The following is a 288,358-nucleotide window of genomic DNA, read 5'->3' on the forward strand; positions in this document are numbered from 1 at the left end:
TCCTATTAGGTGTGTTCCTTTTCATTATCAAATTTTAACCATGCAACCAAGGAGTCAGTGAGCCTAGAGAGCCTCAGGCTCCATATTTTGTCGAAAAGGCAATTTGATCTAGAAAAAATTGCACATAATATTACTATTGTAGTGAAAATCAAGCCCTTTAACCATGAGGTTAATAATCCTGAAGACCTTTTACAATCAGATGGATCCTTCGAACAAGCATTCAAGTTGGCAAGGGAAAATATGAGTCCTGATGATTTTGAAAGCTTTCATGAATTCAAAAGCAAAAGGCTCGAGATAATTCTGTTGCATTTGTTGAAAACCGAGGACAAGCCTACACCAAGTGTGATTGTCAACAACGAAGGACCAAATTCTCCCATAGAGTCTCAAGTGGATATAGGGAAAGCACTGGATATAGGGAGGACCCAAGACATCGAGAATACAGTGGAATCCAGCAGGAGGTCAGCCGAAAAGCAGGGTATGAGCAACCCAACTAAAGATACCGGTTCTGAGATGAAAAGTAGCAATTTGGAGCAAGAGTGGGACCAATTCAATAAAAAGCTACAAGACACTCATAAGACAACAAATGCCCAGGAAACCACGGAATATAACACTCCTCTGCATATCTAGAAAATTACAAAATCTGAGCCGATGGATGAGCAAGGGACAGGTTCGTAGTAGACATAAATTATTCTTGTTTTGCCCACATCAGAAATTTTCCTAAAGGTGACTGAAATTCCTCCTTTAGATGTGTTCTACAGCCCACTTCATAAGGCTATAGTAAGGAGACAGAGGAAAAGAAGGAGGGTAGAGACACCTGAGATCCCACCTAGGAATGAACCGATGGACATAGTCTGGAAGGATATTCCTTCCAATCCAGCTGAAAACTTGACTAGACTGTCACAGTTTACAGGGGCATATGCAACTGCCACCATGGATAAAGCTACCGAGATATCTATTTTGTTAAGGGAAAAGGACAAGAAGATAGCACAGCTCGAGCAACAACTACAAGTTGAAAAAGAAAATGTGAACTAGCAAGCTGCTGAACAAATCGCTCAATTGCAGCAGAATATGGAGGTGTTAAAGATAAGCCATGAAGCAGACATTTCTGCGAAGAATGTGCAAGTTCAAAAATTGTAATAGGCCATGGAAAAATATGAAGATGTCCCTATTATCGAGGAATTCATGAAAGAGGCACTATATTTAAATTACCTCCTATTAAAACAACAAGAACAATTTTTCCAAAATTTGTCACATATCGCTCCTTATTTGATCACCAGTGACCAGATAACGAATAAGGCGATTGATCAAAGAATTGAATTTATTGATCTAAACACAAGAATCTCAGAATTCATCAAGTGGCAAGAAATAGGAGAGGGAAGGAGGGCTAATATGCCTGAGATCGAGGAGACACATAAGGACATTCTATTCACGGATTGGGATGCGAGGATAAAACAAGCTGAATTAGCAATGGAAAGAGCAGTCAGGGTGTTGAAGAACATAGTAAAAGTGGTAAACCACACTTTGTATGCCACCAACCTGGTGAAAGAAGGCAACCCGAAAATACTGCCCAATTTAAATGACTTCCATAAAAGCTGGAAGGAAAGAGTGGAAATCCAAAGGGATCACAAAATTAGCAAACACTAACTAGGAGGTGCATTGGCAATACCTTGTCAAGCCACACAGCCAAATCATGACCCTTAGTTACTCACTCCATTCAAATCAGCAGATGCTGCCACCTCTCACGGATGTTATTTTCGTAGGACAGGTCAGAACACAATTTGGGGCACCTCCTCAAGTCAAACCGATGGCTGATATATGTGATTTAAAAGAGAAGTTGGCAGACAGAAAGTCATCATCATAACCTTTGCTCATCAAGTCACTTTTATTTTTAGAGTTAGTTAACTAGTTAGGAGGAAGGTTGTTTGAAACCTCCTCAAATTTTTGTATAATCTATTTTTGAACATTAGTTAGAATAGTATTTATACCCTTCTCATGCATTTAGAGAAGGGTCCAGAATTTTATCAAAAACATTTGCAAAGAATGCACTTCTGTAAGTTTGTGAATGCTTTGATGAAATTATGGAACATGGTCGTTTCTTTTAAATATCAGACTACTTTCCTTTGTTGATGCACTATTGTATATTTGGAATATAATTTGATCTAAAGAAAGGAGTTGACCTATGGCATTAGTAAAATGAGCAGAACTTCACACATATGGTACTTATATCTTGTATGATTAGTTCTGTTTTTGTTTAATTAGTGATAACACTTCATTTTCATGAATCGTATATGAAATATGTTATTTTTGTTAAGCGTTAATTGCATTATTGTATGATGCCTAGCTGAAATTGTTTATTTTCATATATAATCATCAGATATATGCGATATAGTTTATACATTTCTTTGACTAACTATTTAGTCAAAGAAATTATCTTTACACATTATCACCTCTATTTAATGCGTGATTGATCTTTATTATCACATGTCAAATAGATATCTTTTTAGATCGCATATCACACAGAATACTCGGGTTTATATTAGATTAAGTTAGCTAGAGATTTGCATGATAGAATAGGCCATTTACTTATCACTATCCTTACTGCAATCACTTGAAAACCACCCACTCTCATTTTAAAACCCACACTCGGAAACTGGTCCCAACATCCCCAGTCAGAGCCACCACTTCAAACAGAAAGGGAGTTGTCTTAAGGTCCGGACCGGGTGGTTATCCCCCATGTTAAAGCAGCAGAAATCTAAGGCTTCAATAGGGAGAAGCCAAGGTGAAAAGTCCTTTGCATGTACAAATGAGGGGTATATATAGCCAAGGGTGAAACTAGCCCTTGTGACTCTTCGACTTCCCTCATGACTGTTCGACTTACATGACTCTTTGACTTACATGACTCTTTAACTTCATCTATGGTTCTCTTGGACTTCCACGTTACATTACATTGATTACACAAGTATGACCCAAAGTAGTGATGTGGCCAAGGCGGCTCATGACACAACTTGACATGACACTGCTAATATGCACATGTTGGTTGTACTATTCGTGTAGAACTATTGTGTTGTCGAGTGATGAGTGTGCTTGTAGTGTACCATTGCTTCACCTCTGTGTGGCCAAGTGTGCGGAGTCTTTATTGGTATTATTTTCGCTTGATGGTTCATGCATGTGCATGTGTCTCCTTCACTTGCTACTTGGTATGCTTTGTGTTTTCGTCCAACCACGAGCAAGTCTTCTAGCATACGCTCCTTTTTCATCACGTTTTTCGTCGTGCCATGTCTCATCCATGTACCTATTTCTACAATCACTCATGACGAGACGACATCAAATCCAGAAATTCCCTAGTATACCATGATGCATTTTCTTTCATTTCCAGGTGCAGGTGACTAGGAGAGAGGACAAGGCTCTGAAATAGCGCAAAGCATATGCCAGGCTAGGATGTGAGGCTCCAGGCCATTGTCGACAAAAACTGCGCAGATGTCACTGAGAGGCTGGGTTGAGCACTTCAAGACAGAAGTGACATCTATGAGATATGGCTCAGTTGGGAGGCAAGATTGTGCAATTTTTCCAGGGAAGGAAGTGTGGGGAGCAGGAGGCACTGGCAGTGAAAATTGCGTAGAATTCTAGAGGAGGTCAGGATTGAGATGCAAGAGCCTACTGGTCGGAACTGTGTAGATATGGATGGAAGTCAAGTACGTTGATGCTTACACAATTTTTGGGTTGAGCGGGGTGTCAGGAAGCAGGTGGGATTCCTGAAAAAAATTGCGCAATTTTAAGTAGGAGTGGCAAGCAGGTCAACAGGGGGACTCCCTGACAAAGCTGTGCAATTTCCTGGGACAATGCAGTGACAGGCAGTGGGTTCCTGTCCCTCATGTCTGCGTAATTTATTCAGGAAGTGTAGGAAGGTAGGATGATATCTTCTGCACATTTTTGGGGGTGAGTGCAGCCCTAGGTCACTGCTTAAGTCAAATTCTCTAGTTGACCAGTGAGAGGCTTGAGGGGAGCGCAGAATGAGATGGCTTCTTGGGAAACTTTTGTGTTATTATGGGTGACAGTCAGTCTGGTTGATTCTAGAATTGCGTAGTGTAGACTACCTGGGGGAAGCCTCAATATTTGTGCAGTTTTTGGAAAGAATTCTTGGTCACTGAGGGTTGATATTGCGCAGTGCAACTCAGTGGAGGTTCGGTTGATGGAGGGTGGTCCATTCGACATATTTTCGGAAAAACGGCTAAGTGTGTGAACAAGTGAACTCGTGTATACATGACCTTGCGAACACACACTCAACATGAATTGAAGACAAGACACCTCAAACCAACAAGATAACATGTATCCGTGTGACTGATTGTGAGACTGCCTAATGGTGAAAGTGACAATTGCGACACTTTGGATAGACCTTCGAACGACTGTGATGACACTTGCACAATAGTTCTTACAAGATTATGTGTGAGTGTGATGGGTGTTTATATAGTCAAAACAACTCATGCACATGAAGACAAACCTTCGATATCACCATAACAAGGTCACATGCATGACTTGACAATCAACATGTCGAACACAAAAGTTGGTTAAACAAGCGAAAATGAAGCAAGACATGTAGAGGAAACACATGAAATGACCCATTTTTGTTTTCACACATGCATGTTACTTAGGACAGGATGATATGAAAATGAGAAGCATTCTTGCAAACTCAACTAAGAGGTGTACTTAGAAATGTGTTCTTTACTTACCATACTTACCCTCGAGATGATCATGCATCTGATAGAGTTGCATGCAGTCCTGATCCTTTACCATCGCTTAGTGGTCCTTCTCCTCAACTCCTTGGGAGTGATCTTAGCATGTCACGTTTTCTTGTAGCCACTAAGAGATAGATGAACACAGTTTAACGGGCAGCGACTACTGCTAGAATGAGGCCCTAGGAGGCCCATCTGTGCAGTTTCTCAATGCAAGATAGACAAGGTATCTTTGAAAACCATGTACAATTTTGAGGCATAGGACACTGCTACGGGATGGGGGGCGTGGGAGGACACCTCTACGCAATTTATGAGTGCAGTGCAGCTTGGGCAGCTGAGAGGCAATACTATGCAGTTTCTAGATGCAAGGCACTACTGCAGGATGGGTTCTGGAAGGACACATCTGCGCAGTTTTAGGTTGCAAGGAAGATTCAGCAGCTGAGGGAGAATACTGCGCAATTTCTGATGACGTCTAGTTCTGGCTAGGAGAAAGTCACTGGAGGAAACCAATGCACAGTTTTCGATGCCAAGGGATGTTGGGGTCTCTGCACACTATGGGGTTCCAACAGGCAAGGGAGGAATCTTGATGGTTGCAGAAGCAAAGTGCACAATTCCAAGAGGTTGGATGAGGCTAAGTTGCTTGGAAAATTGGCTAGGTGTGAGATCAATGAAACATATGTGAACATTGATAAGACTTGATTGTGATCACACACGAACACTTAGTGATGCAACATAGACCATCCAGAATGCATAAGACATACTTTTCTTGATGCAACAACCTTCATGACAAGAGTGCGTGAAGTGAGTGTGAAACATGTCTGTGTGATGATAACAACTCATGCACGCATGCTTTCTCTTGAAGAAAAACAACATTCCCTTTGCATGAAAAACAACAATCCCTATGACTAAAGATGACACATGATGCATAAATATGAGAACATGAACAACTATTAAGATCAATGAGGGGAAGCTTGAAATCATCAGCTTACCAACAAGTGACCAAGGATGATCGATCGCAGGATCCAAGGTAGGCTTTGAAATTTGCATGTGAGCCAAAATTTTGGATGGTGGTTGTAGTCACTACAATAGAACATAAGCATGGTTTGGTCCTAAGTAACTACATTGAAGAGAATCTAGCCATTCTAATTGGGGGTTTATTTTGGACATTTATGATCAAATTTCATTTTTAAATGCAATCATATATATGAAATTACATGTTTTTATTTATAAATGATAAACATAGCACATAAGAATCATTAATGAGAGGTTATGTACTGCCCCCATAATTGAAATTTATGCATCTATTCAATCCAAGTTCTAATTGATCAACAACTATTCTCATGCAGCTATTGATAATATTTCACATATGAATACATAGTTTCCTGGACATCCCTCAAATATGTAATTGGGTTTCTTATTTGTTTTCTCGGGCTGTGCATTGTTTATAAACCCTACAATATTCCCCAATGCTCTTAGCCTTCCATTAATATAGATAGATGCTCCTTTATTTGTATCGTTGTCTCCTAGTCCTATATAATTTGTAGTCAATCCGTATATTTGCATACCTTGTATATCTAGGACCAACTGCATCCAATATCTGTGATTGTAACAAGGTTCAACATACTCCATCAATTCAACTAATCCACCATAAGGAACCTTTAGGTTTTCCATGGAAAAGAGCCCCAAGCCATGTAGGGATGATGGAGCAATGTGATATATCCTCTTATTGAGAAAAAAAATATGTGTTTACTTGAGGAAGTTCCTGGGTACCCATATTTTCACTAGATGTTGGCACCTCAAGGGCACCTTGATGTCATCTATGCTCTCAAAATCATATGAAAATGACCCCCTTTCACCCCCAATTGATCTTTGTCTATTAGATGCACTAGATATTTTACCTTCATCCACTCTACTTGAACTTCCCTCACTCTTCGAAGATAGATATGACAGGTACCTATTTGGTTATACCTGTAATCCATCCAATGTGTCCCTGTTTAACATTGAGATGAAGTGAATAAAGAAAGAAGAAACACCACTAAGAGAAAAGAAAGGTTTCCAGCTGAAGGAAACACTAGATATGGAAAACATTTGCAAGAAAAAGAAACATTATTGTGGCCTTGATCCATTTCTCTTGGATTTCCATCATACAAATTTGTTGGCCATATAAATCCCTTCCATGCATAATTATGTGGGCTATATGGCTCTCTAGAAATAATATTTTATTTCAAAGTAAATAGATCTTGCTTATCCAAGCTTGTCTTAGGATTAGTTATGCATACAAAGTGTTTCTTATGATTAGTTACCATCAAACTTCCTCAAATCAACCTTTGGAATGTATTAGTTCCTTGACATTGACTTAAAGCCCTGATGATGTGCATCTTGGATTGAAAATTCATAACTATGGCTCTATGAGTTTTTTATAGCATACTCCACATATGTGATTGATTCTCAATACCATGATTCTCTTATTGTTCCCAGTTTCATTAGATATCCACGGCCCTTTTAGGAATATTTTTTGATAAAATGTTTTGTAATTCTTTTATTTCTTTCCTAATGAATTTTTGTATATCATTTTTGGTATTTTGCATTCCTTCCTTATTTTCATTCACCTTCTTTTCCATTCCAATTGAATCTTTTCTTCATAACCTCATAAATTCACCTTTTCCACATACTGCTATCTATTTTAATTAACTCTATTCTCTAATTGAGATAACCTAATTATAAGTCTTCACTTTTTTATGACGAAAGGATGAGCGTTCAATAAATTTAATTGGTGTAGTAACTTTCTTTGGACCATTGGATATCCAACATGTGTGAAAAATGTTATATCTTATACTTTTGTGATCCATAATGATAATGAGATTTTCTTTTGGATTAATCAAAACTTAATGATGTGATTAACCCGAAAGACAATCTCATTATGTATGAAAAATATTGAAGGTTGTTATTCTGCTATTAAAATAGATGAGTATAAAGGTACTAATTTTTCTACCAATTATGATCATGCTAGATTTTTTGTGGTAAAATATTATAGTGAGGATGATGTCCACAATAACATTAAATACATAGTATGGACAATTACCCCCAATGATCATAAGATAATATATGGGGCATATCATGATGCACATAACATAATAGTAGGATATCCAAGAAGTTTTCTGGCATTCTTGTTTTATCAGTTAATGCAAGAAATAAATTCCATCATGTAGCTGATATGATTGGTAATATGCATTTCCAAATATCCAAGAAGTTTTCTGGCATTCTTGTTTTATCAGTTAATGAAAGAAATCAATTCCATCATGTAGCTGATATGATTGGTAATATGCATTTCCAAAGTACCATGGATGTTGACAACTCAAAAAAATGGAGTGATCATTTCTTAGTGAAGTGGCTAATCATAAGGGATGTTTTGAATTCTAATCTCCTTCACATCAATTTGGAAATAACGAAAATAGTTTGTAACAACTAAAAGGCTTTTTTTCTTTTTGACTTCAATGATGAAGACTGATACTTAGATAAGACTCTATTGATATGTATGAAGAATCCCATCAAGGATAATACCTACATTTGAATGTTGGATACTTAACCTTTGGATTCCTCAGTCTTGTGCTTGCATTTCGACTCGCCAAAATTCATTCAATCTCAATAGTATAAGTTGAAAAATAGGATTACTATTCATTTCCTAGTGATATTCTAGGTGTTTTGGGACTATTTTTCTCATAAAAGGCTAGCACGAAGCTCCCCAACTATGGTGAAAACACATGCATTTTCTAGAAGTTTGAGAAAATATGATTTTGTTTGAGAAGAATTGACAACATTACTTTCAAATTTCTACTTATGCCAATGATTTAAAGCATCAAGCCTCAAAATTCCTAAGAATTCAAATGTAAAAGGATGGCAGACACTTCCAATAGCTGATGGCATGACATTGGTTGTTTAAGAACACAAGCAATAGAATGAGACTTCTATTTTAGTAGTGTAGAAGATATTTTTGCAGTCACTTTATTGGACAAAATAGAATATGTTTTACAAATACAAGGTTGGACACAATTCCAGAGGTGTATTCTACTTCAACATCTTAGTTGAATAAATTTCTTGCTTTGGGTTATATGTTCCTTGAATAAGGATTAGGCTCAAAACATCGAGGTGGCATAAAAATGGGCATCAACTGGGTTAGAATATTGCAAATTATCTATATACTTATATTCATTTTCAGTATACATAATGCAAATGGAACTACTGCTTTGCCACAACCAACATTTGCTGAAATTTTACAACACTCTACCTTATTATAGAATGCACTTAATGCAACATATGAGATTGCAGGTCACCTTATGCATAGATGTGCTAATTCAAATGATGTCCCAATGAGTCATTTCTTACATGCCATGCCAGTGTTTATGAATTGGTTGGCTAGAGGTTGTTGTAGCTAGTCAAGTTGATGAAATGCAGACAATCCAATGGTCCTTCTTTTGGAGGTAATTTGTTGCACTTGTGAACACTTTATATAAAAGTAAGGATTTGGATGCCTTGAGATATTTATCAAAGGCAACATTACATTGTGGGAAGATCATGAAATACAAGGATTTGTTCATTTTATTCATTCTTAGACAATATTATATTGTTTTATATATCCTCTTAGCATAGATATGAAGGAAAAAAACAAGATGTAGTTGCATGTTGAGCATCTAATGGAAGCAACAAAAGGCCATTGGAATAGCCTTTAAAAATACTAGGATTTGAATTGTCCATTATGAAAAGATTCAATGGTTTTTCATGGTTGGATAGTTGAAAGGAGGAATAAAAATGAAAAGGAATTTCTAGCTAGGTAGGTTGTTGGACATCATCATTACAATTTTTGTGGACTTAGTGACAACTTTGCAGTTGGATTTGAAGAAAACGATGTATCTATTGTAGCTACATTTAAAGAAAATGATGTATTTGTTTAGGATGTTTGTTCAAAAACAAGACAACGTAAAAGATATTGAGAAGTTCGATGATTTGAATCCATAGAAAATGGACATTAACCCAAATTGATTTTTCATCTACAACAACATGTATTGATAGAACTTATATGGAATGGAAAGCTTGAAGAATCCCTTGAATACACAAGGAAGAATTAGAACCAAGGGGGAAAGGAAAATATGCCTTTCTAGAGAAGGTAGTATGAATAGTTTATTATTTTACTTTTAATGATCCATGAATTATCCCAATTGGAGACTTTTTAGACATTTCCTAGTGTAAAAACATAGCTAGTAAATTTAATGCTACAATTTTAATCACTCAAATTCATAAGAAAGATCCTAAGCTTACAATTCTTCTAAAGATGTTGATTTGGCCTCAAAACCAACTCAACGAAAAATCTTTTGATCCCTACATTACTGATTTTGTAACTACAACACTTGAGGACTCTATCCCTTGACCTGCTAGGTTGAATTGATATTTTTTGTTGTCATCTTCCATATCATTATCATTTTATGATTTTCTCTTCTCTAATTTCTTTCATAGTTTGTGATTTCAGAATCATTTCTAAGACTTGAGAGAGGAAAAGAGGTGTAAATAGGGATTTTAACTATGTAAATGAACTTGAAAGATGTCAATTATTTATGTTTGACATATTGCGGACTGAATGTGATTTATAAATCTTCCCTCTTTAAATACATTCATATATAGAACAAGATTCCAATTGAATATAATGGATTAGGTTGCATCTCACTCTTGCATGTCTTGCATATTTTCATCTGAGAGTACATACTTTCAACTATAGCACTAGATTTTTTTGAATACAAATGAATTAACTGTATTTCCTCATTTATCATTATGTGCATATTTACAAGAGCATATGAAGGATACCTCTTGTGTGAAGAAATCCACATACTTATATATGGAATATACAAGAAAATTTATAGCCAAAATAAAAAACTTATGCCAATGCCCACAATTTTGATATTTCAAATATGCATCAAACTTTTATATCAATTTTCAAAGCATCTTCACAAATGTTTAATGTGATTTTTTGGATTTGTTATCGTACATATATAACAAGAAGGAAATCATAGTTTCTAGATCCACGAAGCCTCAAAAGAGCAATGCTTAAAAACTCTTGCATAGAGCTTCTTGTTGTGGATATGTAAGAGGTTATGAAACCCCAATGGAAAAAGAAAAAAATTAGATTTAAAAGAAAGGAAAATGAACATACAAATGCACATGAAAAGTAAGAAATCAAAGACAGTGTTGGAGAATCAAATCATGGAAGAAATTTCAAACCATCTCCATCCAAGAGAACTAACAAGATGATGGATTTTGAATCCCACAAATTCATAATTGATAAAGCATGAAGAACATATGGCAACTAGACCATATTTGAAGGGTCAACAATTTCAATGGAGGAAGGTCTAATTGGACCCTTTTGTTGGGTGAACTTGTAGTATTTACTTGTGGACATTTTCCCATTCAAAAATGCCCAAACAATTTCTTATGATTTTCTAAAACCCTTTACAAGGAATGGATTGAAAAGTTTTGGTTTCTATAGAGGAAACCCCACATGTTCAAAATCAAGGTATTTCTCTCTCTATACAATATAGCATCACATGAATAGGTACAAAGAACATAGCAGGAGCATTGTTTTTTATTGAATCAAATACTATCGCTTACAATATGCATAGTTAAAAGGAAACACAATAAAGGATAATACTATGTGGACCTTATAACTATGCTCAATGTGCTTTTAGCTAAACATATATCTTGTATAAAATTTTAGGGCCTTACTAGTGTAATTATAAAACCAACACCTTTGGGTTCAAAACGACCTTTATAGTTGTTGTATTCATTTTTGTCATAAATCTATTACCACTAATTGTACATAACCACAATTTTATAAAGTATAGGACATCATAGTCTTCATTCTAAAGACCAGAATCGACACTAAAATAAACCCTTCCAAAGATATTAGAAGGAAACTTATTATTCTTTTCCCAATCATTCCTAGGCGTGGGTGCAAATAATCTAAACATGAAGAACGAACATGTGTGAGGTAATGTCCTCTTCAAATTGATTAATGAGGGATGAAGTATCCTATCTGACCCTATAGGCTATAATCTTGATAAAAGGGTCAAAACACAAATTTTTACAATTTGGGGAAAAAGTTGGGTTGGTTGGGGCAAAAGAACCCAAAAATAGGGGTTGAACCCACAACCCGTCACACCTTGAAACCCATGGAGAAATCTATAAATAAGAGAGGAGTTGATATTAAATCATCATGAAGTGTGGATAAATTCATTTCTTTCTTGAGCATTAGCACTAATGGTGTTAATACCCCTTCTCCTTTGTCAATTTCAGTGGTGAAAGATTCCACCCTAGTTGACTCAATTCTATAGTTTCTCATTATGTTCTGGCAAAGGAATACCATATGGGAAGTAGTGAAGTTTCTATTTGTTCTAGTTTTCCTTGTTCTGGCTAGAAGAAACCCATTAGTTAAAGTAGTGAAAATATGTGGAGGATATATAGCATATCAATTAATATCTTAGGGCGAGACAAGGTCTTTATGGGTGATCTTTTGGTTAGATCGAGGCTCTGTGAGGTAAGGAAATTAAATGAGATTGGACATCACCTCTGGCATTTGGAAGGGTATGGAGCTAAACAAACCCCCTCACATGGGAATCCTATAGTAGGAGTTCAACAATTTATGTGAGTTTGAATCATCTTGAGGCTTTCGGGAGAAATTTTTATGGGACAGTAGTCCTTTTCTGTGGATTTTTAAAGAGGGTCGAGGTTGTTCTAAGGCCCCTACCAAGGAAAATATTTGGATGGAATACTTAGAATCCCTTGTTGTAGGTGGGCACATAGTTTGGGAAGGTGTATGAAGTGCTTAAAAGCCTCACTAAAAGTGGAGATAGTGTTTGAGGAGTTCCAGATAGTGGTCAAGGTTAGAACACCCATGTCCTCACTCCTCAATTCAGTTGCATCCTGGATAGATTTGTAGCAGAGTAGAAAAGGGTTTGTTTTATAGTTAGATCCTAATTTTTTGGTTAGGTCTGAATTACATCGTATAGTTTGTAATTATAAAAGTGTCAAAATCATGTTGAACTCTAGGTTTTTAGAACAACTAAAATTTATATTGGACCGGTTGGATTATTTAGACAATGAACTTAGTTAACACTGTAATTTTTGGTTGAACTGTAATGTTATGTTATATTTTTTACTGTGGATACTAAAGGATATATTTTGTACTAGAGTTGTTTATCTTGTGAATTGCAAAGAAAATTGTTGAATAAAACCTAGTTGTGCAAGAAATCTTAGGGAAACTTTACCCTAGTTTGTTACATGTGAAACCCTAAGCCAATATTGAAGAGGATTGTTTGTTTTAGGGTAGTTTTGAGAAAGTATGATTCAAATTATGGTGAGTGGATAGAATTCATACATGGCTATAGACATTGTTACTCAACAAAAAGTTTCGAAGCCAAATTGAAAATTTCAAATCATGAAGAAATCACATTACCACTTTGTTGCTTTGTTGCTCAGTCTTTCATTGTGGCCCTAGCAGATCAATGTCTCCTTTGATGTGGCCTTATTAGATCAATGTCTCCTCCAATGGGACCCTATCATATCAATGTCTCGATGCTCGAATGGGTAGGTGCAACAAGGACTTGCAAACTCTTCTAGTGCTTTCTAAGAAATGATGTGGGGCATGTGAACGAATGCGAAGTGGAAGGGAGGAAAGGGAAGCGCCTTCGAAATATTTGGTTATTTAGGTGGTTGAATATATCTCCTCCTTTATCCATGGAGTTATAGGGCAATTAGATGCTTTGTGAGGAAAAGCGTGAGCCCTTGCTTCGTTGCTCCATTTATTATTTCTATAGGTCTTATGAACTAAAATTACGTTATAAGGTTGAATCTATGCCCTTGGTTTCCAATAATTGTGTTAACATATATGTGAGGGTGGTTAGATTTATATCTAGTTGTTCCAACCATAATAGGAAAGGAAGTTTGGGTGGTAAGGCGAAAAATGGTAAGGAGCACAAAAGGTGTGTCAGGTAAACACTTTTGGTACAATGCTTAAGCAACTAAGGTGGACTGGGCCAATACAAAGTTCTCATATATTATAAAAGAAAACTAAAACTGTTTATATATATATATATATATATATATATATATATATATATATATATATATATATATATATATATATATTATATATATTTTTTTTTTCTTTTTTCTTTTTTTTTCATCTGTAGTTCATGGTCACTGAGTGGCCGCTACATCCACGAGTAATAATCCGAGCAGATCCACCCGAAGGGATCTACCCACCGACTTTTCTAGTCATGCCTAACCCCAAGGGAATCGAGGATATTTCACCTTGTTACCTCCCAATTAGAAAGGTACTTAGGAAGGCGAACTCGACCAATTGAGCTATCCTTTGGGGCTTATATATATATCTATATATATATATATATATATATATATATATATATATATATATATATATATATATCTCCTGGGGCATACAAATAATATACCCTAATCTCAAACTTTTCCATGATCTAGTGGAAGAGAATCATGTTGAACCCTGATCAAGTGCTCAGTATTTAGCTCAAAAATCAAAATTCTCAGAATGGTTCAAAACCTGAACAATCACGTCCATCTCGGAAAAACGATCCTAACACAACTCGTTTTTTGGAAAACCGAGTTCATATGAGAAATTTATTGTGTTCTGATCGCTTTGCTAAATAAGCGAAATTTGCAACAACAAAAAATGCCCAATCACTGCACAATCAGCAGTCCGTACTACTGATGTGGCAAGTGACTAGGTAGGTTCAATGATGGTCAACAACGAATCACAGATGGAAAAGTGGTATCATTTTTGTAGGTTACACAGGTGGTGATGTGGCACAATTTGATTGGTTTATTTTTGGACCAATGGAAGAATGCCATGTGGCAAGCTCGGAGGCCACCACGTGGCACCTCCCAATGGTCTAAGGGCTCGGCATAGTTTACTAAAAATATTATGGAGGCATTGGGGCTCAACCCCATGACCTCCCCTCCGCAGTCCAAGCCACCTACCATCTCCACTACCGGATGTTTCTTATCCCATAAGTTAGCTGCTTGTATTTAAAGTTTGGTGAATTTTGAATGGGCGATTAGGGGAGGGCCAGCCCACAGGCCAGCACTCCCCCACGTGAATACAAATATGTTAACCGAAAATGGTGAGTGTTATCCCCGGGAAACAAGTCCAAAAAATCGTTAACGTAAACAGTTTCCGCATGTGATCGCACCAATCCACAAACTTAGCGGTTGTGGTCAACAGAAGCCAACGATCAAGCTAACTGTCACCTCCAAAACTGTGTGGTAACCACAACATGTGACCCGCATAAAACTCCGACGGTTGTGGTCAGCACTAACTCTATGGTTATCAAGCTAATTTCGAATTAGTGGGCTGCTAATCTTGGCTTAACACTAATTAACTCTCAGTTTAAAATGACGGAGGTTTTGACAGTGCCACTAATTTTGGTCCCACCTCCACATTTAGCGTGCTAACTAGAGTCATTCCATCTTTAGCGGAACTTTTTTAGGAAAATATTGTTTGAGTCATAGAGAAGGAAATTTTCGACCAAATTGAGCTCAAGAAAAGGTGTTCTTGGCTAATTTGGACATTCTGAACACATTGATGCAGGTATCAGGAGCCATAGAGCTTTGTAAAACAACATTTTTCCATATTGAGCTAATACAAAGGCACATGCCATGGAAGATGGACCATAGAGATGTAGCCCATGAGGGGTGAAATCTTCTTTAAAACACTGTGTTAAAGTGTCTCTTTGATGGTTTGTTGTACTTTGAATGTCTGATGTTCAGTATTTATTTTTGAAGCTATTTTTCTCATGAATGTCATTTTAAACTTAAGGAAATTTACCTGATTACATACACAAACAGCTAAAGAAACCTTAGCACAAGAAGTAATAAGCAAGCACATGTTTAGAAATATGTAATTGATATTAGCACATCATAAACTAGCAATCACAAAGAGATCAAGTTGGTATCAGAGAAAGGTTGAATTTCTTGATTGCTTGAGTTTGTGCAATTAAGGTTTTAATGGTTGCAAAATTGTGATGCTTATAAGGTTAAAGTTGCGAAAAGGAGAAGGGAAACTATTTGTAGCAACTCCTGAGGTAATAACCAGAAGAAGGAGAGCTTCACTTGAAACTCCTCAATTTTTGCCTTCAATTAAGATTGAAGACGTACAAACAGTACCAATTTTTGAGCCTGAATCCATGGCCATTATGTCTGGAGAAAGAGAGCCTGAAGGTCCTTCTTCAGAAGAGGAATAATTCAAGTAAGATTTCCTTACTTTAACTGAGATGGTTAAAGACCTCTATGAAGAGAGGAACACTAGAATGGTTGGAGAGAGTTCTAAACCTCCACATCAAGAAGGAAGCTCAAAGGACAAAAATGAGAAGAAGGATTCCAAAGAGAATGATGGAAATCCACTTCCATCTCCACCATCCTCATCATCTTCCTCATCATATTCATCATCTCACATAGCATCATCTTCCACTACCACCATTGAAACTGCCCATACTCATTCAAAAACCCCAAAAGGAAAGACTCCCTTACTTAAATTGGACATAAAATTCGAACTTCCCATGTACAATGGAGAGGTGAATGCAGAAAAGTTGGACAATTGGATTCGATAGTTGGAGGTATATTGTAGAATTCAGAACCTTCAAGAAGACGACATAAAGATCCAGTTGGCTTCATTGAGGCTAGAAGGAGTTTCATTAGTCTGGTGGGAAGCAAAGACTCAAGAGGAAATGTGAATCCATGGTAAGATATCCATCACTTGGGTTGAATTTGTTTCTGCAATTAAAAGATAGTTTTATCCTTTAGTCTATATGCAAAAATCCATTATGAGTTGGTAGAATTTTAGGCAACTCAAAGGCCAAACAGTCCAAGATTATACACAGGAGTTTAGGAAAAGGGCTTTGTTGTTAGGAGTAAATTTGAATTCCCAAGATACACTGCTGAAATATATTGGGGGTTTACATTCCTATTTGAAACATACTATTCTTATGTTCAATCCAAAAAATTTAGATGAGGTATGTGTGCAAGTCACACACCTTGAATCTAGAGGAAATAACATTCAAGAAGAGGGTAGTAAGAGAAATCCATTCAAGGGAAAGGAGAAAGAGAAGGGTGGAAAATGGAAGTGAAAGAAGAATGCAAGTGTGAAGAAAGAAGGGGAGAAAATCACATGCAAACATTGTCCCAAAGAGGGGCATGATGAAGCCCACTCCTGGAAATTGCATCCTGAATTAAGGCCTAAGAAACAAAACCATAAGGGAAAACAAAAGACAACCGCTACCACACAACACGACCTCGCTTCAGATTCTAGTGATGAGACCAAGTTTTTAGCTATGGTTACAAAAGGGGAAGAAATTGTTGCAAGCACTAGTTCATCACATACTCAAAACAACACTCCAAATGAAGAGTCAAGAATAGAGTTGTTTCATGTAATACTGATTTCAAATCATACAAAGATTGATGTATTATTTTATAGTGGGTCACAATCAAACTTGATTTCATAAGACTTGGTTAAAAAACTAAAACTTGAAACTGTACCCCATCATAAGCCATATCCATTGGGTTGGATAGTTAACAATGCAAACTTACATGTTACAAGGAAGTGTTTATTCAAGTTCTCCATTACTGAAAAGTTCATTGATGAAGCTGAGTTAGATGTAATTCCACTTGACATATCAAGAATCATAGTCCTTATTTGTATGATAGGAAAGAAAAATTTTATCACCATGACAACAAATACATATTGCTCAAGAATGGGGTGGAGTACATAGTGAGATCCCATCGCAAAAAGTTGAATATTTCTTTGGTTAATGCAGGGAAGATGAAGAGATTAGTAAATGCAAGTAAAAATTTTGTGCTTCTCATGATCAAGAAAAAGAATGATATTTATTATGAATATTTCGAATGTTATGATGATAAATTGAAATCTGATTTGTTTGATGTGGTAAGCAAGCATGGTGAGATGTTTTAGGAACCGAAGGGGTTACCTCCCAAGAGGAGAATTCAGCATGAGATTTAGTTGCAATAGGATGTTCCACTTCCAAAAATAGGCATGTATCACATGTCGATTATGGAGAACATGGAAATAAAAAATAAAATTCAAGAATTGTTGAACAAAGGTATCATACGCCCATCTACTTTGCCATGGGGTTCACCCATTGTCTTGGTGCCAAAGAAGGATGGAACTTGGCGCATGTGTGTGGATTTTTGTGCACTGAACAAAATCACAGTAAGTAATCATTATCCACTCCCAAGAATTGATTATTTTCTTGATCAGTTGAGGTAAGCTAAGTATTTCACTAAGTTAGACTTACGAAGTGGTTATCATCAAGTTAGGATAGCTGAAGAAGACATTTGGAAAACCGCATTTAAAACTAAAGAAGGATTGTTTGAGTGGCGTGTTATGCCTTTTGGTCTTACAAATGCTCCAGCTACTTTCATGAGGGTAATGAATGATGTATTGAGACCATTTTTATATGATTTTTTCATTGTCTACTTAGATGATATTCTCATATTCAGCAAGTCAAGAGATGAACACATCATGCATGTAAACAAAGTATTAGATGTCTTGAGAAAAGAACAATTGTTTTTAAAGATGTCGAAGTGTGAATTTGGAAAGACTTCTTTGTTGTATTTGGGACACATTGTTGAAGGAGGTGAATTGAAGATCGACCCCTCTAAGGTTGAGGTCATTCGGAATTGGCCCAAGCCCAATATAGTTACAATGGTAAGAATTTTTTTAGGGGCAACAAAATATTGGAGAAAGTTTATTGCTAATATTTCTTCCATTGCAGCTCCATTACATGCATTGACAAGTGTCAAGAAAGTCTTCCATTAGGGATATGTACAGCAGAAAGAATTTGATGCTTTGAAGCAAAATATAAGTTCAGCACCAGTATTGGCTCTTCCGGATATTAGACAGCCATTCGAGATTCAAAAAGATGCAAGCGATTAATGGAGCTATAACTAACTATCCCACCTATGAAAAAGAACTTTATGCATTGGTACAAAGTGTTAAGAAATGGAAGCACTATTTGATGGGGAAGGAGACCATCATCTATACCAACTATCAACCATCGCAGTACTTATAGTCACAGTCAAAGTTGCAGCAATCACGACATTTCAGATGGATGGGTTTTCTACAACAATTTCATTTGGTTATCAGGTATAAAAAGGGAATCTACAATAAGGTAGATGATATGCTTTCAAGGCCTATTGAAAATTAATTTTTTATACTCAAGCATAATTATGTTTTGCATGAAAGTTACATAGAACAATATGCAAATGATAGTGACTTTCAAGAAGTATATGCAAGCTTGAGTCAAGGAAATCAAATTGAAGAGTTGAATTATCATGTACATCATAGTTTGTTATATCACTTGGGAAAGTGTGTATTCCACAGGGAGAAATAAACAATATCATAAGGGAGGTGCGCACTTCGTTGATTGCTGGACACTCTGGTGTAGGCAAGATAATAGAGAACCTTCAAAGGTATTGTTATTGGCCACGCATTTTGGATAATGTTTCTCGTTTCATAAGAGGATGTTCTTTATGTGCTACAAGTAAGCCTAGCAATGGGAAACTCAATTTATACACTCCACTTCCGGTACCTTCGTGTCCATGGGAGAGTATCTCAATGAATTTTGTAGGAGGTCTTTCATTGTCAAGGAAAGGTCATGATTACTTTATGTAGTTGTAGACAGGTTTAGCAAGATGTGCATATTAACACCATGTAAAAAGAAAATTACAGTTGAACAAACAACTCAGCTTTTCTTCCAAAACATTTGGGTTCATTTTGGTATTCCTACTTCTATTGTAAGTGATCGAGATTCTCGATTTGTTGGGAATTTTTTGTCAAATTTTTGGGACATGATGGACACAAAGTTGAATAAGAGTACAACCTTTCATCCACAAATAGATGGACAAACCGAGGTGATCAACATAACCGTTATTCATCTTCTTAGAGGATATTACAGCAACCATCCCAAGTTGTGGGATGAACAATTGCATTACATACATCATGCATACAACAGGGCAAAGCATTCTTCCACAAACACATTGCCATTTGAGGCATGTTATGGGTACTTGCCAAGATCGCCATTGGACTTCATATTTGAGAAATATGTCACCATCGATGCTCATAGTGACATCAATAAGGAAAGGAAGTTCATAGAGCAAATTCATTTGATACATCATACAGTGTAGGAACAACTTGATAAAAGTCAAAGCAGCTACAAGGCAAGGCATGACAAACACCGGGTTGATCAAAAATTTCAAGTTGGCAACGAAGTCTAGTTATATATTAGCAAAGAGAGACTTCAAGGGGAAGGTAAAAAGTTTAAGCCAATCCATTATGGTCCTTTTAAAATTCTAGAAAAGATTGGTAATAATGCTTTTAAGCTTGATTTGCCTCCTTATATGCAAATAAACTATGTTGTTAATGTTGAGAATTTGAGATTGCTTGAGCCTCCTTTGATTGATGATCAAGGAGAGAATTTTCAGCTACCATCAATAGGTAATTTCTTGCCAAAATGTCTAGATGAGCTACAACAAGATCTTATACTCGATAGAAGAATCAGAACTTCGAAGAGAGGGGATTTCGAATACCTTAGAGTGGGACTCAAGGGACAAAAACCTTCTCAACCCAAATGGTTGCAGATCGAGAAGGTGAGGGAGATGTACCCTCACCTATTGAACAATTTATAGTATCTTGTGGGGTCCAAAAGGCTTCTAGTGGGGAGGAATGATCAGGTGCTCAGTATTTAGCTCAAAAATAAAAGTTCTAAAAATGGTTCAAAACTTGAACGACTGCGTCTGTCTCGGAAAAAGATCCTAACACAACTTGTTTCATCGAAAACCAAGTTCGTATGAGAAAGGTATTGTGTTCTAATGACTTTGCTAAACAAGTGAAATTTGCAACAACAACAAAAAAATGCCCAGTCACTGCATGGTCAGCAGTCTGTACTGTTGATGTGGCAAGTGACTAGGCAGGGTCAATGATGGTCAACATTGAATCACATATGGACAATTGGCATCATTTTATTGGGTTACAAAGGTGGTGATGTGGCACAATTTGATTGGTTTATTTTTGGATCAATGGAAGAATGCCACGTAACAAGCCTGGAGGCCGCCATGTGGCACCTCCCAACGGTCTAAGGGCTCAGCATAGTTCAGTAAAATTATTATGGGGGTGCAAGGGCTCGACCCCGCGACCTCCCCTCCACAATCCAATCCACATACCATCTCCACTACGGGGTGTTTCTTACGCCATAAGTTTGTCTCTTTTATTTAAAGTTCGGTGAAGTTTGAATGGGTAATTAGGGGAGGGCCATACCATAGGCCATCCCTCCCCCATGTGAACGCAAATGTGTTAACCGAAAACGGTTGGTGTTATCCCCGACAGACAAGTCCAAAAAATCATTAACGTAAACAATTTCCGCATGTGATTGCACCAATCCAAAAACTCCGACGGTTGCAGTCAACAGAAGCCGATGGTCAAGCTAATGGTCACCTCCAAAACTACACGGTAATCACGACATGTGACCTGCATAAAACTTTGGCGTTGTCATCAGCACTAACTCTGCGGTCATCATGCTAATTCCGGATTAGTGGGACACTAATCCTGGCTTAACACTAATTAACTCTCAGTTTAAAATGGCAGAGGTTTTGGCGGTGCCACTAATTTCGGGCTCACCTCCACATTTATTGCACTAACTGGAGTCATTCTAGATTTAGCATAACTTTTTTAGGAAAAGACTGTCTGAGTCATAGAGAAGGAAATTTTCGACCAAATTGAGCTCAGGAAGAGGTGTTCTTGGCTAATTTGGACATTCTAAACACATTGGTGCAGGTATCAGGAGCCATAGAGCTTTGTAAAACAACATTGTTCTATATTGAGCTAATACAAAGGCCCATTCCATGGAAGCTGGACCAAGGAGATGTAGCCTAGGAGGGGTGAACTCCTTCATCAAAACAATGCGTTAAAGTGTCCCTTTGATGGTTTAATGTACTTTGAATGTCTATTGTTCAGTATTTATTTTTGAAGCTATTTTTCTCATGAATGTCATTTTAAACTTAAGGAAATTTACCTAATTACATACATAAATAGCTAAATAAACCTCAGCACAAGAAGCAATAGGCAAGCACATGTTTAGAAATATGTAATTGATATTAGCACAACATAAACTAACAATAAAAAATAGATCAAACCCCTAGCCAAAAGCAAACAAAATTGGAATCCTACATTATAGAATAGTGCTAATGTGTACCACTATTTTATAGTAATTGAGAGCACAATAAAAAAAATCTAGTTTAAATCTTAGCGGAGATGTAATTATTGAACCCCACAAATGACATCCTCAATCACACATTTTGTCACTTTTTCCCTCATTTACCTTATCCCTTTTTTTCCCATCTTAAACTTGTTATACCACACTCTAGAGCTTTCCAATAAACTAGACATGTACTCTATGCTTACTCTTTTAATTTTTATGTTTTAAAGTGGATTAATTAATGTTTTTGAGTGTATTTTACTAATGAAGGAAATCCTAGGACAATAAATTACCACTGTGGTATTATGGACGCTATAAGGTGTTGTAGAGGATTGGAAGTTTGGGTTCCAAATTGGAGTTGTCTCCATTTTCACATGTACATCTAATCTTCCATATTTCTTGGTTAAACAAGGCAATCGATGAAAATATCCCATTCCAAACTATTTTACCAGAGATTAATGAAGAAGGAAAATCATACTAGAACTAGAAACAATCCTTTAAGAAAGGGTTAAGAAGTTGATAAATATAGCACTTACTGAGTAACTCATCAAATGGAAGATCCTATTTGCAATATTAAATAGATTTCAAAAATATTTAAGATTTTTATTTGATTTGTTCTAAAAGTGCAAAACTTAACTTGTAATGTTGTGCACTGATATAAAAAACAATGAGGGGATCAAATGGAACTAAACATCCAACCCAAAACCTTGCAAAAATAAAAGAGAAAACAACACTAAACAATTACATTGGCACTATGTAAGAGACACACTAGAGAGAGAAAGACAGAGCCATAGAATGTGGAATTGCCAAAAATATAGTCTTTGTGGACTTAATCCTTGGCATAAAAGAGTGCTTACCATAAGTTAAAGAGATCAAAACTCAAAGTAGGGTGTCCTCCCAAGAGGTGTTATGGGCCCATATAAGTAGGCACATTTCCCAAGAGGGTTGTTGAGCCTACATATCAAAGTTGACTAGGTCAGACTTAGCCATAACTTAATATTACAATAGATGATGGAGTTAGCTATAATCAATTCCTATCAAAGTGCATTAATGACACAATATGAATAACTATAGGGTTGTGGCCCCATGTGAATATTACACCATTCTCAACACCACCCCTTAAGTTGAATGCGAAGACTCTGTTGATTTATTTTATCTAAGTACCTACTACACCACTATATTGAAATTGTTGAAAAACCCATCGGTTCCTACTTCCCTTTAACAAGTCTTGAAACCCTCCCATACCGTCAATGCATGCAGCTACTATAACCATGTCAAATTTCAGCATGTACAAGGAAAATTTGAAAAAAAATCAACATTGGCCCTTTTCACAGGCCACTATATGTGGGTTCAATTAATTAGAGCATCATTTCCACCAATTAATGGAAAATTTTAAGTGGTGGATTGGTCCTTAGCCAAGGTAGGCCCACAATTGGTAAATAGTAATAAATGATTTTACCTCCTCAACATTTATGTTATAATTTTGTTGTTTTATTTTCAAATTCTTTCAGTGAGTTGTATTTGAGTCTTGAAACCCTCCCACATTGTTAATGCATTCATCTACTATAGCCATGTCCAATTTCAATTCTTATGAGCACAAATTAAAAAAAATTCAATGATGGTCCCATTCACAGGACAATATGTGCGGGGTCAATTAATTAGAGCATTATTTCAACGACTAACAATTAGTAAATTTTAAGCGATGGATTGGTCCTTAGCTAGGGTAGGCCCACAACTAGTAAATAGTAATAAATAATTTCATATCCTTGACATTTATGTTATAATTTTGTTGTTTGGTTTTCGAAATATTTATGTCGGTCATATTTAAGTCTCGAAACCCTCCCAAACTTTTGTGGCCCTCTGGGAATAGATTCACTAAAACTTGCAGAGAATAGAGAGAATGCAAAACAATAAAATATACAATCAATTGATAACACTTTCAGATTTGAGAAATCTTGAAATACTAGCAATTATTTATGAGTCATATTTGAGTATTGAAACCATTCCACGCCATCAATGCATGCATCTACTATAGTCATGAAAAATTGCAGTGTGTACAAGCACAAATTAAAAAAGAAAATAAATGTTGGCCCCATTCATAGGTCACTATGTGTGGGGCCAATTAATTAGACCATCATTTCGCCCAATAATTACTAGTAAATTTTAAGTGGTGTATTGGTCCTTAGCTGGGGTTGGTCGACAATTGGTAACAATAATCTTGAGATTGATGTAAATAATTGGTTTCTAGCCATCATATTTGCATTCATGGGGACTCATGTACTTTGAAATTGGAAGTATGAGCGCAAGAGAGATATAACAAATTATATCATGTACTATTGGTTGTGACAACAAGCTTGAGATCAATGCAAATAATGAGCTTCTCTTAGTTTCAAGAATAATATAATATTCTCTATTGAAAAAGGCCATCCACGTGAATTTGGAAGCTCATATGGCCCCTCCCCCCCTCACATTAGTCTCAATATTCCCAATACCTAATTTGTTTACTATAAACTATTTGAAAGCAACATAGTAAGAGTCAAGCATATATAAAAATTACTAATAAAATCAAAATTTAACTTAAATTAAAGAGAACAAATCAACTGAAAACATGTAAATGCATACCTCGTACATTTCAGCATTTCGATATTATTAACCTTCTTCTTCATCCAACTCAACATTTATGTCATCCGGTTTAAAAACGATGTTGAAACGATTAGTCATTTCAACATCATCATCAATGTAATCATTTCCAATAATCATATCATCATCCATATCATCATGACGAACGCCATCTCCTACATTTGGTTCAACTTATTCAAGTTCTTCTTCTGAGAGTGCATCATCTATATCATCTTCATCGAGAACATTGTCTCAAACATCTCCTTGAATTTATTTGACATCTTTGTGATCTGACACATGATCAACTAATTGCTCTTTTACATCATCATCCTCTTCAACATTATCATCTTCTTCTGCTACATTATACTCTACTGACATTCCTCTTGGATCATATCTAACAACATATTACCATCCCACTCTTCCTGGACCTCTGAGTAAATAACTGCTTGCATTAGCTTGGAAGAGCATAGTGATCTAATCTTGGCTTAAATGATTTTGTATTAACCATGGTAAATCCATTATCATGTTGAATAATAGTTATATTAGGATCATGTTCATTCATTCGTAGCTTATAAAATTTCATGCTGAATGGAACCAATTTGAAGGAATTAAAGTCACACTCAAGTATGTCATCCAAATACCCATAGTATCGATTTTCAGAGACTTGTGGATTTGTATCACTTCTAGAGGAAACATTAGTGACCTGGAAGACTGTAGTTATCCCACAATCATAAGTTTTCCTCTTTTCATCCAATTTTTTGATGCAAAATTTATGGCCATTGTACCACATAGCCTTGTGGTGTTTTAACTGCAATATGCCAAACACATAAGAAAAGCATTGTCAATTAATAAACATATTCATATAACTTGGAAAATATCTGAAACAAACACACCTACATTCACATTAATAATATATTTATAAAATAACTTAATAAAATATTGCAGGGTGAAAATGCATGCTTGCATGTTTATCTTTCAAACCATTTGCTAAATCAATTTCCCTCTATGTAATATTGGAATCTCCGACACAATGAGCTTCTCAAACCAATGCAGACACCCCTACCCATGATAGTGTAACATAACGTTGTTCACATCTTTCAATCAATGGCTTCAACCAATCAATATTGTTTTCAATGTATAAATGTAGTGTATCCCACTCTCAAGCAACTGTATCTAAAAATCATAATTCAACAATAAATATTAGCTAGCATGGTCAATATTAATAATTTATGAAATAATAAAAATTAAATAATCATGAAATACAAAAAAATGAAAATTTAGTGGGTCTTTGTATTATGTTCATTCACTGGCCTAGATCTGATTTCATTGCATTCTCTTGCACATAGTTTTTACACTTATTACTAGCCCAGATCTCACACTCATCTTTCTCTTCATTTTGTTCATTCACTACCCCAAATATGAGATCATCACATTTTGCTCACGTGTATATCAGATGCTTCTAGATCAACTTTTATATCATTTTTGAAGCTCAAATCTTATAGGAATACACAAAAAGGGTTATGACTTCCATTTTTATTCCCTTGATTCATCGTTTATGACACTACATGAGCATCCTCAAAAGGAAGATCATATTAGTTATATGTTGGTTATAAACATGGTCCTATGATGTTCTCCAACTATGGCTCTTATTCATGATTTGATAAGTATTTGAATGGTTTATGCGTATTCCTCATCCAAGGAGTACCCATGTTGCATACTTTTGATGGACCCTACTACACGAAAAATGAGAAATACATTAAAAAAAAAAACATGATTGCAAGCACATTTTTCATGTATTTCACATTTTTGTGTAGTATGGTCCATCAAAAGTATGAAACATGGGTACTACTTGGATGCAAAATTAAATTTCACATCCAACGAGTGCTCATGCTATATATATGTATATCCAATGGTGGGCATATACAACCCCTATGTATTAACTGTTGCGCAACAGGATGGATAAGTGTTGTTATTGGGCATTGGTGGAGCCCACCTAGTAGAGTTACCTCGATTGTATGGTTATGGCACACAATTCGTAGAATATTGAGAGGGGGGAGGAGCGGGATGATACCAGCTAATGACATGAGCTCGATGGTATAACCCTAGTTTTACTCAAATTTTGAGCGAGAGCACTCATTGAATGTGTAATTTAATTCCTCATCCAAAGAATACCCATGTTGCATACTTTCGATTGACCCTTCTACAGGAAAAACATGATTGACACCTTCAGGTGGTGGCCTGAGAATTATTCAGGGTGTCAAAGTGGTGCTAGGGTAGGTTGTATCATGCACAGGGTGTTTGGGCATTCTTTTAGTTGCTATTGATAAATTATAGGGCAATGAAGCATCCTTCTAACAACATATAGTAAGCAAAGTGTTGGGGCACTCATAAGATTGTGGCATGACTTATAGGGCGTTGATATGTGTTATTTGAAGAAAAGTTACAATCATATATATATATATATATATATATATATATATATATATATATATATATATATATATATAAGCAAAGCAATGATCTAAAAGAGTTCATTTGAAGAATTAAATTGCCCATAGGCTTCTCTTCAAACATAAATAATATCTTAACAAAGAAAGGTGAATTTGGTGGAGTAAAAACAAATGATTGGCATACCTTCATTAAAGTAATTATTTTGGTATATATATTTCTATATTGGTATATATACATCTTTATGGTTTTTTTGTCTACTTTTGATTAAACAAATAGTGCTTCATTTTTATTGTTACAATATGTTCTACCTCTATCTCTCCTAGAAGACTTCGAAAACAACGTCAAACAAGTTGTATATGATCTTGGCAAATACATGAGGTAAGTAGCAATTTATATGCCGAATGTGTTTTTTCAATTAGTTGTTTAACTTAATGACAAGTTTTTACTTGTAATGTAACATATTATGTTTTTTTGAAACATGTTATTTTCTTGCATAATTTGTAGATGGTTGTAATTGAAATAAATATATAAAGATGATATAAAGCATTGGTAGACAGAAATTCCTCGGCTAATGTGTGAAATGTGAAAGTATCTAGCTTTGGAAATTTTCAATGCACAAGAACACTACTTCATACACCATGTTGAGGATATTGAATTGTGTGGACTCGTACATAGAAGGTCAATGTGGATGGTGGAGAGGCACTTAAAATCATTGAAGACTTTGGTTAGACAAAGAGCACATGCTAAGGGTTCTATGGTGGAGGGATATATGACATATCAATCCATGGTGTATATTAGTCAATATCATCCTATATTAGCAGCAAATATGTGTGTGGATCCTATATATAATTTTTTCATTGCATGATTTGCCTCCATTTCTATTTGGTCGTATCCCACTTTTCATTGCATGTTTCAGTGTCCATCATTATTTCATCGTATACCACTTTTCATTGCATGATTGGCATCCACGATGTCATTACAAATTTTGAGGATTTTTTATTTGTCCCTCCTACCATCTAAGATCTGCCATAAATTTTCCATCACATCCTTCCCTATATGCATTATATCAAACAAATGAGTTATTTTTAGGTTCTCATAATAGGGAAACCTCATGAATTGAGCGGGATAACTTTTCATTCCTCGTGGAAGCCCATGTCCTTCATGGAAATTTATGTTATATTCCAACTTCCATAGGTGAGGTGTCATTCTTTGTGGTTTTAATCCAACATCTTCTTTCTCATTGAAAATATGTTTTTCAATAGCACAATTCCTATGGTTCTTAGAGAGGAAATTACTATACTCATCAAACACCTCCTTTCCTAAACTTGTTGAATCACAAGATCTCATCTTAGGACCACAAACTGATATTATTCAAAAAACATGCAAGATATGATCTAATTGAAATAATTATATACTATAAAAATGCAATGGAATGTTATATACCACAAAAATGTATTAGTCTTGGGGCATCATGAATTATGCATGCAAGTATTCCACGGAATTGAAGTTGCCTCTGCCCTATTGGTTTATATATGTCATACACAGTGATGTTGTCTCGTAATTTCATTAACTTGTTGATAAGAGGCTCAATATATACATTCATATCTTTAACATTTTACTTACCTAATTGTTTGAAATTGCACATAATTACTACTATGATATGTACATATATATAAATAAATAAATATAACATATTATGCAACAAACAAGACAAATGAAAATGTTACATTATTCAAAAAATTAACGTAAACAAATACTTGGAACAATCATTGTGAGCATAATGTGTTGCCTCTTTATGGACATTTAAGGAGGAAGGTTATTATTGATATAAAAAATTGTCTACACTGAGTAAATAAGCCTAGTCTCTCCAAATGGATTAACACCATTAGTTTCCAATGGAGGCCTAATATTACAAGGTTCATCTTTAAAATGCAACCATTTTTTCTCAATTTACCTAAATGCATAACCATATGTAAGCATTTGAAGAAAAAGATCTCCACTTATCTTCCATGCATTGTAATCCATAAACAATGTTATGCTTTCACACTTGAACAATCGTTGCAAATATGGAATTATGGGAATATGATGAAGAACCTTTGAGGCATTATTTTTGTTAGATGATTGTTTCTATTTCTACTACTTTGACATTACAGACATTTTATTTTCAATGCATGTTATCCATAATATATAATATGATCATTAGGACATGCATATATAGCTTGATACTCGATTCTAATTTCTTTCATAATGGCATATAAATCTCGATCTGTGCGAGGTAACTTATTTGACGATGGTAACAAAAATTCACTTAACAATCTAGTACAACATAAAAAATAACTAGTTAGTGTAAAGAATATTAATCATAAATATTGCATTTTTATTTTACATATTAATTAACATTAAAAAAAGGAAAAAAAAAAATCTTTCATGTGATAAAACATATTACATTATAGCTTAGGATCTGTGTCATACAAGTGTTTGAAAAACCATTCAAAACCTTTAAGTTCACCAATAATAATGTAGCAGGGAGAATATTTTCTTTTGAGCCTTCAAAAAGTAGTGTCCCTCCCTTATCTAGCATAGGTCCATCACAAATAACATCATCATTCTCATCGTCAAACAAGTCTTGAATCAATTAATTTATCCCATCATTGAACTATGTTATAATTTTCATCTTCTTCTATAGGATAATTATCTTGACCTTCAATATTTGCTCCATGTTCCTCAACTTTTAGAATATCATTTATGGTACTATTACTTGGAACATTTGGATCATAGTACCTAGGAGGCCACCTTAGCTTTATAATAATTACAAACAATCATGTGAAATTATTTTGCAAATAAATATTACAACAATAAAAAAAAATTTATAAATACAATTGGAATCATGTTTTTCATGTTTTTATATTTTTTTTGTAGCATGGTCCATCAAAAGTATGCAACATGGGTACTCCTTGGATGAGAAATTAAATTTTGCATCCAATGAGTGCCCCTGCTCGAAATTTGAGTAAAATGACGCCAAACTGGAATTTCTATCTGAGAGAAATACTGGAAAAATATCTTAGGGAATTTACCCCCCTCCTCAAGCAATCCTGCAACAAATTGTGCCTCAGAACTGACTTTCTAGGTCCTTGGCCCCCTTCTCTCCTTGTCTGCAATCCCTTTAGGGTTGATTGTGGAGAACATGGAGTACACTCACTATTAGTTTGAAGTGCGCTTTTGCTCAAGGAGGGCACAACTTCATTGGCTTCTCAATCTGACTCTTCTTATGAGAAATATTCAGTTTTAGAATGATGTTTTACTAGTTGTACAATTATGAATACATCCCTAGTTAAGAGGGAGTGTTGGAATAGCGACGAACACATGAATGTTTCACAAACAAAAATTGAAAAAAATGACATTTTTCTTATAATTTATGACAATATGGGCCATACCATCGAACTACGTCATCATAATTTAGTCTTATATGTGGTAGTGTATGACCCCAAAGGTATTCAAGAAAATATTTAAGTTGTTACAACCCACCAGGGAACTCAAATTATCTGAAGCCAGTGATTTTTTGAACTCTTATGGTAGTGGGATGAATATAATCTAGGAGTTCCTAACACACTTAACACCAATCCCATCCAATATCTATTTTGTTGATATTTTCATATTCAAGGATCCATATAGTTCTTTCTCTTAGTTGTTCGCATGGTTAATGGGACAAGAAACAACATCGAAAGTTCCCCGGTTAGTATTATATGCATTGTATTATTATTTGAAAGGAGATGTCATCATCAACTAGGAAGAGCTCGTCCCAAATGAGGCTTTTAGTTAGTGGATTTGTTTAAGACTTAGATATTTTTTATGACTTCCTATCTAGTAATGGATCTTGTCTCATGTCATATTTTAACAGAATAACAAATAAAAGAAATTTGAATCCAAATGTGGAGCCAATGCAATTCTAGTATCCTATGTTATGGAAGCGTAAGGATCCATTCCATTATTTTCATTCAAGATGTATTTGTTAAAGAGGTCAATTACATGCTAACTGGGAAAGATCCCCATATAATTTATACCAAAGAACAAATTCTCCTATGGGGAAAGGGAGTACATAAATAGAGGGAAGAACATACCTTGGTTAGAATCTATGGATTTTAAGATAAACTTTTCTTGTTGCCTAATTTTGTGCTAGATAGATATTTTGTTTTGAAATTTGTAGATAGTACCACCCATGGTTGCTTCTATTTGAAAGAAAGAAGAAAAAACATTTCATTTCTTTACCATTTACCATTGGGGACCTTATTATGAGGATTTCTGCTCATTAGCAAAAAATTTAGAGTCACTTAATTCTTTAAACTTATTTGAAGAGGAACCTATCTAGGGATTTGACATTTAAGGAGTATTTTCAAAGCATCTAGTCATTGTCACACATGGGAATTTGTTCGCAATAGTTTTTGTAGAAAGTGTAGAAATTCATATAGGCTCACCCAAAGAGAAGTAATTTTCCACCATTTCCATAGAAGAAACCATTGAAATCGATACTAGTACAAGAGGAAAAAATAATCAAAGAGGAAAAAATTATACTACTGCTCAACCAGCCTCAACACCACATTATTTCTTGAGTTCCTCTTCTAGTCCCAAGAAATGAGATATTTTCTAGATTGAAGGAGAGAGTAATGATAGGCACTCTAGTGGAGGAGATGGAGAGGAGCCACCTCCCTGAGTAACTTTATAAAATTCACATATTACCTATTCATTGAAGAGTAAAATTTTCACTAAGAAAGGGTCCCAAATTGGAGGACCTGATGATATGGAAGTTGATAGTACCACCATGCTTAATTGGGTTATATCTCATATGGTTGAAACCCTAAAAATGACTGGAGAAATTGTTAGACCAAAGATCACAGCAAGAGTGGGGTGAATCAATGTAATGTAAAATTCATAATTTCAAAACATTTCATCAATAATTGACTATGTAGTAGTGTATCCAAAAATAATCATCATAAATATATATATATGTGTGTGTGTGTGTGTGTGTGTGTGTGTGTGTGTGCATCAAGAAACCATCATCACATCAACACATGAGAACACCAACTTTTACATGGAAACCCTTATGGGAGAAAACAAAAAATTCTTTGTCCTCTTCAATTTGATCACATAGATTTGTAGGCACCGACCTACTGGAGGCACTAACTGCCAGAATGTGAAAGCACCCGCTTTCAATAGGCTACAACCTAATTGAGCCACCAACATCAAAAATGTGCAAGCTTTGACTTGCTCTAAGCTTCAAACTAATTAAGGCACTAATTTGGATTTATGAAGGAATGAAATGAAATACAGATTTAAAACAGAAACATAGAGATACATTGAAACTAAACTTTGATTAATAAATAGAAGTGTTGAAATTGTTTACATGCAGAAAGAAAGAAGACTAGCTCGAATGGTAGTATCATATCTCTAAGAAGAGATGTGACAGCTACACACCTTCTCAACTATGTTACAATGAGGATCCAAGACCTTTTTATCATGAATAAATAATTATAAACACTAGACATCCACAACCCTAACCCTAAGAGATGAAGTGTGACAGGCTTATGGGCCCTTATGGGGTAAGTTGGAACGTCAACTTCTCAGGGTCGTAAATTTAGCATATGATATTTGTTTGGCACACACTATATCCTGTTAATTTTTTAATCCAAGGATAAAAAATTTCAACTACAAACATGATCTATAACATACATTTGACTGTTTCCCAAAAAAACGTTGTTTATGGCCTCAAACCAGCTTCAGAAGTCCAAGACTTGAAAATTTCCAAAAAAATAAAACCGCCAAAATAGGAAACTATGCTAAAAGACAAGAAACTACAATGGCATCCAAGTGAAATAGGTGGTTGGACACCAATATCCATCTGGATCAAGCACAAACCTCGGTGGAGGAACCCACCTCCTTCTTCAACATGGTGTGGACTACTTTTCACAATATTTCAAATTGGGTCCACAAGCTTAAATCATAACCAAATCAACTATCCTTCTCTTCATATGTCAACAACCCATTCACATGCTCATATTTCCAATAACCATGACCTCCCTAATCTCATTTATTTTTTGCAACTTCCCTTTATCAAATTACAAAAGAATCAAACCAAAGTCCTTTTTCAAAAAGCAATTGCACTTAATTTGACCCAAAAAAACATTAAAAAACTTAACTGTTCAAAAAAATGGTTCTTTCTAGCACACGTTCTATGAAATACACATAGCCTAACAGTTGTTCTACAAAATGGTTAACTTTCAATGGCTTAAATGTTCGAAACAATATCTCTTTGTCAACAAGAATAAAATAATAAAATAACAAAATAATCCAACTTTTGTTGAGCTCAAACCCTCGATCTCATAGGGAAAACAAAACACCTCACCAATTGTGCTACTGAGTTCCTTGTTTAGGACCATAAAACTGTGTTTATTAGAACCTTCCCCAAGGTCCTTTCCATGTCAGACTAGCGTGAAACCAATGAATTTGACTTTTTCGCATCAGGATTGTGTTCCCTATGTCAAGCCAAGACTAAGGCCACCAACCAATCAAATGGACAAGCCTCTCCATGTCAGAACTATACTATTATAACCAATCGAATGGACATGAATTCTCCACATCAAAACTATGCTCTCATGAATAGGGCCACAATCAATCAAACATACAAGACCTTCCATGTCATAGCTTGGCTCTCATGACCAAGGCCACAACCAATCAAATGGATAGGACCTTCTGCATCGAATTTGCACTCTCATGACCAAGGCCATAACTAATCAAATAGACAAGACTTCTCCATGTCGAAAATACAATCTTCGAATAAGGGCCATATGCAATCAAATGGACACGACTTCTCCATGTCAAAACTATGTTCTCAGCATTAGTTCCAAAAATATATTTAATTTCCACAACCAACAATAGTAACCAATCAACCAAGAAGGGATTTCCACATTAGAACTGCGCTCTCCAAATAAGAATCAGGGACATACCACTTCATTTTGACCCTGTAAACTCACGAATTGAATTTCCTCAAACCAGCCATGAAGGCTTAGCTTTCACATTGTTCTCCACACTCCACTGATTCCCTTAAGTCTTGAACCATGCCACTAATTTATACACAATGGGAGCCTCCTTAAGGAACTCTGCCGACTAATCGGACCATAACAAATGACTAGAACCGAAGGGTCATTAATCACTCGATTATTGACATCATATCTACCACGTGGCACTTTCTAAGTGTGTCATGCCTCACTAAGATTTTCACTTATTGGCTGGTTTAAACTGCCATATTGGCATTCCACATGGAATCATGATAAGATGCCACATCATCCTCATCACACCACACCATTTTCACTAGACACATCATCCTTCACTACCATGTCACCATTTCCTACCACATCATCTTCTTTAATCATATCACAAGCTTCCACATGTCACTATATTACCATCTAGATATTCGACCTTAGTTTCCTCGTCGGATATGCTCCATGGCATTTCCATGTTATCACTTTGTTGTCATGTCATTGTCTTCTAGTCTACCATGTGTCACTTACATTTGAACGATCATATGTAGCCACTTGTACATCCACTAGATGTCTACCATGTGTCAAAATTTAATTGGCCTAGAGAAAACCACATGGAATATATTGGGGGGGGATCCCTGTTAAACGTCATGTATCTCTGCATACAATATGTCATACATGTTATCACTCATCATCAAATAATTAAAAAGGTGCAGAATGTTTAGCTGTGTTAAATAGTGCACATATGTGTGTGACTGATGTCATTGATTTTTTACCAATGTTTGGATCCACCCTAAATATGTGTGATCTTTAATAAATTTGGTGATTTTCAAATAAGTTTGGTTTTTTTGGTCCTCATTACAATTTCTAACTTCAAACAATCATAATTTCTCATCTGGGAGGAGCTTTTCTAAGTGATATATTTTGCTGGAAAGGTCTTGGAGAGGAATATCTAATTATATTACCATCCATAGATTCATTTGAGCATCATAATTTTGACAAAAACTAAATAAGCTTCATGTGATGTGAGCATGCAAGACATAGAACTATCATACTACTTCCTTGGATTCATGAATGACATTTTTTCTTACTTCGACATCCCCTTTAACAACAATGAACTTGGTCGTCATCAATGACAACATTATGTACAACAATCCCCCCCTTTGTCATTGAAGGCAACACCACCAGACATTGATAGTAATTGATGGAAATGGAACAAACTCCCCCTACCTTGTTGTGAAGATTCTTCCTCCTTGATCTTGCTTTCTCTTCATTATCTCCTTTGTCATGCAGAATCCTCCTACTAATTCAATTTCTACTTGTCAATGTATGAATTCTCTCCCCCTTTGACATCAATCGTAAGTGGACAAGGTTTCTTACGAATGCTCCATAATTTTTCCTGAACTTTTCTATGGACCTTATATTTTGTAAATTGAATCTCCCCCTAAGACCATGCTTCCTGTCATGATAATCTCCTCCTATCAATGCTTCTTTTCGTGCAAAGACTTCCTTAATACATATTCCTCATGTCAAAGGCTGGATGGTAGCCCTTTTTATCCTTGGATGAAATTAGTGAGATAGTCCTTCTTGTGAAGAAGAAACCACTCCCATCCTTTGTTTGAGATATTCAAAACTTTCCCTTGGAAATGGCTTAGTAAAGATATCAAAAATCTATTCTTTGGTTGGAATATAATCTATTTTGACTAAGCGGTCCACAATTTTTTCTCAAAGAAAGTGATAATGATAAGAATATTCTTTGTTTTAGAGTGCACAACATGATTTTTTGTGATATTAATTGCACTAGTATTGTCACACATGATAGAAACATGTTGATCACAAATTTCTTGAAATTATTTCAGATTTTGCTTCATCCATATAAATTGACTAGTTGTCACAATGTACTCTACTTTAGTGGTAGATAGAGATATTGAAGATCACTTTTTGATAAGCCAATGAAACTAGGGACTTTCCTAGAAAGAATGTCTTCCACTAGTGCTATTTTTGTCATCCATGCTTCCACCCCTATATCCATCTGTATAGGACTTATGAGTAAGGTTTTTTCCCTTATGATACCATAAGTCATAGTCCATAGTGTCTTGCAAATATCTAAATATTATTTTAACAACATTCACATGATATTCTTTTGGACATGATTGAAACCTTCCTACCAATCCCACATCTTGCATGATGTATGGCCTTGATGTTGTTAAATAAAGAAGGTTGTTGATCATTGACTTATACATAGCTTGGTTTACTTCAGGAGACCTATTTTTTCCTTCATTACCTTTTCACAATTTTATCATATGGTCCAAGATTTAAGTTTGTGCAAAGAGGGACAGATAGATAAATGATGTGAAAAGGGACTAATTAAACAGGTGTTCATCACACACTTGGTGTGCTAAAAAAAAGACAACATCAAAGGCATTCTTGGTCGCAAGAGTAATGACCAAAAAAATGAGAGCCAAGGGAAGGTGGGGCCCATTCCTTCTAGGTGGTAGTGTTGCACTTAAATATCAAGCAGTTCCCCAAAGGATCTTTGTTCACCGCGACGTAGTCAGCCCCACAGAAGCATTACGTGGTGACAACTAGTGCGACCAATACGTCGACGTTAGCCCCCAGAGCATAAAAATTAAATGAAAATGATCAGGTTAATCAACAACCCAGATTTACTCTAGGGGGTCTAGGCTCACTCCTGACTCCAAATTATTCACCCCGCCTAAGTAATGGGGACCACATCCGCCACACTATACACCGAGGTGTCGGTGACAACAACAAGCAAGCGATGCAATAAAAGGTAAAAAGAAACCCCTCCTATTCTGTCGAGTCACACTATCAACCCCCTAGCGCCACCTGTCACTCCCTCACACACTCATCCAACGTCATGTTACCGTTTATAAAAATAGGACCTACTAGCCATTTGAATTTCAAAAGCTATCTTCTACAGTCGGGTTCTCCTACCGCTCCATTGATCCACAATGTTGTCCAACTGTTAGATATTCCAGAATCTCCTCAAACGTCATTCAGTCCAAACTCACCCGGTCATCATGTAGCCTGCAGGTCCTCAACTTACAACTTTTTTTTCCTTATGTTTAAGATGAAAAAACCTTCGCCCAAAACCCCCAAACTGCAAGAGGTCAAACCCTCTTGGAACATTGAACCCATTATGGACAAGGATGTTGAAATTCATGAATCACCATGACACTACCACTTGTCTGTAGGAATTTACAGGGTAAGTTCCTCAGACAGAACACCAAAGGACACCGCTCACAACCAGATCGCAGATCAATACACCAGTATTTTTGACGTGGTTAAAACCCTCAAAGAGGGAAATAGTCCACGGCCTGAGCCAACGCGGCCACTTCAGGTAATTTATTAATAAAAGAATGAAAATTTACATAAGCTTCTCTCATGCACGGATTACCCTACAAATGACCCTCCATGCGCTTTAAATAGAAATCATGGACCAATCGGGTGTCAAGCCATGGATCAAGTGTCGGTAATACCGAGGAGAGAATGAACCGTCGGATCACTACATATCGTGACCGTCGGATTGTAAGTTACAAAATGTACAAGGTAAAGAAACACACTTTACCTAACTCTATACCTAACTCTATACTAGACCAAGTTGTACTTAACTATTTCCTATGTGTCGGAATATCCTAACATCCCCCCTTAAGAACAACTTGGGATAGGATTGAAGGATTTACAAATATGACACAATAGGAGAAGGAAGGAGGCACTAGAGCCTATCCCCCCTTAGTGACAACTTCCTAAACTCCAACCATAAATCGAAGTTTAGTGAACTTCGCCTCTGTGAGAACCTTTGTGAAGATGTTTGCAACTTGATCATCTGTTGAACAATATTGCACTTCAAGAACATGGTCATGGATGAGCTTTCTGATGAAGTGCATGTGCAGTTCAATGTGTTTTCTACGCTGATGTTGGACTGTATCTTTACATAGCTGAATGGCACTTTGATTATCACACCAAAGTGTAGTCATATGCTGCTGCTGAAAGACAAACTCTGACAGGATCTGACGAAGCCACAAGGCTTCCTTACTAGCTTCTACGGCACCACGATACTCTGCTTCTGCTGATGAAAGAGAAATTGCACCTTGTTTCTTGCAAGCCCATGTAATAGGTCCTGAACCAAGATTGAACACATAACCGGCAGTAGACTTCCGATCATCAGGGTCACCAGCCCAATCAGAATCAGTGAAACCAACCAATAGAGGAGCTGCTTCGGTACTATAATGAATCCCAAACTGAACTGTACCTCGAACATAACGAAGTATTCTTTTAGCTGCTTTCCAATGACTTTCACGTGGTTTTTGCATAAATCGAGCAACAAGGCCAACAACAAAGGAAAGGTCAGGATGAGTATGGGTTAGATACAAAAGTTTTCCTACAAGTTGACGGTATAAGGTAGCATCAACTTCAGGAGAAGTACAAGTGACTGAAAGTTTGACTCCAGACTGGAAGGGAGAAGGGGCTGGCTTACAGTCTTCCATGTGAAAATGGCATAGAATATCACAGGCATACTTGGACTGGGAAAGGAAAATACCCTCCTTGGATTGCAAGACTTGAAGACCGAGAAAATAATGTAAGTGTCCTAAGTCTGTCATTTCAAATTTCTTTTTAAGGCTGGACTTCACATGGTTTATAAGGTTGGGATCACTACCGGTAAGGATAAGATCATCAACATAAAGAACAAGAATGATAAGAGGCTTGCCCACTTTCTTGGTGTAGACAGTATTGTCAGAATGACACCTAGAAAAGCCAAATTCTAAAAGAAAGCTATCCATTTTGGCATACCAAGCTCGAGGAGCTTTCTTGAGACCATAAAGGGATTTCTTAAGCCAACATACAAGGCTGGAGTTTGTTTTTATGAAGCCAATGGGTTGTTCCATGTAGATTTCTTCATGCAAGTCCCCATGCAAGAAGGCAGATTTAACATCCATCTAATGGACTTCCCATTTGAACGAGGCAGCAAGGGAAAGAACAAGGCGGATAGAGTTCATTTTGGCAACAGGGGAGAAGGTTTCAGTGTATTCAATGCCTTCAACCTGTGAAAAACCTTTAGCAACAAGACGAGCTTTATGTTTATCAACTTTCCCATCTGGTCCATACTTGGTTCTGTAAACCCATTTGCATCTAACAAGTTTTCATCCCTTTGGTAGAGGAACAAGATCCCATGTATCATTTGCCAATAATGAATGATATTCTTCATTCATAGCTACTTCCCAATTTGGATGGCCTGAAGCTTCTGCAAAGGCGTCAGGATCACAATTTACTGGAGCTTGAGCCAGTAAAGAAGAGGCTCTCTCAAACTGAGAACGTGCGTCGCTGATCTGTAGGATCACCGGCAAGATCACCTGCTGCATCTCGAGTAGCACGAACCCATTTTGGAAGCTGAGGAGTTGAAGGAGGATCTTGAGATGGTGGGGGAGGATTGTCATCCTCACTTTCATCATCTGAAGAAGAAATGTTTTCAAAAGTAGAAGAGATAGGGAGAGGTGGCACATCCGCCAAACTAGGCTCGCAGGCCAATATATTTTCATCAAATTTTACATCTCTTCTAATGATAACATTTTTGGAATTAAATGGAATAAGTCTATAGCCTTTGACATCTTCAGAATATCCAACAAAAGTACATTTTTCACTCTTAGGTTCTAAAGCTTTATGCTTTTCATCTGGAATATGGGCCCACGCTTCACTTCCAAAAACAGGAAAGTGACTTACATCTGGTTTGATTGAGCTCCATGCTTCTTCTGGAGTGATATTCTTTAAAGCCTTAGTAGGAGTGTGATTTATTATGTAATTTGCACAGTTAATTGCTTCTGCCCAAAAACTAAGACCAAGTCCTTTAGATTGTAGCATACAATTAGCCATTTTCTTTAAGGTGCGATTCTTCCTTTCAGCTACACCATTTTGTTGTGGAGTATATGGAACAGTATGTTGCATTTGAATTCCATTTTCAGTGCAAAAGTTGATGAATGTGTTTTTAACATATTCTCCGCCATTATCAGATCTTAGCTTAAGAATTTGATGTCCAGATTGTTTTTCAACAAAGGCCTTGAAGGCCAAAAATGTGTTAAATACTTCACTCTTGAGTTTTAAGAAGTATACCCAAGTGCGTCTGGAGAAATCATCAATGAAAGTTAAGAAATACTTGCAGCCAGAGAAGGAAACAACTGGAAGTGGACCACATAAATCACTATGCACAAGCTGCAAAGGGGCTGAGGCGTGCCAAGAGGCACGTTTTTCAAAACTGTCCTGATGATGTTTTCCAAGTACACATCCGGAACAAACACCATCTCTGCAAGATACCATAGGAAGACCTATTACCATATTTTCTTTACATAGATGCTAAAGGGAGCGATAGTTTAAGTGACCAAATCGCTCATGCCAAAGTTTGCTCACTTCATCGTTATGAGCAACAAATACTGAGGGAAGATTTGATGATCCAAAGTTGTGAAACTTATACAACCTTGTAGAATCATCAGCAATGCCAGTAGCTAAAATCTTTTTAGGATCTCTTAGGTCCTTGATTACAACATCATGAGGTGAAAATTCAATGATTTTACCTTCACCTGAATGAGTTATCTGATATACAGATAGAAGGTTGTAGGATAAGGTTGGAACACATAATACATCATTAAACTTACCATTGTCTAGATGAACAGTTCCGGTCCCTACAACACTAAGAGATCTATCATCACCAACATATATATTTTTGGTGTTACAATCATTTAAAGAAGAAAACATGGCTTTGTTTTTGGCCATGTGATAAGAAGCTCCAAAATCAATGAGCCACTCATGAGAATGAGAAGAAGAAGATACATTTAATGCATAACCAGACCAAGATGATTGACAACCACATGCAGAAAGTGCCATTCCTGAAGATGAAGTTGAATGAAGAATGCTCCACATGGATGTTATGTTTCTTCATCATTGCTTCCAGGGCTTCCATCTTTTTAAAGCATTTGGATTCTAAGTGGCCATCTCGATTACAAAAGTTGCAATGTCTATCAGTCTTCTTCCATTTGTTTTTATTTGTCTTATCATTTTGTTGAGATGATTTTTCACTTTGAGGCTGAGATTGCTTAGGACCCTTGTTTGGTTTAGGACCATTCTTTTTAGGATATGACTTCTTAGGATTCTTTGAATTTGGTTGCTGCTGGGCGGCTAACGCTTTCTTGGAAGAGTTTCCAAGATTAAGAAGACCAAGGTGTAAGAGTTTTTCTTGTTCTCTTATTAAAGAATCACAAAAAGAGTCAAAGGAAGGGGACTTGTAGTCTGTTCCTTGAGAAATGAAGGCTTCTCTTGTAGAATGGAAGGTGGAAACAAACACAGAGTAGGCTGGTCCCAACTTAGTAAGAATGGAATAGATAAGGTTACTATCTTCTTTCTTAACTTTAACACCTTCCAAGAGATATCCAAGGGTCTTGAACTTGGACAAGAAATCTTCAATGCAAGAAAAATTATTAGGGTCCAATGTAAGCAACTCATTTTCAAGTTGATGGGCTCTAAGTTCATTTTTAATCCCAAAAACTTTATTGATTTGTTTCATTGCTTCATCATGAGTATCAAGTTCTGCAATATGGAATCTAGGATCTGGAGAAATAGACATCCCTATCAATCCACGTGATTTATCTTGCCTATTTTCCCATTTAGCAGCCTTATCTTCATCCTTTGGTTTCTTTTCTTGGCCTGAGGCTATTCTGTAGAGACCTTTACTTCTAAGTAAATCCTCAATGTAGGACAACCATTGGAAGCAGTTGGTGCTGTCAAGGGTAACTTGGTATTGACTTTCCATTTCAACGGAAACTGAAGCTAAAGATGCTGAAAATAAGTGTTCCAATGGATAGATCTCGAAAAATTAGGCTGGTTTAAAAAAAACGGCTCTGAAAACGGCTTCCGGATGAAGAAGTTATGGCTTTTTGAAAAAACGTTGATGAAGTCGCCGACGAAGTGCGGGAATGTGCGGAAATGAAAAAATCCGCCCCCACAAAATGGAGACTTGAACCCAAGACCTCTACTCTCTTAAAATAACTTTGAACCAATTGATCTATACAAAAAATTTGAGAGAGAGAGAGAGAGGGGGGGTGCTTTGGGTTGCGTTCTTGCTTTGAGAAAGCTCTTTTTCCCTACAAAACAAAAAACACAAAACCCAAGACGGACATGCAAAGAAAACGAACCTTATGGCTCAAAGTTAGCTTTAGCCGAAAAACTAAATATTTTCAAAAATGAACCTTGTGGCTCAAAGTAAGCTTTAGCCGGAAACTAAATATTTTTCTCAATGTTTCTGATTTTCTGAGATCACACTAAGGCGCAGGGAAAAGAGCATACACATGAGAAAAATCCTTCCTTTCTGTTTCTGATTTGCCCTGATCACACAGAGTCGCAGGGAAAAGAGCATACGCAGAAATGAAAGGTATAGATCCGGTAAAAAAAAGGCTAAATAAACCGAAACCGAAATAAACAGAGAGAAAATAACTGTAAACTGCAAATAAACACTGTATACCTCCAGATCTTAAAAATGACGCAGCTAGGGCTACCGGAAACCTTTTTGCGTGAAACAAAAGGGGTTCCTCACTGGAACAGATGCTCCCAACACAACAGAGCAGTCCTCTCGGCCCGAAAGCAGTCAGAAACAGTAGATCTAGGAAACGACAGTCGGATGCAGTTCTACCGGCTTCAGATTTGGATCACCAATGGACGTGGCCCTCAAATAGCTCTGATACCATGTAGGAATTTACAGGGTAAGTTCCTAAGACAGAACACCAAAGGACACCGCTCACAACCAGATCGCAGATCAATACACCAGTATTTTTTACGTGGTTAAAACCCTCAAAGAGGGAAACAGTCCACGGCCTGAGCCAACGCGGCCACTTCAGGCAATTTATTAATAAAAGAATGAAAATTTACATAAGCTTCTCTCATGCACGGATTACCCTACAAATGACCCTCCATGCGCTTTAAATAGAAATCATGGACCAATCGGGTGTCAAGCCACGGATCAAGTGTCGGTAATACCGAGGAGAGAATGAACCGTCGGATCACTACATATCATGACCGTCGGATTGTAAGTTACAAAATGTACAAGGTAAAGAAACACACTTTACCTAACTCTATACTAGACCAAGTTGTACTTAACTATTTCCTATGTGTCGGAATATCCTAACATTGTCTGACCTCCATTTCGACATGTATGGCCGTCATTTCAAGGGAGAATACCCCTTTAGTGTAGTAGAGTCAAGGTTGCATTACCAAATTTCCCAAAATTTGTTTCCTGACTCGCCGCGTCTTCTGTTGAAGACAAAAATTGTTTTGTATCCTCTAGTGGAGTCAAATTTATGGAAATAAATCCACAATTGATCCAAAAGGATTTTATCTATCCAATCACTCCCAGGCCTAAGAAATTTATAGAGACAACCTTGTTTCACAGCTACAATGCTCTCTTGACTGGGGAACAACAAGCTTTCCTGCAGATGATTTTGGCTCCTAGATATCAAACCCTTCCCATTTCTAATTATTTTCCCATACCCATGTTTATAGAAGTTGTGTAACCCATTCTCACGATGATTTCCCTATTGCTTGGAGAGGATGACACCACAAATATTACCAAGGCTTCCATAGGGTTTCTAAGAGTAATGATGCATTCAGGCCATGTTTTTTATATACCCTCATTCCTAGTTGAATATATTAAATTTCAGTTGCACCATTTTCTTATTACCACCTATTTGGATACTAATCCATTATATTTTATCTATTCCTATACACCCATGTTGATGAATCTGAATTTTTGGGCCTCAGTCTCATGGATTCCCATAAACAGTGGAAGTTTGTCTTTGGTTGGGATGTTGTTGTTAGAAATAAACCCAACAATGAGGGTTATTCTCATTTCATTTCTACTTATATGTCTACAGCCTATAAAATCATCCATTATTTCTCTCCCCCAAGGATTTTTCCCCAACAAAATGAAATCCTCCAACTCAGTAAATACACTAGGGTGGGAGACTAGTACTTGTTCGAAGATTATACTGAAATTAGGGTTTATGGGTCTAATCATCCAACTTACTGTTTACCTGTCTTTATGTCCATGAGAATCTTCACCCTAGAATTCATTCATTAGATCTTGCATGTTGATCAAATCCACTTCATCCCTACCAAGAAGGTTTACATGTTCAAATTTGGCAAACCAATAGGACCTTTCATTGTAAATACCAAACAAGTCTTTTAGCCAGTTGAAGAATTATTGAAGGAGCTAAATTTTGAAATGGGAGAAACTTGGCACTATGACCCCCATGGAATTATCTCAAAGAAAAGGAAAAGTATAAATGCCTCACCTTATGATCATGAATATAGGCCTGAACTTGAATGGAAGGCTAACTTTGATTTCTGGCTTATTAATACAGAGATGGAGATTGAGACTCTGACCTTAAAGGATAAGGCCCAAAAGAGAAATGTGGATGAGGGTGGAGACATTGAAATGGAAGAAGCCCTCTCAAGCAAAAGGGACTTGCATATTTTTGCAGTGTTGGTACCAACAGAGGATTGAATTACATATTTTTGCAGTGCTAGTACCAGAAAATCCACAAAATCCTACTGAAAAACTAACTAAAACCCTCACTGAATTGAAAATCTATGAAGGTGAACTCAAGAAAGTGCAAGTGGATCTGGAAAATTCTAAGTGTGCTCTCGCATAGAGGGAAAAATAAGTGGAGATTGTAAAGGGAAATGTTGATCATATCAACAAAAATATGCAGACCACAAATCAAGAGAATAATAAGTTGAAAAGTAGGTTGAAAGGTAACATACCACTCCTCCAGGCCAAGCAGTGAATATGGGATGAAATCATAACTAAAGTAAAGAGAATATGGGAAAATATAACCTTGATGGGAGAACTGAAACTTGTTGTTAAGGATTATGAGTTTTTTATTTTATCAACCAAGGAATAATATGACAAAAATGTTGAGACAATAGGAAAATTCATTTGGTATATTAATGAAAATCGAACCATTGAGATGAGGACTATGGATATTGTGGACCGAGTAAGTGCTATCATGGAAGTCTCCAAGATGATTCAGAAGAAAAATGTTAGAGCCAAGGGTGAGGAGTTGTGGCTACTTTTGATTTAGATTTCGATCAAAGGATTAACTCTGGATTGCCCAACTTTTGGGATGTCATAGGAGGATTGATCCCATGGGAGAAATATAATCAAATGCTGGTGGAAGCTAAGAGAAAGTTTGACTCCTCTCTCAAAGGAAAAACTATAGTAAACTATCTGAGGGATTTCCATTTGTTGTGGATAGTGAGGACATTATTTCCCATCAAGAAAAATTATGCATATTTCACCAGCCTAAGGGTTTCTTATCAAAATTTCTTTTGTTCTCCTCTACCAAGCCCAACATTGTGGCAAAAGTGTGACCAGTTCATTAATCCACCTCGACTCCAAACTAGTGAGCCAAGATCTCTACCACCAGAGGTGTCCCAACATCAATGAAGATATTTTGTTCATGTCAATCATGACGTTTTATGATTTTTATGCTTTTGTAAATATTCCATTTCAAGAATGCAATCAATTCAGTTATGTTTTAGTTGGGACAATTGTGCAAGTAGCACGCTCGCACCATTTTTGTTGTTACGAAATCATTAGGAGGTCAAGAAGGAATGTTTTTGTAAGGAGTACTCATTCATGAGACCCTATAAAACTATTTATGAGATATTTTTGGAGGGGGGTATTTGTGATGAAAGGGCTTCATGAACTATGAATTGGAAAAGAACAACTGGTGTATGTGTTATCTATGGATTAATAAAGAAGTTATGGTAATTCTAATTGCATGAAGTTGTAGTATGTAATCTCTCATTTGTTTATTCCATTATGTGTTTCTTTATTCTCGGATGGAATGTAATAATAGTTGTTGGATGTAGTCTTAGAATCATGGATTCACCTATGTCTAATTTGAGATGCTTATCATAAATGAGATATAATTTCCTTAATATGCGATCTATGTCCTTTGAATTTCATTTACAATCTTCACCTTCTCATTTCCTTGATGAAATTGGATGCATAGGATTATGTAATAAGCCTTGTGTATTAAATTTCTTTTCCTCATGTTCTTCTTTCATGTATGATATAACAACCAAATGAACTATGTGTTTCTGTAATCTAGCACCAAAGTCGAATGTTAATTGCTCTCTAGAGTTTTCTGTTAATGACTGAATCTACCCTTTGGAAGAGATATTTGAACCATTTATGTTTTGTTTTAAATATTAAATGATAATGGAAAAATATTACAAATACTCTAAGATGTCCTAGGCACTGACTTCCCTCAACCTAGATGTTGTCTCTAGAAGCTACAACATCTTCTGGCGTCACTGTCAGGGACCGAATCAGAATATTTTCCCTTGGTATTACACATGTACACCCCTTTGGTTAGGTGAGCGAAAGGGGTTATGGGTTGAAGATCTCTTACCTTGGAAACTCCACTATATAAATCCTTATTTGATCACCCTAGATTTCAGGAGGCCTCATAGTCGCTCTAATACTTCATAGCAGAAGATTCCCCCTGTATTTGACCCAAAAAGAATTGTTTCTAGGAAGGTTTGGAAAGAGAGAAATCCTAGTATCCAAATCTTGTGATCTCAGCCTCTAAAGTTTCAACTTCTAGCTTGCAAAAGTCTTAAATAAATTACCCCGAGTTCTCGTCCAAAGTTCTAGAGTATTATGAAGAACATTTCCAGTTGCTTAGCTCTAACTCCTCAAAAATCAAATATGAAGAGATTTTTCTCAGTTCACCTCATTTTGTATTCCATACCTTCCTATAAGATGAAGGATTCAAGGATATCCTTATCGCTAGTCCGACTTAGAGCACTATTAACGCTCCACCATAGCTCCAGTTAGCTTCTGTTCACATAGCCCCTCAACCAGGACCTGTGGTAAATATTCTACAAACTCCTTTGCAAAACATGGTCATCCCTGGTTTCCTACTTAATAAATATGCTCCACTTAACTTACAACAACCTTTGAATGAGATGCCATAATATTACCTTAAAATCCTGCCAAGATTCAACGAGGAGGATTATTTCAGCTTAAAGACATATAAAAATCTTCAATGCATTCACTGAAAATTTAAATGTGGAACATCTGGACGTAGTCTTAACACTTTTCATTCAGTCCTTAGATGGGGAGGTTAGGAAATGGTTTAAGACCTTACCAGATGCTTCAATTAACACGTGGGAGGAAATGGAGAACTCTTTCATGCAGAAGTGGGGAGATAAAAGGATCATGGGTATATTCTTACTGAATTTGATGTAATGAAGAAAAAACATAATGAATATGTCTCATAATTTATAAAGAGGTTTAATAAACTATATAACATCCTTCCTATTGAAATTAAACCCACACAAGCAGCTGCTAAAGTGGTCTTTGTCGAAGCCTTTGATTCAGACTGTGGGTTCACTCTCAGAGAAAGAAAATCACGTACACTGGATCAAATTCAGATAGATGCTTCAAAAGTTGAAGAAAATTTCGTGTCTACTAGAAAATGGAAAGGGAAGGTTGAATATGGTGATAGGAGAAGGGGAAAGGAAGACGTTAGTTCCTTAGGTCATGCAAAGGAAACCTAAGAACAAAAGTTGGATGAAATGAACAAGTTAATAAGAAATTTTTCAAACAAACTTGTAAAGTTGAAACTAGACAGAAAAAATCCTCCTCAGCAAAGTCAACAAGCTCCCAATAGGAACTTTAACCCCCAGTACAAGAGGTCGCCTTTACAACTCTTGCAAATGGAAGGAAAGGAACAAAAAGATTAGATAGAACCTCCTTTGTATTTAGAAGATGATCTTGAGGAAAGTGTTGAAGATGCTTAGAAGTGCAGGAAAACCAATTATCTTCTCTCTCACAGGGAGAAAATGAGATAAAAGCACATGGAGGATAAGGGGAGGATTGAATATCCTGTTGGATGATAATGAGATAGACATTTACAACAAACAGTTTATTGACTTTATGCAAGCCCAACTACACAGGAAGTATGATTTGAGGTCATCCAGGAAAAGATCCAAGGTTCAATATCATAATGAAGAAACTCCTAAAACCAATCCCCCTGAACCGGCTGATAAAGGCAAGAAACCAGTCAAATCGGTCCCACCAATTGAAGGAGAGTCCTCCAATCCCATCCATCTTGAATATGAAGTATCAAACGCAGTGCATGTGAAACCAATATGCAGAGAAAACAATGAACCATCCAAGTGAGCTAAAATTGATAGGAACTCCTCCACTTTCAACCTGCAAAAAGAATTAGAGAAAGTCAAGATAGATGTTCCTTTGACTGAATTATTGAAACAACCTAGTTATAAAGCACAAGTTTCTCAATTCATGTGTTCACCCACCATCACCTCCCCTTCAAGATAGCTCAACCTACAAGAAGAGAGACCCATGGTCGTGTTTGGACCACATGTGGAGGAGCAGGACCCTTCCCCTACACCATTCTATATCACCTTGGTGATCTATGATCTGTTGTTTCACAGCTTTATGCTTGACTCGAGAGCTTCTCATAATTTAATTCCATTGTACGTAATGGATGAATTAGGTTTGCATATAACAAAACCATACAAAGATTTATACTCTTTTGATTCTAAAAGAGTAAAGTGCCTAGGTATGATCAAATATCTAGTGGTTAATTTGGCTCAAATCCCGGTGAAAAGCGTGGTAATGGATATCGTAGTTGCTGAAATCCCCGCAAGATTTGGTATGCTCTTGTTCAGGTCATTGGGGATGAAACTCAGAGGGTCCATTAAATTGGATCTAACATATGTTATTGTTCCATTGTTTGGAGGAGAGGAACGCAGATAATATAGAGAAACCAGATTTGTAAAGATAGTTACAAAGGCAAATTGTTCAAACAATGCTCCTGTGTATGGTCAGGAAAAATATTTTTCTTCTCTTTTACTGGAAGAGGATGATCAAATCATAGAATTCACTCAGGTGGAGTTTTCTACCCAGTTGGGTAAACAACAACCATATCATGATCATGTATGGAAATTATACTTTGATGGCACTTATTCTCGAGAAGGTAATAGAGTAGGTGTGTTGTTGGTATCCCCAGGAAGCAACCTTATTCCTTTCTCCTTCAAACTAGAATTTGAAGCCACAAATAATGTTGTTGAATCTGAAGCCTTGCTATTGGGGCTGCAAGTTGCTAAAAACCTTAATATTAGATGCTTGAAAGTGTTTGGGGATTTTGAGCTGGTGGTGAAACAAGTAAATAATAAATTTCAAACCAAGCACCCAAGGTTGAAATCCTACAGAAATGAGGTATGGGATCTGGTTGAATTTTTTTTCCTAGCTTCAATATTCAGTAGCCAGGGAGCAGAATAGGATGGTCGATTCCTTGGCAATTGCTACCAGCAAATTTAAACCCCTACAAAACCCCTTACTCATATATGAAGTTGAGGTCAAATATATGCCTTCGGTGCCGAACAATGTGAAATATTGGCAGGTTTTTTAGGATGAGGAATAGATCAAGCACTGGGGAATTCTCTAACTCAATGATTGATCAGGAAGGTAAAAATATAGCAGAAGAAAAACAAGCAGATTGGGAGGAATCAATTGTTGGCCATAAAATCTTACAATTAAAGGGAAATACTATCCCCAGAGGGTTGGTTCCATTGGAGATTATTTTTAACTAAAATGATGTGATTACTAAGCCAACAAAATGGGAGCTTGAAGAGGATGCGAAGGACTGTAATATTGGCACAGAAATGGATCTTAGAGTCATTAGGTTAGCTAAAGGAGTTGTAAAAGAGTACAAACAAAGATATCTTGACTTCTTTAAGAAGTATATGGATATGTTTTCTTGGTCATATGATGCTTTGAAGACTTTCAACCCCAACGCCATACAACACAAAATTCCTTTAAAATCTAGGATGAAACCCTACAAGCAGAACCTTAGGAAAATCAATCCCCTACTACTCCCGTCAATTGAGAAGGAAGTGAAGAAGATGTTATAGGCTAAAATTATCATACCTCTCAGGTATTCATATTGGGTGGAAAAATTCGTCCTTGTCATGAAGAAAAATGGGGAAATTAGGCTATGTGTGAATTTTAGAAACTTAAATGGGGCCTCGTTGAAGGACAATTACCCTTTGCCTAAAATGGATTATATTTTGCAGAAAGTAGTGGGGTCTGCCAAAATGTCCATAATGGACAGTTTCTCTGGATACAACCCGGTTGTTGTACACCCCGAGGATCAAGAGAAAACAATGTTTACCACACTGTTGGGGACGTTTATGTATGCCAGGATGCCTTTTTTCCTTATAAATGTTGGAGCCACTTTCCAAAGGGAAATGGATATAATATTCGTTGGGGAGAAGTACAAATTCTTAGTGATTTATCTCAATGACATAATTGTTTTCTCGAAATCAGATGAGGAGCATCTCCAACACTTGCAACTCACTTTTACAAAGTGTAGGAAGTATGGTTTGTCTTTAAACCCCAAGAAATCACAATTTTCTCTAAGTGAAGGAAAGCTATTGGGCCATATAGTAACAAGGGAAGGAGTAAATATTGACCCTAAAAGGGTGAAGGATATTAGAAATATTCCATTACCAAGGAATAAAAAGAAAATTTAGGTCTTCTTGGGCAGAATAAATTTCCTACGAAGGTTTATACCAAACTATGTTGAAATTGTGAAAGAAATCACAGATATATTAAAGAAGAACAAGGAGGTTAAGTGGACCATTAAGGCTCAGGAATCATCTCTAGAATAAAAAATTATTTTGCAGAAGCCTCAGTCTTAGCTAGCTCAAACTATCAAAGGCCATTCCTCGTTTTCTCTTTTGCCTCTCTTAACACGGTGGCATTTGTTTTTTTGCAGAAAAATGGTGAAGGACATGAGGAACAAATTTCATTTTTTAGTCAAGTGTTGAGAGATGCAGAATCAAAATAAAATATTATGGAAAAATAGGCCTACGCCCTAGCCAAGGCTCTGAAGGCTTTCCGAATTTATGTCTTGCTTTCAAAGGTAATTGCTTATGTCCCTATAGTTGTTGTGAAATATATCCTCATACATGGCGATAGTGAATGCAAGAGAGACAAATGGATTGCCAAGATTCAAGAATATGATATGGATATTAAACCTACCAAATTTATTAAGGGGCAGGGGTTCGCTAAAATATTGTCTAAAGCTAATTTCAAAGCCTTGGGCATAAACCTACTAGCAAGCCAGGAAGACAAAAAAGAGAAAGAAGAACAAAGATACATTGAAACCTAAACATAGAAAATCCAAATTAAGTATCTAGTCTCAAGCTTGTACAAACATCTTGTTCACTACTTACTTTTTCTGAGCTACCCATTGAATTTCAACAAAGTAAAATATATATCCTTGAGGCTACAAGCTCACAAGTTCGTTATCTCAAATGGCCAACTCTACTGGAAGGAATCAGTGGGAATCTTGCTATTATGCCTAGTGGAAGAGAAGATTCCTAAGGTGATAAATGAGTTTCATAATTGTGTCTACGGGGGACATTATAGATGGAGGGCCACCACCCATAAGATTCTCAAAGTTGGCTTCTACTGGCCCAAGTTATTTTGCGAGGTTCACGCATATGTCAGGGCCTTTGAAAAATGCCATATTTTTGTTGAAAAGCAAATGTTGGTACCCCTCCCTCTGATCCTTGTTTTTGTAGAAGAGCCATTCAGACAATGGGGGCTAGATTTTATTGGGGAGATATATCCACCATCAAGTGGTCAACACAAGTGTATACTCATAGCAATAGACTATTTCGTTAAATGGGTGGAGGCCATCCCTGCGAGGAATGTAATTGCTACAGTGGTCATTAAATTTATGGAGAAGAATATCCTCGATAGATTTGGATATCCAAGAAAGATTGTTACTGACAACACTCAAGTATTTAAATCAACCAATATGTAGCAATTATGAATCAACTATGAATCTTTCCAAACAAATCAAAAAATCAAAAAATCACAAATAAGGTATTATGAATCTTGCCAAACATTTATTGGTCAAGTCTGCCACCAAATCATCCAATAATTTATTTTTTTGACTTATAAATAATTATCCATATATATCACATGATCCTAACAAGAACTATTATTGCAAGATTTAATATTTTGGTATCCATTAATTAAGCATAATAGATAGATGTACAATCTATATAAAATAATATGTTTGTGAATGTCTGGGAGCTGATTTTGGGAAACAATATTATCTTCATCCTTTTGGACCATGTTATGATAATGTATACCTCATTAATATACTACTTGAGGGAGAGTATATTGTAAATCTTCAATTCAACTTATCTATAAATTATGAATGGTATTGTTGTTTTGTTATTCCTTCACTTGTTATATATTGTTATATGTAGAATACTATACATGTCTATTATATTGTTATAATGTTACTATATATGTATATTATATTGTTATAATGTTACTATATATGTATATTATATTGTTGTAATGTTACTATGGGAATAAATTTGATTTAACAAACAACTTAAAATCATATTTTGAATTCATCGATGATTTTATATGTGTACGTGAAAGAGAGAGCTGGATGGGTCACTTTAAAATTGAATTAATTCAATTTAGCTAACAATTTTAAAACATATTTTTAAGATGCTTTAGGATTTTCTATGTGAATAATATCCAATTGTTCACCTTGCAAACACATTAAAATTACAAAATTTTAAGAAATACTATTATATTATATTATTTAAGAGTTCACAACCTTTGAATCAAATGCAACTATATTCATAGGCACAAAGCCACTACAATAATAGCTCATCATGTCACTATTAGGGATTTGAACCTGGGTGGAGAAGACAACACTCCTTCTACTCCACTACCCATGATAACCCCAATTGACGAAATTATAATTTACTTACAAATTAAAATTACTATCATAATTATAACCTATATTCATATTTCCTTCGTCAACATATTCCTTTGCCCTTTAAAACTATGACTAATTATGGATGGAACATGTTCCAAACAAACTTTTATTGAATTATTTATTTGTTTAAATGTAATTATATTAATACTTTTTAACTTTAGTAAAAATCTAGCTCACCGAGTTTCATTTTAATTTTAGTTAATTTCAATTAAAAATTAAGGATTAAAGTAGCTTACTCAACCTAGGAATCAAGAGGGATAAGTGTACTCAAGTTAATATTAAGAATCAAGATGGATAAGGGTATTCAAATTAATATTGGTAAGCGGATCTCTATAAATCAATTATCATCCATATTAATATTTTTTTAATTTTAGTAAAAATTGAATAGAGGTATATCTATTTTAAACCCAGATCTATTCTCTATAAATCAATTATCATCCATATTAATTTTTTTTAATTTTAGTAAAAATTGAATGGAGGTATATTTTAATTAAGTGTTGAGAGAAATAAATTCTCTAAAGATACATACATTTTTTAATTTTATTAAAAATTGAGTGGAGCTATGTCTATTTTAATCATGGATCTATTAAGTGTTGAGAAAGATAAATTCTCTAAAAGTATATACATTTTTTTAAATTTTGCAGCCTAAAAAAATTTAGATCTTCAGAGATTTAATCTATCTTAATATTTGATGTATCTGAGAGCAAAATGATTCTAGGCTAACCAAATTTCTACCAAAATTAAAATTTACTAAAATTTCTACCCAAAAAATAAAAAATAAAAAATTAATTAATTAATCTATCTATAAATCTAACTATTAACATTAATTTTATATTACTTTATGACTATTAACATTAATTTTAATTTACTTTCTCATTTTAAAACGGTTAAGAAACATTTAATCCAAAAAAAATTTAATTGAGACTTAGATGAATACATCAATTCAAAATTAGCTCAATATTTGAAACTTATATTTAGAAATAAATACCATTATTTGAAACTTATATTTAGAAATAAATACCATCCTAATTTATAAAAATATGTTTTAAATTTATCAACTAAATCCAATTAATGTTAATTCCCATTTAATGGAGTGATCTCTCTCATATATAAAGTAGAAGCATACTATTGGTTGACATCAGTGGTACAATGCACATGTTACGTTATAATATTATATGTTACGAGGTACCTCCACTCGCTTGGTTATTACTCTATACCACTGGGCAAATAGACAGTCCAAGTCTAATTTATTTAGACAAAATTAAAGTATGAGCATTTATGGGATGGAAGTGACTGTGGACCCCGGGGCATCAGGGGCATTTATAACTAGTCTCGTGTATGGTCCACATTGTATGGTAAAGTGTGGGATAATTTAATATTGAATAAATTATAACATCAATTTATATCAATCCAATGTAATGTAACATATTGCACAAATTAAAAATATATTAATAATAAATCTAATATGATTTATAATATAATATAAAAAAATTTATAATATTAATTATTTAAAAATAAAATATAAAACATTTTTTTTTTTTTGCTAAAGTAAGAGACGGTTTTTCTATTAATTTAGGAAAAAAATACAAATTTTACACAGGATACAACAAACTTCCACCAAGGGAAAGTGTAAACACAGAGGCTCAGACTTCCACAAAGGGAGAGTGGAGATACTCCAAGAATCAAAAAAATCTCCGAAAAACAAACCGGAACAAAGTCAGGACTGGCCAGGAACCAAAAGCAGACAGCCCAAAACTCACCGAAAAACTGACACCTAACGATCCCGCGGTCAAAAGTCAACCCGCGTAGAGTCCAAGCCCGCAGAAAACCTCAAGATGCACGATCAAAACTGACCGTTGATCTAAAACTTCAGATCCAACGGCTGGTGGTCAAATCACACGGCTTAAAAGCCCGCAGAATAACACGTGATGAAGGCGGTTTACATTTCCAGTCCTCCGCCACGTGTAGCAACCTGAGTGGAATCGCTGGCTTTTGGAAAAAACCGACTTTGGAATAAAAAGCGCCCGATGAAGGTGGTAAACCACTGGTGGTTTTGTCCTTTCGGGCCCACCAACATGCACACCAAAAGGTGGTCGTAGATCTGCCTCCTCCGGATCTGACGGCCACAAAACAAATCGGACCGCACATCCACTCACGGAATACCCAGCAAAGAAGGCAGTAAACATTGTTCTCCCCCCTCCACGCGTCGTAGGCTGAATGGCATCGCTTGTCATCTGAGAAAACCACAGAGAGCGCCCTGAGCAGGTGGTGTATTCCAAGCAGTTATTGACCCCGGTAATTTCTTCCATTGACCTCCACCGCATTGAACGAGGAAGACCTGGCCGGAAGGGAGGCCTCCTACAAGGAATGCCATAAGAGTGGAGTTGACGCTCTGTGGCACTCGTCTCACAAGGAATCCCTTCTCCTGAGAGCAGATAACTACTATCACGATTTCTGCCCCTTTTTTTTTCCTATAAGTACTCTTAGAGAATCGACAGTGCCTATCCTCTGATAAACTGTCCGAAGTGAACTTATTCATCGTTGACATGAGATAAAATACTGTCTCTTGAATTTTCCTGAAACTGTTGTCTGTCACTGAGGGCCCGGGATGAGCATTCCTTCTTCATCTTGTCATCTGTTACCTCCTCCCACTAGCAACACAAGTTAATATTATTATTTCGAAACCCCTCATTGGCAAGCCAGTCTGCAACTTTGTTGGCTTTCCTGCAGACATGCACCAACCTAAGAGTACGTAACACTCTTAGGTGTGATTGGATTCTTTGGTAGACTTGCAGAAGCCGCCAGTGGCCTGAGATTTTCTTAGGTGCAGTGCCAGCATTAACCCTCTTCACCGAATTAATGACTAGTTCTGAGTCAGCCTCAATGATGACATTGTGAATGTTGTACTTGAGCAGAATTTCCAAGCATAGTTCCATCGCCATGAGCTCAGCCATATTGTTGGTGGCTTTTCCTAGATAACTATGGAAGATGACCAGAATGTTGCCTTCCTCATCCCTCAAGACCCCTCCATAACCTGCTTCACCCGGATTCCCTTTAGAGGCCCCATCAATGTTAAATTTTAAAAAACCATGAGAAGGGGGTTGCCAGGAAGCTTTTTCAGCAGAGATATTCTTGTTGATCTGTATAGAACACTGAGGGAGATGGACATTGAGCTCTAACTTTTCCAAGATTCTAGCCTCTCTTTGTCCTATGAGTTTTCCAGTATCAGCACCTCCCAGGATGCGCACAGACTCTCTGAGTTGTTTAAGGATTAGCTTTAGAATGCTGCTCACCGGGCTCGCCTTATCCTTGAAAATCCTGTTATTGCGCTCCTTCCAAACATTCTAGATTAAGAACCCTGGGGTCAACGCCCATGCGGAGGTTATTATCTCATTCTCCGAAAAGTTTTTCCTCCAGTTTATCAATGTAGCAATGATGTCATTTACATTTATGTCTGTCTGCTCAAAGACATCGCCAACCCAGTGCCAAAGTATTGTGGTGAATGAGCATCTGTTCAGGAGATGATTAGTGGTTTCTTCCTGTTGTCCACATAGGTGACATCTTGAGGGGCCAACAAAGCCTCTTTTTCTTAGGTTATCCCATGTTAGAATCTTGCCCTGTAGAACCAGCCACTTAAACAGTTTGACTTTCATCCAATGAAGATTATCCTAGAGTTCTTTCCACTTTTTATCAGTGTTTAGATAGTTAAGTCTTGTGTCTATCCTTTTGGCCTCCTTAAGGGTGAAGAGACCTGTCTTATTCTTTCCCCATCTTAATTGATCTTCCAAGGTTGAGGTAAAGATTTGCCTCTTTTCCAAAAGACCATTAAGGGCTATAGCTTGAGTATGCATCCTGCCCGTATCTCTATACTCTGGAAGTTTCCATATTCTCCATTTCTCATTGTTCCTTGAGTGATCCCAATAGTCCCTTACCCTCCTTAAACCTTTGTTGATGGTATCTGTGTGAATGTCTACTAAATCTTCACTGCGGAGATTTTCCTCCTGCTGCCAATTATCCTCCCAGAACCAGGCTAGATTTCCATTTCTGATCTCCCAGAAACTATGATTTTGGACTAGGGCCCTATTCTCCCATGCTCTATTCCAAATTGAAGAACCTTTTACTTGTCCTGTCATTCTTATGAGGTTCTTCTCCTGCCAATCTCTTGCATACTTTTGCTTCCACAGTTTTGCCCAGGGGGCTTGAATTTCCTTTAGCCATCTCCACCAGATTTTGGCTCCTAGAACTTTGTTAAGAGTTCCTGGGTCATGCAGACCCAAGCCACCATGGGACTTTGGTTTGCATACCCTGTCCCATGCCACTAGGGCCCATTTCTTCTTTTCTTCACCTTTCCCCCAGAGAAAGTCTCTTTGAATGTTTCTTATATTAGTAATAACACCAGATGGTGCTGGAATGACCAAAAGCATATAGATAGGGATACTTTGGAGGATAGCCTTAGTTAGAATCAGTCTCCCAGCTAGATTTAGGGCTCTATTTGTCCATTTGCTAATCTTATCTTTTAGCTTATTTAGAACAGGCTCCCAGATTTCCTTGTGTAACGGTTTGTCAGTGAGGGGAACTCCCAGGTACTTCACGGGCAATGACTCTCTTTGAAAGCCCAAAATTCTAGAAATATTTCTCTGAATCAAAATATCTGTATTGAAAAAGAAAATCTTTGATTTAGTGAGACTTACCTCTGTGCCTGCTACCAAGGCAAACTCACTCAGAATCTGCTTAAATGCTCTGGCCTCCTTGACTGTGGGTGTGCCTTGAAGCATAGTGTCATCTACAAATTGCTGATGTGTCACCGTGTCCCCACCTTGAGTGAGTCTCAGACCCTGAATTCTCCCTTCCTCCTTAGCAGCTCTGATTGCTCTCCCTAACCCTTCCATCATTAGAATGAAAAGGAAAGGAGAGAGAGGATCCCCTTGCCTGAGTCCTCTCGTAGGCTTGAAGGTTTTGGAGGGAGAGCCATTGAGAAGAATTGAACAGCTAGCTGTGGTAACTAGCGCCATGACCCACTTAATCCAATTGTGATCAAAGCCATAGGCTTTTAGTACTACTCTTATGTATGACCAGCTGAGTTTGTCATAGGCCTTTGCTATGTCTAGCTGAATTATCATCCCTGCCTATTTATTGGTATTGAGTGAATGAACCACTTCATGTGCTTGAATAATGTTATTTAGAATTTGTCTTCCTTCCACATAGCCTGTTTGCTCCTCTGACACTAGGGTAGGGAGGAGTGGTTTGAGATGATTGGAAATTACTTTGGATATAATTTTGTACACCACATTGCATAATGCTATAGGTCTAAATCTGTCTGGAGAGGTGGCCTTTTCTTGTTTGGGGATTAAGGCTATGAAAGATTCATTGAGCGCCTTTAAGACCGTCTTAAATTTCTGAGAGTCTTCCACAACCTCCAGAATATCTTGTTTTACTATCCTCCAACATGCTTTGAAAAAGTCCACATTGAAGCCATCCGGGCCTGGTGCTTTCCCATTGTGCATCTCTGTAATGACTTCCTCAATTTCTTCCTCTGTTACTGGTCTATTGAGATTGTAATTGTCATCTCTAGAAACCAATTTAGGAATGTATTGAGTAAATCTCTTCGTAAATTGATATCTATCTTCCGAGGTTTCCTCTGCAATTCTCTGAAAATGTTGGACTAGAACCTCTTCCATCTCTTCATGAGTGTTTCTTTCTATTCCATGTTGATCTATGAGTTTCATAATTTTGTTGTTGTTTCTATGAGCTATGGTGGATCTGTGGAAGAATTTGGTGTTTCTCTCCCCTTCCTTAATCCATTGTACTCTGGATTTCTGTCTCCAGAATATTTCCTCTTGTAGGCATTTGTTTTCCCAATCATGTTGAAGTGACTCTGCCATCTCTTTCCTTTCATCTGTATAGCCTTCTGTGATAAGAATTTGGTTTATTTCCTTTAGTTTCTTTTCCACATCTCCTTTGGCTTTGAAGATATTGCCAAATTCCTTTCTATTCCACTCTTTGAGTCTACCTTTAATATGCTTGAGCCTACTGTGAAGAAGGAACATCTTTGTACCATAAATGTGTAGCTCTTCCTTCCACCATTTTTCGATGTTTGTGAGGAAGTTTGAGTGTGTGAGCCAAGCATTCTCAAACCTGAAGGGGGAGTTCTTCAGTTTACCAAATAGAGAAGCTTCCAATTGAATAGGCCAGTGGTCAGAACCTCCAAAAGGTAGGATGAGCGCATTCAGGCTACTTCCCATGAGAAGAAGTTCCTCTGAGATAATGAATCTGTCTAATTTTGAGGCTACTTGGGTAGGGCCACCCCTTTTGTTATTCCAAGTGAAGATTCCATTGCTGGTTTCCATGTCAACCAATTTCATATTGGTGATGAAGTTCTGGAAGGCAACAGAATCCCTACCAAGAGTTCTAGTACCTCCTTTCTTCTCCATGAGTGATTTTGTCATGTTAAAATCACCTCCTAGAATCCAGGGTAGAGCTGGGTATCTTTTCTTCATATCCTCCAGAGTGGTGAGGAGTCAAAGTTTGTCCTCCATTGGTTGAGGACCATAGACATTAGTGATCATGTAACATTGCCTATCACCCATCGGTTGGAAAATCAGAGAGAGGTGATGTTTGGAAGCCTCTGCATCAATCACACCAAATTTCTATGGATCCCATAGGGTGAGAATGCCACCAGCAGATTTATTTTCTTTAACTTCAAGGTATTCATATCTATTTAACCATTTGCTATGTTTTTCTCTGATCTTCTCCACTGAGCATTTTGTTTCTTGTAAGAATACTATGTCAGGTTTTTCCTCTTTGATCCTGTTACTTAGATTCCTCTGTTTTCTTCTGCTCCCAAGTCCTCTAATGTTCCAGGTTGTGATTTTCATTGAGATGGGGTTGTAAAGGAGTAACTGGAAAGGTCTTTCATCCTTCCAGAGTCAATCATGAGTTTGCCACACTCCAGCAGTAGTTCTTTCTGTCTTTTCCTTCCCCTCCTCTTTCCTGGGTTTTTTGTTAATTTTCCTGTTATTAGTCCTATTGTGGAAGTCCCTTTATTTTCCTGGTTATCATGTCCTCTTTTGACTCCTACAGCTGTTTGATGTGACTTGTTAAGGAATAGTTGTTGTACCTTGTCAACGTCCTCCTGAGGTATAGAGTTTATTCCCAGGTTCCCTCCTCGTTCAAGAAACTTTTCCAGCTCTAGGTTCTCCCTTTCCAAGATCTCCTGTAAGTCTTGGTCCTCTGTGCCACTTTCACTTTGAGTCGTATCATGGTATTTTTCTATTTCCATGTTACACAAAGGGTCCGTCGTGTATTCATTCTATTCCTGAGTGAACTCCATGCTGGTCTCTTTTCCTTTCCCCCTTGCTGTCTGATTCTTTATCCTCTTTTGATCACCTCCATCTACATCTTCTTCTCCTAAGATTTCAAAATTGTTGTGCCTTCTTGTTTTGTTCTCCTTCTTAGTAGGGTTCTTATGTGTCTTCCTTCCCCCTCCTTTTCCTTTTCCTCCGACTTTGGTGAAACCTGTCTGATCTTTCCCTTCACTAGTGTTTAGATCTTCCTCCCTTCTATTAAGAGGACAGTCTCTAGATAGGTGCCCATGTTCATGACATTTGTGACATCTAAATGGGATATGTTCATAGTCAACTGTTTGAACCCATTCCTCATCATAGACTTCTAGAATGACCTCATCTGGAAGGGCTCCTGATAGGTCCATCTCCACATAGATACGAGCATAGGAGGTATATTTTCCTCGTAGAGTAGCCTCAGAAATCTTTAAGAAATGACCTAATTTATTGCCTATAGCTTTTAAAGATTCTGGCATCCAGTAATCTAAAGGTAAGGAGTAGAGTCTAATCCATACCGGTATCGAAGTGAAGGTTTCTCGTTCTGGCACAAAGTTCATCGTCCATGGCCACATATAGAGTCCAGCAGCTACAAAGAAGTATGGTCCTCCTTCAAAAATCCTGTCTCTATCCTCCATGTTCGTGAATACCACTGTAAAAAAACCCTTGGATCCAAGATGTATATTTAACTCCCCCTTTGGTTTCCAGTTGTATTTTATCCAAGTGTACAACGCCTTCTCTGACGGCCAGATACCCATAAATTTGCATATAATGGCATAGTTTTCCATGTGATCCCTGTGCTCTTGTAGAGCTAGATCATTTAAAATAACCCACGGTTTGGTCGTGGTCTTGGGTTTACAAGGCCCCAGCTTGGATCTGTTCCCTGTCTCCTGACCTCTGTCTTCCACTTTCTTCTCTTGTCGGTTCTCTTCGTGGGTCCCTTGTTTTGCATGGGTATTGTTGCCTTCCACCTTCTGAGTTTCTGTGTTTTTTGTCTTGACCTCCAAGGGTTGTGGAGGCTTGTTCTTATTCCCTACTCTTCCCCTGCTTGCAACCACGTTACTATAGGAGGGAGAGGAGCTCCCTCCTCCCTGTGCTTCCATGGGTACCTGTTACCCTCTGTCACTCCCTTTGTTGAACCCTAGAGCCTTGATCGCCTCCCACTTCTCATCTTCCTCACTTCGAATCTTCCCATTTTTCAAAACACAAAACATTTTCAATTTAACATTATATTTTATTAAAATATTAAATTATAAAATAAATAATAATTTATTTTTCTAATTTAAAATTTATTTTTTAATAAATTTATTGTTAAAATTTATGAAATTATGCCCGCAAAGGTTTGGTCTTGTGGCCAGCAGATGATCTACTAAGTCGTCTACGCCGCTGTGCAGGTCACAAGTTCGAGTCTCGTCTTAACCGAGGGTTGTTCTTGTGGGCTAGGCAGTTCCTCCTAGAGGTTATAGTGGCAACCGGTGGGATTTTACCCCGTGCAATGCGAGTATGGTACCACTGTCGTTGCCGATTCCGCTAGTCTAAAAAAAATTATGGAAATATATATTTAATATTTTTGAAATATAAACTTGTAATTTTTGTTAAGAAAACTATATTATTTTATATTAATACAAAAGAAAAAAATTATTATAAATACATTTTAATTTATTATAAAAGATAATTATTGTCATATAAATATTGATTCACTGCCTTAATCATGAATGACTTGAATTCATGATTAATATTTTTGAGAAATATAGGATGGAAGGCTATTATTGATATGATATTTTGTTACCGAGATAAATTTTAGCACATGAGCCTAACATTATATAATGGATTTATAACTTAGGCTAACCATGGGGAGAATATACCTCTCTACAAATGAGAGTTGCTATTTATCGTTCATCATCAGATAATTTAAAAGGTACAAAATGTTTAGCTATGTTAAACAGTGCATATATGTGTGTGCTTGATGCCATTTATATTTTACCAATGTTTGGGTCCACCCTAAATATGTGTGATCATTAACAAATTTGGTGATTTTCAAATAAGTTTGGTGTTTTTGGTCCTCATTACAATTGCTAACTTCAAACACTCATGACTTTTCATCTGGGAGGAGTTTTTCTAAGTGTTATATATTGTTGGAAAGGTATCGGAGAGGAATATCTAATTATATTACCATCCATAGATTCATTTGAGCATCATAATTTTGACAAAAACTAAATAAGCTTCATGTGATGAGAGCATGCAACAGATAGGACTATCATACAACTTCCTTGGATCCATGAATGACATTTTTGCTTACTTAGACATCCCCTTTAACGACAATGAACTTGGTTTTTATCAATGACAACATTATGTAAAACAATCCTCCCCTTTGTCATTGAAGGCAACACCACCAGACATTGATAGCCATTGATGGCAATGGAACAAACTCCCCCTACCTCTTTGTGAAGATTCTTCATCCTTGATCTTGTTTTCTCTTCTTTATCTCCTTTGTCTTGCAAAATCCTCCTACTTATTCAATTTCTACTTGTCAATGTATGAATTCTCTCCCCCTTTGACATCAATTGCAACTGGACAAGGTTTCTTACCAATGCTCCATAATTGTTCCTGAACATTCCTGTGGACCTTAAATTTTGTAAACGGAATCTCCCCCTAAGACCATGCTTCCTATCATGATAATATCCTCCTATCAATGATTTTGCTTCATGCAAAGACTTCCTTAATACATCTTCCTCCTGTAAAAGGCTGGATGATAGCCCTTTTTATCCTTGGCTTAATTAGTGAGATAGTCCTTCATGTGAAGAAGAAACCACTCCCATCCTTTATATGAGATATTCAAAACTTTCTCTTGGAAATGGCTTAGTAAAGATATCAAAAATCTATTCTTTGGTTGGAGTATAATCTAGTTTGACTAAGCGATCCACAACTTTTTCTCGAAGAAAGTGATAATGATAAGAATATTCTTTGTTTTAGAGTGCACATCATGATTTTTGTTTATGTTAATTGCACTAGTATTGTCACACATGATAGAAACATGTTGATCACAACTTTCTTGAAATTCTTTCAGATTTTGCTTCATCCATAGAAATTGAGTAGTTGTCACAATGTACTCTACTTTAGTGGTAGATAGAGAGATTGGAGATCACTTTTTGCTAAGCCAATGAAAATAGGGACTTTCATAGAAAGAATGTCTTCCACTAGTGCTCTTTTTGTCATCCATGCTTCCACCCCTATATGCATCTGTATAGGACTTAAGAGTAAGGTTTTTCCCTTATGATACCATAAGTCATAGTCCATAGTGTCTTGCAAGTATCTAAATATTCTTTTAACAACATTCACATGATATTCTTTTGGACATGATTGAAACCTGCCTACCAATCCCACAACTTGCATGATGTATGGCCTTGATGTTTTTAAATAAAGAAGGTTTTTGATCATTGACTTATACATAGTTTGGTTTACTTCAGGAAACTTGTTATTCCCTTCATTACCTTTTCACAATTTTATCATATGGTTCAAGATTTAATTTTGTGCGGAGAGGGACAGACAAACAAATGATGTGAAAAGGGACTAATTAAAAAGGTGCTCATCGCACACTTGGTGCACTCAAACAAAGACAACATCAAAGGCAGTATTGGTCGCAAGAGTAATGACTAAAAAAATGAGAGCCAAGGGAAGGTGGGGCCCATTCCTGCCAGGTGGCAGTATTTCACTTAAATATCAAGCAGTTCCCCAAAGGATCTTCGTTCATTGTGATGCATTCACCCCCCAGAAGCATTACAGGGTGACAACTAGCGTGACAAATATGTTGATGCTATCCCCCAGAGCATAAAAGTAAATGAAAATTATCGGGTTGATCAACAACCCAGATTTACTCCGGGGGGTCTAGGCTTGCTCCCGACTCCAAATTTTTCACCCCGCCAGAGTAATGGGGACCACATCCGCCACACTATACACCGAGGTGTCGGTGACAACAACAAGCAAGTGATGCAATAAAAGGTAAAAATCACCCCCTCGTATTATGTCGAGTCACACTACCAACCCCCTAGCATCCCCTGTCACCCCCTCACACACTCATCCGACGTCATGTTACCATTTTCTCCTGCCTATAAAAATAGGACCCACTAGCCATTTAAGTTTCGAAATCTATCGTCTACAGTCGGGCTCTCCTGCCGCTTCACTGATCCACAATGTTTTCCAACTGTTAGATAGTCTGGAATCACCTCAAACGTCATTCAGTCCAAAGTCGCCCTATCATCATGTAACCTGCAGGCCATCAACTCACAACTTTTTGTCCTCATCCTTAAGATGAAAAAACTTGCGCCCAAAACCCCCAAACCGCAAGAGGTCAAACCCTCTTAGAACATTGAACCCATTATGGACAAGGAAGCTAAAATTCATGAATCGCCAGGACCCTACCACCTATCTGACCTCCATCTCGACATGTATGACCATCATTTCAAGGGAGAATACCCCTTTAGGGTAGTAGAGTCATGGTTGTATTACCAAATTTCCCCATCTGTCTACCATTTCCCAAAATTTGTTTCCTGTCTCGCTGCATCTTATGTTGAAGAAAAAAATTGTTTTGTATCCTCTACTGGAGTGAAAATTATTGAAATAAATCCAGAATTGTTCCAAAAGGATTTTATCTACCTAGTCACTCCTGATCCTGAGAAATTTACAGAGACAACCTTGTTTTATAGCTACAATGCTCTCTTGACTGGGAAACAACAAGCTTTCCTATAGATGATTTTGGCTCCTAGATATCAAACTCTACCCGTCGCTAATTCTTTCCCCCTACCCATATTTACAGAAGTTGTGCAACCCATTCTCACAGTGATTTCCCTATTGTTTGGAGATGATGAAACCACAAATATTACCAAGGCTTCCATAGGGTTTCTGAGAGTAATGATGCATTCAGGCCATGGTTTTTATATACCCTCATTCCTAGTTGAATCTATTAAATTTCAGTTGCACCATTTTCCTATTACCACCTATTTTAGATACCATTCCATTATGCTTTATCTATTCCTATACACCCATGTTGATGAATTTGAATTTTTGGGCCTCAATCTCATGGATTCCCATCAACAGTGGAAGTTTGTCTTTGATTTGGATGTTGTTGTTAGAAAGAAACCCAACAATGAGGGTTATTCTCATTTCATTTCCACTTATATGTCTATAGCCTATAAAATCATCCATAATGTCTCTCCCCCAAGGATTTTTCCCCAACAAAAAGAAATCCTCCAACTCAGTAAATACACTAGGGTGGGAGACTAGTACTTGTTCGAAGATTATACTGAAATTAGGGTTTATGGGTATGATATTCCTCCTTACTATTTACCTATAATTATGCCCATGAGAATCTTCACCCTAGAATTCATTCATTAGATCTTGCATGTTGATCAAATCCACTTTGTCCCTGCCAAGAAGGTTTACATGTTCAAATTGGGCAAACTAATAAGACCTTTCATTGTAAATACCAGACAAGCCTTTCAGCCAGTTGAAGATTATTGAAGGAGATAAATTTTGAAATGGGAGAAACTTGGCACTATGACCCCCATGTAATTATCTCAAAGAAAAGGAAAAGTATAAATGCCTCACCTTATGATCATGAATATAGGCCTAAACTTGAATGGAAGGCTAACTTTGATTTCTAGCTTATTAATACAAAGATGGAGATTGAGACTCCGACCTCAAAGGATAAGGCCCAAAAGAGAAATGTGGATGAGGTTGAAGACATTGAAATGGAAGAAGGCCACTCAAGAAAAAGGGCCAAAATTCAAGAATAAGTTGATGAGGAGATTGAGACTAGATTGATTGAGACAAATTTGGACCAACTAGGCTTTTAGGTGACCTTAGAAAATCCCCCTCAAGCTTCTGCCTCCACATCTACAGAGGTAGCAATTATTGGTTTTGTCGGGAGATCAACAACAAAAGGACCTAGTTGGGTAGCAATGAATTTTATAGAAGATAGCAACACGAGAATTAGATAAGAAATACAACAAAAGTTGGCATCAAATTCGGTCCCTTATCAGGCCATACTTTTAGCTGTTGTGGACCTGGAGAGAAATCAGATGATTTTTTCATTGCATCATCCCTCGGCACAGTCCCTTCCATCGGGATCACAGTTTAGGAATGTGGAAGTATCACTTGACATGACCAGTGTCCCTCAGACAAAATAATTTTTCATAGATAGGTAGGAGAAATGCTTTATAGAGAGCTGAGCTGAAATGATATTATAATCAGCAAAGTTGAGAAGCTACTGGAGAATGTTTCCACAAAGCTAAAGTAGGAGAGAGATAACTCTAGAGCTCTCCATATGCAGAATGAAAACTTCAAAGAACTAATTTTGAAACTCGGAGTGAATCTAGAAGATAAGATTGTAATAGAGACTCTTATTCATAGTTCTCAGGCTAAGATCCAAGACCTAAGGCATAAGTTGAAGATTCCTGCTAGTGAACATGTGCAATCCAAGGAATTAGCTCAGGTTGAAGGGGAAAAATAAATTTTGGCCAAAGAATTAATTGATATAAACAACGAAGTGGTGGCTCTCAAGCAACATGTGGCAGATCTCCAACAGAGAATTGACTTGCATATTTTTGTAGTGCTGGTACCAGAAAATCCACAAAATCCCACTGAAAAGCTAACTAAGAACCTCACGGAATTGAAACTCTTTGAAGGTGAACTCAAGAAAGTGCAAGTGGATCTGGAAAATTCTAAGCGTGCTCTCGCATAGAAGGAAAAATAAGTGGAGACTGCAAGGGGAAATGTTGAGCATATCAAAAAAAATATGCAAACCAGAAATCAACAGAATACTGAGTTGAAAAGTAGGTTGAAAGGTAACATACCCCTCCTCCAGGCCAAGCAGTTGATAGGATGAAATCATAACTTAAGTAAAGAGAATATGGGAAAATATAACCTTGATGGCAGAACTGAAACTTGTTGTTAAGGATTATGAGTTCTTTATTTTATCAACCAAGTAATAATATGACAAAAATGTTGAGACAACAGGAAAATTTGTTTGGTATATTAATGAAAATCGAACCAATGAGCTGAGGACCATGGATATTGTGGACCGAGTAAGTTCCATCATGGAAGTATCCAAAACGATTCAGAAGGAAAATGCTAGAGCCAAGGTCGAGGAATGTTTAGAAAAGGTGTTAAGAGTTGTGGCTACTTTTGATTCAGATTTCGATCAAAGGGTTAAAGTTGGATTGCCCATTTTTTGGGACGTCATAGGAGGATTGATCCCATGGAAGCAATATAATCAAATGCTGGTGGAAGCTAAGAGCAAAGTTTACTCCTCTCATGAAGAAACCTCCTCTCTCAAAGGAAAAACTATAGTAAACTATCTAAGGAGGGATTTCTAGTTGTTGTGGATAGTGAGGACATTATTTCCCACCAAGGAAAATTATGCAGATTTCACCAACCTAAGGATTTCTTGTCAAAATTTATTTTATTCTCCTCTACCAAGCCCAACATTATGGCAAAAGTGTGACCAGTTCATTAATCCACCTCGACTCCAAACTAGTGAGCCAAGACCTCTACCACTAGAGATGGCCCAACATCAATGAAGATATTTGTTCATGTCATTCATGAAGTTTTATGATTTTTATGCTTTTTTAAATATTCCATTTCAAGAATGCAATCAATTCAATTATGTTTTAGTTGGGACAGTTGTGCAAGTAGCACACTCGCACCATTTTTGTTGTTACGAAATCATTAGCAAGTTAAGAAGCAATGTTTTTGTAAGGGATACTCATTCATGAGACCCTATAAAACTGTTTATGAGATATTTTTGAAGGGGGATCTTTGTTTTCAAAGGGCTTCCTGAACTATGAATTGGAAAAGAGCAACTAGTGTATGTTTTATCTGCAGATTAATAAATAAGTTATGGTGATTCCAATATCATGAAGTTGTAGTATGTAATATCTCCTTTGTTTATTCCATTATATGTTTCTTTCTTCTCGGATGGCATGTAATAATAGTTGTTGGATTTAGTCTTAGAAGCATGGATTCATTTGTGTCTAATTTGATCAAAGATGCTTATGATAAATGAGATTTAATGTCCTTAATATGCACTCTGTGTCCTTTGAATTTCATTTACAGTCTTCACCTTCTCATTTCCTTGATGAAATTTGATGCATAGGATTATGTAATAAGCCTTGTGTATTAAATTTCTTTTCCTCATGTTCTTCTTTCATGTATGATATAACGACCAAATGAATTATGTGTTTCTACAAGCTAGCCACCAAAGCCGAATGTTAATTGCTTTATAGAGTTTTCTATTAATGATTGAATCTTCCATTTGGAAGAGATATTTGAACCATTTATAATTTGTGTTCTTTTTTAAAGATTAAATGATAATGCAAAAATCTTACAAATACTCTAATATGTCCTAAGCACTAACTTTCCTCAACCCGGATTTTGTCTCTAGGAGCTACAACATCTTCTAGCGTCGTTGTCGGGGACCAAATCAAAATATTTTCCCAGGGTATGACACTTGTACACCCCTTTGGTCAGGTGAGCAAAAGGGGTTGTGGGTTGAAGATCTCTCACCTTGGAAACTCCACTACATAAATCCTTAGTTGGTCACCCTAGATTTCAGGAGGCCTCACACTCGCTCTGATACTTCATAGCAGAAGACTCCCTCTGTATTTGACCTAGAAAGAATTGTTTCGAGGAGGGTTTGGAAAGAGAGAACTCCTAGTAGTCCAAATCCTGTGATCTCAGCCTCTGAAGTTTCAACTTCCAGCTCGCAAAAGGCTGAAATAAATTACCCTGAGTCCTTGTCCAAAGTTCTGGGGTATTCTGAAGAACATTTCCCACTGCTTAGCTCTAACTCCTAAAAAATCAAATATGAAGATATTTTTCTTAGTTCACCTCATTTCATATTCCATACCTTCCCAAAAGATGAAGGAGTCAAGGATATCCTTATCACTAGTCCGACTCAGAGCACTATTAACGCTCCACCATAGCTCTAGTTAGTTGTTATTCACACAGCCCCTCAACCTAGCCCTATGGTAAATCTTCTACAACCTCCATTGCAAAACATGGCCATCCCTAGTTTCCTACTTAATAACTATGCTCCACTTAACTTACAACAACCTTCGAATGAGATGCCACAAGATTACCTTAAACTACTACCATGATTCAACCGGGAGGATGATATTTCAGCTCAAAGACATATAGAAATATTCAATGCATTCACTAAGAATTTAAATGTGCTACATCCACAATGTAGTATTAAGACTTTTCATTCAGTCCTTAGATGGAGATGTCAGTGAATGGTTTAAGACCTTACCAGATGATTCAATTAACACTTGGGAGGAAATGGAGAACTCTTTCATGCAGAAGTGGGGAGAGAAAAGGGATCATGGGTATATTCTCACTGAATTTGATGCAATGAAGAAAAAACATAATGAATATGTCTCATAATTTATAAAGAGGCTTAATAAACTATATAACATCCTTCCTGCTGAAATTAAACCCGCACAGTAAGCTGCTAAAGTGGTCTTCGCCAGAGCCTTTGATCCAGACTTTGGGTTCACTCTCAGAGAAAGAAAATCATGTACACTTGATCAAATTCAGATAGATTCTCAGGAAGTTGAAGAAAATTTCGTGTCTACTAGAAAATGGAAAGGGAAGGTCGAATATGGTGATAGGAGAAGGGGAAAGGAAGATGTTAGTTCCTTAGGTCATGCAAAGGAAACCCATGAAAAAAAGTTGGATGAAATGAACAAGTTAATAAGAAAATTTTCAAACAAACTTGTAAAGTTGGAACTAGACAAAAAAAATCCTCCTCAGCAAAGTCAACAAGCTCCCAATAGGAACTTTAACCCCCAGTATAGGAGGCCACCTTTACAACTCTTGCAAAGGGAAAGAAAGGATCAACAAGATTATATACAACCTCCTTTGTATTTAGAAGATGATCTTGAGGAAAGTGTTGAAGATGCTATAGAAGTGCAGGAAAACCAATTCTCTTCTCTCTCACAGGGAGAAAATGAGATAGCAGCACATGGAGGAGAACGGGAGGATTGAATATCCTGTTGGATGATAATGAGATAAACATTTACTGCAAACAATTTGTTGACTTTATGCAAGCCCAACTACACAAGAAGTATGATTTGAGATCATCCAATAAAATATCCAAGGTGCAATATCATAATGAAGAAACTCCTAAACCCAATCCCCCTGAACCGACAGACAAAGGAAAGAAACCAGTCAACTCGGTCCCACCAATTGAAGGAGAGTCCTACAATCCCATGCATCTTGAATATGAAGTATCAAAAGCAGTGCTGATCTGATATTGGTGGCCACCCGCCAATTCCACTTGGACCCCCACCATTGTTTCTTTCAGTTTTTCAGTTTCCTTAATTGTAGCACAATTTACTATTTTTAGCAGTTTTCGGGTCCTAAACTTCGGGAGCCGTTTTGAGGCCCTCAAACAACATTTTTTGGAAATCTAAAGCCAATAATTTTTTTGTCTAAAATCATCTTTTTCGTCGTATTCCTCGGAGAGATCTTTCCAACAAGCTATCATGTGCGTCAAACGGAGATAATATGACCAAGTCGTGACCCCAGGAAGTTGGTTGTCCAACTCACCCCAACGAGGCCGATAAACTCTTGGTGTTACATCTCCTCGGGTTAGGGTTTTGGTTGTTTAGGGTTTGCTCTTATTGTTCAATAATAAAAAGGCCCTTAAGCCTCATTGTAAGGAGTTCAAAGGCATGTAGCCACCACATCTCTTCTCAGAGATAAGCCACCATTGCCCTAGCTGGTTTATTTCCATTTCTATTTGTAAGCACATTTCAGTATTAAATTACATTAATGAAATGAAGTATTATTTCCACTGCATCTTTGTGTTTATGGTTATCTATGTAATTTGTTGCGTTCTTGTTTAAATCTAGATCAAGTGCAGATGAAACCAATATGCAGAGAAAACAATGAACCATCCGAGTGAGCTAAAATTGATAGGAACCCCTCCATTTTCAGCCTGCAAAAAGAATTAGAGAAAGTCAAGATAGTTGCTCCTTTGACTGAATTATTGAAACAACCTAGTTATAAAGCACAAGTTTCCAATTCATGTGTTCACCCACCATCACCCCCCCTTCAAGATAGCTCAATCTACAAGAAGAGAGATCCATGGTCTTGTTTTGACCACATGTGGAGGAGAAGGACCCTTCCACTCCACCATTCTATATCACCTTGGCGATCCATGATCTGTTGTTGCACAACTCTATGCTTGACTTAAGAGCTTCTCATAATTTAATTCCATTGTCTGTAGGAACAATTAGGTTTGCATATATAAAACCATACAAAGATTTATACTCTTTTGATTCTAAAAGAGTAAAGTGCTTGGGTATGATCAAATATCTAGTGGTAAATTTGGCTCAAATCCTAATGAAAAGCGTGGTAATGGATATCGTAGTCATCAACATCCCCGCAAGATTTGTTATGCTCTTATCCATGTCATGGGGGATGAAACTCGGAGGGTCTATTAAACTAGATCTAACATATGCTACTGTTCCAGTGTTTGGAGGAGAGGAATGCAAATTATACATAGAAACCAGATTTGTAAAGATAGTTACAAAGGAAAATTGCTCAAATAATGCTCCTGTGTATGGTCAGGAAAAATATTTTTCTTCTCTTATACTAGAAGAGGATGGTCAAATTGTAGAATTCACTCAGGTGGAGTTTTCTGCCCAGTTGGGTAAACAACCACCAAATCATGATCATGTATGGAAATTATATTTTGATGGTTCTTATTCTCGGGAAGGTAATAAAGTAGGTGTGTTGTTGGTATCCCCAGGAGGCAACCTTATTCCTTTCTCCTTCAAACTAGAATTTGAAGCTACAAATAATGTTGTTGAAAATGAAACCTTGCTATTGGGGTTGCAAGTTACTAAAAACCTTAATATTAGATGCTTGAAAGTGTTTGTGTATTTCAAGCTGGTGGTGAAACAAGTAAAGAATCAATGTCAAACCAAGCACCCAAGGTTGAAGTCCTATAGAAATGAGGTATGTGATCTGGTTGAAATTGTTTTCCTACCTTCAATATTCATTTTCTACCCAGGGAGCGGAATAGGATGGTCGATTCCTTGGCAATTGCTGCCAGCAAATTTAAACCCCTGCAAAACCCCTTACTCAAATATGAAGTTGAGGTCAAATATAGGCCTTCGGTGCCAGAAAATGTGAAATATTGGCAGGTTTTTTAGGATGAGGAATATATCAAGCGTTGGAGAATTCTCTAACTCAGTGATTGATCAGGAAGGTGAAATACGACGGAAGAAAAACAAACAGATTGGGAGGAATAAATTGTTGGCCATAAAATTTTATAATTAAAGGGAAATACTATCCCCAAAGGGTCGGTTCCATTAGAGAGTATTTTTAACTAAATGATGTGGCTACTAAGCCAACAAAATGGGAGCTTGAAGAGGATAAAAAATATTGTAATATTGGCACAGAAATGGAGCCTAGAGTCATCAGGTTAGCTAAAGGAGTTGTAAACAAGTAAAAACAAAGATATCTTGACCTCTTTAAGAAGTATATGGATGTGTTTTCTTGGTCATATGATGATTTGAAGACTTTCAACCCCAACATCATACAACACAAAATTCCTTTAAAAGCTAGGATGAAACCCTACAAGCAGAAACTTAGGAAAATCAATCCCCTACTACTCCTGTCAATTGAGAAGGAAGTGAAGAAGCTGTTACAGGCTAAAATTATCATACCTCTGAGGTATTTAGATTGGGTGGAAAAATTAGTCCCTGTCATGAAGAAAAATGGGGAAATTAGGCTATGTGTGGATTTTAGAAACTTAAATAGGGCCTTGTTAAAAGACAATTACCCTTTGCCTAAAATGGATTATATTTTGAAGAAAGTAGTGGGGTTTGCCAGAATGTCCATAATGGATGGTTTCTCTGGATACAACCTGGTTATTTTACATCTCGGGGATCAGGAGAAGTCAATGTTTACCACACCGTTGGGGACGTTTATGCATGCTAGGATGCCTTTTGGCCTTATAAATGTTGGAGCCACATTCCAAAGGGAGATGGATATAACATTTGTTGGGGAGAAGTACAAATTTGTATTGATTTATCTAGATGACATAATTGTTTTCCTAAAATCAGATAAGGAGCATCTCCAACACTTGCAACTCACTTTTGCAAAGTGTAGGAAATATGGTTTGCCTTTAAACCCCAAGAAATCACAATTTTCTCTAAGTGAAGGCAATCTATTGGGCCATATAGTAACAAGGGAAGGAGTAAATATTGACCCGAAAAGGGTGAAGGATATTAGAAATATTCCATTACCAAGGAATAAAAAGGAAATTCAAGTCTTCTTGGGTAGAATAAATTTCCTAAGAAGGTTTATACCAAACTATGTTGAACTTGTGAAAGAAATCACAGATATGTTAAAGAAGAATAAGGAGGTTAAGTGGACCATTGAGGCTCAGGAATCATGCTCTAGAATAAAAAATGCTTTTGCAGAAGCCCCGATCTTAGCTAGCCTAGAATATCAAAGGCCATTCCTCATTTTCTCTTTTGCCTCTCTTAACATGGTGGCAGTTGTTTTATTGCAGAAAAATGGTGAAGGACATGAGCAATAGATTACATTTTTCAGTCAGGTGTTGAGAGATGCAGAATCAAAATATAATATTATGGAAAAATAGGCCTACGCCCTGGTCAAAGCTCTAAAGGATTTCTGAATTTATGTCTTGCATTCAAAGGTAATCATTCATGTCCCTACAGTTGTTGTGAAAGATATCCTCATACATGGCGATAGTCAAGGCAATAGAGGCAAATGGATTGCCAAGATTCAAGAATATGATATGGATATTAAGCCTACCAAATTGATTATGGGGCAAGGGTTGGCTAAAATATTGTCTGAAGCTAATTTCCAAGCCTTCGGCATAAACCTACTAGCAAACCAAGAAGACAAGAAAAAGCAAGAAGAACAAAGATACATTGAAACCTAAACATAGAAAATCCAAATGAAGTGTCTAGTCTCAGGCTTGTACAAGCATCTTGTTCACTACTTACTTTTTCTGAGCTTCCCATTGAATTTCAACAAAGTAAAATATAGAGCCTTGAGGCTACAAGACAAAAGTTCCTTATCTCAAATAGCCAACTCTACTGGAAGGAATCGGTGGGAATCTTGCTATTATGCCTGGTGGAAGACGAGATTCCTAAGGCGATAAATGAATTTCATAATTTTGTCCATGGGGGACATTGTAGATGGAGGGCCACAACACATAAGATTCTCAAAGTTGGATTCTACCGGCCCAATTTATTTGGCAAGGTTCACGCATATGTCAGGGCCTGTGAAAAATGCCATATTTTTGCTGAAAAGCAGAGGCTGACACCCCTCCCTTTGATCCCTGTTTTTGTAGAAGAGTCATTAAGACAATGGGGGGCTAGATTTTATTGGAGAGATACACCTACCATCAAGTGGTCAACGCAAGTGGATACTCATAGGAACAGACTAATTCATTAAATGGGTGGAGGCCATCCCTACCAGGAATACAATTGATGTAGTGGTGATTAAATTTATGGAGGAGAATATCCTCGCTAGATTTGGCTGTCTAAGAAATATTGTTACTGACAACACTCAGGTATTTAAATCAACCAAGATGTAGCAATTATGAATCAATTATGAATCTTTCCAAACATATCAACAAATCACAAATAAGGTATTATGAATCTTACCAAACATTTATTGGTCAAGTCTGCCACCAAATCATCCAATAGTTTACTTTTTTGATTTGTAAATAATTATCCATATATATCACATGATCCTAACAAGAACTATTATTGCAAGATTTAATATTTTAGTATCCATTAATTAAACATAATAGATAGATGTACAATCTATATAAAAGAACATGTTTGTGAATGTCTGAGAGCTGATTTTAGGAAACAATATTATCTTCCTTACCAAGTATCTTTTGGACCATGTTATGATAATGTATACCTCATTAATATACTTATGGAGGGAGAGTATTTTGTAATATTCTAATTCAACTTATCTATAAATTATGAATAGTATTGTTGTTCTGTTATTCCTTCACTGGTTACATACTGTTATATGTAGCATACTATACATGTATATTATATTGTTGTAATGTTGATATGTGAATTAATTTGATTTAACAAACAACTAAAAATCATATTTTGAATTCATCAATGATTTTATGTGTACATGCAAGAGAGAGCGAGACGGGTCACTCTAAATTCGAATTAATTCAATTTAGCTAACAATTTTAAAACATATTTTTAAGATGCTTTTGGATTTTCTATGTGAATAATATCCAATTGTTCACCTTGCAAACAAATTAAAATCACAAAATTTCAAGAAATACTATTATATTATATTATATTTAAGAGTTCACAACCTTTAAAGCAAATGCAACTATAGTCATAGGCACAAAGCCACTACAATAATAGCTCATCGTGTCACTACTGGGGATTTGAACCTAGGTGGAGAAGACAACAATCCTTCTACTCAATTGCCCATGATAACCCCAATTGACAAAATTGTAATTTACTTACAAATTAAAATTACTATTTTAATTATGACTAATTATGGATAGAACATGTTCCAAACAAACTTTTATTGAATTATTTATTTGTTTTAATGTAATTTATTTATTTATTTTTTCTCTTGGAAAAATATGGGCAGATCAACTCCTGAGGGAATCTTTTAAAGCCTGTTGGCCAGACTAGCATGGCCTAACCCCAAGGGCACCGAGGAGAATTGACCCAGTGAATTCCCGATCGACGAGGTACTTAACAACGGGGACTCGACCAGTTGAGCTAACCCTTGGGGCTTCTTGTTTTAATGTAATTATATTAATACTTTTTAACTTTAGTAAAATCCTAGCTAGCCGAGTTTCATTTTAATTTTAGTTAATTTCAATTAAAAATTAAGGGTTAAAAGTATCTTACTCAACCTAGGAATCAAGATAGAGAAGTTTACTCAAACTAATATTAGGAATCAAGATAGATAAGTGTACTCAAATTAATATTGGTAAGCTGATCTCTATAAATCAATTACCATCCATATTAATATTTTTTAATTTTAGTAAAAATTGAGTGGAGTTATATCTATTTTAATCCCCGATCTATGAAGTGTTGAGAGAGATAAATTCTCTAAAAATATATACATTTCCTTAAGTTTTGCAGTGTAAAAAAAGTTTACACCTTGAAAGATTTAATCTATCTTAATATTCGATATATCTAAAATCAAAATAAATCTATACTAACCAAATTTCTACCAAAATTAAAATTTATTAAGATTTCTACCCAAAAACAATTAATCTATAAATCCAACTATTAATATTAATTTTGATTTACTTTCTCATTTTAAAACGGTTAAGAAACATTTAATCGAAAAATTTTAATTGAGGCTTAGATGAATACATCAATTCAAAATTAACTCAATATTCACAACTTATATTTAGATATAAATACCATCATAATTTTTAAAAATATGTTTTAAATTTATTGACTAAATCCAATTAATGTTAATTCCCATTAATGGAACTCTCATACATATATATAAAGTAGATGGCAGGGGTAGAAGCATATGATTGGTTGAAGAATAGAAAGCATTTAATTTTCTTAGGTGATAGCGAAACTTTTTTGACATGAGTGGTACAATGCACATGTTACTTTATAATATTATATGTTGTGAGCTACCTCCACTCGCTTGGTTATTACTCCATACCACTGGGCAAATAGACAGTGCACAGTCTAATTTATTTACATAAAATTAAAATATGTGCATTTAGGGGATGAAAGTGAATGTGGACCCGGGGCATCGGGGCATTTATATCTAACAGTAACAGTAAAGTGTGGGATAAATAATTGTTAAAATATTTTGTATTTTCGGTAAGTAATTTTGGTTATAAATAAAATATTTTTATTTTCACTTAAATTTTACATCAATTTTATAGAGATAATAAAATGAGATTTTATTATTATTATTTTTTTTTAATATAAAAAAGATCTATAATTCTTTCACTATTAAATATTTACTTAACAAATAGCATGTAAAAATAATATTGTATTATATTATGTATAATTCATTCTATGTTTAGTTGACATGTTATATTTAAAACAAAAAATATTAATAACAAAAAATATAGTACTAACCATAAATATAAAATTTTAATGTCCATATTAAATATCATAATTTTTATATCAACTTTATATAAAGGGAAATAAAGTAATTTAATTAAAAAAAAGAAATTATATTTTGGATTCCTATTATGAGAGATATGTAATTTATGCCATTATTGATATGAAGTTGAAATATATCATCTTAAAAAAATTAATTAAAAAAAAGAAGCTTCATAAATCAAATATTCCAATATGTATGTTGAGAGTAATAAATTTTTTATGTGTGTTTTTTCTATTTCCAAATATGAGGGGCATGTATAAATATTTTAACGTGGGGAATATGAATCATAAATAAAATATTTCAATGTCAATTATGTATATATATCATATAAAATTAGTGAAAATAAAAGATTCCTTATAGCTCAAATATTTTATTAGTATTTTGCTTAGGACTAGTATAGATCCATTTTAAGTGCAAATCTACCAAGAGTCTAGAGAAATAAAATCTTTCGATGTGCAAACCTTTCCTAAAGTTTTGCACTAAAAAAGAGATTAGCATCTTGAGAGATTTGACACTTGGTAAATCCATAATTAAGATAAATCTATATTGGTAATAATAATAATGATCTAGTTTTAAAATAAAATCTCTTCTAGATAATAATTTGAGAGTTAAACATATGACCTCAACAAGATGTCCATACTCTACTTTCTTTTAAAAGATGTACGTATTCTTCCCACTTCTAATTTTAACCCTCTAATCTCCAATAAAAAACATGTATCTAAATCTTAAACCTACCGAAAACTAATAATAAGTCAAATCCAATTAAAAACATTTAAATAAAAAGCATTTTCTTCCCCCCCCAAAAAAAATTCCTTAAATATTTTTAATTTATTTTAAAAAACATGGCATAATTTAAAACCTTGTCGCAATAATTGAAGAATAAAGGACCACCTTAAATTATTGAAGAATCAAGCACTTTCTTTAAAGTGATGTCTTCAACCTCCATTAAATGGAGTGTTAGGTGAGGGAATGGTGGTAATGCCTGTTATAAGAAGATGCGACCCTTTCTATAGGGATAGGGTCATGGCATAGGGACACTGCACATTGTCTTACTCACAGAAAACTAAATGATATTGGAGACCACTGGCCATGCTTACAGCACATAGACCGTGCAATTTACATGGGAAAATTAAAAGATGTGCATTTATGAGATAACAATAAATGAAATGAAGGTACTATGTAAGTCAAAGGAAGTGAATGTGCATTCACAACAAGTCTCATGTTTGGTGAAGGAAATAATAGGAAAGATAATGATATTTGATATGGATAATAAAGTTTAAATTCAACCATTACCATTGAAATTTTAAATTAGATATAAATAAAATTGATAATTTTATTTAATTATTGATGGGTTATTAAATAAAAATTGAATATTTATTCAGTATAATTTAATTAAAATTTAGTTGTATAAAAATAAATAAAGTCTAATTTAAAATATAATATTGAATAGATTAAATGTTGATATAATGATGATTAATTTACAAAAAAATTGAAATAGGTTATTGGATTTATGAAGGTAAAAAGTTATTCAGAATTTTTAGCATTTTATTTCTATATTTAAAATGAAGCAAGAAAAGTGTTTCTGGATCATCATAGTTTTGTTGCCCTAAAAAATGAACAAGGATGGTAGTGTGACATATTTTGAAATTTAAATGGAATAAAAGTATAAGTTGGGCAATTTAAGAGAAAATGCTTTTCATATTCAAACCTCTTAGTGTTGCAAAAAAGTTATAGACTCTTTAAGCCTATGGTACTTTGGCAATTGACTAACATCTACTTTCACCATGAAACTCATGAGAAATTGTCCTTATTTTAGAAATATTTATTTCTTCTTTACACTAGTTAAGATAGAAAAATGTTTTTTTATTTTATTTTTGAAATCGGAGATGATCACCTCCTCATAAAATCTTAGTTTCTTTTTCCCTCCTAACTTTTTATCACCCCACAATTTCTCTTTAAATTTTGATATAATAACATTTTAAACTTTATCCTTATTATACAAAATGATATCCTTGTATCCCCAATGGCCTAACCAAGACTGGAAATCATTATGCCATAGGAGGTTGACCTGAAAGCTATTGTTTTGACTAGATTTAGAAGTAAATTTAGATAACCTCTTGTCTTCCATGTTATTTAGTTTCTTCTTATACATAAGATAACTAATCATGGTCGTGCTTTCAATGGGGGAAGGCTTGCTTCAATTAGGAGGATTGGATAAGAAGTATTTCCTTTAATCTTAAAATTGCAAGTTATAAATATATATCAACCTAATGTAAAATATTTTATAAAATTTAAGAATATGATAATAATAAATTTAATATGAATTGCAATTTCAAATTAATATCTAAAACAATAGTATATTTACATTAGTAGTGGATGGTGAGCACTAATAAGTTAAACGCAAATATTAAAAAAAATAAAAATAATTTTTGTAGAATTTGTTAAAAAAAAGAAAATAAATTGAAAATTGAAAATAGAAACTTAGTTTGAAATTATTGTAATTAAATTTTATAGAGACCTATTATTGAAAGCTTGATTGTCCAAAAATATTTCTCAACTAAAATCAAAATATTAGGATTTAATGAGAAAATTGAAAACCTCTTTGTTTAAAAAATAGATTGAAGGTACCTAATAGATGTATAATAGTGCACAATAAGGTGTTTTGTTAAGGCATTCCTTGTGTGAAGGTAGTTGGTTCAAATCCCTATGTCTACAAAAAAATCAATCATGTTAAACACTAGGGTGGTCTAGGCCAAGTTTGATCTTCGAGTGCTTTTGATATCTCATATGACCTTGGGTAATGATTTCTTAGGCAAAAGCTAGTCCAGCAAGTCACAGAAAAACTAACAAATAAACAAAAAAATGCAAATTGAAGGCTAAACATGAGCTCCTTGTTGCTTAGAGTGCGTTCTTCTTCAATCTTATCCAGTCACCTTCTATTCAAATAATAATGTCTATGAGGAGCTATTTTCATCCACCACATGACCACTTATTCCCTTCCCGCAATTGATAAGTCCAAGTTATGCTCATAACATTTTCTAAATTGCAAATTACATTAGGAGTGATATAAAGATGTGATGTGGTCAACATTTTATATATAGAAAATCACACATGTCCAAACAAGGAAAAAACAAAACAATAACAAAAATAAGTGTCGATATTAAGTTTAAACTTTGATCTCATCCCTCCAGTTTTATTAAGTTTAAACTTTGATCTCATCCCTCCAGTTTTTATGATGAATAGGAATATTTGGTGTTTATTAAACCTTAGCCATCTACCTATATTTATTATTTGAATAACTGCTATTCTAAAACTCCAATTAAAAAATAGTTGTGGATATCAATGCAAATATGAAAAAACTATTGGAAAAACAAGTTGAGACACTTTTGTTTAACATGATTCTTCATTATTTTTTATTAAAAATACCAAATTGTGAATTGCGTGATATTGAACATCTCTCTCCACAGAAAGAATATGTTGACATACATTTATATTAATTCAAAATTATTTAAATTATAAAAAAAATGTGTCTGGTTTCTAAATTCTGGTTAACAAAATAGAACTATACCAATTGTAATTAGTTTATCCAATCAAAAAATTAATTATTTCCAAATTAATATATAATTACAATTTATTATTTATCAATTCAATAAAAAACCAAAATTAAAATATGATTATAACTCGTTAATCCAATCAAAGAAATTATCATAACTATAATAAAAAAGAATTATAATTAATTAATTGAATAATTTTTTTAACAAAAATCAAAACTAAAATATGATTGTAACTATTTGAGAGTAGAGATTTCCACAGTTATTCATATTGTTTGAATAATACAAGCTTTCAAAACCAACTGCTACTCTATCACTCAAATTCATAAAGCTTTCCAAGCCGCCTCTCACACAAAATCCACTCACCCCACCCCCTCCTTGCATTCTAGCCAAGTCACTCTCCCTTACATAAAATGAACCACCAATACCATTGCCAAGATTTTATCTAAACATAACATTAACATGGTATTCAAGCCACATAAAACCCTTAAACAATTACTCTGATCGACTAAAGATAAGTTAGACCCCGTACAAGTGTCGGGTCTCTACGAAAATCCTTGCTCATGCGGTAAGTATTACATCAACAAAGCAGGTCGCTTGATCACAACTTGCCTTAAAGAGCACATCGCGGATAATGATCATCATAGGGTGGCCAAGTTTGCCATAGTTGAGCACTCTTATAAAACGAAGCACCTTGTTTGTTTTGACAATGCTAGAATCCTAGCAAGCATCCCTTTTCATAACACTCATGTCAATAAGAAAGCTTTAGAAATTGAAAATCACCCCAATAATTTCAATAAGAAAGATAGCTATAAAATTAGTCACTCTTGGAAACTAATTATCCATCTCCTTTCTCCTTAACCTCCCCCTCCTCCCTTCCCTTCCCTTCCCTTATTTTAAACTATTCTTGCCCCTTAAAATTCGTTCCTCCCCCTTTCTGCATAACATCCCCTTCCCTTATTTCAAACTCTTCTTCCCCTTAAAATTCCTTCCTCCTTTTTCTTATTTTTTTCTTCAAAATTCTTTAACTTAACCCCTTTATCCCTTCCCCTCCTTCCTTTATATTCCTCTCATCATGTTATCGCTTCCCTTCTTTCTACATACACGTTTACCTCTTATATATATATATATATATATATATATATATATATATATATATAACTCATTTATTACATCAATATTTTATATCATATTATCATAGATTTAAATATAAAATACCTAATATTTAATAAAAAAAAATCAAATCATTAACCAAATAATTCTTCCACTAAATGAATTAATTTATATAAAAATATATTTATTTTAAAATTTAATATAATTTTATTTATCTTAAAAACATGCTCATTTAAATATAATTTTTTTATTTTGATTTATTTTTTCTCTTTTTTTGACCTTCATAAAATTCATCTTCATTTTAACCTGTTTCTTGAGTATTTTTACTAATCTTTTTTGAATTTAATAAATATATCTCTTATCTTCATAAATCTCATACGATTTTGACGGTTAATAACTTTAATTTAATACTTACATCTTCATGGTCGTTCTAGCCTCTCATTATTTATAGGTTTGTTCAGCGTTCGCTCTTACTATCTATATGTTGCTTGTAGTCCCTTTTGATGGATGGAGTGTCCACCCAAAACGTCTAACGGGAAAAACTCCTACACAATTCATCTCTGAAAGATTAAAACTCCTACACACTTCATCTTTGAAAGATTCAAACAATATGATTGTAACTAGTTAAGTACCATCAAGGTGAAGTACAAAATTGTGAGTTGTATAATATCAAACATCTCATTTTAGAGAGAACATGACGTAAATTTATCTTAACTAAAAATTATTTGAATAAAAAAATAAAAAATTGTTTCACTTGTTTTTAAATCCTTATCAACAAAATTCCTCGATGGCAGTGTCATACCACAAAAACCACATTTCACGTGAAGAATGATAGTTAACTCTTGGCTTAAGCAAGGGAGGGCAAGCCTACAACTCCTCCACCATGCAGTAGTTAATAGCTATGAGCTTGTTTGTGTGAAATATCCTCCTTCGTTTGTATGCAATAGATTTGTACTGTCTTGACGTTCAATGTCATTGATGCTTATTTGGCTCAATAGTTTGGTGCATGAAGTCCTCTGATCATTTTTTGGCTCTCTAAGGGATGTGAATTCCTCTGTGTGCTTATATTCCTAGGTCGTTTGGTTAGGGTGGTGGTTGTCTGTCTATCACTCCCCCTGTGGGCTTAATTCGGTAATCTTGCTTTCCTTATTACAATTGGTGAAACTTTCCCTCTCCTTCCTAAGTTGGAGGGCGTGTTGTTTGAGGTTCTGGCTAGTTCTAGGTTTGGTCGCTTTGAGTCAGCATGGTTTCTCGCCCTGGCCTTATGGTTGGTGGTTCTTGGGTCGTCTATATACGGAGTTTGTTGCTTGTTTAATCGACACTTGGACTTCTGGTGGTACTGATTTCATTTGGGTGGCAGAATTGGTGCTGGGGTGGTGTTGGCTTTCTAGCGTAGGCATCCCTTGGTTCTTCCCTCCTAGGGTCGCTAATAAAAGACCTCCTTTTGGTGTAGCCTTGTGGCTTTGGCATCGATCAGGATTCTGGGAGCCCACTTTTCCAATTTCTCTTGTGTGCAGTTCGAAGGTCACCCCCTGGCCTTTCCAGCCGAGGGTTTATCTACATGTTCTAGTCTGGTTTGATATTTTTCTAGTGGTGAATTTACAACGAGGTGATTTGCAACATCGAATTCCCTTTCCTTCATTGTCTACAGTGTGGATTGCTAGGCCTCTGGTGGAGGGTGGTTGTTTGATTGAGTGTGTAGTTTCTGACTGTGTGTTGCTTGGTTTATTTTGGTGGTCCTTGGCACAGATTGGGATTAGCCTTTGGGGTCTAGGCTTCTTCTTAGACTTTAGCATGAAGCCAAGCCCGTGCTCCTTGCGTGCCCCTATCCAAGAAAAGGCAGAAGTGTCATGCTTCAGGGAAGGATCAATTGCTCAAGAAGGCAGCCAGGGCAGTGGCAACAACAAACAGGGTGTTGGTCCAGTGCGTGGTGTTGGACGTGGGGGTTGTGGAGCTCGTGGGGGCCGAAGGTCCTCAGTCGGTTCCACAACGGGCAGAGGCAACAAAATGTTAATTTAGAGCAGTCGTGGTGTTGTCAGAGGATGCAAAGGATTGGGTCTTGGGCGAGCCATGGCCTCACGGGGACGGAGCAACATCCAGGGTTGTGCTACTTCCAGGTGTTCTAAGAATCTAATGGTGCTTCAAGAGCTCGTAGAATATGTCATTGACCTACTGGAATCCCATGATAGAGCCCGAAGGGAGGAGCATGAGGAAGTTATGGCCAAGTTGGAACAAATCCACTACTTCCAATGCCATGTTCGTGAAAGAATCGTAGTTGTCTGGCATGGGAAAAATCTGTTGATGAAGAAAGTCGAAAAGTTGGAAGCTTGCCTTGCTCACTTTGAGCCTCATGTCAATTGCCTATATCGCCCTCCTCCTCCTCTGGGAATGATGCCAGATAATCTTGCTTCAATCACCTCTGACAACTGCTTTTTGTAACCAATGTCTTCCTAGTTCTTTTTGTTTTCAAGTATGTTAGGCCTCTAAGGCTATGAACCTCTTAGCTAGGCATTTTGCTTTTTGTATATTACATGGTTATAACATTGGTCAACAAACATTGTCGGAATGAGACCACATACATTTTAACATCTATATATATGGTTTTTGATTAATAGAAACTCTCCAACTTACCAAAAAAACTTTATCAACAAAATAGAATTAAACCAATTTTAATTAATTTATCCAATAAAAAACCTAATAATATCAAATTAATATATAATATTTATCAATTAATAAAACATTTAATTAAAATTAAAATTAAAATATAATTAAAATTAATTAATATAATCAAGAAAATTATCAAAACCATAATTAAAATTTTTGAAATTAATTAATTAATTAAAAATTTAATAAAAATCAAAATTAAAATATGATCATAACTAGTTAACCCATCAAAGGGATTATCAAAAGTACAATTAAAAAGGATTTTAATTATTTTCTTAAAAAAAAAAACTAATCAATGTTATGACTCAGGGTCGATATAGAAGACAAATCTCGCATCAAAACAATTAATCATGTACTTTTATTTATTTATTTATTTATAATAATAATAATATATCTCGCACCAAAATAATTAATCATGTTATATATATATATTTCGCATCAAAACAATTCATCATGTGATATATATATATATAAAGAGAAGGGTGTTTGATTTGAATACCAACATTCAATTGGTGCCTTGATCATGGCAATGCATTTCGTTAACGTTGATTAAATGCAAAATCCCTTCATTCACTCCTTTAATTAAGGGGATTGCTTGAATACTTTCAAGTCGACCGAATTTGCCCCTCAAATCTAGGAGAGGGATAAAACTTTGACATAGGAGCCAAGTAATTTAAATTTAAATTTATATTGAAAATTAGATTTAGAAATTTCATTGACTTGTTGAGGTTGATTTTGGTTTAAAAAAACAAGTAATCTAAATTTAAACTTAATATTAGATTTAGAAATTCCATTGACTTACTGAGGTTGATTTACTAATCTATCATAGAGAGAGAAAATATTTTCATCCATGAATGTGAGAGGATAACACGTGCCCAGGAAAAGGATGCGAAAACAATATTCAAAGGGGTGTAAAAAGAATATTTAAACCTTTAGAAAATGGTACAAGTGGGGTTTTCATCACTCATATACAAGTTTGGAAATAAATAATTTTTTGAAATTTCTCTTCATAATGGAAGACACAAAACGTTTAATATTTATATTTCCAGACTTTCTTATAAATGGGCCATGACAATAACATGAAGATGGGTCCAACCAAGTTGGAAAACATTGCACTATGCAATTTTTCAATGAAAAAGGAAAATTCCTTGGTATAGATAGTTCCTAGTTGATTTTTTTAATCTCTAGCCCATAATTTCTCAAATACCTTTTAATATATGTTGAAGAATAAAGGACTTAATGGAAAATCATGAGTTATTAATTTAAAATTATTCACCCTTCCCTTGATAAAGCGTTGGGAGGGAGTGTCAAGGTGAAGGAAGGTGTCACTTTCACTTTATTGTAGTTTATTTCATTGGAAAGTATTTTTATAATGATAAGATTATAGCTAAAGGTTTCCCACTAATGCCATTACTGGATATATTGATGAGCTAAAGAGATTGTGACAAGTAACTCCACTGATGAATTCGACAAGAAGGAATATGATAATAAAAAAATTGGTTGTTTACATTTTATCTAAAACCATGGGTGTGTCGGTGGTTTATGAAGCCTTACACATGGGAAAGAGCAGAGAGATTGATGCTAAGGGTAGAGCAAATCTTTAACAAACTAGTGAAGAAAGAAAGAGAGAAAGTATGTGTAGTCAAGACCATTATCATCTCATACCAAACCCATTATTACGATGCTGTAAGAAGAGAAGTGGATGCCATGGAAAATAGGATAAGGCTAGAGAGAAGAATAATTGTAGCTATGGTGGTGGATGAGGATATTGGGAGAATTATCCTTAATACTAACCACTTGAAAAATAGGGAATTAAACTTACACTAAAATAATGGATCTTTATTGGTATGTGAGGTTATAACATATGATAGAAAAAGAAATGTAAAACACATATTTAATATTTTTGGAAAATAATATAAGTTGGATTTCATCCATTTAGTTAAGTTGATGAAATCCAATTCAAAAGTTGATGATTCATAAATTGTTGTTGATATTTACTATATAGTTTATCATAACAAATTTAATAAAAATAAACGGAAATCTATGTTATGAGGGTTGATTTCCTTAGATTTCATATTTATTAATTGTTATTTTTTATTTATCTGTGTAATATATAAAATGTGGAAAATATAGAACAATAACATACCAACCACAATGAACACAACATATGCTCTATAAAACCCTTACAAGAGGAAACCCAACTGAAAAGTGAGACACTCTTTATGGAGTAACTTAAGATATATGTAGAAATTATGGTGTAGATTTGCAACTTCTCATGAAGTTTTAATCAAAATCACAAGACACAAACCTACTATATTGTTATGCAAAAGTTAATTCGCAATTTAGAACAAAAATTTCAGATATGTAATAAGAAATAACACACCTGCACAGAATTCCTAGGGAAAGAAATTTGCTAAAAAACCCCAATGTTTGCTTGCAGTAATCTAATGAATAGAGATGTATTACAATTGCTTTTCTCAATTGAGCACAACCTACAAGTGAATAACCTATCTCTCTACTCATTGAGAAGTTATGAATCATACTTAGTCAATTTCTTCCTATGCTTGAGCCCCTATTTCCTTGTGCAATTCCTTGAGAAATTAGGCCCCTGTTATTTAGGAACTTCTCCAAAATTTCAATTTCCAAGGTTGATCATCTAACAACATGCAACACTTGTACACTCAAGACTAGTCTACAACTGATGTTACATTACCTTGGAATCTCCACCACGGTTGGGGAACTCAAATTCTCTGCATGCACTAGCTATTTTTGGGTTGATTGATTAGTTAATTGGATTATTACTGAGTTTGATTGAAGTCCCACTGCACAACTTACCTTCCACTAGTTCCTCCAACAGTTGGAACTAGTTTAATTGAAAACAACTTAAGATAATTGACTTTGATTGCTACAAATCAGTAATCACACGTGCTTGACTGAACTCTAGCTCCTCCAAGTGGCTAGTGCCCACAACTAATTTATTTGATGGTTTTGGGATCACCTCCCAAACACTGTCTTTACAATGGATTTGTATTCCTCTGCCATTGCATCAACCCATATAGGTTGCTCTACTGCTTCCTTGAAAGATGATGGCTCAGCCCCTATAAGCTCAGTCATTAGAGCCATGTAGCCAGTGTACCAATAAAGTGACCTTCTCTACTTGTGCTGATTTGAAGGAGCACCCACTTTCTCCCTCACATCATGCACAAGTCTTTTAGCTTCCTTGATTCCTTTTCTTCCTTCTCTAGATAGTTCTACTTAAGTGGTTGTCTCCACTCTCTGCTCCTTAATTTGTGGTTGCTCCACAACTTCCTGAGGTTCCTCCTTTGGAGCTAAAATCTCCTCTTCTGGTGGGATCTGAAGCTCCCTCTCAAAAGAGTACCACATCTCTTTCTCCTGATCAAATTTTACATCCCTTTATACAACTATCATTCTAAGGGATGGCAAGTATGCATGGTAGTTGTGGGGAGTTTCTATGTAACCTACAAATACCCCCAATTTTGTTGTTGACTCAAGCGTCTTCCTTGATTATTTGGAGACATGGTAGTAAACAGATGCTCCAAAAGTCTTGAAGTGTGACACATCTAATTTTCTCCGCAAGAAATCCTCCTCTGGCGTAATCATGCCCAGAATCCAATGAAGACTCTAATTTTGCAAATAGACTGTTGTGTTGCATGCCTTATCCCATAAATGCAGAGGTATGCCTTGGTCATGCAACATCACCCTCGTTGCTCCCACAATGATATGGTTCTTTCTCTCAGCCACCCCATTTTGTTGTGGGTTGTGGAGTTTTGTAAACTCTCGTCAAATTCCTTATTTTGCACATAAAGTTTTGAATTCATTTGACACTTACATCTATTATCACTCCTCAGAGCCTTCACCTTCTTGTGGGTTTCTTTCTCAACTAGTGCCTTGAATTCTACGAACTTGGAGAATGTCTCATCTTTCTTTCACATGAAGAAGATCCAACACTTCCTTGAGAAGTCATCAATAAAAATAACAAAATATTTGTGTGTGATAGTGAAGGCTGTCAAGGAAGGTTCACAAACATTAGAGTGGATCCTTTCTAGGATTGCATGTGCTTTGTTGTCTTGATCATGGAATGCGGATTTTATGTACTTCCCAAAAGTAAAACCTTTGCATACATCATGTTGCTCAAGTGCTCCTTTGGGGAGGTGCTGATGGCCCAAAATGACCATTCAACATTATAAGGGAGACCACCTGGTCGGGAACTTAAAAAAAATCCTTTTCCGTTTGGAATGGTGGTTCCAACTGGTTAAACTAGGTCCAATTACCTTCTCTCTATATATGCTAGCTTAAAGTATGTCTTTTACTTACCAATAGAGAAGATACATCATATCAACTCTCTTGCTGAGACCAGGCAAGAAAGTGATCCTTAAGCTGATCTAGGGCTCAACCAAACCACAACTAAGTTTTTCCCCTGTATGAGGGGACTTATAGAAATGTAATGATTAATCTAAATGCAAACTAACCCTAGAGTGAAAGCAAAAAGAAAGAAATCCTAAGCCTATCTCGATTAGGAAGATGTAGATCTGACCCAACTGAGAGAAAAGTAATTATATGACTGGGATTTTAACATGCTTGGTTTTAGGTGAATATCTGGCTAACGAAATAGTTATACTAGCTAATATTATAGTTACCAAAACATGCTCTGTTCAAAGATATATTAGCGGTGAATGATTAACTAGTAATGTTAAGAAATAGTTCACTTAATGTCAATGTTGATAAAATCAAATTTAGATAGCAGATTTTTGAGTAAAAAGTTACCCAAAAATATGATTTGAGCATATGTGAGAAAAAGAAAAATTTGATAATAGATCTATAAGGCTCATGGACTAGATAGCTAATTCAAAAGGCAACCTTCCATATCAAACAATAGTGCATAATATAAGAAAGCTTCACACAGATTTGCTTTTCAAAAATAATTTTGCATTACAAATGATAGTATTTAAAATACAAATGTATTAAAACTTGGTCTCTTTGCTCTGTTCCTTGAACTAACTACCAACAATCTCTTACAAATCAAATACTTTTCAATTAAAAGGAAGAGCTACAATAGTGCAAGATTTGCCTATAATACAAAGTCCAGATTTGAAAAAGACAAATTCCAATGAATCATATCTGAGCTTTTCCTCCTACTTCTACAACTCGAAAATCCCTTACAATAGTGCTTCAGAATTCCCCAAGTGCAGAAAAGAAGCCCCCCTTCTGTCCATTTCACAAAACCATATTTATAATTACAAAAATGAATTCCAAATAGGAGAGTTGTTGAAGAACAAATCTGCTCCAACAATTTTCATTGGTCAAAATTATTTTTCTTCTCTTGCTGGTCCTTTTCCATTTCTCCAAATCTTCTCTTCGTGATATTCCCAACTGCTCTCCTACCAACAACCAATCAAAAGTAAATTAAATTGAAAATCAAAATCAGAAATGCCAAATATGGGAAAACCAATCATCTCCAATCAAATTTTAATTAAGTAAATAAATAAAAATAAATCATATCTTCCCATTGATCCTTGTGAATATATTGTTGGTCCAAGAGAACATAATTGAATGGAACTGCAATCAACAGAGATTTTGGGTAAATGGAAATGCAAAAACTAAACTCAGAAAATTAGTTTTTATTACAAATTCAGAGCTTAATTTTCTGCTAAATTTTAGACTCAATTAATGACCTAATATGGTCTTGCAAGCACTTCAGAGATATTCTCCATTATTTTAACCATCTAACAAGTCATCTTGGGCTTCATTTGGTCAGGTAAAACTCAACTTGTGAGCTTCCAAAATTTAAGTGTCAAAACTGTCAAAGTTCTGGAAAAATTTCTATTTGGGCCAAACTTGGACATTTTTAATTAAAAATTCTAATTCTAATTAGTTGTACAATAAAAGTTAATTTAATTACAATTATATTAATTAATTAATTACAATTATTAAATTAAACTAACTAAATACAAAATAAATTAATTATATAACAAATTAATGAAAAATTAAATTATAAAGTTACATTATTAACTATAATTACAAATTGCCCACAGGGCTTTGGATTGACGGTGAATGGGTGCACTGTTAAGGCACTCCTTACGATAGGGCACCGGTTCAAATCCCAGTGGGTACTTAGGTTAGTCTTTATAAAAAAAAAAAAAAAAAACTATAATTACAAATTATAAAAAATAAACTAATTAGGTAAAAATAAATTAATATTAGAACATAGTGGGACACATGGCAAGTAATGAGTGGTTGTAGGTCCCAATGAATGGCCATGAGTGGCTTTGGTCTCACATGGATGAACCATGGTGAGACTAAGTGGGAGTCATAAAGGCTTTGTTACATATTATGAAGTGAAGGCCTTACTTATTAAACATTTCGAAACATCACAACCTATTATGCTTATCAGAGTTCATAATATCGCAATTCATAATATCGTAAGTTTTTAGAAATGAAAGTTACGATAAAAAAAATCTTTGAGGTCCGATAGATGACAATGGGTATCGGGGTTTTGAAAATACCGGAAGTTCAAAAGGACCTGATGAAACAGAGTGTCGAGGTCTTATTATAACAAACTATAACCAACTCTTAATAAAAAAAAAATTGAACAAGGGAGTTGGCATCGGGTATCAGAGAGATTAAGTGTCAGAGCATTGGAGGTAAGAGCTTAAATGATATCAAAAGTAAAAAATAAAAAGTTCGAGGTCGTATGAAACCTTCGTTAATATTTTGACCCAATGTTTATGTTGCTCTGAAATGAATGTTTTTTTGTTCTATATAGCCATGTTTTTTGACTCATCGAAGTTTATAATAAGCCCATCAAAGTTATGTGAGACATCAGAGGAGAGAGACAGCCATATCGAAGGTTTTTCGAAACGAAGCTACGATAAAATAAAATCCTAAGGTCTTGATGGAATGAGGGAGAAGTATAGTGTGAAGGAGGAGGTGGAGTGGGACAACTATTATGAACTACAACCACTTAGTAATTTAAATTCGACAAAATGAACTACAACCACTTTGCAATTTTGAGATTTCAGATCTCGTAGTTTCTATTAAAATTGAGAATTGGAATAAACTTTCGAGATCCTGAAAACACATAATTTTAATTGTTCTACAATTTGGCTGTGGCGATTTTGTAGGACCGTTAGTGAAAAATGAATTAATTAGTAAAAATTAATTAAAAATCAACATTTACAGATAATTTACAAAAATTAAAACAATATACATTTTTTTAGCTCTGACAATAAAAATGATCGAACTTCGGATGAACACCATTTGCAAACCGTGTAACCAAATGAGATGGAATGAGAACTAATGGAAAGCTTGCGGAAAATTGAATATAATGAAGTAATGAAAAGGAAAATCTAAAGAAAATGAAAAATTGGCAAAATTGTAGGATACTTAACCAAAAGAAAATATTAAAAAGGTGATTTAGCTAAAATTTACGGAGAGGGCCCCCATTATTCGAAATAAATAAGTTAAAAATGGGGGGTGTTATGTTTTCATATCAATAATGGTGACACATGGGGAAGAACCAGTTATCTCTGGTTAAAACAAATTATGAACTTCGCTTTACCCGAAGGTTAAAAATGAGGAATTTTATTAAGCCATCAAACAACAAAACATTTCGCATGGGTTCCACATTAAATAGATTAAGCAATATAAGTTCAAAAAGATAAGTTCTTAAAGCAGACTAAGTTTAAAATCATGAATCCAAATTTTGTGAAAAAAATATTTTAAGATTACCCCATATTAGAAATAGAAGAAGGTACAAATAAGAGTTTTTCTGATAAATCATATATCCATTGTTATGAATGGTCTCTGACATCGCTTCGCTGCCAGCGAGCCTGAACAGTACCGCTATGAAGTTTTAGTTTATGCCGTACAAGCATAGCCCCAATGGGTTTACTTGTATTTCCCATGCTTCCCCTTTTAATCACCCTTTTGATAAGTGCATTTGCAAGCTTTAGTTTATGATGTACCTAAGTGAAAGAGGTGGGATGGTAAAAGAGACTTAAGCTAATGGATATAATACTTCCATAATATTGACTCCAAATCTTTCCCCGCTGTTATCCTCTACAATGTCCCAATCTGAGGAGGAGATCGAAAGAGGTAACCTCAAACCACTTGCAGTTCAACAACTAGCCCTGCTAAACCAGAGAGGGATATCTCTAAATATTTCTCAGTCAATGATTGAAAAAAGAAATGGATTTTAGGCTAGATGTATAAGTTTTGTTTGAGTGTTTGCAAATTTAGGGTTTTTAGGTTGCTAGACCAGGGATGAGAGCAAGAAATTAGGTCATGGTATCAAAGTTTGCAGTAGCAGGCATAAAGAGGAGCAAGATAACAATGTATTGTGATGGATTTAAGGTTTTTGTCAATGTAGTGTAGGTTCTGAAAGATTAATAAATCATAATGAGCATGTATTAACATGAATTAATTAATCTAGAAGAAGAGATACATAAACATGATTTTCCTCATAGATGGAGCTTTGAATCTAAAGAATTTTGCCGATATGATTGTAAGGAAAATCACATGAAGAAAACAAAGCATGTTAAGAGACATGAATTCATTCATAAAAAACTGATATGGAAGAGAAAAAACACCACAAACTCACTGCACAAGTATTCCTGAAAAATAGCTGCAACTGCTCCTCGATTAACTGTATGAAAGAATAAGATACAAGTCCTCTCCTCTGAAGTCCAACCCCTTTCTCTCAATGAGAAATGATACATATAGACTAGAATAAACCACTTCCCCACCTTCAGGGGTCAAATCCCTAAGTGGTGGAACAGTTCCCAAGAATCTCTCAACCAACAAGAGGGAGTGAGAAGGTAAAAAACAAACTCTTCTCTTAGACTTTGATTTGGGTTTTGATTCATTTATGAGGCCTAATTAAACACAAAAACAACCTATCATGCTAATTTATTCCACAATTAAATCATCAAGACTTTAAAATATCAAAATTACATCACAAAACCAAGATCTGGTGAAAATACGCTGAGAAATATTGCTACAAGTATAACCACAACACCTTCTTGCAGGAGGATTTTGGAAGCCTTTCTGAAGTAAAATTTGAAATCTGAGAGAACGGTCAACTAGAATTTCCTATGTAGTTTCTAGAACAACTTTAATTTTTTAAAATTACCCATGGGAAGGCCTTCCAAAATTGATTTTTCCCAAGGTGTGTCTATAAGCACAGTGCCTGCTTCAGAATAGTGGCAAAAAGTGACTTTTTGACCTTTTTTTTGGCTTTTTCTCCCAATTTATCTTTCAACAAGCTTGAAAAAGTAGTCATCTGATAAGTGTAGGTGAATATCTATCCAAGCATACAATTTTTTTGTCATTTGGAGGTGTGTAGAGAAAGCGTAGTGCCAAGGCGCTGCACTTATATCTGCCAAAATTTTGAAAATGACAAAAATTTCTCCAAATCTTATCAAAATTACTGAGTGAAGCTATAATATGGTATGCTATGCCATGATGGAGGCCTCAACAAGTAAATCAATATTTTCCTTGTCCTTTTGGCTTTCTAGGTTTTCCTTGAGCTTCTTCTTCAAATGCTTGATTTTGACTTGGGATACTTTGTTTCTTGTGTAGTAATGCATAACCATATGCCTTTGTAAGTTATTATCCCTATTTTCCTTCTTGAGGAGCTTCTCCAGGTGTCCATTGACCTTATCAAGTCAATATATCATATCTTCATTGATTTCTCTAGTCATTAGGTCATCTACACTAATATGTTCTTTTGGTGGAGAAACCTCCTTTGTAGCTCAAGGGCTCTCTTGGATGATCTTGTTCTTTGTATCCCTGATGTACTTTTCTTTCTGTTACCTTTTGAAACTTTCAATTTAGCCACTACTTTTCCCTTTACATCTTCTTTCTTTGAGAAAGCTGCTTGTTTATCTTGGATCATTTGGCTCACTTTCAATTGCATGTTCTCTTGTTGCAAGCATGCTATTAAAGAATTTGTGGAGGTTTGCCGTTACACCAAAACCCGCAGGTATTGGTAAACATTACAAGCCAGTAACTAGGATCCCCAGGGTGGAAATTACAGATTCTATAGAGGTGCGGTGATTCTTCCAACACCCCCCCTCAAACGCAACTTGGGGGAATCGAACCTGGGTCCAAGCTCTGATACCATGTGGAGGTTTGCCGTTACACCAAAACCCGCAGGTATTGGTAAACATTACAAGCCAGTAACTAGGATCCCCAGGGTGGAAATTACAGATTCTATAGAGGTGCGGTGATTCTTCCAACAGAATTCACCTCTATCAACTTTCCTTCCAACCTCTTAATCTTAGCGTCTTTATTCCATATGATCTGATCTTCAATTCTGCTCTCATATCCTTTCTCCATATCTGCCACATTTGTACCTAGATGAGAGAATTCCTCATGATGTGAGGAAGCTCTCTGTTCACCTGCTGTAGGCTTGGCCCTTTCAACAATCCTTTGACAAAACACAAGCCTATCACCTCTGGAGTATGTCAAAATTCATAATATCGTAAGTTGTTAGAAATGAAAGTTACGATAGAAAAAAATCTTTGAGGTTCGATAGATGACAATGGGTATCAGGGTTTTGAAAATATCAGAAGTTAAAAAGGACTTGATGAAACAGAGTGTTGAGGTCCTATTATAACAAACTATAACCAATGCTTAATAAAAAAAATTGAACAAGGGAGTTGGCATCGGGTATCAGAGAGATTAACTATCAGAGAATCGGAGGTGAAGAGTTTAAATGATATTAGAAGTAAAAAATAAAAAGTTCTGATATTGATATGTGTCGTGGTCCTATGAAACCTTTGTTAATATTTTGACCCAATGTTTATGTTGATCTGAAATGAACATTTTTTTATTTTATATAACCATGTTTTTTGACTCGTCGAAGTTTATAATAAACCCATAGAAGTTATGTGAGTCATCAGAGGAGAGAGGCAAAGCCATAATGAAGGTTTTTCGAAACGAAGCTACGATAAAATAAAATCCTAAGATTTTGATGGAATGAGGGAGAAGTATAGTGTGAAGGAGGAGGTGGAGTGGGACAACTATTATAAAATACAACCACTTGGTAATTTAAAAGCCGACAAAATGAACTACAATCACTTTCCAATTTTGAGATTTCAGATCTCGTAATTTCTATTAAAATTGGGAATTGGAATAAACTTTTGAGATCCCGAAAACACATAATTTTAATTGTTCTACAATTTGGCTGTGGCAATTTTGTAGGACCGTTAGTGAAAAATGAATTAATTAGTAAAAATTAATTTAAAATCAATATTTACAAATAATTTACAAAAATTAAAACAATTTACATTTTTTTAGCTCTAATAGTAAAAAATAAAACAATATTTTCCTTGTCCTTTTGGCTTTCTAGGTTTTCCTTGAGTTTCTTCTTCAAATTCTTGATTTTGACTTGGGATACTTTGTTTCTTGTGTAGTAATGCATAGCCATATGCCTTTTCAAGTTATTGTCCTTGTTTTCCTTCTTGAGGAGATTCTCTAGGTGTCCACTGACCTTACTAAGTCAATATATCCTATCTTCATTGATTTCTCTAGTGATTAGGTCATCTACAGTAATCTGTTCTTTTGGTGGAGAAACCTCCCTTTGTAGCTCAAGGGCTCTCTTGGATGATATTGTTCTTTGTCTCCCTGATGTACTTTTCTTTCCTTTACCTTTTGAAACTTTCAATCTTTTCCCTTTACATCTTCCTTCTTTGAGAAAGTTGTTTGTTTATCTTGGATCATTTGGTTCACTTTCAATTGCATGTTCTCTTGTTGCAAGCATGCTACTAAAGAATTCACCTCTATCAACTTTCCTTCCAACCTCTTAATCTCAGCCTCTTTATTCCATATGATCTCATCTTCAATTCTGTCCTCTTATCCTTTCTCCATATCTAACACCTTGTACCTTGATGAGAGAATTCCTCATGATGTGAGGAAGCTCTCTTTTCACCTACTGTAGGCTTGGCCCTTTCAACAATTTATGAGAAAACACAAACCTATCACCTCTAGAGTATGTTTGAGACACTTCTTCCCTCTCTTCCCTCTTGGTTGGTCAGCTTGAAGAAGCAACCTCTTGATGCATTGGTGAGCTTGAAGGTGTTGTTTCATCATTAGACATAGCTGAATATGATGGAGGAAAAATTGAACTTGAAAAGTGATCCCAAGACAGATTTTCCAGTACTAACTAATGACAAACTAACACTTTCACTAAGCCATGATGAAACAAACTATTATGGTGATTCTCTCCTAGCTTTGTACCTTTTCTGTCATTTTAATCAGAATTTTGTACAGATAATGAGACAAATTGATTTGTTGAACACCGGTGAAATGCATCAAAAGATTCATGTAGTACTTATACAACCTTGAATACCTACCCTCACATGTGAAGTACTTCATGATCATTTTCATGAGATGGGTATATCTTTCTAATAAATGTCTGAATGGAAAAATATATGTTGGAGTTGCCTTATATGGTGGCTTTAAGTACATCTTTTAATTTTGAAGGTCAAGGTCTTCTCTCTTGAACCAAATTTATCCAGTGTTTGGAATACATGTAGCTATGGATATAAGTTTCCTTGAAACAATGAAATGAACTCCTGCTATGGTCACTTTATCCTTTATTAGTTTGGTGGCAAAAGCACTAGTCAATTTATCATGAAACTTCAATTCCTCAATTCTCTGGCAAAATGTAAGACAACCTGCATCTTCAAATGATTTTCTAATGAAGGGAGATGATAAGGCCTCATGGGTTGAGGTAGGTTCATATCTCATGACATGTCCTCCCCTATGCTTCCTTTGTTCAGAGGTTTCAGATTCCATGTCAACACTTAGCTCGTAGGATAGAAACTAGGGTTTTCACCGTAGGAAAAATAGGGGATTTTTAATAGCTATGAGGGAGTTTAGGGAAATGGAAAAATTCTAGGAAAATTTAGGGGGAAGGTGAGGAGATTAAGAAGCTCGGGAAAGTGTAAATTTAGGATTTGGGTGAGTGGAAGGTTTCCAAACGAGAAAAACACAGTCCTGTGGTTTAGAAGGTGTAATCTATCTGGGGTTTAGGTAAAAGTGATGTGATTTGAGAGTGGGTTTGATGGAGGGTGTTTAGGAGGGTGTGTTTAGGATAGTTGATGGTGTACAAGTAGTTGTATACAAGTTTTAGTAGCAATTTGTCATGAAAATGATGAAAACCTTGAATATTGTATTCACAAACCCTAGGAGATGGACATGAAGCATAACAAGCACAATTGAGAGAATTGAGAGAGGAATGAGCCTTATGGTAAACCACCAACCTATATTAGCAGTAGCATAATGTGAAAATGATGAAGGAAACCACTGCAAGGAGCTCACAACCTTGAAGAGATGATGGAGCAGCTACCTCGTATATGCGTAGGAAAACAAAGTTATTTGCGCAACACCAATGGAGAATTCAGCTTATGGATGCAAAAAAATCTCCTTATCTAACAATCTCGCTGAGATTAGATGAAGTTGAGTGTTGGAAAGTGAAATGGGCAGATGGAGAGTGAATGAGAGTGAGTGATGGCCTTTTATAAGTTGAGAAAATCGATTTTTCCTTTGCAAATGGTAATGGACCCACCATAACAATTATAACTTGGACTTGACACTTTGCAACTTCATGATCTTTATGATTGTATTTCATTTAAGAAAATGAAATAAAAATCATGATTTAAGAAAACTTGATTACCAAGTTGATCTCTACTATTCCTCATAAAATGAATTTTAATGGTAAAAAGACCAATCTTACTGAAAATTAACCTATTGACCTAGTGATGGCCTAACATAGGCTTAATAGGTGAATTATGAACATAGTGACTATGGGACTCTTCTAACAATTATTTGACTTGAGCAAGATAATGTTCTTTGACCATGAGACTGAAAGGAATGGTAGAGACTGACCTTCATAACCGGTGACCAAATTTTTTATTGAAAAACTCTTCGAAACTATAAAAATTTGACCTGAAACCCTAAAAATAACTATGTAAGAGCACATTTGATCGTTGTTGACTGACATGAATGACAAGCACTAAAATTGGCTCTAGATGGGGATGGCAGATCCTTGGAGGTGTCAAGAAAACGTAGACCAAGTTGCCTTATTCATTGGGCAATGGAGTCAAAATGCCATAGACTTGACTCAAACTGAAAATTAACTTACTATCTGACATGACTTAACTCTAAAAGAAAAATAAAATCAGTAGCTAATCAAAGAAGCCTTATGACCTTCTCCTCGGGCTTCAAACTCTTATGATAACCACTTGGACACTTAAACATAAAAATTAAACTGATATATACAATGGTGATGAGAATTTGCAGAAATTTCTTCAAGTATGGTAGTGCTTGAGAAGCCTACCATTGATCTCTCCTCCTGAGTAATCTTCCCCATTCATCTTGTCCAATAGAAAAGCATTATTTCCTTTGAAAGCTGAGATTTAGTATGGTCCCTTCCATAAATTTTCAAACTTGCCATGTTTTCCTTTTTCTTTATTCCTCGCATCCCAACGAAGAACCACATCTCCCATCTTGAAATTGTCTTCTTTTGTCTTGTGATCATAGATCTTTTTGATTCTTTCTTGAAGTTTAGAAGTATTTTGAAAAACTTCCTCGCTAGTTTGCTGTAAATGGACCATCTGATTTATCCTTCGCTGCACATCATTTGTTTCACTTCTATTTCCTATAGAATTTTCATGACCGGGACAACAAGAGATGAAGGAAAAACAATATCAACCCCTTACACCAACTGAAAAGGAGACATACCTATGGATTTCTTAGTACTGATCTTGTCTGCCCATAAAGTATTGATGAGTTTTTTGTGCCAATTCTTCTTATTTACGTCTAAAACTTTCTTGATGATGTTGATCATATATCCATTGGAAGATTCAGACAGACCATTCCCTTGTGGATGATAAGCAATAGAATGCCCCAATACAATATGATATTTTGCACAAAATTCCACCATCTTCTTGGACTTGAAAGCAACATAATTATTGGTGATTATCTTCTGCGGGCAGCCAAATCTAGATAGGATATTAGATTCAGTAAAATGAATGATAACAAAATCAGTAGCTTGCCTGGTTGGGATTGCCTCAATCCATTTTGTAAAATAGTCCGTGGATGTCAGGATCCACTTGTGTTGTGCAGACGATGAAGGATGGATTTCGCCAATAAAATCAAGACCCCATTGCTAGAAAGGAGCTGTGACTGAAATGGGTTGCAAGGGTAATGGTAAAAGATTTCTTTTTCCCTGAAAAATCTGGCATTCATGACATCTCATCACTATTTTATATACATCAGAAAAAATAGTGGGCCAATAAAAACTGACTCTCAAAATTTCGTTTGCCGTGGTTTTCCAGAAAAGGTGACCGCCACAATCTCCTTTATGGAAATCTCACATTACATCCTTTGCTTCATTTTCAACCAAACAGTTCAGCAACACACCACCTAGATCCTTCCAAAACAAAACACCATCAAGAATGAAATATTTTGAAGCTTTCAACTTTAAGGATATACTTTTACCTTTGGGCACTTCTGGTGGAGGATTTAAATGCTGCAATACATAAACAATGTCGGAGTACCCTGGAGATGTAGTGAACATGTCAGACACTTGTGACTGTGAGTCTTCTTCTTCTTCCTCAGAAAGGGCAACAATCAAATTGATATCTAATGCATGCAAATTAGATTCAACCATGAGCTTAGCAAAACCTTGTCCCTTGATGAGCATTGTGGGATTTATCTCCAAATCATATTCTAGCATAGCTGTGATACATTTTCCTCGCCAACCTTCAGGATCTATTTGCACAAGAAATTATTTTATCGCTATTGTTGGAACATAAGCAATGGTGTGAGAATGCAGAATATAAACTCGAAAATATTTGAGAGCTTTCACCAATGATAAAGCCTGCTTCTCGATTATGTTGTATTTTAGCGCTGCATCCATGTTCGACTGAAAAATGCTATATTTTGTTCAATTTTCTAATCTTTCTTTTGATTTAAGGCAACTGCTAAGGTATGCTCAGAGGCGAATGAAAGTATGAAGAAATCTGAAGTATAATCTAGACTAATCAAAGTAGGAGCAGTGGATAATGCAAATTTAACTGCATTGAAGACTTCTTGGCATCAAGAGACCATTTTACCTCGCTTTCCTTTCTCAGCATGTCTGTCATTTCTCTCAAATGTTTAGCGAGGTTGGGGATGAATCTCCTCAAAAAATTTATTTTCGCATTAAAAGACTGAATTTATTTTTTGTTCGTTGGGAAATCTAATTGTTGAATGGCTTCAAATCTTGAAAGGTCAATGCGAAGGCCATCCTTGTAAATAATATGCCCCAACAACTTACCTTCTTCCATAGAAAACAAACTCTTTTTTGGATTAAGTGATATACCAAATTTTCTGCATTTCTGAAAGACAATTTTCAAATGATTTAAATGATCTTCATCGGATTTGGGAAAAACTGTGAGATCATCTAAATAAATTACCAGAAATACATCCTTTTCATTAATGAAAGATATATCCATAGCTCGCTGAAAAGTCGCCCCTGCATTCTTTAATCCAAATGGCATATTAACGTACCTGAATGTACCCATGGTGTTGTGAAGGTTGTTTTCAGCTGATCATCCTTATGCACCAAAATCTGATTGTACCCGGAATATCCATCAAGTAATGACATCCTAGAAGACCCAACTACCCTCTGAAGAATATGATCCATCTTCGGCAAGGGATAATTGTCCTTCAAGGATACTTTGTTTAAATTTATGAAATCAATGCAAAGACGAATCTCCCCGGTCTTCTTTCTCACAGGCACTAAATTGGACATCCATTCATAAAATCTAATAGGAACTACAATACCAGATTTATAAATCCTATTTATCTCTTTTTGAATTAATGGCAGTAGCTTAGGATTTATCCTCCTTAGTTTCTGGTGAAATGGCTTTTGATAAGGCTTAACCGGTATAGTGTGTTGAATCTTGTCATACACCTTTAAATCTGAATAGTCCCAAACAAATACATCAGAAAATTATTCCATCAAAGCAATGTACTTACTTTTCATCTCAGGAGGTAGAGTATTTAACAAATTTACCATCTTAGGCTTGTCTGTTGTACCGATGTTCACATCTTCGACACCTTTCTCTATGGGGACCATGGTGGGATTTTTGGCAACATTATATCGATCAAACAACTCTTCCAAAGGTATAATACCTCTTGGATGTTATTGTCCTTCAGTTGCAGTATTTCAATCTCAGTTACTTCAATTTCTGGATCATTCATAGTAGAAGCATCATCAAATGCGGGAATTCCAGAATTCATCGTCCATATGCAAAGAATTATTGATCTGTTTGTCATCCCAAATCACCTTCCAATATCTCATATTATTAGGAACATCTGGCCAATGTTTAACATGAATTGAGTACTTCTGATTGGAGAGAATGGGAATCTTCACCATACTAGCTGCAGTAGCAAGAGAATCAGCTATAACATTCTGAGTTCTAGGAATCAGAGACAGTATATTCTGAAATTTTTTTGAGGATGTCAAGGACAACATTGCGATAAGTTCTCATTCTTGGATGCTTGGCCTGGTATTCCCCTTTCACTTGTTTGATTACCAACTCAGAGTCGCCATAAACAAAAATTTTCTTTGCTCCCAACTTTTTTAGAATTTTGAGGCCAACAACCAATGCTTCATATTCCGCCTCATTGTTTGAGTAGTCAAAGGCAAACTTATATGAACTCATTCTTACATTGCGTGGAATTTTACATGAATGATGTAATGGACCATGAATCCACACACCAATCCCAGCTCCTTCTTTTCCCAATGCACCATCAAACTCCATGGTCCAAAGACCATTTTCTTCATCTGGAAAAAGAACTTCTAAAGGTTGTACTGTTTGATTATTCAGAGGATGACTTGTTGTCTCAATGATCTATGTTTTTTGCACTAACTCAGTAATCCTGTCAAGAGAATTTACTGGCTACAAACCCTCTTCTTTCTTTTCTTTTCCTTCAACAATAAAAAATTTCTGCACACGACTTATGACATCCAAAACTTCTAAAATTTCTAGAAGATGACTATCATGATCTACTGAATTCATATTGATATACAAAATGAAAGAGTCTAGATCAGTGTGCATAGCATGGATGGGGTGATTTATTGGTTTTTCTTTGCTACTAATCATGAATTTCATCTTCTTCTCCCGATAGAGTTTTCTAAGTTGCCCAAATACTGGAATAGTAGCATATGAAAAATCAAGTTGTAAGGTTCCTTTCATATTTTCCCCCCAAGACCGTCAAAAAAGCATACCAAACTGAGGAGGGATATCAACGACCACTACATCCATCAAAACATTCTTGGCCGGAATTTGGTCTAGGGACACTACTAAATCTTTGATAAGGCCAAGACATTTCACTCTTCCCGAATCAAATGAGTAGAGGTCATGATAAGGTCGGGTGATACCGAGTCCTAGTTTGTCCATGATAACTTTTGGCATAAGGTTATGAGAGGCACCAGAGTCTAGCATGGCGTTATGGAGGCTGAAGTCATGAAGTTTGAGGTTGAGATAGAAAGGTGGAATTTCACTATCCTCAGGAATTCCCTCTAAGGCTGGACCAAACAGAATTGCAGGCTCATCATCAACAACATTTACTGTGTCTGACATTTGGTCTACCTTCAACATTTTAGCAATCTGAAACTTGTACTTATCATTCTTTACTAATTCAGTTAGAGGAATTGAAACTTTCAACTTGGAAATTTCATTCTCTAAACTAAATAGATTAGATTTCTTTTCTACCTCTTTTACAATGATGTCCTTTTCAATCTACCCTTTAGCTTGAGACTTCTTCTTATGACTTTTTCTTTGGACCTCTTTATCCTTCCTCACATTGCTGGTAGAGGCTTCATTGGTTTTATCCCAACTCAGTATGACAATCTCCTTTTATTTATTTTTATTTGTAGGGGTTGTTTCTTTGCTTTGTGTATCTTTCTGTGCATTCTACCTCTTCAGATTCAATGTAACAGGTACATTTTTGTTCCTTAAATTGTACTGTTTCTGCAAGTGACTAAGATCATTTTGATATCCTCTTTGGTATTTTTCAGTTTGCACTGCCCATACATCATCACTTGCAAGTACAAGCTACTGATCACTTGGTATAAAAGACTCTTCAGAAAAATGATATTCCTCAGTCAGAAAAGTAGGCAACTCATCTTCCTCAAAGAAATGATTTTCTTCTACAATTTCCTCTTCATCTTCTTCCTGCCCTTCAATGTAATTCTACTGAAATGGGGCTCTTACTTGTCCCTGAGGATCCTGATTTTGCTGCTCTTTCTACTTATTTCTGAATTGTTGTTGTTGTTGTCCTCGAAAATTCGGATTCCTTAATGAAGGCTCTGCTTGTCGATCTATTATAGACATTCTATCCATAATTCTTTCCATGGTTTTAATCAAGGTATCAAGATTTACATCAGAAGAAGAGGAGGGCTCTTCTTTAAAGATAACTTTCTTCTCAGGTCTCTCAAGATTTTTTTTAGATTTCTTGATGAGCATATTAGCTTCAACACTTACTGCATTTCTTTAAGAGTTGCAAGGTCTCTCTCCCTAAGCTAATATGCCATGTCTGGGTCGAAGGCATCAAGATAGGGGAGAAGTGCTAAACCAGGTGGAGGTTTCATATTGTCAGGAATGGAATTATACACCATATTGAACCTTGTTGTGAACTCTTAGACTGCCTCATTTTGATTTCTTTTCATTGAATTGTACTTAGCCAAAATCTACAATGGATTTTTTTTTCTTGCCATCGTGCTAAAACCAACTCTATCAACCTCTGAGAGTTATTGATAGAATTAGTAGCCAAACTGCGAAACCATTTCTTCACATCTCTGGAAAAACTTTGAGATATGATTGTCATCTTAGCATCTTCTTCATCAATTTCTTAAAGATCAATAAAATCTATCAATTTGTCGTCATGCTGTTGGGTTGTAATTTCTGAACTTCCATCAAACAGAGGGAGTTTTTGGCCATAGTTTTGAGGTAGAGCAGCAAGTTGAGCAGGTAAGATCAGAGGAGCGAACCGAGCCATGACTACTAGAGGATGTAGTAGAGGTACTACAATGGGTTGTGTAGGTAAATATGATGACACTGATGGAGGTGGTGGAAAAAGAGACAAGGTAGTTGATGTATTTGGAGATGTAGTAGAGGAGGAAACAACAGTTAGGTATTCAAGCTGATAGTGGATGTAAGCTTTTTCAATGGTAATTTGAAGTTGGTCAGCTAGACTTTGGAGTTTATCAAAATTCAACCACAGTTCATGATCATCTTTAGAAAAGAGGGATTCAAAAGAAATGATATGAGAATCAAATTGAAAAGGTTCAAATAATACTTCACAAAGGAAAGACTCAGATTTTGACCTTGAAAGAGATATTTCTAATTGAACATCAAAAGAAAGGTGCTCAAAAGTGAATAAATTTTTAGGCAAATAAGTAGTCCTTTTTATTTTTCGAGTTGCACTTTCAGAGATAGGTGATTTGAGTTTTCTGAGTAGTTTTTTTGGGTCATCAACAAAAGAAGGTGGATTTGGGTCAAGATTTGACCTAGTATGTCTTTAGGAGCCAAAATTTTCATACCTTAAACTTGATAAAATTTGTAAAATGAGCCTATCTTTAGATACTAGAAGTTATCACCTACAAAACTCGTCTTCTTGAAAGCTATAATAGAACAAATCCCAGGAATGATTCATCAATCATTTCCCTATTAACGACGCAAAAATGTTATACTCTACAATGTCCCAAGATGAGGAGGAGATCGAAAGAGGTAACCTCAAACCACTTGCAGTTCAGCAACTAGCCCTGCTGAACCAGAGAGGAATCCCTCTAAAGATTTCTCAGTCAATGACTGAAAAAGAAATGGATTTTAGGCTAGACGTATAAGTTTTGTTTGAGTGTTTGAAAATTTAGGGTTTTCATGTTGCTGGACCAGGGATGAGAGCAAGCAATGAGGTCAAGGTATCAAAGTTTGTAGTAGCAAGCATAAAGAGGAGCAAGATAACAATGTCTTGTAATGGATTTAAGATTTTGGTCAATGTAGTGTAGGGTATGAAAGCTTAAGAAATCATAATGAGCATGTATTAGCACGAATTCATTAATCTAGAAGAAGAGATACATAAACATGATTTTCCACATATACAAATCTTTGAATCTAAAGAATTCTGCCTATATGAATGTTAGGAAAATCACATGAAGAAAGAAAAGCATGTTAAGAGAGATGAATTCATTCATAAAAAACTGATATGGAAGAGAAACAACACCATAAACTCACTACACAAGTATTCCTAAAAAATAGCTGCAACTGATCCTTGATTAACTGTATGAAAGCATAAGATACAAGTCCTCTCCTCTGAAGTCCAACCCCTCTATCAATGAGAAATGATACATATAGAATAGAATAAACCACTTCCCCACCTTCATGGGTCGAATCCCTAAGTTGTGGAATAGTTCCCAAGAATCTCTCAACTAACAAGAGGTAGTGAGAAGGTAAGAAACAAACTCTTCTCTTAGACTTTGATTTGAGTTTTGATTCATTTATGAGGCCTAATTAAGCACAAAAACAACCTATCATGCTAATTTATTCCTTAATTACATCATCAAGACTTTACAATATCAAAATTACATCACAAAACCAAGATCTGGAGAAAATAAGCTGAGAAAGATTGCTACAGGTATAAGCGCAGCACATTTAGCCATAAGCGTAGCGCACTCAGTCATAAGTGCAACATCATCTTGCAGGAGGATTTTGGAAGCCTTTCTGAAGTCAAATTTGAAATCTAAGAGTATGGTCAATTAGAATTTCTTGTCTAGTTTCCAGAACAACTTGAATTTTTGAAAATGACCCATGGGAATGACTTAAAAATTTTATTCTCCCAAGGTGTTTCTATAAGCGCAGCGCCTGCTTCAGAATAGTGGTAGAAAGTGACTTTTTGACCTGTTTTTGGATTTTTCTCCCAATTTATCTTTCAACAAGCTTGAAAAAGTAGTTATATGATAAGTGTATGTGATTATCTATCCAAGCATACAACTTTTTTGTCATTTAGAGGTCTGTAGTGAAAGCGTAGTGCGAAGGCACTGTGATTATAGCTGCCGCTGTATTTTTAAAATAGAAAAAAAACATCAAAATTTGAAAGATGACAAAAATTTCTCCAAATCTTCTCAAAATTGCTTAGTGAAGCTATAATATGATATGACATGCCATGAGGGAGGCCTCAACAAGTATATCAAGCTTTTCCTTTTCCTTTTGGATTTCTAGGCTTTCCTTGACCTTCTTCTTCAAATGCTTGATTTTGACTTGGGATACTTTGTTTCTTGTGTAGTAATTCATAGCCATATGCCTTTGCAAGTTAGTTTCCTTGTTTTGCTTCTTGAGGAGCTTCTCCAGGTGTCCATTGACTTTATCAATCCAATATATCCTATCTTCATTGGTTTCTCTAGTGATTAGGTCATCTACAATAATCTGTTATTTTGGTGGAGAAACCTCCCTTTGTAGCTCAAGGGCTCTCTTTGATGCTCTTGTTCTTGGTCTCCCTGATGTACTTTGCTTTTCTTTACCTTTTGACACTTTCAATTTAGCCACTGCTTTGCCCTTTACATCTTCCTTCTTTGAGAAAGCTGCTTGTTTATCTTGGATCATTTGGTTCACTTTCAATTGCATGTTCTCTTGTTGCAAGCATGCTATTAAAGAATTCGCCTCTATCAACTTTCCTTCCAACCTCTTGATCTCAGCCTCTTTATTCCTTATGATCTGATCTTCAATTCTTCCCTCATATCCTTTCTCCATATCTGACACATTTGTACCTGGATGAGAGAATTCCTCATGCTGTGAGGAAGCTCTCCATTCACCTGTTGTAGGCTTGGCCCTTTCAACAATCCTTTGAGCAAACAAAAGCCTAGCATCTCTGGAGTATGTCTGAGACACTTCTGCTCTCTCTTTCCTCTTGGTTGGTTTGCTTGAAGAAGCAACCTCTTGATTCACTAGTGAGCTTGAAGGTGTTGTTTCATCACTAGACATAGCTGAAGAAGATGGAGGAAGATTTGAACTTGAAAAGTGATCCCAAGATAGATTTGCCTGTGCTAACTGATGACAAACTAGCACTTTCACTAAGCCATGATGAAACAAACTATTATGGTGATTATCTCCCAGCTTTTGTACCTTTTCTGTCATTTTAATTAGAATTTTGTATAGATAATGAGACAAATTGATTTGTTGAACACCGGTGAAATGCATCAAAAGATTCATGTGGTACTTATACAACCTTGAATACCCACCCTCACATGTGAAGTACTTCATGAGCATTTTCATGAGAGGGGTATATCTCTATAATAAATGTATGAATGGAAAAATATATGTTGGCGTTGCCTTGTATGGTGCCTTTAGGTACATCTTGCAATTTTGAAGGTCAAGTTCTTCTCTCTTGAACCAAATTTATTCAGTGTTTGGAATCCCTGTAGTTGTGGAGATAAGTCACCTTGAAATAGTGAATTGAACTCCTACTATGGTCACTTTATCCTTTCTTAGTTTGGTGGCAAAAGCACTAGTCAATTTATCATGAAACTTCAATTCCTCAATTCTCTGGCAAAATGTAAGACAACCTACACCTTCAAATGATTTTATAATGAAGGGAGATGATAAGACCACATAGGTTGAGGTAGGCTCATATCTGATGACATGTCCTACCCTATTCTTCCTCTTTTCATAGGTTTCAGATTCCATGCCAACACTTAGCTCTTAGGATAGAAACTAGAGTTTTGACTATAGGAAAACAGGGGATTTTTAATAATTGTGAGGGAGTTTAGGGAAATGAGGGGGATAGGGAAATGGAAATATTCTAGGAAAATTTAGGGGGAAGGTGAGGGAGGTTAGGAAGCTAGGGAAAGTGGAAATTTAGGATTTGGGTGAGTGGAAGGTTTCCGAACAAGAAAAACATTGTCTTGTGGTGTAGAAGGTGTAATCTATCTAGGGTTTAGGTAAAATTGATGAGATTTGAGAGTGGGATTGATGGAGGGTGTGTTTAGGATAGATGATGGTGTACAAACAGTTGTATATAAGTTTTAGCAGCAATTTGTCATGAAAATGATGAAAACATTGAAGATTGTATTCAAAAACACTAGGAGATGGACATGAAGCATAACAACAACAGTTGAGAGAATTGAGAGAGGAATGAGCCTTATGGTAAACCACCAACCTGTATTAGCAGAAACAAAATGTGAAAATGATGAAGGAAACCACTGCAGGGAACTCACAACCTTGAAGAGATGATGGAGCAGATGCCTGGTATATGCGTAGCAAAACAGTGTTATTTGTGCAACACCAATGGAGAACTCGACTTATGGATGCAGAAAAATCTCCTTATCTAACAACCTCGCCTGGATTAGATGAAGTTGAGTGTTGGAAAGTGAAATGGGTAGATGGAGAGTGAATGAGAGTGACTGACGACCTTTTATAAGTTGAGAAAATCGATTTTTCCTTTGCAAATGGTAGTGAACCCACCATAACAATTATAACTTGGACTTGACACTTTGCAACTTCATGATATTTATGATGGTATTTCATTCAAGAAAATGAAATAAAAATCATGACTTAAGAAAACTTGATTACCAAGTTGATCTCTACTATTCCTTATAAAATGAATTTTAATGATAAAAAGACAAATCTTTAAAAAATTTAACCTATTGACCTAGTGATGACCTAACATAGGCTTATTAGGTGAATTATGAACACAGTGACTATGGGACTCTTCTAACAATGATTTGACTTGACCAAGATAGTGTTCTTTGACCATGAGACTGAAAGGAATAGTAGAGACTGACCTTCATAATTGGTCACCAACTTTTTTATTGAAAAACTCTTTAAAACTATAAAAATTTGACCTAAAACCCTAAAAATAACTATGTAAGAGCACATTTGATGATTGGTGACTGACATGAATGACAAGAACTAAAACCCATGACTATCATTCAAGGTATTTTATATGAAGTGGAGGGATGGGAGGGATCCATTGAGTTAAACTCAGGGCAATTCTTTCCTTGAAAAGGTGAACTATATCACTTAGAAAGGATGCATGTTCCTCCATGGAGAAGATTTAAATCAATAGAGATTTAGGATTCCATAAAGATATACCTTTAATGGTAAATGAAACTCATTGAAATAGACAAAGTAAAAATTTTCCATGTATTCCAACCAATATTGTGTAAGAAGAATTGGCCTTTGACACAAATCTTGGTGGAGTCACCAAAATAAAATTATGAGAAATGACAAAAGTGAAAAAGAAATCGAAACTGAAATGAAAGAGGAAAGCAACAACTCCAAACATGTCAAAATAAGAAAGGAAAAGTTGAAAGAAAATCCCAAATTAAAGACAAACCCAACAAGATTAATTATACAAATGTCTCAATAAAAGAGTAAAAGAAAATAAGCATGTGTGTGTTCGCTTAATGTTGAGAGTTTAGTAAATTTTAATCTTTTAGAGTTGTAAGTAATTAGGCTTTAAAATAAAAAAGGTGAATAAAAGTCATGAGTTAAAATAAAGCCCAAATTAGAAGTCTTTATATTTTGTAGATCTTCTGGTTTTAAAGCAAATCCTGCATAAGAACATCTTAACAATTTTCATCATAAAATAAATGCTTATGAAATAGACTAAAGGTTCAAGGACTCCCCAATTTAGCTGATTTGTTGGATATCATGATTTATTTTCCTAAAACTCAAATAAACAAAAAGGAGAATCAACTCCAAATATGAGTTGGTATGGGTGAAAAAAATAATTCATTTAGACCTGCAAAACAAAGATATATATCAACGAAATTAGAAAACTAAACTGAAACAAAAATGTAAAAAAATGGAAAATAATGAAAGTGGGCATATGAAACTTGCCATTGAAGAATTTCGTTTGATCTTACCTATCTCCAATAAAAGATAACTTCTTTATTTTAATTGGAAGTAAAGACATGAAGAAGTTATGAAAATTTCATTGGCCCAAAATCATAACTTATTAAGTCTAAATTAAAGCAAGTAGTAAAACTAAAAGAATGATGTCTCATATTCAAGGTGTCAGCAGAAGAAGAAGACAAAAATGAGAATGAAGATGAAATTTTCTATGAATTGCAGCGGAAATTGTTCTCTTTATATTTCAGATTTTATGTCAACACCACGATTTTCATAAATTGTTAAGAATCAAGACCAAGTCCCGAACAATGTAATGCATGTGTGTATATGGAGAGGTCTTGAAATTTTGCATGTTGGGTTGTGTTATATTATTTCGACGACTAGCCCACGTAGTTAACCAGGGGTTTAGAGGGGGGGCGGAGCCCCCCGTTCGTTGCGCCGATTGTGTAGCGGGGGGTCACAGGGGTTTTGAGGGGTGCAAGTAACCCCACTCTATGGCGTTCGGGGCAGTGCCCCGGAAAATTTTGGTTTTGGAACCTATGTTAGGTTGGGCGGACCCACCTATGGGTTTGTGCATGATTTTCGCACATGTTTTTGGATGCGATGGTTTTCGGTCCATGGTTTTGGAGGCAATGGTTTTCGGTCCATGGTATTGGATGCTTCGGCATGTATAAATATGTATTATAACATTGAAAGGAACATAATGAAAAATCAAGCTAGTAGTCCCAATTTTGGGATCCAAGGGAAAATCTCTATGTATATGTGTTTTATGTGTTATGCTCTCGCATTGTTTATTTTATGTGTTTTAGAATTCGTATGCAGGTAATTTCTGTACAGGGTTAAAACCTACATTTGGTATCAGAGCTATTTTGGCTTCAAGGGGATGCCTTTGTTGCTGAGGGGTTTTGCTCGGGCTTGTGGTAGACCCTGTTCCGTGGGAGATCTGGGAGATCGATTTTGGTGGTGAAAGAAGATGGTGAGCAGTGGAAAGATAGAGATAAAGAAATTTAATGGTCAAAGTTTTGAGTTGTGGAAACTCAAGATGGAGGATCTGTTGGTGGATAAATATCAGTGGATCGCGGTAGATCCGAGTACTAAACCAACGGGAGTGTCTGATGAAGAATGGAAGAAGTTGGATCGGAAGGAAAAGAGCACAATACGATTGTGTGTCTCAGATTCAATATTGTTGAATGTATTAGGGGAAGCTATGATGAAGGCTTTGTGGGACAAGTTATGGATTTTGTACTAATCTAAGTCTTTGGTGAATAAACTGTTCCTACGAAAAAAGCTGTATAACTTGAGGATGAAAGATGGAGACTCAGTGACAGAGCATCTGAACGCATTTAATACTGTGGTAAGTCAGTTACATCTGTTGATATTAAAATTTCAGATGAAGATAAGTGCATCAGTTTTTTGTGTTCTATACCAGATTCTTGGGATAGTCTGGTTATTGTAATAGGTAGCAATGCAACTGCCTTGCAGTTTGATGAAATAGTCTCATCCTTGCTGATGGAGGAGATGAGACGGAAAAATATGGAGAGTAAGAATGGTGATGCCTTGTCTGTACGAGGATGGTCCTAGAACAAAAACAAAAATAAGTCATCAAGTGGGAGATCTAAATCTAGAGGGAGATCTAAATCTCCAAGAAATCCTATAAAGGTGGTGTGTTGGAAATGTGGAAAGAAAGGGCACTACAAAAGGGACTGTAAATCTAAAGCTCCTGATAAAGGAAAGGGATCTGATGATGCTCCTTCTGCAGAGGCAAAAACCACCTCAGATGAAGGTGGAGATGTGTACTTGGCTTCTTCAAGTACACATGTATATCATGAGGCATGGTTGATTGACTCAAGTGCATCCTTTCACTTCACTCCCATAGAGAGTGGTTTTGTGAGTATAAGAAATACAATGGTGGTGATGTTTTCTTAGGGGATGATAGGAAGGCTAGAATCGTTGGTCACAAAAAAGTAAAGTTGAAGTTGCAAGGTGGAAGGGTTAGAACACTTCCAGGTGTTCTGCGTATTCCTGCATTGGCCAGAAATCTGATTTCTGTAAGCAAGTTGGATGATGCAGGTGTAAAAACAGTGTTCGAGAAGGATACCTGCAAGATGGTTCGGGGAGCATTGGTATTGATGTGGGGAGTTCGGATTGGAACTCTATACAAGCTGCAAGGTAGCACGGTTGTTGATGGGTGCAACAGTTCTATGGTTCTTGAAAGTGGAGCAGAAAATCTAGTGGTCTCTGGAGAGAAGGGCCTTCGAATACTTCATGGTAAAGGTATGGTAGAAGGTATGAGTAATAGCTCTCTGGATTTTGATTTCTGTGAAAATTGTGTATATGGGAAGCAGAATCAGGTGAGTTTCCCCTCTGGTGGTAAGAGGGCAAAACATATATTAGAGCTTATGCATAGTGACGTGTTTGGACCTGTCAAGGTTCCATCACTGGATAAGTCTGTGTACTATGTATCATTTATAGATGACTTCTCAAGGAATACATGGATATATTTCCTTAAGAAGAAATTTGAATTATTTGACAGGTTCAAAGAATTCAAGGCTCTGGTGGAAAACCAGACAGAGAAGAAGATAAAGGTGTTGAGGACAGATAACGGTGGGGAGTTTTGTAGTAAGGAATTTGAAGAATTCTGTAAGAAGTGTGGTATAGCACGGAAGAAGACTACTCCATATACACCTCAACAAAATGGAGTTGCAGAAAGAATGAACAAGATGTTAATGGAAAGGGAAAGAAGCATGCTCAGTGGTGCCGGGTTAGGAGAGGAATTCTGGGCAGAGGCGGTGGAGACAACATGTTACCTGGTCAACAGATCACCTTCATTAGCATTGGAGGATAAAACTCCACAAGAGGTATGGACTGGTAGGAAACCCTCTCTTTCACATCTGAGGGTATTTGGATGTGATGCATATGTACATGCTCCAAGGGAGAAACGAACCAAGTTGGATAGTAAATTTGAAAAGTGCATCTTTATTGGGTATAAGGATGGTTTAAAGGGTTATAAGATTTGGAACCTAGTAACAAGGAAGGTTGTGTACAATCGAGATGTGGTGTTCAGAGAGGTGAAAGATGTTACTAAACATGAAGTTCAACCATAGGAACCTGAGAGGATAGAGTTTGAGCTAAAGGAGGAAGAATCAGACTCTACAGCAGAGGAGGAATCAGAAGATGAAGAGCCACAAACTCCGGGTGTGAGAAGATCAGTTCAAGAAAGAAGGTAACCAGAAAGGTATAGTCCATCTACTTTCTGTTCAAATTTTTCTTTATCTATTACTGATGATGATCCCAGAACTATGAAGGAAGCAATAGATTTAGAGGATGGAAAACTCTGGAAAGAGGCCATGGTTGATGAAATGGCATCTTTGCACAAAAATGAGGCTTGGGATCTGGTGGAGTTACCGGCTGGAAGGAAACCCATTGGTAGAAAATGGGTGTTCAAGAAGAAGACAAATTCAGAAGGAAAGGTGGAGAAATACAAAGCTCGGTTGGTAGCAAAAGGTTATTCCCAGGTGCCGGGAATTGATTTGGGTGATATTTTTTCTCCTATTGCCAAGGTAACTTCTATTAGATTACTTTTATCTGTCGCTGCTACTTTTGATTTTGAGGTAGAACAGATGGATGTGATGACAACATTTCTTCATGGGGATCTGGAAGAGGAAATCTACATGAAGCAACCTGAAGGCTTTGTGGTGAAGGGTAAGAAAGAACTGGTATGCAAGTTAAATAAGTCTCTGTATGGGTTAAAACAGTCACCAAGGATGTGGTATTAGAAATTTGATACATTTATACAGGGACTTGGCTTCACCAGAAGCAAAGCAGATCACTGTGTGTATTTTAAATTAATTGGTGACTGTGTTATTTATTTGGTCTTGTATGTGGATGATATGTTGCTGGTTGGAAATGACAAAGAAATTATCGAGGATTTGAAGACCCAATTGTCCTCCAAATTCGACATGAAATATCTTGGTGCTGCAAACTATATTTTGGGCATGGAAATTAAAAGAGATCGGGCAAAGAGGAAGCTCTGGTTAAACCAGAGGAAATATGTCGAGACAATATTGTAGAGATTTAATATGAAGGATAGTAAACCGGTGAAGGTTCCTATTCCCGTAGGTGTAAAGTTATCTGCTGAACAGTTTCCCAAGACACAAGAAGAGGAAGAGGACATATCACATGTTCCATATGCAAGTGCAGTCGGTAGCCTGATGTATGCAATGGTCTGTACTAGACCAGACATTGCACATGCAGTGGGAGTATTGAGCAGGTTTATGTCAAAACCAGGAAAGGAGCATTGGACAATAGTGAAGTGGGTTTTCAGGTATTTGTGTGGCACTAGTGATTATGGTTTGAGCTACCAAGGAAGACCAGGATTGGACAAAGTGTTGGATATTCGTGGCTTTGTTGATGCAGATTGGGCTTGAGATCTGGATCAGAGAAGATCTACAAGTGGGTATGTGTTTAACCTATTTGGAGGTGCAGTCAGTTGGATGAGTAAGAAACAATCTGTAGTGGCACTATCAACTATAGAGGCAGAATACATGGCAACCACTCATGCAAGCAAGGAAGCGGTTTGGTTGTAGAGATTGCGTTCAAGTATGGGGTTAGTACAGGGAGCTATAAGGATAGACCGTGATAGCCAAAGTGAAATTTTCTTGGCAAAGAACCCTTCATATCATTCAAAGACAAAGCACATTGATGTTTAGTATCACTTTGTGAGGGGTATGATATAAGACAAAAAGGTGTTTCTGGTAGAGGTGGCACTTTGAAGAATGTTGTAGATGCATTAACAAAATATGTGAGCTCTGAGAAGTTCTCTTGGTGTAGAGAAACAATGGGCATTGCAGGGTTGGATAAATGACTAAGCTCTCTTGTGGCCCCTGTGGAAAGAAAACAACAAGTGGGAGAATGTTGGGTTGTGTTATATTCTTTCCATGACTAGCCCACGTAGTTAACCAGGGGGTAGAGCCCACCATTCGTTGCACCAATTGCGTAGCGGGGGGTCATAGGGGGTTTGAGAGGTGCAGGTAACCCCACTCTATGGGGAAAATTTTGGTTTTGGAACCTATGTTAGGTTGGGCAGACCCACCTATGGGTTTGTGCATGATTTTCGCACATGTTTTTGGACGCGATGGTTTTTGGTCCATGGTTTTGGACGCAAGGGTTTTCGGTCCATGGTATTGGATGCTTTGGCATGTATAAATATGTATTATAACATTGAAAGGAACATGATGAAAAATCAAGCTGGTAGTCCCGATTTTGGGATCCAGGGGAAAATCTTTGTGTATATGTGTTTTATGTGTTATGCTCTCGCATTGTTTGAGAATTCCTATGCAGATAATTTTTGTACGGGGTTAAAACCTACATTGCATGCTAAATATAGAGTGATATATTAAAACTCAAATACAAGAGGATTCAAACTTGAATTAACCATGATCCATTACCTTTACCTGTTCTGAATTTCCTTACCAATTGGTTGTATCATCATAGTGGCTACTCAAAAGTGTATTTGAAAAGATGCATACTAAAATATGATCAGGATGATGGGATGATCATCTGATAGTAAGATAAAGATGAAAATGTAGGCAAGCCATAGGTGATGCATTTCTTATTAGCTAGGAAGATTGCCATGAAGAGTAAAAAGAGGTCCAAGTGCACACATGAAGAATGTATATCCTTAAATTTACAAAATCATCTGGAGAAATGAATGCTTGGAAGTTTGACTAAATTATAATTAAAAATGTATCTAAGCTTTCGAATATTAGAGTAACATGGAAGTCAATGTAAAGATACAAAGATAAACAAAGAGGACTCCATGTGAATATAATAATAAGTCGGACTATATAGTAATGTATGAGTTGACGAGAGACCAACTAGATTAAATAATATGATCTCTCACTAATCCAATAAATTAAAATGTTCCGAGAGAAATGGAAATCTCAGAAGAATGAATAATAGACGATCGAGATTCCAATATTTACCCAATAGAGGCTCCGAATCATCTCGGAAGAAGAAAATGTGACTAAAGTGGATGAGTGCAATGCAGAGGTTCAACTTAACCTGGAAAATGCAAGATTTTGAACAAGCCAAGATGGATAGGAGCACTTTTACAATTTAGTGCAATATTTTGTGTGATTTTCCTTTACTTATGGAAAAATTGAATAAAAAAGAGTCAAGAATTTCATTTTTAGCTGTAACAAAGAGATACAAAATTATGATTATTGACTCATATCGCTAAATTTTCAAAGAAAAGAAAAATATGTAGAGAAGCATTAATTCATAGCACAAAGTAGAGGTATTTCTGACAAAAAGAAAAATACTTCCCTGAACATGTCTATGACTCAGAAAAACTTGGTTGCTTGCTTTATTCTAAAGCTAAAACATCAAGTCTCCAGGTCAAGTTAATGAAGACCTGCAAAAGGAGAAAAACAAAAATAATAAATAAACTAATGAAAATAGAATAACAACAGATGAAGATGAACATGTCAATGCATACTTGGAAGAATATTGATTGCAAGCTTACCTCATGAATCTTCAAGTTCTCCCATGCATTTCTCAAAATTTTCATATGTTCAAAATCATCTACTTATTCAATCTAAATTAAAATGCTAAGTAATGAGATTTCAATTTGCATTTGCTTCATATTTACATTGAGGGACAAGAGTGGTGAAAGTGAACCTCTAGAAATACTTGTGAATTAAAAATTTGGTATTCTCAAAATTTGTCAGGCCATAGCATTCTTTGGAACTTCACCATATATGATTTTATAACAACAACAAGAAAATTTCAACAATGTGATGAAGTTTTACAAAAGCATGACCATCAAGCGAATCACAAGTGTGTATGATTCGATAATACAAGAAATTTGATATGTTCTAAGCCACTTTGTCAGAAAATGAAAGAGGATGCCAAGGGAAAAAACTTGGGCTCATTCTTGTTTATTGAAAATATGCAATAATAAAATAACTTCAAATAGGAAACGAAACTAAATCTAAACTAATCTAACCCTAATCCCGACTGAATGAAAGGAAACATGATTAAGTATAGTTATACTTCCAATGTAACCATTCTCTCATTTTAACTCCTGCATGTATGTATAGGTCAATCAACAGGAATAAAACTGCAACTAAATTATTAAAAGAAAAATTCAGCCTACTATGTACAACTAACAAATTCAGCAAAATAAACTTATTTACAAAATTCTTACCTTGAAATTATTCCAACCAAATGATTACAGGGTCATAAAAAGCAACATGTATTTCCATTGATACTTGAAAGAAGTTCAAAGGAAGAGAAAACAACAGGCCAACATTGAATGATATGCCTTCAAATGTTGTAAGCTATTGTAAACTAGCAGTATTATGTACAAAAAAGAGTGCATGAAATAAATCTTAAAAAATGGAATTTCCATATCTCTCCCAAATTAATCAATAAGATGTAGATGGGAATTAAATGGAAAGATTGGGAGACCTCTAGAAAAATTAGATTGCTGACTAGATTTTAATGTTACACTCTCATGTGCTAGAGTTCGTGAAAAAATCAATTTAAAGAAAGGCATGTATCGATATAAAATGAGCAACAAATAAAAATAAGAATAAGAATTTGTTGTTGACAATAGTTAAAAATTTTCCATTGATTACCACATGCATTTATTAATGCACCTTATGAGTGCTGAATGTTCGAATGTTCAAAGTGCCAACACAATGTTGCTCAAAAATTCAAAAATGAAATCCGAAAGAAAAACAAATTCAAACTGAGGGAACTGAAAATGAAACAAATTAAAATTTACATTAATGTTACAAGTAATGGTACAACATGGCTGAGACTCATTTGCAAAGATTTTTTTCCCACAATTATCAATAGAAATTATAAAGTTAAAATCATTGTTTGCCTTCTTTTGCGGGAATGGGACGATTTCAAGCTTATGATCCAAAAGGGAATTCCATCATTGTAGGAATCAAAAATTGGGATAGGTTCATGATTGCCAAAATTACTATGATGATTTCATGTTTGAAAATAGAATGGACCAGAATAATTTCATGATTAAAGTTCTTTTTATCTTCAAAAATAGATTCATCTAAGGAATTGGGAATATTGGATTTAGTCAAAACCATTTTTGAAGAAAGCAGGAAACGAGGCTCATAATTTTTAGTTTTCGATTCATCATCACAAATAATTTTGTTACTGTTATTTTCCTCTGAATTAAATAAATTAGAACCACGCAAATAATTAAATACCAAATTAAGAGAATCTTCAGGATTATTGATTGAATTATTGATAATTTTTTTCTAACAATATCAAAAATTAATAATTCATCATTAATATAAATTCCTATGTTTTCTAAAATAAAAATTGTATTCAAAGGGACTACTGATTGATTATGAATTATGTTATTATTACTAAAGATATCAGGGTAGAGAGAAAAATAGGAAGTTGAAGATATATACCTGAAGGTTTCTTTATGCATAGATGATTGTTGATTTTCCAAAATAGATAATTCAGATTCTTCATGCATTTGATCGATCTGCAAATTGTTGTTGAGTTGCTCCAATTTATTATCAACACTTTGTGAATTAATATCAGTAGTAGACTGTGCATTGTCGATATTGTCTGGTTGATTTAATTATGGTTGATTGTTGCTAATAGATTGTGCATCTTGTTGAATTTCTACTTGATCAACATTATGTAAATTTGGAGCAGTTCTGGCATAATGATTAACATTTGTAATTTCAATTTGTGAAGAATCGAAGTTGTCATCTTGAACAATTGAATCATTTTCAACAATGGATATACTTTCCGGTTCTTCATATGTATCATAGGAAAAAGACACTAAATTTTTGAACCATCCAATTAATTGGAATTGAGGAGGAAAATATTTGGACCGAAATTGCATTAAAAATGATTTAAATCTAATATAAAACATATTCAAAGTCTCACATTCCATCTTGTGCAATTCTTCTAACTGATCACACACATTTTCATAATCATATTCCTGAAATTCGTGAAGGAAAATATTTGAAAATGCATCCAAACTACATACAAAGGCAATTGGAAGTGATAAGCACCAATCTTTGACTTTTCCTGTCAAAGTAAGAGTGAAGATCCTACAAATAATATCTTCATCAATACTGAAATTATTGAAACTTAAAATAAATTGAAGGAGATGACTGAAAGTAGATGTCTTACCATTATATTCTACCTGGGACAGGGTCTGGACCTTCTTTATCAGAGTGGTTGTTGTATGAGGTCCAATAAAGCAACTACAAGGAGGTCTTTTACATGGGGCCATAGTAATAAGATAATTTTTTAAAGCACAAAATCATCAGAGATACAATATTACAATGGCCCTCCTTGTAATGCCAAAATGTTGATGGCCCAAAATGAACATTCAACATAATAAGGAAGACCACCTGGTCGGGAACTTAAAGTAGCTCCTTTTCTATTTGGAATGGTGGTTCCAACTGATTAAACTAGGCCCAAATACCTTCTCTTTATCTCTGCTAGCTTAAAGTATGTCTTTTACTTACCAATAGAGAAGAGACATAAGATCAACTCTCTTGTTGAGCTTAGGCAAGAAAGTGATCCTTAAGTTGATCTAGGGCTCAGTGAAACCACAACTAAGTTCTTCCCCTGTATGAGGGGACTTATAGAAATGTAATGATTAATCTAAATGAAAGCTAACCCTAGAATGCAAGAAAAAATAAAGGAATCCTAAGCCTATCTCGATTAGAAAGATGCAGATCTAACCACTGAAAGCAAAGTAATTATATGATTGGGATTTTAACATGCTTGGTTTAGGTGAATACCTGGCTAATGAAATATTTCTACTATATGATATTATAATTACCAAAACATGCTCTATTTAGAGATCTATTAATAGTGAATGATTATCCAATAACGTTAAGAAATAGTTCACTTAATGCCAATGGAAATAAAATCGAATTTAGATAGTAGATTTCTGAGTAAAAAGTTACTCAGAAATCTGATTTGAGCACATGTGAACAAAAGAGAAAATTGATAACATATCTATAAGGCTTATGAACTAGATAGCTAATTCAAAAGACAACCTTCAACATCAAACAATAGTGCATAATATAAGAAATATTCACACATATTTGCATTACAAATAATAGTATTTATAATTCAAATTTATTAAAACTTGGTATCTTTGCTATGTTCCTTGAATTGACCTCCGACAATCTCTTACAAATCAAATACTTTGCCATTAAAAGGAAGAGTTGCAATAGTGCAAGCTTTTCTTATACTACAAAGTCCAGATTTGAAAAAGACAAATCCCAATGACTCAGATCTAAGTTTTTTCTCCTACTTCTACAATCAAAAATCCCTTAGAATAGTGCTTTAGAATTCCCTAAGTGTAGAGAAGAGGATCCCCTTCTGTTCCTTTCACAAAATCATATTTATAATTACAAAAATCAATTCCGAATAGGAGAGTTGTTGAAGAAAAAATCTGCTCCAACAATTTTTATTGGTCAAAATTATTTTTCTTCTCTTGCTGGTCCTTTTCCATTGCTCCAAATATTATCTTCCTCATCTTCCCAACTGCTCTCTTGCTAACAACCAATAAAAAGTAAATTAAATTGAAAATCAAAATCAGAAATGCCAAATTTGGGGAAACCAATCATCTTCAATCAAATTTTAATTAAATAAATAAATAAATAAAAAGAAATCAGAGCTTCCCATGGATCCTTTTGAATATATTGTTGGTCAAATGAGGCTTTGGGCAAATGAAAATGCAAAAACTAAACTCAGAAATTAGTTTTGGTTGCAAATTCAATGCTTAATTTTCTTCTAAATTTTAAGTTCAGTTAGTGATCGAATATGGTCATACAACCATTTCAAAGATATTCTTTATGATTTTATCTATCTAATGAGTCGTCCTGGGCTTCATTTAGCTAGGTAAAACTCAACATATGAGCTTCCAAAGTCGAAGTGTCAAAACTGTCAAATTTCTGCATGGGCCAAATTTGACATTTCTAATTAAAATTCTAATTCTAATTAGTTGTACAATTAAATTAAATTAAATTACAATTATATAGTATTTTATTAATTACAATTATTAAATTAAACTAACTAAATGCACAATAAATTACATGCAAATAAATTAATTAATTTACAAATTAATTATATAACAGATTAATGAAAATCTAAATTATAAAGTTAAATTATTAATTATAATTACAAATTATAAAAACTAAACTAATTAATTTTAAAAAATTAATATTAAAACATAGTGGGACACATGGCAAGTAATGAGTGGTTGTAGGTCCCAACGAATGGGTCATGAGTGGCTTTGGTCTCACATGGATGAACCATGGTGAGACTAAGTGGGAGTCATAAGGCTTTGTTACATATTATGAAGTGAAGGTCTTACTTATTAAACATTTCAAAACCTCGCGTATTAACATATTATGCTTATCGGAGTTCATAATATAGGAACTCATAATCTCGTAAGATTTTAGAAATGAAAGTTATGATAAAACAAAAACTCTAAGGTCTAATAGATGACGATGGGTATCGAGGTTTTAATATCGGAAGTTATAAAGGACTTGATGAAACAAAGTGTCGAGGTCTTATTATAAACAACGATTAATAGAAAAAAGAATTGAACAAGGGAGTTGGCATCGTGTATCAGAGAGATTAAGTATCGGAGCATCGGAGGTGAAGAGTTTAAATGATATCAGAAGTCAAAAATAAAAAGTTTTGATATTGATATATGCCGAGGTCCTATGAAACCATCATTAATATTTTTACCTAATGTTTATGTAGCTCTGAAATGAACCTTTGTTTATTTTATATAACAATGTCTTTTGAATTGTCGAAGTTTATAATAATCCCACCGAAGTTATGCGAGACATCAGAGGAGAGAGAAATCCATATCGAAGGCTTTTCGAAATGAAGCTACGATAAAATAAAATCCTGAGGTCTCGATGGAATGAGGGAGAAGTATAGTGTGAAGGAGGAGGTAGAGTGGGAAAACTCTCATAAACTACAACCACTTTTTAATTTAAAAATCTGACAAAATGAACACAATCACTTTGCAATTTTGAGATTTCAGATCTTGTAATTTCTTTTAAAATTGGGAATTGGAATAAACTTTTGAGATCCCGAGAAACATAATTTTAATTGTTCTATGATTTTGTTGCAACAATTTTGTAGGACCGTTAGTTAAAAATTAATTAATTAGTAAAAATTAATTAAAAATCAATATTTACAAATAATTTACAAAAATAAAAACAATATACATTTTTTACATTTTTTAGCCATGACGGTAAAAATGATTGAACTTCAGATGAACACCATTTGCAAACCATGTAACCAAATGAGATGGAATGAGAACCGATGGAAAGCCTGTGAAAAATTGGACACAATGAAGCAATCAAAAGGAAAATCTGAAGAAAATGAAAAATTGGCAAAATTGTAGGATACTTAACCAAAAGAAAATATTAAAAAGGTGATTTAGCCAAAATTTACAGAGAGGGTCCCCATTATTTGAAATAAGTAAGTTAAAAATGGAGGGTATTGTTTTTTCACATCAACAGGAAGCAAGTGGTTATTTGCTACATAATCTTCAAGGTGCCATGATACAAATGGTCATGTCTTCTATGCCTAAATTCATCGACATCGTGGCCATGTACTTTCTCAGCCTTAGTGCTTAATGTAGCATAATATTCCACATATAGCTTATACAAATTCTTTACATGAACCTCAATCTGCTTCACCTATCCCATGGCTATGTGTCTCAGGAATGCCTTCCTTTTGTTGAGGATCACATCATAACCAAAATCTTCCAAAATTACAACAAAGATGAGATTTTTCATTAGGCCCGAAACAAACATAACACCCTTGAGCCTGAGAGGGGAGCTCGACTCCCTATAAAAGGTGACTGTACCAACACTGGTCACATTTTACCTTCCATTTTCCCCCAACTCAATGTGCATTTATAGGTATTTCTCCTCCAGGTCATTGAAAAACTCTCTCCACCCTGTCATGTGGAACGAGGCATCTGAGTCCAAGTACCACATGCTCCCCATCATTGTGTTGGTCATGCACGCGATATGGGTAAAGTCAAGCTCGAACTATGAATCCAAAGCTTCACCTACTTCTCCTGTTGAGGCCTTTTTTCTTTCCTTTTCATGTGGACACTTCGTGGCATAATTCCCAAATTCACGACAATGAAAATTTTAATTTTGAAAAATATTTCGTCTTGCCCCCTTGGCTGGAGTCTGGTTTGTATTGAGATTTCTTCCCTTTTCCCTTCTTTCCCTTTCCAACCAATGCAAAGTTTTCTTCATCCTCGCCCTTGGATGAAGTCCCATATCTAGTATTTTGTCTTATCTCCTCCTATGCCAAATTGGACCATAAGCATTCCCAATTCCATAGTTTCTCCTTCTTGTTCACTGAATCTTGGTAACTATGCTAACTTTAGGGAAGGCCTATAAGGGCTAGGCATACCAAGTCATCTTCTAGAACATTAACACCAACCTTACCAAGTTCATCATGACATTGTGTGAACCTTCTCAGATATTGCAGAATAGTGTCATTCTTCTATATCCTTATACTTTGAAGTTTGTCATTGAGTGGCAGTTTCCTGTGGTCACTACTATTCTTGAACAATTCTGTCAGTTCTTTCCACATTGTGAACAGATTATTTTTAGTGGAGATTTGAGACAATGTGATCTCGTACTCCCTATAAGATTATTCTCCTCACCTTGGCTACATCTTTCTTCCATTGAGCAAGGTTTTGGGCATCATATTTCAGTGGTTTTGCAACATCTGTCTTGATATATTCTAGCAATCCATTGTCATCTAACACCGCCTCCATGCGATGAAATTAGACCTGCCTTCCGAGACATATTGTAGTCTTATTCCATTGAAGGTCATCTTCCTAGCTTTGAAGAGATCTTGCTACACTGAACTTCAAATTCGATCCTTCTGAGAAACAACTTCGAAATTCCAGCTCTAATGTGAATCCTGCTCTAATACCATGTAGAATTTTATGGTGTAGATTTGCAATAGCTCATGATTTTTTAATCAAAATCACAAGATAAAAACCTACTCTACTGCTCTGTAGAAGTTAATTCAAATTTAGAACAAAATTTTTAGATATGCAATGAGAAATAACGCACATGCACACAATAGTTTTCCTGGGGAAAACAATCTTCTAAAAAACCCCAATGCTTGCTTGCATTAATCTAATGAATAAAGACATATTACAATTGCTTTGCTCAATTAAGAACAAACTGCAAGTGAATAACATATCTCTCAACTCACTGAGAAGTTATAACCCATAATTAGTCAATTTATGCCTCGCTTGAGCCCCTATTTCCTTGCGCAATTGCTTGAGAAATTAGGCGCCTATTATTTAGGAATTTATGCAAAATGGATTGCACAATTCCCAAGGTTTCTCATCTGATTGCATCCAACACCTGTACACTCAAGAATAGTCTACAACTGATGTTACACTGCCTTGGAATCTCCACCATAGTTGGGGAACTCAAAATCTTTGCATGCACTAGCTATTTTTGGGCTGATTGATCAGTTAACTAGATGATCATTGAGTTTGACTGAAGTCCCACTGCACAACTGACCTTCCACTAGTTCCTCCAACAGTTGGAATTAGTTTAACTAGAAACAACTTGAGATAATTGAATTTGATTGCTACAAATTAGCAATCACACATGCTTTACTGAACTCTAAATCCTCCAACTCTACTGAGTAAACTGGGTGACACAAGCCATGTCACATAAGTTAACTTCATCCAAGTTGTCTGCTAATGTGGAAATTCGAATTTTCTTAATTTAATCAAAGGAAAAATCAAATTGAGAATTTCTTGCTTCATTTTTCTACAATCTATAACCTAATTGGCTACTACAAACACTAAATCCCCTATGTTATGCTCTCTCACTCCCATTTCCAAGTTTATTTTCTCTACTATGGAATAAGATACAATTGAAATGAATGGAAACCATTTTCCTCGTAGTGGTCTAGTTATGCCACAACCTAATACCTAGCTAGGTGTTAGGTTGGACTCCTTCAATTATCAACTAGAGATTTCACTTTGACCCTTTTATATTTTTCTTCATATTCTTGATGCAATTATACCCTTTCCCATAATTAACAGGGGTTGACATGGTATCTTGTCGAATTATGTTTCTCAATCAATGATCTGGAGGATCCAAAACATGCTCAAAGTTTTAGAAAATGCTCAAAATTAAAAATTCTCAAATGCAGATGACGCCAAGCTTAATGCGTAGAGTTAGTCTCTCTAATTCCAAAACAACTTGAATGGGTGAAAACAAACATCATATGAAAAAGTTATGCAAGATCAAAGTTTAGGTTCAAACAGTTCAAAAAGTCAAAGGTTAAAGTCAAAGTCAACGATCAAGGTTCCGACAGTCAACAGTCAACTCTCAGGGTTCCCGTGGTTAGGGCTCCAAGATCATGATTCTAGTTGACATGTGGCGCTTCCAAATTTTGACAAGTGTCATTGCGTGGTTGGTTGAGTTTGGACCAATCTTAAGTTGACACATGGCCGTATCAGAGGGTGACACGTGGTCTTATAAGATTAGCCAAATTTTTTTTAAGAAAATCAACTGACTAGATGGGATTTGATCCCATAACCACTACTCAACTAATCTAACACCTCACCATTACACCACACATGATCCTTGGTGAACATATTGGTGCAAAATTTATTTAAAGGGTATATATCAAAGTTTTGGCATTAAAAAGGGGGAGCCCGCCATTGTTGGCGACTCCTCCATATCTGTCAACAGTTATATCCGCTTTGCCAACATATCATATCCATTGTAACTAACGAGAGGGTATAAGGCCACAATCCATATAAAATTAATGTATGCCAAATATATCACACAACTGTTGCTGATATATCATTCAAAATCACACTCCTTATGGATTGAATGTCAAACCTCCGAATTTTTAACCAGCGCTCACAACCAATCCAACTATGTGAGTTTTGTTGAATAGTTGGTAGAACAAAATTCTTTTAACTTGTAGGCAGATAGTATTTTTGGCCTAATTTGGTCATTTGGAGGCCAAATTGAGCATTTCAAAAGCCTAAATAGGGGTTTTTGGGCCTCTTGAACACATTGGAAGCATTATTTTTCCGAATTGGCGTTTGTAAATAGATATAGTTGATCATTTTAGCATCTTAATAAAGCGGTCACACTAGAAGTGGATCCGGAGATGTAGCCCAGGAGGGGTGAACTCCGTTATCAACTTGTCTTCTTTTTCTTGCTTCTATTTTCAGTCTCCATTCTTTTCTTTTGCTGAAAATGTTTATCAAGTTTATGTGTTTTCACAATTTTGATCCGTTGCATAAGAATACATAAACTAACTTGAAATTTGTTTAGTAATACCTTCATTTCATTTTTGGATCAAATTTGGTATCAGAGATCTTGGTTGTGTGAAGGTTTGACAGGGATTGCAAGTTTTCATATGCTCACTGTTATCACTCAGAAATTTTCCCTAGAAGTTTTCAGAAGAAGGAAAGGATCGAGGTAACCACAAACCAACTTTTAAGCATAGGCTCTAGCCAACCTATGGCTCAGAGAGGGCTCTCTCTATATGATTTAGCTTTATTTGTTGGGATTTCAGGCTAGTTTTAAAGGTTCAGGGGGTTTTTTTGTATTGAAGATTGGATGGTGGAATCCTTAAAAAACAGATGGATAGAATGATGTATTTAGACCATTGGGCTATGGAGTCAACCAAAGGGCAACATAACTGGAATTAACTCACTAAAGGGAGTGTTCAAAGGGCAAGCTAGTAGAGTAAAGTGTAGGTCTTTGGGCCAGATAGGTGAAATGGTCTCAACCAGGGTGAGAGAGCAATTAAGAATTCCCAGACTGGGATCAAAACAGGGAATAGAGGAGAAACGAAAACAAAGGGAAATTAAGAATCCTTTGTTATAGATTACAGGGAGACAACCTAAACTAAGGAGAAATTAAGAATTCCTTAACTTAGATAATCAGTAGAAAACATTTAAATGCATAATAGTTAAAACAGAGTGCAATGAAGCAAATTTTGAGATATAATTCCATATTATAGCATTCAGATACAGAAATACATTAAATAATGTGGAAAACCTTTAAGAAAGATAACAACACAAGAGAAAATACTTGTCTGCACTTTGCTCTACACATGAATCCTTTGAAATATCTTGTCTTTATTCATTAATCCAGCTTGCTGGTCCAGTCAGTGATACAATAGCTTTACAATATTTTGATCAAAAATTTCTATAGAAATGTCTAATAGTCCACCCCACATACTTCGAATAATGAATTACTTATACATAGATTATTACAAAATATCTCAAAAAAAACTTGAGATTTAATCTAGGAAATACAAAATATCTTCTTGCAGGAAGATAGAGACAGCTATTGAACTGTTTCATGCTATCCCTTTTATTGTGGTACTGCTGGATTTTATGGTTGGATTTAAGCCCTTTATGCTACCTTGCTATTGTGGTCTTCTACGCTGGAATTTTCTTTAACTTTTATCTTTCACCTGATACTCTTTAACCATGCTGACCTGTTTTCATCTGTTTACCTGGTTGTTCTACTTTCACTGTGTAGTAAATTTTTTACTGTAAATTTCTTACAATACATCAATCATCTTTTCCCACCATTCAGCATCAGGTAACTTGACATTCATCATTCGCCTATATATCTCATCAACCTCGGTATACTTGGAAAAATTGGGCTTGGTGATGAACAACTGTTTTATCTCATGCTGGAGAAAAAACAAGTTGTCAAATGTATTATACAAAACTTTGCCTGTTGGAAGTGCTTTTATTGCTGAAGCACTAGCTTATTCTTTAGCCAATTGCCTGAGTCTTCTATCATAGTCCTGTTGTGTCATAAGTTTTTCATTAATGACCAATGGATTGGGCAATCCTTTCTCCCTCAAAATTTGGAATTTAGCCATGAATCTATCAATGGCTACCTGCATGATCTGGCACTTTTCTTCTAAGTTTAGCATTAGGTTTCTCTTGGAAAGGGCCTTCCTTATTTACAAAATGGTTTCAGTCCTGTCTTCTATATCTAGCTCATGAAGTTCATACTTGTTTTTGTTGTTGAGGAAGTGGATGAGTCTATTGGCATCCTCAGGAATGTCTCCCAATTCCTACTTGACTTTTTGGATAGCTTCTGTAGCTATCTTTATTAATTCTATTTGCTAAAAAATAACTTGAATAGATGGCCAAATATCCTTGACAGAGTCAATGATATGGGCCCATAATAGTTCCTTGGCTTACCCAAGGGGTTTTCCCAATGTTAAGTCTTTCTCCATAGCTTTGACTCTTTCACTCATTCTACCGGCCTTTTGTGCCTCTTCCTTTTGCATAATTTGGGCAATTTTGTAGTCAGTTTCTAAACTTGCCACCTTTTCCTTTAGTTTGTTCATTTCTGTAGCCTGAATAGACATTTCCTCCATGGCTCTAACTAACTCTGCTGCTTTTTCTCCTGATGCACCTGTTGTTGTAGACTCTGCTGTAATTGGCAATGATGTGGCAGGTGGAGCTGTAGGTGCTAGTGAAGCTGCCAGTGTGGAAGGGACTGTAGTAGATACTGTAGGGATGACATTTATAGAAGTTGTGGCAATGTCAGTTTGTTTTAATTGGATCAATTTATCCAATTATTTCTCTGTCTCCCTTGGTTGATCATTGAGTTTTATGACCAAGTCCATCAACTCCTCATGCTTGTGATGGGCCTCTAAAACTTCAAGTGTTTGAGGATGTTGCAGCTGGGGTATTTTTAATTGCTTCTTAAGTGTAGAATTATTATAATTTTTCTTCTTTGTGAGCTGCTCTGTAGCTTTAATATCTTTGGGATCATGTCCCAACTCAATAACTAAGTCTTCCAAAGACTTAATCTTGGTATCCTTGGCCTGTGAGGAGGCCTTCTCCAACTGAAACTGTGCTGAGATATTATTCAATGAGTTTTGTAGCTGATGGGAAACTATGGCTTTACCTGTAAGGGTGGAGTATATCATCTCTCCAGCATGTTTATGCAGTTCTATTTGTTCTATGGGATGAATATCCCTTGCCAATACTTCAAAGTCAAACCTGTTGAAGTTTGAAGATGTCTTGGGCTACTGTGTTGTAGGTTTGATAAAGCACATTTGAAGCTTTCTGTCCTTGATGTCAAAAGTTGACATCAGCCTTGTTTGATTTGTGGGAGTGAGTTTTAGATATTGAGAATATTTCTGAGCTTTGAGCTTCTCATTCCTCATTTTGATTTCTTTATATATGTCCTTTATGTCTTGGTCTTTGTCAGTGGGCCCACTGAATGAAGAAACTTCCACACTTAGCTGCCTTTCCAACATTTGAGTTTGTGATGTGGATGTTTCCTGTGTCTCCCGAGATGGGGTTTTGCCCTTGCTTCTGTCCAAATCAATGTTGGTTACCTGTGTTGATCCTTCTATATCCTCCTCTTCAGAAACAGGATTGAGCCTTTGCCTTTTGCTGTGACTGGTTTCACACTTTACATTATATGTTTCCATGCCTGAAATAGAAGCTCCCTCTTTGTTCCTCTTAGGATTTATTTCTTCATTTTGGGGAGTCTGCATGATAGGAGGGGTGCTCCTGGTTGGCTCTTACTGTTTAGGTACCTGCAGAAATGAGCTCTCATCAAACTACCTTTCTAAGTCACATAAGGCATTTTCTACATCTGCCCTTGTACTGTCTCTGTCTACAAGAGTTTTTTCCACCCGCTTAGATTGATTTGCATATATTTCTATCTCCGGTATGGGGTGGTGGATATAAGGTCCCAAATTGGCATTTTTTCTCAATCTAGTCATGAATTATTGAGGATCATACCTCCACATGAAACTCTGTTGGAACTTCATTTGCTGCAAAATTTGGTTTGCTTCCTTCCCTTCCTCTCTAGAATTGCAAATGAAGCGGCCAAACTGGTTTTTTTACTTTGAATTGTGATCTTTTCTTGGCTGAGACAAAATTTATTTCATCAGAGTTCATTATTTGCCTATAGTACTTTAGAGAAAATAACCTCATGGGGAGATATTTGGGTAGTTTATATGGTGCAAGCTGGCAACCATAAATCCTTATCTCTGTGTGGTTTTGGTAAAGGTACCAATCTCCCACTTTGGTTTTCTTGGACAACTAAAGGACCCTTTTGATCTCTGGACTTATTCTGGGAGGAGGGCTTCCTTTCAGCATAGTCATGACTGGATGAACAAAAGAATCTATGAAATCTGAAAAGGTATATGGTGAGTCATACTTATGGAACAGTGGGGTCCAAAAAATAACAGACTTGGGCTGGCCTTTGGTATCCGGCTTTTGGAGATGAAAAGGAAATCTGTTTGGCTGATAATATAAGAACATATGGTAGAGGACATATGAGTATTTGAATACTCTTTCATTGTTCATCCTGGTGAATTTTTCATGCATTCTCTCAGCTATGAACTCAGCATAATTGTACACAACAACAGGAGGTTGTCCTGGGGTATAGTTTGACATGACAACCAACGCAAGTTCATCAACAAATTCATCGACAGAACAGCCTAGGACACATGATATCATAGTGATGATTTGTTTTGAACATGGCATAAAGATGGGGGGGGGGGATTTTTAGGAATGCACTGCTCCTCAACAATGAAATATTGGAACAATTTGGCCAGTCAGGAGGGACTTAGTTTGGAATATTGGTCTAACAAATCTCCAATTGAGAGTGGAGTCAGGTTTGGTCCTAGTTGGAGTTGTAACATTTTGTTGAGCAGTAAAAAGGGTATTTTTAACCTCTATTTACCCTACATTAATTATCAATCCAGGTATGATTTGTTATCTCAAGAGTGTACTCAGTCTAAGGTGGTCACTTGTCAAGAGTAATGCTAGTAGTATAGTGCTTTTACAAAAGTAAATAAATGTTGGAAACAAACTCTAAGTGTAATGGCAAGAAACTTAAATGCTTTGTAACTAGATCATTCACTTAAGAAACTATAGCAATCATCAGCCAAGGATGCAGTAATGATAAATCTTTCCTTTGTAAACTGATGCAAATGAAAATCAATCAAAGAGAAGATCTCCAATCTAGGAACTAGACAACAATAGTCAGTGTTCCCTACAGTTGTAGATCATCCTGTTCACACCAAAGCAAATACTTGAAATGACAATTCAATTAATAGAAAAAGGAACAAAAACTAATCTATTGAAAAGATTGAATAACAGAGCTTAACCTACAGGAATAAATGAAACAGCAATCGTAAATGAAAGGAATTTAACAACAATCTTTAACTAGTAAATGAATTGAACAACAATCCAAGAATGGAACGGCAAGCCTAAGTAAGGCTACGAAATATTGAACAACGAACTAAATCAAATGTAAACACACAACGAATTTAGAATGATGGAATCAGTAATCTGAGTTTAGCATAATAAGTATTAACCACAGTTATAAGGGAACAACAATTGCAGTTGTAACGGAACAATAATCCAAATGAAAAACAATCACAACTATAGGTAAACTGTACCTAAATGAACAACAATACCAATCTGTAAATGAACAAAAATGTTACTCTATAATTGAACAGTAATGTCAATATGTAAATGAACAACAATATCTGAATTAGACAATGTGATATGATTTCAGAATGAACAACATAACATGTCAGTTGCAAATAATAATCTTACTATTCAAATACGGAACAACAGATTACTGAATAAAGCAAGTGAAGGAAATCAAACCACACACGACTTGTAATTGGAAAATAATGATACAGAAAGCAAGTGATCCACTAGGGTCAGACCCTTAGCCACCAGGGACGCACTATTGCGGTTACTCCAGGATCAAAGATGGAACAACAACGAAGTTTATGTATTAATCATGAAAACAGAGTTATGGTAATCACTCTTTAAAGAGAGTCGATGATCAAAGTTCAGATTTCATAGAAAATTCTATAAATCAACAATAATAATCCCCCAAGGCTTGCAATGCTGTCCCTCTTTATAGTGGCCAGGCGGAAACACCAAAAATATAGATATCCTTAAGGTAGGGATCCCTTAGGATCAAAGGATCCTGAGGGATTCGCCAAATCTTTAGTCTTCAGTTATCTTTTTGTCCTCTTGCACTGATATTGCGTTTCTTCTCCCTTTTCCTAGCCCATGCACTCTGATCTCTATTGCCTCGTCTGGATGCGATTTCCTGTCAAAGGGACAGTAGTTGGTTTTGCCTTCTCTTTTCCTTTGAAATGGTGATCTTCCATTTCCTTCATTTTCTACATAGAAAAAGGCAATAATTAGTCATTTTATGTTCATCAAAAATCTCTTTAACTTTATCATAATCCTTCATCATATACCCATCTTAGAATGTAAAGGAGTTATGAATTAAGGGAAAAGATAAAGAAATAATAAGCAATTACATACCTTTTCTAATGCTCAACACACCCCCCTGCTTACCCTTTTTCATGCCCTCATGAAAACATTGTAATTGACATGCAAGGCAGTTAGGGAATATGATAGAGAAGGATTTTCAGTCAGTGGTCTAAAACCATGATTTATAGCTAAGACTTCAAAAATATGCCCTATCTGACCTTCAGGCAATTCATATAAGGCTCTATATCATGGTGCAGGATATCAGATGATTGGACTTCGAAACCTACAACCTAACCAAGACGGGCCTTCTCTCAAGATGAGGTCACCATAGATAACCAAGCGATCAACAACTAGCTTAAAATTCTCATAATTGAATGGCTCTCTGTTTTGGATATTCCGATTAGAAGTCTGGTATTGGAATTTCACTATTACTATGGCAAGGTCTTTGATGCTTAGGAAGTATTCTACCCTTTCTGGATGACCGCTGTGTGAATAGGTCCCAATGTCTGGATCACACCTTGAGTTCTCATTAAGCTCCTATGCTTATTCCATAATTGCAATGGGTTTCTAGGTTCACCCCTTACCCACAGATCTAACCCATTCTCCTGTCTCTGGAAGGTATTGTAGGCTTTAAGCCACTTTATCTGGTTGACAACAAAAGAAATAAATGCCTGAAGCTGGATATCGCCCACAAAAGGGCTAGGGTTCTTTTCTGTTTCTCAATTCAGCACAAGATTATGTAAATAGAACTCACATAACAATCGTTGAACTTTCACCTCGTAATGTTTACAATAGTTTATGAAATCATCAATGGTTTTTATCTCTATAGGCACCCCTACCTTGACAGCCTTAATTTTCAATTGCAAATATCTTTCCATAAAAAAAAAGTATAGTTTTTTGCGGGTGCCCTACATGCTAGAACATTAGTATATAGAGAACATAAGGTATCCATTTGATTCATAACTGTGTCTAGTCTATGGGTTAACTTTTTGACTTTTTCCTCTGCCTTTCACCATCCATTGAAGGCCTGGCTTTTTGATGCATTGATTTTCTTTAGTTGTTGTTGTAACTTCTGATATTTCTCATGAGGAACAATTTCCTCTGTGAGTTTTTCTATCATTTGTTGGGCCTGTGCCAGATCTTTTTGAAGAGTTACTATCCTCGGGTCATTATCCATCATGACATTTTTGGGCTGGAGATCTACTTGGATCTCCTTATTGCAACCTCTGGATTTTATAGTTTGTGTTTCCTTTTCACGAACTGTCCAGTTGGTCGTAATGCTAGAGGTCAATGCCTCTATCTGGACTTCCTTATCACAGACTGGTGTGTTGTTTGTTTGTGCCTCTGCATTTGTAACAATCACATGTTGTTCCTTGCTATCCTAAATAACAGGTTTGAATTGAGTCCTCTTGGTCATTTTCTTATGGGGTTTTCCCTGGGTGGCTACACGCTTTGCCGCACGGGTTCTTTTTGACTTATTCCCCATTTTTAAGACCCTTATTTGCTGCTGACGTTGTTTAATTACATTGAGCAATCTCTGCTATTCCGTTCGCAACTTTTTAATTTCATTTGTTTTCTTATAAGGAACAACTGTTTCTTTTCTTGGGCCTGGGCTTTGTACTTTAGGGATTATACCCTCGCCTTGGCCAATTTCCATGTTTCCTTCTTGGAACACTTCTTCAGTGTTCTGTTCATCAGGTTTTTTCGGGGTAGAAACCCTGGGTTGATTGTTTGTCTCTTGGGTAGCTTCTTCTTCTATTTCTTCTTCATCACACGTTTCTTCAGGTGTACTCTGACTAGGAGCAGAGTATTCCTGAGATTGTTCTTCTTCCTCCTCCTCGTCACCCTTCTCCCCAGATACACTCTTATCATGAGCAAATTGTTCCTGGGTTGTTCTTCTTCTTCCTCCTCGTCACACATCTCCTTAGATGCACTCTTATCATGAGCAGAGTGTTCCTACGACCCTTCTTCGGTATCGGGGTTGAGTGGGCTGTGAGGTTGGGCACACTCGCCCATATTGGCCAAACTTTGGGCCAATTCATCTTCTTGTAGAGGGTTTTGCAGTGGACTTCCGCTGCGTTGCTCTGCTTCCTCCCCTTGTTCCTGACCGGATTGCTCAGTTTCCTCTTTCGGTTCCTCTTCTAGTTCTTCTTCATTTTCCCCTCCTTCAAGTTGTGGGGGTTGCTCGTTTTCTGAGTCGTGTATTTCCATAGGCTGGCTATTGTTTCCCTGGGAATTTCCTAGCATTCATCTGCTTCTTGCCAATCTGACAGATTGTCTTCGTTTCGATGGTCTAATTGATGTGCTAGTAATGTGTTTTCGTTTTGGCGCTGGCAAGGCCATTCCTCCATCTATCGAGAAGATCAATTCTTCCCAACTACTCTGTTGTTGGGCAAGACTGTAACTAACTATCAACTGAATTAAACCATGATGGCTTACTACCGATTCTACATGGCGAGATTTTCTTATACTTCGGGCAACATCATGCAATAAAAGATTTAAGAATGCAGGCAAATTCACAACACATTTTTGTTTTAACACAGCTAACAATTTGAGATGGCGTGGCCTTACCACATCTTTTCTGCCATCGCAAGTGATGTAGCTTTGGATGATTCTGGCCAATTCCGCCCAAGGCTCTCCTAGGGTTGCCGACAGGACTCCTTTTCCTTTGACAGTAAGGTTCTGCCCTTCATCCTGGAAGATGGTTATAGCATCTTGCAGTCTCACCTTTTTCAGTGTCCATACTGGTCCAACGGCTGGCAGTCCCGAAACTTCAGCAATTATCTCATCTGTTACTGCTATTTATCTCCCTCTCACCATGGAGTGATTTTCCTGCCAATTCTACAGAAATTCAATTGCCACCGTCTCGTTAGATTATTGTAGACATTTAAGGTAGGTTATCCATCCTGCCCTTACTAGGATTTCACGTGCAACGTCAGAGACCATTAACTACTATGGCTCGCTACGAATTGATCTTCCTCCCATCTTGTTCAAGCTTAGCACACTGTAAAAAAAATGCAGAAATGACGATGGAACAACACGTTATTCAAATTTTTAGCTCACTGTTAAAAAAACACAGAGAAGACGATGGAATAGCAAGCTGTTTAAACTTTAACTCTGTTAATTTTTACATAGCAAAACACAGAAATGGCGTTGAAATGGCAAGCCATGCATGTTGGGAAATACAATACCATCGGACTTGTTATTCCTGAGTTTTGATGAAGTCATAATACCTCTGAATAATGAGCTAACACGCATGCCAGTGAATTATGGAGATCACCTGTGCCCCCCTGAAATGTGATAGGTCGTCCTCAGCCATCAAATAGAGGAGCAGTAGTTGAGTTGCAATCGTACAATGGAATAAAGAAACAACGTATAGATATATGACATGTCTACAAAAATGATCAGATTACCGAAATCGAGGCTTATGATGGAAATCGCTAATAAATATGGAAATGATGTGATATGATGCGAAAAATAGAGGATAGGACAGCTGACGTGAATAAAATTTCTTATGCGGTCATTATCCACTTTAACCATTATGATTGATTTAAAAATGATTTCCATGTATCAAAAGGTTTGAAAGGGTTATATGACATAATCTCAATTGAAATCACTATAAAGATATAAGAAGAAGAGTTTATAATGACTATTGGTGTATGAAAAATTTGACTTCAATACCATCAGCAGAGCTCTGTTTCCCACAGGTGTCCACAACCTTGACAGATTTGCTTATTTTACCCTTGGAACCATAATCCTTTTTGTATGCCTAGGAAAGTGTTGTGCAATGTCAAAATAGAGGCCATTGTGCTGGCTTGGTAACCAGGTGAATCATAATGCCATTCACCAGGAAGGAGTGAAAGGTGGACAGGCCAGCTCATGATGAGACCTCCTGTTCCAAGGACTTTTTATTTTTTTGATGTACCCCTTGAATCATATCCTTGGTGTGGTGGCCATAGTGGGAATGCCACTTCAATTTCTTCCTTATGATCATGGTAGGCTGGCTCTTGATGAGACCCCCTATCCTTCATCTAACAAATCATGTTAGTAATCATATAGATATACATCTTTTTTTTTTTTTCTTTTATATAACACTTTCCTATTTATATACAGAGGGTGGCTAAACACTCCTTAAGAGTAGGGATGGTGGAAGAAGTCTGAACATCTCAATAGAGCAAAATATGCCCTTATTCTTATTCAATAACAATGATCAAAGAGAATTATGGGGATTTTAGAAAGAACCATCATGATAAAAATAATCAATCAAATTGGTGTTAGTGAAAATAAAAAAAACAAAGTGCTATAAATAGTCGTGTCCTTTCCTCTTTTCTCTTATCAATTCAAAACAATTTCTTTAAAGATAACGATTTTTCTTTAGTTTGCTGATTTCAGTATCCTCTAGTTTTTGTATTCTTGCATAAATGTATAGCTGTGACTTAAATGACCATCGCTCACAAAAATCCTCTAAATGGTGAAGCACACATACACACAAAAAGAAGAAAAATGCACTCAAAAAGTGTTGTTCTTTAGATGGAACAACTGTTGTTTCTTTAGAGGGACAACAAAAGAACATCTACACGCAAAAACTGCAGTTCCTTTAAGAGGAACACCAAGAAAAAGAAAAGCATACTTGAAATTGTTGTTCCTTAATCGGAAAAACAAATAAAGCAAGCGCAAACAAAAATGTGGAAATGCTGTTCCTTCGGAAAGGAACAGCAAAAAATGAAAGCATTGTTCCTTCAGAAAGGAACAACATAAAATGAAAATGCCGTTCCTTTGGAAATGAACATAAAAAATGTGAAAGTGAATGTGGATGTGCTGTTCCTTTCTGAAGGAACAGCAAAAACGAAAGTGTTGTTCTTTCAGAAAGGAACAACAAAAAGGTATAAGTGTTGTTCATTTGGAAAGGAACAACAAGAAGGCGGAAATGCTGTTCCTTTGGAAAGGAACAAAAAAGTGCAAAAGTGTTCTTCCTTCGGAAAGGAACAACAAAATGTGAAAGTGTTGTTCCTTCGGAAAGGAACAATAAAATGGTGAAAATTTTGTTCCTTCAGAAAGGAACAACAGAATGCAAAAGTGTTTTTCCTTCAAAAAGGAATAGCAAAATGACAAAAATGTTGTTCCTTCGGAAAGGAACAACAAAATGCAAAAGTGTTGTTCCTTCGAAAAGGAACATCAAAATGGAGAAAGTAAAAAAATGGTAGAAATGAAAGAATCTGTACAGAAAGTAATTTACACAAACATAACAGAAAAAGTTATGTACAAAATTTAAAAGTAGTAAAATTACTTAGTGAACCAAAGGCGAGGAAGAATTCTCTTCCTCAGCCAGAATCTGCATGTCAGAATCTTCCTGGAGTTGCTGGTAGAAGGATTCCCGAGTAAGTAGTTTATGGTACAGTGGCACTTGGTGGCCATTTTCTTTAAAGGTATGTCCAGATCCATCAATAGTAGTCAAAGTAATGGTGCCATTATCATGCACTTTCTAGATTTCATACGGTTCGAGCCAGTGAGTCTGAAGTTTTCCTAGAAAATCCTGAAACCTGGAATCGTATAGGAGTGCCCAATCTCCTTTGTTGAAGATTTTCTTCTTGATTAGGGTGTTGTGCCATTTTTCTATTTTCTGTTGGATTAATGCAGTGCGTTGAAGAGCCAAGAGTCTAATTTCATCTAGTTCGTTAATTTGCTGTAGTCTATTAGTCTAGGCCTCATTTAAATATAGAACGACCTCCTGTGCTGTTCTTAGCGTTTGTATTTCGAACTCTATTGGAAAGATGGGTTCCTTTCCAAATACTAGTTGATATGGCGAATAATTGGTGGTGTTTCTCCACGTTGTTTGGTATGCCCACAAGGCTTCCGACAATATTGTAGCCCAATCACATCTGTGTGACGCAATGGTTTTTGTTAATATTGCCTCTATCACTTTATTCGTGCTCTCTACTTGGCCATTTGCCTGTGGGTGATACAGAGTGGTAATCTTGTGCTGAATATGATAATTTTTTAATGTCGCAACGATTTTATTACCTACAAACTGTGGTCCTTTTTCTGTGATTATGTCTCTTGGGATGCCATATTGCACGAATATTTGGAACATGAAATGAATCACAAAGTCCTCTGTAGCTCTTGGAAGTGCCTTTGCTTCAACCCATTTGGTCACATACTCTGTTGCCACCAGAATATGTGTTTTCTGATTTGATGATGGGTTGATCGGACCAACAAAATGAAGCGCCCAATGCTCAAATGGTTTGATTACTAGCTGTGGTTTTAAAGGCATTTCATCGGACTGTTTAGGGCGTCCCGCTCTTTGGCAACTGTCATAGGCTTGAACAAATTTCTTCGCATCTTTGAAGATTTTGGGCCAGTAATACCCTGTTTGCAGAACTTTGAGACCAGTTCTTCGATCTGCGAAATGTCCGCCACACGGTCTGTCATGACAGGCTTTCAGAATGTCAAATATTTTGTCTTCACGAACACATCTTTTGATGTGCATATCTACCCCTGTATGAAATAGGTAGCCCCCAATCCAAGAAAGTCGGGTACTATGTTGCACAATCTGTTTTCATTCATTGGGGGTCATATGATTTGGTAATTTGTCTACTGGTAAATAATTTGCAACATCAGCATACTAGGGTGTCTTGACAGTAACAACAAATAAATGTTCATCTGGAAATTGATCTTCGACTGCTACTGCGTCCACTGGTTTCAGCATTCGTGAGAGAAAATCAACTACATGATTCTCTTTTCCAGGTCGATCTTTTATTGTGATGTCAAATTCTTGCAATAAAATCAACCATATTGTTACTCTACCATTTGTAATTGGTTTATTTGCTAAATATTTTATGGCAGAGTCATATGTATACAAAACAACAGGATATCCAGTGATATAATGCCTAAATTTATTTACAACATGTATTACAACTAATTTTTTTTTTTTTTTAGCTCAGCAGGAGACAAATTCTTGCTGATATAATAGATTGCATATAGTTTTTTGTCTTCTTCCTGCCCAAGAACTGCTCCAATAGTTGTGTCCGAAGCATCTGATGAAATTTGGAATGGCATGTCCTAGTTTGGGCCTCTGAGCACTGGGGCTATTGACACAAGCTTTTTTAGATCCTCAAAAGCACGGTCACATTTATCTATCCAAACAAAATCAACCTTTTTTTTTTAGTGCATATAGAGGTGCAACAATTTGAGAAAAATTTTCTACAAATATCCTATAATAACCAGAAAATCCAAGAAAACTGCGTACCTCTATCTGTGTGGTAGGAGTAGGTATTAATAAAATTATTTGAATTTTGGCTGGATCTACCTGTATTCCAGCCACTGAGATATAGTGACCTAGGATGAGTCCTTTAGTCATCATCATATAACACTTTTTATGGCTCAAGTAGAGCCTGGTGGCGATACATCGTTGCAACACCTTTTCCAATGTGTCTAGTGCTGGGTCAAAATCATCTCCGTATGGTGTGAAATCATCCATGTATACTTCGAGCCCTTCATTTATTAAATTTGAAAAGGTACTGAGGATGGCCCTTTGAAATGTGGCAGGGGAATTGCATAGGCCAAAGGGTAGGACTCTGTAGACAAAAGTTCCCCAAGGACAGGTAAAAGTAGTTTTGTCCTGGTCTTGAGGGGCAATCTGAATCTGATTGTACTCACTGAAACCATCCAAGAAAGAAAAGAATTTCTTTCCTGCTAATGTATCTAATACCTGATCAATGAATGGAAGGGGAAAGTGGTCTTTCTAGGTTGCTTTGTTTAATTCTCTATAATCTACACAAATCCTCCACTTTCCATTCTTCTTTAGCACCACTACTAGCGGAGAGACCTACTTGCTATCGGAGATCGGATAAATAAAGTTTACATCCATTTTTTTTTGTAATTCAGCTTTCACAATGTCTTTCAGGTGAGGGTTGAGTCTCCGTTGGGGTTGGCGAATGGGTCTCGCATCCTTTTCTATATAAATGTGGTGCGTACATAGCTGGGGATTGATTCCCTTCATGTCTGGATAATCCCATGCAAAAGCTTCCTTATATTTTCTTAGTAGTTGGACCAGTTTTTCTTCTTGTTCAGGAGTCAGGTTATTATTGATGTTCAAGGTTTTTCCTGGCTCAATCTCTATAGTTTTGCTATTTGAAATAGAGGTAGTGGGTATTGTTTGATCATGAGTGTCTTTGAGAGGATCTTCTTCTAGTTCATTGTCAAATGCTGCCTCTATCATGTGACATTGTACATGGGATCTAGATTCAGCTTGGTTAATAAAGTTGTTAATAACATCATCCTCTGTTTGATCTTTAAAATCGAGGGCATCTTCTATGGTTAATGGGGATCTAATGTTTTCTGTGAGGTATGATATAGGATGTTTGTTAGTTTTTATTATTGTTACACTTAGCTGGGCTGGAGGGTATAGGGCTAGATTTTTGATATTACTCCCTCTAGTTATGGTCATACTACCTTGTCGCTAGCCAATGTAAGCATCAACAGTCACAAGCCAAGGTCTGCCTAAAATTAACAGGTGTCCATCAAGTCGGTTTTTGGGGTTTATTATCAAAAATTCGGCAGGATATTCCCAAGAATCAACGAATACCATGACATCATGTAGTGTACCTTCTGGCCTAACTACTGATCGGTCAGCCAGTTCTAATAAGGTGGAGGTTGGTTCTACCGATGTAATGCCCAATTTTTGATTTGCACTATCACTATTGGATTTCCCGGGTCTTCATATTTGACAGGTGCTTCTCTTCATGATAACAGATTAGATAGAGTGCCACCTACTTGAATTGTTGGGTTATTTGTTATTCTCCTCCTTGGTTTTTTTAGACATAGCTCTTTGATGGTCTTTGCATATATTGGGATATCTTGGATCGCTTGGAGGAGTGGGATTTTTATGTACAAATTCTTTAGTTCTCCCAAAATATCAAAGTCAGGATGTTCTATAGGAAGCGATATCATTAATTGTTCTGGGAATGGGGGAGAAGATGTGGTTGCTTGGTCATGAGTCTGTTGTCTGACCACATCTTCTTCTTGTAATGGTTGTTCTGCGGGTAACTGATTTTCAACTTGAACACTTTTATCTCCCTCAGTTTCTATAATGCGCCTAGACCTTAATTGAAGGTCGTTGCACTCCCTTAGATCAGTTTCTAGTTCTGGTGTTTCAGTTATTTGAATGGATTGAACCGGTCTATTATTTGGGTTTGGGTTGGGTTGGGCTGCGAGTTGTGGTCTTAAGTTGGACTGGGGATTTTGTTGTAGTGCTGGCAGTGTAGGTTGAGGGAGTGGAATGGTTCCTGCTGGCTGATTCATCAGTCTTTGCCAGTTTGTCTGCCAGGATTGACTCTGCGAAGTGGGATGGGACCATTGTGTTAGATATGCATTTTATTGCCAATATGGTGGAGCATAGGGAAAATTTGGCCAATTAGATTGGCTTGCTTGATTCAGCCATGGTAATGATGAAGGAAATGGTTGTTGTGACCAATTTGAGAAGGGAGGTTGATTTTGCCACATTATTATATTGCTAAGCATGATATTGCGGAGGCTAGAAAGAAGAAGATGGATCGGGGAACATACCTGATTGTCGCGGCTGCCATTGACGGCGCTGATTAAGTAGGTACACTAGTTCTGGTTCTTCTTCTGGTTCTTTGTATACTGCTTTCAAACCAGTAAGTGAGGGGCAGTTCTCCGTAGAGTGGTCTTTTGTACAAATAACGTAGAATTGAACTGCATCTAGTGGGCACTCAGTCTGGTTGTGTTTCTTTCTTCATCTGGGACAGAATATTGCCAGATTTTGCTCTTCTTCTGCTTGTTTCTATGTTGCTTGCATAATATTGAGCTGCGTTGTCGGAGTCCCCAATATATCGGTTTTGAAATTCTTTAGTAAATTTCCGATTTCTGCGCGAGTTACTCCTTCTCCATAGATCTGGTTGTCCCTTTTGAACCTGTCATGTTCCGCTGGTTTTAGCCTTGTGCTGCCTCATGAGCTCCTGATACATAAATCAATAATGTTAGTAAAATCTTCTTGATAGATGTCTCATTTTCCCATAATATTTAGTGTTTCAATCCATTGTTCCTTCATGCCTTTAATTAATGTTGTTTTTAATACATTGTCAGGTAAGGGTAATGATGCATAAGGAGATCTTTGAAGATTATACTGAAAATGTTCAACATATTCTTCTAATGTCTCATTAGGTCTAGCTATCATATGAAATATTTCATCTTTTAACTCTCTGGATCTACAATAATCCTGATATTTTTTTAGGAAAGCTCCTTTCATCTGATCCCAGTCATTTATAACACCTCCACCTAACCCCATAAACCATCGTAAAGAAGCCCCTTTTAATGTAGAGGGAAATAATTTCAGCTTTTGGGGATCAGTGGTATAGTCGTATCCCCTGCACAACACATCGAATTCAAACAAAAATGTGTCTGTATATTCCGATGTTAGGCCATGGAATGTAGGGATGTCATGGAGAGGAATTGCCTTCATAGGTGCATTAACTGCAGTATGTACAATGGCATATTGCAGTGTAGAGGCTTGGGGGGTTTGCTGGTTCTTGGCCATTTGGTCAAATATGTGCCAATAACCTTTAGGGATTTCTAGGAGGGTATTCCTAGGCTGGCTAGAAGGAGCAGGAATGGCCTTAACAGAGCTTCCTTTGTCTGGGATGATGAGAGTTCCTTGCTGAACTAATGTCTAGGGGGATTTTAGCTCCTCAGGTTTTTCATCTTCGTTCTAGATGATTTTTACAACACTTCCCTTATCTAGGCTGCTTAATGGCTGAACTATTCCAAAAGGAGATCTTGGTTCTTCAATTTCCCTTGTTTCTCCTCTTCCATCACAAATATTACTAATGTTCCCTTCTTATAATGATTTTGGGCTAGAATTCTCAATTTCTTGAAAATCTTGCTCCTCAGCAAAGGCTACAGATGGTGATCCTGTGGCCTGATGGGAACTACTAGGTTGTCTAGAAACAACTTTTCTAGGTCCTACTGAAGGTTGAGATTCTGCCTTTTTAAGGATTTCGTCTATAAAGGTCGATCGACCCCTTAGCTTTATCAGGCTTGGGTAGTGGTTTAAGATTCTTTTCAGGCTTTTTCTACTTAGTCATGCACACAAATCAAATGCTAATTTCTACCCAAAATAACAACAAATCTGTAGGAAAGAGGATGAGGGAGTAGGGCTGTTACATGCTTCGTATGCAGGTTCTTACCTTCTGCTTTTAAAACCCAATTCTCTCCTAGCAGGTACTTACACTACTCTCAAAAGAAACAAATGGCTACACTCTTCCCCGGAAACGAAGCCAAAATGTTGAGCAGTAAAAAGGGTCTTTTTAACCTCTATTTACCCTACATTAATTATCAATCCAGGTACGATTTGTTATCTCAAGAGTGTACTCAATCTAAGGTGGTCACTTGTCAAGAGTAATGCTAGTAGTATAGAGATTTTACAGAAGTAAATAAATGTTGGAAACAAAATCTAAATGTAATGGCAATAAACTTAAATGCTTTGTAATTAGATCATTCACTTAAGAAACTACAACAATCATCAGTCAAGGATGCAGTAATGATAACTCTTTCCTTGGTAAACTGATGCAAATGAAAATCAATCAAAGAGATGGTCTTCAATCTGGGAACTAGACAACAATAGTCAGTGTTTGCTACAGTTGCAGATCGTCCTGTTCACACCAAAGCAAATACTTGAAATGAAAATTCAATTAATAGAAAAAGGAACATCAACTAATCTATTGAAAAGATTGAATATCAGAGCTTAACCTACAGGAATAAATTAAGCAACAATCGTAACTGAAAGGAATTGAACGACAATCTTTAACTAGTAAATGAATTGAACAACAATCCAAGAATGGAACGACAAGCTTAAGTAAGGCTACGAAATATTTAACAACAAAATAAATCAAATGTAAAACACAAGGAATTTAGAATGATGGAATCAGTAATCTGAGTTTATCATAATAAGTATTAACCACAGTTATAAGGGAACAACAATTGCAGTTGTAACGGAACAGTAATCCGAATGAACAACAATCACAACTATAGGTAAACCGTAGCTAAATGAAAAACAATACCAATTTGTAAATGAACAACAATGTTACTTTGTAATTGAATAGTAATTTCAATCTGTAAATGAACAACAGTGTTCGAATTAGACAATGCGATATGATTTCAGAATGAACATCATAACATGTCAATTGCAAATAATAATCTTACTATTCAAATACGAATTCAATATAATAGAGAAAGTAAATGAAATGTCACGGAGCAACAGATTATTGAATAAAGCAAGTGAAGGAAATCAAACCACACACAACTTGCAATTGGAAAATAATGATAGAGAAAGCAAGTGATCCACTAGGGCCGGGCCCTTAGCCACCAGGGACGCACTGCTGCGGTTACTCTAGGATCAAAGACGGAACAACAACAAAGTTTATGTATTAATCATGAAAACAGAGTTACAGTAATCGCTCTTTAAAGAGAGTCGATGATCAAAGTTCAGATTGCACAGCAAATTCTATAAATCAACAATAATAATCCCCCAAGGCTTGTAGCACTGTCCCTCTTTATAGTGGCCAGGCGGAAATACCAAAAATACAAATATCCTTAAGGTAGTGATCCCTCAGGATCAAAGGATCCTGAGGGATTCACCAAATCTTTAGTCTTCAGTTATCTTTTCGTCCTCTTGCGCTGATATTGCGTTTCTTCTCCCTTTTCCTGGCCCATGCGCTCCGATCTCGATTGGCTCGTCTGGATGCGGTTTCTTGTCAAAGGGACAGTAGTTGGTTTTGCCTTGTCTTTTCCTTTGAAATGGCGATCTTCCATTTTCTTCATTTTCTGCATAGAAAAATACAATAATTAGTTATTTTACGTTAATCACACATCTCTTTAACTTTATCATAATCCTTCATCATATACCCTTCTTAGAATGTAAAGAAGTTATGAATTAAGGGAAAAGATAAAGAAATAAGTAGCAATTACATACCTTTTCCAATGCTTAACACGTTTCATTAATGGATTCAACTGTGATAGTAAACAACACCTTTTGATCATGAGACATTATGGTTCTATGACTAGGGATGTAGCATGCATGGCACATATGGACAATTTCTGGGAAGATATGAACTTCGGGGAACCGATATTTTGGCAAATTTTACTCCCAAAGGCCAATGTAATTTGCATGGTTGAGGTATTTGTGCCTACTTTGATAATGGATTTTAAGCAAGTGGCCCTCGGTAGATGTATCTTTGATTTGGAAGTCCTTGTCAGCCAAGGGAAGGTGGTCGAGGTCCCAATGGGGAGTTGTGATAGGTCTATTGTTCAAGTCAATGGGGGCAGCCATTATTCAGTTCTTGTGGATTTGAATTAGGGGTTGGGGGTTTATTCAAAGGTTTTAAATGGAAATTGGAAACTTATCAGAGGGTTTGGCTGCAGGTTTCTTAAATTTAAAGTCTTTTTCAATTAATTTTACTTAATGAAAATACTTGACAGGCTGAACTTTTCCAATTTTGAACAGGGAGTGGTATTCTATGGTGAAATACCTGGAATTGGGTGAATTGGATTCAAATTGATGGTTTTCGACAGTTGCTGAGGTTTGTACGGTTCTAGTACAGACTGGGAGGTTAGTTGGGTTGTCTGCAACGTCTTCTAGAGCGAATTTGGAGGTTTGTTGGTTAATTCGGCGTTTGCAAGAGTCACAGAGGTTTTCACAGGACCTGCTTGTTGGGTGGGTGGACGCTTAGAACCTTTACTGAGATTGAGGTACGGAGTGGCATTTGAAGACGTTATAACTGCTGCAACGAAGCGAAGCTAGTTAGTTCTTGACTCTCTCTTTCCTACCTATCCACTTTTACAGCTAAGCCTAGCCCACCTAGACAGAAATATTTTTTTCCACCATTTATTGACCTGGCCGGGATTGCGGGAATGAATTTGGAGGGCATAATGAATGGCTGGCCTCGCTAGGATTCTGGGATTGCTGCTTGCTGGTTGTTACTGGCTTTTTGTTACTGGCAGGCTGGGAGAAGAACCGGGCTTGCTGGCTTGCTTTGACGCTAGAGGACCGGGACGGACGCTCACGCTAGGCTTACCGGGCCATACGAACCCATTGCCAGACATACCGGGCATTTCATAGCGGCGGAGAGCTAGCACATAGGGAACACGCTTCGATCGATCAGCTTCAGCATTATTATTATGCCCTTCGGGAGATCCAAGTAGATAAGAGCCTAGTATCATTACCGGTAAGTGAGTTGGAGGTTCGAGGGTATAGAACATGGGGACGATTTATTATCCCTCGATGGGTACATGAGATTGTCTCATATTGGGAGTGAGAGAAACTCAAGTAGAAAGAAAGCTCTAAGCATCAAGTGCATCAACTCTGGGATCAACTACCTACTATCAGTATCACGTGTATCAAATCTAGGATTATTGACAGCTTAAAGTAGCCTCATTGAGTAGCCCCTAATTAGGCCCCATTGAAGCCCCATTGAGTCGTCCCCTCTCCCTGTGGATTCGCCAAGCGGATTGATTGGATCATCCGGGTACTAAGCCCATCCCAGCGGCTTCAATTAGCCGAGCCCAGCCCAATTATCCCAGTTTATGAGAAAATATGAGTATCCAAGCCCAGCTATGACTAGCATTTTTCTTTCTGTATGGCTATGAGTACCGGCGGCTCTGACTACCATCTATTAGCAATGCCCTTCTGGCTATATCAACTATGATTGGCTGTCGACCACCTTCTGGTTATGACTGACAACAAACAGACATTGACTAGCGGCATCGACTCCTGGCCTCAACTATGGGCTATCGTCAATGAGAACTAACTATAAGTGGCACTGACTGACCTTCAATCGAGTACTCCCGACGAGTACTCCTCTTTCCTGTCTATCGGAACTTTCTGGGAATGATTGATTGGGAATGATCTTCATTCAAGCGCAATGACAACAGGCTATCAGCGACCACAGGCTATTGACTATGATCAATTACTTGGCACAGACTAGAGCTATATGCCCTGAGTATACCTTTGATGAGTGTAGCCATTATGAGTATAGCTTCCCAAGAGTATGGCTTCTTTCTGACACTGAGGAGTAGTTGCACTGAGTAGCTGCAGTGACCATAGCTTCTAGACTTACCTAGCTCCTATGCATTGATTGTTTCCAGCCAAGCTCGGTTAAGTATCCCGGTAGCCAAGCGGAGTAGCGCAGTCTGAGTAACCAAGCCAAGCAGCGATTGAGAGTATCCAAGCATTTGATTAGCGCAGCAGCCACCAGCCCAGTAGATTAGCCCGGTCGAATAGCGCAGTAGCCATGAATGTGTGAAAAGGGCGAAAAGACGGCTTTTCGGCCTTTTATAGAAAAACAATTTCTTTTGGTGGGTTCATTTACAAATGAACAATTGGCGATTTTTTCGGTTAAGCGGGGAAGCAGTATTGAAGGGCCGTCGCACTGCTATTGTGGCACAGGTGGTATTCGAGAGGGGTCACTCGATGTGCTGCAACATTTGACACGTAGTAGTAGGGGGGTCAGGAAAAACAACTTTAAAGGGCGGGTAAAGATCGGTGATCGGGCCCGGGCGATATGGCTGTGGAGCGTTGGATGAAGCAGATGTTGATCGGATGACAATCAAGCAAGGGAAATGTGTGGGTTATAAAGCTTGGGTTTAGGGAGGGGCCTAGCACTTTAAACCTTGGTGATATGGATTTATTTAAGGTTTAATCATAGGTTTGAAAATGATCGAGCAAAGCTTAATAGTGGGGTTTAACTCTTTGGGTAAAGGTTGGGCGTCGGGTGAGCCCGATATAGTTGTGGACCATAGGATTTGGGTGCAAATGATCGGACGGTGGTCGGGCGAGGGAATAGCATGGATGAAATGTACAGAGGCTTTAGGGGGGGCCTGATGCTTTAATCACAAGTGATTTGTGATTATTTAGGGTTAATGAGGGGATTTATATGTTTTGTCGGGATAAGGGGTAAACATATAGTTTTTAGTAAAACTAAGGGTTGGGGGTATTTACATAGGGATTTAGTTAATATACGGGAAAAGGGATATGGGGGAATTATATAATAAAATTAGAAATTAATATGAAATATAATGGGTGGAGTGGGTTTTTCCTAAGTAAAAAGGTAAAACATAACATTTCTGCGCACTTCGCTTTATACTTAGGATAAAGTGTTTTTTGTGGGTTTTTGAGTGAAAAGGGATTTAATCATAGGATTTTTACTTTTCATAGGCAAATGGTGTTTAACCTTAGGAAAAGGGGGTTTTATTAGGGAAATGAGGGGAAATGAAGGGAGATGAATTTTCATGAAGGGGATTCTAGCACTTGTGTCCATAAGTCATTAAGCCGAGGGTTCGGTCCCTCCAAAAGTCAGAGAAATGCTCTGAGCCTCTTTGACTTAAAGGATTTAAGTACTTGGAACTTATTTATGGGAAATTAGTAAATAGAGGGGTGAAAAGACTGAGGGGATGTTAAATAAACCAAGTTGTAAACCATTGTCCTTGCTTTGTTTACTGCTTATGCACATTTGAAAGATGCATTTAAACATGACATAAGTGCTTTTGTGTAATCACTTGATATTTCTGCAACCTTTCTTCTACTTACCCATTTACTTACCCTACCATTTTTTCTTCATTTTATTTGGGTGCATTTAGGCTAGCAAATCCGTATCAATCCTTTTCTTTTACAAAGTCAACTATCTAATTCTAACCTTATATCATCCAAGGGCTTAGATTAAACTGATGAGCTCCTTTTATTTTCTCTACCTATCTAATGATCTGCCAAGATTAAACCATTTGATCAGATTTTATTCTCTAACCATAAACATAAAATTCAAAGCATGAAAGAACCAGGTTTAAATAGTTTGATTACCATGGATTGTGGCGTGAATAACAAGCTGCACACAATCATTATTATGCATAAAAGTAAATAGTAGTGGCATTTTGACTTGCTCAATTTCATGGTCTTTTTTTGTTTTTTGGGGTTCATATATTTTCATTTTTTTGATCTTTTCTTATTCTTTTTGTCCTTTGATGTTTCTTTTAGGACATACCTTCTTTACATTTTTTAATTTTTTAATATGGAAAACATTTGCAGAAAGCAAAGGTATGTACAATTTTACAAGGCTTAACTTTAGTCATCCCAAATTATGACTCCTATTGGTATAGGAACCTAACAGTGGCTCCACTTGGGGATGACATTTTCTATTTAAATGCCAAGCACTTTCAAGAGCAGTGGCCTTTGAATTGTTGTTGATGTTACCTTACAAAGTGTTTCTCTATGCATCTGCATTATTGATACTTATGACAGTAAATATTTCAAAGCTTGGGGCCTTCTCTTCGGGCTTCAACTTCAAAAATCCCCATCCAATCCAAACATAGACTTTTGAAAATAGAATATGTACAAATAGGAAATGAAAATTAGTAACTAGGTTCAAAGCAGTGTTTTAGCATCCGACCATTCACTGGCCCACCTTCTACCTTTGTACCATCAATTTCTCTCAGGGAGAAAGCATTATTACCTCTGAAAGCATAAATGACATAGGGACCTTTCCATAGGAAATCAAATTTACCATGTTTGCCTTTGTCTTCCCTACTCGAATCCCACTTGAGCACCTTGTCCCCAAGATAGAAATATTCAGCTTTGGTTCTCTTATGAAAAATATTTTTAACCATTTCCTGCACAACTTGAGACCTGATATAGACCTCTTCTCTGGTTTGTTGTAGATGAATAGTTTGATTGATTCTTCTCTGGATGCTATTTGGTTCAACCTGCAATTCTTGAAGTATCTTCATTACTGGTACTCCCAAAGAGGATGGAAAGACAACTTCCATCCCATAAACTAGTTGGTAGGGAGAAGTACCAATTGATTTCTTAGTAGTCAATCTGTCTGCCCATAAGGCATTGTCTAGCTTTTTATTCCAAGTTTTCTTATTATCCTCTAGTAACTTCTTGATGATGTTTACCAGAATTTTGTTTGAGGATTCTACAAGTCCATTTCCTTGAGGGTAATAGGTTGTAGAATGGCCCAGGGTGATATGATAATTATTGCATAAATCTATCATTCTTTTGGATTTAAAGGCTGCTGCATTATCAGTAATGAGGTTAGTAGGACATCCAAATCCTAATAGAATATTGGTTTCAAGGAAGGTTAGGATAATAGTGTCTGTGGCTTGCCTTGAAGGTATGGCCTTTATCGATTTTGTGAAGTAGTCTGTGGCTGTGAGGATCCATTTATGTTGGGTAGAGGAGGGTGGGTGAATTTCACCAATGAAGTCTAAACCCCACTGTTGAAAAGGTATTTCAACAGAGATTGGCTTGAGGGGTAAAGGTAAAAGTTTTTTTTCCCCTAAAAAATTTGGCATTTGTGACATGAGGTAACATATTTTTTGACATCAACAAACAAGGTAGGCCAGTAGAAATCATCTCTAAGGATCTTGTCTATAGTGGTCTTCTAGTAAAGGTGTCCTCCACAGTCACCTGCATGAAACTCTTGTAAAACTCTGTCAGATTTATCTTTTAATAAGCAATTAAGAAGAATAACTTAATGATCTCTCCAAAACATAGCACTGTCTAATATACAAAATTTCAAGGATTTCATCTTTAAAAACCTGACTTCAGGAGGAGCTTGTAAGTTCTATAAAAAATAAATAATATCAGCATACCAAGGTGATTCAATAAAGGCGTGGCTGATTAGTAGAGTTGCCATCTCCTTTTCATTATCTATTGCTGCAATAAAGTTTATATCCAAGGCCTGACAGTTCAATTCAGCCATGAGCTTGTCTAAACCTTGGCCCTTGATTAACTTAGTAGGTTTGATTTCTATATCATACTCTAAAATAGTAGCAATCCACTTTCCCCTCTTTCCATCAAGACCCTCCTGAGTTAGGATGTCTTTGACTATTGAATTTGGAACGTAGGCTACTATATGAGAATATAAGATGTATACCCTAAAATCCTTGATGGCTTTGACCAAAGCCAATGCTTGTTTTTCCATTATATTGTATTTTAAGGGGGCATCTCTTAGGGCTTTGCTAAAGAAAGCAATGGGTTGTTCATAGCCCTGATCATTTTTGCGCAATAGAAATGCAGCTATTGTGTGCTCAGAAGCAAAGGAAAACAAGGTGAAATATTTGTCAAATTTAGGATTGATTAACATAGGTGTTTTAGATAAGGCCAGTTTACTGTCTTCAAAGGATTTTTTAGCCTCAACAATCCATTTTATGGTCGAATCTTTTTTTATGATATTGTTAAGTGATCTAATTAATTCTACTAGATTAGATATAAATCTTCTAATAAAGTTAATTTTTCCTAAAAAAACTTGTAACTCTCTAATGTTCCTCGGGTGTTGTATTTGCAAGATGGCTTCTATTCTCGCAGGGTCTATCCTTATACCATCTTTTCAAATTATGTGACCTAACAAATTTCCTTCTTCTAACCCAAACAAAGACTTTTTGGGGTTCAAGGAGATTCCAAATTTCCTGCATTTAATAAAAGCTTGTCTTAGATGATCTAGATGTTGATTGTCAGATTTTCAAAAAACAGTAATATCATCTAGATATATCACAAGGAAATCATGAATTTCTTTTGCAAAGGCTATATCCATAGCCCTCTGGAAAGTAGCTCCCGCATTCATTAGCCCAAAAGGCATTTTCACATACATAAATGTGCCCCAAGGAGTAGTAAAGGTAGTTTTGGGTTGGTCATCAGAATGAACCAAGATTTGGTTGTAACCAAAAAACCCATCCAACAATGAGATTCTAGTTGATCCAACTACCCTATATAAAATGTGATCCATTTTAGGGAGAGGGTAATCGTCTTTTAATGACACTTTGTTGAGGTTTCTGAGATCCACACAGAGTCTGATCTCACCAGTTTTCTTTCTAGTTGGCACCAAGTTTGAGACCCAATCAGAAAATCTGATTGGTGCAATTATTTTGGCATCATACATCCTCTGAATTTCTTTTTCAATTGCAGGTAATAAGACAGGATTGATCCTTCTAAGTTTTTGTTTGAAAGGCTTTTGATTTTCTTTAATAGGAATTGTGTGCTGGATGATGTTGGTGTCATAGGATTTGAGGTCCTCATAACTCCAAGCAAAGACATCCTGAAATTCTTTCAACAACTCAATGTATTTTACTTTTTCAGTTGGAGGTAATGATTTTGAAAGTTTGATCAGTTTAGGATTTTCATTGGTGCCTATATTACATTCCTCTATATCAGACCTTAATGGTTCCATTTTTGGTTTCCTACGAATGTCATTTGAATCAAATAAATCTTCTAAAGGGGTTAATCCCTTTGATAAGAAGTTATCCTTGAGATTAATTACTTCGGTTTTTTCACTGATTATTTCATAAATCTCAATTTGCTCTAAGTTATCTACATCTGATTTAGTAAATTTAGTTGGGTTGATTCTATCTAGTTCGTCACCTTCTATCTCATTTATTTCTATCTCATCCTTAGTGTCAAGATCTATGGATGTATTAGTGTCTATATTGTTATTTACAAATTCTTCTTCTGAGAGTAAAAAATTATTTATCTGTTTGTCATTAGAAAATATTTTCCAATTCTTCAAATTGTCAAGAATTGCAGGTCTGTGCCTAACTTCAGCAGTGTACTGATGGTTAGGTTGGAAGGGTAATTTTCAGGTGCTGGAAAACATTGCTAAACTATGGGCTTGCATAATGTGTTTTCTAGGGATTACTACAAGCTTTGTTTCTAGGAAAGTGTTAAGTATTTCTACAGTAGTTCCTCTTTAACAACTTAATCTAGGGTCCTTTTTCATATATATGGCATCAATTTATTTTATAATTAGTTCAAAGTCTCCCATGATAGAAACTCTTTTAGATCCTAAATTCCTAACTAACTTAAGACCTAAAAGTAATGCTTCATACTCGGTCATATTATTAGCACATTTAAAATTCAATCTATATGCATGGCCTTTTGAGTGATTATTTTCCAAATTATATATCCACACTCCTGCTCCTGCTCCTAACTTATTGACTGATCCATAAAATTCTAGATGCCATAATATCTCATGCTCATAATTTTCACTATCTGGTGCAACAAAAATTTGATTATTTTCAGCAATTTGACCATCTTGTTCATTGAAAAGTTCTGTAGTTTGGTTAGTTTAATTTTGTGTAGAAACTGCAATTTCTTTTGGTTCTGTATTAGTACTGTCTAAAATTTCTTCTTGTGTTTGATTAACATTATACAGGATAAAAGAATCGATGTCTGAGTGTATAGAGTAGATGGGAAAGTTTTGAGGTCGATCCTAGCTACTTACCATATATTTCATTAAGGTTTCTCGGTATATTTTCTTAGGCTGTCCAAAAACAAAGATTGTTGCATATGACATATCTAGTTGTAAGGATCCCTGAAGTTTGGTTCCCCATGATCTGGATAACAACATGCCATACTTTGGTTGGATGTCAGCAACTACAATGTCCATAAGGATGCTTTTGGCAGGATATTGAACTAAAGTAACACACGGGTCTTTAATCAATCCTAAAGACTTTACCTGACTAGAGTCAAATGAGAATAAGTCTTTATAAGGCCTTGTAATGTCTAGGTTTAATTTCTCCATTACTGATTTGGGCATTAATTTGTGAGAGGCCCCAGAATCCAACATTGCATTGTGTAGAATTTTATCATGGATACTAAGGCTGACGTAAAAAGGTGGAACTCCTCCTTCTCATGGTTTGCCATTCACATCTGGACCAAATATGAGCTCTGGTTGGTCATCAAACAAGTTGACATAATCCTCATTTGCAACAATATTTAGGGTCTGGTTTATCTGTGACTTGTAAGTTTCATTCTTGATTAGTTCTATTAAAGGAACTGAGATCTTTAGCTTTGCTATCTCTTCTCCTAGATTGAATGGCAAGGAAACTTTTTCTGTTTGAAGATTTTGAATTTTTGCAGTAGGGACTTGAGTGGGCTTGTCTCGTTTTCCTTTATTGGGGATCTCCTTAGATGGATTCTCAAATATGATGTTTTGAGCTTGGTCCACTGGTTCATTGGGTGGAATTGAGGTGGATGGTTGATCAACAGAAGGTTGATTTGAGGTTATCTCTTCAATGGTGGGGCCAGAAGGATTTGGGTTCTGCCTAGGGAGAATTTGGAGGATCTTCGAAACAGGGGCTTCTTTTATTTTCTTGGGCTGACTTTGCATTGTTTTCTTGGTTTGGCCAGGGAAATCAACATTCTTTTTACTTCTTAGATTCTATTGTTTATACTTTGAAGATGGCATAATCATATCCCTGTTTATAGTCAAATGATTCTCTAGTCTGTATCTGTAATTGCTGCAACATATGCAGTTCCTGATCATCTTGGGTTAGAAAAACAGTGTCCTCATCATTTATTCCCATTAGGTTAATTTGTGTATCTTGTTCTGGATCTTCAGGATGGGATGTCTCTGCATAATTTTCTTGAAAAGGAGGCCTAATGTTCTGATCCGGTCCATTTTTCCCAATGTTTTGATTTTGGTTTTTTCTAAAATTCGGGTTTCTAACTGGAGGTGCTTGTTGGTTATCCCATTGGGGTTTTATTTCTATGTTATCTATTATATCCATTAGTCTTTCCATACTTTTAGCTAAGCTATCTATTTTAATGTCAGAGGGCAAAGCTTCATCCTTTACAGTTCCTCTTCTTTCATTTCTAACTCTAGCCCTCTTAGCTAACAAATTAGCTTCAACACTGACAGCTACACTTTGCATTTCTTCTAATGTTGGGGGGTTTATTTCCCTAAGTTGGTATGCCATATCTGTGTCAAAACCATTAGGGAGCTTTATTAATGCTAAGTCAGGTGGGGGTCTAAGGTTAACTGGGATGGTGTTATATATACTATTGAATCTGGTGCAATAATCTTGGACAGTCTCATTAGGTCCCCTTCTAATATTCTCATATTCTGAAAGGATTTGTAGGAGATTCTTTTTCTTTTCCTATCTATTCAAAAATTGCTGATAAATGCATCTAAACTATCAATACTATTAATAGGAAATGCTCTAAACCATTTCCTAACATCACCAGTTAAAGTTTGGTCAAAGAGTCTCATTTGAACATTATCTGTGTCAATTTCGTGCAACTCAAAGTAATCTGTTATCTTGTTGACATGTTGCTGAGAAGTGTAATGTCCCGTGCCATCAAATTGAACAATTTTACTTTGGTAGTCTGCTGGCATAGCACCAAGTTGGGCAGGTAAAACAAGAGGAGCGTATCTATTTACCATGGTTATAAGCTGGGGGGGGCTAAGATGCAGGGTTGAGGTACTCGGAGATGATGAAGTGGTGGATGAAGAACCAGGACTAGTAGGTGATGAATGGGTAATGATAGGCTGGTAAGGGAGAGTAGGTATAACTAGTGGTGAAGAATGGACTTCTGAAGGTATTATTGATGAAGTTGAAGGGAACAATGGTGAACTCAAAGTAACGGATGATTGTTCAGAAAGCTCAGGGACTGTGGCAGTATTGATGGATGATTGTGGAGATTTTAGAATTTATTCATCAATGGATTTGTTGGCCTCTTGAACTTCAAGGTCTGCAATGAAATCAGGATCTAGAACAGTTTCATTGAGTGCATTTTCAGATTTTGTTCTAAATAATGAAAGATCAAAGGGCACATCAAAGGGAAGTTCTTCTAAAAATAACCACTCATCAGGAAATGAACTAAATTTAACTAATTGTATCTGGCTAACTAAACTTTCTTCTTTTTTGGATTTTCTTGAAATTAGGTTAGGATTATCAACTACTAGGGCAGGGTTTGGGTCTAGATTAGCCCTAGTAAAATGAGTCTTCGTGGAAGCCAGAATTTCAAAATTTTTAATTGTTTTTGTGAGATTTTTTTCAAGAAACTTCTAACAAATGACTTTAAGAGGCTTAGAATGAAGACTTAGGATTTTATTAAAGCTTTATTAGGACTGAGGATTCGATGTCCCCAGTATGGTCGCCACTATGTTATCACTCAGAACTTTTCCCTAGAAGTTTTCAGAAGAAAGAAAGGACCGAGGTAACAACAAACCAACTTTTAAGCATAGGCTCTAGCCAGCCTATGGCTCAAATAGGGCTCTCTCTATATGATTTAGCTTTATTTTTTGGGATTTCAGGCTATTTCTGAAGGTTCAAGGGGTTTTTTATTTGTATTGAATATTGGATGGTGGAATCCTTAAAACAAATGGATAGAATGATGTCTTTGGACCATTGGGCTATGGAGTCAACCAAAGGGCAACAGAAATGGAATTAACTCACTAAAGGGGTGTTCAAAGGGCAAGCTAGCAGAGTAAAGTGCAGGTCTTTGGGCCAGATAGGTGAAATGGTCTCAACCAGGGTGAGAGAGAAATTAAGAATTCTCAGATCGAGATCAAAACGGGGAACAGAGGAGAATCAGAAACAAAGGGCAATTGAGAATCCTTTGCTATAGATTACAAGGAGACAACCTAAACTAAGGAGCAACTAAGAATTCCTTAACTTAGATAATCAATAGAAAACATTTAAATGCTAATAGTTAAAATAGAGTGCAATGAAGCAAATTATGAGATATCATTCCATATTATAGAATTCAAATAGATAAATACATTAAAGAATGTGGAAGACCTTTAAAAAAGATAACAACACAAGAGAAAATACTTGTCTTCACTTCGCTCTACACATGAATCCTGTGAAATATCTTGTCTTTATTCATTAATCTAGCTTGTGGGTCAAGTCAATGATACAATAGCTTTACAGTCTTTTGATCAAAAATTTCTATAGAAATGTTTAAGGATCCACCCCACATACTTCGAGTTATGAAGTATTTATACATAAATTATTAAAAAATATCTCAAAACAAACTTGAGATTTAATCTAGGAAATACAAAATATCTTCTTGGAGGAAGATAGAGACAACTATTGAATTGTTTCATGCTATCCCTTTTATTGTGGTACTGTTGGATTTTATGGTTGGATTTAAGCCCTTTATGCTGGATTGCTGTTGTGGTCTTCTACATTGGAATTTTCTTTAACTTTTATCTTTCACCTGATACTCTTTGGAACTGATACTCTTTAACCATGCTGACCTGTTTTCATTTGTTTACCTGGTTGTTCTACTTTCACTGTGCAGTAATGTTTTTACTGTAAATTTCTTACAGTAAATCAGTCATATTTTCCCACCATTCAGCATCAGGTAACTTTACATTCATCATTTGCCTATATATCTCATCAGCCTCGGTATACTTGGAAAAATTGGGCTTGGTGATGAACAAGTGTTTTATCTCATGTTGGAGAAAAAACAAGTTCTCAAATGTATTATACAAAAATTTGCATGTTGGCAGTGCTTTTATTGCTAAAGTGCTAGCTTTTTCTTTAGCCAACTGCTTGAGTCTTCTATCATAGTCCTGCTGTGTGATAAGTTTGTCATTAATGACCAATGGACTAGGCAATTCTTTCTCCCTCAAAATTTGGAATTTAGCCGTGAATCTATCAATGGCTACCTGCATGTTCTGGTACTTTTCTTCTAAGTTTAGCATTAGGTTTCTCTTGGAAAGGACCTTCCTTATTTCCAAAGTGGTTTTAGTCCTATCTTCTATATCTAGCTCATGAAGCTCATACATGTTTTTGTTGTTGAGGAAGTGGATGAGTCTATTGGCATCCTCAGGCATGTCTCCCAATTCCTCCTTGACTTTTTGGATAGCTTCTATAGCTATCTTTATTAATTCTGTCTGCTAAAAAATAACTTGAATAGATGGCCAAATATCCTTGACGGAGTCAATGATATTGGCCCATAACATTTCCTTGGCTTGCCCAAGGGGTTTTTCCAATGTTAATTCTTTCTCCATAGCTTTAACTCTTTCACTCATTCTACTGGCCTTTTGTGCCTCTTCCTTTTGCATAATTTGGGCAAGTTTGTAGTTAGTTTCTAAACTTGCCACCTTTTCCTTTAGTTTGTTCATTTCTGTAGCCTGAATAGACATTTCCTCCATGGCTCTAACTAACTCTACTACTTTTTCTCCTGATGCACATGCTGTTGTAGACTCTGCTGTAACTGGCAATGATGTGGCAAGTGGAGCTGTAGGTGCTAGTGAAGCTACCAGTGTGGAAGGGATTGCAGTAGATACTGTGGGGATGACATTTATAGAAGTTGTGGCAATGTCTCCCTTAGTTGATTATTGAGTTGTACGACCAAGTCCATCAACTCCTCATTCTTGTGTTGGGCCTCCAGAACCTCAAGTGTTTGAGGATGTTGCAGCTGGTGTATTTTTAATTGCTTCTTAAGTGTAGCAATATCAATGTTTTTATTCTTTATGATTTGCTTTGCAGCTTTAATATCTTTGGTATCATGTCCCAACTCAATAACTAAGTCTTCCAAAGACTTAATCCTGGTATCCTTGGCCTGTGAGGAGGCTTTCTCCAACTGGAACTATGCTGAGATATTATTCAATGAGTTTTGTAGTTGATGGGCAGCTATGGATTTACCTATAAGGGTGGAGTATATCATCTCTCTAGCTTGTTTATGCAATTCTATTTGGTCTATGGGATGAATATCCCTTGCCAATACTTCAAAGTCAACCCTCTTGAAGTCTGAAGATGTCTTGGGCTACTGTGCTGTAGGTTTGATAAAGGACATTTGAAGCTTTCCCTCCTTGATGTCAAAAGATGACATCAGCCTTGTTTGATTTGTGGGAGTGATTTTTAGATATTGAGCATATGTATGAGCATTGAGCTTCTCATTCCTCATTTTGATTTCTTTATATTTGTCCTTTATGTCTTGGTCTTTGTCAGCAGTCCTTCTGAATGAAGACACTTCCACACTTAGCTTCCTTTCCAACATCTGAGTTTGTGATGTGGATGGTTCCTGTGTCTCCCTAGATGGGGTTGTGCCCTTGCTTCTATCCAAATCAATGTTGGTTACCTGTGGCGATCCTTCTGTATCCTCCTGTTTAGAAATAGGATTGAGCCTTTCCCCTTTGCTGTGACTGGTTTCACACTATACATTATATGTTTCCATGCCTAAAATAGAAGCTCCCTCTCTATTCCTCTTAGAATTTCTTTCTTCATTTTGGGGAGTCTGCATGATAGGAGGGGTGCTCTTGGTTGGCTCTTGCTGTTCAGGTACCTACAAAAACGAGCTCTCATCAAACTGCCTTTCTAAGTCACATAAGGCATTTTCTACATCTACCCTTGTACTATCTCTGTCTACAAGAGTGTTTTCCACCCACTTAGATTGATTTGCATATCTTTCTATCTCTGGTATGGGGTGGTGGATATAAGATCCCAACTTGGCCTTTTTTCTCAATCTGGTCATGAATTCTTGATGATCATACCTCCACATTGTTGTGGGGAAAAATGCCTATGCAGGACGATCCTATCCACCTAAGGTGTGACAGTGCCTTAGCAACAAACAGAGACAACTATTCTAGTATTCTTCCTTTATGAATTAAGAATGAAGAGAGAGATAGATGGACTAACCGGTGTCTTCTGTTTGTCCCTCGATCCAGCTTCTCTTCTCTTGGAGAGTTCCCAGCTACTTGCCTTCTTGCTCGCCCAGTTTCAAGAGGTTTCTGCAAGATCACAAGAAGAGAACACTACACAAGACATGGATTCATATTCATAACTAGTTCAGGATTAGAAATAAACTAAACATACTAATGCAATCATACATCAAGAATACATCAGCATATAGGAGAAACCAAGATAGCTTTATTGATGAATAACAAGGTTCAGGAAGAGATACAACCCAGAGGGCTCCAATCCAACATCTCCTTCCCAGAAAATGGAATTCCTATCTTCACCCCCTTCAAAGCATTAAGCACCAAATGATTCCAATCTCAAACCAACAACAATTCTTTGCAATAACAAAATTCCAGCCCCCAGATCTCATGGAGGAGAGATCCATATATAGATGTTTGGAGAGAGGATGAGTCAGCTTGAGATTTGACTAGTGTCCTCTCCCTCTGTCAGTTCTTGAGTCCACTTGGAGGTTCTTGCTTCCACTTGGAGATTTGGAACCTCTTACTTATCACCAGTCGAATTCCCTGAGGCAAGTGTCATTTTGGAAGCTTCCTGGGTTTTGACACCTTGAGAAATGAGCCTGCCACATGTCCACTCTCGTTCAGCGCAGGTAGCCAGTGTTCCATTTGACATTCAACGCAGGTAGCCAGTGTTGGCTTTGACATTCAACGCTAACAGCTACTGTAGCCACTGAAATGATCCTGAATTGACTTGTTTTTGAGCAGTTTCTGGTGGAGAACTTCTGTGAATTGCTGTGGTTTGTTAGCCTTGTTCCTCTAGGGGTAGGAAAAACATGTTTAGGGACTTTGGATCCCTTAGATTATGGACATTTCATGCTCAATGCTGTAAGGCACAAAAATTTCTATAACAGTTGCCCCCTAAAGTATGAGGTTGTTTATCGGGTGAAATGCTTTATCAGGGGGATCCGAAGTTCATCCAATGCTGGGAGGAGACCTGTAATAAGATACAATACAATACATTATTTTTCATACTACTTTCATGATCTAGCTAAGGCGGGCATTCCCATGCTCAACTTTATAAATCCATTTTTCTGTACATAGAACAGACAATCGTCTGATGGTAGACTGATAATTTTGAAATTATCATCCTTTGAGTAGGATGATTATCTGCTGCAATGATGTACATGTCAATGTATTTATCTTTCCTGAATATATATCGCAGCCCGGATGGATGAAACTAGATCCGGGGTCTTCAAACTCGTTCGATCTTCACTCTAAGTACAAGTCGATCCATGTGAGAAATGTTCTGAAGTCGAACATGGAAAGACATCGCTTGATTACCGGTCAATGATGTAAACCGTTAACAAGCGCGAGAGGAATCACCGATAATGATAATGACCCTCAAGGTACTGCAGTACAATTCACGTGGTGTGAAAAAAGGACTTGCCGTCGAACACCACGCAAAATATTTCGGTCGAAGGTCATTGATGTATACCTGTCGTCGGAAGTGAGAAACTTGCCATTGAGGCATGCAAGCTTCAAAGTACTAAAGGGGTTGTTCCTAGATCAACTTCTTGGATAATGAGCTGATGTCAACAAGAAGCGATCTGTCAAAGGAGGGCCTTAATGAATCCCACATCAGTGACACGGAACGGAGCTAATGATTTTGATGGAGGTGAAAACGATCTGAGACATATGATTCAAGGTGGCGGTCATGAAAGGATGAAGGATAATGTATGGCAGTGGATGGGACACGGTTGACTTTTCTGAACGACTTCTCTTAAACATATGGCGACACTGATACGATGGATCGGTAGAATTACCCCAAATATGGATGGTATGGCGAGACCATGGATGTGACCGGTGAATGAAACAACCCAACCCGATTGTGGTACGGAGGAAAAGTGTCATGTTCAAGAGCGACTTGCTACCATCAAAGTTTTCTTGAGTTTCTCCCAATTTTTCCCCAGTCATTGCTGACCAGTACCTCTTTATTTTTGTCAAGCTTGAGGAGGATAACATATGCTTGTTCTATAACCTGCCCTTCGGGCAAGCCCATCGCTATGTTTTAACGAGCCTAGCGATAGTGAAACTCGTTCTCGTCTAAAGACAAGTTTGTCGCTATTTAATGATTTTAATGAGTCTAACGACAAGGACAACTCGGTCCTTTTCATTTTTAGAGAGTCTGAAAAGGTACATAAAGTTAACTCCAAAAGTCCTTTTTCGTCATCTAATCCCTTAAGTCCGAAAAAGTATAAAACAATACTGAAGGGATGAGTTTTCGATAGTTTTAACGAGCCGAATAAAACAAGCGCTCGATCTTTTTGTGCAATAATCCCTCAGGTCGAAAAATATTAAAATCTACAGGAGGGATAGCTCTTCCTGTCTCTTTAACGAGCTGGAAGGCCAAGGACTCGGCAATCTTTTCATATTTTACGAGTCAGCTGAAAAGAGCTTAAAGAAGACTCGTCTTTTGAGGAACGAGTGATAAACAGGGTTAGTAGCTGATTCCAGGTACAGGTTGGAATTTTCCAATCACGGCAGTGTCACAAGGATGGCTAGGTGAAATCACTCTTCGCAGCTGTTCCTCAAAATGGGTAAACAATCATATGGAGGTGAAAGATCGGCCAATGGAAAAGTGGAGGTGACGGTGCAAACACGACCAAGGCTTTAATGGCTGATGATATTACATTCACAGTGGTTATTTACCGGGATAGTTCATTTTTTAACGAGCTTAAACGCGGGTGGAAACATTTGCTCAGTCTTATGTTTATTTTTTAACGAGCATGAACTATGTGCTAAAACTGCTCGGATCTTGTGTTTATTTTTTAACGAGCATGAACTTTGTGCTAAAACTGCTCGAATCTTGCGTTTATTTTTTAACGAGCATGAACTTTGTGCTAAAACTGCTCGAATCTCCAGTCATATGATAAGAGTGTCTCATTGAGATTCTATTTTTTATGGAGCTTCATCTCACAAAGCTATGCCCCGTATCCTTTCTTTATGCAAGTTAGGAAACGGCTAACCCAAAAACAGATAAATAACGGCTCTTTGCTTGCACTCCGAAAGGTTTGCATGCCCCCAGGTATAAAGTACGATTTCAAGGTTACCTCTACTTCTTTTCCTTCAAAACAATTGTTTTAAAGAGAGAGGCTTACCTCTTTCAGGTTACCCAAAGATTGTCTCGTTAATCTTTCAAACAAACCACTTCCTCGGCAATGTTTACCGAAATAGACAAAGGCGAGAGACTTAGATCGTCAACTCACATAACTTTGACAAAAGAATCATATTCCAGAACAACCCCTCTTCCAACCACGGACGGGGTACGGACTAGTCATATTCTTCCGCGGAAACCTACCCTATACCCGAAGTTTTCCTGCCGAAACAGACCAGGATGCATGCCCCCTGGGTTCCAGTCATATCCTCCCGGATTACTCGCGCTCATCAGGAGGACAGACCGTGGGTTGAGACACTTCTTGCGTGAAGAGACCATTTAGGGATGGTATATGACTATTTGCGATGCGTGATCCGGGAAATGAAAGTTGGTCCACGAGCTTGACCACTCTTCCTTCATGCGGAAAACACATTACTCTAAAGAGTGAGGAGACGACAGCCCCCATGCAATATATATAGTCTCGTCCAAGGAGTAGGTTATAATCCAAGGGTCCTTGAACGACCATCACGTTCATTTGAACGGTCTTCCCTTTCAATGTTATGGGCACATTGGGGAGGATCCCTAACGGTCGACTGGTTCCTTTATCAAAACCTGATAGATTTCTCATTTCAGGCAAAAGCGCTGGCGAACCAAGCGCTTTCCAAGCAATAGAGGAAAGGATACTCACAGATTCTCCCTCATCAATGATAGTGCCAGCCATTACCATTCTGTATATTTGAACGATAATTCTGAATGGTATGCTTGCTGGCAACTGGGGTCTGCCTAGTTGGTTCCAGTTCGTCCAGCAGTTCACCCAAGAGCGCCAGTTGCTGCCCCAGTAAGGGAGACTGCTGGGAGGGTTATTCTTCGTGACCTCGATGTGGCCGAGACCCTTACATCTGTGCAGGAGCAGGTTGAGAGCCTTACTCTCGGCATTCCTGATGTGAGGATCGACGAGTTACCTTTACAGTTGTCGCGGCATACTACTGGTGTGCCTAGATGATGGACTCGTCTCTTACGCATGATTGCACAGGTCGTGACGTGCTATCATGAGCATAACTAGGCTAGGGTGCCCCCTAGCATTTTGAGTTTTTGGGTCATATGACCGATTTTGCCTTGGTTACAGAACATTATGTACAAACGATAAACAACTTATATATATATTTTGATTTTCGAGGTTTATTCTGGTTGAGTTATATGATCCATATGTACAACATTGATGATGTGTCTCTTTTTATAAATGTTGCAAATGTCTATCTAACACATAGTTTGCTAATGAGTCGGTTAATGTGTTTAAGTTTCTGGAAATATGCCGGTATTGAATTGAATCAAATTGTCTTTCCAAAATCTTAACCTTTAGGAACATGCGATAAATAGCCGGGTTGCGGACGGAATATATACCATTGAGTTGTAGTATTACGAGTTGTGAGTCTAGCCTGACGATTAGTCGGCGTATACCATGGGTGATGGCATCAGAGAGTAGTTCTATCAACGCGCTATACTCAGCGATGTTATTCGTTGATTGCCCGATACATACACCTCTGAAACTTACTAACTCGCTGCTTGGATCAAAAATGGCCCAGGCTGCGGAGGATAGGTTCCGCGAACTACGACTCGCTCCGTCGGCATATCCAACACATGTCTCCAGAAGGTTTGACATCTACAATAAATGTAAAAAGGTGGATTACTCGACCAAAACAAACACTTTAGCGAAAACAAAATACAACAAAAGCATTCAGGTTACTATTTAAGCATAGTAACGCTTGAGGTACAACCCATTACGGGGTTGCCCCAGTGGAATTCCGTCATAATCCATTAACTCGTAGGCTCCTTTTGCTAACACTCGTTTAACAATATAGGGGCCCATCCATAAAGAATTAAATTTACCTGCTCCCAATTTATCGGATTCTTGGTCATAAAGCAAGACCAAGTCACCTTCTGAGAAGACACGGGGTTTGACATTTTTGTCGAACTGCGCCTTGACTCGTTTCTTATGGGCTTCATTAGCCAAAGCAGCGTCACGACGGGTTTCATCCAATTGGATTAATTCCAAGAAACGAGCCTCTTCTTCCGAAGTTCCGGGGAGGAGATCAATTGCGAGTTTAAGAGACGATATTTCACACTGGATTGGCAAGACTGCTTCCAGGCCATACACCAATTGGAAAGGTGTGAACCCGGTCGCATTCATTACCAATGTTCGGTAAGCCCATAGGGCTGAGTACAGGATTAGGTGCCACCTTCTTTTGTGAACCCTGATCATCCTTTGCAACATACGTTTCAGGACCTTGTTGATCGCTTCAACTTGTCCGTTGGCTTGCGAATAATACGGGGTAGAGCTGTCGTGAGATAGCTCTAGCTTGGCAGCTAATTCAACCATCATGTGATTGCGAAAATGTGACCCATGATCTGTAACTATAGCCTGTGGTACGCCGAACCTGGCGACTACATGATTGAAAAAGAAAAGGGCAGCTGTTTCACCAGTGTTATCTAATGTAGGCATCGCCTCGGCCCATTTGGTAAAATAGTCAACAGCGACTATAATATACCCATGCCCCCCGGCCGAGGTGGGGTTACATGTCATGAAATCGATGCCCCATTTGGCAAAAGGCCCAACAACAACTATTGGCTGTAAAGGTGTGGGTGGTCTTCTGGTTTTGCTATCAAAAATTTGACAAGCATGGCAACTTCTGACTGCGGTTATGCAATCTTTGAACATGGTTGGCCAGAAGTATCCTGCTTGTAAGATTTTTTGTGCTGTAGCATATCCAGATTGATGCCCCCCACACGTGCCTGAATGACACTCATTCAGGGCTTTTTCAGCCTCCTCATGGGTGAGGCACCTTCTCAGAACTGTATCGATACCACGACGGTAAAGCGTATCACCGACGATCATGTAGTCTTTTGCTTGGTATCAGATACGTTTCTGTTCTGAGTGAGAGGTGTTAGGCCTGAATTTTTGGGTTTGGAGATAAATTATTATATCTCCATACCACTCATTGCTTGTAGATATCAGAAACAAACTTTTGTCCATGATTGATTCTTCGGATGTTTCATCGTTGGACGACGATGGGAGATCGCACAATAATTCTGCGAGAACTAAAGCTTTCTTTGATTTGGATTTTACAAATTCCAGATCAAACTCTTGAAGGATCGCTATCCATTTTGAATATTTTCCCCCCAGCAACTGTTGCGACAATATATAAGTCATGGGGTTGCAATCTTATAGAATGGTAGTTTTCCGAAAGAGGACATAATGTCGAAATCTTTGTATCACTTGAACATCAGCGAGTGCTAGCTTTTCAACGTAAGAATATTTTCTTTCTATATAATTCAAGTTTTTACTTAAATAATATATAGGATGTTCAATTCCATCGACTTCTTGAACTAAAACCATCGCAATGGTTGTATCCGCTGCAGCCAGATACAGGTTAAAATCTCTTCGATAGTCCGGGGCATACATTAATGATGCTTTTACTAGAGAATCTTTCAAAGCGTCAAAAGAAGCTTGCGCCACCTGATCCCAGACAAAAGGTACATCCTTTTTCAAAAGACGAGTATAACCTTTAGCAAGTTCTGCGTAATTTGGAATGAACCTCCTCAGAAAGTTTTCTTTCCCTTGGAGTTTCTGAATCTGAAGCAAATTTGAAGGTGGAAGCAAATTAATGATTGCCTGGACCTTGCAAGGGTCGAGATGAATCCCATCCTTAGAGACTACAAAGCCAAGTAAATGACCAGAACTGACGCAAAACACACATTTGTGCGGATTGAGTCTTATCTTGTAGTGTCGGCAACGTAGAAATATCGCTCTTAAATGCTGCGGATGATCAGTCCGCTTTCGCGAATGAGCCGAAAGGTCGTCGAGATAAGGTTGAACGATGTTCTTGATGTCATGGAAGGAATAATTCATTGCCCTCTGAAACGTTGCCCCTGCGTTCTTTAAACCAAAGGGTAATTTTTGATAAGCGAATGTGCCCCACGGACAGATGAATGCAGTCTTTGACTGGTCCTGTGGGCGGATATTTATTTGATTATACCTGGAAAATCCATCCATAAATGAAAAGATTTCACATCCGGTGCATTCATCAATTATCTGGTCGATGAAGGGTGTAGGGTAGTTGTCCTTCGGACAAGCTTGGTTTACATCCCTATAATCGACACACACTCTAATTGTCCCTTGTTTCTTCATAACAGGGACAATATTCGATACCCAATCGGTTAGATGAACCGGGTAGATGAAATCAGCGTGGAGGAGCTTTTCAACTTCTGCTTTAATGGCAGCGGATTTCTTGGGGTGCACCTGCTGAAGCCGTTGTCTTACTGGTTTGACATTAGGATACATTTTAATTTCATGTTCAACGATACTCGAGTCAATGCCTGGCATTTCATCATATGACCAAGCAAAGACATCTCTAAACTTGCGAAAAAGAGCGTTATATATTTCCAGTTCTGAAGGGGAACATCCTTTGCGGACATAAATATTCTCTACAACACTTTTCTTAGTCGAGATATTTATGGCTATAGTCTCTTCAATATTGGATAAGTTTCGCTCGGAATCCACCGTATTTACAGTGTTTGATAGGAATTCAAAAACTGAAGGGTGATAAAGGTCATGTTGAGTATCTTCTTCATATTCTGGAAGAAGGGAACGATGGTGGCAATCATTCCATGGTGCCCCCTCAATCAACATTGATTGTAGGATTCCTTTGTCAGTCCCATGTACTTTCGACCAAGGATCTAATGGGGTACCATATTCTCTAGACCTATCTACCCAAACGCTTGATGAGCGTTGACTTGGGTTCGCCTCCCATGCCCGAAACATTGATTGCTACAATATTTCTATAGGGCTTGGGGGCAAAACCATTGCATGATCCATGTCGACATCGTCTTTTGAGATCTTCGTGGAAGATATCATGTTGCAGGCTCTTACCAACGCTACTTCTCCCATATAGATTGGAGGTGGAAGTGCGAAAGTTCCCATTAATGTGGGGTCTTTCAGTAGGCCTACTCCGATATCTTGAAGCGAATGGTTGCTTCCATGGATCATGGGAATGCTTCCTGTAACTTGTGAACCATTAGGGAGGAAGTCTTGTTGGTCGACGATCGTAATCCCTCCTTGAAAAGGGAATGCGATCTTCCTAAAATAAGTCGACACTACAGCTGCCATGGAATATATCCATGGTCTTCCCAGTAGGATGTTGTAGTCCAGATTCCCATCGATGACTTCAACATCTATTTCTACTGTTTTTCCTCCCAGTTCAACTTTCAAGTTATTAAGGATACCGCACGGGGTATACGTCCTTCCGTCGAATGCTTTTAATGTTGTTGAAGATCGCGACAAGGTTGGAGATCCTAAAGTTTTCCAGCAACTCATCGACATAATACATGTAGATGCCCCCTCATCAATAATTGTTCTGTGAACAGTTTTGTTGAGGGCTTTCACTTGAATAAGGAAAGCTAGTTGAGCTGGTAACTGAGGATCGTATCCTTTGTGATCAAAGGATACAAGATTGGAATCCTTAGGATCAACCCCACCAATAGCCGATAACAACGCCTGCCTTTGGGATGGGCAATTTTATAATACTTCAAGAGTCGACATAGCGGATGGCGATTGGGCCAAATCTTCCACTATGTTATAATGCTGCGCCGGTCTGGCGCGAGGATTAAATGTCGACTTGTGTACTACTCCCTTTGGCGGTTTTATTGTTAATTCAGGAATGATGGGCGGTACAACTTCTGTCGAAGTTGTTGTTGAACTACTTGGTTGATCTTTACCTTTGTCGTTCGACAGCTGTGGATTCCCGTAATCTTTGTTCCTTGTCGAAATCAAAGCATCATTCTGCTGTTTTGAAACCGACAATATAAGCACTTGAAACGGGGAAGCATTTCCACTATCAACCAGATTTTGACCTGGATTTGGGAATGGATCAGTTAACACAGCTGAGGTTTGCGAACTTTTGAAGAACCTTTTCAGCTCAGCTTTGTATGGACAATCCCTTGTCCAGTGATCCTCATCGCATATATGACATGGATATTTCCTATTTCCAGGAGGGTTTGAAGAAGTTTTTTCAGGGGATGACTCACCCTGTTTCTTCTTCTTCCCTTTGTTTTGCTTCTTCTTGTTCCCTGGTTGTTTGGTTTCTTTTCCCTTATCAGCTGATGTGACATTTACTTTCGAAGCAAGAATTTCTTCTTTTGCATTTTGATCTGAATTCTTACGGGCTTTCTTAGACGAAGCCTTTGTCGATTTCGCGTTTGCCGTGCCAATCACACCATCGTCGGCATGAGAGTCACTATTTGATTTAGGAGGAGGAGGAATTGTGAATTCCGGTCTAGGGGCGTCAGGTATTTTGTCGTAGAGCATGCCAGACTGAGTATAAACTAAGTCTAGATATTGTGCACGAGCAATAACTTGCTCCTTTGTTACATCTTCTGTTATAGCAGGAAGTAACGACTTTATAAACCATTCAGCTAGCAGCTGATCGGGAACGTATGTTTTCACCATCCTACGACGCTGACGCCACTCATGTATATGATCGGATATATGAGTGGCCGTTGTCTGCTTGAAGTTGGTTAAGATTTCTGTTCCCGTTTCATACCCTATCGGTAATTGAAAATGTGTTAAGAAAGTCGTGGCTAGGGAGCTGAAATTGTCAAACAAGGCTCTAGGTAATTCAATATACCATTTTTCCGCTTGACCCGTTAACGTCCTCTGGAAAAGGCGAAGCCTTATCGAATCATCATTTAGGGTGTTTGATGAACACCACAGATGAAAAGTCATCACGTGATTCGATGGGTCTTCACCTGGATTTCCATTGAATTTAGGAATGTCAGATGGAAGCTTGTGAGGAATCGCTGGCCACCAGGGGGCGTAAGCAATCGGATCGTTGGTTAACCGGTGTAAATCGGGTAACTCTAAAGTTTCCACGAATGGTAACTGTTGATTCAGGTTAGGTGAAGCATACCCAGGGTATGATGGAATTGCCTGAGCAGTGGGCCTTTGCATACCAGCATGATGTAATTGATGTTGGTACAACTGATACGGTTGGTGGACTTGACCACTGTAAAGCAGTTGGTTTTGACCGTTTTGAATATACGGTTGTCCACTGTTCGCAAAGATCTGCTGCTCAGAACCTTGGTACACTTGCTGGAATTGTGGTTGTTGGTATTGCACCAGCCATGGTTGTGAGGCCATGTTCTGTTGTGCTATACTAACTGTTGGACCAAGGTGTGGGGTAATTGTACCCGTTTGGGCCTGTGTTGCCCCACCAGTTGGCGATTGTGGTTGTGTCACAGGGTCAAGGGGCTGTTGCATTACAACCTGAGAAATCTGAGGTTGACATACAGTAGGCAACGTTTGAACTTGCGACACTGTCACAATAGCCGGTGTGGTCGAGATGTTCGACACAGGTACACACTGTTGCATAGAATACACAACCCTTGGTTGTTGAGGTAGCATAGGTACCCAACCACTTGATGTAAGCCCAGTATAACCTGAATACTGTTGTGAACTCCCGTATGGATACCCTCCCGGAGGGGGTAGTGAAAGGGCATACTGCCCCCCATACGGTAGCAATCCGGAACTCAAGGGGATTGTTTGTCCTTGGGGACTGGATTGCCCAAATTGACCTCCAAATGGATCAATCTAGCGAGTTTCAACATAAGAGTTGCTGGATATTATTCCGGAGGAACAAATTGGAACAGACCACACCGTCGAAATAGTCCCTTGGTGGACTCCTTCTAGCGGTTGTGAGCTAGTCGGGACAGATGGTATGCTGGCAAACATTGTCGGAGTGATGGCAGGGGCTTCTGCTGTCGCTGTGTCATTCGACACAGTCCTAGATGTTGACAGTTGTTCAGACATTTTAAGTCTATCCAATAGATTGCCTATCGATTCTACAGGAACTTCCACTGGTGATAGACTAACTTCTGATGTAGAAGGAAATAGAGTGACCCCTACTCCAAAATGAGTTGGAGTACTTGCTTGCGGATCCTCTACAATTTCCTCTATCACAATCAAACTAGGTGGAAGAGTAAGACCGTCAAGTCCGTAAAATATTTCTGGTGCCGAAGAAGGGGTTGAATCGACAGTGACAATTGTTTGAGGAGCAAGACTCTCTGAACCGGTTACAGATGGAACTGGTTTAGTAACGCAAGTATTTGCTCCCAGACTAGGATCAGTGTTACTGTCCCTCTGCGGCTGTTGAACTTCTTCTATAGAGGTAGGGTTTCCAGAAATGTTCGGAGTAACCGGAATCTCAGATGTCGTTGGAACACTTGTTCTAACTTTGATAGGAGATTTCGAACCGGTTAAACGAGTTCGCTTTGTCCGTACTGTTTTCGATTCCGGAGACAAAGACGGTTGACTCATAAGCCTCCGCGAACGACGAGGTTTCAATTGACTTTCTTCCACGATTGCGGATTACTCGATCAACCAAAATACAAAGGGGAAAATGTTTTTCCGAATTAAATGAATTTTTTAGATGCTTTTAGACACAACTTGCTTTTTCACTTTTAAAGAGTCGAGAAAAAAGCTAAAGATGACTCTAGTCTCCTTCGATGTTTTAACGAGCCCGAAGTGACAAATGCTTGGATGGACTTTTTCTGTTATAGAGTCTGAAAAAGGGCAAAAGGAATTGCTCTGGAGTTCTAGGCAGAGGGTGTGCCAAACTTTTCGCAAAACCGCAGAATACTTTTTAGGGTACGGGCGGTTGATCTTCCTGAATGCTGTGTTCAGTGCATTGCGATCAGTAGGGTGGCCGGCACGGCTTCCTAAGGATAAAGGTTTTATGCCTATAGGGGTCTCCCAATATATACACGACGGTATGTGGGAGCACAATCCGTACTGGCGCTATCGTCCCTCAGGAGGAATCACCCACCATCCACGAGATCGACAGTCACCAGGCTTAACGATGTCGGAACACGTCTCTAGCCTAGACCTCTATGTTGTGCGTTATGTTGCAAAGCGTTGTTAAGTTCATTCAATTTATTTTAGGTTGATATTTTTAGAAGTTTTCCTTTCAAGGTTCACCACGAGATGTATGATACAATTCCTAAATGCAGTCTAAAGATGATAAGCAAGCTTTATATCTTTTCAACTTTGAGAATCCTAGCTACTAAGGGAAAAGAAAGACACCATATTTTCTCAAAGAGCAATCAGCACACTCTAATGCACTTTTCCTAAATCAATCATGCAAACTATCAAATGCAAATGCACAATGCAGGTGTTTGTTTTCCGCTTTCTTAGTATTGATGCCTGCAAAGAAAGCTTTTTGTACAACTTTGAATTTGCTTTTAAATGACCAATACAAACAAGTTTACTTTTTCGAAATCAGAGAGGGTAGAAGAGATTACAACACTTAACGATTTTCGAAATAAAGACTTGTTTCGACACTTAAAAGAGACAAATTCAAACCAATAAGCAAGAGTAAATGTATAATCAATCTGCAAACAGCCAATGAACTCTCTTCTAAGATCACAATCAACAGATCTGAATCAAGGGCTACAGGATGACTATTTCACTCATGCAAAGGAAAACTGTAAATGATGCCACAAACACATAAAAACACTCACAGTCTTGTTTCACAAAAGGAGGCGGAATCTAAGCAGAGAAAGGGAGTTATCAGACTGGTACCTATGCTGGTTACAGGCTGCAAAAATCAGAGATCAAAACAAGGCAAAACAGAGCAGAGAACCCCAGCTGCACAAGAGCAAACTGGTTCAGCGCAACCTCAACACAGGGGTTTTGACATTCAACGCAGGTAACCTTCACGGGAACTGCATTGAAATGCAGAATCCCTTCACTGGGTCTGCGCTGAAGGAGAAACTCTCGTTTCTCACTGGTTCTAGGTCACAGGTTGCTATTTAATTCACTGTTTTAGGCCAAATAAAAGCAAAAAGCAAGGTACAATCAAAGGGATGCTTTGAGGGAGTACTAAGATCTATCACAAAGGATCATCAAATCATTTGTGAGTCCATTTTTCAGATCATAGACAAATCCAGTGATTGGATTAAAGCAGCAACTGTTTACTTTGCATCTGAGAATAGCAGATGCAGTTCGATTGTTGCTGTTGAGTCTATGAAACAAACAATGATGGAAACACAAATAAAATGACTAAACAGATCTCCCCAGCAGAGTCGCCAATTTGTTGTGGGGAAAAATGCCTATGCAGGACGATCCTATCCACCTAAGGTGTGACAGTGCCTTAGCAACAAACAGAGACAGCTATTCTAGTATTCTTCCTTTATGAATTAAGAATGAAGAGAGAGATAGATGGACTAACCGGTGTCTTCCATTTGTCCCTCGATCCAGCTTCTCTTCTCTTGGAGAGTTCCCAGCTACTTGCCTTCTCGCTCGCCCAGATTCAAGAGGTTTCTGCAAGATCACAAGAAGAGAACACTACACAAGACATGGATTCAAATTCATAACTAGTTCAGGATTAGAAATAAACTAAACATACTAATGCAATCATACATCAAGGATACATCAGCATATAGGAGAAACCAAGATAGCTTTATTGATGAATAACAAGGTTCAAGAAGAGATACAACCCAGAGGGCTCCAATCCAACATCTCCTTCCCAGCAAATGGAATTCCTATCTTCACCCCCTTCAAAGCATTAAGCACCCAATGATTCCAATCTCAAACCAACAGCAATTATTTGCAATAACAAAATTCCAGCCCCGAGATCTCATGGAGGAGAGATCCATATATAGATGTTTGGAGAGAGGATGAGTCAGCTTGAGATCTGACTAGTGTCCTCTCCCTCTGTCAGTTCTTGAGTCCACTTGGAGGTTCTTGCTTCCACTTGGAGATTTGGAACCTCTTACTCATCACCAGTCGAATTCCCTGAGGCAAGTGTCATTTTGGAAGCTTCCTGGGTTTTGACACCTTGAGAAATGAGCCTGCCACATGTCCACTCTCATTCAGCGCAGGTAGCCAGTGTTGCATTTGACATTCAATGCAGGTAGCCAATGTTGGCTTTGACATTCAGCGCAAAAAGCTAGTGTAGCCACTGAAATGATCCTGAATTGACTTGTTTTTGAGCAGTTTCTGGTGGAGAACTTCTGTGAATTGCTGTGGTTTGTTAGCCTTGTTCCTCTAGGGGTAGGAACAACATGTTTAGGGACTTTGGATCCCTTAGATTATGGACATTTCATGCTCAATTTTGTAAGGCACAAAAATGTCTATAACACACATGAAACTCTGTTGGAACTTAGTTTGCTACAAAATTTGGCTTGCTTCCTTCCCTGCCTCTCTAAAATTGCAGATGAAGGGGCCCAACTGGTTTTTTACTTTGAATTGTGATCTTTTCTTGGCCGAGACAAAATTTATTTCATCATAGTTCATTATTTGCCTATAGTACTCTAAAGCAAATAACCTCATGGGGAGATATTTGAGTAGTTTATATGGTGCAAGCTTGCAACCATAAATCCTTATCTCTGTGTGGTTTTGGTAAAGGTATCAATCTCCCACTTTGGTTTGCCTGGACAACTGAAGGACCCTTTTTATCTCTAGACTTATTATGGGAGGAGGGCTTCCTTTCAACATGGTCATGATTGGATGAACAAAAGAATCTATGAAATATGAAAAGGTATATGGTGAGTCATACTTACGGAACAGTGGGGTCCAAAAAATAATAGACCTGGGCTGGCCTTTGGTATCCATCTTTTGGAGGGGAAAAGGAAATCTGCCTGGTTGATAATATAAGAACATATGGTAGAGGACAGATGAGTATTTGAATACTCTTTCATTTTTCATCCTGGTGAACTGTTCATGCATTCTCTCAGCTATGAACTCCACATAATTGTACACAACAGCATGAGGCTATCCTGGGGTATAGATTGACATGATAGCCAAGACAATTTCATCAACAAATTCATCAACAGAACAACCTAGGACACATGATATCATGGTGATGATTTGTTTGCCCCTTTCAGAGAATATGGCATAAAGGTATGGGGGGGGGGGGGATTTTTAGGAATGTATTGCTCCTCAACAATGAAATCTTGGAACAATTTGGCTAGTCTGGAGGGACTTAGTTTGGAATATTGGTATAACAAATCTCCATTTGAGAGTGGAGTCAGGTTTGGTCCTGGTTGGAGTTGTAACATTTCATTAATGGATTCAGCTGTGATAGTAAACAACAACTTTTGGTCATGAGACATTATGGTTCTATGACTAGGGATGTAGCATGCATGGCACATATGGACAATTTCTGGGAAGATATGAACTTCGGGGAACCGATATTTTGGCAAATTTTACTCCCAAAGGCCAATGTAATTTGCATGGTTGAGGTATTGGCATTTCCGTCAAGAATCTCTTGTGAGTGAGTTCCATTGGCATTTTGGTTTTAGGTGATTTTCTAGAAGTTTTGCATGCCTGGATTGATTTTTGCTTGGTCTTTGTAGTGACTCAGAGATTAGAAGCCTAAGAAACCTTAGATTACCTTGGTCTTTTTGGTCTTCTTGATGAGTCTGACTGATTTGTGAAATCTACCCTTGGTGAGAAATAGATTTCGTTTTCTCTTTGCAAAGCTTTGAACGAACTTGCTTGTAAGTTTTGAATTTCATTTTTATAAAAGAAAACATAGCTGGGTGTTTTTTGATTGATTTGTTATTCTGAACGAATTAATCCTTAGTTTACTAAATAACTAAGTAAAACTCCTCAAAAAGATTTGAAGCTTTTATTTCAATTAGATTTTTAGAAGTTTAGATCTCAATATTAGTTTTATAGTTTTGAGTATTTTCTAGAAATTGTAGAATCTCTTTTGAAAGAAATTGTTTTCTGTAGTTTTTGAGTGTTGAAAAAGAAAGGGATTTTTCATGATATAATTAGTAGTGTCGTTTTGAGTTTATTGAAAAAGACAAAAAAGATTTTATTTTCATTTACATGTTGAAAGAAAGATTTGTTTTTCAAAGAATTGCATTCTCAACTCTTTCTTTTAGCTAGAAATTCATTGAAGAAAAAGAATTGTTTATCATCTTAGGTGCATTTTTAGTGTTTTTGGAGTCGAGTCTTCACACCATAAAAGTTTCATCTCCATTCCTATTGACTTAATAAACAACCCATAAAAATAACACTTAAATCAAAATTGATTTAGCAATATTTTCATTTCTAGGGCTCTTATCACCAATATAGCTTAGGCTAGTATCTTGGAGTAGGGAGTAATTAACTCTCCAAGATAGTTAAAACAAACAAGTAGCTATATCTTGCGGTAGGAAATAAATCCAATGTAATCGATATAATCTGGGAAGCTCCTCTTAAAGGAGTCAATCACAAGATCGTGTCCGAACCTTTGAGACAATCAAGTCTGTCTCATTGGGAAAGATAGAAGATTTGCGCGTATTAAAAACGGTAAACCTCTGAATAACCATTGTCAAGGAGCCTGGGGTCACTTGTTGGTAAACCTCGGATTGATCATGTCGAGGAACCTTCAAGGGGATTGAGCTTTGTTACTTTGTCCTTGCGCGGAGATCGGATTATAGACTGTTCCCCCAGTTGTATTTGTTACTGTTGGTATCCTTAGTGACCATAATCTTAAGATTATTTCCTAAGGTGATGGTGAAGGACGGGTCTCACTGTACCTGGAGTAGACGTCGACTAGACTCACTTGGACTCTCTGGGGGGTTCTCTTCACTTGAGACGGTTTTGTGAAGAAACTTGTGCCAGTCTGTTTCATTAAGCAAGTTGTCGAGGTAACTGTTCCAACCGCCCTTTCTGTATTGAATTCTGCGACGTTGGATTTCATCACCAACTAGTGTTTTTGGTATGGAAAGTTACTGTTTGTGTGTGGTTTGAACTCTTAGATTTTTTAGGCATGTGATTCAATTGTTTGGTTCTTTAGAGACTTTAGGTGGTTTTATTGAGATTTTCTTTGTTTGCGTGTGAAGTAATTAAAATATTTAATCATGGCTGAATTACCAAGACAATCCCGTAGGTTTCGGGGGCAACCTCCCGAGTATACACCAAGTTAGCTTGAAGAGCTACGAGCTCTTGTATCACCTAGTGACAGTAGAGTTAGGTCACCGGAGGCCGGAGAGTCTTCTTTAATTGTTCATCCTGATTATCAAGTTCAAGCAACAGAGTATATTTCTGAATCAATTTCATTTTCCAAAGTTATTGGTAGTTTTTCTTCTACTAGTTAATTAGCTGAAGAACCTGAAATTTCTGAGCCTAAAACTGAACCTGTTGCTACTCCATCTTCAGGATTTGCTTCTCCAACTTCTAGTGGTCTTGGTTCACCCAGGGTAGGAAGGATCATTACCCAAAATCTTCCTTCTGGACTCATTTCTATTGAAGAACTTGTTATTCTGGAAGAAGATATAACTCTCCCTGAAAATCAACCAACTTTAGAACTTAGGGAACATGAATCAATTTTCTACAGTCCATTTAGGAGTGACGCTTGGTACGTCTCATTGGCCAACTTTTTAGAAAATCTGGGTCTTAGTTTTTCACCACTTCGAATTCCTTTTCATCCAACACCTAGAGGTTATTATCCTCCATTGAATATGTCGAGACAATCATCCATGTTTTCCTAATCACCAGAAAGATTTTTATATGGCGGTCCTTCTGTTCCTTCGGGGTATCAGTCACTCACTAGTACTTTTTTCAGGAGCATATCCTCAACCCATTGAACATGCGATATCAACTGGTAATAACGCAACTCAACCATTGAGCGTAGAAGAAATTCTTATGATGTCTGGTACTATTCCAAATCCACAACCTCAAGGTAGTCAGTTACCGCCTGGGGAGCAACCTCAAGGTACTCAATTACCATTTGGAGGGTAACCTCAAGGTAGTCAGTTACCACCTGGGGGGCAACCTAAAGGTACTCAATTACCACCTGGAGGGCAACCTCAAGGTAGTCAGTTACCGCCTGGGGGGCAACCTCATGGTACTCAATTACTGCCTGGGGGGCAACCTCAAGGACAGTACATACCTTCGGGACAGTACATAGCTCAGGGTCAACCCCAGATGCAATACATACTTAAAGGTCAACCCCAGTATCAATAAATACCTCAAGGTCAACCCAAGTTTTAGTACGTGCCTCAAGGTTATCAACCTCAAGGTCAATACCCAACTCAAGGTTTCCAACCACCTTCGAGTCAGTCATTTGTACAAGGAGCTGGAAATGTACCATTTAATTATCAGCCCTACGCTCAACCCGATTATGGTCCTCAATATGCTCAACCTTTTATGGGTCCATACCCTGGAATGAATATGGTGTGGGATCCATCTCAATCTCAACAGATCTTGCAACCTAATGTGCAGTTTTCATCTCAATCCGGACAACCTTTGATTTCTGGTTCAACCCAGCAACCTGTCCAGCCTACTATTCAAACTTTTGCACCTGGTGTAGCTCATCGGTCTGGGCCTAGTTCGCCTTGAACTCCACCTCAAACGACTGCTGCAGCTTCTGTTCAATCTACCCCACCTACTTCTGGAGTATCGGCAGCTCTGGTTTCTACAATTCCTGCATCAACTCTTCAAGCCTCTTTACCTCAATCGGGACCTACAATTCAGACTTCGGTTCAGATGCTTGTAGGACAACCTGGTCCAAGTACGGTTATCACAAGTCAACCGCAATTCACTTATCAACCGTACCAGGGATAGTACCAATTCGGTCCTGCTATGAAAAGCCCAGTTTACCAGTATCAACTGTACCCTAGATATACTTATCAGGAACCTCAACAACCCCAATTTGGTCCAGTTAATCTTGGTTTTCCGGGAGTATATAATATTCCAAATGAAATTCCAATTCCAAGTTATCCTGTATATCCTCCTCCTGGGGCTGGTCTTATGATTCAAGGTTTTTGCGACCCTAACCGTCAGTTACCGTTTATTGCAACTTTGAACTTGCCTGATTTGTCGCGCCTTACAAATGATCCGATTAATTATCTTCTGTTTTGGCCGCCAATGCCGAATAAGTTGCCTAGTGATATCCCAATGTTTGAAGGTAAATCAGGAGAGGATCCGTCAAACCATGTGATGAATTATCACCTCTGGTGTGCATCTAATTCCATTATCGATGATTCAATTTGTTTACGTCTTTTTCAACGCACTCTGATTGGTCTTGCGGCCAAGTGGTACATTGAGTTACCGCGAGCTTCTTTTTATAATTTTAGTCATTTAGCCACTTCTTTCTTAACTCATTTTCAGTTTCCTGTCAGATATGACAATGGCACAGAATTATTAACTTCATTAAAACAGTCAACGCCCACATATATTTTAGATCATATTCACGAATGGTGATGTAGATGACGTTTAGTGAAAGTTTTTATTCCGGATCAAATTTTAGCAGAATGGTTCATTAAATAATTATTACTTAAAATCACTAAGGATATAGCTAAGGCAGTCGTTGTTACTGAAGTGCAAGTAATTGCTCAAGCTCAGTACCTTGACCTCGTTTATACGCAGTCGGGTACTTTACATGAAAAAATCCCTGACCTTCCAAAACAAAATCAAATAATTGCAGCTCCTTCAGGGTCTCATGCTGCTGATGGTGTGATTGGTTTAGTTAGTACCAAAAGCAAGAAGAAATCTTTAAAGAATTCTTCTCCTATTATAACTTTACCAGATTCCTCGACAGGAGACTCTTCTGCTGAAATTCCTGCCGATATTCATGTCATAGAATCATCCGTGGCCAAATCAAAATCCGGTGGTAAAAAGAAAGGGAAGAAGAAAAATAAACAAAACTCAAAAGAGAAATCAGATAAAACTGAATCTATTGACGAGAAACGTAAACCTCGCTATCCTTGTCTCATTTGTGACGAGGAGCATTTTACAAGAGATTGCCCACATCAAGCTGAGGTTGCGAAAATCGTCAAAGGTTCTCAAATGCCTGCTGTCTTGAAGGATCCTTTTCCTAGTCAAGATAGTAAGATGATTGGTTCTTCCTCAAATGCCTCAGAAGAACCCATAATGATGATGTCTCATGTCAGGATTGCGGCGTGATCACAAGATTATGGAAGTAAAAGTCCTGTTGGTGGTAAGGAAGCAGAATCTTCTAATTCAAACCCATCAACTTCAACTCCTCTTGGTTCTGATCCGCTACAGATCGAGAAACCTAACCCAGACTTAGTAATCAAACTGCCCGCTAAAGGTATACTTTGGAAGTAAACTTTCAATCCACATGCAAGAGCTGCTCAGAATTATAACATTGTTGAAGACTTAGCTATTTCCCCTTTAGCAATGTCAGCTTTGGAAGTGCTGCAATCATGTCCAGCACAACGTAAATTACTTTTGTCAGCTGTAAGAGCTATTGATATTTAGGATTCGAACCTTATAATCTTTGATTTAGAGAATAGTACACCTCGCCTACCTCATCAAATGGCTTTCCAAATTCCAGTGTTAGTAAAAAACAGACCTTGCTTTAGGACTATAATTGATGAGGGAACTTCTACGTGTATTATGTCGATCCAGTGTTGGAGATTGCTTGGTTCTCCTACACTCAATCAATCCTCGATGATTCTAAAGGCTTTTGATCGCCGTGGGTTCCATCCTTTTGGCATTCTACAGGATTTGCCTATAGGGGTTGAAGGCAAAACTGTTAATCTAGATGTGGAAGTGGTTGATGCCCCTCTAGATTACAACCTTCTCTTGGGTCACAGCTGGTCTTATGCTATGACTGCTATTATTTCATCGGTCTTTCGACTTATCAAGTTTCCTCATAATGGAAATATCATTACAGTAGACCAGCTAACTTATTTTTCATCTGACCCAGCCTTTTCTGAAAGTATTCAACATGTCGGTAAAACAACTATCCCTTACAAGGATGTTGGGGTAGGATTGATTAATGATTCTGGTTTACTAGGAACTTTTTCCTTTCCTCCTCCTAACACATCGTCTCCTACTGCAACTATTCATATGATTTCATCAAACACTATTGATTTTGATGATCCTTGGATTGTACCTTCCGAGTTTGAGGTGGATTCATTTGGTGATGTGATGCCTTTGAGTCCCTATGAAATTGCATATCAAGTTGTACAATCGTTTTCTAACCCTTGTTCAATCGAAATCGATCTAATGACTGTGGTCCATGGAGAATCACTTTCAATATCAACCTCAACATCAACAACTTTTTCTGGGCCTGTTCATACTGATGAGTAGATTCATGAACTTTTGTCTGTTGACGATTTACCATGGGAAGATCTTCATCATCGATCTTCATTTTTACCTGAGCTTGATCATTTTGAAAATGATTTTTCATCTATTTTTACTACTGATTATGTCAAAGAACCACAGAATCCATTGCAACATCCTAATTCTGAGTTAAATTTGGGAAATATTTCTCGAACGGTTCCTATTGACATTTCAGTTAAACCAGGAATGATTGAAAACGTTCATATAGGCGCTTCCTGTATGGACGATGAACTCCAAACTTATAAAGCTCTATTTCAAGAATTCCGCGACGTGTTTTCCTGGTCATATGAAGAAATTCCAGGAATCGATCCATCAATTGTTTTCCATGAAATTAAAACTTACCCGGATGTTAAACCTGTCTGGCAACATTTGCATCAGATACATCCGTGAAAAGCTACTTCTATTAAAGCTAAAGTTGAGAAATTATTTCGAGCAGGTTTCATTTATCCAGTTCCCTTAACAGATTGGGTATAGAATATTGTTCCTGTTAACAAAAAGCAAGGAACGATAAGAATATGTATTGATTATAGGGATATTAATCGAGATTGTCCTAAAGACAATTACCCAACCCCCTATATCGATCAAATCATTGATGATTGTGCCTGCAGTGAAATTTTCTCCTTTATGGATGGTTTTTCCAGTTACAATCAAATCAACATACTCCTTGCTAATCAACCAAAAATGGCTTTCATTTGTCCATGGGGGACGTTTGCTTATTGCAAATTGCCTTTTGGATTAAAGAATGCCGGAGCAACTTTTCGAAGAGCTATGTCTTACGCATTTCATGACATCAGGCACATTGTGCAGCCATATCTCGATGATTTACCTGCCCATTCATTACGTAGAGCCGATCATCTCACTCATTTACGAGCTATCTTTATGAGATGTAGGCATTATCGAATTAGGCTGAATCCACACAAATGTTTTTTTATATAGAAACAGATCATTTACTAGGATTTGTTGTTTCAAAAGCAGGCATTCGTGTCGATCCCTCGAAGGTTGAAGCTATTGTCAAATTGCCTCCTCCTTCGACTCTTTGCCAACTCCAAAGTTTGCAAGGGAAAGCAAACTTTTTACGTCATTTCATTCCTAACTGTGCCGAGATAACAAATGGTTTTACCAGGTTGTTGAAACAGAATACTCCATTCTTTTGGGATGAGATAGTTGACAAATCTTTTGATGCACTTAAATACGCGTTGACCCATGCACCGTTATTACATACTCCCAACTACAACTAGGATTACTTCTTGTACCTCATTGCTTCTCATTCCACCATTGGGATGGTTTTAGTTCAGGAAGATGAATTTAACAGTGAACATGTGATTTACTATCTTAGTCAAACTTTGCATCCGACTGAGCTTAAATATTCACATGTGGAGAAATTTTCCTTGGCAGCTGTTCAAGCTATCCAAATATTTCGTCATTACATCTTACTACGCAAAACTACCATAATTTCTGACTGTAACCCTATGATCTATATTTTGACCAAACAATTGCTAGGGGACAAGTATTCCAAATGGATAGTTATCCTGCAAGAATTTGACTTGGAATTTGAAAAATCCAAGGCAAAGAAATCTTTGGTTTTTGTGGAATTGATGTGTGATTTCCCGCGTGCTGACACTGAAACTATGGCGGAAGATCCCATTGCGGACGAATCTTTGTTTCTTATCAGTACTCTTGATCCATGGTATGGAGATATCATTGTTTATCTCCAAACCCAATCTTTTCGGCCTGAAATTTCACGATCTCAACGACGGAAAATACATTTCCAATCCCAACAATACAATATTATCGGTGATACACTCTATCATCGTGGGGCAGATTCTGTTTTCTGACGTTGTCTAACTCATGAAGAACCTGAAAAGGTTCTTAATGACTGTCACTCTGGAGCATGTGGCGGTCATATGTCTGGGTATGCCACAACCCAAAAGATATTGCGCGCTGGTTATTTTTGGCCGAATTTATTTAAAGATTGTATCTATGTAGTCCAAAAATGCCGCAATTGTCAAATTTTTAATCGTAAGATGTGTGCTCCACCTGCTCCTCTCCACCCTATAATTGTCGTCAGTCGTTTTGCAAATTGGGGTATCGACTTTATTACATGTAACCCTCACTCAGCCGGGGGGCATGCGTATATCATCCTTGCGGTAGATTATTTTACTAAGTGGGCCGAGGCGATGCCTACATTTTCGGCAGAAGAAAAAACTGCTACAATTTTCGTTTTCAATCATATAATTACTAGATTCGGTGTTCCTCAAGCGATTATTACTGATCATGGGAGTCATTTTCAAAACATCATGATGATTGAACTAATAGATAAACTTGCCCTGTGTCATGATAGTTCTACTCCATATTACCCACAGGCTAATGGTCTGGTTGAAGCTATCAACAAAGTTCTAGTCAGTATGATTCGACGAATCATTGGCATTCATAGGTCGAATTGGCATAACATGTTATTTCAGCACTTTGGGCATATCGAACCTCAGCAAAAACATCAACTAGTTTCACTCTTTTTCAACTGGTTTACGGTTTGGAAGCAGTGTTTCCCATTAAATGTGAAATTCTATGATTGCAAATAGCCATAGAATTACTCCCAGCCACTTCCGAAGAGGAGAAACATTTGTTGTACTTATCTCAGCTAGATGAGAATCGACGTGACGCTGCATTAGCAATTGAAACTCATGCCAAACGAATAAAACCTTAGTACGATCGAAATGTTACACCTCATAATTTTTCGAGAGGAGACCTAGTCTTACTATACGATCAAGCAAACGATAAGCTAGGGGCTGGAAAATTTGTACCTATGTGGCATGGTCCTTATGTTGTTAAGCATAAGCTAGCAAAAGGGGCCTATGAATTGGTAGATTTTGATGGTGTCTCTTTGGGTAAACCCAGAAATGGTCTTTATCTAAAGAGATATTATGCTTAAATCTGGGTGTGGAGATTTTTGTTAGATTAGTTTCTTTCTAGCTGGTGTGTTTTAGATTAGAAAAGTGTGCCTAGTTTAGAGAGTGTTTTTATCATTATTCCTGCTTATCTTGATTTTACTCTTGATATTGCAGATGTTGATGTCTCTTCAAACATACATTGGTTTCGCTAATGGTGCTTGTCCTAGTACAAAGAACATTTCTTCTGCAGCTTGGGTTATCTATTCACCCTCTGATGAGTTGGTATCTATGCATGGGGTAAGCCTCGGTCAAACAACAAACAACATTGCAGAGTATAGTGCAGTGATTGAGTTATTATTTGAATCCATCTCATTCGAGATTCGGAGTTTGATTGTTAGGTTAGATTCTGAACTCATTGTATTACAACTTAACAGAGTTTATGCCATTAGAAATCTAGTGTTATTAAGATCATTTTTGAGAGTTCGTCTCTTGGAACGTGAATTTGACTACATTGAATATCAACATATTCCAAGATTTTTAAATACATTAGCAGATGCAATTGCTTCTCGAATGTTAAATAGACATTTGCAATAATCAAACAGTAAATTTAAAAACATTCCATAACATGTTATACAAGATAGTCAGTAATAGTGATATAGCATAGCATAGAAGTGTGTCAAATATACGTCGTCTTCGATCATAGGTTGAAAAACACCTTATGATCGGCAAAAATGATTGTACAAAAAGAAAAAATGTCGTGTGATTCTACAAAGGCGATCATCCTATCATTGGTGATGATCATGATAAGAAACCACTGCTCAGGCCACCCTACAAAGGAACCTCCTAAAAGGTCCTGGGACCCCAATCACATAGCGCTGTAACCTAAGTGGAATATCATCTATGCTAGTCTCTGGAATATCTGCCGTCAAACGCTCTAGATGGTTTTCCAATTTGGTCAGGGTCTCTGTAGATTCATCCCGTGGGGCTGGTACTGCTACAGCTGGGTGTCTCCTCTCATAGGGCCGAAGAGCGGCTGGTCGCCGTGGACCCACATCTGCATTTGAAACTTTTATTATTTAAAAAAAAAATAGTTAAAATTAGAAAATGTTGAGAATGATTTTACCTGAATCATCCCATTGCTCTCCTGGTGGAAGAGTCATATCTGGGTCACCACGATAATTCATCCCAGCATATGGAAAATCATGAATCATGAAAAGTTGGTTCTCCAACCAACGAAAATACTCATGCGGAAATCGAACAACTTCTGAACCCTCCTCAGGATGACGGGCCATGATTGCAACCCAACGCATTAGCTTAGGCTCTCAGGGAAGTCCAACCTCAATGGAGAGTTGCTGTGGGACCAACATCGGGACCCTCTCTAGACCAAAGCTCACAACTAGGAAACTATATCCAAAGTTTTTTAGTTGTCCATTATTTTCTCTAGTTAGTTGGCATTTTACATTCGCCAACACAGCTTCGCACCAGTTGAAGATGGTACCTCGATAATAGTCTACTGCCATTCGCATTTGGGATCCGATAGCTACATGCAGTGCTGCACTTCCGCAGGGTCTGGTGACAGTAAATGCAATCACTTTAAGTTCAGGATGGGAGATAGTTTTGATATCAATCCCTTTGTCCTTTGTTTGGTCATTACAAAACTCTAGTCGGAGACTATCGATAGACTGGCCACTTGGCCTAGTCCCGAATAGAGATAATCGTTCACCTCTCTTGGGAAAACTAGTCAAGAAATAAATGTCCTCTAGCTCGATTTCGAGCTGGTGACCATCAATAATGAAGCATTGGTCTTGTATGTTCCACCTGTCTACCAGCCATTGCAAAAAGTCTACTTGGGCCCTCATGCCGGGTATGGCCCAGAATTTAAACAGTCCACATGCTCTCAATGCATCCAATGAGGGTTAATGATTTATTGTGGCAAGTTCCACATCCTCATGCTCGCGTTCCCGCCGAATAAGCATTTTGTATGTCCTACATTGCACAAAAGACGTATTAGAACAATTTAGTTCGAAAATTGTTGGGCGGAAATGGAGAAATTTGAAGTTTTAAAACCTATTTTGCTGGGTCTGCACCCACTAGTTAGGGACAGTGCATAGTTCCACACTCTTCCCAAGCAGCAGGTGCGGAACCTTGAATCTTTCCTTTGTAGAAAAAGTCGGGGTCGGCAGGGTCTGCATGTTGCGCCTGCGGACCCTCGCAAGTGGATTTTTAAACTATTTTTTCCTTAAAAAATCAAAATGGAAGCCTAAAAATGAAATGCAAATGGTTGAAATGTAAGATAAGGATGATGTGGATTACCTGGAGCTGACGGTTTTTGATTCCAGCGGATGGATTTTCCGCAATCTTCACAGGAAGTTTCTTACCCAAAAGCTCTCTCTTCTCGCTCTGAAGTCAAATGGTAAAAATGAATTTACAAAAGCCATTTTTATAAGCTTTTTTGAATAAATGAATTCTTAATTTGTTTATTTTTCACCTTAAAAAGGTAACTTTTTGATGCATTTTTATTTTATTTTAAACAGGTATGAGTAATGTTTGAGTTTCTGTGTAGAATATTGGATTTTTTTAGGATAAATTGATCATTTTCAACAAAAAACATTGGAGTCCTCTTTAAGCTCTTTTATGACTCGTAAAATATGAAAAGATTGTCGAGTTTTTCTTTTTAAGACCGTTAAAACGGAATTAAAAGGAAGGTCCACTTACAACTCTTTTCTGACCGTATAAACATGAAAAGATTTTCGGGCTTTGTCATTTCAGTTCGATATTGGTTATAAAACGACGTGTCTTTGATCGCTTTTTTACTTTTTCGGATCAGGGACACTAATTATGAAAAGTACTCCTTGATCATAATGGTCAAGCGGTTCTCTCAAGTATTATTTTATACTTTTTCGGGCTTGGGAGACACAAATTTACAAAAAATGACATCCATGGAGTTTTCTTAAGTTTTTCTTCTGACTCCCTAAAATTGAAAAAAGCCGAGTTTCTCCTATACTGGACTCGTTAAAATTTAACAGTAAAGGACCTATTCAATTTTAAACAGGAACAAACCACTCCTTCTTAGGGTTTGAATTTTAAACTAAGTTGGACTCATCCAAAGGATGAGCTTATAACCAAGCAAATGTTATCCTCCTCAAGCTTGTCAAAAATAAAGAGGTACTTGCCAGAAATGATGGGGGAAAAGAGAGAAAAATGAACCTGTTTGTTATACTTTGTGTTTTAGAAAAGCATTTAACCACTCTTGAACATGACACTTTTTATTCACCTGGATTGGGAAATCCTTTGCCTAACAGTTAATAAAACCATATTGAAAGTCTTCAGCTGGTTTCTGGGTATTAGCTTTGGGTCAATTGTTACCGAACCATTTGTAGTGTCGTTATGTGTTCAAGAGGTCAGTTCAAACAAACCATTCATCTACAAAATTTCTGTCATCCATCTTGACCATCCCTGAGTTAGTCCTTGCCAAATATATTTCTTCAAACTTTATCTATGATTTCGTGTTGTGGGCTTGCCTACGACAGATCACTTTCTATCGAATTCAACTCATTATCTGGGAAGATGACCTAGAAATCGTCAGTACTTTGGAATCTGCATGCCTCAATGGCAGGTTTCTCGCCTTTGACGACAGGTTGCGTCATTGACCTTCGATCAAAGGATTCTATGACATGTTCGACATCAACTCATCTATTCACATTTCATGGATTGTACTGAGTACTTTGAGAGCCATTGACATTACTGGTGGTTTCTCTCACACTTGTTAGCAGTTCACATCATTGATTGGTAATCAAGTGGTTTCTACCATGTTCGACTTCGACACATTCATTCACATGGATAGAATCATACTAGTTCGGGAAGTAGAAATCAAGACCCTGGATCTAGTTTCCACCATCCAGGCTGCGAGGAATTTTGTTATTCATTATACAATGGAATATTCATAAACAGATTGCTGTGCCCATACTTTATCTACATATGTATATAATTGTGACATATTACAAAATCATTCCTGTATCAGAGCAGTTTAGTTAGTTTTCTAGTCAGTTTTGATCTGAGTATGGGAATGCCTACCTCAGCGATGATATGTTCACACACACACACACACACACACACACATATATATATATATATATATATATATATATATATATATATATATATATTGTATTGAATTTTTTTATAGGTTCCGACTAGGGTGTCCACAGGATGATCCTTTAAATGATAAAGTACTTCACTCTTCTTAGATGACAAATGCCATCCTCATCTATTACAGACTTTGCACTTTAGGGGGCAATCTGTTGCACAAAATATTGTCACCATGACATTCTGCAATTGATGTGAGTCTATCACCACTCATACTTTCCTCCTTTTCAAGTCTTAAACCTCAGTTCTTCATGTCAAGTCTTGAAAATAAGAGAAAGCCCTTAAAAGTATCTAAAACTCTGGTTCTGCACTTTCTCTTAGCATTACCTGCGGTCCCGCACCTACTGGTCATGTCCCCTGCATACCTGACCGCTCTGTCTCTATGTAATGGGTGCAGACCCCTGTAAAAGTCAAAAAGGCGCAAGTACATTCTTAAAAACTCACTTTGAGTCATTTCTAGAAGCTTCTAGAAGGAATCTTGAGGTGGCAAGTTCGCTCCTTTAAGGTTCATGCATCCCATACCTTAAGGAGCTAACCCCTTGATGTGAGGAGCTTATCCCTTTGAAGGAGGACTCTATCCCTTCATAGGTGGACTTGTAACCTCCTTCCTTTGCACTATAAAATGAAGCATTGGGTTGGTTACTGAGGAGGTTGAAAGCTGAAGATTTTTGAGGTGAAATGCTACTGGAACTTAGTCTTCCTAATTGAGATTTTGTGAGGAAAGATTACATACCTTGTTGATCTCATTTGGAAGAGTGTGAGGCTTGTCAAAGTAGAGGAGGTTCCTATTTCGGACCCTACGAGGAGCTTGTACAACATCAAGTCACCAAAGGTTGTAAAGTTCTTCTATTTTCAAAGTTAATACAATCAAGTTTATTTTTCTCAATAAGCTGTGCTTTATGGTTTATTTCATGGATTCCTTGATCACCATGATGAATATGATTTATTATATTATCTATGCAGGTGCTATTTGATGTGTGTTTGTTTGTGATTGTAGGTTCTCAAAAGGAAACTCTTTCGGACAGTCGAAGCGTGGTTGCCACAAACTAGCGTTGGACTTGAGGTAGGGTCTAAAACACCTCTTAGTTTTTATTAATGAATCACAATGTATTTAGAGAAAGGTAGATTCGCTTGTCCTGTTTGTTGCTAGATATCTTTTGATACTAGGGAGATCAGTCTTGTCTGCAAGAATGATTTATCTGGCCGACAGATTCAAGTGATGAAACAAAGAGCACAACCATGGGAATGAAAGGTATAGCTTCTAATGAAAGTACTAGTTCTTATAATGAGTCCTCTAAATCTCTAAATGATAAGAAAAGGAATGAGTTTTTTCATATTAGAGTGGTCATAAAGCATAATAAGGTTGATACTCTTTCTTATAGTGGTTCCCAAGTCAATCTTATTTCTGAAAAAAAATTGTTAAGAAACTTAACTTAGAAACAACACCTCATGTTAGACCTTACCCTTTGGGTTGGGTATGTGATAATGCCAAACTACAAGTAACAAGACAATGTAAACTCAAGTTTTCCATCACTGCTAACTTTGTAGATGAAGTTGTACTTGATTTTATACCTCTTGACATTTGCAGGATTGTCTTGGGAAGTCCTTATTTGTATGAGTGAAAAGCCATATTTTTTCGTGAGGAGAAAAAATATCATCTCTTCAAAGGAGGGATTCAATACATTGAAAGGGCACATCATAAGAACACAAATTTATCTCTTGTTAATGTAGGAAAAATGAAAAGACTTGTTAATGCTATCAAGAATTATATATTGCTAATTGTAAAAGCTAAGGATGTTGATAAATCTGAAGCCTTCTCAAGATGTGATCCTAAACTTAAGTATGAATTGAGTGAAGTTGTTGATACTTATGACAAGATGTTTCAGGAACTTGAAGGACTCCCTCCAAAAAGAGGAGTTCAACATGAGATTCAATTGCAGCAGGATGCTCCACTTCCTAATATTGGCATGTACAAAATGTTAGTTTTGGAAAGCATGGAGATTAAGAAGCAGGTGCAAGAGTTTCTTGACAAAGGGGTCATCAGACCAAGTACCTCTCCTTGTGGGTATCCTATTGTTTTGGTTTCAAAGAAGGATGGCATATGCACTTTGAGCAAAATCACAGTAAAAAATCATTATCCTCTTCCTCGTATTGATGATTTGCTAGATCAATTGAAGCATGTTATTTATTTCACTAAGTTAGATTTAAGAAGTAGTTATCATCAAATTAGAATTGTTGAAAGTGATATTTGGAAAACTGCTTTTAAGACAAAACAAGGATTGTTTGAATGGTTAGTAATGCCTTTTGGGCTTTGTAATGCACCCACAACATTTATGAGGGTGATGAATGATCTATTACGACCATTCATTGATCATTTTTTCATAGTCTACTTAGATGATATTTTTATCTTCATTAAGACTCATGAAGAGCTTTTAAATCATGTAAATTGGGTTTTGAATGTCTTAAAAATGGAAAACTTGTATTTAAAAATGTCCAAATGTGAAATTGGTAAGACATCTTTGGTGTATTTGGGTCATATTGTAGAGGGTGGTGAATTGAAAATTGATCCCTCTAAAGTTGAGGTTATTATAAATTAGCCTAAGCCCAAAAATGTAACTAAAGTCAAAAGATTATTGGGAGAAGCCAAATACTAGAGGAAGTTCATTACAAGCTTCTCATCTATTGCAGCACTGCTACATGCTTTGACAAGTGTGAAACATTGTTGGGGCCTTCGTTTAATTTTGAAAAGGTTTTGATCAATTTTGGTTGATCGAAGGATGAGAAGGAAATGAGTGGCAACAACAGTTAGATTGCAGAGGAGGAAGCTGGATAAGAGAGCAGGAACATGCAGTTGTGGAAGAGTTACGGCAAGGTGGCAGTAGAAGACAAAGGTAGTTGAGCGGGTGGGAAGGTGCAAGAGCAACCGAGGGAGAGAGTAGTTGAGCAAGAACTAGCAGTCGAGGTGGTAGAAACGAATAAAAAAAGAGATGGCCAGTAAAGAAGAGAGGTTGGTTAGTTGGTTGGTGAGGTTGTGGGATTTGGCAAGAGGACATCTGGTTGCGGCAAACTGACATCAAAAGGCTAGAGCCTGGATGAGAAGGGCCCTTGAGGCTGAGACTGAGTCCGTGAGTCTAAACCGGGTATTCAATGTATTTGCTTGCGACAAATTCTGAAGATATACTGTACTGTTTTATTGTTAATTTGATAGAAAATAAAGGCTAGACTGGTTATGGAATATGATATGTATGGGTTCTATGGTGTGATGACTCTTTAAAAATTTCGAATGTCCCATCAAATGCATGTACTTATTAGTTCCTGTGTAATAGTTGTTATTTCTGTTATGTGTGTAATATATATATATATATAGATATATATATATATATATATATATATATATATATATATATATATATATATATATATATATATATATATATATATATATATATATATATATATATTTGTTATCGGATGATGCTTCGGTCGATGCTCCTTGGACTCCATGATGAACCTTTCTTGCTTCCGGTCGCGGCACACCTCGGGTGAGACTCCTTACCCTTTGGGTAAGGTGAAAATGCCAGCGTTGTCCTAGACTACAATGGATCATTGTTGGCCCTCTGCACCTGAACCCAGGGTCCTTTCTCCCTTATGACTCTTTCATGCCAACAAATGGTTCCGTTGTCAAGACTCGAAGTTACAAGAACTGGTTCAGACCATGGTGTCGAGGAGATTCAAGAGAAAGATCAAGGATTGGTGGAATCATAAAGTGGATCAGTTTGTAACAGAGCAAGCGATTCGCTATAATCAGCCAACCAGCAAGGTGAGTGAAGGGATTTTGTATGCCAATGTTACCAATGACCAATATGAGATATTTTGGTGCAAGTTTCCATAATAACTATATAATTGGTTAAGAAGGCTAAAAGGTCAGAGTTGGTCAAGGGGGTTGACGACAAGTCACCGCAGTTGGACCTCGTCGGATCTCACACTGCTTCAGTAGTTGGACAATGATCTGACTAGAGCAGTCAATTTTTAGGTGAAGACTGCATTGGAAGGATATGTAGTCGAGTTCCCTACCGAGAGTCATCAATCATTCTCAAAGGAAAAAATGGTATTTGGATCCAGATTAAGAGGAAGGTTGATGAGGGAAGTACCGATGTGGATAAATATGTTTATGGTATAAGAAGGATTACTTCCCTCACCCACTGTTGAGATGGCAGCGTAAAACTACGGTATCGAGGGAAGTACTTAATGGGGGGAATGCTGCCAGTTGGGGAATAGAGATGTTGTTGAAGGGATGGATGTCAAAGAATTGAAGAAAGCTAGAGATGTCAGAGCACAGAGGAGGGCACTACTAGCAGATAAGTGGTAGGTGAGAGTGATTCAAACTCTGAAAAAAAGAAGGATGGTCCCACACCAAGTAGGAGAAGTGATGTGGAAACCCCGAGTCGAAGAGGGACGAAATGAAGACACTGAGCAGAGCAATATCGATGACAAGAGAAATAGGAGCCAGAGGGATGAAGAGGGACCTCCCTTACAGGTTGCGAAAGGGAGATCGCAAGAGAAAAGGCCAAGTGGGTATGGAGAGGAAAGAGAAGAGGACATGGGCGATGTGATGAGGAGATTATTTAATGAAGGAGAAGCATCAATTAAGATTTAGTAGCAATACCCCTGAGACACAAGTGGCATCTCCCCCGATCTTCCCCTAGTACCTTATTATGATACGAAGGAATTTTTTATTAGCTTAGCTAAGGTAGTACGGGTATATAGTGTGCGTGAGAAATATAAAGCCAGTTTTAATATTGGGAGAAACAAAGGAACCAGTAGTATTAGTAACTTAGGATTACAGGGATCCCAGTAGCCAGGGAACAAAGGGTTTGTGCTATTAGCTCATACCCAAGTTAGTATGGCAGGATCTTTTACCAGATATCCAGAGTTTGCGGGAAGGGGAAACAAGGATGTGGAGCAGCACTGGTATCTCTGTGAAGCTATTTGGAGAGCATGTCAGACTCCAAAAAATGTCAGGACAATGGAATTTCAGACCACGCTGAGGGAGAGGGCTCTGCGTTGGTTTATAAAATGGGCGGAGTAGAATACAAACTCCACGATAGATGATATCAAGAGAGGATTTGTGCAGGAATTCAAAGTACCATAGATGGACCAGCAGGGGCTATTGAAGCTGTGGGAAATCAAGCAGAAGGAAGGTGAGATGGCTTGGGATCTCATACAAATGTTTAAGGATGCCATTGTGAAGTTGAGTTACACTCTGGACCTGAATTACCAGCGAGACTAGTTTATCAAGGCACTCTTGCCGCTAACCAGAACACCACTAATGCAACAAAAAATCAGAACCCTCCAAGATGCTTTGGAGCAAGCATCCCGAATAGAATACATGGCTGGGTATACTCATGAGTACTGGGGAGGGACGAGTTCTCAAGACCCGTCGATCAGGGTCTCCAGAATCAGATCACAACTTTAACAGAAAAAATAAAGGATCTTTAGCCAATACGATTGGCCAAAGCCAACGTATGGTGCACCCAATGCATGGTGGAAGGGCATGTTGCGATAGAGTGCCCCAGGTTGTGAGGGGTTAATCATCTAGGGGGGGTCGTGGGGTCGTTAGGGGCCCCACCAACTACAGGAGTTGCAGAAATAGTAGCGCAAGGAGATTTTTTGGGAAGGAATAGCCAAGAATTTTGTGAGATTTGTAGAATGCATGGACACCTACCACAGATGTGCCCGATACTACAGAAATACTCCAATGTCCCCAATAACAAGTACTATGAGTTCTGTGCATCTACAATGCATCACACTGATCAGTGCTGAGCACTAGATGCTCTGGAAGAATGGTTAGACAAATCTATGTTCAAAGTTAATGAGTCAAATCGGGGAGGACGAGGAGGAAATGGGCGAGGAGGGAGGGCGGGAGGAAGAGGCCCTGTAAGGTGTTACAACTGCGACTAGGAAGGGCATGCCGCTAGGAAATGCCCACTCCCGAAGAGACCTTGGTGCTCACAGTGCAGGATTAATACCCACAGCATAGAGGATTGTCCGGAACTCATTGTGAAGTGGGAAGAAAGGACCAGACAAAGGGGGGCTAACTTGGTTAATGTCGAACCTCATACTGATATTTCACCATCCTATCCAATGAATGATTAAGATTCCTATATGATATTATGCAGTCATAGGTTCCATCGTTCCATAGCTTCTATCTAAATGCCCAGGTCTTCCCTCCACAATGGAGCTTTCTTTTCATCTGTTACGGAATCAATTTCCTTAGTTTCCATCGACCCGAAGCTCTTTCCGTTGGCTCGGTGAGGAAATAAAAAGAAAAGGGGAACAAGCACACTTGGAGAGTGCAGTACAACGGAGAGGAAGTTGTATGCTCCGTTCGGGAAGGATGAATCGCTCCTGAAAAAGAATCTATTGATTCTCTTCCAATTAGTTTATTGGATAGTATCGATTCCTACAACCAATAATAATATAGTCACCCGAGGAGGAAAGAATATGGGGGAGGATTGTAGCACAATGGACCCACCCTTAATTGTTAAAGCAACATCTCCACATAAAATATATCAGCCCGAATGCCAAAAGCAGTATTATCATGAGGCAGCTAAACCGTTCGAGGGGATGGCTGAGAAGAGAGACAACCAGAAACCATAGGATCATGTGCTTGATCACGACCAACCGATTGAAGAGTGGTTTAAATTGTTCCTGATTATTGTCGAGGATGAGCGCATGTTGAAGGAGTTGTGAAAAGTTTGAAGGCTCCGTTATCCGTAGAAGAAGGGGAAGTGGAGCGATCACTTGTTGAATTTCTAGAAAGGAATTCCAGAAGAGTGAAACGGAACAAGAGGAGAAGCGACAAGGAATTCTGAATCAATGTGCAAGTTGCAGTGTTCTAGATAAGGGACACAATGTTATACTTGGGGTCAGATGTAAACATCCTACCTAGAAAAACATGGGAGGCAATGGGGAAGCCAAAACTGAAATACTCGATGATTCAACTAAGAATGGAAAACATTATTGTATACTACCCATTGGAAGGTTAGAGAACGTGGAAGTCGATGTTGTAGGGGTGAAGATGCACACCTAATTCAAGGTGATTGGCATCATGGGGGATAAGGACCCATACCCGACGCTCCTTGGGATCGATTGGGCCTATGAGAACTATGCTGTCATAGACCTAAAGAAAGAACTGATGATTTTTGAAGCAAAAGGACTAAGGGTGATCCAAACCTTGGACCCCTATCAAGGAACTAGGTTCATAGAACTAGTAGATGACAGGGATGAACGAAGAATGCTAGACTAGTTATACACGCTCACAGCGCAAAAGAGGGAAGATTACATTAATCCCAAAGCAGGAGGCTCTGTCAGCTGGAGAAGTATACAAAGCTTAGAGACCGGCTTGAAAGCTGCATGGGATGCATGGAAGCAAGGCGGGTATGGAATAAACACTAGACGCTATGCAATGATAACCCGAGTAAATTGGATAGGAACGGAGATAGGCGACTACCCCAAATATTATGGCCATGAATCGATGGACACCTTGTTGAACAGGGTAGACCAGGAAATGACTGAGGATCGAAATATTCCCTTTCTTGATATCACTCTCATGGCAAAATCGACAAGACGGTGGAAGGCACACTGCAATGCATTAAGGGATTAGGCGAGCATCAAGCAATCCATGAGGAAAGACTTGCCCAGGAGGAAGATTGACCACAGGATAAGGCAAGATACACGGGGGATTCAAGTCCCGAGAGGCACATCGAAGATTGCACAACCAATTGGAATAACGAGGGAATGCCAAAAGATCGATGGGTACACTCATTTATACATACCATGGGAATTGTCCCCTGATCTTGGTATGTACAGGAGGAGGTCTGTCGACAGAAGACGGATTGGGATGTTTTGGAGGTAAAATTTGTTAGCATCTTTTCATTCATAAGTAAAGAGGAAATCATGACAGAGACACTCCAAGCGATAAAAGGGGTTCTATTTGCCCCAAGATAGTTGGTTGAAGGATGTCCCTATGAAAGTTTTCTGCAGTATCTGTCTAACATGGATTTTCCAGAATATGTGACATGCGACAAGGTGGACGTAGAACCAGAGGAGGATGGGTTAGATGGATTGAGACACCTAAAGTTTGAAGAAACAAAAGGAGAAAGAGACATCTGGGAGAGTCCCTCAAAAGAAGGTGCCCACCTTTTACCAATGAAACTAAGAAAAAAAAATGTTGGGATGGAGGATAAGCCCAAAATAACATCCGGGGGAGACTACTGGGACGAACAGGCCACAAAAGAAATTTTCAACCTACTACAGGAATATCAGGACCTCTTCCTAGCTTTAGTAGGAGAGTTGAAGGGGATAAAAGGAGATATAGGGGAAATGAAGATTGTTCTGATACTGGATGCCCAGCGGGTAAAGCACAGACTGTATCTATTGAACCCAAGGGTGAAGGAGAAAGTTAAGAAGGAAATTGACAAAATGTGGGAAGTAGTAATTATATTTATGGTAGATGAAGCTAAGTGGATAAGCCCGATAGTAATACAAAACAAGAAGGATGAAACCAAAATCAAAGTATGTGTTGATTATAGAAGCCTCAACAATGCATGTGTGCATGACCCATTCCCGACACATTTCAGCGACGAGGTCCTAGACAATGTAGTGGGGAATGAAGCATATTTGTTTACGGATGGATTTTTGGGCTACCATCAATTTCGAATAGCTGAGGAGGATAAAAGAAAAAAAAAATCACTACTAAGTGGGGGTCATATGCATACAATGTGATGCCATTTGGACTAAAGAATGCACCAACGGTCTTCTCAAGGATTGTCATAGCTGCATTCCGAGACTATATTCACAGATTTCTAGAGGTGTACATGGATGACTGGACAGTGTATAGTATGTTAAAAACACACACCAACTTATTAAGAGTAATGTTTGAAAGATGCAGACAACAACAGATTTCTTTAAACCTAAAGAAATGTATCTTCGCAGTCCCATTTGGAACACTACTAGGCCATATCATCTGCAAGGATGGAGTATGCGTAGACCCAGCGAAGGTTGCAGAAATTGTCAACATGGAACCGTCATGCAACGTGAAGCAACTAAGGTCAACTCTGGGCCATACGGGGTATTACCGGTGCTTCATAAGGAATTATGCATCAATCACAACCCCAATGGAAAACCTACTGAAAATGATGGAAGAATTCGTTTGGATTGAGGATTGTCGGACAACACTGAATAATTTGAAGGCCTCTATTCTTGTCTATCCATATTGGAACAAAATGTTCCATGTGCACATCGATGCATTATGGATAGTGCTCGGAGCAGTCTTAGCACAGCCAGGGGAGAAAAATATGGACCACCCGGTGTATTCTACTAGTAGAAAGTTGTCAATTGCGGAAAGAAACTATACAACAACCGGGAGATAAGCTTTGGCCATTGTTTATTCTCTCCAAAATTTAGGCATTACTTGTCGGGCGTGCCATTCAAATTCTTTACAGACCATTCCACACTGAAATACTTGGCAAGAAAACTAGTACTGGAAGGTGGAATATGCCGATGGTTGTTATTGTTCCAGGGATTTACTTTCGAGGTGGTCATAAATCACGATAGACTGAATGTGGGGTCAGACCACTTGTCGCGACTAGAGACAGGGGAGAGTGAAGGAGTAGTGGATGATAAATTGCCCGATGCCAACTTATTCAGAATAGAGGAAATTCCATATCACCTAGAAGAGATCACCACATTATTAACAATAGGTCATTTCCCAGAAGGATATATGGTAGCACGAGAAACCACTTGGTAGTAAGGGCATCAGATTACCAGTTGATCGCAGGACACCTCTACAAGATGGGCTTGGATCAAATATTGAGACTCTACATCCTTCAACATGAAAGAAATGATGTTTTGTGGGAATTCCATGTGGAAGTCGCAAGAGGCCATGTAGGAGGTAAAGCAACTACAAGAAAGATACTACAAACAGGAATCTGGTGGCCAACTATTCATAAATATTCTAAATAATTTTCCAAGAGCTGTGACATCTGTCAAAGGGTTGGAAAGCCTTCCCGACGAGATGAGATGCCTCTAAACCCCATTCACACAATGCAAATATTTGAAAAATGGGCAATAGGCTTCATTGGACCCATTACACCACCGACAAGGCATTCACGCGCGAGATATATAATAACCGAAACATAATACCTCACCAGGTGGGTAGGAGAAGCACTTGTCAAGGACTTTACAAAAAACAACTACAAGGTTTATTTTCGAGAACATAATCTCAAGGTTTGGATGCCCGAGGAGCCTCACAAGTGACCAAGGAACACACTTTTTGAATGAAACCATTGAGGCTCTGCTTAAGAACTTCATGATTCAGCATAATAAGAGTAGCCTATATCACCCACAGGCCAACGGTCCAGTTGAAGCATTCAAAAAAATCCTGGAGAAAGGGCTAACAAAGGTCGTATTAGCCAACAAGGATGACTGGGATGAAAGAATACCCGCAACTCTATGGGTGTATAGGACAAAATTAAAGAGACTTCATAAGAAAACTTTGTTTCAACTAGTATACGGAAGGGAAGTGGTGGTATCAAGAGAATTTATATTACCAAGCATGTTCATATTTGAAGCCACAGGGATAATAGACAACATGGCTTTACGGGATAGACTGAGTGAGCTGATGGAACTTGAGGAAACCTGGTTCTTAGCCGAGTTTCATTAGTCATTGGAGAAGAGAAGGAAAAAAGCTTGGCTCGATTGGCACATCAGGAGGAAGTCCTTTGAAGTATGGGAATAGGTACTACTATACGACAACAAGTTCCACAAGTTCCCAGGGAAACCACAGATGCATTGGTTGGGCCCATTTATAGTCACATAAATAAGAGATTCTAGAGTAGTGAGACTAGCGCAACTGGATGGACTCATGATGTATGGATGGGTGAATGACCCTCGCCTGAAGCCCTTCCACAAGACATAAATCAAGATAAAATAGGGTCTCGGAAATGAGCCCGCAAGTAAAAAAAAAAAATGTCAGTTATAATAAGCTACTAGGTAGAGTCATGGGTTTTATTCAGAGAATAAGCAAGAGGGTCAATAAGGTTGCTGCAACAACTTCAGCATGCCGCAACCCATTTGTGGCCGGGGGGAAGAAAAGTAGAATTAGTAGTCACACATGTAGTCCTAGTCAACAAGGTACACGTAGGCAAGCACTTTTTGCAGTCTTTATGATCACACACCGTACCCATGCTTTCCGTTGTACTGGTAGTCATTTCCATATTAAGTAAATAATAATGCAACTGTCAAAGTAGGAGTCGAAAAATATTTTTCCATTAAGCACAAATTTCTTTAATAAATAACCCCATCACGGCAAAATAAAAACGCCATGTAGCCCACTCTGTACTTTCCCAGGCCACGTCATGGTTGTCATGTCTAGGTCGGCTGATGGTCGAAAGGTATAGCTAGAACACATGGGAAAGTTTCTGGAGTAATTAGTTGCTAAGATCCAGTCAGTCAGGAAACGACGTGTGAGGTCCGACTACTTAACTGGAAAGATAATGAAGTGAATTCCAGAACTTCAATTGCAGATAGTAGAAGAATTACAGGTTCGGTCTGAAGAATAGTTGCAGAGATGCAGAAGCGATAAACCTCAGGTGCAGATCATTTACCAAAGGCGAAGGGATATCGTGAAAATAATTGTATCAGTCCCACAGGACAAATTAGATGAACGAATTGAGGTGGTCGAAAATTTATATGGAAAATATGACAAGGAGAATCTGGTCGACAATGATCTTACGGATTTTTTCCAATTCCCAACTCTGAAAAGGGAAGTTTATGCATAGACATCCAGAAGGAGGATGGCACCAAGAACTCCAGGGTAAGGGAGAATTTCAAAGGGATACAAAGGTCGACGTTACTCCATTTGAGAAGCTTACCTGTGCTCAGTACTCAATTCGTGCAATGCAGTGTACCAAACTTTTGGCAAGCAAGACGTGTGGAGGATCACTGTGGTTGGATAAGGAGTATCCCATTTATGTGGATGATATTAATCATCTAACAGGGTTGTCAGTAGGGGGGAAGGTAGTGAGCACATCATTTCAGTCAGGGGCTAAGAGAGCCAAGAAGCAGATTGAAGATAACATCTATGTAAGATATGGGACTGAGCGGGGTGGAAGAGGAGCGAAGCTCGATATGATCAACAAGGTCGACATCAGATTTTCCTCCTACATCATAGCAGGCAAAAACATGAGAAATTACACGAAGAATGAATGCACACTAGACGTAATGTCGGTTGCGGAACTTTGTTGCTAGGTAGAGTAACTTAACTGGTCTGCATTTGTTCTTAACGAGTTGTTTGAAGCTTGTGAAGATGTGTACAGGTAGGGAACCAATTTCATGTTCAGGTACATTTTGATGTCTTTGGCAATGTGGAAGTGGAGGCCACTGAAGGAAAGGGAAATATGACCATTGTCAAAGGAAAACCGATAGCACTCCGCTATGACCCATGGAGGGCATTGGGAGACCCCAACACGAAAGAGATAAATGAGATAGCATTCAAGGATTGGTATGAGTAGATACTAACCACCATCAGGTCAAAAGAGAGGATACCAAAGGCTCTGTTGGATGAATTCTCAAAAGAGATATGGTTAAGAGCCTCACACGCACACACCTATCTTAGACCACAGTGTGTCCACCCAGAGAATTTTAAGATGAGGCCGAAAAGGTTCATTCTAACGGCAGCAACGCTACACAAGGAGGTGGGATCATGGTTGGGAGTGGCCTGAAGAAATCACGGATGGGAAATAAAACTATCTGTTCGGAGCCTTGAAGTAGCAGGCGTAAGGGGGAGATGTGGCGGAGAGCAGCAGGAACTGGCCAACTGAAGATTACCTCCACCCAATGGTGCTTCAGATGGAGGAGAAGATGTTTGAGCTAAGACAAACAATTGCTAGTTTCGAAGGACAATCAGGTGAGAGCAATTATCTTGCCCAATTTCAAGGCTCTACCATGTTCTCTCCTATTATCACAACCCCATTGGCCATGAAACTCCCCATGGGAGTAGCCTAGTCTCCCTCTCAGCCAATGGTCCCCAAGCCAAAGAAGAAACGAATTGTTCGCAGTCCAGACGTCAAAAAGCTAAAAACTGCTCCACCACCCTAGTTTTCGACCTTACTGACGAGGTAAAGCATTCGATCTCTACAACCCCCATAGTTGAAGAGATTCCCACCGCCACTTCCACCATTTTACATCAGTCATGGGAGTCATCCCCGCACACATCCTCCACCTCCGTGACCCTATCAGAGACCTTCCTGCCAGGCCAACGAAGAACGACTGTGGAAACAGAAGTTGAGTTAGCCGAGTAGGAAAAGGCCACCACTTCTACCAACGATACACAACAAACATCACTTGTATCACCCATGCTTGGGTCGAACCCACCACAAGTAGAAAGCCTAGAGACTATTCTATAGGGAGAAAGGATGGAGCCATACTGACCACTTTTCCCTATAAAGCTCACAGTGGTCCCGAACCCTAGCATCATTCTACCCACTCCAAAATTCACTTCGTAGTCATAACAAGCTCATTCACCCACCTCCCACTCTGAAAATTCCATCGCCAATGGCCTAGCCATACAATAGCAGTTCCCTAAACCCAGTACAATGCAAGCCGATACAGTCCAGCATTGGTCGTCGGCCCAATTATTTACATTTATATAGCAAACAATGCACATGGACGAAAAGATCCATGAGGATTTGGCCAAGGAACATGAGCAGCAAGCAAGGCGGTTGCTGGAAGTAACAGAATAGCGCGATCACTTGTGACGAGAAAATACAAATTTGCAAGCCCAAGTTGACCAAATCACGTAGTGATTCAGGTCAATATGATCAGCAATTATTGATGCAAACATAGAGGTGCTGACAGACTTCACGACTTTCACGTTGGTAAAATGTTGCGACCATCCAAGTGGCATGCTCGAACCTAGTTGCTACCAATGTCGACATGAAGAGGAAGCTGGAGACTGTGAGATCAACACTGTCAGACCCAATGGAGATCTACATGAGGATGGTCAAGGGAAAAATTGCAGAAGTGAAAGCAAAGAAACAAGCCTTAGCAGATGCCCTCATCGATGGCTACACTCTGATGAACAAAGTCCATGATTGGACAGGAAGCCTGGCGCTAAAAAATCACTCTGTCTACCTGATGAGAGAGCAAATAAAGACCTTATTCTCTAGCACAAAGGACTATACAGACCCTACCCAACTGCAGTAGATCAACGACCAGATTGATGCCATCCAGTCCCAAGTTGATCAAATTGAGGAAGAGTCCGCAAAGATGAAGAAGGTGATTAGAGATCTGAAACCACCGATTTGGATGTAGGTTCTAACTTTGAAGGAGGTGTGTGACTCTAGCAGAAAATAATGGAGCGACCTATAGAGACAACAGACAACAGAGTTAACATCAAATTCGGCTGAGGAATTCACTCAACACGCTGACGTAATCCTCGCCGGATGGGACAATGCCATTCAGAGGTGCCAGGAATTCATGCAGCAAACAACAGTTGTTGTTCTAGAGTTATAGCCTTCATTTGGAATGGGGGAACCTCAGAGGGAGGAAAGTGCAACCGAATAGATGCCACTTCACGAGCAACGACTGAGGTAAAAGAAGCACCAACCGAATCGTCAGTAGAACCAGTGTAGTTGACAGTGCAACCACCTCCCATAGAGCCCATGGAAATACCAGCAGGACCGATCGGGGTCGAAATGAATTGACTCGGGGACAAGTCAAAGAATTGTGGTCAGGGCCTTTTGAGACCTTCGTTTAATTTTGAAAATGTTTTGATCAATTTTGGCTGACCGAAAGATGAGAAGGAAATGGGTGGCAGCAACGGTTAGATTGCGGAGGAGGAAGCTGGACAATAGGGCAGGAATAGGCAGTTGCGGAAAGGTGGCAGCAAAAGACAAAGGCAGCTGAGCGGGTGGGAAGGTGCAAGAGTAGCTAAGGGAGAGAGTAGCCAAGCAAGAACTGGCAGTCCACGCGGCAAAAAGGAATATAAAAGGAGATGGCTAGTAAAGAAGAGAGGATGGTTAATTGGTTGGTGAGGCTATGGGATTTGGAAAGAGGACATCTGGTTGCGGCAGACTGATATCAAAAGGCTAGAGCCTGGATGAGTAGGGCCCTTGAGGCTGAGACCAAGCCCGTGAGTCTAAATCGGGTATTCCTTGTATTTGCTTGCGACGAATGCCGAAGATATATTGTATTGTTTTATTGTTAAGTTAATAGAAAAGAAAGGCTACATTGGTTGTGGAATATGATATGTATAGGTGCTATGGTGTGATGACTCTTTAAAAATTTTGAATGTCCCATCAAATGCATGTATTTAGTAGTTCCTGTGTAATAGTTATTATGCTGCTATTTCTGTTATGTGCGTAATGTATATATATTTGTTATCGGATGAGCCTATATGCTTTCACTCTGAGACTTTCACAACTGTAGTAATTAAATATCCAACATATGATAAGGAATTGTATGCTCTAGTACAAAGTGTGAAAAATGAAAGCACTATTTAATGGATATAGAAAAAATCATACATACAGATCATCAACCACTACAATACCTTCAATAAAAAACTAAGGTACAACAATCAAGGCACTTTAGATGGATGGGATTTTTACAACAATTTCACTTGGTCATCAGGCATATATAACAAAGTTGCAGATATGTTATCAAGACCTATAATCAATTCTTCTACAATTCTTAAGCATAATTCAATCACGCATGAAAGCTACATTGAACAAGATGCTCAAGATAAATATTTTAAAGATCTATATACAACTTTGAGTAAAGGAAATCAAATTGAATAACTGGATTATCATGTTCTTGAAAAACTATTATATCATCTTGGAAAGTTATGCATTCCATAAATTGAAAGAGTTAATCTTATAAAGGAAGCACATACATCTCTTATTGTTGGTCATTTTGGTGTAGGAAAAACAATTGCTCAATTGTAGAGGTATTTTTATTGGTGCATATGAATGAAACTGTATCAAGTTATGTAAAGGGGTGTTCTATGTGTGCTACTAGTAAGCTGAGTAACAGGAAATTGGGATTGTATACTCCACTTCCCATTCCTTCGCATCCTTGGGAAAGTGTGTCCATGGAATTTGTGGGGGGTTTACCTATGTCTAGGAAAGGTCATGATTATTTGTATTCTGTAGTGGATAGGTTCCATAAAATGTGTATCTTAATGGCTTGTAAAAAGAAGGTCACAACTCAGAAAACAACACAGTTTTTATTTCAAAATGTATGGGTTTACTTTGGGTTACCCACATATATTGTATCTTATCAAGATTATCGATTTCTTGGGAAATTTTGGTCAAGTTTGTGGGAATTGATAGACACCAAGTTGAAGAAGAGCAAAACATTTCATCCACAAAATGAAGACCAGACAGATGTGGTGAACATGACAGTGGTACATTTACTCTGAGGATATTGTGGCAAACATCCTAAGCGTTGGTATGAGAACTTACACTACATTCAGCATACCTAAAACTGTGCCAAGAACTCATCGACTCAAACATCTCCATTCGAAGCATGTCATGGTTATTTACCAAAATGTCCTTTAGATTTCATCTTTGGGAAAGATATTTCAGTGGATGGACATAGTCATGTGGAGAAAGCCAAGCATTTCATTGAACAGATCCAGTTGCTACATCAAATAGTGCAAGAACAATTGGAAAAGAGTCAAGCCAAATACAAAGTCAGGTATGAGAATAATTGGAAATAATGCTTGTTATTCATGGCTTTGTATTTTCCTATGTAATTATCGTCAATTAGATTTTCCTCCTTATATGCAGATATATTATGTTGTAAATGTTGAAAACTTGAGATTGTATGAACCTCCTGGATCAAGAGGAAAGTATTCAGGTACCTTCCATTAGAATATTTTGCTCCTAAATAAATGTATGAGCTCCAAAAAGACACTATTATTGACAAAAAGACAAAGACTTCATGCAGAGGTGATGTGGAGTACCTTTATGTGGGGCTCAAAGGTACCAATCCAAGAAAAGCACGATGGATCGAGATCAGGAAGGTGAGGGAGCGTTACCCTCACTTATTTTCTGAGCAGTATCGAACTTTTGGTGGTCCAAAAGCTTCTAGTGGAGAGGAGTGATCTGGAGGATCTAAAAGATGCTCAAAGTTTTAGAAAATGCTCAAAATTCAAAGTTCTCAAATGAATATGAAACCAAGCTCAATCAATAGAGTTAATCTCTCTGATTCCAATGCAACTTGAACAGGCAAAAATAGAAATCATATGAAAAATTTATGCAAGGTCAAAGTTCAGGTTCAAACAGTTCAAAAAGTCAAAGGTAAAAGTCAAAGTCAACGATCACATTGGAAGTGGACCTAGAGACGTAGCCCAGGAGGGGTGAACTTCGTTATCAACTTGTCTTCTTTTTCTTGCTTCTATTTTTAGTCTCCATTCTTTTCTTTTGCTACAAATGTGTATCAAGTTTATGTGTTTTCACAATTTCTATCCATTGCTTAAGAATACATAAACTAACTTGCAATTTGTTCAGTAATACCTTCATTTTATTTTTTGACCTATCAAGATAGTTCAACTTCCAGGAGGCATAACTTTTTCATATGAACTATGATTGATGTCTTTCTTACACCGTTGGAAATGTCTTCAAGTCTAGAATAATGTCATGGGTTACTGCATTTAAGAGGGAAATTTATTCCCCAAAAAAATATCAATTAAGGCCTCAAAGTGGCCTTAGAATTTTTGAAACCCCAAGCTCCCAAATTAGGTCCTGAAGACAAAATTGCTTCTTTAGTTTATTCCTCCAATTTTCCCATTTTAAGGCATCAAGATGGATTTATATTGAATATAATAATCTATAGAGATCCTACCTCCAAATTTTTGTAGGATTTTGTACCTCAAAATATTTTACTATATGAGGTGAGGAAACCTTTTCCTCTAACTTCTCTCTAGAGTGTTGTTTAGCCTTGCCTGGAAGTTGTCCTTTCAACCTAATATACCAAGGTTTTTAATTTCGGAACTCTTCTGCAAAATTGTATCTTCTATCAACTCTGGTTGAGCATCTAGATCTAAGTCCTCTATAGAAGATAGGGCATGCTCCTCTTCCTAATATAGCATGGAAGTCTCATAGATTTTAATAGTTTCCACATTCACCACTAAGTAAATGCTCATGTATGTGGGTATATTGAGTCTCCAGGCATTATCTCTCACCTTTCCTAGTATCTCCAAAGGACCATATTGCAATCTTTCATTTTCTTACTAGGATATTGTAGCTCCTCCTTATTCAAGTGTAACCATAATATGTCTTCCACTTTGAATGGATTTTTTTGTTTTCTATTGATCATGCCTAGCCTTGTACTTTTCTTGTGACTTATTCAATGTCTCTTATACTTGCGAATGGATCTTCCTAATGTGTTCAATATTTTTTTCTCCTCTTAAAGATTTTTTTGTGAAATCCTCCTTCACTATTTATTGGCAATATGTAACATTCAAAGGTTAGGGTCACAAATATCCAAAATAAGATTCAAATAGGGACTTAGGAGTAGAAGTGTGGACTACTCTATTATAATAATGTTGCATATATACCATATTTTCTTCCCAAGTATTAAGATGTTGATGATTGTAACCTCTCAAAAGTTACACTAAAGTCAAATTGACTACTTCCATTTTCCCATCTACTCATGGATAGAATGTTGTAGGCCTCTTAAAATTCATGCCCATCTTCTCCCACCATGCAGTCCAAAGTGCACTAAAAAATTTAGTGTCCTTGTCTAAAATGATGCTCCTTGGTATGCCAAAATGTACCCAAACTTGTTCAAAGAACGAGGTTGCTATTTATTTCCCTCTAATGGTATTTTTACATGGAATGAGAATGCATATCTTGTTGAACCTATAAACTACCATGAACAGGTAGTCATGTCCCTTACTAGGTATTGGTAAACCCTCCACAAAGAGAATGAAAATTCTTTCCCAAGGATGAGTGGGTATAGGTAAGGGATGGTATATACCTTGTTACCTATAATTGTTCTCACTGGGACAACAAAGAATATGTCCTCTTATGAATCTAGCTACATCTTCTTACATTCTAAGCCAGTACACATACCTCATTAAGTTGGTCATTGTCTTCCCTACGCCAAAATTCCCTACAACCTTGTAGGTGTGAGCCTCTCTCACTAACTACAATTTTTCACCTTTAATAAGACGTAGGTTTTCCATCCTATACAGTAACCCATTCTAGTGATGATAGTAGTCAACTATTATATCTCCATTGCATACATGAATTTGGCCTTACAATTGCGGAAAAATCTCCCCGAAGCTCTCATAATCTATATATGCCTCTCTATGTGCATCATGGGAGAAAAGTTATATGTGCATTAGAGTCCCCAAAGCTATAATTTTTTTATGTGCATGGCATTAAGAGAGTGTCTACCAACTTGTTTCTATTGTCATTCTTATACTCGATCATTAAATTAAATTGTTATAAGAACCCATTCAACTTGTAGTGTTTGATCTACTATAACTTACTCCTTGTAATAGCCCCGGTGAAAATTCCATGTAATAAAAGTTAAAAATAATAACTATGGTTGATGGGACACTTATTCCAAGTTGAATGCTGGGCAAGACATCCTAGGGGGTGTTCATTTGGTTTATTATGGCTAAGGAAATTAACAAAGGCAATGAATAATGCTTTGGAAAGGAAAAATGGAATTTTTGGCACATTTATTTATGAAAATAATGTAAATTTTAAGAAAAAGGAGGTGAAAGGTTATTGGTTTCATGTGAGGGGGAATTGAAGGAAAATAATGGAAAATGAAAAAATAGAGGCCTCATTAATAAAAAGGCTTCTGAGGATGAGTTAGTAACCTTTTGTCAGTTCAGTTTTGAATCTCTCTCATTATTCTCTCTCTCTCTCTCTAACTCTTGACCACTTTCTTAGAGAACTTGGGCATTGGATCAAGAAAGGAAAAGAAGACAAGAGGAAGTGAAGACCAAGAAAGGAAAATCAAGATCGAGCAACTATAGTAGGATTCTTTGTAGGTATTGATTTTCATGTGTGATTTCCTTGCTAGATTTGGCATGCATGGTATTGCATGTGGTTCTTTTGCTGTTATGACATGGGTTTTTCCAGGTGTGACAGTGTTATTCATCCTAGCCTTTCCATTTCCTGATGGCCTTGATGAGATGGGTTCTCATACTTCGGTTGGGTTGGATTTCCAGATGGATTCAAAGCTTAGTGGGGTGGATCTATGAAATTACAAACACATGACCTAGTGGTCCCTAAATCGGAGAGTGGATCACAGTAAAACCATTAGCCTAGTAACCCATGAACCAGACTGTGGGTTGTGGTAAATCCATGATTTTGTGCCTCGGTGTGCCTAGGAATCCTTGTTGGTGAATGGCAGGATATACGGTATATCCAAGAGGTGGATTTCTCTCCATTGGGACTAGTAGTCTTGGGATGGGATGTATGATAAAGCCTAGAGAGTGGGTATCAGTGTAGGGCCTAGTGATCCCTTGATCAGACTATGGATTATGGTAAAGCTCGGGAGACAAGGAGGCACTCAAATTGATCATTGTGTAGGTGGAGAACTCTGGTAGAATCCATGCTCATTTGGTTCTTTTCGGTTGGTTATGAGTCCCACATTCATGGTTGAAATATGGAACCGGGGTGATTGGCTGAAGAGATATCTGGCTCAACCAATATATGGTAGGGTGGAATGTGCTAGTCTCATCCCCGATTAGTTTCTACATTCATTAATGAGAAATTCATCCCTTTGGTTTTCATGTGTAAATGTACTGGTTTATATGTGGATTCTATGGCTGATGTATTTATGGTATTTCTATTGTTATTATGTTGGTTATGTATATGTTTTATGATAGTAGCTATGTATGGCTCTCATCATGTTTTTACTTGTAAATGAATGGAGAATGTATCTATGACCTAATAGATGATAATAAAGAAACTGACATGAGGGAACAATGGTTCTTAGCGATTCTGAAGTAAGTACGAGATCCCTATGCTTAAATCTGTTGTTTACACCTGTAGATTACATGTTTGTGATATGTTTGACGAAATTCCTATCATGGCTAGTAGGTGTATGGTTAAGGGCTTGTTCAACTAATTTATTTTTCATCATTGTTTCCCTGTTATTTTACTTATTTGAAGATGTCATTCCATTCTGGAAAGAGACATAGGATTTGGGCCTAAAAAAGTGGTTCAAATCCCGGGGACACTGGTACAAAAATGGACAAAATGGTCCTTGGACGCTGGCTTGCAGGCCTGTGAGAGCGTCTAGAGGTCCCTAGATGCTAACATGGCCATAGCATGAGAGCGTCTAGAGTTCAAGTGATCAAAAGCTTTAGTGGGACCCAGGGGAAGCTGTCTGAAGTGTTGGCATGGTTATCAAGGTTCTTGTAGCTGATGTGGAAGTTTTGTATGTTGTGTTTCCATCGATTCCATTTCCTTAAGGTCACATCGGAGGTTGAATCCAATCACAGTAGCCTCCCTCACATGTTTACCTTGGTTGGCCAGTTAATTAGGTAGATGTGGGAGGAGGATGTTACAGAATGGTATCAGAGAATAGTTCACCCATTGAATTGGATGGGATATGTGTTGGTAAAGCATTCATGTCAGTTGCATGTGTGTCTCTTACGCTTGCATTCCATGTTCTTGTTGTATTCGCATGATTTTGATCATGGTTGTAGTGATTTCATCATGTGAAAGTTGATGTTGTCATTGTGGAGTGCATCGTCATGAGTGTATGACTAGTTACATGTTGTTATATGTCGCTTATATGTATCATTTTGCATGCTTGGTTACATTCTTATATGTTTATTTACATGTATCATTCTTGTAGGTTTGGTTACAAGTATTGTTCGCTTATGCTTGATTAGATGTGTTCATGCATGTGTGTGCTTGATTACGCATTGCTTATGCATGTTGATGTTTTCATGTGGCCATGAGTACAATGGCATAATCGTTGTTGTCATGCATGATGTCATGGTATGTGTAGTCGATATGGTCATGCATTGATGACTGGATTCTAGCTAGAATGATGTATTGACGATGCTGGACCCACCAACATGTCAGGGTATCTCCCCGGTAAGAAGTCTGGATTAGACCTCAGACCGTTTGGTGTAGGAGTCCCAACAATGGGTCATACAGTATCACCTTGATCGCAGTTTCACACAGAGGCAAGTAAGATGTCCCTGTTGGTAGCAAGGGTGTGAAATATGCAGTAAGTCAAGGAAGGTGCATGAGCAGTTCTAACACACGGAGGGTGAGGTGAGTGCGCCCCTTGGAAATCTATGAAAGCACGGATTTAAGAAGTGAACACACGAGCTATGATGCATCACAACATTGAAGGCAAATGAGCTTGCAATTCCAAAGTGATGGTTAAACCAACAACATGTTTTAGTAAGATTCATACATACATATACATAAAATAGCTACACATGCATGCGTAAGCAAACATATACATATATCATTTAGAGTAAGAAAGATAGTTGAAATAGAATACGACATATGCATGAAACATGTTGGCTCTGTTAAATATGTAAGATTCCTCCAATGCATGAACGATGGGATCGTGGAGTTCAAGTGGAGGAAGTATGATCTGTGTGTGAGATTTATCTTCAATGAATACAGATGAGTGATGAGGATCCTCGGGTGATTGAACAATTTCCTGATCAGAAGTGAAACCAACCTCAAGACAGTGAGGACCTGACATAACCATCAGCTCGAGCTGAAGTGCCTCGACAGTCTGGGGTGTTTCAACTTCGTCATCAAATAGATCATCATAAATAGGTGGCGTTGAAAAAGAAATTGCGATAGAATCATCATCGTGATCGAATACAAGAGTAAATGGATAGAAAAATAAATGATTTCATGGGCATCCTCATGATCTAATGAATCAAACAGAGAGGTGGATGAGAAGCGTACAAATTCATCCTCTGTGTTTTTGGAAAAGGCAGATGAAAAGTGAAGGGGATTTTCAATGAATAATTTATCCTCTCCATTGTCGGATGATGGACTGACATCCGGTGTGTCCTATGAGTGATCAACAATTGGTGCATTCGTATATGGAGATACACATGCGAAATCATGGATGGCAGGTTCACCAAAGATAGGAAATAACGGAGGTGGCTCGGATAATTTGGAGTCATCCTTCACCAAATGTTGATACTCAAGATCCTAGTTATACTCTTCATGAATGACAGTGCATGCTAGTTGTGAAACACCAACTCTAATGGCTTGATCCTCGTTCACAACAAGTGTAGAGTTCGGAATTGAAGAACATAAGATAATATCATGTGGAGGATCATCCAAGTACGAAGACAGAGGTTGTGGTACAAAATGCATATGACAACTCGATGGACTCACAACCAAATCTGCACGAAAATTAAGTGAAGTGATGCTGGCAAGATCTAACAGTTGAACTGATGTGTGTGCCTGTTCTCCTGCATCACTCTACAGTGGTGGAGTTGTTTGATAAGGGGATGGCAGATAGTCACTTGCAACAGTGACTGTATCCATCTGTGATTATGCAGCTCCATCACTGAAGTATGTTGAGCGAGGCTTGGGCTCATATTTCTTCTTGGGATTAACAGATTTGATAAGGAAATACTCGATTAGTCTATCAATGAGATATTGAAACTTCATCTGGCTCTTCAGAGCTTGAAACTACAAAACATGGAAGCGCTGCCAAAAATCATCAGGTGATTCATGCGAGGCATTCAATTATTGTAATAATTTATGGTCAAGATATTCTAGATCAAAATGATGGAAAGTATCTTCAATGAGATCACAAACGTTCTCAAGTGAGTGCACACTGTCATCCGATAGGATGCACAACCACCTTAGTGGGGATTCGCGAAGTGTGTATGCAAGCAGCAGACTAGCATGTTCGTCATAACATCCTTCTTCCTCGTCAAGCATGTCAAGGAAGTAATGTAAGAACACAGGCTAGGCCACTTCGCCTTCACCATCATACATGTATTCAGACAAGAGATCAAAAAAATCCCTCATCATGTTGACAGGTTCGGAATGCGAAAAACATCTTGGGGGGTTGAGTGTACAAGACTCCATGATAGATGTGTAAAGGTTGAAAATGAGATGAGAGGACACATATTGTCATCTGGCCCTCCTTCTAGCACTAGAAATGTTGACTGTGCTAGACCTGCTAACATGTCAGGGGATCTCCTCGGTAAGAATTCCCAATTAGACCTCAGACTGTTTAGTGTAGGAGTCCCAACAGTGGGTCGTATGGTATCGCCTTGACTGCGGTTTCGCATAGAGGAAAGTAAGATGTCCATGTTGGTAGCAAGGGTGTGACATATGCAGTAAGTCAAGGAAGCATGAGTGGTTCTAACACATGGAGGGTGAGGTGAGTGTGCCCCTTGGAAACCTGTGAAAGCACGAAGTTAAGAAGGGAACAAACGAGCTAAGATGCATCACGACATGGAAGGAAAGTGAGCTTGAAAATCCAAAGTGATGGTTAAACCAACAACATGTTTCAGTAAGATTCATACATACATATACATAAAATAGCTACACATGCATGCGTAAGCAAATAGATACATATATCATTTAAAGTAAGATAACTTAAATACAATACGACATATGCATGAAACTGTTGGATTTGTTATATTAAGAAGTGTAACTTCCAGTCATACAATACATCCATGTCCAACCACTAGTTCTGACAGTGGAATGTTAAAGTCACTACTGCCTGCTCCTCCAAATAGATGTACTAGCTGTACACAGTGGAGAAGCTAAGGCTCGTTACAATACTGTCCAAGCTCTCTCTAAGATAGTCCTATCAGAAGCTTCGCTGACCAAATTACTCTACAATGAGTTATGAGGGACTATATATAGCAAAGGGTGGGGTGGCCCTTGACATTCCCCTTTGTGACAGTTCAACTAACCTCATGACTCTTCATCTACTCTATGATTGTTATATCCAACTATCGACACTTGAGCTTACACTTGACAAGACATTACATACAATCTTCACATGTACCCATGTGAGACAAAATAGGCTTGAGCAAGCCATGCAAGACATCAATATGACTTGGAAAACTGTTGGAAGACCAACTCTTCAACATCCTCATGGTGTTTGACAGTAGCAAACTGATGCCAAGATCGGTAGTCTGCGATGGTGTCCGTGTAATCTACGGTGACATCTTTCTGGAAACGAACTCTTACCTCCATAACATCCAGGTACACTACTCGGGCTCCTCTGTCCAACTTGTCTGATATCATGCACATAATTTTCTTGAGTGTGACTGGACCAGAAATATACTTGTGCATGGTGTCTACATTGATCAACAAGTTTGGGCTGGTGGCTATGCGCATCAACTCGTCAAAGTACGAGTCAAGCTCCAGTCAGACCTGTGCCTTTATCTTTGCCTGGGTGAGTGTCCCAATAGATGGGATCACATGTGCGTGCACAACAACATCCATACTCTTGAATACCCGTGCATGGGAAGCCTATAGATGAGTGATGAGCTACGAGAGATATTCATGGTTCTAGATTTGACTCCGGATGCGTGCCTTCAGCTCGACCGCTCTAGGCTTCATCATCTTAGGCAAGTGTAGCGAGGCTCCCTTGTATCTCATTATCCATGTTTACATGTAATCAACGACACCATGCACGTTCGACAAGATATGTGCTCTCCTAGCACATTGCTGCTGTCAACCGTTGAGATGGACAACCGCCTTATGCACGGTACCGAACTTGGAATACAACACCCGCATGACTGTCTCAAGGGACAATACTTCATCTAGTATTGCCTTCTTCAACTTGGCTCGGGCGGATGCTGTAACCAATTCTCCTCCCTGCTTGGCCATCTGTAGCTCCTTAGCCATATGCTCATCCTCAGCTATCAGGAAGCGAACACTTGAGCTAGTGGATTTGGCATATGCTCTGGTAGCATTGGCCAATGTTGCTAGATGTTTGTGCACATCAAACATGATCACTAGTTCCTCAAACTGCGTAGATATGTATGATCATCTGGATTTGACACTCTTTGAGATTGCACAACTCTATGTTGGGACTCATTGAATGAGATGTTGTGCATCTCCTCCTCTAAATTGTCTCCAATGATCTCAGTGTCTCAGTTTCTTGGGACTTGCTCCTCTTCTGGATGCAGTGAAGCTGGTGGGTCAACCTCTTGGTGATGAGGCATGAGGTCGATATCTTGATCTAACTCATGTTGCTCCATATCCATATCCATATGCTCAAGTGCTTGCTCTATCTCATGAGCGAAGTCCTGCTCCTACGATTGTTCACCCTGTCTGCTTGGCGCCAACTATTCTGATGAGTCTACTACCTGTACGCATGAAATTTCATCTATATGTACATGTTGCACCCCCTATTGTACCTGTTCCTACTACGCTTCCTTCTCTTGTATACGCAGCTCCTGTTGCTTCTGAAGTTTCTCCTTCAACTCATGCAACTCCTTCTCTGTTTCCTCCATTCTCCATTTTTCTCTCTGCCTTTGCGTGTTCCTCTTGTCGCATTGTTGCCTCTTCGCCTCTATTGCCAAATCTACTTTCTACACAAGTGGGTTTGCTCTGAACTTGCAAATTTTCTCTTCCTCCATGTTTTCAACAATCTTCCTCTTGCCCTTGTCACGCACATGTATGTTTACCTCTGCTTCTGTTGCTTCTAGTGCTCTCCAAGATGCTGCTTCGCTACCTATTCCACAGTGAGGTAGACCGGCTCATTGGGTCTAGAGAAGTTGTAACAATATCTCAATGGTTCTTCCTCCACCCTATAGGTTTTAACCTCGTAAAAAAATTACCTGCATACAAATTATAAAACATAGAAAATAAACAATGCGAGAGCATAACATATAAAACACATATACACAGAGATTTTCCCCTATATCCCAAAACTGGGACTACCAGCTTGAATTTTCATTATTTCCCATCCAGTGTTACAATACATATATATACATGCCAAAGCATCCAATACCATGGACTAAAAACCATCGCACCTAAAACCATGTGCGAAAACCATGCACAAAACCATAGGTAGGTTCGCCCACCTAATATAGGGTCCAATTTTTTTTTCCCTGGGCCGCTGCCCCAAACCCTGTAGAGGGGGGCTAACCACCCCCCTCAAACCCCTTGCACAGTGGGGGTTACCGCCTCCCCACTATGAAATTGACACAACGAAGGGGGGTCTCTGCCCCCCTCTAACCCCCCAATTAACTAGGGCATCTAGTCGTGGAAATAATATAACATAACCTAACATGCCCAATGACATACACCATGGATCTAATTAAAATATAATCTCATGCAATGGTCTTTCACAAAATAATTCGGGTCATACGGGTTGTAACTTTGGGTGTCGATTGGATATTTCTTCATCTCCTCTGCTTCGACATCCGCATGCTTGAAAGTATATATTTCGTATAACCCAATCCACAATGGAAGAGCGGGCCAAGGTGCCTTCTTCTTCTGGTGCAACCTAACTAAAAATCCTACCAAGATGTGATATGATACTTCCTACATGAAGAGTTTGTCCAAGGAAAACTTCAGTAGAACATGCGAAGGCTTCTCCGTGCTATACATTCGTATGAAGGTGTCAGACGGTGAGGCATACCAATCTGCTATATCAATCAGTGCCTCCATTATTGCCTTCGACATGCAGGGTGGATCCTATTCAAATATCATCTTGTACATCAGGGTGACAAAATGATTGGAAAATTATGTGATAACTCCTCTGAAGTTGCATTCAGACAACATCTTATAGTAAGTTTTCACAGAGGTCTTCACCAATTTCCGTGCCCACTTCAAGCCCGGGAACTCCTGACGGGCACAGATTGCATCCAAGATGTAGGTGGACATGTAGATTTCTGCTTGCAAGTGTTCACAAAGGTCTTCACCAATGTCCGTGCCCACTTCAAGCCCGGGAACTCCTGACGGGCACAGAATGCATCCAAGATGTAGGTGGACATGTAGATTTCTGCTTGCATACCTTTGGGCAGATTTCAAGCCCTCCTTCAACTAGTGAGCCAACATGTCGGACCAGTTGCATGCTTTGCCTTCTCTAGCCAGTTGGTCCAACGCGATCACCCAAATTTGCGGGAAGGTTTTCATGCTATCTTAGCCATACAAGAGACATGTAAATATGACCAGGTATTGATATGCCTTCTGTAGTATATTCATCTTGTAGACCTAGTTGGGTGTCATCCTGAATTTAGCCAGCTGCTTCGACCAGTTCTTCAAGATATCTCTAGAGTTGGAATTGTTGTTGGGTATGCTAAAGGGAGTCTCCATGGTGAAACTAGCTTCAACATATGATACATATGTTCATAATCTTGTGCCCTAAAGGTAGCAATCGCCATCTCGCTAACACTGCTCAATGTCATCTTCTCAGGATCAGTGTGCGAGACGATCCAATGTATCATGTTTGCACATGGGAGTATGGGATACCTGCATGCAATCCGGTACAAGATGTACTTATGGATGTTCACATAGACTTGGCGGTCTTCCCCAAATGTGCCTGCAAATGCATCATTGACCTCTTACCATTTAAGCTTGATGTCCTTGTCTACAATCGACTTGGTGTCTTCATAGATCAGTAAACATGTAGACACTCACTGAACTGCTGCTCCAGTTTCACTTCTGTCAGTGTCCTTTGATCCTGCTCTCTTGGAGGCCATTAATCCTGAACTGCTTAGAGGCGAACAAACACTTGCTATATCTGGAGACATAGCGACATGCATGGCAAGAAATATGTTAGCTAAAACCAAAGAAAACTTTAGGAATAACATGAAACATTCTTGGGGATTGACTGGCAAAGATTGCACAGTTTCTCCTGGGAGGCTGGGAGACTGGCTGCCAGAACTGCACAAAAGGTATTCTGGGCTGTCTGGGAGGCTTGCTGGTTACTGGAATTACACAATGTTTAATCTAGGCTGGCCTCCTGGAAGCTTGAATTGCGTAATGCGTAATTTCAGCTGGAAATGGTTGTAGGCCCAGTGACTGCATTACGCAATTTTCTGGGCCAGCAGTCACTATCCCTTAGAATTGCACAATGTAAAACTGGAGGACAGTCACTCAACATAAATAATCATTTCCTAAGGGGAAGGTAGAGCCTTCCTTCTCAGGTTTGTGTAATGATATCTTGATGAGGCAGAGTCCAGGCCAAGGCTGCCCAAACCCGCCGATGGGCAACTGAAAGCAAATGTGAATGTGAATGCATGACAACACTGAGTGTAAGTGGGGGTGAATGATAGTGCATGTAAACAATGAATGAAAGATTCAGAAAATGGAACAACATGCAAGTCAATGAAGCGAGTCGCCGAATCGGCGACTGTTCGTGAAAAACAATTTTATGCATGCGAAAGCAGTGAGATGCTAATGAAAACTAAAATGGTGCTAGTACAAGCTAGTATACATGTAAATGACAGCAAGCGTTCACAGAAATAAAGTAAACAACACTCGCACAAGACAAAACACAAAAAGTGACATAAATGCTTCAAAAGACAACCGACTTACCTGGAAATAGCTTTTTTTTTCCTCTGGAAAAATCATGAATATTTCATTGATAATCAGTTTTTTACATAAGAGTCTGTTATTTACAGAGTATATTCAGTTTGTTGTTTGTTGCATTACCACGCAGGGTATGCTTGTCAGTTCATTTCAGTATGCTGTTCATCCTTTCAAAATATATAACCAAAAAACAGTATATGTCTGTAGAGCGCTGCTGTCAAAAAGAATGTAAAACTAATGTGCTATTTGCTGACCCAGGGTTGGATATCCTGGATCTATATATGGCCGATGGTAAAATTTTTGCTCCTGTTGATCTATGACCTCTGTGATCTCCCATAAGCCTCTGTCCATCAACGCTGCCTCCTTGGATAGTTTGTCTGCACCCTTGTTGTGTTCCCTGTAGATATGAGAGATAGAAATATGGTTAAAAGCTGATTTGAGTTCGAGTGCTTCATGTAATACAGTGCTGAGAGAGTGCATGTGACAAGTAGCTGTGCCATTTATCCAATTAATAATGATCTGTGAATCTCCAAAAATATTGATGCTAGTGCAATGGTGCCTCAATGCAAAGTGAAGAAGGTGGCGAAGGGTAATAAGCTCTGCAAAGTTGTTTGTTCCGGCCCCCAGACCAGCTTTAATTCTGTAGTGATGATTTTCTGTTACATGAAGGATGAAACCTCCTCCACTGCTTTGGAGATTTGCTGCGCCGTCGAAATATGCCCAAGGCATGCTTGGGTCGATGGGAGGAGGCGGAACAGGTTGGCGAGATGGCGGAGGGGGAGGGTCGGGTAGTTCCCTCAGGGCAGCTACAATGCTAGCCTCGAGCAAGGGCCAGTGAATTGGCTTGTTATCAAATATGACGCTGTTCCTTGATTTCCAAATAGCCCAGTTAACGATAATGGGTAGATTGATCGTTTTTGCCCCTCTGTTTTTCTTTTCCCATTCGATCCAAGCGCTTATGATATCCTGTCCAACCCAATCTCCCGCGTAGTTTGTGTGAGGCCTGAGATTTCTCCACAGGTCTATAGTTGCCCGACATCTCAGGAAGATATGATCTATCGATTCCGAATCTTCCTTGCAAAGCACGCACCAGGTGGGACCGTGAATTGCTCTTTTCATGAGCTGATCTCCTGTGGGGATTTTGTTCCTCAGTATGCACCAACTGAATAGCTTTGATCGAGGGGAGGCGGAGTATTTCCATATGCTCTGCCACCAGCTAGCATTAGCTTCAGGTTTCCTGTGCTCTATGAGATGTATATAGCCATCCTTGGGTGTATATACGCCGTGATCTGCTCGGTGCCAAACTAGTTCATCCGGGCCCTCCGTAATTCGAATGTGTGATTCCACTAAAGCATCTCTGTATTCATCCCAGACTGTATGCCATCTTCTCGGAAGATTTAATTGGTGCGCAGATTTCCATGCTTGGTGGAAGATATCCGATTGATCTGGGTCAGCAATCTGAGAAATGACCTTTATGTTTTGAGCTGAGAGAAGTGCTATAAGATCTTGTGGGAGTGAATGTCTGCCACCACTTCCAGACCAGGGATCAAGTCCAATTCTTGCACTGTTGCCTGCTCTGATGCGCCATACCAGGTTGTCTCTGATGAGTGGTAATGAGTGTAGGAGGGCCTTCCATATCGAGGATATGCCAGATTTATTCCATTCAGGCAGCCTTGCCCAATCGCTGATGCTGAGGGGCCAGATATATTTGTGGAATGCAATGTTGGTCCAAAGACTGTGGGTTGTCAGTAGGGCCCAACCCATTTTTCCAGCCAGAGCTCTTGCAAATATCGGTAGCTCCTTCAGCCCCCAACCTCCCCATTTCTTAGGTAAGGCGATCTTGTTCCATCCTATCCAGGCAAATATGCGCTTGTCTTGGTTCCCCGCCCATAGGTATCGATTGCAAAGTTGCTGTAATTTTGTTAATATGTTCCGAGGTATCCATGCCAGAGCCATCCAAAATACAGGGGTGGCTTCTAGTACAGATTTTATCAGTATTAGTCTCCCAGCCCTGGAGAGGTATCTGTGGCTCCAACATGTTAACCTTTTCTCTATCTTCGACACAAGCCATACCCAGTCCGCGACCTTCTGACTTGTCGGCTTAAGCCAGTATCCCAGATATTTGAGCCCTCTTTCCAGTGGCTGTGTGCTGTAGGGAAAGGCCATTCTGGCAACGTGTGATTCGTTTACTGTGGTGCCGACCATGGTGATAGAAGATTTTGCTCTGTTCACTTCCATTCCCGTCGCTTTTGAGAAGAGATCTAGGATGCGGGAGAAAGTGGTAGAGTCCTGTACGCTGCCATCCAATAATATTAAGACATCGTCTACAAATAAAAGGTGAGTGAGGAAACAGATGTCCGAAATTTTAAGGCCTCTGATAGATCCTTCCCTATTTGCTGAAATGAGAAGCCTGCTGAGAGCTTCTATAACCAATAGAAAGAGCAAAGGCGAGAGGGGACATCCCTGACGTAGCCCTCTTTCAGAGTGAAAGAAATGTGAGGCAGCTCCATTGATCAGGATGCTGAAGGTGGGGGAGGTGATGCACGCCATAATCCAATTGATTAAGGAGAGAGGGAAGCCGATATGGATGAGGATCATCTTTATATACAGCCAGCTTACTCGGTCAAATGCCTTGGAAAGGTCTATTTTCAGCAGAATACACTTGAGGTGTCTGGTCCAGATGGAGTGAATTGCTTCTTGAGCCGAGCCGATGGCTTCATGAATCTGTCTGTTCTCCAGAAATGCAAATTGTTGAGGGGAGATATGTCTGGAAAGGATGGGCTTGATCCTATTGGAAATGATCTTAGAGATGATCTTGTAAAGCACATTGCAGAGAGATATGGGGCGAAAATCATCAAAAGAGGATGGATTGTCAGATTTAGGGATAAGGGCAATGAATGTAGAGTTGATGGCATGGTAGATACTACCCGAGGTCCGACTCTCCTCAACAACCTTAAGAATATCACCTCCCAGAAGTTCAAAGAATGCAGAATAGAACTCTATAGTCCAGCCATCCGGTCCAGGGCTCTTTTCCTTCTTAAACCATTTTATAGTACTTTCCAATTCTGCCATAGTGACAGGTGCTTCAAGGTCCTCTGCATCATCTTCCTCTATAAATCGGGGGAAATGGGTGGCCACATTGATGATTTCCGCCAGATTTGTGCCTGCAGGACTCTTGTATAGGTTTCTAAAGTATGAGGAGCCCAGATTTGATAACTTGTTGAATGTATCAGCCAGTCCTCCCTCAGGAAGAGGGAGGTTCCAAATGGTATTTGCCACTTTCCTTCCTTTGGCAAAGTTATGGAAGAATCTGGAGTTCTCATCTCCAGCTTTCAGCCAAGTGGCTCTACTACGAAGCCTGGTAGATTCCTCCCTCCCCTTTAGAATAATGTTCTTCTGGTTTTCCAGATCCACGAGTCGTGCCTTGTCATCCTGAGATAAGAACCCTAAATTTCTCTCGTCCAGTAGGCCCTTCAAGTCGTCCTCTACCTTGATGAGCTGCTCATCTTCTCTCTTCTTTTTCTCCCTAGCCCAATTGATCACAATATGTTTTAGCTCAGTAAGGTTTTTTACGAATCCCCTTGCCATCGAGGATTCTCGTTCAATGGGGTGTGCTTTCCAGAAAGTAGTAATCAAGCCTGAGAAACTAGGGTCTTGAAGCCACAGATGGTTGAATTTATAAGGAGCCTTTGGTTTCTGATTTGGACCCCGAATTTCCAAGGCAATAGGGGTGTGGTCTGAGATGCCTCCATTGCTTACCCACTGTTTGTATGTATGCAGTCGATGAATCAAGGGACCTTTCATCAGGAATCTATCCAACCTTCTGGCCAAGGCAGCCGCTCCTGTTCTTCTATTTCTCCAAGTAGGTTGAGGCTTCTGAACGGGTATATCAATGAAATCGTGCTGCTCCAATAACCGTCTCATGTAATCTGTGATGGGGTCTATCTGGGCCGCTGCTCCCCATGACTCACTGAATCCCAGGGAGAAATTCAGGTCTCCCCCGATGATGGTGTGATCGATTGATAGAAGGTTGCAGCTGAGGAGTTTTCTCCAGAAGTTTTCCCTCTGTTGACAAGGTCCATAAATGTTGATGATCCGAAGGGGGAGACCGAGTTCGATAGATATGATGTCTGCTCCTAGGAACCCATGTCCTCCCCAGGATGAGACCAGCCTGATAGAGTTGGGGTTATATCCGAACGCCAGGCCCCCCGATCTTCCCATGGCATCCGAGGCAATGAAGTTCCATCGAGCCCCTACAGAGGCTAGTGCACGGGAACAGGATTCTGCCGATCCAAGGGTTTCTTGTAATAAGATGATATCCGGTGTTTCGACCTCAAAAAGTCGTTTAAGGGCTAGCTTTTTTGGGGCGCTGGCCAGACCCCTACAATTGAAGGAGATATACTTCATGGGGGACCAATCTTAGGGGGGTTTGAAGCTCTAAGGACCCCTACGATGGTAGCTTGGCGCCCAGCTGCAACTTCTGCGCCCGCAAGTCTAATTGCTTTGTTGAGGTTTGATTTTCGTCCTCGGGTAGAAGGGTACCCAGGATCAAGAGGGACAATACCCAGGCTAGCGATGGATTCAGAGGCCTCCGGACGGGATGCACGAGGGCGGAGGGAATAAGGGTGAGATGAGGACGACCGGGTTGAAAGGGGCGAGGGGGGCGGAGATGAAAATGGCAGTGTGGGCGGAGCCGTGGAAGTCGAAGGAGGAGGAGGGGGGATGACACACTGAACCATAGTGCAAGAAAAAGAATTTTCGTGCCCATATGAGATATCAGATGAGATAAAGAGAGGGTTAGGAGAGGTATCCGATACTTTCGCGGCCGCTGCTGCTGCCCGAGCCCTGGTCAGCGGGGGCGAAGGCGGGACATTCTGATACTCGTGCACATTTGCTGGGGTGTCACGAGGCTCTGCACTGATCTTGGGCGAACGAGGAACTGATGGGGGTGCATTGGTCCTTGGTGATCGAGGAACAATTGGGGGTACCCTGCCGGAGACCGATTGTGCCTGTTTTGGCGTTCCATCCTGGCTGGTGTTTAATGGGCAATCCTTGAACAAGTGACCAACTTGGCGGCACCGGTTGCATCTGAAGGGAACCCCTTCGTAGTCCAAAATCTGAGTTCTGCTGAAGTTCCCCCATCTCAGAGTCATTTTACCTTCTAACCCCTCCCTGGTATCCAGATGAACCAGGATTCTAGCCATGATTTTTTTATTTGTCTCCTTGTAGGATCGATCGTGGTCCAAGTATGTTCCCAGCGCGTTCCCTATCTTGATGAATGCCTCCTCGGTCCAGTATTGAAGTGGTAACCCTGGCAATCGAACCCAGAGGGGTCCCGCTCCGATCTGCTCACGTTCCGGATCAAATAGAGGGCTCCATCTTTTCAATAGTACTGGTGCCATTTCTATGTGCCAGTACTGAGCCAGAATGGTATTCGTGTGTTCCTCTTTTGCAAAGTGAATTGAGAACCAGCCCCTAGGGAGTTCTTGTACGTCTGGCAGCTCAGTGAACAAAACTCCCCAAATTTCTTTCACCCATGATTTCAGTCTTTCCGCCGTGAAAGTACGCCCCCGCACATGTCCTACCAGAGTCGTTCGTGCCAATGCCATGGTCTCTTCAAAGTTGGAGGGATCACCAAAAGATACTGATACGTCTTTTACGGTTTCTCTGATGCACTTCGTCTTCTTTGAGCGAGGTGCAGTTGGATGGTTGACGAGCGGATTTGATACCCCGACCCCAGGGGAGGGTTTTATGGGCTGTGCACTTAGGGCTGGCATACTAAAGCTGCCCGAAGGCCTGATCTCTTCGGTGTTCAAAGGATTTGTCCCCGGCACCTTATTCTCCACCGAATAATTTGGACGATCTGCTGCGGGAAGATTCTCGACTGGAGCAATGGGAGGGTTTACTGCAGCCCTAGTCTCTACAGGTACAGAGGGGCCATTGCTTCGAGGCGGTGATGGAAAGTCGAGTGCAAAATCTTCGGGCGAGAATGAAGATAGGAGGAGGGCGGAGCCGGGAGAGAGGGGCGGGGCTTCCAGTGCGGGCAAGTTGGGGGATGTTGGCAGCGAAACCACAGGTAAAGTATGCTGGACGGCGATACTATCAACAGCTGGGGCAGGTGGATGGTTAGGGTTACCGAAAATGGCGATCCCTTCAAGTGGGTCCGCAGAATAGTCTACCAGCTCCGTCTCCTCGCGGTCCTCCATACCGGTCAGCTGTTGGTTAGACCGCGGTCGCTGTCAGTAGCCGGATACCCAATTTCCCTGATCGTCTTCTGTGCTGTCCGATCGGCGAGGCTCCCGAAATCCTGCGACACCCGCGGCTATCACTTACCTGGAAATAGCTATCTGGATCTGTCGAAGACTTCTGGATGTGTTGTGGGATGTCAGAGCTCCAAGATTGATGTGTAGAAATGAGCTCTAAAGCATCGAATAAATAAGTTTAAGGCTCATGATGCGCATGCCACAAATCTAGGAAAAAGTGTCACTTGGAGGAAAGATTCTAAAATGATCTTTACATGTAACATCTAGTTGCTAAAAATAACTCCCTAAAATCTAGGGATGCTTTTTGCATCTTGCCTTTTGCTATTTCGAGAAAAAGAAGTTGATGCATGCAAGTCAAGTTTTCTCGGCCTTGGTGGAACCATTCAACTCAATGGCACATGAAACAACCTGCTTGACTAAGGGGAAAAATTGCGCATTTCTAGGAGGGAGCTGGGCTAGCTGCCCAGAAGGATTGCGCAATCTTGGCTGAGAAGCTAAATGTTGTCCAAAATTGCGCAATTTTTGTGTTGAGCAGTCCTGCTGGGACATATTGCAAAAATTTTCTAGTGAATGTTGACAGGAAGATTTGCACAATTCTGGAGCCTAGCAGGCTGCCAGATAGGATTACACAATTTCTGGAGGGAAGGCTGGTTCCCCTCCAGAATTGCGCAATTTCTTGAGAGATCTGCTCAGCCTGTAGCTGGACTAAGTATGAAGAAACAACTTGTGAGGGTGATGCAACAAGCTATCATGCACAGACTAGCAATCTGCTCAAAAACCACTGAAGCTTATGTACTTGACAGTGCAAGACCTGCTGCTGAGGATGGTCGGTAGGGAGGCTCCAAAACAAAGCTAAGGAAAAATTTTGGAGGGTGGTTGTAGATGCTACAAAATGATGTTTACATGTTGATGCACTTATTTGCATATGTCTATATGTTTTTATGACTATGTTATACATGTGACACACTGACTTGGATGATCTTACAAATTAGGTATCCTCCCCGAATTATACTAAGGTACATTGGTTTATTATGATTTGGTTTATCTAACATAATATGCCTTGCAAGAAAGAGATAAAATGATTAGCAAGATGGTAGGATACAATGGCTGTCGCTATGAATCAGATGAGCAGCGTGGTGGGAAATCTTGTAATTTGGTAGACACATTGAGAATCTTGAAGGAAGAGATAAGGAGTTGTAAGGGAGATAATGACAAGATCATACATGCACAAGAGAAACAAGCAGAGGCTAATGCAATACTCCTTAAAACTTTTTCAAAACCGCAATGATGGATAGGAGGACATAACCAATGGGGCATATGGTAGTAGGTCTCTTGGTAGACACAGGCTGGATATAGCTGACATAGTGAGAGATGGCAGGCTTTTGGACACTTCAGATAGGAGGGGAGATGAGTATAGGTATTATTCTAGTTATGGTTTTGATATGCATCATGATCGTCATCGTTATCATCCTTACAAGAGGAGTGATAGGGGATAATTGCTAGATTAATTTAAGAAAGCAAAGCCACCTACTTTTGATGGAGATCTGAAGAAGCCAGAAGATAAAGAGGCTTGGATACTTGGGATGAACAAATTGTTTGTGTTGCATGAGCACATAGATAACATGAAGGCCATAATTCCTATCTTTAGATTGAAAGGTAAACCAGACATTTGGTGGGAATACGTGAAGTGGGTCAAAGACATCAAGATGGATGACTTGAGTTGGCATGAGTTCAAGAGGATTTTCAAGAATAAATACTTGTCAGAAAGGTACTACGACATTAAGGCCAAAGAATTCTATGAGCTAAAGATGGGATCAATGACAGATGAAGAGTACATGACCAAGTTTCTTGAGCTATTGAGGTATGTATATGTATGTATCGTATCTTATATATGAGAATGCTAAATATCAACGATTTGTCAATGGATTTCCATTACCATTTAGAGATTGGATTGAGTATGATGAGACTCGGTCACTTGAGGAAGTTATTGGGAAATTGAATCATTTCTATGAGTAGTCAAAGCGTAAGAATGAATCTCTGAAAGGATGGAAAGGAAAAGACAAAGGTAAACGTAACTGGTAGCCTAAGAGAGCAAGGCCTCAAAATGCAGAGGAGAAAGAAATTGTGGAACCTCAAAAGAATTTTAATGAAGCTAGACAAGGACATGGATCACAACAACAGCATAGAGGTAATGGTATTGGATGGTTGGAATGTTGGACATGTGGTGAGGAACACCTTTGATGAGATTGTCCACATAATCAAGGTGGTAGGCTTAAGATATACAGTGTACATGAGGCGCGGACTGTTGGGGATTTGGGGTGGAGTATTCCTCGTATTTATGCAGTCGTGGACAATAGACAAGCAGAGCACCAAAAATCTATCATTGAGATGGACAGAAAGCTTTGTGATCAAGTTATTTCTATTTTGATTGACCCTGGATCTAACTATAGCTATGTTAGTCCTAACTTGGTGGATAAGTGTGGTTTGAGTAAGGACTTGCATGCAGAATATTGGTTAGTGTAGTTGGCTACAGGTACAAAGAAGTGAGTTCATCATTGGGTAAGAGCTTGTGCATTTGATTTGAATGGTATTCCTACCACAACACGTCTGAATGTATTACCATTGGGATCATACAATATGTGGTTGGGCATGGATTGGTTGTATTTTCATAGGACCAAAGTGGATTTTTATGACAAAGCCATTGAGTGTGTTGATGAAAATGGGGAACCAAGAGTATTATATGGTAATAATAAAGCTACAACTCTTAGCATATTGTGACAACTATGCAGGTAAAGTTTAATTACTAGAAAGGATGTATGTTATTTGTAGTACATATTTCTAGTGACAAGGGTAAGGAAGTTGAGGATGCAGACGTGTTGAGAAAGTACCCAGTTCTACAACAGTTCAAGGATGTATCTCCCAAGGACATCTCAAAGTTTCCACCTCACATGGAGGTGTTCTTTTCTATTGAGTCACTGCCAGGGGCAGATCCAACATCAAAGGCACCTTACAGGATGAGCACACCAAATTTGGTTGAGTTGAAATTGCAATTAAAGGAAATGTTGGGCAAGGGATACATTAAGCCAAGTGTATCACCTTGGGGTGCACCAATATTGTTTGTGAAGAAGAAAGATGGTACTCTCAAATTGTGCATTGATTACAGGTAGTTGAACAAAGTGACCATTAGGAAGAGGTATCCATTACCGAGGATTGATGATTTGTTTGATCAACTGAAGGGAGCACTAGTGTTCTCTAAGATTGACTTGAGGTCAGGATATCACCAGGTACGCATCAAAGAGGAGGACATTTACAAGACAAATTTCAGACTAGGTATGGGAATTATGAGTTTTTTGTAGTTACATTCAGTTTGAATTAAATGCTCCAGCTAAAATTATGTGCTTGATGAATAATGTGTTGCGTTCATATTTGGATAAGTTTTTTATTGTCTTCATTGAAGATATATTGGTATATTATAAAAATGAGGAGGAACATGTTGAGCATTTAGCAGCAGCATTGAGGTTATTGAGAGAGCACCAGTTGTATACTAAGCTCAGCAAGTGCAACTTCTTTCAGACTGAGGTACACTAGTCGGGACATGTTGTTTCCAAGGAGGGAATTGTAGTAGATCCAGATAAGATAAGGGCCATCATGGAGTGGGTAGCTCCTAGGAATGTAGAAGAGGTGAGGTATTTCATGGGGTTGGAAGGATATTATAGGAGGTTCATTAGGAACTTCTCTGATATTTCTTATCCTATCACATCATTGCAGAGGAAAGGTAATAATTTTGAATGGAAGGAGGAGTGTGAGGCCAGTTTTGAGAAACTTATGCAATTGTTGATACATGCTCTAGTGTTAAAGATTGAAAATTCGGATAGGGAGTTTCTAGTATGCACATATGCTTGCAAGAGAGGACTTGGTGGGGTCTTTATGCACGATGGACAGGTGGTGTGTTATGAGTCGCAAAAGCTAAATGAGCACAAGTAGAACTACCCAAAGCATGATCTTGCATTAGCAGAGATCATACATGCATTGAAGATGTGGAGGAACTATCTTCTAGGCAGGAGGTTTGTGCTGATGAGTGATCATATTGGGTTGAGGTCTTTGTTTGACCAACTAAATCTGAATGCCAGGTAGGATAGATGGTTGGCCATGATTAGTGAGTTTTATTTTGAGATCACGTAGATCAAAGGAAAAGAGAAGAAGGTGGCAGATGCTTTCAGTAGGAGGATATAGGTAAATCACTTAGCAGTGATGAGCTCCTATGGGACAGACTTATAGGATAGGATCTTGCAGGCATGTAAGAAGGATGATAGATATATGGAGATTATGCACAGGTTGCAGCAGGGTCTTGGTATAAGTACAAGTACAGGTAGTGGCATAGATATAGGTGTAGGTGCACAGGATGTGGACTATTTCTTTACATCAGATGGATTGGTTAGATTCAGAGACATGATATATGTGCCAAACAATAGTGAGCTCAAGAAGGTGATCTTGAGAGAGTTTCATGCGAAACCATATTCAGGTCACCGAGGTTATCAGAAGACATTGACAACAGTGAAGTGATTTTATGATTGGTCGTACCTAAAACAGGATGTAGTAGAGTTTGTGGCTAGGTGATGTCAGTGTGTGAAAGTAAAGTGTAAGCACCCGAGTGGACTGCTATAGCCGATTGTGATTCCAGAATGGAAATGGGAGGTCATTTCCATGGACTTCATCACAGGGTTTTCAAGGACATTGAGGCAACATGATTCCATCATGGTTGTTGTGGACATATTGACAAAGTTTAATCACTTCATTCCAGTGAAGTCTACATTCTCAACTAGTGATGTAGCATAGGTATTCATCATAGATGTGGTTAGATTGCATGGTGTTCCAAAGAAGATTGTGTCAGAAAGGGATGCAAATATCACTTGCAAGTTTTGGAAGGAGTTATTTGTAGGTTTTGGCATAGAGTTGGCCTTCAATACAACTCATCATCTGCAGACATATGCACAGACAGAGAGGGTCAATATGATATTGGAGGACATGTTGAGGATATATGTGATGCATCAACATTGAAAGTGTTAAGAGTAGCTTCCACTGGTAGATTTCACGTACAACAATGGGTATCAGAATTCATTGAGGATGAGTCCTTTCGAGGAATTGTATGGACAAAGTTGTAATACTCCTATTAGTTGGAGTGATCCAGTTAACAGGGTGTTGATTGGACCAGACATGTTGGCGTACATGGAATAGGAATTGTAGGTAATAAAAAAAATCTATAGGTAACACGGGATAGATAGAAAAGTTATGTAGATTAGAATATATTGTTCAAGGAGTTTCTGGTTGGGGAATAGGTTTACTTGCGCATCAAACTAAAGAAGAGCTCCTTACAGATTGGATCATGTGCCAATCTGGTGCCACGGTTTTGTGGACCCTTCAATATCATTGAGAGGATTGGGCCAGTAGCCAATCGACTTGCACTACCTCCGACAGTGAAAATCCATGATGTTTTCCATGTGTCATTGCTTAAGAAGTATTTTAAAGATGTTGATCATGTGATTGACTGGTCTGTGTTGCAGGTGGAACCAAACAGAGAATTCCAGCTAGAGCCTCAGTGTATATTGCAGAAAAAGTTGCCCATGCTCCGGCACTGAGAAATCGAGCAAGTTAAAGTGTAGTGGAAGCACTTTGGGCCCGATGAAGCTACATGGGAGATGGTGGATCAGATGCGGGCTATGTATACTTCCTTGTTTGTTGGTTGAGGCAAACCAATTCTAGTATGGTGTTTTGGTACATGTCTTTAGTATGTGTCTTGGTACATGTTTTGATGATGTTTTGGTATATGTACACAGACACACACACACACACACACACACATATATATGAATGTAAATACCACCATGAGCTATGTTATAAAGATCCAATAAGCGGTATGGGTGTCATGCTGTCATGTTGTTATGTTGTCATGTGGGTTGGCATTCAACAGGGTGATCATTGTAAATACTGCATCAGCTATGTTATAAAGCTCCATGAGCAGTATGTATTCTTTCCAGTGGTTTTGCAGAGGTATATGTGTGACTGAACACTAAGGATGGTGTCCCCCAAGGGGTAGGGTTCTATAACAACCCTGGTGAAAATTCCATGTAATAAAAGTTAAAAATAATAACCACGGTTGATGGGACACTTATTCCAAGTTGAATGATGGGCAAGACATCCTAAGGGGCGTTCATTTGGTTTATTATGGATAAGGAAATTAGGAAAGGAAATGGTTAAGGCTCTAGAAAGGTAAAACATAATTTTTGGCACATTCATTTAAGAAAATAATGGAAAATAGGAGAAAAGGGAGGTGAAAGGTCACAGGTTGCATGTGAGGAGGAAATTGAAGGAAAATGAAGAAAATAGAGGCATCATTAATAAAAAGGCTACTGAGGATTAGTTAGTAACATTTTGCCAGTTCAGTTTTGAATCTCTCTCATTATTCTCTCTACCTCTCACTCTTATACACTTAAGTTTTCTTCGAGCACTTAGGCATTGGATCAAGAAAGGCAAATAAGGGAAGAGGAAGCAAAGACCAAGCAAGGAAAAGCAGAATCAAGAAGCTACAACATGATTCTTTGTAGGTTTTTATTTGCATGTGTGATTTCCTTCCTAAATTTGGCATGCATGGTATTGCATGTGGTTCTTTTGTTGTTATGGCATGGGTTTTACCAGGTTCGATAGTGTTATTCAACCTAGCCTTGCCATTTCCTGATGGCCTTGATGAGATGGATTCTCATACCTTGATTGAGTTGGAGTGTCAGAAGGATTCAAATTTGAGTGGGGTGGATCTCCAAAATGAAAAACACATGGCCTAGTGGTCCCTAAACTAGATTGTGGATCATGGTAAAGCCACTGGGCTAGTAACCCGTGAGCTAGATTGTGGGTTGTGGTAAATCTAGGATTGTGCACCTTGGTGGGCCTATAAATCCTTGCTAGTGAATGGAAGGATATATGGTAAAGCCAAGAGGTGGATTTCTCTTTTTTGGGAATAGTAGTCCTAGGATGGGATGTATAACAATGCCTGGAGAGTGGGTCTCAGTGCAGGGCTAGTGATATCTGGATTAGACTATGGATTATGGTAAATCCTGAGAGACTAGGAGGCACTCAAATTCCTCACAGCATAGGTGGAGACTCTGGTAGCATCCATGCTAGTCTGGTTCTTTTTGGTTGGTTACGAGTCCCACATTCATGCTTGGAATATGGAATGGGGGTGACTGAATGAAGAGATATTTGGCTCAGCCAATCTATGGTAAGGTGGACCGTCCTAGTCCCATCCCCGGTTTGTTTCTACATTCATTAATGAGAAATTCATCCCTTTGGTTTTCATGTGTAAATATATTGGTTTATATGTGGATTCTATGGCTGATGTATTTATGGTATTTCTATTGTTACTATGTTAGTCATGTATATGTTTTATGACAACATCTATGTATGGCTCTCATCATGTTTTGACTTGTAAATGAATGGAAAACGTATCTATGAGCTAATAGATGATAATGCAGCAAATGACATGAGGGAAAAATGTTTCTTAGCGATTCTTAGATAAGTATGAGATCCCTATGCTTAAATCTGTTTCTTACACCTATAAATTACATGTTTGTGATATGTTTGACGAAATCTCTATCGTGGATAGTAGGGATCTGGTTAAGAGATTGTTCAACTAATTTCTTTTGCATCATTTTTTCCCTGTTATTTTATTTCTTTGAAGATTTCATTCCATTCTGGGTAGTGACCTAGGCTTTGGGCTGGAAAAAGTGGCTCAAATCTCGGGGACACTGGCACAAAACTAAACAAAATGTTCCTTGGACATTGGCTTGTAGGCATGTGAGAGCATCCAGAGTTCCCTGGGCACTAGCATCCCCATAACATGAGAGTGTCGAGAGTTCCTTGAACACTAGCATGCCCATAGCATGAGAGCGTCCATAGGTCAAGTGATAAAAAACTTCAGTGCGACCCAAGGGTAAGTTACCTGAAGTGTTGGCATGGTTCTCAAGGGTCTTGTAGCTGATATGGAAGTTCTTTATGTTGCGTTTCCATCGATTCCATTTCCTTAAGGTCACATAGGAGGTTGAATCCAATCACAATAGCCTCTCATCACATGTTTACCCTGGTTGGTTGGTTACTTGGGTAGATGTGGGAGGAGGGTGTTACACTCCTAATCGTATAGGTACTATATCAACAAGTGATTTGTGTGGATGATGGTCTCCTTACCCATCAGATAGTGTGTTTCCACTTTTTGACAACTTGTACCAGGGCATAAATATCCTTTTTGTAGGTAGGGTAATTGATAATTGTCCCATAAAACACTTAAAAATAGTAACATGCAATCCTTCCTCTCTACATCAAAATCACTCGCATAATATACCCACTCACATTTGTCTCAATTTCAAGTGTGGTAATGAAATTGTTAATTTGGCAGCTCAGTGACAAATTCCAACCATGGGAATAGATTCCTCTTTTCGAGAGGACCAATTTTGACTATTGAAGCACTCAATTTGGACAAGGGAAAGTGTAATTATGAAGAAAATCCCACATATGCACATTTGGATAGATCGTCCCTAATAGGAAATTGGTCACCCTTGGAAGCCTATAAATACAAGTGACCTCAAACTCATTTGGACATCAACAAGCATCATATTCTTCATTAATTGGCTCACACAGGTCTGAGGTTGGGTCAAGGAAAGTGGTCTGTAAAGGTCTGAAATGTAGGTTTTAACCCTGTACAGAAATTACATGCATACAAATTCTAAAAATAGAAAATAAACAATGGCAAGAGCATAAAACATAAAATAAATATACACATAGATTTTCCCCTAAATCCCAAAACCGGGACTACCAGATTGATTTTTCATTATGTTCCTTTCAATGTTACAATACATATGTATAAATGTCAAAGCATACATTAACCCTGGATTAGATCATAATCGTAGTTCTCTTGACCGAATCTACAAAATACCATGGACAGAAAACCATCATGCCCAAAACCATGTGTGAAATCCATGCACAAAACTATAGGTAGGTCCGCCCACCTAATATAGGGTCCAAAAAAATTTCACGGGGCACTGCCCTAAACCCCGTGCAAGGGGTAGTCGTGGAAACAATATAACACAACCCAACATTCTCACTCTTTCCACAGGGGGCCACAAGAGAGCTTAGTCATTAATCCAATCCTGCAACACCCATTGTTTCTCTACACCAAGAGAACTTTTCAGTGCTCACTGAATTTTTCAATGCATCTATAGTATTCTTCAAAGTGTCCACCTTTACCAGCAACACCTTTTTGTTCTCAACCATATCCCTCACAAAGTGATATTAAACATGAATGTGCATTGTCTTTGAATGAGAAGCAGGGTTCTTTGCCAAGAAAATTTCACTTTGGCTGTCATGGTCTATGCTTATAGCTTGTTGTACTAACCCCATACTTGAACACAATCTCTACAACAACACTGCTTCCTTGCTTGCATGAGTGGCTACCATGTATTCTGCCTTTGTAGTTGAAAGTGCCACTACAAACAGTCTCTTACTCATTCAATTGGCTGCACCTCCAAATAGGTTAAACACATACCCACTTGTAGATCTTCTCTGATCCAGATCTCCAGCCCAATCTGCATCAACAAAGACACAAATGTCCAAAACTCTATCCAATCCTGGTATTCCTTGATAGCACAAACCATAATCACTAGTGCCACACAAATACCTGAAAACCCGCTTCACTGTTGTCCAATGCTCCTTCCTTGGTTTTAACATAAACCTGCTCAATACTCCCACTACATGTGCAATGTCTGGTCTAGTACAGACCATTGCATACATCAGGCTACCGACTACACCTACATATGGAACACGGGACATGTCCTCTTCCTCTTCTTGTGTCTTGGGACACTATTCAACAGATATCTTTACACCTACAGGAATAAGAACCTTCACCAATTTACTATCCTGCATATTAAACCTCTATAGTATTGTCTCGACATACTTCATCTGGTTGAATCAAATCTTCCTCTTTTCCTGATCTCACTTAGTTTCCATGCCCAAAATATAGGTGTAACACCAAGATCTTTCATGTCAAATTTGGAGGACAATTGGTTCTTCAAATCATAGATAATTTATTTCTCATTTCAAACCAGCAACTTATCATCCACATACAAGACCAAATAAATAACACGGTCACCAATTAATTTAAAATACACATAGTGATCTTATTTTTGTCTGTTGAAGCCAAGTCCTCATATAAATGTATCAAATTTCTGATACCACATCATTGGTCACTTTTTAAACCCATACAGAGACTTTTTAAACTTGTATACCAATTATTTCTTACCCTTCATCGCAAAGCCTTCAGGTAGCTTCATGTAGATCTCTTCTTCCAAATCCCTGTGAAGAAATGTTGTCTTCACATCCATTTGTTCTACCTCAAAATAAAAAACAGTAGCAACAGATAAAAGTAATCTAATAGAAGCTACCTTGGCAACAGGAGAAAAAATATCACCAAAATCAATTCATGACACCTAGGAATAACCTTTTGCTACCAATTGATTTTTGTATTTATCCACCTTTACTTTTGCATTCATCTTCTTCTTAAAATCCCATTTGCTACCAATGGGTTTCCTTCCAGCTGAAAACTACACCAGATCCCAAGCCTCATTTTTGTGCAAAGGTGTCGTTTCATCAACCATGGCCTCTTTCCAGAGTTTTCCATCCTCTGAATCTATTGCTTCCCTCATAGTTCTTGGACCATCATCAATAATAGATAAAGAAAAATTTGAACAGAAAGCAAATGGACTCTACCTTTCTAGCTGCCTTCTTTCTCGAACTAATCTTCTCACAACCGGAGTTTGTGGCTCTTCATATTTTGATTCCTCTTATGTTGTAGAGTATGATTCTTCCTCCTTTAGCTCAAACTGTATCTTTTCAAGTTCCTTTGGTAGGACTTCATGTTTAATAACATCTTTCACCTATCTAAACACCATATCTCGGTTGTACACAACCTTCCTTGTTTCTAGGTTCCAAATATTATAACCTTTTAAACCATCCTTATACCCAATAAAGATGCACTTTTCAGATTTACTATTCAACTTTGTTCTTTTCTCCTTTGGAACATGCACATATGCATCACATCCAAATACCATCATATGTGAAAGAGAAGGTTTCTTACCATTCCATGCCTCTTGTGGAGTCTTATCCTCCAACACCGATGAAGGTGATCTATTGACCAGGTAACATGCAGTCTCCACCACCTCTGCCCAGAATTCCTATCCTAACCTGACATCACTGAGCATGCTTCATGCCCTTTCCATCAATGTCTTCTTCATTCTTTCTGCAACTCCATTTTGATCAAGTGTGTATGGATTAGTCTTCTATCATGCTATACCACACTTCTTACAGAGCTCTTCAAATTCCTTCTTGCAAAAATATCCACCCTTATCTGTCCTCAATACCTTTATCTTCTTCTCTATCAGCTTTTCCACCAGAGCCTTAAATTCTTTAAACCTGTCAAAGACTTCAGATTTCTTCTTGAGGAAATATATCTGTGTATTCCTTGAGAAGTCATCTATGAATGATACACAGTACACATAATTTCCCAGTGATGGAACCGAAACAGGTCCAAACACATCACTGTGCACAAGCTCTAATATTTGTTTTGCCCTCTTACCACTAGAGGGGAAACTCACCCGATTCTACTTCCCATATACACAATTTTCATAGAAATCAAAATCCAGAGAGTTATTAGGCATACCTTATACCATACCATTACCATGAATTATTTGAAGGCCCTTCTCTCCAATATGTCCAAGCCTTTGATGCCATAACATGGTATTTTCTCCAGAGACCACTAGATTTTATTCTCCACTTTCAGGAACTACAGAATTGTTGCACCCATCAATAATAGTGCTACCTTGAGGCTTGTACAGAGTTTCAATCTGAACTCCCCGCATCAATACCCGTGCTCCTTGGACCATCTTGTAGGTCTCTTTCTTGAACACTGTTTTTACACCTACATCATCCAACTTTCTTAAAGAAATCAGGTTTTTGGCCAATGCAGGAATATGCAGAACACCCAAAAGTGTTCTAATCCTTCCACCTTGCAACTTCAACTTGACTTTTCTGCAACCAATGATTCTAGCCTTCCTTTCATCCCTTAAGAAGACATCACCATAATCATATTTCTCATACTCGTAGAACCACTCTCTGTGGGGAGTGAAGTGAAAGGATGCACCCGAATCAATCAACCACGCCTCATGATCTACATGTGTATTTGAAGAAGAAGGCAAGTACACATCCCCACCTTCATCTGAGATGGTTTTTGCCTCTGTAGAAGGAGAATCATCAGATCCCTTTCCTCTCTCAGGAGCTTTAGATTTACAGTCCCTTTTGAAGTGCCCTTCCTTTCCGCATTTCTAGATCACCTTTACAAGTTTTCCTGGAGATTTGGATCTCCCTCTAGATTTAGATCTCCCACTCGAGGAATTTTATTTTATTTTATTTATTTAATTTTTTTTTCTAGGACCGTCTTCGTACTGGAAAGGAATCACCATTATGGATCTCCATATTTTTCCATCTCATCTCCTCCGACAACAAGGATGAGACTATTTCATCAAACTACAAGGCAGTTGTATTGCTACCTATTGCAACAACTAGACTGTCCCACGAATCTGGTAGAGAACACCAAAAACTGATGCACTTATCTTCATATGAAATTTTAATATCAATAGATAATAACTAGCTTACCACAATATTAAATGCATTGAGATGCTCTGTCACCGAGTCTCCATCTTTCATCCTTAGGTTATATAGCTTTTTCTATAGGAACAGTTTATTCACCAGAGACTTATTTTGGTACAAAGTTCCTAACTTGTCCCACAAAGACTTCACTGAAGCTTCCCCTGATTGATTCAACAATACTGAATCTAAGACACACATCGTATTGTGCTCTTTGCCTTCCGATCCAACTTCGCCTAGTCTCCAATTGACATTTCTGTTGGTTTAGTACCTAGATCTACTGTGATCCACTGATCTTTATCCACCAGCAGATCCTCCATATTGAGCTTCCACAACTCAAAATTATGACCATTAAATTTCTTGATCTCTATCTTTCCACTACTCGCCATCTTCTTTCTCCACAAGAATCGATCCCGTAGATCTCCCATTGAACAGGGTCTACCACAAGCCCGAGAAAAAACCCCTCAGCAACAAAGGTGTCCCCTTGAAGCCAAAACAAATCTGATACCAATTATAGGTTTTACCTTGTATATAAATTACATGCATACGAATTCTAAAAACAGAAAATAAACAATCGCGAGAGAATAAAACATAAAATAAATATACACAGAGATTTTCCCCTGGATCCCAAAATTGGGACTACCAAATTGATTTTTAATTATGTTCCTTTCAATGTTACAATGCATATATATACATGCCGAAGCATCCATAAACCCCAATCCATTAAACCTGGATTAGATCATAACTGTAGTTTCCTTTACTGGATCTACAAAATACCATGGAAAGAAAACAATCATGCCCAAAACCATGTGTGAAATCCATGCACAAAACTATAGGTAGGTCTGCCAACCTAATATAGGGTCCAAAAACAAATTCCACGGGTGTTGCCCCAGACCCCATGCAGGGGGGCTACCGCCCCCTGCATACCTTACAACAGGGGGGGCATCCACCCCCCTTGTGACCCCCTGACAATGCCTGATGCAACGTATAGGGGCGTCTTCTGCCCTCCCACAAATGGGGTAGTCGTGGAAATAATATAACACAACCAAACACAAAAATACAGGGTTTGAAGGTTGCACATGTTCTAAGGTTTATGGGTCACAACCACAGGCTCATCAAAGGAAAATTCCAGTTGTAACCACAAGCTTGTAGAGACAAGGGTGCAGTTGAAAGCTCTAAATCACACACATCCTTCTTCCTTCGTGTAGTTGAGCTATAGGGAAAAAAATGACAGTGGACCAAATACAGGACGAATTGACTTTGATTTGGATTGATGCTGGGAACATGTTTCTCAATGTTGTTGGGTTATATTTGTTGGATGATTTTGTACTGAGCACATTGTACTATCTTCTAAACATTTTATGAAAATATAATAGAAGAATAATTTTCAAAGGGTATTCCCCAATGTGGGGTTTTTCCTTGGCCTTTAACCAAATCCGATGTCTCTTGTTGATTTGTTGATTGTCTCCTTTGTCATTTCATTTACTATTCTATCTTTCATTACTATTGATCATTGGAAATGTTAATTTTTATTGAAAAATTGATAATTGAAGAATTGAATTGGGCTAAAGTAATTGAAACAACATAGAGCAATGTGAAAATTAACATGATATTAGAGTTAAGGTGAAGGACAAGCCCAAAATGAGACAAGCATTGAAGCAATCATCTTTGGAAATTTGAACGAGCCTATCTAATCAAGTCAAGATGTCTTCCTCTTTCTTTAAGGAGCATGAGAAGGTGGGTGAATCATCTAACTTTGTTGCATGGAAGATCAGGTTGGATATTATAGCTAATAACAATAATGTTTTGGAATATATTCAATGAAAAGTACCTAAGCCTTCAAAGAATGCTTCTATTTCTGCCAATAACAAGTGCAAGAAAGGTGAGTTAAAAGAAAAGAAAATTATAGCTCATGGTTTACAAGATAATTTACTTACATATGTTGGAAATTTGAGGAAGTCTAAGGACATGTATGATAAGATAGTTTTCATGCATAATGAATTCAACAATTTGAATGAAATCATCTCCTTGAAAGATCAACTCAAAGACATGAATATGAACAAAGGAGAGTTTATGCAATCCTAGATTATGAGGATATCTCATCTTAAAGATAAATTACGAAGAGTTTGAGAAACTTTGTCTAACAAGGAATCGATAATTGTAACGCTTAGAGGTATTCCTCCCATTTGGGAAAACTTCATTACTACTATAAGCAACAACAATACCTTCCCGTAATTTGATGAGATTGTTGGAAAGCACACTCAAGAAGAATCAAGAATGATATCAAGAGGAAGGATTCAAAAGCATGAGGAGGGAGAGCTGTTTCGTTCGTCACTTAATACAAGAAGAAGAAAGGAAAAGCAGGTCCATCAAATTCAAGAAACCCTCCTCGTTGAAATATAAATAAAAGGAATAATAAATAATTATCTCACGTTGAATCCTACAATTGTCACAAGAAAGGTCATTATGATCGAGATTGCCCCGAGAAGAACAATGGTCCATGCTACAACACTAGAAGTAACAACATCTTTGATCATTGAAGAAGAAGAGATGGCCACAGGAATGATCACAATGGAAGAGATAAAAGAAGAAGAGATGCCCCAGGTGATCATGAAGAATATCATCATCCTCAAAAGAAGTCAAGATACTCTAGCTATGAAAGTAATGTTGGTAATCAATTTGAATATATTCTTATTTCTTCTCTCACTCGTTCTTCTCCTCCATATTTGTGGGATAATTAGTTGGTTGATAGTGGGGTCACTCATCATTTCTCTGGGTATAAAGAAGTTCTCTCTAATTTGGTAGAGAGGGAGTGACAAGTCCACTCATCTTGTCAAAGGCTTTGGGTCTGTCAAATTTCATTTGGATTCCGGGGAATCTGTTTTGCTTCATGATGTGATGTATGTTCCAGGATTGAAGAAGAATTTGGTATCAATATCTGCTTTGGAATACAAAGGGATTAGGGTTACCTTCATCAAGGAAAATGCTCTTACTTGGTCTATTGGATCACCTATGAGAGATGCATTGACACAGGAAACCCGATCACAAGGCAAATTCCTCCATATACATACAACTATCAGAAGCTTTTATGTGTGCTCCTTCCTTAAACAACCCAGGACCTCACATCTCTCATTCATATACATACTATCGGGCATGGACTTAGTGGTTATACCCACAGTCACATATCGGAAGCGTTTTTCTTGCTTTTCCTTTAAAAAATACCCGCTATATAGCTTTATCATAATGCAAATGATTACATGGGAAATACACGAATAACCCTGCTTGAACCCTTGGGGTGAACTTCAAAATTTATAAGCCCGCATCTATAAATATCATCGAGTCCATGTTCTGCTTTAGTCCTTCCGATGCACTGCTCCTTTATATTCCCAGATTCTCTGACCGCCGATACCTCCGATCTCCGCTTATTGGATATCGCTTATCGCAATCGGCCATCGCTATAATCACATGTCACTATTTCACACATCAGCACTTCGACATTCCATAGTCCACCAGCCCTTGACTTTCTGATATGCAATTAGATCTGGACTGTCGATCCTCTTTTCTGATCTGAAGGTCTACGATCAATCGCGTTATCACAATCGTTATGGTTTCAATAATTCCCGAAAGGTTTTGTCGATGCGATAAATCGGCGTGATCGCAATCACAACTCCTTAAAGCCTAAGGTCTATCCCTTATAATGAAAGTTTGTCGACACGATATGAATTTCTCTGCTCCATGCAAATTAATCTAGTCTGTCGATCTTATAGATCCAACAACCATGGTGCCTCGATCCATCTGCTCTTTCTTGGGCTTGATATCGCTTGTTTTGATGGACTATGCATTATAAAAACAGCTCTCCTCTATACTCTGCTTTATACTGTCATTACTCCATACGACATATAACTATTATATTTTGGATCGACAACTAGGTTCAAAACGACTCAAACATTGTTGTTAACAATAAGGACCCCATTTATGCTTTAATTGTTGCGATTTATAACTTCAGGCATAAAAACAAAACAAAATGCCTCATTTGTTCTGCAGGCTAATATATACAGAGACAAGTGAAGGATTTCAATAGAAATGGCCCATTTACACACACACATAATCATTTATTCAATATAATTAATTTACAGAGTCTCGGCCCTCTAGCTTGATTACATCAATAAAAGGCCATGTTTCAATCTTGAAACCCTCGCTCTCTCCTCTCTGGCTTCTCTCAAATCTCTAACTAACCTATCTAACCTCTCTAGCTTCTCTCTCGCTAACCCCTGAATTATACAAAAACATCACAATTTATACAAAAGTGGATTCATGAACCAATTCTGGTTCAAAACAAAAAATCTCTCACTCTCTCCTAAAAATTATCTTCAACTCCACTCTTTTCTAAACAAATGCTAAATCAAGCTTTCAAATTCCTCATATTCTATTCAAACCAAATAAATATAACTGTTTGGCCTGATCTCCACACAAGGAGGATCAATCAGCCACTATACCCTTTTCTCATATTTGACAATAAATAAACACTCACACATTCAAATAAATAAAATTAACTAAACTATTGTCTTCCAACCCCTTGTTAGCCACAACATGTGATCATACCATCACATTGCTAACTAGGCTTGAATTCTCCTGCATTAGACTCCCAAAGTTGAAAGTTTTCATGACCTCCTGGTCATGTGTTTCTTCTGCTGATTATCCAGTATCCCAAACTTTACTTTGCAACTGGTCATCACACCCATCATGCTACTGATTCAATTCTTCTGCCACTGTCACTTCTATTCCTCCAGATTTCCAAATATTATGTTGCTACTGTCCTCTTTCCTTGCTGATACAAATTCCTATTGTTAATTTCTCTTCCTTGTTGTCCCTCTTCTTCATTGACTTCATCTTCCATTATTTCTCAATTTCCTCCTTACCATTTGTTCTTAACTGAACTCCACTGACATCTGCCTACTGTACATTCTCCTTTACCATATAAATTATAAAATTTCTGTCCAAATCTTCTTTGCCTCTATCATTTACAAACTGTTGTTTGTATTCTATAGCTTCCCTTCCATTACCATTAAAGATAATATTTTCCTCTATGTTATCAAGTTCATCTAATAATCTTTCCAGAAAAAAAAAAACAAATTTCTTCATATTCAATAAACATGTCATTTACATATGACTCCTCCTTCCTGTATAAAATAGAATTTCCATCACAATTGTCAAACTCAAAATAACTATGGTTTTCAATATTCATAGGTAATTTTGCCATCAATACTTTCCTTTTGCAAAAGTTATGAAACTGTCATCAATTCTCATTCCAATACTTCCCTCTACACTATACAGTATTTCTTGTTCTAACACAAGACTATCATTCAACAATTCAATAGCTAGAATTTCTTGGAGCATATAATTATGAAGTATCCTTGCATCTTCTATACTTATACCATTGCAACAAAATGATGTTTTTTTATCTCTTCCTACAACAGAAACATAATTTTGGTTTTCTAAAGCTTCTTCATGGTTTACAAATTTATAAAAATAATCCACTTTAAAATCAAAGAATTCTTGAACTTTTGTATCTGTCAACATCATCTTATATTCCTTCATAATTTCCATAGTACTTTTATTTTGATTCTATACTGAATATATTTCATTTTGATTATCATCACAAACTTTCATCTGGTTATCTTCAGCTTCTTTAATCATGACAATTTCCCTGTCAATACCATCATTCTCAAAATTATTAAATACATGCTCAAAATATCTTTCTATTTCAACCATATCTTCTAGTAACCTCACTTATTCATCAACATGCATAATCACATTGTCCAATTGCTGTTCATCACCTGTCAAACCTGAAAACATACACAAAATGTCAATTTCAAAATTACAAGGCTCTTCATTTGTAGCCTCAATGATTAGATCCTCATGCTTCTCTGAACTATTCTAATAGTTCACTAAGTTATTGAGAAATTCTTCCTCAACATCTCTGACTTCTTCCTCATTAAAGAAAACTTCTGGGACTACAACTTCTTGATTATGCTTGGCAACTTCATCATAAGTTTGTAGAATACCTTTATGTTCTACACAACTTCCTCCAACACTCAGTTTATCCAAATAAGACAACAATGTCTCTTCCTCTTCTCTGATAAGACTTTGATCTTTCAAAGATTTCCTTGACTTAACTTCTTCAGCTAAGTTCTCTGTGTCAGATTTCCTTCTCTTCACTTCACAAATCTGCAATGCATTTGTTTCCTTTCCTATTTCCATTTCCCATTGGTCTTCTATCCATGCTAAAATTCCTTCAAATATGATCCAATAAGTTTTCACTAAGAGAAGACACAACCATTTAGCCATACCTTTTAATTTCCTCCACCAATTGAAGTCTTGAAAGTATTTATGCATCTCCTTTTGTGTTTGTCTTGCCTCTACCTCTTTCACCTTTTCATACATAGGTTCAAATTCATTAGGTTGCATCCTTGTATTTTACATTCATAGAAATAATTAATCCCAAAAATATGATATCCTCTTGTCTGTGAGGATGCTACCAGCACATTCCTCTCATTTTGATCTGCATAGATCAGTTCTTCATCACTGTCATCACTATCTCCTTCCCCAAGGAGAGATCCTTTCTCTGGTTCACAGATGTATTCTACTCCTTCATTCTCAACTGTTCGAAGTATTACTTTCTCAACAAAAATTCTTTGACAGGCCATTTAACTCTTTTTCCCACATAAAACCCTTGTTTCCATTTTTCTCTAATTCCTTTCAATACCAGCTTCTCCAAATGACTGAGTTCTACCTTCATCTTAGCCAACTCTATGTCCCTTTCTTCTTTACTCATTCCTTTGAGTCCAACTGCTTCAACACTCTTTTTCCTTTGTCTCTAACTTTCCTCTATACCCCTGCCATGACTATCAATAGTCAATTCCATTTCTTCCTTTGGTGAACTTTCCTTGTTCACTAGTGAGCTGCAACTAGCCTTTTCCATTTCACTTGTAACAAGTCTCCTTCATGTCTCACCAAACTTTCCTGAGTTCAGCCTTTTGGCACCTATTGGTTCTTTCCTTGAACCTTTCACTGACTAACAATTCTACCCAACACTTCTCTTGTTGGAATTGTTATCTCCTATCCACAATCACAATTGTGGAGCTGCCTCAACAACTTCTACCCAACCACAGTTGGAAGTTGTTCTCATCTTCTCTCGAACACTCCTTGCTTTAGGCTCTGCATCTTCAATTGCTCACTTCCTTCTTCATTCAGTAAATTCATTTACTATTGGGTATTGTCACCTTTACTCATCTGAGAGTTCTTCTTGCTCTATCTTCTTTAACATAGCTCATATGCTATGATGCTGGTACAATTCATTCTACCTTTCAACAATTCCACTGCTTCTATTGACTTGCACAATCTTATCTCAAGATACATCAAAGTACCTTTCAAACCTGCAATATTTCCTTCAAAGATGTCTTAAAACTAATTCCCATTCCATCAGTTAAATCTTTGCCAAAGGATTCATCTGTTCACTATTTCATTTAGACTTTCCATTCAAAAGACTCCATATAGCCAACAACTATTTCCCATTTTACTTCTCATAATGGATTCTTCAGATTTCAAGATCAATTAAGATTAGATCTGAATTTCAATTATATTTACCAATTCATGACAAACACTATCAATTCCTTCTGATAACCTGTTTGTAAAAAATCCTGTTTTGCTTCTATAAATTCCAAAATTCATTCCTTTTAGTGGTTCTTCTTTCAGTCCTATTAAACCCAATCTCTGTTGTTTCAATCATCAATATCATTGCCTTCAACAATACTTTAAGCAATCCTCATTCACTCCTCAATTTAACGTTAAATTCTAAACCTTTCACTCCAATTTACCTTTTAAATCAAATCAATCATGCAATCAACTTACATAGAAATTTCATTTTCCTGAAAGGAAAACATCTTCTCCTTTGAAATTTCAATTCCTTGTTGTTCTTTAGACATTCAAAACAAATCTATGCAAAATTATCAAATTAAACATTCTTACTAGGCCTTTATCAGAAAATTCGCTGTTTCACCATTCTGATCTCAGTGTCCTTGGTAGTCTGATCCCCATCTGTATCGGTTCACTTTAGTGCAATTATACATATGCTAAGATTACAATTCAATTTCCAAACCATTCTTTACAGAGCATTAATCTAGCTCTGATACCAAAAATGACACAGGAAACCCAATCACAAGGCAAATTCCTCCATATATATACAACTATCGGAAGCTTTTATGTGCGCTCCTTCCTTAAACAATCCTAGACCTCACATCTCTTGTTCATATACATACTATCGGGCATGGACTTAGAGGTTATACCCACAATCACATATCGGAAGTGTTGTTCTTGATTTTCCTTTAAAAAAATACCCGCTATACATCTTTATCATAATGCAAAGGATTACACGGGAAATACACGGATAACCATGCTTGAACCCTTGGGCCAGAATTAAAAAATTATAAGCCTGTATCTATAAATATCGTTGGGTCCGTGTTTCACTTCAGTCCTTCCAATTTATTCCCCAATTCTCCAACCGCCGATACCTCTGATCTCCGCTTATCGGCTATCGCTTATCACAATCAACCATCGCTATAATTGCATGTCGTTATTTTGCACATCAGCACTTCGGCATTCCATAGTCCACCAGCACTTTAATTTTCGATATGCGATTAGATTTGGACCATCGATCCTCTTTTCCGATCCGACAGTCTACAATCAATCACGTTATCACAATCGCTATGGTTTTGATAATTCCCGAAAGGTTTTGCCGATGCGATAAATCGGCGCGATTGCAATCGCAACTCCTTAAAGCCTAAGGTCTGCCCCTTATAACGAAAGTTTGCTGATGCGATATGAACTACTTTGCTCCATGTGAATTAATCCGGTTCATTGATCTTACAGATCCAACGGCCACAGTGCCTCTATCCGTCTACTCTTTCTTGGGCTTGATCTCACTTGTTTTGATGGACTCTGCATTATAAACACAACTCTCCTCTATACTCTGCTTTACACTGTCATTACTCCATACTACAAATAACTATGATATTTTGGATCGACGACTGGGTTCAAAACGACTCAAACACTATTGTTAACAATAAGGACCCCATTTATGCTTTAAATGTTGCGATTTATAACTTCAGGCATAAAAACAGAACAGAATGCCTCATTTGTTCCACAGGCTAATCTATAGAGAGACAAGTGAAGGATTTCAATATAAATGGCCCATTTACACACACACGAAATCATTTATTCAATATAATGAATTTACAGAGTCTTGGCCCTCTGGCTCGTTTACATCAATAAAATTCCCTGTTTTAATCTTGAAACCCTCTCTCTCTCTCCTCGTTGGCTTCTCTCGAACCTATAACTAACCTATCTAACTTCTCTAGCTTCTCTCTCACTAACCCCTAAATTATACCAAAAATATCACAATTTATACAAAAGTGGATTCATGAACCAATTTTGGTTCAAAACTAGAAATCTCTCACTTTCTCCTAAAAAGTCTCTTCAACTTCACTCTTTTCTAAACAAACGCTAAATCAAGCTTTCAAATTCCTCATATTCTATTCAAACCAAATAAATCTAACTATTTGGCTTGATCTGCACACAGGGAGGATCAATTAGCCACTATACTCCTTTCTCATATTTGACAACAAATAAACACTCACACATTCAAATAAATAAAATTAACTAAACTATTGTCTTCCAACCCCTTGTTAGCCACAACATGTGATCATACCATCACATTGCTGACTAGGCCTGAATGCTCCTGTATCATGCATTCACATTGGGATCGACATTTGAAGGACTCTATAGAGTCACTAGAAGACCTCTTCTAGCATTGGTCCATGATACTAATAATATAAATGAACTATGGCACCAAATATTATCCCATCTACATTATGATGCTCTCCCAAAATTGAAGAAATTGGTCTTTGTTATTCCCGATGTTCAAGCCCAACATGATGGAGTATGTCCATGTTGTGCTAGTGGAAAGAAGACAAGGGGACCATTCCCCTCTAGTGAGGACAAGATGAATGACATCATCCATATCATTCATTTTGAAATATGTGGTCTGATGCCCGTGCATTCTATTGGTGTCCATATTTATTACATCACCTTAATTGATCACTTCTTAATAAATATGTGGATATATTATTTGAAGAAAGAGGATGAAGCCTTCGAAATGTTCAAGGAGTTAAAAGCTTTGGTTGAAAATCAAATAGGGAAGAAACTCAAGATATTCGATCTGACAATGGTGGAGAGTACATTTAAAATGAGTTCATCAATCTTTGCAAGAAGGAAGGTATCACACTTGGTCTGAAGTTAAACATTGGATCGTTTCCAAACACATTTTGAGATTTTTTCATGGGACGATCACACTTGGTCTGAGATATTCTACTGGAGATGTTTAACTTCATGCATACACCAATGCTTACCGGGAAAGAAATATTGTCAACAGGAAGAGTACATCTGGATGTTGTTTTAGCCTTGGATCTGCCATGATATATTGGATGAGAAAGCAGTAGAATTATATAGTATTGAGTACCGCTGAAGCAAGGTACATTTCCACTAGCATGGCTAGCTACAAAGTATTTTGGTTGAGGAAGCTCTTTGGAGAGTTAATCGAGTATTTCCTAGTTAGTAACATGATATATTGTGACAAAAAAAGTGGGATCCATCTAGCAGAGAATCTTGTATTTCATGACAAGTCCAATCTCATATAGATTCAATATCATTTAATTTGAGACATGGTGTAGAGAGGAGCCATTAGACTCCATCATATATCAACAAATGAGTAGATTACAAATATTCTCACTAAGGATTTCCTGAAATGGAAGTTCTTGGTCTTCAAATAGAAGCTTAGACTGATGGATGTGACCCCTCCTGATAAGGGTCATCACTGATTGAGAACATTGAGCTGACTCTTCCCCCCTGTTTGAGCTCTCGGGATGAGGAATTGAGATGGAGGACTCTTGAGGTTAAGGGATCTCTAGACAATAGGGTCGTAGAAGTTTCTCCCCTATTTGTTACCCATAGGGTTGGATATTTTTCTCCCCTATATCAGTATTTATAGAGTATATCCCAATTGGAATCATACCCACAAGATGGGCTTGTTGGGATTACCACTCCCCATTTGGCCAACGGGTTGAGAGTGTACAACCCAAGCTGATTATGATGCACGTTTTCTACCACATAAATATTGAGGGTCGTTTTTGGGAATATTAGTAAGAAATAGGGTGGGTTGATATGTTCTCCCCTATATCATCTATTGCTCGATATGGAGTTGAAGATGTTTAGCTCCCCCATGAGATTTTGGGTTGAGATGTGCTCCCCGATGTAGTTTTAGGTTGATATATGCTCCCTGGTATTGTTTCAGATTGAAATGTTCTCTACAAAGTTATAGAGGATGGTATATAATTCTCCCCAATGATTCTTCTTCTTTAGATTTGATAATGTCTCAACACATAGAGTTGAGTAGATGATATGATGACCGGATACACATGATTATTACATGATGCAGTTGGAATTTCTCCCTAGATAAGAAGGAGTGTTAAGTTGGAAGCTTAGTGACAAATTCCAACCATGGGACTAGATTCCTCTTTTTGAGAGGACCAATTTTGACTATTGAAGTGCTCAATTTGGACAATGGAAAGTGTACTTATGAAGAAAAACCCACATATACACATTTGAACAAGTCGGCCATAATAGGAAATTGGTCACCCTTGGAAGCCTGTAAATACAAGTGAACTCAAGTTAATTTGGACATCAACAAGAATCATATTCTTCTCTTCTTCATTTATTGGTTCTCACAAGTCTGAGGCTGGGTCGAGGAAAGTGGTTAGTACAGGTCCAAAAATATAGGGTCCGAAGATCACACGTGTTTTAGGGTTTTTGGGTCACAGCCACATGATCATCAAAGGAAATTTTCATTGTGACTACAAGCGTGTAGGCACAAGTGTGCGATTGGAAGCTCTCAAACGCACACATCCTTTTTCCTCTTTGCGATTGAGCTCTAGGGCATAAATTTCAAACTTGACCTTAGTTGACTGAATACATGACACGTTGACTCTGATCTGGATTGATGTTGGGAACATATTTCTAAATATTATTGGGTTATCTTTTCTATATGATTTTGTATTGGGATAATTGTACTCTCTATTGAACATTATATGGAAATCTAATAGAATAAGATTTTTCAAATGGATTTCCCCCTTATGTGGTTTTCCCTTGGTCTTTGACCAACTCTGGTGTCTCTTGTTGATGTGTTCATTGTCTCCTTTGTCATTACATTTACTGTTCTATCTTCAGTTATTGTTGATGATTGGAAATATTAATTGTTATTGAAAATATTTCTAATTGAAGAATTGAATTGGGCTAAAGTAATTGAAAGAACATAGAGTAGTGTGAAATTTAATAACAAGAATGAATGCTTAACTAATTTTAGTTTTTAATTCTTCAAAGGCCTTGTACTGACCCTTCCCCTACTGGAAACTCTTGTCACTCGCTATTGTAGTGTGGAGTGGTGTAGATACTACTAAAAATGAAGCTTTGAATTTCTTGAGGTGTTGTGTACCTCCAATTAAACTCCTAACTTTAGAAACATTTGTAGACATTAGCCACTTCATCATGGCTTCCATCATTCTAGGATATATCTTAAGCTATCTTCCACTAATCATATAGCCTAAATACACCATTTACTATTGTGCAAACTCACAATTTTGAGATTTGTCAGTGGTTTCCGCTTCTTTAAAGTCTCTAGCACTTGCATCAAGTGTGATATGTTCTCCTCCTAGGTAGCATTGTAAACCAACATATCGTTCAAATAAACAATAACAAATGAATCTAGATAAGGGTGCAATACATCATTCATCAATCTCATGAAATAGATGGTGCATTGTATATACTAAATGGAATGAATAAACACTCATATGAACCTTAATTAGTTTTAAAGGTGCTTCTCCATGTGTCCTCTTCCTTGACTCACACCTAGTGATACCCTTATTTGAAATCCATCTTGGTGAAGTATTTCACTTACTACAATTGATCCAATATATCATTAATCATGTGGAGTGGGTACCTATTTTGAGTGTAATCTTGTTTAATGCTATATAATCTATGCATATTGTCCAAGTCCCATACTGATTTGGCACAATTATGATGGGTGACCCACAAGGTGAGGTACTTGGTCAAATCACACCCTATTCTAGTAGTTGATACAACTACTTCTTCACTTCACTTGATTCTAGAATGGACTATTTGTACAACCCAATATTTGGTGATGGAAATTCTAACAATAGTTGGATCTCATGCTCCAATTCCCTCTTGCATGGTATCCCTTTAGGCTCCTAATACACTCCTCTCTATGCATGTCACAACCATTCTCTTTTTTTTTTTTTAATTCTTTTGCACACCCCTCCAGGGATGCATTTTCCCTTATTTATTCCTCACTAGACTAATTTTCTCTTAAAAATATTAAAAACATACTTATTTCCACAACATATCAATTGCTTGGGTTGGTTGGCACTTAGTAGTGAAATTTTAAACTTTCCTTTATGTGCATTGATCTTGAATGGTTTCCCATCCTCGATGAGGTGGCACTAGTTGGCTCTTCACATGAATATTACATCCCTCATATACATATAGGGACTCCCAAGCACAACCCCACATACATTAAGTGGAACTACATCTAGTTCTACTTTGTTAATAAAATCAACACTAATAGGAAATTTTATTATATACTATTTTGTTACCTTGATTTTTTGCATCCTTATTTATCCATCCCAATGGTTATAGGTGATCCAGGAGGATCCAAAAATACAAGTGGCCTTGAAAATAGCTCAAAAATAAAAATCATTAGATGGAAGTGAAACTATGACCAGATCGTAGTGCCCATTTCCCTAATCCCAATGGTGCAAATGACACTCAAATCTAAGTTCATATGCTTAAGTTATATTTGGTCAAAGTTTTGGTCAAACTTGGCTAAGTGGTGGGCTTAACAAGGAAAAAATTGCTAGAATCCTGGTGCACAAAATCTGGCCATCGAAATCAATGAATTCATTGAATAATTAAAACATCCAATGAAAGTTATCTTTTGGCGAATTAAAAACAACCACTTTGTTTATGAAAAACAAAAAATATATATTAAATAGAGGTGGGAGGCTACCACCCCTGCCACCCTCGAATTGTATTATTATATATACGTTATAACCAAAAACCAAAATGGGGCGGCGAGTCATCTCCCTTGCCACACCCCACTGTCAACATCACAAACCCACACACACACACACATATTGTTTGGTGGGTGAGTAGCCAACTACGGATGCGCTACCCCTTTGTTACGCCATGTGTCTATACACCGTTGGCGGCGGGGCTTGAACCCACCCGGCCAGCCTAGTCAACCTACCTCCTGGGCGCCTCCAAACTAAAAACATTTAAATTTAATGTGGAGTCAAAAATAAAATGTGTAGAATGGGGGGTCGGTGGGGTTGGAACCCCCGACCACCCCGCACCCAACATAGTGCTTTAACCAACAGACCAATGACACCACTTGGGAATCTCTGCCCAAGAAAATACATATGATCCATTAATTCCATTCGACTGGGGGCAGAGTGTGGAGGAGAGGCAGAATCATGAGCAGTAGAGGGTGTGGAACCCTAAGCGAGGGTATCAATAGATGATAAAAAGATTCCCTTAGAGGGCCAGAGGTGCTTGTGACATAATTGGACAAATTTATAGTCAATTTTACATGATTTTGCAACAAAAATCTAGTGGTGATGTCTATTTCTCCAACTGAGCTCTCCATTTTCAGGCCATCATCTGGGTTGGACGTATAAGGGTCATTTTTGTAAAGTTGCTTGTAACTGATTTCTTTGATGCCACTTAATAAAAGAAGGTGTCCCCACTATTAAGCAAGACCCAGAGACGTAGCCCACATTGGGTGAACTCCGTATAAAATTGATGTGTCTTTGATATCATGTTTTCTTATGTCTTTTTGCTTATTTTCATGTGGTTTTAAGTTACTTGGTTAAAATGCTATGTTATTTGCGATTTTGAATGCATCCTTGAAGTTAAAAGATCCGAATCAAGTTACCAGAGCAAATCTTCTTGATGCGAGTTTCATGAGTGAATTCTAACCAGGAACAAGCTCCAAAGAGGTGAAGGAAAACTTAATTCCTTTGATCCCGAAGTGGGGCGTGCACCATGAAGATGAAACATGGTTGATGAGTAAGCTTGAGTCAAGGAAGAGGGAAATTATCGCAAGGCTTTCTTCACCATGGAAGAGAAATTTGACAAGTTATTTGTAGAGTATGAGAAGACAATCAAGCTTGAGAAGAAAGATCCAGATGACCATGCATCAGTAAATCATGGAGGTCATGGAGAAGATCCTCCTCCCTCTCCATCTTCTAGTGACAATTCTTCTTCTTCTTCTTCTCATCACTCTAACATGCATCATAAAAATACATATAAGAAGTCATTTTTTAAAGCTAGATATAAAGTTTGATTTGCCCACATATACTGGAGAATGTAACGCAGAGAAAATTAGAAATCACATTAGACAGATCGAGGTTTATTGTTGGATTCAGCGAATCGAGGAAGATGAGGCAAATATCCAATTAGCATCTCTTCGGCTAAGTGGCACCACTCTCGTCTAGTGCGAGAGAAAGTTGTAGAAAGGCAAAAAAAAATTGGGTAATCTCCTTTCTTCTTGGACCAATTTTGTTTCTACATTAAAAGATCAATTTTATCCATTGGGTTATTGAAAAAATTCTTTAATGGAATGACAATATTTAAGGAGAGGAAAGGGTCAAAATGTGCCAAGCTTCACAGAAGAGTTTAGAAAACAAGCATTAGCATTGAATGTTCCATTAGACACTTCTGAGAAGTTGATGAAATATATTGAATCTTTGCATAGTTATTTGCGTCATTCATTATTACTATTTGAACCTAAGACTCTTGATGAAGCTAGTGTGAAATTTGTACATCTTGAAATCAGGGAGAAGAAAGTGCAAGAAGACCGCCTGAAGAGGGCAGTAGCAGCCAAGAGAAGAAAAGAAAGGCCCTCTTATACTCATTGTAAGAAAGAAGGGCATGATGAGGAAGAATTGCTGGAAATTGGATCTAGAATTAAGACCTAAGAGGAACGACAGAAAAGAGAAGCAGAAGACAGTTGCAATTGTGCAACAAGACCACAGATATGAATCATAGGATGATAAGAAGATCACAACTATTAGATTTGCAAGTGGTGGACCAATTGAATCAAGTGACGAAGTGAAGATTGAAGCTCTAGGGATTGCAGCAGGTGGACCCATCAACTTTGGTTCTGATTTAGGCGGTGAGACAAATATTTCAGCAGATGTTGTACCAAACATGACAAGTGAACCAAATGCAGCATGGCTCCAAGAAGTCGAAGAAATCAACCAAAGCATCCAAGTAGAGTTGAACTAAAGAGACTCCTACAAGAAGCAAAGAAGGCGAAACAAATGTTGCAACATTAGTTACAAGCCAAGGAGGAGGCCTTGGAAAGGTTGCAACATAACAATCCTGAGGTAAAAAGTGATTCTTCAATTTCATGTATTTTTTATGATGATGATTTCGTTGCTTTTGAGAGACATACTATAGTAATTGGATCAAAATTATTGAAGAAAATGGGGTATCAAGGGAAGGGCCTCAACATTAATGGCAAAGGCATTGTGAATCCCATCAAAGTGGAGCCATTGCCTCATTATGCGGGACTTGGATATGTCATAAAAGAGGATGGGGAATGCTCAAGACAGTCAGTGACCAACCAATGATAGATGGTGAAAGCACCTCATTGCATTCCAGTGATAGTGAGGATTCCATAGGCACTTATCAGAGGTGCACTAGGAGGAGCGTTCCAAGACAATTTATAATGTTTGGAGGAGAAAGAATCATTGTAGTTACTATAACAGGGATGGACACCAGAAAGTTGTGTGTTAGACACTCCAGGCCCAGAAATCACCTATGAGGAAACTAGATGGTGAATATATTCAACAAGAGAATCTGCCACAGGGAGATGACCCATTAATTTTGTTGAGTAAGAGATGGTTTCACTAGGTATAGTCACTTGTCAATGGCCATAGTTTGCAAATCATGCATTGCAAATAATTGTAAAAGTGATGATGTGTTTTCCATCACTTACTAAAGAAACGATGATGTTTTTGGCCTTTTGTGAGTAGCTGGGGTATTGGTTCCTATTATGTAAAACTTGACCAAAGAGTGTGTTATAAACTCTTGGTAAGTCTAGGGTTGTTTAAGTCATGTGTGGTTTGTATGTGATTACAATGAATGTACCAGGTTTTCATGCTATAGGACCAAAAGCTCCTTAGTGGGAGGAATGATCTAGGAGGACCCAGAAATACAACTGACCTTGAAAATACCACAAAAATCAAAGTCATCAAATGGAAGTGAAACCATGACCAGATCGTAGTGCTCATTGCCTTGATCCCAATGGTGCGAACGGCACTCAAATATGAGTTCATGTGCTTAAGTTATAGTTGGTCAAAGTTTTGGTCAAACTTGGGCAAGTGATAGGCTTAACGAGGCAACAAATTGACAGAATCCTGGTGCATGGAATCCGGCCACTGGAATCGACAAATTTGTCAAATACTTAAAACATCCAATGACCCTTATTTTCTAGTGAATTAAAAATAACCACTTTGTTTATGAAAAACAAAAAAAATATATTAAATAGGGGTGGCGGGCTGCCACCCCCACATTGTATTATTATATATATCTTATAACCAAAAAACCAAATGGGCTGGTGGTATGTCACCCACTCCAAACCCCACGATCAACATCATAAACATATATATTGTTTTCCTCTACGCCATGTGTCTATATACTAGAGGGGACGGGGCTTGAACCTGCTTGGCCAGCCTAGCCGACCCACCTCCAAGGTGCCTCCAAACCAAAAAAAAATAAATTTAACATGGAGTCAAAAAATAAATGTGTCAAATGGGGGGTCGGTGGGGTTGGAACCCCCGACCACCCCATGCCGAAAATAATGCTTTAACCAATGACCTGACGACCCCACTTGGGAATGTCCACCCAAGAAACTACATATTAGCCATTCATTCCAGTTGAGCAGGGGCGGAGCGAGGGCATAAATAGATGCTGAAAATATTATCTTAGAAAGCCAAAGGAGCCAATGACAGAATTGGACAAATTTATAATCAGTTTTTCATGATTTTACAACACAAATCTAGTGGTGACGTCTACTTCTTTGGCTAAGCTCTCCATTTTTAGGCCATCATTCAGATTGGAGGTATAAGGGTCATTTTTGTAAATTTTCTTGTAACTGATTTCTTTGATGCCATTTAATAAAATAAGGTCTCCCCACTATTGAGTAGGGCCCGGAGACGTAGCCCACATTGGGTGAACTCCGTAATCAAATTGTTGTGTCTTTGATGTCATGTTTTCTTATGTCTTTCTGCTTCTTTTCATGTGGTTTTAAGTTATCTATTTAAAATTCTCTGTTATAAGCAATTCTGAATGCATCCTTAAAGTTAAAAGATCTTGATCAATGGGTTAGGATTATTTCAAACTTCCAATCCAATTTTTTTTACTAGATCTATTGTTATGAGATTGTCTTGTGAACCTCAATAGAACAAGGCATTGATTTTGGTATTCTTGAGTTGTATCTTAATGTGGAATAGCTTGGTCATCTCCTTATCTCCTTGATGAAGAAGAAAACTACAATTCACCTCCTTTTTTCATTAAGGTGTATCAAATATTCTTGTCTACATTATAGTCATTTTCCATCTGATTGGTTGAGTATGTGGCAAGAAGAGTCTTTTCTTTCGTTCCTTCTTCTAGTTCTCCAGGTTGAGCTCTTAATGCAATTTGCAATATTTTCTTCTATGTGGCCATAAATGTTAAAATGATTGCAATGATTGTTAGGATCCTTGCAATGATTTGCAATGGTTGTTGTCTTCTTGTCCTTTCCCCCTTTCCACTTCTTCTTCACTTCCTTGGAAACTTCCTGGTGATCTTTCTATTTCAGAATGCTTGACTAACCTTTCTTTTGACTTATATTTTCTAGGTAGTATTGTTGTACACAATCCTCATCCATTGTTCTTGGCTTCAAAAACATCACCTACTTTCACAGATAGTTTTGTAGACCCCCGATATACTTAAGGAGTACATCTGGACTCTTGGGAGAGATATCTAACAAAATGGCCATCTTCTTGAATTTGATGGTGTATTTTTATACACTCTACTCTTTCCTCTACCTAAATTAGTTCCATAAGATCCAGTGGCCCTCTACATACCAAATATGGTAGAATTGGAACTTTGTGAGGGTTTTAAAGTCCTCTCAGTCAGTTACTAGGGGATCATTCTCTAGATTAAGTGTATCTATATGGATTTCCCACCACGTGAAGGAATGACCCTCTAACTGCAATCTAGAAAATGACATTTTATGTTCCTCATATATTTGGTGAACACCAAAGTAAATTTCTAATTGTTGCAACCAATGATTTAATTTAAAAGTAAAAATATAAACTTGATATAGCTTAATGTCAACCTTTTCTTCCATATTAAAAAAGGACTGTGAATGGTTAACGACACTCAAACTTGGAACTCTTTTTTGGGTTATTTCTTGACTCCTTCTTTGGATCTTCCTAGTCCCTCGATTTTCCCTTTGACTTGACTAGTGAGTTGGAACCTCCATCTTCTTTGATTCCATGATTATCTACTAGAGTCATCATAAAGAGGTTAATATCGTGACTAATGTCCACAACCTATGCTTATAGCCTTGCTAATCTCTTTGATGTATCTTGAGGGTTGTTATGAATAGATCCATTCACCATGGCTGGGGATTTATGACCTTACTTCAATTGATTCCTAGATCCCCTACAACCTTCCAAGAAATTCCCACATAAGCATGCTTTAATAGCAATAACATATGTACATTTCCATGAATATTCCATTATATAGTTTGTCACAACATATCTAATAAAAATACACTGAAGTATATGCTATAAGGTTTAATTTCCTCATATTCCAAATTTATTAATTATTATTTTTCAGCTTATGTATGTAATAGATAAAATATGAAAAAATGAGACCATTGAAATATAAACACACACCAACCCAAATGAAAATAATACATTATCTAGGAAACCCTTATAGGAGAAAACCTAGATGGAAGGTGAAGTGGCTTTGCTCTCTTTTTGTTTGGAATGGAAATAATGGAATTACAAAGGAGAGGACACTCTTTGTGGAGTTCCCTGATACTTGTGGCATGATAGGCTACTACAAACACTAAAACTCATTTTTTATGCTCTCTCCACCATGAAATTTTTCTACTCTATTGTGGAATAAGATATAATGAAAAAATGAATGGAATCTGTTTTCTTCCTAGTGGCCTAGTTATAAAATGACTTGATAACCAACTAAGGGTTAAGTTTGACTCCTTCAAATCTCAACTAGAGTTACAACTTTGACCCTTCTAGAGTCTTTTTCATAGTCTTCACATGGCTAGCCCATTTTCATGAGTAATAGGGTTTGGCATGGAATCCTCTCAAATTATGGAGGTTAATCACAATATGTCAACTTTTGGGAGGCATAAATTTTTCATATGAATTTAGATTGATGTCTTTCTTGCATCATTGGAAAGTGTTTGAGTGTAGAATAGTGTTGGGGGGGCTAATATTAAGTGGAGAAAATTTACCCCTATAAGACACCATTTAAGGCCTCAAAGTGGCCCTAGAAGGTTTCAGACCCCAATTATCCGAAATGGGTCCCACTGATAAAACCCCTCTTGTAAGATAATTCCTCCAATTTTTCAACTTTGAAAGAATCAATATGGATGAAAAAAATATAACGATCATTTATGAAGTAGTTAATATCTATTTTTTAAATTTTTATAAACTTTGGTATATATTTTGAGAGAGAGTGTGGGGGGGGGGGGGTGAGAGAGAGAGGATTAAATATTCATGTTCCCAAATTTTGTAAAAATATTGGTACTATTCAACTAGGATCAATATTTAATAACCACTTATTCCCAAAATTTTATCAAAGGAGGAAAATAACATGACGATAGTTCAAATCAAGTTTGAAGCATTCAAATATTTAGTTTTCTCAATGGAAAAAATGGAATGCCCTTCATCTAGATAGTTTCTTATTTGATTTATTTTAAAAGGTCTAATTTAATTTACCAATACCTTTTAATAAATGTTGAATAATCAAGGAACTTAGAGAAAATGATACAAATTATGAACTCAATGTTATTTATTGTTTATGAAATGGAGTGTTAGGGGAGGCAATGACCACCTTGTGAGAAGATGAGACCCCCTATTTTGTGGTATAATGGACATATTATCAAGGAAAAGAAAATTGGTCTTATCCCTCTAAAATTAGTGGTCACTTTCATTATTTGTAGTTAATTTAATCAAAATACACACTTGCAATCATATAATACCAAATGCAGAGACCTCCCATCAATGCCATTACTCAACATGGTGATGAGTTAAAGAAATTGTGAGAACCAATTATAATTAATGAATTAAGTGAGAAGGAATATGAGACTATAAGAACTTTGTTTAAATTTCACCCAAAAGAGAAATTACCATAGTCGTCTACAATGGAAATAGCAAGGTCCTTGGCCAGTTGCATGGATTACAATGAAACTCAACTAGTATATGAAGCCTTAGACACAGGGAAGAGTAGATAAATTGGTGCTACGTGTAGAGAAAACCTAAAACAGGAAAGGAAATGAGGAAAAGGAGATAATCACACTAATTTCTTTAAAGAAGAAAGTATTTGTTTCAAATGATGAAAAAAATACATCAAAAATGGCCTCCAATATAGAAAAGTGTCTTTAATGTTCTCCATGGAAGAAAATGGCACTAGCATGACAACCTTTTTTGTCCTCTTCTCACTAAAAAGAACTTATCATTCCTATTCTTCGTGCAAAGAATTGTTGTGTGCAATTTAAAGGAAATTATTACCATTATATATCAATGTTTGGCCCATGGCTTAATGGTATAGAAATTAATTTCGGGTAAAGAAGATCATGGTTCAAATCTAATTAAAATATTCACTTTCATTTAATTATGTAGGGATAATATATCCCACATATTATATATGGCACAAACTTGTAGGTTTTAACCCCGTACAAAAATTACCAGCATATGAATTCTAAGAACAAAAAATAAAAAATAAGAGAGCATAACACATAAAACACATATACATAGAGATTTTCCCCTGGATCCCAAAACCAGGACTACCAACTTGATTTTTCATTATATTCCTTTCAATGTTACAATACATATTTATACATGCCGAAGCATCCAATACCATGGACCGAAAACCATCGCGTCCAAAACCATGCACAAAACCATAGGTCTACCCAACCTAATATAGGGTCCAAAAAAAAAAATCCCCCGGGGCATTGCCCCGAACCTCATAGAGGGGGGCTACCTGCTACCCTCAAACCCCCTGGATAGGGGGGGTTGCCAACCCCCCGCTACGAAATTGTCACAACGAAGGGATGGCTCCACCCCCTCTCTAACCCCTGGTTAACTATGTAGGAAAGTCATGGAAAGAAAATAACACAACCCAACATTATTCCACTTGTTGTTTTCTTTCCACAGGGGACCACAGGAGAGCTTACTCATTTATCCAGCCCTGTAATGCCCATTGTTTCTCTACACCAAGAGAACTTCTCAGAGCTCATAAATTTTGTGAAGGCATTTGCAGTATTCTTCAAAGTGTCCACCTTTACCAGCAACACCTTTTTGTCTTCTACCATATCCCTCACAAAGGGATACTCAGCATTAATGTGCTTTGTCTTTGAATGGTAAGCAAGGTTCTTTGCCAAGAAAATTGCACTTTGGCTATCACAGTCTATCCTTATAGCTCCCTGTACTAACCCCATACTTGAACACAATCTCTGCAACCAAACTGCTTCCTTGCTTGCATGAGTGGCTACCATGTATTTTGCCTCTATAGTTGATAGTGCCACTACAGATTTGTTTCTTACTCATCCAAATGACTTCACCTCCAAATAGGTTAAACATATGCCCACTTGTAGATCTTCTCTGATCCATATCTCCAGCCCAATATGCATCAACAAAGCCACGAATATCCAAAACTCTGTCCAATCCTAGTCTTCCTTGGTAGCACAAACCGTAATTACTAGTGCCACGCAAATACCTGAAAACTCGCTTCACTATTGTCCAGTGCTCCTTCCCTGGTTTTGACATAAACTTGCTCAATACTCCCACTGCATGTCTGGCCTAGTATAGACCATTGCATACATCAGGCTACTGATTGCACTTGCATATGGAACACAAGAAATGTCCTCTTCCTCTTCTTGTGTCTTGGGACATTGCTCGACAGATAACTTTACACCTACAAGAATAGGAACCTTCACCGATTTACTATCCTGCATATTAAACCTCTATAGTAGTCTCGACATACTTCCTCTAGTGTAACCAAAGCTTCCTCTTTGCCCGGTCTCTTTTAATTTCCATGCCCAAAATATAGTTTGCAGCACCAAGATCTTTCATGTCGAATTTCGAGGACAATTGCATCTTCAAATCATGGATAATTTCTTTGTCATTTCCAACCAGCAACATATCATCCACATACAAGACCAGATAAATAACATGGTCACCAATTAATTTAAAATACACACATTGATCTTCTTTACTTCTGGTGAAGCCAAGTCCTTGTATAAATGTATCAAATTTCTCATACCACATCCTTGGTGATTGTTTTAACCCATATAGAGACTTCTTTAATGTGCATACCCATTCTTTCTTAGCCTTCACCGCAAAACCTTCTAGTTGCTTCATGTAGATCTCCTCTTCCAAATCTCCATGAAGAAATGATGTCTTGATATCCATCTGTTCTAGCTCAAAATCAAAAGCAACAACAAGAGATAAATGTAATCTAATAGAAGCTACCTTGGCAACAGGAGAAAAATATCACCAAAATCAATTCCTGGCACCTGGGAATAACCTTTTTCTACCAAATGAGCTTTGTATTTCTCCACCTTTCCTTCTGCATTTGTCTTCTTCTGGAACACCCATTTACTTCCAATGGGTTTCCTTCTAGCTGAAAACTCCACTTGATCCCAAGCCTCATTTTGTGCAAAGATGCCATTTCATCAACATGGCCTCTTTCCAAAGTTTTCCATCCTCTGAATCTACTGCTTCCTTCACAATTTTGGGATCATCATCAGTAACAGATAAAGAAAAATTTGAATAAAAATCATATGGATTATACCTTTCCAACTTCCTTCTTTCTCGAACTGATCTTCTCACACCCAGAGTTTGTGGCTCTTCATCTTCTGACTCCTCCTCTGTTGTAGAGTCTGATTCTTCCTCCTTAAGCTAAAACTATATCTTCTCAGGTTCCTTTGGTTGGACTTCATGTTTAATAACATCTTTCACCTCTGTGAACACCACATCTCGGTTGTACACAACCTTACTTGTTACTGGGTTCCAAAGCTTATAACCCTTTAAACCATCCTTATACTCAATAAAGATGCACTTTTTAGATTTACTATCCAACTTTGTTCTTTTCTCCTTTGGAACATGTACATATGCATCACATCCAAATACCCTCAAATGTGAAAGAGAGGGTTTCTTACCAATCCATACCTCCTGTGGAGACTTCTCCTCCAACGCTGATTAAGGTAATCTGTTGACTAGGTAACATGCACTCTCCACCGCCTCTGCCCAGAATTCCTGTCCTAACTCAACACCAATGAGCATGCTTCTTACCCTTTCCATCAACGTCTTGTTCATTATTTCTGAACCTCCATTTTGCTTAGGTGTATATGGAGTAGTCTGTATTGTGCTATACCACACTTCTTACAGAATTCTTCAAAGTCCTTACTACAAAACTCTCCACTGTTATCTGTCCTCAACACTTTTATCTTCTTCTCTGTCTGGTTTTCCACCAAAGCCTTAAATTCTTTAAACCTATCAAATACTTCAGATTTCTTCTTAAGGAAATATATCCATGTATTCCTTGAGAAGTCATCTATAAATGATACATAGTACATAGACTTACCCAATGATGGAACCTTCACAGGTCCAAACACATCACTGTGCACAAGCTCTAATATCTGTTTTGCCCTCTTACCACCAGAGGGGAAACTCACTTGATTTTCCTTCCCATATACACAATTTTCATAGAAATCAAAATCCATAGAGATATTACTCATACCTTCTACCATACCTTACCATGAAGTATTCGAAGGCCATTCTCTCCAATATGTCTGAGCCTTTGATGCCACAACATGGTCTTCTCTCCAGAGACCACTAGATTTTTGCTCCACTTTCAAGAACCACAGAACTATTGCACCCATCAACAACAGTGCTTCCTTGCAGCTTGAACAGAGTTCTAATCCGAACTCCCCACATCAGTACTAGTGCTCCATGAACCATCTTGCAGGTATCCTTCTCAAACATTGTTTTTACACCTGCATCATCCATCTTGCTTATAGAAATCATATTTCTAGGGAATGCATGAATATGCAGAACACCCGAAAGTGCTCTAAACCTTCCACCTTGCAACTTCAACTTTACTTTTCCACGACCAATGATTCTAGACTTCCTATCATCCCCTAAGAAGACATCACCACCATTATATTTCTCATACTCACAGAACCACTCTCTATGGGAAGTGAAGTGAAAGGATGCACCTAAGTCAATCAACCATGCCTCATGATCTACATGTGTACTTGAAGAAGCCAAGTACACATCCCCACCTTCATCTGAGGTGGTTTTCGCCTTTGTAGAAGGAGCATCATCAGATCCCTTTCCTTTTTCAGGAGTTTTATATTTACAGTCCCTTTTGTAGTGCCCTTCCTTTCCACATTTCCAGCACACAACCTTTACAGGTTTTCCTGGAGATTTAGATCTCCCTCTAGATTTAGATCTCCCAATCGATAACTTCTTTTTTTTTTTCCTGTTACGGGATCGTCCTCATATAGACAAGGCATCACCATTCTGGCTCTCCATATTTTTCCGTCTCATCTCCTCCGTCAACAAGGATGATACTATTTCATCAAACTGCAAGGCAGTTGCATTGCTACCTATTGCAATAACCCGACTATCCCACAAATCTGGTAGAGAACACAACAAACTAATGCACTTATCTTCATCTGAAATTTTAATATCAACAAATAATTAATTGACTTACCACAGTATTAAATGTGATCACATGCTCTATCACTGAGTCTCCATCATTCATCCTCGGGTTATACAACTTTTTCCGTAGGAACAATTTATTCACTGGAGACTTAGATTGGTACAAAGTCCCTAACTTGTCCCACAAAGCCTTCACCGTAGCTTCCCCTGATGCATTCAAAAATACTGAATCTGAGACACACAATCTTATTGTGCTCTTAGCCTTCCGATCCAACTTCTTCCATTATTCATCAGACGCTCCCGTTGGTTTAGTACCTAGATCTACCATGATCCACTAATCTTTATCCACCAACAGATCCTCCATCTTGAGTTTCCATAACTCAAAACTCTAACCATTAAATTTCTCAATCTCTATCTTTCCACTGCTCGCCATCTGCTTTCACCACTAGAATCAATCCCACAGATCTCCCACTGAACAGGGTCTACCACATGCCCGAGCAAAACCCCTCAACAACAAAGGTGTCCCCTTGAAGCCAAAGCAACTCTGATACCAAATGTAGGTTTTAACCCCGTACATAAATTACCTGCATATGAATTCTAAGAACACAAAATAAACAATGTGAGAACATAACACATAAAACACATATACACATAGATTTTCCCCTGGATCCCAAAACCGGGACTACCAACTTGATTTTTCATTATATTCATTTCAATGTTATAATACATATTTATACATGCCAAAGCATCCAATACCATGGACCAAAAACCATCGCGTCCAAAACCATGTGCGAAAACCATGCACAAAACCATAGGTAGGTCTTCGTAATCTAATATAGGGTCCAAAAAAGAAATTCGTGAGGGTGTTGCCCCGGACCTTGTAGAGGGGTACTATCCGCCCCCCTCAAACCCCCTGGACAAGGGGGGCTGTCGCCCCCCCGCTGTGCCTTCGGCCCAATGAAGGGGGGGCTCTGTCCCCCCCCTCTAACCTCCTGGTTAACTACGTAGGTTAGTCGTGGAAAGAATATAACACAACCCAACATTCTCCCACTTGTTGTTTCTTTCCATAGGGGGCCACATGAGAGCTTACTCATTTATCCAGCCTTGCAACGTCCATTGTTTCTCTACACCAAGAGAACTTCTCAGAGCTCACATATTTTGTCAAGGCATCTGCAGTATTCTTCAAAGTGTCCACCTTTACTAGCAACACCTTTTTGTCTTCTATAATATCCCTCACAAAGTGATACTGAACATCAATGTGCTTTGTCTTTGAATGGTAAGCAGGGTTCTTTGCCAAGAAAATTGCAATTTGGTTGTCACAATCTATCCTTATAGCTCCTTATACTAGCTCCATACTTTAACACAATCTCTGCAACCAAACTTCTTCCTTTCTTGCATGAGTATTTGCCATGTATTCTGCCTTTGTAGTTGTTAGTGCCACTACAGATTGTTTCTTACTCATCCAACTAACTGCACCTCCAAATAGGTTAAACATATACCCACTTGTAGATCTTCTCTGATCCAGATCTCTAGCCCAGTCTGCATCAACAAAGCCACAAATATCTAAAACTCTATCTAATCCTGGTCTTCCTTGGTAGCACAAACCATAATTACTAGTGCCACGAAAATACCTAAAAACCCGCTTCATTGTTGTCCAGTGCTCCTTCCTTAGTTTTGACATAAACCTGCTCAATACTCGCACTACATGTGCAATGTCTGGTCTAGTACAAACCATTGCATACATCAGGCTACCGACTATGCTTGCATATGGAACACAAGACATGTCCTCTTCCTCTTCTTGTGTCTTGGACAGTGTTCAGCAGATAACTTTACACCTACAAGAATAGGAACCTTCACCGATTTAATATCCTGCATATTAAACCTCTGCAGTATTGTCTCAACATACTTCCTTTGGTTTAACCAGAGCTTCCTCTTTTCCCAATCTCTTTTAATTTCCATGCCCAAAATATAGTTTGCAGCACCAAGATCTTTCATGTCGAAATTCGAGGACAAATGGGTCTTCAAATCATAGATAATTTGTTTTTCATTTCCAACCAACAAAATATCATCCACATACAAGACCAGATAAATAACACAGTCACCAATTAATTTAAAATACACACAATGATCTGCTTTGCTTCTGGTGAAGCCAAGTCCTCGTATAAATGTATCAAATTTATGATACCACATCCTTGGTGATTCTTTTAACCCATACAGAGACTTCTTTAACTTGCATACCCATTCTTTCTTACCCTTCACCACAAAACCTTCAGGTTGCTTCATGTAGATCTCCTCTTCCAGATCCCCATGAAGAAATTATGTCTTTACATCCATCTGTTCTACCTCAAAATCAAAAGCAACAGCAACAGAGAAAAGTAATCTAATAGAAGCTACCTTGGCAACAAGAGAAAAAATATCACAAAAATCAATTCCCGGTACATGGGAATAACCTTTTGCTACCAACCGAGTTTTGTATTTCTCCACCATTCCTTCTGCATTTGTCTTTTTATTTAACACCCATTTTTTTCCAATGGGTTTCCTTCCAGCCGGAAACTCCACCAGATCCCAAGCCTCATTTTTGTGCAAAGATGCCATTTCATCAACCATGGCCTCTTTCCAGAGTTTGCCATATTCTGAATCTACTACTTCCTTCACAGTTCTGGGATCATCATCAGTAAAAGATAAAACTAAATTTGAACAAAAAGAAAATGGAATATACCTTTCCAACTTCCTTCTTTCTCTAACTGATGTTCTCACACCCGGAGTTTGTGGCTCTTTATCTTTTGATTCCTCCTCTGCTGTATAGTCCGATTCTTCCTCCTTAAGATCAAACTCTATCTTCTCAGGTTCCTTTGGTTGGACTTCATGCTTAATAACATATTTCACCTCTTAAACACCACATCTCGGTTGTACATAACCTTCCTTGTTACTGGGTTCCAAAGCTTATAACCCTTTAAACCATCCTTATACCCAATAAAGATGCACTTTTTAGATTTACTATCCAACTTTGTTCTTTTCTCCTTTGGAACATGTACATATGCATCACATCCAAATACCCTCAGATGTGAAAGAGTGGGTTTCTTACTAGTCCATACCTCTTGTGGAGTCTTATCCTCCAACGTTGATGAAGGTGATCTGTTGACTAGGTAACATGCACTCTCCACTGCCTCTTCCCATAATTCCTGTCCTAACTCGACACCATTGAGCATGCTCCTTTCCCTTTCCATCAACGTCTTGTTCATTCTTTCTACAACTCCATTTTGCTGAGGTGTATATGGAGTATTCTGTTTCCATGCTATACCACACTTCTTACAGAATTCTTCAAATTCCTTACTACAAAACTCTCCATCATTATGTGTCCTCAACACTTTTATCTTCTTCTCTGTCTGGTTTTCCACCAGAGCCTTAAATTCTTTAAACCTATCAAAGACTTCATATTTATTCTTAAGGAAATATATCCATGTGTTCCTTGAGAATTCATCTATAAATGATACATAGTACACAGACTTACCCAGTGATGGAACCTTCACAGGTCCAAACACATCACTGTGCACAAGCTCTAATATCTGTTTTTCCCTCTTACCACCAGAGGGGAAACTCACCTGATTCTACTTCCCATATACACAATTTTCACAGAAATCAAAATCCAGAGAGCTATTACTCATACCTTCTACCATACCTTTACCATGAAGTATTTGAAGGCCCTTCTCTCCAATATGTCCAAGCCTTTGATGCCACAACATGGTATCCTCTCCAGAGACCACTAGATTTTCTTCTCCACTTTCAGGAACCACAGAACTGTTACACCCATAAACAACAGTGCTACCTTGCAGCTTGTACAGAGTTCCAATCCAAACTCCCTGCATCAATACTAGTGCTCCCCGAACCATCTTGCAGGTATCCTTCTCGAACACTGTTTTTACACCTGCATCATCCATATTTCTTACAGAAATCATATTTATGGCCAATGCATGAATATGCAGAACACCTGGAAGTGTTCTAACCCTTCCACCTTGCAACTTCAACTTTACTTTTCCACGACCAACGATTCTAGCCTTCCTATCATCCCCTAAGAAGACATCACCACCATCGTATTTCTCATACTCACAGAACCACTCTCTTTGGGGAGTGAAGTGAAAGGATGCACCTGAGTTAATCAACCATGCGTCATGATCTACATGTGTACTTGAAGAAGCCAAGTACACATCCCCACCTTCATCTGAGGTGGTTTTCACCTCTGTAGAAGAAGCATCATCAGATCCCTTTCCTTTTTTAGGAGTTTTAGATTTACAGTCCCTTTTGTAGTGCCCTTCCTTTTCGCATTCTAGCACACCACCTTTATAGATTTTCCTGGAGATTTAGATCTCCCTCTAGATTTATATCTCCCACTCGATGACTTATTTTTGTTTCTTTTCTGGGACCGTCCTCGTATAAACAAGGAATCACCATTCTAGCTCTCCATATTTTTCCGTCTCATCTCCTCCATTAGCAAGGATGAGACTATTTCATCAAACTGTAAGGCATTTGCATTGCTACCTATTACAATAACCCGACTATCCCACGAATTTTGTAGAGAACACAACAAATTAATGCACTTATCTTCATCTGAAATTTTAATATCAATAAACAATTAACTGACTTACCACAATATTAAATTCGTTCAGATGCTCTGTCACCGAGTCTCCATCTTTCATCCTCAGGTTATACAGCTTTTTCTGTAGGAACAGTTTATTCACCAGAGACTTATATTGGTACAAAGCCCCTAACTTGTCCCACAAAGCCTTCGTTGTAGCTTCCCCTGATACATTCAACAATACTGAATCTAAGACACATAATCTTATTGTGCTCTTAGCCTTCTGATCCAGCTTCTTCCATTCTTCATCGGACACTCCCGTTGGTTTAGCACCTGGATCTACCGCAATCCACTGATCTTTATCCACCAACAGATCCTCCATCTTGAGTTTTCATAACTCAAAACTCTGACCATTAAATTTCTCGATCTCTATCTTTCCACTGCTTGCCATCTTCTTTCACCACCAGAATCGATCCCGCAGATCTCCCACCGAACAAGGTCTACCACAGGCCCGAGCGAAACCCCTCAACAACAAAGGCATCCCCTTGAAGCCAAAACAACTTTGATACCAAATGTAGGTTTTAACCCCGTACATAAATTACCTACATACGAATTCTAAGAACAGAAATTAAACTATGCGAGAGAATAACACATAAAACACATATACACAGAGATTTTCCCCTGGATCCCAAAACTGAGACTACCAGCTTGATTTTTCATTATATTCCTTTTAATGTTACAATACATATTTATACATGCCGAAGCATCAAATACCATGGACTGAAAACCATCGTGTCCAAAACCATGTGCGAAAACCATGCACAAAACCATAGGTAGGTCCGCCCAACCTAATATAGGGTCCAAAAAAAATATTCCCCGGGGCCCTGCCCCAGACCCCTTAGAGGGGGGCTACATTCCCCCCTCAAACCCCCTATGACCCCCCCGCTGCACAATCAGAGAAATGAAGGGGGGGCTCCGCCCCCCATCTAACCCCTCGGTTAACTATGTAGGCTAGTTGTGGAAAGAATATAGCACAACTCAACAAAACTTATACTATTGTACAACTTATGGATTGTATAGAAGCCATATTGATAACATGGTTGGAATATACATGGATAGTTGGAGAAATTCATGGGTTGAATTCATGGGTCATAATGCATATAAAAAAATGTTAGGTGCATGAATATTTAAAAAAAAAAAACGAAAATCCCCATTTTTAGCATCTATCCCACATTAATTTTTATTTGAATCTCAATGAAATTCCACATCTTAATGTTACATTGAATCCTTTTGATTGACCAACATTTTAACATGTGACAACATATGATTGATTCATGTGTTAGTATGTCATTGGTCCACATGTTAGCACTGCCCCTATTTGTCTTCAACTTCTATAGACCATAACTTTCACATACAATCTTTGTTTGACCCTATTCCAATTGTGTTGGAAATCTCTTGATGATATCTTTAATGCGAAACCATTTTCATCATAATTTGAGACCATAAAATTGGATCGGTTGTGGAATCCTCCTAGATCATGGGCTTCGTTCTAGCATCCTTTATATTTTATTTGTATTTTCTTCATATAGTGTTCCAAGCGTAACTTTAGATGTACCAATTTTTAAAAGTTATTTACTTCTAGAGGCTTTAGAGGCTATTATATTGGGAGAAGAGCTAACCATCACCATGGGTGTAGTGATATGGATTATACAAACAGTTCTTTAAAAATAAAGAAACTTCATATTCATCTGTCTAATCTAAATTGATAATTCTTCAACTCTAACTATCTTTAAATATTTATGAATAAGTTTTCAATGGATGATTTCCTTGGTGCTTTTGAGGTATTCTACTAAAATTCAAAATTTGTAAATATGCAACGAGTTAGGAGGTCCCACAACTTGAACGTCCTAGTTTTTCATGCTACTCCACTTGACTCACATTTATTGGTTGATAATTCTAGGGAACCCAATTTTCATTACTCCATGTAGGGTAGTAAGGAGGGTAACTCTACATTCTCTCCTCATGAATCATCTCTTCAAAACTCCATATCCTTGGATGAATTCTCTTCCCTCTCCCCTCACCTCAATCCTTGGTCTAGTGAGTATCCCCCGTGTCTAAGTTACGTCCCTCCAACCTTGAAGATATCCCAAACTCTCATAATCCTCCCCATTCATCCTTGAGATCCAAGTTGAATAAATGATGCATTTGGTTAAGGAAATATAGAATTAAGATGGTTGTGGGTGAAGACACCATATTAGAAGAAATCCCTATTCTCCTTGGTAAAATAATAGTTGAAGATTCAATGGAAAGATGGTGCAACCAAAAACCCTAAGGAGATGACTCGATGAAAATTGGTTTATGATTTTTGGCTATAGCCCATAATTCCATGCGATTGAACAAGGATGGTTGTGTTTTAAATTCCAATTATGTGAAGACATGTTTGCCTTTTTTTGTGGAAAAATGGGGTTAGGGCATTCTAGTATGATTTAAAATACTGTGATGTTAGCTCATCCCCAATAGATAATTATTATCCCCAATTTATATATATGCCATTCTTTTGAACCTCCCTATTCTCTTCTATTTGGCTAAAGTTTTAAAGTTCATTAGAAATAAAATTGGATTCTACATCAGTATTAATCCATACTAGGATCCAAGCCCAATAATCGATGGTCTTGGGTGCAAGTAGAAGTTGACTTAAAAGACAATTTGCTAGAAGAGATTGAGTTAGTCTATGAAATCTTCTCTTAGATCCAAAAGATTGACTATTGGAGAAACCCATTTAGATGTTAAGGATGTCATGAAGTTAGCCATAAGTATTCCTCTCTGAAACCTCCCTTAAAAAAAATATAGAAGAAAAAGGTCTATCAGAACAATTTATGGGACTAAAAGCCAAATACCATGGTACATACATCTAAGATAATAGGCTGCCAATTCACTAGTGTGCATCCCATGGCTTAGGTCATGTTGATATATTCATTAACTCTATAAGGGATAGAGATTTTCACCTTTGGTAAGTGATCCCTCCATTCAAATTATTTACCTTCAAATCTCGATGTTGGAAAGGCTCCCTACCCCCGTCCCTCTTCTAGTCCAATAGTCAACGTGGGTTTCTCCATGCTTGGGGTGTTTCTAGATCAATCCTCTTTCTTTCTTTCTCTAAGATCCCTAGTCCCTCCTTATTGATATATCTCTCAAATATTCGCTATCTCGTGCAAGTTTTATGTTCATTATGCTCAATTTGTCTTCTAGGAAAGATATTATAACAAAATGTGATAGCTCCTCTCCCCCTACCTCCCCCGTGACTATTTATTTTAAAAGTAGCATGGAAAATCCCTCCCTCAAATATGATATACATATTCATACTCACAACAAGTACAAGGACGAGGAGGCTATCGTTGAGGGACTAATGATCAATGAACCTCAAGATTATCATGTGGAACAGAAGTTCCACCACTCTCTATCTCAAATTTAAGATAAAAAAGGCATAATGAGTGGGAGGAAATCCATTGTTAAGGCCCTTGGAGTATGGAAGTCCAAATGAAGGATGTGTCCATGATTTTTCTATCGTTCAATGCTCATGGGGTTTAGGGGTGCTATAAAGATTATAGCCTTGAAGAAGCTCATTATATCATATTTTTCTTTAATATCATTATCATCCAAAAAAACATGTGCTCTAGCTCCAAGGCCATGGATACCTTATTTCCAATATCAAATTAATATATAATTATAATTTATTATTGATGAGCTCAACAAAACAAAACATTTAGTTAAAACTAAAACAAAAATTTAATTAAAACTAAAATTAAACTATAATTACAATTGGTTAATCTAATGAAGAAAATTATCAAAACCATAATAAAAAAAATTATAATTAAGTAATTAAAAAAAATAAAAAATGATAATAACTAGTTAACCCAATCAACTGGGTAATCAAAACTAAAATTAATAATTATTTTACAATAAGAAAAACTAAGGCAAGACCCGATATAAAAGACAAATCACGCATCAAAACATATGAGTAGAGAAGGGTGTTTGATTTGAATACCAACCTTCATGGCAATGCATTTCTTGTGTGTATAGTATATATCGTTAACGTTGATTGAATGCAAAATGCCTTCATTCACTCCTTTAATTAAGGGGATTGCTTGAATACTTCTCAAGTGGACCAAATTTGTCCCGCAAATTTAGGAGAGAGATAAAACTTTGACATATGAATCCAGTAATTTTAATTTATATTTGTATTGGATTGAGAAGTTTCATTGATTTGCTAGGGTTGATTTTGAAAATAAAATAAAATTGACCTATAAACAAAGTAATTTAAATATAAATGGGTATTGATATTAATATTAGATTTAGAAAGTCCATTGACTTGCTGAGGTTGATTGCTGCTTATCTATTTTCATCCATGAATGTGAGAGGATAACACGTGACTAGGAAAAGGATGTGAAAACAAAATTTAAAGGGGTGTGAAAAGATTATTTAATACCTTTAGAAAATGATACAAGTGGGGTTTTGGGTTTTCACAAACGCATAAAAGTTTGGAAATAAGATTTTTTTTGAAATTTTCTCTTCATAATGGAAGAAAAAAAACCTTTAATATATATTTTTGCAGACTTTCTCATAACATGAAGATGGGTCCAATCAAATTGGAAAAACACTCCTGGGTCCAAATAGTTCCTAATTGATATTTTTAATCTCTAGCACATAATTTCTCAAATACCTTTTAATAAATGTTGAAGAATCAAGGACTTTAAAATGCTTTAACCTTTCCCAGATAAAGCATTGGGGGCAGTATTAAGGTAAAGCACGATGTCACTTTCACTTTATTGTAGTTTTAATTTTATTGGAAAAAATAATTTTATTATTTTAATTTTATTGGAAAAATACTTTTATAATCATAGAAGATTATAGCTAAAGGTTTCACACAAATGCCATTACTCGATACACTGATGAACTAAAGAGATTGTGAGAAGTAATGAAGGTAAGTAATCGTAGACCACTGGGTTGTGCCAGTGGTCTACGATTGAAATGGTAAGGGTGTTGACCAACTTTATAGATTTCAATAAAATTCAATCGAGAAAGCCTTTTATTGGGAAAAGAGCAGAGAGATTGATGTTAACGGTAAAGCAAACCTTTAACAAACAAGGGAAGGAAGAAAATGAGAGGAGGACATCTTGAAGGAAGAGAGTATGTGTAGTCAAGAGCATTATCATTTCATAATAAATTCATTATTAACATGTTGTAAGAAGATAAGTGGATGTTATGGAGAATTGGATAAGGTTGAAGAGAAGAATAATTGTAATTGTTGTGGTGGATGAGGATATTAGGAGACTTATCCCTAATATTAATCACCCTAAAAATAAGGAATCAAATCTACACTAAAATAATGAATCTTTATTAGCATGTGAGAGTATAACACATGATAGGAAAAGAGATGTAAACTACATATTTAATATTTTGGGAAAATGATATATGTTGGATTTTGTTATTTTAGCTAAAAGTTTAAAATTAAATCTTTTTCTATATATTTCACCACAATAAATTTGATAAAAATAAACTGGAATCTATGCTGTGAGGGTTAATTTCCTTATATTCCATATTTATGAATTGCTATTTTCTATTTATGTGTGTAATAGATAAAATAATGGAAAATATAAAACAATAAAATACCATCACACACCAACCACAATCAACAAAATATATGCTCTAGTAAACCCTTATGAGAGAAAATCCAACTAGAAGGTGAGGTTGTTATGCTCTCTTTTGTCTAGAATAGAAATAATGAAAGTACAAAGGAGAAGGCACTCTTTGTGGAGTAACATGAGATTTATGGCCTAACAGGTTGCTACAAACACTAAACCCCCCTGTTATGTTCTCTCACTCCCATTCCCAAGTTTCTCCGCTCTAATATGGAATAAGATACAATTGAAATGAATAAAAACTTTTTTCCTCCTAGTGGCCTAGTTATAATATAACCTCATTTCCAACTAGGGGTCAGGTTTGACTCCCTCAACTCTCAATTAGAGCTATCACTTTGACCCTTCTATATTTTTATTCATATTCTTGATGTGGCTAGACCATTTTCCATAAGGAATGAAGGCTAACATGGCATTCTCGTGAATTATGCTACTCAATCACGATAGTTCAACTTCCAAGAGGTATAACTTTTGCACATGAACTATGATTGATGTCTTTATTGCATTGTTGGAAATATGTTTGAGTATAGAATAGTGACATGGGTCCTGTTGTAGTGAAAACTCACCCCCCATTTTTGACTTATTTATTTCAAATAATGGGGACCCTTTCCATAAATTTTTGGTTAAATCATCTTTTTAATATTTTCATTTAGTTAAGTGTTCTACAATTTTGTCAATTTTTCATTTTCGTCGGATTTCTATTTCGATTGCTTCATTGAGTTCGAATTTTCGCTAGCTTTTCATCAGTACTTGTTTCATCTAATTTGGTTATATGATTTGCAAAGATGTTCGTCTGAAGTTTCATAATTTTTACCGCCTAGGTTAAAAAATGAACAATATATATATATATATATATATATATATATATATATATATATATATATATTTTAATTTTTGTAAATAAATTAGTAATTCATTGTAAATATTATTTCCTAGTTAATTGTTACTAATTATTTCATTTTTCACTAAAGGCCCTACAAAATCGCTGAGTCAAATTGTAGAACAATTAAAATTATTTGTTTTCGGGATCTCGGTAATTCATTCTAATTCCTAATTTAAAAAAAAATTACGAAACTTGAAATCTCAAAATTGCAAAGTTGTTGTAGTTCATTTTGTAGGATTTTTAATTACCAAAGTGGCCGTAGTTAATAATGGATGAGTTCCTCTCCAAGTGGGCCCCACTTCACTTCACCTCCCCTCGTCCCTTACTTTTTTACAAAAGTCCCGATGAAAAAATCTCGATAAAAATTCCAATAAAAAATCTCGATGAAAACTTCCGACACAAAAAACCTAAAAAAAAACCGATATTTGAAAAATTTTAATATTTGAAAAATCACAAGAAAAAAAAAACAAAACAACCTAATATTTAAAAATTCTAATATAAAAATATCACACATCGACACTAGTATGTTGTGTCAAAATGATTGTTATAATGACTCCCGCTATCCAACATATGCATGAAGTTATTTGAGTTTAACGAAAGTCACCTCTCGTCGCAACGTCTCCTCTCCTCCATATTAAAAACCTATCCATTCATGGATCTAAAGCCACGTGAGTTTTTTAAACATGATTTTTTTTTAATTATATAATATATGAAAGTTATAATATTATTATAATTTAATTAAAATTTAATTATAATTATAATTAATTTTTAATTTAATTAAAATTTATTTTAATGGTATATAATTAGTTTGTAATTAATTTAATATTTTTTAGTTAATATTAATTAAGTAATAATTGTTAATTTAATTTAATTAAAATTTCTTATTTTTGACGTAGGGAATATTTTTTCTAGAATTTTGACAAATTCAACACTTTAACTTTGAAAATTCATAAGTTGAGTTTTGTTTGACCAAATGAGGTCCATGATGGCTCGTTGGATAGATAATAATCATGGAGAATATTTTTGAAGTGGTTGCTTGACCAGATTCAGTCATTAAATGAGTTTAAAATTCAGTAGAAAATCAAACTCAGAATTTGTAAACAAAATTAATTTTTTGAGTTTAATTTTTGCATTTTCATTTTCTCATAGCCTCTGTTGAATGCAGATCCATTTGACTATGTTCTATTTGACCAATAATATCTTGACAAGGATTATTAGAAAACTCATATTTCCTTTTATTTATTTAATTAATTAAATTTTGATTGGAGATGTTTTGTTTTCTAGATTTGGTATTTTTTAATTTTAATTTTAATTTGCATTTTAATTTAATTTTGATTGGTTTTTACATGAGAACAATTGAAAAGATGAGGAAGAGAAGATTTGAATAAATGAAAATCTCTAACAAGAGAAAAAAAAAAAAAAAGAAAAAAAAAAGAATTTTGATCAATGAAAATTGATGGAGCAGATTTGTTCTTCAACAACTCTCCTATTTGAAAATCATTTTCGTAATTATGAATAATGGTTTGTAGAATGCGATAAGGGATTCTCTTCTTTGCAATTCTGGAATTTTGAAAGAATTAGTGTAATAGGGATTTCATTGTTGTAGGTAGAGAGGATCAATCTCAAATCTGGGGATTATTGAGATTTGTCTCTTTTCATTCTGAACTATGTATGATAGGCAGAGCTTTCATTATTGCAACTCTTGCTTTTAGTAGCAAAGTTTATGCTTTGGAGGAGATTGTAGGAGCTCAAATTTAAAGAAACAAAGCAAGGGACTAGATTTCATTAGTTTTTAATTTTAATAATTTTATTTAATTGTAAATTTCATTTATGTAATGTTGGATCTGTGTAAAATCTGCTCATGTTGTGCATTCATGTTTGATATGAGGAAAAATACCTTTTGGATTAGCTATCTAATTCATAGTCACATAGATATGTTATTAATTTCTCTTTGCTCAAATATTTAAATCAAATTTTTAAGTAACTATTTACTTAGAAATCTGTCATCAAAAAGCAATTTAATTACTACTGGAATTATGATAATTATTTCTTAGCTTTGATAGTCAATTATTCATTGTTAAATGATCTACAAACATAACATGTTTTAATAATTATAATATCAACTAGTAGAACTATTTCATTAGCCAAATATTCATCATAAACCAGGCATGTTGAAATCTCAATCATTTAATTACTTTGCTCTTGACTGGGTTAGATCTACATCTTCCTAATCGAGATGGGCTTAGGATTTCTTTCCTTTTGCTTGCATTATAGGATTAATTTTCATTTAGATTTAATTTTGCATTCCTAGAAGCCCTCTTATCAAAGAGACAAACTTTAACTGTGACTTGGCTGATCTTGAGATGAGCTTAAGAATCATTTTCTTGTCTGAGCTCAACAAGAGGACTGATTTGATGTCTCATATCTATTGGTAAGAAAAGGGAACACTTTAAGCTAGTAGAGATAGGGAGAAGGTAACTAGACCTAGATTAACTAGTTAGAACCACCATTCCAAATGGAAAAGGAGATGCTTTAAGTTCCCGACCGGGTGGTCTCCCTTATAATGTTGAGGTAGACATTTTGAGCCTACAACATTTTTGGTGCTAGAAGGAGGGCCTGAAGACTTGTTTTCTTTTGGAGTTTTTGTATTTTAAATTTTTATTCTAATCACAATGGCTCCTCCCCAACTTCCAATTTGGAGTTGTATCTCTTGACGTGCATCTACCAATACTCCATCAAAAATAGTAAGACACTTGTCAAAGGTAAAGTTTAACAGTAAGAAAAATGTTTTTTCATTTGATCATGCCTTGCAGTTTATTCAAAAAAAAAATATGTTTTTCATGATATTGATGAAGGTATTCTATGCAGGATTTTTACTCTTACATTCTAAGGAAAATCCTGAAGCTGATGTCAATCTCTTCTAGTTGCCTCTATTCACAGTTGGGATCAATTTATCACAACGTTCCTTTATCAATTTAACGGTTATAATTATGAAAAGGTGTGTGATAAATTTGAAAATTTACGAAGGTTTGAAAATGAATCTTTCATGGATTTTACCGTTAGATTTGGATTAAATTGTTTACGATTCAACATTGAAGATAAACCTTCAGAAATTGAATTGATGGATTGTTTTTAATATATTAGTTCTATTCCTTATATTCTCATTCCATATGAAACAATTACAAGATTTATTAATCCTATTCAAATTTTATTAACATAATTGAGAATTCTAATCTGGAGGTGCATATCAATCATGATGAAGTTGCCTCTACCATGTATGCTCAATTCTTTCATTTAGTGCACACTTCCTATAGCATTAATGATAATCATAATGAACTCTCACATATCAACAAAACTCAATCAGAAAGCTTGGAAAAATTTTCTAATCAAATGCAAGAAGATACCAACAACAATCTTGGAGAAACAATTGCCTTGAAATCAGAAAATCAGCCTGAAATTAATTCAGAAAATCAATTATTTAATCAACAAACTCAAGTAGAAATTGAAGATTCTAATATGAAATCTGTTGTAGAAATTTCTGAATTTGATCATGTTGATCAAATGTCAAATTCAGGGCATCCAAACAATAGTATTCAAGAAAGCATTAGTAAACAAATGATTGGTCGTGAATCTGAAATTTATAATGAAGAAAATGCACAAGAGTCTATGAATAAAGATATTTTTAGATTCATTTATTTAGACTCACATTTCTCTCTTTATCCCAATAATTTTTCTGATTGTGATTTATCTCCTCTTTCCATTAATATTATTATAGAAAATAGAGAAGTTGATATAAATCAATTGCCAATTAGTATTTATCAAGATAGAAACACAATTATTGATTATTATTCTAGAATTGATGAACATGTGCTCCATATTCCTTTTTGTTTTGATACATTGGATGAGAATGAAGGGAATTATACGAAATGTTATGAATTTATTTATGGTAATTACTATGACATTGAGGATGTTGATTTATCTTCTTATACATTAAATCCTCATGATCAAAGTCAAATCATACTTGAAAATGAAGAGAAACTCAATACAAAAATTGTTTCAATTGACTCTCATTTTCAAACATTTAATCATACTCATGACTTCAACATTCAAGAACCCATCCCAATCTATGAATCTTATGATGATCAATCTCGCATTCCTATTCATAGTCACAATCTTCTCTCTAATTCACAAGTTAATGTTGGGCGATCATTCTAATTGCATTATTTTGGCCAATTCTTGTGAAGAGTAAATTACTTAAAATTAGTCTCAATTGTGTTGTAATAATAATTGTAATACCACTGTAAATAGTGATTTGATTTTATTATTTTTCCTTATTTTGTTTGATTTCAGATTTATTTTATGTTTTCATTTTTCAGTTTTTAGATATCTTATGTTGGCATATTGAATAGTTCAGTATTGAACACTCAATTGATGCATTGCCTAAATGGGAAAATGAAGTTTCAAATCATAATCATGAACATCAAGAGCTATTACTCTTCCAATTTCAATTGATGTTCATCTCTTATCACTTGTTCCTTTCCTCTCAAAAGTAGTGCCAACAAGAGAGTGTATCTTCACAATATGACCAACAATCTAATTCAATTAATGATCTTCTATTGAATATATATGACTTCCATCCATATTTCATTGACCCATTTGAAATACATTTGGAAAGTTTTCCTACACAGAAGATTGTTAATAATTTAACATATGTACATAAGACTTACAATTTCATGCAGACCATTGTATCTAAAATTGCATTTCTACAATTTGGCTTATTATCCTCTCTTTTGAACCTCTTCCAATCATTAATGGAAATTCATCCAGATTTTTATGATCCAATTGAAATTCAGCTGGAAAGGACATTTCAAGAGAAGGTGATTGTAAATAAGTTGCTTCTTGTAAATATGTTAGCAATTAATGTACATACTATATTCAAGTTTATTTTTTATCATTTAACTATATTCTTGTTACTAATGATTGACCTGTACATACATGCAGACGTTAGAATGAGAGAATGGTTACATTAGAAGTACGACTATACCTAGTCGTGTTTCATTTCATTTAGTTAGAATTAGTGATAGATTAATTGAGATTTAGATTACTTTTCTGTTTACATTTATTTCATTATTGAAGATATTTAATAAGTAATGAATCTGACTTTTTCTTGGCATCCCCTTTCATTTTCTGCAAAGTGGTTTAGAACATATCAAATTTCTTATATTGTTGGATCATACATGCTTGTGATTCACTTGATTTTCTTGATTTTTCAAAACTTCATCACATTATTGAAAATGATTTTATTATAAAATCATATATCGTGAAGTTCCAAAGAATTTCTATGGCCTCACAATTTTTTAGAATACCAAATTTTCAATTCAAAAGTATTTCTAGAGGTTCACTTTCACCACTCTTATCCCCCAATGTAAATATGAAGTGGATACAAATTGAAATCTCATTACCTAGCATTTTAATTTGGATTGAATAATTTTTTTTTGAACATATGGAAAATTTGAAAAATGCCTTGGTGAACATGAAGATTTATGAAGTAAATTTACAGTCAAAGTTCTTCCAGGTATGTATTAACATATTTCTCTTCATCTGTTGTCAAATTATCTTTTTCATTAGTTTGTTTTCTTATTTCAGATTTCTTCTTTTGGAGCTATTCATTAGATTGACTTGGAGACTTGAATTTTACTTAGCTTTACAATAAAGCAAGCACTCATCCCATTCCAGACCATTGACATGTTCAAGGAAGTGTTTGTTTTTTCATCAGAATCTTGGCATTTTATATTGTTGCTTCTGTTCATATTTCCTTGCTTCACAAATGCACAAGATGAGCTAATAATCGTTAATTTAGATGAAATTGAATTCTTAGGATTTCCTTGTTCAGATTTGTTGTGGGTCTAAAACTGCTCACAATTTAAATTAAAGAAGGCCCATAAGCGAAGGAATTTTTCTCCAAAAGCTTGCAACAAGTCATAAAATAATCCTATCCATGATTTTATCTTTGCCCATTCCGAATCTTACAATTGACAAGTTGAGTTGAACCATTGCACCCCATTCGTTCATATTTTTTTCCCTTTAGTCATATTCCTTTCTTCCAAAGTGACTCAGAGCCTTTAATTGGTGAATCTTGGAATCCTGGTCCTTTGCTATTCATTCTTCTGAGATTTCCATTTCTCTCTGTTCTGAGCCTTTTAATTTCTTCAATTAGTGAGATATCAAATTATATAATATTGTTGGCCTCTCATCAATTCATCCATTACTATATAGTCCGACTTATCATTGTATTCACATGGAGTCCTTTTTTCTTGTTTCTATATCTTTATGTTGAATTACATGTTATATTTGAGAGATTGAATGCATTTCTAATTATAATTTAGTCCAACATCCAAGTATTTATTCCTCGAGATGATTTTGTGACATTGGGGATATACATTCTTCATAGTATGTGCATATAGGCCTCTTTTTACTCTTCTCGACAATCTTCTTGGCTAATAGAAGTTTCATAACTTGTGTTTCATTTATGTTTATGTCGTCGTCTTACTATTGGATGCCCATTTCATTATCTCAGTCATCATTTAATGTGCATCTTCATTTGCTTTTCAAGGCACTCTTGAGAAGCCATTATGGTAATGTAGCAATTGGTAAGGAATTTGGAACAGGTAAAGATAATAGATCATGGTTAAATCATGTTTGATTTCGCTTATATTTGAGTTTTTATATATCACTTTATATATTAACATACAAAATTTCAAAACCTCTCCATCTACACATTTGCATTACATTGTTTTGGACTTGGTCTTGATTCGTGAAATTTATGAGAATCATTGAACGAATATGAAATTTGAAATATTAAGAGAACAATCATCACTGCAAAATCACATCATTATTCTCATTTCTACTGGATTTTATTTACTTCAGATTCCTTGGACAAGAAACGTTGTTTTATTTTAGTTTACTGCTTGCTTTAGTTTAGATTTAATAAATGATGATTTTGGGTCAATGGAATTTTAGAAAATTCAACTTCTTCTTGCTTTTAATTCTAATTAAAAGAAGAGGTTATCTTTTGTCAGAGAAAATGATATTTCCTAAGTAAGATCAAACTGTTATCACTCCTTCGGATTTCCAAGGCCGAGGAAGGGTCCAACTGAGGTAACCACATACCAATATTTTAACTTGGTAGTTAACCCTACCAAGACGGAGAGGGGTCTCTCCAAAGGATCACAGCCAAGAGGGCTGGATGGATTAGGCTTTTAGGCTAGGTATAAAGTTCAGAGGTTGTTTTGATTTGATTTGATAGGAGTAATCACTAGATGAGTGAATTAGGTCAGAGAGTGAATTAGGTCAAGGCAAGAGAAGGTCAGAATTGCAGACATATGATGGGGAAAGGTAGGCAAGTTACTTTAACACTTTATAGTATAGTGATGAAATGGTTTAGACTGATGAAGTGCTAAAAAAGAGCATGAAAATCATGAATTCTTTTTAAACTGAAGAAATAAAACAAATTATGATGATTTTCCCGAAACAAAGCATAAAAGATGAATTCTGCTTATCACACCTTGAAAATCAAACATATTTAGAAGTGAAATGGATCATGAAAGGTACAAAACATTCAACGGATGTAACTGAAGAAGAAACAATATCAAAATACCATGCCACAGGAATCCCACCAAAATAGTTGCAACTCATCAAATATATTCCATGCCAAAGTCTGAAACACTAGTACAACATCCAATGGAGTCCAACCTATAGAATGAATAAAATATTACATGATATAGGCCTCAAACCAACTCATCATAGCCTCAGGGGTTGAATCCATGAGAGGAGCAGTTACAAAAAAAACTAAACTGATAGTTAGAGTGTAGGGTGGTCAAAGTGACTCATCCCTAACTTAAGAAAACTGATTCATTACAAGTCATGGAGGCCATTTACCTAATGTACTTACCCTAGGTAATAGTAAAAACATAATAATTACATCAACCACATCAATTAAATCAGTAAAAAAAAAAAATTCCATAGGTAAAAATCAATTTTGGAGAGAGACAATGTAAAATTGGGCCAACTGTCAAACGTGTAGCGCCAGTGTCAAATGTGCAACGCCATCTTCAAGCTGACTTTTAGTTGCCTTCCTGATGTCTAAATTGATCCTAGGATAGCTCATTGGAAATCTTATCCTATATAGTTTCCAAAAATTCCCTTGGTTTTCAAAATGGGTTTGATTTGACCCTCCAAAACTCAATTCTCCCAAGACTACTCAAATGCGCAGTGCTTGGTCCAGAAATGAGGCAGAAACATGATTTTTAGGTGGTTTTTTCCTTTTTCACCTACCAGTTTTGCTTTCCAGGGCTGGAAACATGGTTTTCCTAGATTTCTTAGTCCTTCTGAATCCACTGGTGTCTTCCATTCCTCCAAAAAGTTCCTCAAAAAAGTGTGCAGAGCCTAAGGCGCTGCGCATTTGACCAAACAACTGATATGAAATTGCCTAAAAAAAGACAGGAAAGTTAATTTTACCAAAAAAGAGTCAAGTGTCTTCAAAATTGGCCAAGGAGCTAATGTTTGATGTTACTAGGCATGGAGTGAAGCCTCTTCAAGTATATCAAGCTTCTTCTTCTCTTCTTGGTGAGTTAGTGCTTCAATTCTCGCCCTAGCGGTCTTGAGCTTTACCCTTGCTATTTGGTTTCTTCGGAAATAATACTTTGCCATATTTCTCTAAATGCTATTGTCCCTTTTGGCCTTGTGTAGGATGTTTTCAAGATGGTTGTTTACCATGTCAAGCCAATGCTCTTGGTTCTCATTGACCATTTTGGAAAATTGTTCATTTAGGGTGAGCTTATTAGCTAGTTCAGCCCCTTTCTGTTTTTCTAGCTCCTTTGCTATTTTTAGGGCTCTGGTCCTTGGCCTTCTTATTGGCACATGTTCCTCCATTTGGTCAGTATATTCTCCATACGCTTCATCAACTAAAGCATTAGCCATTTCAGCCTCCTTCTTTGCCTTGATGAGTTGAATCTCCATGAGCTCATGTTTAGTCTCAAACTGCTTGTTTTCCTGCTCATAGTATGAAATGATGTATTTTTCCCTCTGTGAGTTGACCTGGAGCTCCCCTATGAGTGCATCCTTTTATTTGATGACAATTCTTGTGCTTTCACTATCATCATGCTCACTCAAGTCAACTAAGTGAAAATCCTATTCTGTCTCATGGAGGTCCTGCTGCTACTGTTGGCTCTCTGTCTCTGTCATCTTCTCCTTGCCCTTTTGTACCTTCTTTGCTAATGAAGAAGGCAAGGCCCCTCCCACAATCTGTGGGGAAAACACTTGCCTATGTCCTCTCTGATAAGTATGTGTCAAAGTGCCCAAATCAACCCCTTTAGGTTTGCTGACCTCAACCTGTTCAATGTGCTCTTTCTCTCTAAATTCATCTATGTTAGGTGAATGAATATGCTCATGGAATGGTGATGATGGAGGTGATGGTGTGGTTGACTCATCAGATGAGGATGAATGATCTATGGGTTGAGATGGAGGAATGGATGTGGAAGGATGAGATGATGAAGGGATGCTTTGAACATTCTGAGTAGATGAATGAGTGAATATGGGATTAGCTATGAAGGTGCTCCAAGCAATGTTGAGTTCCTTGAGATGATAAAGCACTATAATTTTAACGAGGGAATGATGAAAGAGACTCTTCATTTGATATTTATACTCCCTCTTTTGGGCAATGTAGGTCATCTTCTCAACACTCCGGAAAAGATAGTAGGGTATATTAAGCATTTTTACCCTAGTGAAATGCATTAAAAGCCGGATATGATAAGAATAGGCCCTAGAAAATATATCTTCACATGAAAAATATTTCATAATAAGCTTCATCATTGGGGCATATCTTTCCAAGGAGGTGTGAAAAAGAAAAATATCCCCTTCTTTCATTTTGATACCTTGGTTTCATGTAAGGCTCATAACAATGCCTCTCCAAATCACCTTGTTTAAACCATTGCTCCCCAACATCTGGGATCCTGGTGGCAGATGATATAATGGCAGTAGATAGAGTAAAAGTAATACCTGCTAGAGTGACCTAGTTGTCTTGGAGTTTAGATATGAAGAGCTTAGTCAACATAGGATAGTGTTGGACTGCCTGAACTTGCTCACAAAAATCATAACAGGCTAGCCATTTGAAGGATGTCACAGTCATAGGGGATGCTAAGAGTTCCCTAATATCTGTGGGCTCAAATATGTGTATCTGGCCTCCTTTGTGAGCTTTATTGACCTCTGTTTCTTCTCTATCAGTTTCCTCTTCCTCATTGTGTGGTTTGTATTCCTCATCTGCCATGGTGTTAAATATCAAACCCTAGGGAGGTATGGGGTAGTGGGAATGTAGTTTTTTGGAAATATAAATGGGGAAGGGTAAATATGAAGATTATGGGTGAAGGGATATATGTAATGGAGGGGATATAGGGTAGTAGTATGATAGCTTTGGGGATGGGGGCAATTTTTTACAATATAGGGGGTTTGGGAGCCTAGGTAGTTGTATCACCTAGAACTTAAGGTTTTGGGACAAAGGGTTAGAGGGTATCTGGGATAAAAAGGTTTAGGGAAAGGGAAGGAAGGTGTAGGGGAGTGTATAAAAGGGATTGAGAGTGCAAGGTAGTTTTTTGGGGGAGATCTAGGGTTTAGATATAGAATTAAACCAAATCTTCAATTAAACCTTTCAAACACTTTAGGAGTGACTTGAGGAGGAAGAACAACACATTCCTTAGCTGCCACTTACCTGTTTGGAGGTTGAATGCACCTTGGAGGAGCTGAGGAGGTGACTGTAACCTTCCTGGACAAACGCGCAGTGCCAATGAAAAGTGTGCAGCACCTTAGGCAAGTGCGCAACGCCTTAAGGAAATGTGCAATGCTAGAAGAGAACGCGCAGTGCCTGCTCTTTTCTGCTGATTTTCGCCCTGAAATTTGAAAAGGTTTTCTTGGGTTTTGCTCAATCAGTGGTAAGAGGAAAATGAGGCTGAGTTTGAAGCCAAGAAGTCCTTTATAGCTAAGTGAATTTTATCTTTTAGATTTAAAACCCACTTTCTAATGTTTCATTTCACTTTTTTGACCTCTTTGCTAATTTCGTTTTTGACTTTTTCCTTCGCAGGTGGATGATGCTAAAGTTTTGGTAATCTTTACTTTTAAATTTTTCTTGGATGATATTGGCAATAGAGGTTGAGTAAACAACTAGGAATAATGACTTATTACATATGATAAACATAAAATTACATAAATAAATAAAAATATTACATCTTTCTTTTTGAAATAAAATTACAAGCTGAAACAAAACTTTTACTTTTGGAATGAAAACTAGAGCTCTCACAACCATAGTTACATGGTTGAAAATCCTTTTTGAATGAAAAAGAATGTTATTTCTTTCACTCATGCTTTTGTTGGCCTTATGCATTGAAATGGTGTTTTATTGGACCTTGAAAAAAATGAAACCTAGAGACCTAATGAAAACCTTGAGTGAGGAGACGTCATGTAGACTTGACTGACACAAGACATGATGAAATGAGCTCTTAAAATGAATGTATGCTCAGTAAGACACAGGAAGGTGGGCCAACAAATATTGATTTTTTGAGGGAAAGTTTGATTTTGACTTGGGCTACCATCAGTGAGTAAATTTTTGCATGAGGACCTAGGTAGAATGATAAAAAATTACATGGGACACTAATATGATATGAAAGAGGAGTTTTGATTAGTGATGGAAGTAAGAAAATACTAACTCTAACATTGGCCTTATTCTGGGATGGCAGCTCCTTGGAGGTGTTAAGAACATCGTATACCAAGTGCCTAACCATATGGGCCAATATGGTCAAAAACTTAAACTGAAATGCATGAGTAAATGCTGACAACTCAAATAACTCAAACTGACCTACATGACTAAGGATTGAATACTAAAAATGGCAGAAAATCAGTGAAGCTCCATGGCCTTCACTTTGGGCTCCGAACTCTAGTGATCTTCTACTTCACACTTGTAGAAAATTAAACTGTATGTATAATGAAACCAGGAAAATTTAGAAAAGATAGTGCTTCAGGAGCCTACCATTGATTGGTCCTCCTAAGCATGGTTCTCCATTCATTTCATCTAACAAGAAAGCATTTTTTCCTTGGAAAGCTAAAATCTAATAAGGGCCTTTCCATAGGTTTTCAAATTTACCATGCTTACCCTTGTCTTCGTTTTTGGCATCCCACCAAAGCACAACATCTCCAATTTTGAAGTCATGTTCCTTTGTTTTCCTATCATAGATTCACTTTATCCTCTCATGAAGCTTAGAGGTGTTTTGAAATACCTCATCATGTGTCTGTTGTAGGTGAATCATTTGATTGATCCAACGTTGAATATCATTTTCTTCACTTCCCACTTCTTGTAACAATTTCATGACCGTTAATGCTAATGATGAAGGAAAAATAGTATCTACTCCATACATAATCTGAAAAGGAGAAATCCCAAGAGATTTCTTACTACTCACCCAATCTACCCATAATGCATTGATTAGCTTTTTATGCCAATTCTTTTTGTTTTCCTCCAACATTTTCTTGATGATGTTGATTAAGGATTTATTGGAGGACTCCGCCAGACCATTTCCTTGCGGATAGTATGTTGTAGAATGTCCCAAATTAATGTTGTATTTGTCACAAAACTCAATCATATTTTTGGACTTGAATGTTGTCGCATTGTCTGTGATAATCTTATTAGGACAACCAAAACAGGACAAGATATTAGTTTCTAAAAACTGAATGATAACTGAATCTGTTGCTTGCCTAGTTGGGATCACTTTGATCCACTTAGTAAAGTAGTATGTAGCTGTCAATATCCACTTGTGTTGTGTGGATGATGATGGATTGATCTCACCTATGAAATCTAGGCCCCACTGCTGAAAAGGTGCATTAACTGATATAGGTTGTAGAGGCAAAGGAAGAAGCTTTCTTTTACCTTGGAAAACTTGACACTCATGACAACTCATCACTGCCTTATAGATATCTGCAAAAAGTGTAGGCCAATAGTAACCCGCTCTCAGTACTTTGTTGGCCGTGGTATTCTAGTACAAGTGGCCCCCACAATATCCTTTGTGGAAGTCATTTATTACCTCTTTAGACTCATCTTCAGTCAAACAGTTCAACAACACACCTCCAGGATCTTTCCAATAAAGTGCGTTGTCCATGATACAATATTTGGAAGCCTTCAACTTCAATGACCTACTCTTAGCCTTAGACATGCCTGGAGGGGGATTTAGATGTTGAAGCACATAAATAATATCAGAATATCGTGGGGATGATAGAAAGATTTCAGATACCTAAATGAGATCCACTTCTTCTTGATTGTCGGACAATGCTGCTACAAGGTTGATATCTAGAGCATGAAGGTTTGATTCGGCCATGAGTTTGGCTAAGCCTTGACCCTTGATCAGCTTGGTAGGCTTGATCTCAAGATCATATTCT

This window comes from Pinus tabuliformis, chromosome 8, assembly GCF_031772625.1.
Source record: "Pinus tabuliformis cultivar Carrire ecotype Pingquan chromosome 8, CPIR1, whole genome shotgun sequence".
NCBI classification, from domain to species: domain Eukaryota; kingdom Viridiplantae; phylum Streptophyta; class Pinopsida; order Pinales; family Pinaceae; genus Pinus; species Pinus tabuliformis.